This window comes from Scardinius erythrophthalmus, assembly GCF_964197995.2.
Source record: "Scardinius erythrophthalmus genome assembly, chromosome: 1".
Taxonomy (NCBI): Eukaryota; Metazoa; Chordata; class Actinopteri; order Cypriniformes; family Leuciscidae; genus Scardinius; species Scardinius erythrophthalmus.
In genome coordinates, this window is record NC_138221.1 from 74,285,859 (window position 1) to 74,574,216 (window position 288,358).

The 288,358-nt window shown below is 41.6% G+C and overlaps 3 protein-coding genes across 3 annotated transcripts; 2 read left to right on the plus strand and 1 right to left on the minus strand.

Annotated features, from left to right (window-relative positions):
* Positions 1–11,207: 11,207 nt before the first annotated feature.
* On the plus strand, positions 11,208–14,826 carry LOC308690081 (uncharacterized protein). Its single transcript, XM_081364348.1, has 2 exons — positions 11,208–12,839; positions 12,920–14,826. Exons 1-2 carry the CDS (start codon positions 11,446–11,448, stop codon positions 12,933–12,935), a joined length of 1,410 nt encoding a protein of 469 aa, XP_081220474.1. The 5' UTR covers positions 11,208–11,445; the 3' UTR covers positions 12,936–14,826.
* A 32,219-nt stretch (positions 14,827–47,045) lies between these two features.
* Positions 47,046–214,807, minus strand: LOC308696626 (E3 ubiquitin-protein ligase rnf213-alpha-like; the record flags this gene model as incomplete). The annotated part of the gene is made up of 62 exons (XM_081375488.1): positions 47,046–47,843; positions 57,579–57,751; positions 57,840–57,929; positions 67,084–67,284; positions 67,517–67,594; positions 67,734–67,935; positions 68,399–68,579; positions 68,697–68,768; positions 69,186–69,318; positions 80,097–80,217; positions 81,564–81,619; positions 82,275–82,520; positions 89,645–89,739; positions 89,837–90,011; positions 90,966–91,122; positions 97,718–97,818; positions 97,997–98,031; positions 98,662–98,737; positions 98,813–99,055; positions 103,689–103,799; positions 104,186–104,308; positions 104,392–104,588; positions 107,303–107,510; positions 133,053–133,167; positions 133,254–133,359; positions 133,444–133,610; positions 134,609–134,791; positions 134,879–134,979; positions 135,060–135,180; positions 136,793–136,980; positions 137,108–137,317; positions 137,398–137,555; positions 137,741–137,871; positions 138,304–138,495; positions 138,611–138,746; positions 138,839–138,992; positions 139,106–139,164; positions 139,248–139,379; positions 139,460–139,581; positions 139,661–139,756; positions 139,845–139,969; positions 140,084–143,674; positions 143,770–143,925; positions 144,012–144,193; positions 144,925–146,200; positions 146,301–146,465; positions 163,203–163,340; positions 163,429–163,646; positions 163,753–163,906; positions 163,996–164,600; positions 164,685–164,837; positions 165,244–165,436; positions 166,254–166,376; positions 194,235–194,427; positions 207,632–207,847; positions 209,096–209,352; positions 211,909–212,198; positions 212,280–212,491; positions 212,568–212,738; positions 212,840–212,985; positions 213,338–213,498; positions 214,735–214,807. The coding sequence occupies 62 exons, from the start codon at positions 214,805–214,807 to the stop codon at positions 47,690–47,692; spliced, it is 14,397 nt and encodes a 4,798-aa protein (XP_081231614.1). The 3' UTR covers positions 47,046–47,689.
* Positions 214,808–268,078: 53,271 nt separating this feature from the next.
* LOC308696633 (general transcription factor II-I repeat domain-containing protein 2-like) lies at positions 268,079–269,464 on the plus strand (the record flags this gene model as incomplete). The annotated part of the gene is made up of 1 exon (XM_081375508.1): positions 268,079–269,464. The coding sequence occupies one exon, from the start codon at positions 268,079–268,081 to the stop codon at positions 269,462–269,464; it is 1,386 nt and encodes a 461-aa protein (XP_081231634.1).
* Positions 269,465–288,358: the final 18,894 nt, after the last annotated feature.

Sequence of the window (288,358 nt, forward strand, 5' to 3'; positions counted from 1 at the left end):
TGGTTTTAGGTCCCTGTTGTCTGTCACTATGGATCCCAGATACACAAAGTTCTTGACAGGCTCTACAATGTCATTGCCAAGCCGCAGGGAAGGTGGATGCGGTCTGTAACCGACATACATGAACTTGGTTTTCATCCAGCTCACCTGGAGGCCAAGCTTCTCAGCCTCTTCACTGTATATGCCCAGAGCGTCTCTCAGCTGGCTGTAGGACGTGCTGAGCAGGATGGTGTCGTCAGCGTACTCCAGGTCAGTCAGGTGGTAGCTGCCGAAGGACACTCCGGGGACCCACTCACAAACCCTGGACATCAGATGGTCAATGATGCAGTTGAAGAGGTCAGCAGCAGCCACACAGCCCTGACGAACGCCACTGGAGATGGGAAACCAGTCTCTGCCGTTGATGCGAACAAAGCTCTGAGCGTTGCTATAAAGCAGCTTGAACAAGGCAACAATCTTGGGTGGTGCTCCAAGGGCGTGTAGAATACTCCACAGTGAAGTGTGGCAAACGGTGTCAAACTTTATCTAAGTTACTTAAACTAAACTTTATCTACTATTATCATAAAGGACTGTTTAAAGGATGAGGTTCACTTTCAAAAAAAATGTTGCTGATAATTTACTCACCTAGCGATACGATCGGTCATTTTCTAAAAAAATAAATATATATACATGTATTTATACTTTTTAACCACAAATGCTCGTCGTGTACCATCTCTGAGATGCGCCACGCATTGTGTCATCACGTTGGAAAGGTCACGCGTCACGTCATCTAAGTTATTTGTCTGTGTTCTCCGGTTCAAAAAGATAGGGAAGGGGATCTCAAAATTAGAAGGGGATCTCCTCTAACTTCAAAATTGTCCGACATCTTTGTTTTATTATTTTTATTTTTATTTTCTTGACCTTTCCAACGTGATGATGTAATGCATCTCAGAGATCGTACAAGACGGGCATTTGTGATTAAAAAGTATATATATTTTATTTTAGAAAATGACAGATCGTTTCGCTAGATAAGACCCTTATTTCTCGACTGGGATCGTGTCGAGACTTTGAAGCTGCATTGAGACGGACATTTGAACCTTCTTTGAACATTGGAATCGTTGGTTGCCATTGAAGTCCATTCTGTGTAGAAAAATCCTGGAATGTTTTCCTCAAAAACCTTAATTTCTTTCCGACTGGTGAGTAAATTATCAGCAAAAATTTTTTTGAAAGTGAACTAAATGGTAAAATGGACTGCATTTATATAGCGCTTTCACAGACCCAATGGCCACCAAAGCGCTTTACAATATTGCCTCACATTCACCCACTCATTCATACACCGACGGCGGTGTCAGCCATGCAAGGCGATCCAGCTCGTCGGGAGCAGCTGGGGTTAGGTGTCTTGCTCAAGGACACCTCGACACTTGGTCAGGTGGAACCGGGGATTGAACCACCAACCTTCCGGTTTGTAGACAATCTACATGAACCACTGAGCCACTGCCGCCCCGCAATCCTTTAACCCTCTGAGGTCGACAAACGCGCCGGCGCGTTTTGCCGGATTTTCTTCACATTGTAGCACTATAAACTTAAATTACTCCGTCATTTATGGTCATACAGAAAAAAGAAATATAAAAAAAGAATCTGTGATATTTTTACTTTTGGAGGAGTCCACTTACAATCAAATCAAAACGTTCTGCCTCTCCGTCGCTGTGAACTTTTTTTTCTTGAGCACGTCTATAAACTGAACCAAAACTCAGCGAATACTTGTCACACATTTATGAGCCATATACCTTTATAAACATTTAAGTGTGTACTTTTAAATGATCAGATTCAAACTGAAAACAAATATTCTCTGTTTAAGTAATTTGTATAAAACCAACAAGATGTCCAGCTTCTCAAACGCTTGCTCATTACAGTTAATTTGGCCACGCCCACTCGCGCAAAAGAGATTCACATGCAAATCTCCACATGGAACGCGAACGCGCTCGTTACCTCAGAAACAAAACACCAAAACACTTCACAAGTCTCTGCTTTTCGTCGAGTTTGAAAGACGCGCGGTGAGCTTACATTGGAATTACATTAATTCAGAAGAAGAAGAACGAGATTTGAAGACAAGAAAGATGTAAGGTAAGAAATTCTTACATATTAGTTTGTTATTGTTGCATAAATTTCACATTGCAGTTGAACTGTTGCTAGATATATGGTGAATCTTATAATATTTAGACCCGTGTTTACTGTTACTGTGTTTGTGGATATCTGCTCAAATGTAGATATGTATATGGTAACCATAATGTTTTATATTTTGAGCGCGATCGCGTTTGAATGTATCATATTTGGATCGCGATCGCGTTTGAAAAGCACCAAACGGCTGCACTGTGCATAGCCTATGCCTACAAGGCACAACAAACCTGGTGTTCATTAGCCTATATTATTGTTGGAAACATTTATGTGTGTATTCTGTGAATTTTAAAAAGCAATTTTAACCAGAATCGTGTAGGCCTATAGTTTCTCTTGATATCAGTATGTTCACTTTTTTTCTTTTTCTTTTTTTTTCAGGGCCCACTGAGTCCTGCTGACTTCAACATTCACATGAGTCTATGAACATGGTAAAGTGAAAATCAAACACCTTGGAAATGAAAGGTATGTACAATGTTTTTAGGAATGGCACAAAGGTCTCTGTCTTTGGATAATTGTTTTCAATGAGTGCTTTTTTGTCATTTGTTTTGTATCTTTGGATTATGTTGTGTTGTAAATAAATCCAAAAAATCAAAAAGCCATTCTTTTTTTAAATTGATGGGGCTTGATATTCGGGAATATTCCAACCCAAAAATGTTTTGGGTATTTTTATTTAAAGGAATTAATTAATTATAAAAGCGATTTAAGGGAATAAAGAAAAAAAAGCTAAAAAACGCACCCCTACACCTGCATCTCGAAGACACCTTCTGTGTGAATGGCCTAATACTCAATACTTTGTTTTGCTGCAGTGATAATTTGAAAAGACTTGCAAATTACCTAATTCTGACACATCATCTCTCCTGAATCCAAAGTATTCAAAATATATTGACAGGGTTGCCAACTTTTGAGTTTAGCTCGGATTGAGACTTCTCCAACGAGGGGTGGGGTGGGGGGGGGGGGGGGGTTTGATGGGGCTTGATATTCGGGAATATTCCAACCAAAAAATGTTTTGGGTATTTTTATTTAAAGGAATTAATTAATTATAAAAGCGATTTAAGGGAATAAAGAAAAAAAAAGCTTATTGTATTAGTGAAATAATTGTAACTATTTGCACATAATATTTTATTTTTAATTATAGCATATTTTCAATTCAAAAAGGCTAAATTTAATAAATAAATAAAAAATGTTGAGTAATTTGCGTCACCGGATAGGCTACTGTCGGTAGTTGAACATTTCTATTGTAAAACAGTAAAATATTAAATGTTTTCCACTTACATTTTGCCAGGCAATCGTTCACTTCTTTAATCATTCTGACATTGAAGAGCTAGACTGCTGAACTTTTAGTCATCCTAACACCAAACAGAGCGGTGCGTAATGGAGCGCATCAGAACAGCATCAAGAATATCAAATACATTGCAGTGAATCTCTTATTTGCATCTTAAATTTATAGGCAATAATAATGACAGGTTTGCGAAAGTGTAGAACTCGGTGAGCTCGCACAAAACACATCTTCAGCACAGCGACTCATTTAAACGCCTCTGATTGGCCGATGCGTTCAACAGACATGTCAGTGATTGGCTACAATGCTCAACGCTGCAAACTCAAGTCGTAAGTATCTTTAATGCAAAGGGAAAAATATAAATAAATCTGTAATATGCACTTTTCATGGTAATCGCGGCTGCTGTAATCTTATTCGTTTTTTTTTTTTTTCGTTTTTTTTTTATTCATTGTTTTGCTCTATGAGAAAGACAAGCTAAAAAAATATTCGGGGCTTTACTAAAAACATTCGGGGCCTTAGCCCAGCCCTAACGACGCCCTTGCACACCGGTCTCTTGCTTGCTTTCCCTCTCTGCCGTGCGTGCACTACGCGGTTTGGAGCACAGTCTCTGTCTCGCATGCGTGCTCGCTCTAGATTCCGGGAGATTTTAACTAATTTGCGCCATAAATAGTGGTCCATCCAGTAGTTAAGAGCCTGAATTGTTTATAGTAATTCTGAAATTTAGTGCACATGAGTGAAAAAAAAAATACAGCACACGAAGAATGTCTAATTTAGCGTGAGATTTCTTTGTTAAGCGTGAGAGCGTGAGATTGAGGCTGAATGCGTGACTGTCACGCCAGATGCGTGAGAGTTGGCAACCCTGTATTGATATATTTTTTGGTCCTTATCCTGCCCTGAATTCACCTTCCCTGTTTCTGTGCTTTCTTCTGCCTGTTTCACACAAACTCAGTGCATATGTGATACAGCAGTAGCACACGCTCATGTGCTTTCCCATATACCACATTTGCAGTGCACAAATAATCTATGTATAAAATAATCCGCTGTATATCACAAACACAACATTTACTTATTTTTATTTCACATCCAAAAGTTATAAAATGGCTTATCAGCATTGCTATTCTCTTTGTTGTAGCTACTACGACTCTGGGTAAATGTGAATTAGCTCAAGGATATAGGGAATTTTGGAAATATTAATAATCATAACTCATGGTCATAATAATTCAGAAATCGCATGTACATTTTCTTTATCAATTATCGAGATTACCTTGTTCTGTAACTGGTCTGGTCATCCATCATTCGTCCAGCGAATAAATTTAAGATTATCACAGTTAAGAAGGGGTATCTATTTACAAACTCCAATAAAGTTTATGTTCTGGCCACGAACATTGAACTTTCTGAGTTTATTAATTAAAACTACTGAATGTAGTCTAATATCGAGCTTGTAGCTTAGATCTTTTAAGATTCATTGACTTATAAGGTAGGCTTTCAAACACAGAGACAGTGAAAAGTATTCCATGGATTTTAATAAATGTAAGGCTAGAGATTATATGAGCTACAAATATAAACGTACGTAAACATGCAAACAATTAACAAACAAACACTTAACCGAACCAAAACATAAAACATAACATGATCAGAATGAAATGAAAGAAAGAAAGAAAGAAAGAAGGAAAGAAAGAGAATGGAAAAGCTAGTAATTATTACATACAGAAACCTAAGTTTACGAGACACCTGGAAACAGCTTTTATCAGATAATGTAGCAGCTACTTGCGAGTTTCTGTGCTCTTTCTAGTGAGGCTGAGGCTGAGGCAGGAAGCGAGGATGGTGTCCTGTTTCTGCTGCGTCTTCCGGTGTCGCGGGAAGCTTGAAAAGGCTCAATGAATGTAATATTACCGAGAAAGTTCAGATTCGTCTTCCGGGAAGGGAGAGGCTGCAGGATCTTCGTTGCTAAGAACGCAGCTACGACTCGAACATGTGCTCTTCGATAGAGAAGTCTAAGGCCTTCTTCAGATGTTCCTTGGAGAAGCGCTGCGCCGGGGAGAAGAGGAGGAAGGGTGAGAGGTCAGGGATGAGAGCGACCGGAGAAGAGAGAGAGGAAATTAAGGGTTTGGACATTTATCAGTGTCCCATGTACCGCCCCCTTCTTCGTGGAGGACGAATCAGCTGTCGAGCTGCTAACCTGTTAACATGAGTTCGCAAAAACATTATGCAATGCAGACAGACTGTGTGAAACAGGTGCAACATTCTGTTCTTGTGCTAAATTAATTAATTAATACAACATTTTTAATCAATTCATTTATATTTGAATTCTTTATACTTGCTTATTGTGCTAAATTAAGGCATGCTTCTTTCATGTTGCAAACTTAGGGGCCGCTCACATATCGCGTCTTTTGCGCGCGCAAGTTCGTTATTTCAAATGTAACCGCGCGGTATGCGCGCTCATAATGGAAGCGACGCGGTTGCGGTGCGACGCGCTCGTTTTTTCCAAGCGCGTCCGCGCCGCATCGAGATAAAAACATCTCAACTTTTCAGAATGCCGCAAGCGCACCGCAGGTCACGTGACAAGAACCAAGCTTAGCAACGACAGACGCCTCCGGAGCGCAACCACCCGAGCGCTTTGGAAAAAAGGACAACGCGGCGCGCCTATATGTGAGCGGCCCCTTAGGGTGCTGGTGGAAAAATCTTGATTTCTGCAGTTTAGAAATCACACAAAACCACATTGCTAATTTATTTCATTTCAGTTAATAGGTTAAAATAACTACCGCCCTTGACATTAAAGCTTAAATAACTCCTTGTAACACATCTTTCCCATAAACCGCTTTCACGTGTTTGTGTGATCCACAACAAACATATTAATCAAACACAACTGTAAAACGCACAGCTTCTCACATGAAATCTTGATTTGTAGCATTCATGTGTGCATGCCATTAACATCAACCTACCCTTTGATATTCCCTGGGATTATCTACAATTTGCTGCAACGTCCAGTCTTCTACAACCTCACGTGAACAGTTATCGAAGGCAAACTCCAGCTGAATCACACGTGTCAAGGAGGATGAACTGTTTACGATGATGTCAACCTCTCCTTTCTTCTGCCGTGAAGGGGACAAACCCACCTCACACAGCCTTACAGGACTCCTACAAAAATAACAAAGCACAACTTCCATTAAGATTATCCTACATAGACAAACATGCAACTAATAATTATTCATGAAAAAAAAAAAAATTCTGCTTTAACCTATCACACTTTTTATAATTACCTGTCTTTCTGGGCTTTGACAAATATGTGATGCCTTTGTACGTCAAAGATAACAACACAACTAGTTATTCCTGCCTCCTGTAAAACGGCAGTGAAATATTTGTCCGATTTGCTCCTTCAGTAACATTCGACACATCATGAAGGTATATCCTTCGACCTCATATTTTGCTCTTTTCTCCATTGTTAATTTCTGGAAAAAACAACAACAGCACCAATTCAAGTGCAGCAATTTCTTGACTAATAGGTTCAATATTATTATATATTTAGAGAATATATTGGCATTTACAAGACAATATACACCCATTTTCATAATCATTGCAAATTAATAAACTCTTTCTCTGTCAGATGAATTCGTCTGAAAGATATATAAGCATATCTATAATGTGTTTAACAATTGTATTTGCATAATTATTATGATGAATTTATCATTTCTAAATGAAGTATAGCATTAGGAGTTGTCAATGGTTCATAAGATCACTTATAAAATGTAAGTAAGTGTAAGTGTAATTTAATAAATTCAGGTAGTTATAAAGCATTTAGTAAAAAAAGAAAATGAGTAATTTTGGTCAATAAAAATGACTTACAATATTAATTAACAACTATGTTGTTAAAAAACGCTATTGCACATAAAATAATAATAATTTTGGTGCCTAACATACAATGCCAACAAAAACTATGTTGTTCAAACTACACTATTAAACATTCAAAATAATAGAAAACGAGTCATTTGGGACATTACAACACAAAATACTTCTTCAAAATACTCTATTGCACGTCCAAATTGCACAAAATCAAACACTAACCTTTCCATTCTTTAAAAGAATCAAATTTGAAAGTGAAACAATCTTTCAATGTCGTTGTTTTTGTTTGTTTGCGATTAGCTAAATGATACCCTTGCTCCCGTTTAAAACTCCTATCTCCCGACGAGACCCGTTTTTTTTGTTTTTCCAAAATAAAAGTCCCGATTTCTGAATGCAACTTTATGTTGAAATTAAAGGAAACAATTATTCTATTTATTTAGTTAACTTATATTTACATTTTAATCCTCCTTTTTTAAATGAAAAAAAAATTGTTTACAAAATTTAAAAAAAAAAATGTTTTAAATTACATTCACTCATTTCCATTACTTCACTTCCCATGGGCTCAAACAGATCGAACCCAAAACCTTTGTCAGTCATTAAGCACAGTAAAACAGTAAAATCTGGCATCTTGGGTAAGGCATCTAGCCACATATATCATTTTGTTCTCAGGTTTCTCAAAGAGACTGGACTAGCCCAGAGGATTTCATTTTATTTTTTTATTTTGATTATTTATTATTGTTTTGTTCATTTGATCCGATCTACCTGTTCCACACTCCAGCCCAGTTGGTGGCAGTAATGCTCCTATTAAGTTGGTTGCCAACCGCCATAAAACCCTAAAGAAGAAGAAGAAGAAGATCGACCCCATAAACATCATATAGGTAGACGCCCTATCGACCGCTACTGCCTATTGGCACGGACGAGCCGTGGGGCCGCCATCTTAAACCGGTCAACCGCTCCGCTCAGTGTAATCTGTTTGCCAGGTGTCAGCACATTTAATTAATCATATCTCACTGAATACCGAGCCGATTTTCACGCGGGTTTTTTTGCTGCAAAGGTCATACATGTAGCTATGATACACGACACATTGCATATTTTATTCACAAAATACAACCAATAGTACGGTAATGTTAAATGTTAAATCTAACTTGTGAAAAGTAATCCCCGAGCGATGGTCCGCCGATTTGAGCAGGAATATGCTGCACAGTGCTCTGGCGTCTACTGCTGCTATGCAACGCAAATAGGAGTATGACCGGTTTAAGATGGCGGCCGCATTTCTTGCGCCCAGCGGCCAATAGGGCGTCTAGCTATATATATGATGTCTATGATTGAACCCAGATCAAACAAGGTAAGTTTAACCCTAATCAAACAAGATAACAATATAATCAAACAAGCTAAACAAGGCAACAACATAATAGAACAAGCTAAACAACCTTTACAACAGAGTCAAACACTTTAAATTAGTTAAACAAGCCAACAACATAATTGGTCAAGCTAACAAACAACATAATTGAACAAGCTAACCACACAAAACAGACAAACAAATAAATGGCTGTGTAATGCTTACTCTTGACCCTTCATCCCTATGATTGCATAGCCATTGTATCCAGGTCAAATGGTTATCACTGATATTACAATATGACCATGAGGATAACATTGAATCAGAGTTTGAGCATTTGACTGTTGCCAACGCATTCTCATCCTTGGGCGTCATATACTGACCCTTGTGACATTTCGTCTACATCGAACGCACATGGCACCCTTTAGCGTCAATATGACAGAGCCTTGTTCGGATATGGGTAGGTTTAGGTCTGGGGTAGGTTTAGGGTTAGACCGCTAGGAGGCGCCTTCTGGCCCATATCTAAAACTGCACAAACCCTATTAAAAAACCCATTAGTGTATCCATTATGGTAACTTTAAACAGTTTAAAAAGTGTAATTTTAAGTGTTAACCCCTTATAACGGTTATGTACTGTGATAACAAATAAACAAATAGAAAAAAATAGAATAGAACATTTACACATTGCAAATAATGTTGTTTACATTCAATTTAATGAAACCAATAAAGACCAAGGCAAAGCAGTGTATTATGGGAGCATTAATTCACTTACCACGTTGGTAACCCATTTTGCAAAACATTATGTGCATGAGTGAATTTTACCAATTTTAGCCCAGTAATTCTTGCCTCCAACTGTTGTTCTTTGTAAGGATGATGTACGTGTGGTTGCTTTTATTTTCAGGGGGAAGAGCTGGTAGAAGCTTCCAAATTATTAGTAGTCTTTGCGTGGACTTTGGCTTCTCTTGTATTATTATTATTTTATTTTTATTATTTTGAATATTTGAGAATATTTTTTAATTTATTTACCTCTAAAAGTACCATATTTTCTATGTAAATTATGCTTATTTTTATGTTATATTTAATATTTCTTTAACTTCATTAAAAAAAAAATCATCCCAGTAAGTTCAGAGACCTAAAACCTAAAGATGAAGTGACTTTGGTGGCATCTGGTGTCTTATGTTGGTATAAAATTAACAAAAAACAATAATATCAATAACCACTAGATGGCTGTAGTACTGAATGGCTGCATGAACTCTATGAAACACTGATATGACGAATTTGACCTCGTAGTTTTTTTTTACTGTATCACAAGTTAAAATTGTACTTTAATATATATATATATATATATATATATATCTGTGTTAGGTGAGACTATACAAAGATGCAAAAATATGCTTAGATAAATATGACCATGCTATAAGGGAAATACAAAGTTGTAAATCATTCATCATTTATTTCAAACAAAAAACAACAATTTTAGATTTCTTTTTTTTCTTTTCTTGACAAAAATAAATAAAAAATGCTCTGAATTACAGTTTTTCCCATTCATTCCTATGGGTGCCCATTTTTGTCCATGAAAGCGAGATTAAACATAAAATATATATTCACAAATAATCACTTTTGATCATTTAAAAGTGTTAGTTAACTATTCCCCTTTGTGACGCTGTTATTTATGTAGGGAAGATGCAATATGTTTCTCCCAGCCTTAGGGGTGCGCTGTGTTCTATGAGTGTTGCACTGTGTGAGTGAGCCCTTCTTCACATGGGTGGAGCTGTTGTTAATTCAGTTCTATTTTCCTTGTGAAAAGGTAAGATGTTCTCTGTTACATCTATTACATTTCTTTAATTATATTGGCCATCCATGTTATTTGAATAAATATATTGCTGTTAAAGATGTTAACTAACATATTTGTGCAGTTATTTGCGACGGATGGTTTTGTATTTCTGATATTATTTAATGTGTTTTACCTTCCATGTGATGGGGTATATTTTTCTGTATATTGTATTGTGTTTAACATTTTTCTGAGTATTTTGGGTTATAGTCTTTGTATTTTGGATGCATGTGACATTTAACATTAATTGTCATATGGAAAGCTATTTTCCAGGCTTTGAGAACCCCTGTTATTGAAGGTTTAATATAACTGCAGCTAGAACTGTTTTGTTTTGTTTTCCCAATAAATAAGCTTCACTGCTGTGACGACAACGATATTTGTGTCCTCCTCATTCAACCATCATCCAAACACAACGCAGAGACATTTGGGGGAGCACACAGACGAAGAGGGTTACATCTTTGGTGCCGTGACCCGGATCGTTGGTTTCTACGTCAACGGAAGCAATCTGATAAATAAGAAGTGTGAGTAGAGTAAAAAAAAAAAAAAAAAAAAAAATCTAGAGAAAAAAAAAAAAATCAAAAGAGACAAAAACAAAAACATTATTTCACCTACTTTCTTTTGTCTTAAAGTGACAGTGTTAAATATATTGTTGGACTGAACTGAGTTTATTTAAGAAAGGTTTTTTTTCTGTGTCTGAACTTTTGATATTGTGCTATAAGAGTGTTAATTTGTTGATTTGAGTAACAAATTTGTGAATTGCTGTTTTTTTTTGTGCATTCGGGTGTATTTAAATCTTTTGAAGTTGGTATTTTTTTTATTTACCTTCATTTATGATTATTTGCTTTGTGATTACAGGAAACATAAGATATACACAACACATTCACTAACAGCATTAATTTGCACTTTACTACATTTTTCATATTTTTACATTTTCAAACACTACACACAGTGTATTGCACACTACATACACATTGTGTTTTGCACAGACGAGAAAGTTGAGAGAAGTGGAAGAAACATGCAGGGGCTAAATGAAACCACCCCTCATCGACCACCTCCTCGTCCCCAAGTACCACTAAGGCAGCCCTTGCAGGCCACCCCATGGTTACCAGTAAAGCAGGACAAAATCCAACAGTATGAAATAAGCATGCCCGTCGATGTGAGTATTGAAACTGTATCCCAGCCAAATGATAACCCCCAACAGTCTGTCCGCCCAAAGACAAGGCAGCTAGCTGCACATACGGAGAATCTGCCCACCGCGGCAGTGAGCTGGCATCAGTTGGGCACCTGCCCCATCACTTTTGTGCAACATCAACCCTCAGCTCATGCCCAAGGCCCAGATAACCCATTATATGGACTTCCAACCACTATGCACATGTCTTTAGTTAGCCCACATCCATCTAATGTGCCGACTGTTTTGTCCCAAACTGACATGCATGACAATGTCACTACCATTCAGGCTTCACCAAACGTGGCCAACAAAATGCCAACTGACATGTCCCCTTCTCCAAACGACCCATACCTGCCCCCAACGTTGACTGTGCCGCCTAAAACTTACATTTCTACTTATCCAGGTATGATCCAGGCACCCAATATGTACACTTCTCCATATGGCCTACACTCTCCTGCTGCAATGGCTGTTTCACCCCAAACCAACTTGCCAGGTCATCCAACGGCCGCTCAGGTTCCTCCTCCTTTCTGTTGTGGTGTGCCAAATGCCATGTACTCAAAACCACCTGACACACCTGCACCTCCTGTCTTGTCTGGAACCAACTTTTTGCAGAAAACGGACTCAGTTCAAACACACAGAAATTCCAATGATCGACAGCACACCTTACATTCGCATTGTGCCGTTGTGTCATCCTCCTCACCTCCTGTGTATGCTCCTATGACAGTGCCAGTGTCTCATGGTTCACATATGTATGCTCAACAACCCATTTCAGTGCAAAGACCTCAGACTGCACCTCCGCATGTGGCTCGTCAGCAAGATGCATACATCCCTGCCTCTGGAATGACCACACCACAGCCCAGCTTTACACAGACACATCAAGTTCGAAATGTACAAGTGTTCAGCGGTGGTCCTGATTGCAGGATACTTATTGAAGACTGGATAAGAGATATGCAGTACCTACTTGATGCTGGAGGAATGCCAGAAAATCTGTCCTTTGCTTCTGTAGTGCGACATTTGAGTGGTGAAGCCAGGAGGCTAGTTCTGAATCTCCCTCCTAATGAGCAGACTGCCGGCAGAGCTTTTGAAGAACTACGAGCTGAGTATAGTGATATGCAGACATCCCTGGACCCATTAGCTGATTTCTATGAGCGATACCAGCGCCCGGGCGAATCAGTGTGTTCATACGCCATTGCTCTGGAGGCCACTTTACGTTCAGTAGAAGATGCTCAGTATGGAGGCCAGCCTTTTCCAGACCGGGACGGCAAACTGACTCGTCAGTTCATGAGAGGATTGAGTGACGAAGACGTGTTTCACAGGATAGCACCGATGAAGCCTAGACTTCTAAGTTTTCGTGAACTTCAAGCAGAACTTCGTAACCTTGCTCGGGAGACAAGGAAGTTTCAGTCACAGCCAAAGGCCAAAAAGACATACGCACAAGCTCAGTTTACGACAGGGAGTGGTAACCAGAGTGGCGAAAAGCCGAGAACTGAAAAAGGAAATCGGCAGAACACAGATCTTACTGAACTCACAGCCATGGTGAAGAAACTGGTGAGCAGTCAAGAGGATCAGCTTAACAGATTGACGCAGCTGGAGGCTAAAGTTGGAGCATCACCACAGACTGTGTTTCCTCACACCCAGAGACCTCAAGAGAGTAGTGACACTGCAGTAAGGGGCATAGTGTGCTATCGTTGTGGAAAACCGGGACACATTGCACGTCTGTGTCGGACAGTGATGACTGATGAGGCAGCCCAAGCTGAAACTGGAGCAGAGTCCAGGAAGGATTTAAATGCTTAGGGCCTGTGGTTACCGGGGCAACCACAGGCATGCAACAGAGTCCCCAGCAACATGAAACGGGCAGGTCAAAACCAGCTGATACCCCGCTGGTAGGTCCCTGTAATGAAGGGGTGGTCGGAGTAAATGGAGAAATCTGTAAAGCTCTCATTGACTCTGGATCTCAGGTAACCACAATTACTGATGAGTTCTGGCGCCGACATCCTGTGTTAAGTTTTCAGGAATTGCAACCATCAGACATCCCCATTGAAGGTGCCGCTGGTCAACCCGTATCTTATGTTGGTGTGCTTTGTATCAACCTTAAGTTTTTGGGAAGGGTCTACTCAAATGTTCCTGCTTTTGTTGTCCCTGTGACTGAGTACCGATCCAGTGTTCCATTGCTTATTGGGACTAATGTAATAAGGGTTTCCAGAAATGACCTTCAAGCGTCATATGGCAGAAAATATCTCACCAAATTGAAGTTGACCAATCCTGAGTGGCACTCTGCAATGGTTGCTGTGAGTAAAAGTGAACCTGGTGGAGCTACGGGTAAAGTTGGTCAAGTACAGTATGCTGGTCACAGGATAAAGATACCAGCTGGTAAGGAGCAGGATGTTATTGGCAGAGTTATGGGTGGGCCGAAGAGAACACACTATACAGTTCTAGTGGAGTTCTAGTACAGTTCCAGTTCAGTTCAGTCCAATCTTCCAAAAGTGTTCCAGAAGGCCTTATGGTTGCCAGGCTGCTTGCTAATGTTGAAAAAGGTTGTGTTCCCATCCGGCTCTTAAATCTGTCTGGAAAGGATGTCATTGTCAACCAAAGGACCCTGCTTGCAGATGCTTTCCTGGTTCAAAATGTCGTTGAAGAGGAAGAAAAGTGCCAAATGCTGTGCCAAAACCAGTTCATGTGTCAGAGTCAGTGTGAGAATTCAGTGACAGCGTCTTGTCAAAGTCAACAGCAGACAACCAGTGTTGAGTCTGTTGATGGTATAACATGTAGAGTTGATCTTAGTGCTGCAGCAGTAGAAGGTGAGGAGCAGTTGGCATTGCTTCAGGATTTGCTGAGGAGAAATGCTGATGTCTTCTCCAAACACTCTATGGACTATGGACATACCACCACTGTGCAACATGAGATACCTCTTGTAGACTCAAAACCTTTCCGCCTACCTTATCGCTAAATACCCCCGTCTCAGTACGAGGAAGTGCGGAAGGCCATATCAGAGATGGAAGAAGCTGGAGTCATTCGGCCAAGCAAAAGCCCATATGCATCCCCCATCGTTGTTGTTTCTAAAAAAGATGGCTCCCTGAGGATCTGCATGGACTACAGGAAACTGAATTCCTGCAGTACCAGAGACGCTTTTCCGCTACCAAGAATAGAGGAGGCATTGGAAGCACTGGGACAGGCAAGGTTCTTCTCGACTCTTGATCTTACATCTGGTTACTGGCAAGTTGAGGTGGCAGAACACGACAAGCTCAAAACTGCTTTCAGCACCCCCATGGGGTTATATGAGGCTAACAGAATGCCGTTTGGTCTGCAGAATGCCCCCTCAACCTTCCAAAGATTGATGACCTGCTGCTTTGGTGATCTGAACTTTGAGAGCCTCCTTATCTACCTTGACGACTTAATTATCTTCTCTAGGACTTTTGAAGAGCATCTTGAGCGGTTGGAAGTAGTGTTCAGCCGGCTCCGCAAACATGGTTTGAAGCTGAAGCCTCAAAAGTGTAGTCTACTGAGGAAAGAAGTTCAGTACCTGGGCCATGTGGTGTCTGCGGAGGGTATTCATACAGATCCTGAGAAGATAAGCAAAGTCAGAGACTGGAAGCGGCCGCCAAGTGTGAAGGAAGTGCTGGGGTTTGTTGGTTTTGCTGGGTACTACAGACGGTTCATCAAGGGATATGCAACATTGGCGGCACCTCTGTATAGACTTACCTCTGGAGACCCAAAGAAGAAGAAAAAAGGGGTAAAAGGAACTTCTGGAACTGTTAAACCGTTTGAGTGGACAGATGAATGTGAGAGAGCATTTGAAGTACTGAAAGAGAGACTGACTGCAGCACCTGTTCTGGGCTACCCCGACTTCAGCTTACCATTTGTTCTGCAAACGGATGCTTCTGGTGAGGGTTTGGGGCGGTCCTTGCTCAAGTTCAAGATGGTGTGGAAAAAGTAATTGCTTATGCAAGCCGAGGTTTGAGACCACCCGAAACCCGCTACCCTGCACATAAGTTAGAGTTTTTGGCTCTAAAGTGGGCTGTTACAGACAAGTTTTATGATCACCTTTATGGGCATAAGTTTTCTGTGCTGACTGACAACAACCCACTTAAATATGTGATGAGTACAGCGAAGTTGGACGCCACAGGTCAGCGTTGGGTGTCACAGCTTGCCATGTTTGACTTTGGCATTGAGTACAGGCAAGGGAAGTCCAACTCTAATGCCGACGCACTCTCAAGGATGTCTAATCAAGAGGTCATAGAAACTCTTCAGTCCTGCCCACAGTGCATTTCCTCTATGCAGCAAGACCAGTCCTGTGGAGATGAGTCAGGGAGGAAGGAAGACGTTAGGGAGCAAGCGAAAAGAACTGTTGTACGCAAAGAGGGAGAGTTTCTGGGCCGGGTTGACGAGCTAGCCAATCCATTTGATGGAGCGGGTACTGATGGGCTGCCTGCAATGACAAAGCTGGAGATCAGAGGATGTCAAAAGGAGGACCCTGTCATTGGGCCAGTCCTACATTACAAGACACTAAACAAAAAGCCAAGACGTGGAGAAAGATTGGAAAAGGGGAAAGATGCACGACTTCTCTTAAAAGAGTGGAGGAGGCTGGTGGTCAAAGATGGAATTCTTTACAGGCAAGTTAAGGATGTTCAGGGACGGTCCATTGCTCAGCTGGTCTTGCCAGAGAAAATGCGATTCTTGGCTAAAACAAGTCTTCATGATGACTCTGGGCATTTGGGATTTGAGCGTACTTTTAATCTGTTCCGGGAACGATTCTTTTGGCCGAGAATGCAGTGTGAAATAAAGTCATGGTGTGAGCAGTGTGAAAGATGTTGTCTGAGGAAAACTCCCACTGGAAATAGGGCTCCGCTGGTGAGCATTCACACTAATGCCCCTATGGAACTCATCTGCATGGATTTCCTTGTCCTGGAGAAGTCTAAGGGAGGAATAGAGAATGTCCTGGTTGTCACCGATCATTTCTCAAGATTCGCCCAGGCTTACCCCACAAAAGACCAGAAGGCTGTCACTGTGGCAAGGGTGCTGTGGAAGAATTTCTTCTGTCGATTTGGTTTCCCAGCAAGACTCCATGCAGATCAAGGCAGAAATTTTGAGAGTACAGTTGTGAAGGAGTTGTGTAAACTGACTGGGATTACAAGGACTCATACTAGCCCCTACCATCCGCAGGGAAATGGGACCACAGAGAGGTTTAACAGAACTCTTATGAATATGTTGGGCACTCTTGATCCTGATAAGAAACCCAGGTGGCATGAATACATTGAAGCAATGACACATGCTTACAACTGCACTCAACATGATTCGACTGGTTTCTCCCCATACTTCTTGATGTATGGCAGACATCCACGACTGCCTGTTGATCTCATGTTTGGCCTGTCAACAGCAAAAGAGCCATGTGAGTACAGTGAATATGTCCAGACTCTGCATGAGTGCTTGACCTATGCTTATGATGAGGCAGACCGAATGTCGAGGCATGCTAAGGATCTTCAGAAAAAGCACTATGACAAGAAAGCCAAAAGCCACATGTTCCAACCTGGTGACAGAGTGATGGTGAAAGTGTGTTATGTCGAGGGAAAACAGAAGCTGGCTGATAGGTGGGAACCACGTCCATATGTTGTGGTGAAGAAACAGCCAGGAATTCCAGTGTATGTGGTTCGTCCAGAAGATGGTGACAGGGAAAGAGTCATCCACCGAAATCTTCTGTCCCAGTGCATGTTTTTCCCAGTGAGTTCCAAGTACCTTGCCCAAGAAGAGCCTGACATGGAGGAAGTGTCTGGAATTGACTCAAGTGTTTCCGAGGAAGAAGAGGAAGTAGTGGAGACAATTGAAAGTGGAGACAGTGTTACACAATGTACAAGCGTGGAATGGCCAGATGTTGTAGACGAAGAGCATGAACAGGATGGAATTCAATTGAAAGAGACTGTGAGTGAAAAGGAGGAGCATGGGGAGCAGACGCCATTGGAAGTCTCCAATCCTGAGAGGCCAGAGAGGAGATATCCTGAGCGGAAAAGGCGCCCACCAAATAGACTCTCCTTGGAGATACATGTCCTCCAAAGCGAGATTGACAAGGAGAAAGTAGAGAGAGGAAGGAAAGTGTGGGAAAAGGCTAAAGCGAAGAAGCAGCTCTACTTTAGCAATGCCTACACACACACACACCCCACACAGACACTTCAAAGAGAAGCTTAAGATTTAATTTGATTTAATTTTGTTTAGTGATGACTGGGACGGCATCATTTAAAGAGGGGGTGGATGTAGGGAAGATGTAATATGTTTCTCCCAGCCTTAGGGGTGCGCTGTGTTCTATGAGTGTTGCACTGTGTGAGTGAGCCCTTCTTCACATGGGTGGAGCTGTTGTTAATTCAGTTCTATTTTCCTTGTGAAAAGGTAAGATGTTCTCTGTTACATCTATTACATTTCTTTAATTATATTGGCCATCCATGTTATTTGAATAAATATATTGCTGTTAAAGATGTTAACTAACATATTTGTGCAGTTATTTGCGACGGATGGTTTTGTATTTCTGATATTATTTAATGTGTTTTACCTTCCATGTGATGGGGTATATTTTTCTGTATATTGTATTGTGTTTAACATTTTTCTGAGTATTTTGGGTTATAGTCTTTGTATTTTGGATGCATGTGACATTTAACATTAATTGTCATATGTGGAAAGCTATTTTCCAGGCTTTGAGAACCCCTGTTATTGAAGGTTTAATATAACTGCAGCTAGAACTGTATTGTTTTGTTTTGTGACATTGTATGCATTTTTATTTTTGATATTAGTAACTAACAGTTCTATTTTCCTTGTGAAAAGTGGCTGATGCAGAAGAGCCCAATAAATAAGTTTCACTGCTGTGACGACAACGAAATTTGTGTCCTCTTCATTCAACCATCATCCAAACACAACGCAGAGACATTTGGGGGAGCACACAGACGAAGAGGGTTACATTTATATCAACTGATAATTTTTGTTTATGGCTTTCTTTGTAACAGTGTTTTGTTACAAAGTCACATACAATAACAAGTCAAACTGCCCAACTCAAAACCAAAATGGTGACCAAACATTTAAAATCATTCTACATATGAACCTGTTTATTCTTAATAAAAACTTTTGTTTCCAATAGACACAAAATGTTGAATTGGCTGAATTAAACATTTTTTTGTGTCACAGACAACTTATTTTACTTAAGTTGTGTTTTTTACAGCGCACTAATGGTGTTTTTTGGGTATTTATATAGGATACTGTACTGTCAGTTCACCAGCCTTGATTATGGCAGAGAATCTCGTATACACAGATGAGGAACCTGACTTAATTAATGGAGATAGGTTCCATTTAGCTGACGAAGAAAATACAAGGAATCTCCTTGACACGTTCTACAGTCACACTGATGTTGAACATTTCCTGAGGGACGAGGATGTCCACATCCCCCTTTTCCCTACTGTGGTGGACAGTCCTAGGGATACACTTAACTATGCCTATTGAAAGAGATTACCGCAGTCAAGGCTTCAATGCATTATTTGCTGGTGGGCAAGGTTGTAGGGACAAACCTTCAAATGCATTGGCACGCATTGAAGAAACACCTCCCTCTTAATGAGTTCAATGCTGCCGGGATATCTACCCTAAAGAAGACCTTTGGGCACACCTTAGGCTTTGTCGACGGTGGTTACCTGTTGAATATCTGCTGTGTCACTGCAGGGGAAAAAAATCTGCACCCAGCGAGAGCCAACGCTGCACAAGTGATCAACTCTGTTTTTCATGTGTTTACATCCAAATTGAAAACCCTGCCACCCAAAGACATGGAGCGTTCAACTGTGTTCAAAAATAACATCATTGACTTGGCCAGAATGAATATTGTGGCTGACGACCAACAGTTCATACTTGACCTGTTAATGCAGGCAATCAGACAAGTTGACCAGGATCCAACTCAAAAAATCCTGTGTTTTCTTTACAAGTTTGGACAGAAACAAGCTAGCCCGATGGCGTCTCTGGTCAACAGGCAAGGAGTGGAAAGCCTAACATGCCATGCAGTGTGTACACTCTCCGGGAAGGACCACAGGGTTGACATTATGTGATCACGCTACGGCCTACAAGAAGTTGTGGGCCACAGGGGTAGCCTGTACACCTCCAACGCCATCCCAGAGGCTGCTAACTTTCAATCCAACTTGGATAGTCAACCCATGAGTTGATAGAGAAGTAATCGACATATTCCACGGGGCACAACATTATTCAAAAATAACATTCTTACAGATGTATGCCAACACACCCCATGTCCACATGACGGTTACCAAACACCCAGTGACCAGGGTGATGCCACCTGCCATGTGCACATAAAGAGCCACGCAAGAATGATACTGCAAAAGGCACACACCTACATTAAAAGCATGGATGACCTGGCCAGGAAATCCCAATGCAGAACACATGCCAGGATCGAGGCAGTGTTCCTGATAAAGGACCACTTCCCACTCAGTTTAGACGCGAAGGATGTTTTTTACACACCAGCACTTCATCAACTGCTGGAGCAGACGTCAATGCTCATCCCTTTCAAAGACAACTCACATGGGTTGGGCCTGCGGCATGTGGTGCAACCTGTTGCGACCCACCTGACCAGCACGCTTGAATCACTGTTAAACACTTCCCACAGTCAAGGGGGTTATAAGAACAGCCGGACCGCTTTCCAGATGGAGCTGGCCCTTGAGGAGATGTTTTATGGAAGGCTCTTCTATCCGCAATCCAGACCATACTCCATATATACTCTCGGACCCATTCCACTGATCCCAACAGTCTTACAAAAAGGCGAGGTTTCCTGGGCCTGTCCCCTGTTGGTAGCGCCAGCGTCGGGGAGTCTCCACCGCCATTAAAAATCTGGATCAATGACCCAATCCAAAGCATGAGGATTGAAAGGATTTTCCCATTCACAGAAACACTTCAGGCAGAACCGGCTGTCATTGGCGAGGCACTCGTGCGGGTCATCCTTTCTGACCTACATGACAGAAATGAAGGAATTTCAATCCTAGATATGCTGTAGAAAATGACTTATGACTTCTATTATGAATAAAACAATATTAAAACCACAAGTCCTAGATAATCAAAGCATTAGACACTGAATAAGATCAGGGATCCACGCAATTACATGATGATATCGTCGTCATCATCATCAATAAACACCCAACATCACCTGATCTAATTTTCTCATGGCTTTTTTAGCTACAACAAATGTGCTTTATAAACACACAATTTTATATTAAAGAGTCAAAGCAAACGCTAACCACCATCATGGTGACTTTAAAATACAAAAATATGATTTCATTAAAATGGAAATTAAATAAAGTAAATTTGGTTAGTTTTAAGTGAAGCTGGTAATAAGTGTACGGCCATGCATTTCACCATTTTGTTTGGTTTATTCCAACCAAAATTCAACGACTGCCCAACGTTGGAGCTTGACGTCAAACAAACATTGGATTTAGACGTCAACCCAACTTTCATTTTCAACCAAAATCCAACGTCTGACCGACGTTGTAGTCTATAACCTGTGCCTGCTGGGAAGGCAATGACGAGACCAGAGGTTGAAGATAGAAATCGTCAAAAGCCGAAATCTTTTCTGTGAGTGAGCCAATTGCTGCCACTATAGGTCTCCCAGGGGGAATGTCTTTATATCTTTTGTGGATTTTTGGAAGCGTATATAGAACAGGTGTAATAGGATGTTCAACACGCATAAAATCGACTTCAGCTTTCGTCAAGAGACCCAACTCTAAAAGATGGTTTAATGAGTCATGAACCGATGTTTTGAATCGGGAGACAGGATTGCCTTTTAACTTCTCGTAGAACTTTGTATTGGAGAGTTGTCTCTGAATCTCAGATTCATTATCCCATCGATCTAATATTACTATTGCTCCGCCTTTATCGACACTTAAAACCACTATAGTCCGATCTGTCTTAAGTGATTTTACTTCAGCACGTTGTGACTCTGTCAGATTATGTGCCAATTTGTATTGTCTTTTACGTTTCAACAGGTATGTAACATCACATTTCACAATTCTGCAGTAAGTGTCCAATGAAATATTTCTATTTTTTGGAGGAACGAAAGTAGATTTACCTCTGAAAGTGCATTATTATTATTTTTTATATATATATATATTTTTTTTTATGGGTGTGTTTTTCTTATGAGTATAAAGCCATGGTGTGTTCAATTCCTAATTGTCTGACGAAGAGCCTACGCGCTCGAAACGTTACCACCTGTGTGTGAGTCTGTTATTAAATTTTCAAATTTTTACAGCCATGGTGTGGCGACTTTTTTTCCTTTTTTAATTTAAACATACTAAAAATGCATTGTCATTACAATATTCCAAATGTCATACCAATAAAGCAACTTTAATTTGAACTTGTGAGAGAGTGAGATGCTCCACCCTCCCTCTTGCTCTCGGTCTGTCTCGGTTTAGCTAAAATGGGCTATAAATTAGTCAGTCAATTAGGTCCAAGTAAATAGGTGGGAGAGAAAATGTCCTACCTCAAAAACTTAAAGCACTGCTTATGTAATTTGTATCTTTCTTCTATTGTATTTGTCTTATTGTTAGTAATAGTCTTCAATTGTGTTTAATTTGCTCTTATTTCTAATAACTAAAACATTATCTATATTCATTACTTGGTGATTAGTTAAAACATTTAATTGTGTGTGTGTGTGTGTGTGTGTGTGTGTGTGAGTGAGTGTGAGAGAGAGAGTGATGACAGAAATACTGTTATAATAGGAGGATGCAGTAATAACGAAGAGGAAAATGTACATGTTGTTGTAATTGTTTTTTTTGTTTGTTTTGTTTTTTGCAGTGAATGAGGTGAAAACAAGAATAGCATCGCTAAGAACCCAATATGGCAAACTTAGAAAGCAGCCTAAACCCAGTGGCAGTGGACAGAAACCCCTTACCTCCGAGCACTGGATCCTCAGACATCTGGACTTTTTAAAGGCCCATGTGACACACAGACACAATGTCTGCAATCCTAAGTTGTCTTGTCTTGTATCTACTACGCTACATCCCTTGCCTTGAATTGCACTCTGCACTGTCATCCTCTGATTTTGTATTGCATTCAAAGGTAGTATGTATTCCTAGACTGACGGCACTTATTACATTGTAACTTGATTTGTTATCCTTCGTTCTGTTAAGTTCACTGTAAGTTTATTTAGACAAATGCGTCAGCTAAATGAATAAATCTAATTGTTAATTACCTACACAAAATTGACAAAGTCTTCACTTCTAACCTTTTGTCTTTACCTGTGCTGTTTATAGCTTGACTCTGACTCAGAGGACGTTGGACCAACAGATGACAGCCAAGTAGAAGATTGCATGCTTGACGTGTGCACCATTGATAATGGCCTATGGTCTGAAATGTCGTCTTCCGCTTCTTGCAGCCAGCCTCCAAGCAGCCCAGCATTGGAAGGGGAAACCTCAGAGTCAGTGCGTGGTGACACTGCTAAAAATGCCTCGGTTGGGCAGAACTAAGGCAAAGCAGTAATATTGAGATGGCAAAACTTTCATTGTTAAAACAGATGCATTCAACACTGTCTGCGACAAATAATGACTGTCTGGAGATGTTTGCGCAGCAAGTAGCAAACGAGCTTAGAAATGTTAAAGATAAGGCACTACAGCTAAGACTTAGAAATATACAGCTAAGGAGAAATATCATGAATATGTTGTATGATGCTCAAGAGGCAGAGCAAGCAAGCCAGTACCAACCACCATTTGTGCGGGCACCTTCATCTCAGACAAGGCCTTTCACATCTGTGCCAGTGCAATATCAGGTATACCAGGCCCAGCAGAGCCCTCAAAGTGGACTGGACCACCAGACTATATAGTCTGCCTCCATCACTCTCTTTTGTAAAGATGCTTAATTAGTTTAACACAAATGTAATATACCTCTGTAAAGGGTTACAATGATATTTGCTATTGCATCTTCACCAAAACATTTGTCCACATATAATTTATTTGCTTTATTTGGAGGTACACAAACAAATTCAACAAGAACATTATTTTTGAAAACTTAATATTTTCTTTGGGATTATTTATCAACATTATTATTTTTGTTATGTATACTTGCACAGCTGTGTTTGAAATCACATAAGGTAAACAAAGATGCAGATATCCTAGCGTCAGGGGAAAAAAAATACAAATTGTCCAAGAATACAAATATCTGGGCATTTATCTAGACACCAAATTAAATTTTAGATCACATATAAAGCAAACATATAAAAAAAGTCTAATTTAATTTAGCTAACTTCCGATTTATTAGAAATTCAATGTCCATTCAAGCGGACAAAACCTTCATGCACTCAATGATTCTATCTCATTTTAATTATTGTTTAACGAGCAGGTCCCAGTCTAACTCGACTACTCTGAAACCACTACAATCTTTAAACAAACAGACACTCAAAGTACTTGATAAGAAACCAAAACATTTTCACCACTGCGCTATTTTATTAAAATACAATATTTTAAGATGGGAAAATATAATTAAGTTTACAAATTGCTGTCAGGTCTATAAAATCTTACATGGAATGGCCCCGCCACCCCTTGGTGATTTTGTCAAACTTAGAACAACCACACACAGAATCACCAGAGGAGTGTCAAGAGGTGACTGTATTATTCCACTTTAAGTGCTTTTAGTCAGTCCGCCTTCTCTGTTAGGGCTTCTCAGGAGTGGAACACCATACCATCATCAATCAGAGACATCAACACATATAGCCTTTTTCGATCACATCTGAAACATTGGCTTATTAGTAATCAGACCTGTCAACACTAAAGTCTTGTTTTTGCCCGTTTGTGTTACAGTTATGAATGTGTGTCTTTGTTTCGTGATTTAGATTTTTTATTTCTGTATAACCTTGCTAATGATGTTAAAACTGTCCATCTTCATATGCATCTAACAAATGGTTTAACCTGTTACACCGACAATGCATGCTACTTGCTGCTACTGCCTGTGTATATAATTAGGATGCTTTTCAGAACTAATTTTAGTGAGATTTTATATTTTCATAATTAATGTCTACTGTAGCTACGCTGTAGCAGACATATTTGTATTTAAATGCAAATTAAAAAAAAAAAATTGTACTCTCCCTAGGGTGCCACTGTACATCTGGCAAACAGGACTACAGATGAAAATTAGCCACTGGCTAACTCTGGCATGTTACAGGCATACTGTTGTTAATATGCATTGTCCTGTTAAATAAAAAATAAATAAAAATAATGCATGTGCAAAACCTGTCTGTGGAATCTTAGAGTTTACCTTGACTACTGAAATTAGCACTTTATGTTCATTCTAGTGCAGTTGCATATATTGTAATAACCGATACAATTACTACACCATATCCTCTTGCCAGGAAACACTCCCTGCAGGTGAAACAAAGTATTGGCAAAGTGTGTCTCATTGCTTCTTGGCTTCCACAGAGGGATTTCTTGCTCTTCCAGTTGATGCAGGCTGTAGCGCTCCCTCTCTCCTCCATGCCCCTTCATAAACTGATGGTTGGCATCCTCATAATCCACATAGGCAGGTGGCACATAGGCATCAGATCTCTGGTTGCGTAAAACCATGTGCAGGCAAAGAGAATGGTCACAACTTATAGGCAAAACAGGCAAATAGTTGTTCTAAAAACTCTGAAGCGATTTGCCAAATTTCCAAAGGCGTTTTCAACAACACGGCGTGCCCTGGAAAGACTCTTTGTGTCACTGCATAGAGCATGTAAAAACCTGGATCATTCAAATTTTTCTACAACTAAATCAAGATAAAACTGAGATTATTGTGTTTGGCAACAAAAATTAAAGGGACAATGTGTAGCTTTTTAGGCATTTTATTATCTAAAATCAATATTTTTATTCATAAATATGCCCTCAATGGGCATACAAATACCTCTGCCAATGATCAGACTAATGCTCGTAAACGAAGAATTTATTATCTTTATATACATGGGACTTCCATGTAGTTCCGCCATGTTGAAAAAGTATAATAGCAGATAGGGACATAAAGTACTAGGCCATATATACTAGGCCGTATATTTCTGATATGTTTGAAGAATATAAACCGAGCAGGGCACTTAGAGCAGAGCCCAGAGCCCAAGCTGGTTTAGCACTTATGCTGTACACAAATAGAATAAACTACCAGAAGATCTTAGACATGCCCCAGTATCGATTTTTAAATCTAGGTTAAAAACATTTATTTTTTCACGTGCTTATGACTGATAACTTATACTTTATCACACTGTTCAACCTTAAAGCTTCCTACGTTTTATCCCATTTTTAATTTTATATGAATTATTTTGTATCTTGTATTATTATGATGTTTTTATTTGTTTTGATAGGTTTAAATGTTATTATTTATTTTTTGTAAAGCACATTGTATTTGAATTGTGCTATATAAATAAATTTGCTTGCTTGCTAAACCATAGGAAAGGAAAATATATCAATTGTGGGATCAAAGCCTGTTCCCCAATGGTATCTGCTAAAGCTTTTGCTGGAGGCATATATACCCCTCGGGTCCCAGCAAGTTTTCACCAAGATGGTAGGACCCAGCGATCCTTTGCGCCACTTTGCATTCCCTGAGTAGCCTGCCCTCCAGATAATAAATATGCACTGGCATTGCAATTCATCCATTGGGTTATTATGGAATCAAACTAATCAAGATTTCTAGACTTTGATGGGTTCTTCTTATTTGCTTTCATGTTGCTGTTCTCATGATTGCTGTATGAGATTTTTTATAGACAACTATTCCTAGGGTCATGAAGTTCTATCATACCACATGTAGCCACTTACATGTATGCTTACTTGGCATATGCAACTCTTTAGGTATTTACAACACCACTGGTCACTATATGATAAAAGTGTGAAAATTAATCGTAAGAAGAAGTTTGTATTAGTTCAAGTTTGCTCTGTGTGGATGTATTGTTCTATTCCAGTGACGTTCTGTGACTAAACCTTGAAGGGAAAAGATATCACACCTATGGGGTCCAAGCCTGTTCCCCAATGGTCTCTGCTGAAGCCTTTGCAAGAGGCATATGTACGCCTCTGGGCCCAGCAAGTTCTCACCAAGATGGTAGGGTCCAGTAAGCAATTTCGACACTTTGAATTCCTTGTTTATTCGTGTAGTCTGCCTTCCAGAAAATAAATATGCACATGCTTTGCAATTCATCCATTGGGTTATCATGCAATCAAACTAATCAAGAGTTCTAGACTTTGGCGGGTTCTTCTTATTTGTTTTCATGTCGCTATTTTCATGATTGCTGTATGATATTTTTATAGACAACTATGCCTAGGGTCTTGAAGTTCTATCACACCATATGTAGCCACTTACATATGCTTACTTGGCATTTGTAACTCTTTAGGTATTTACAACACCACTGGTCACTTTATGATAAAAGTGTGAAAATTAATCGTAATTTTTTTTTTATATTAGTTCAAGTTTGCTCTGTGTGGATGTATTATTCTGTTGCAGTGATGTTCTGTGACTCAACCTTGAAGGGAAAAGATATTTGCCTATGGGGTCAAAGCCTGTTCCCCAATGGTGTCTGTGTCACAGTGTTGGGTTTGTGTTCCCCGGGTGTCCAGTAGATGTCCTCCTTCCCCGGTGTCACTCACATCATGAACTACGTCTCCCATCATCCTGTCTGGCTACCACTGATCATTGCACTCCGCTGTTTCCCCTCACCTTGTTAGTGTCTGTGTATATATGTAACATATCACACCACTTCTGGCGTTTGTTTCTGTCTGGTTCCTGTTTTGTTCTTGTTTATGGATTGCCTTTATGGATTTTGACCTTTTGCCTGGACTGGTTTTGTGAGTACGGATTACCCCAATAAATACTGCAAATTGGATCTCTCTTGTTTCCTGTGTGTGTGAATCGTGACAGTCTGCTGAACACTCAAGAGATTTTATATTTCTACTTATTCCATTTTTGTAAATTATAATTCATGGTATGGTCATTGCTGTGTAAGGAGATCTTTTCTTTCTTTCTGAAAAATGTAAGGTGCTTTTTATATATTCATTTAGCTAAAACTATAAAAATTGGTTCAGTAAACCAACTATTTAGAATTTTTTTTTTTTTTTCGATGACTAAACCTCTAGGATGAAGTTGCATTTTTTTTTAATAAGAGGTTTAATAATAGCCAGCTTAAAAGTTTTTGGTACATATCCTAGAGACAAAGACGAATTAATGATATTAAGAAGAGGATCTATGACCTCTGGACCTCTTTCAGTAGCTTAGTCGGTAAGTTGCTTACGCTAAAGGTAAAGTCTTCTTTTCTCGAGATCTGAAGCCAAAAATTATCCTTAATTTTGTATTTATTGTCAACGCAATGCAGCAGCCAGCAGACCATAGCAGGCTGTATCAGCGTGCTTATTGGCTGACCTGCGGCAACTGCAGCAGCCTACCGGTCGCGCCCTCTACGCGTCACAGCCCCGCCAGTATGGGTGTGGCTTAGCATATATAAGGACGGGCTCAATAGGCTGATCTCTGATTTTTATGTCTTCAGCGAAGCTCTACGCATCGCTAGATCTAGAGAGCCGTCGCCATCGAAACAATCGACCAGGAAGCGTCTGAGGAAGCCGGCCGTCTTCAGCCATCCGTGCCTGCTACGCCATCCGGCGACAATATCCTTTATTGCATACTGCTTTATTGCTTCTGTGTGTGTGTGTGTGCTCGCCGCCGCGACACACACTTCCTAAAAGAGCGCGAGGCGTTTTTCTAAAAATGCCTCACAACTTCCGTGGCTCTTGTTAGTCCCGCAGAGGCTGGACTACGAGCCCCACTCAGCGACGGAGACCGCCACGTTATCTGCGCTCTCCGCCTGGGTCGAGACGGGCCGCGCAAGAAGAAGCACCGCCCGAAAACGCTCTCCCTCTGTTCGAGCCGCGCAACTGCGCCGCTCACAAGGGATGACAGAAGCGCTCACTGGCAAAAGGAGGACAGATAGTGGTTTAGTCCTGCCGAGGCCGGACTACCCTCCATGCATTTCTCAGTCCCCTCTTAAGTTCAGGCGACTGGAAATATCATTATTGCAGTGAATGAGCCTGTTATGATACACGCACGCCTGCAAACGAACGCCGACGCAAAACATAATGACGCTCTCTGGCCTTGTTTACGTTACAAGAAAGCTACCCCGCGACGAAAGGAGGAAAGAGAGGCCGGACTAAACTCCATTTCTCACACATTTTTCAGTCCCCTCTTAAGTTCAGGCGACTGGAAATGTCTATATTGCAGTAAATGAGCCTGTCATAATACATGCACATCTGCAAAGCAGATGGTCACGGGGCTGGCTTCTTTACGTTACAAGCAAGCTACCCCGCCCTCGTTTGCGTGCGTCACTCACCGGCTTAAAGAGGAAAGAGTGTTTTAGTCCCAGGCAGCTGTAAACATCAATATTGCAGTAAGCGAGCCTGTTGAGTACATGCACGGCTGCAAACAACCGCCTACACAAGTCATGTTGACGCTCTCTGGCTATTCGCCTATCACAATTTTTTCCCCGTGCTCTCTCCCTTTGTCTGTGCCGAGCAACTGCGCCGTTCACAAGGGAGGTCAGAGTGGACGGTCACGAGCAATGTTCAGCACCCCGCATGCCTCACTCACCGGCGAAGGAGGAGAGAGAGTGCTGTTAGTCCCACCGAGATCGGACCAACCTCCACTTCTCACACATTTCTCAGTCCCCTCTCAAGTTCAGGCGGCTGGAAATATTAATATTGCAGTAAACGAGCCTGTTATAATACATGCAAATAAACTGCAGGTGTAAGCGTAGCGCCAAAAAACACATTGCAAATAAACACAAACACAGACATGATGACGCTGACCAAAAGCTTATGTGTTTTTCCCCTGTGGCTCAGTGGCAAAACCATAGGCTCTCGCGCCAGAGACCCGTGTTCGAATCCCGACTCCGGCGGCAGATGAAAATTATGCTGCCCGCTTCTCCGAGTTTGCGGCCAGCTTTCTCACTTACAGAAAGCGAACCTGCCTCTCGCACCCTCCCGCGAGTATTATAGCGTCTAAACATATGAGCCTTCAAAGCATTACTCTGTCAGTCCCTTTAGAAAAGCTACTGCAGAAGTGCATTTTGCATCCGGCTCGGTAATACAACCTGCTCGCCTGCACGCAACCGCCGTTTCCACGGCGACCCAGAGAAATCTCATAAGATTTAGATCGATAATAGATATCGTTTTTAGCTTTTATAACACAGCCGCGTTCAAATGATCTGAGGGCTCGGGCGGGTATAGATATATACACTAGACGTCGCCTTGGCTACTGCAGTTCATTGGAACGAAACCGTAGCCAAGCGACATCTAGTGTATATATCTATACCCGCTCGCGGGCGGGTATAGATATATACACTAGATGTCGCCTTCGCTACTGCCGTTCATTGGAGCGAAACCGTAGCCAAGGCGACATCTAGTTTATATTCTATACCCGCCCGAGCCCTCAGATCATTTGGACGCGGCTGTGTTATAAGAGCTAAAAACGATATAAATACTGTTCGTTTTCTCACACAAACCGCTCGTTTCGTGTCTTAGGCCATCAATGTGTACTTACGATGGGAAATTGTTTAATTTGGACGATGGGGAATTGTTTTAATTTGGACTTTGTGCATGCTCTTTGAGACAGTATCCATAGACCTGCATGAAATGACTGACAGACAAGAACGGTTTGACCTAAAAATATAAAAATTGAAACTACTGCGGAAAAAAAGATACCTACATCTTGGATGCCCTTGAGGTAAGCTAAAACATACCAAAATTTTATTTCAAAGTGAACTATCCCTTTAACTGTCTAAGTGGTGTCCGCTTAATAATATAGAATACATAGACAATTGGAAAAGTTTTTGGGGCAAACCTGACCTGTTGAAAAGAGATGGTATTCATCCCTCCTGGGATGGTGCTGCTCTTCTCTCTAGTAATATGGCTCATAGTCTTAGAGCTCAAACATGACAAATTGGGCACCAGGTCAGGAAGCAGACAGACTGGCTAAACCTACCGTCTGCTAGTGGCCTCGCGTCACCCAGGTCAGATAAATCCCATCACATAGAGCCTCTTTCACCTAGCTATCATCATATAGAGCAGTGGTTCCCAAACCTGTCCTGAAGGCACCCCAACACTGCACGTTTTCTTTGTCTCCCTAATCAAACACACCTGATTCAACTCATCAGCTCATTATCACATGGGTTAATGAGCTGATGAGTTGAATTCAGGCTGCAGATAAAGTACTAATTGTTGGTGATTTTAATATTCACATAGATAATGAAAAAGATGCATTGGGTTTGGCATTTAAGGACATTGTAAACTCAATTGGAGTTAGACAACACGTGTCAGGACCTACTCATCGTCGTAATCATACTCTAGATCTAATATTATCACATGGAATAGATGTTGATGCCGTTGAAATTCTGCAGCAGAGCGATGACATCTCAGATCATTATATAGTCTCGTGTAAATTACATTTAGCCAAGGCTGCAAAGCTGACTCCGTGTTTCAAATATGTTAGACCTATCACTTCTGCCACTAAAGATTGCTTTATTAATAATCTTCCTGATCAGTTTCATCATCTCAGCATCCCGGATAGCTTAGAAGAATTTGATATTGCAACAGAAACTTTTAATACTCTCTTTTCCAGCACTTTAGACACAGTTGCTCCTTTGCGCTTAAAGAAGATTAAAGAAAATAATCCAACGCCGTGATACAACGGGCACACTCAGGCCCTTAAGAGAGCAGCCAGAAAAATGGAGTGCAACTGGAAGAAAACAAAACTAGAGGTATTTCGCATTTCATGGAAGGAGAGCTCGATTGCATACAGAGAGGCTTTAAAAGCTGCTAGATCTGCTTATTTTTCAACCCTATTAGAAGAAAATAAACATAATCCTAGGTATTTATTTGAAACAGTGGCTAAACTAACGAAAAAGAAAGCTTCAAGCCCAGACATTTCCAAGCAGCACAGCAGTAATGACTTTATGAACTTCTTCACTTATAAGATTGATAATATCAGGGACAAAATTATAACTATGCAACAACCGTCTATTACAGTATCGCATCAGGCAGTGCATTGTAGTGTCCCTGAGGAAAAATTTGATTCATTCGTTGCTATAGGAGAGGAAGAATTTACTAAACTCGTTAAATCATCTAAATCTACAACATGTATGTTAGACATACCGACTAAGCTACTGAAAGAGATGCTTCCAGAGGTCATTGATCCTCTTCTTAATATCATTAATTCATCTTTGTCTCTTGGATACGTACCAAAAAACTTTAAGCTGGCTATGATTAAACCGCTTGTTAAAAAAACGCAACTTGACCCTACAGAATTAGTCAATTACAGGCCGATCTCGAATCTACCTTTTCTGTCAAAGATACTAGAAAAGGCAGTATCTTCACAACTGTGTTCCTTTTTAGAAAGAAATGACATCTGCGAGGATTTTCAGTCAGGATTTAGACCGTACCATAGTACTGAGACTGCTCTCATTAGAGTCACAAATGATTTGCTCCTATCATCCGATCGTGGTTGTATCTCTCTATTAGTGTTACTCGATCTTAGTGCTGCGTTTGACACTATTGACCACAACATCCTTTTAAATAGACTAGAAAACTATGTTGGCATTAGTGGAATTGCACTAGCATGGTTTAAATCATACTTATCTGACCGTTATCAGTTTGTAGCAGTAAATGAAGAGATGTCTCATCGATCACAAGTTCAGTATGGCGTACCACAAGGCTCAGTACTAGGACCGCTGCTGTTCACTCTGTACATGCTACCCTTAGGAGATATCATTAGGAAACATGGAATTAGCTTTCACTGTTATGCCGACGATACTCAGCTCTATTTTTCTTCACGGCCAGACGAAACTTTAACGGAATGCATAGCTGATATAAAAAATTGGATGACTAGTAATTTCCTACTACTAAATTCTGAAAAAACAGAGATTCTAATTATTGGACAAAAAACTTCCTCACGTAATAATCTAGAATACTGTCTAACACTTGATGGCTGCTCTGTTAAGTCTTCGTCGTCGGTTAGGAACCTGGGTGTGCTCTTTGATACCAATCTGTAAAACCGCATTTTTCCATCTTAAAAATATATCTAAATTACGTCATATGCTCTCATTGACAAATGCGGAACAATTAGTTTATGCGTTCATGACCTCAAGGCTAGATTATTGTAATGCTCTACTGGGTGGTTGCCCTGCACGCTTAATAAACAAACTACAGCTAGTTCAGAATGCAGCAGCTCGAGTTCTTACCAGAACCAGGAAGTATGACCATATTAGCAGACATGGGCAGTATTTCAATTAAATGTATTTTAAATACGTATTTAATTACTTTAGTGTATTTTGTAATTTGTATTTTGCAGGGGTGGAAAAAATAAAATGTAGTTTGTAACAAAATATTTTGAGGGAGTGTATTTAGAGTATTTCAAATACTTAAATACTTAAGACAAATCACCATATGCTTATAACCATAGTAAATGATTTTTCCATATTTTCAGTCTGATGTTGCCAAAGGCAATGTCCAGGTTAGATGCACGAAAATCACGTGACACCCTGTAGACCGGGCTCCCTCCAAGAAGTGAATGAGTTTTGAACACAGGAGAAGTGGCGCTGCTCCTCTTAAAGAGATACTCCACTTTTTTTGGAAATTTTACAACTCCCCCAGAGTTAAACAGTTGAGTTTTACCGTTTTCGAATCCATTCAGCCGATCTCTGGGTCTGGCGGTACCACTTTTAGCATAGCTTAGCATAGATCATTGAATCGGACGAGACCATTAGCATCTCTCTCAAAAAAATGACCAAAGAGTTTTGATATTTTTCCTATTTAAAACTTGACTCTTCTGTATTTACATCGTGTACTAAGACCGACGGAAAATGTAAAGTTGCGATTTTCTAGGCTGATATGGCACGTTATGGATTTCTAGGCACGTCCACGCTACGTTAGGTAAAAGTAAGGTGCGTAGTCACTGCTTTCCTGGTGCTCGTGTTTTCGATATCACTGCGCGGGTACCCGAGATCTTGAACGGTGACGAGCGTGTCGGAACCGTCGTGTTGCACGCAGGAGTGAATGATATCAGGCTGCGGCAGACGGAGGTTCTGAAGAAAGACTTCAGGAGCCTGACCGAGACGGAACGCAGCACATCGCCTGAAACAGCGATTATTGTGTCCGGACCGTTTCCCACGTACCGACAAGGGCATGAAAAGTTCTGTAGATTATTCGCGCTAAATGAATGGTTAATGTCATGGTGTAATGAGCAGAAACTGCTCTTTGTAAATAATTGGAATCTGTTTTGGGAACGTCCTAGGCTCTTCCGTGCTGATGGCTTACACCCAAGTAGAATCGGAGCAGATCTTCTGTCTGATAACTTCTCCAAGATGTTAAATACCGCTTGACTAGTAACCAAATGTCCAAATTACAGTCTCTGCTGCACCAACTTAATTGATATAAATACTAGTGTAGAACTTTGCATAGAAACTGTGTCTATTCCTCGTTTAGTGCGATCAAATAATACATTTACTGCAGGATCTAGGAAAAATCTAATTGTTATTAAAACAGAAAATCTTGCTATTAGTGAACAAAAACAATTTCTAAAGCTAGGTCTTCTAAACATTAGATAATCTATAGATCACACAATGCAAAATTATACTGGTGTTCAAGGACAAGCATTAAGCTGGTTCAGATCATACTTATCTGACCGCAACCATTTTGTCTATTTAAATGGAAAAAAATCTATCATAACTCCAGTAAACTATGGAGTGCCGCAAGGATCTGTTTTAGGCCCTCAATTATTCTCAATATAAATGCCACTTGGAAATATTATAAGGAAACATGGAATTAGTTTCCATTGTTATGCTGATGACACTCAAATATATATTTCATCACGGCCGGATGAAAACGCTAAATTATCCAAATTGACAGAGTGTGTTAAAGATATAAAAGACTGGATGTAATTTTCTTTTATTAAATCCAGACAAGACAGAGGTACTACTTATCGGTTAAAAAAAACGCCCCACAAAACCTCTCACAATACAACTTTAACATAGTAGGATGTCCTGTTACTTTATCCTCTACAGTAAAAGACCTGGGTGTTATACTAGATTGCAACCTGTCTTTCGAAAATCATATTTCATATGTTACAAAAACAGCCTTTAGACCTTAGAAACATTGCTAAGCTACGTAATATGCTATCAGTTTCTGATGCAGAAAAGTTAGTTCATGCGTTCATGACCTCGAGACTAGATTACTGTAATGCTTTATTAGCTGGTTGTCCTGCATCTTCAATAAACAAGCTACAGTTAGAACAAAATGCAGCCGCTAGAGTTCTTACTAAATCAAGAAAATATGATCATATAACACCGATTTTAACATCACTACATTGGTTACCTATAAAGTCCCGTATTAACTACTGACTTATAAAGCCCTAAACGGCTTAGCTCCAGTCTATTTAACGGATCTTCTATCTCCCTATAATCCATTGCGCTCTTTAAGATCACTAAATTCGAGGCTTTTGGTCATACCTAGGATATCCAGATCCACCAAAGGAGGGAGAGCATTTTCACATTTAGCTCCAAAACTCTGGAATAACCTTCCTGATACTGTTCGTTGCTCAGACTCGCTCTCCCAGTTTAAAACTAGATTAAAGACGCATCTCTTCAGCCAGGCATTCGTATCATTTTTTTTTTATCTTAGTTAATTCCGGTCTCTAGTTCATAAACGCCAGAGGAGAACTGGCCCCCGACTGAGCCTGGGTTCTCCCAAGGTTTTTTTTTTCTCCATTAGGTCACTTAATGGAGTTTCAGGTCACCATTAGGTCACTTGATGGAGTTTTTCGGTTCCTTGCCACTGTTGCCTTTGGCTTGCTCAGTTGGGGATATTATGGGGATATTTAATTTAATCTTATCAATCAATAAATTCCCCTAGAAACAAACCTTGTTTGTATTATTTTAATTTAATACTGTGAAGCTGCTTTGATACAATCTGTATTGTGAAAAGCGCTTTACAATTATACTTGACTTGACTTGACCTAATGTAACCTCGGTTCTCTCTAGAAGAGGGAACGTCTCGGTTACTGATGTAACCCTCGTTCCCTGAAGGAGGGAACGGGAGACGTAACGTCGACGTGACGACGTAATTGGGATCACTTCAGGGAGCCCTATCAACTTCGAGTGTCTACAGAACGAGCCAATGAACGTTGGCGTGCGTGAATCGCGTCACGCGCCCCCGCGCGGGTATAAACAGGAAGCGGGCGCACGCACACATTGTTTTTCGCTGAGGAGCCGAGATTTGTGACAGCCATGCAGCGATGGTCAGCAACGGTGGCGACGGGACGTTACGTCTCCCGTTCCCTCCTTCAGGGAACGAGGGTTACATCAGTAACCGAGACGTTCCCTTTCAGTCGCTCACGTTCGACGTAACGTCGACGTGACGACGTAATTGGGATCCCATGGAAAACGCCACGGTTGCTGCCACATCCAGCGCCCTACGCAAGACTCTCAGACCCCCACCTACTGGGGCGGAAGACCTGCGTAGAGGGAGTTCAACTGCTGTTCCATTATACCCCACACAGTGGAACTCTTGGATAACACTGGGAAAGCGTACCTTTCCAAGGAAAAGGACGCTGCGGAGCCACATCCTGCCCGAAGGGAGGTAACATGTGGAGAATACACATATGGACTGGCCGAAGGGGCAGTGCGACATATGGAATGTCACTGGGGTGGCTCCAGCCGAAGGGGGAGACTACACCAACAGTGACGGCAGAGCAGACTCTGCTGAGGGAAGACACGGGCTCACCGCAGGGAGCTGGTCGTGGAGGAATACACATATGGGATCGCCGCAGGGATCACCACATATGGAACCCAGCCTAGCACTAGTTACACAAGCATACGAGCACTAGGCCTGGCGTCGGACGCTCCGCAACGTCCGACTGCCGAAGGGGTGCGGAGGAACTCACAGGGTTCGCCAAGTGGGGAACTCGACTGGAGTAAAAAGCGCACGTATCCGTTCCTAGGAAGGGAGTGGCGCAGCAAGCCGACACTAGAGCGGGAACTTCGGTGTTACCGGCTAGTAGAAGCGAGCACACAGGAAGAAACCGGCTCAACACGTAAGCTATAAAACCTAGCGAACGTGTTAGGTGTCGCCCAGCCCGCAGCTCTACAGATGTCTGTCAGCGAGGCGCCGTGAGCCAGCGCCCAGGAAGAAGCGACACTCCTAGTGGAGTGGGCTTTCAACCCAGGCGGGCAGGGCAGGGCAGGGCTGTTATGGAGGCCAGCAGAAAGGGAAGGCTGTCTCCAAGCAGAGGATGGCCCACTGGATAGTGGATGCCATCGCCTTGGCTTACGAAGCCCAAGGCGATGGCATCCACTATCCAGTGGGCCATCCTCTGCTTGGAGACAGCCTTCCCTTTCTGCTGGCCTCCGTAACAGACGAAGAGCTGATCTGAGGTCCTGAGGCTTTGCGTTCTGTCCACGTACAGACGCAGAGCGCGAACGGGACAGAGAAAAGCCAGGGCTGGGTCTGCCTCCTCCGAAGGCAGCGCTTACAGGTTCACTACCTGGTCCCGGAAGGGAGTGGTAGGAACCTTGGGCACGTATCCGGGCCGGGGTCTCAGGATGACGTGAGAGTTATCCGGGCCGAATTCTAGGCACGATTCGTCGACCGAAAATGCATGCAGGTCCCCTACCCTCTTGATAGAGGCCAATGCAACCAGGAGTACTGTCTTACAGGACAGAATTTTTAACTCAGCTGATTGCAGAGGCTCAAAGGGTGGTCTCTGAAGTGCCGAAAGGACCAGAGACAAGTCCCAAGAGGGTATAGAGAGTGGGCGAGGAGGATTCAGTCTCCTCGCTCCCCTCAGGAACCTGACGATCAGGTCATGCTTTCCCAAAGACTTACCATCAACAGCATCGTGATGTGCAGCAATAGCGGCAACATACACTTTAAGGGTGGAGGGAGACAGCCTTCGCTCCAGCCCTTCTTGCAGGAAGGAAAGCACGGCTCTGATCGAGCAAGATCGGGGGTTCTCCTCATGAGAGGAGCACCAGTCAACGAACAGGTTCCACTTCAATGCATAGAGGCGCCTCGTAGAGGGGGCTCTAGCGGAAGTGATGGTGTCAACTACCGCAGGGGGTAGGTCACTTAGAACCTCCGCGTCCCGTCCAGGGACCAGACATGGAGTTTCCAGAGGTCTGGACGCGGGTGCCATAGGGTGCCCCGTCTCTGAGAGAGCAGGTCCTCTCTCAGAGGGATGGGCCAGGGAGGGGCTGTCGCGAGGAGCACTAGTTCCGGGAACCAGGTCCGGTTGGGCCAATACGGCGCGACTAACAAGACCTGCTCCTCGTCCTCCCTGACTTTGCACAAGGTCTGTGCAAGAAGGCTCACTGGGGGAAACGCATACTTGCGTAGGCCCGGGGCCAGCTGTGTGCCAGAGCATCCGAGCCGAGGGTCCCCTCGGTCAGGGAATAGAACAACTGGCAGTGAGACGTGTCCGGGGCGGCAAACAGATCTACCTGTGCGGTCCCGAAGCGCCTGAAAATCAGTTGGACCACCTGGGGATGGAGTCGCCACTCTCCTGGTAGCACCTGCTGCCGTGAGAGCTCGTCGGCTGCACGGTTGAGCAGGCCCGGAATGTAAATGGCACGAAGCGACCTCAGATGCTTCTGACTCCAGAGGAGAAGATGGCGGGCGAGTTGTGACATGCGGCGGGAGCGTAGACCACCCTGGCGGTTGATGTACGCAACGTTCGCAGTACTGTCCGTACGGACCAGTACGTGCTTGCCTAGTAGCAGCGTTTTGAAACGGATCAGTGCAAGACGTACTGCTAACAACTCGAGGCAGTTGATGTGCCAATGCAGTTGAGGCCCCGTCCACAGACCTGAAGCTGCATGCCCGTTGTACGTGGCCCCCCAGCGGTGGTAGAGGCATCCGTGGAGACCACAGAGTGTCTGGACACTTGTTCCAGGGGAACACCTGCCCGCAGGAACGAAGGGTCCGACCACAAGCTGAGAGTTTGGCGACAGTGCGGAGTCACTTGGACCCAGCACGAGCCGCTCTGCCACGCCCATCTCGGGACTCGATCGTGAAGCCAGTGTTGGAGCGGCCTCATATGAAGCAATCCGAGCGGCGTAACCGCGGCTGCAGATGCCATATGCCCCAGGAGCCTCTGAAAAAGTTTCAGTGGTGCCGCTGTTCTGCGTCTGAGCATACTCACGCAGTTCAACACTGACTGGACACGGGCCTCGGTGAGGCGCGCTGTCATGTTGACCGAGTCCAACTCCATACCGAGAAAAGAGATCCTCTGCCCGGGGGTGAGTTTGCTCTTTTCCCAGTTGACCCGAAGCCCTAGGTGGCTGAGGTGACTGAGCACCATGTCCCTGTGTTCGCACAACTGCTCTCTCGACTGGGCCAGAATAAGCCAGTCGTCGAGGTAGTTGAGGATGCGAACACCACGCTCGCACATGGGAGCAATGGCCGCCTCCGCGACTTTCGTGAAGACGCGGGGCGACAGGGCCAGCCCGAAGGGTAAGACCTTGTACTGATATGCCCGTCCCTCGAACGCAAAGCGGAGAAACGGTCTGTGTCGAGGGAGAATCGAGACATGAAAGTACGCGTCCTTCGGGTCGATCGCTGCAAACCAATCTTGGGGACGGATGCATTTGAAAATGCGTTTCTGCGTAAGCATCTTGAACGGTAGCCTGTGAAGGGACCGGTTCAGGACGCGCAGGTCCAAGATTGGTCGTAACCCACCACCTTTCTTGGGTACAATGAAGTACGGGCTGTAGAAGCCGGTCTTCATATCGGCTGGAGGGACCGGCTCGATCGCGTCCTTCGCCAGTAGGACTGCGATCTCTGCCCTGAGCACAGGGGCACTGTCTGCCAGAACACGGGTGAACAGAATGCCCTTGAAAGCAGGGGGACGCCGGGCGAACTGGATCGCATAGCCGAGTCTGATGGTACGGATGAGCCAGCGAGACGGGCTGGGAAGCGTTAACCAGGCTCCCAGAGACCGAGCAAGCGGGACTAACGGCACCACAGACGTACCCGGGGTGGGGCAGCGCGGCGGAATGCAGGGACTGAAACAAAAGATTCTCCGCCCGGCCCTCCACCGGGGGAAGGAGTGGCGCCTTCGCCATCTCCTGAAGAGCAACTTGATCCACCTCCGGGCCGCCCGTCTCAGGGTCGTTTGCACCGTCGCTTGCCTCCTGGTTTGGTAGCGGCCTGGACGGGCGGGGTCGGCTTCCTAAGGCTTGCTCCGCGCTGAGGCCTGGATGATTGCTGCTGCTGCTGGGGCTTAGCGGGAGCGGAGGACGCCGCAGGAGGCCGACCTCGGCGACGAGTAGACGGAGGGTCTGCGGCCGGCGGACGGGTGGGAGCAGCAGCAGTCCGCCGGGGCAGGATGTGCCGGATGGCCTCCGTCTGCTTCTGTGCGGCCGAGAACTGTTGGGCAAAGCTCTCGACCGCGTCGCCGAACAACCCAACCTGGGAAAGAGGGGCATCCAGGAACCGATATTTATCGGTGTCCCTCATATACGCCAGGTTGAGCCAAAGGTGGCGCTCCTGGACCACCAAGGTGGACATCGCCTGACCAACTGAACGTGCGGTTTCCTTCGTCGCCCGGAGGGCGAGGTCGGTTGCCACACGGAGCTCCCGGAGGAGCTCTGGGTCAGAACCACCCTCGTTCATGTCCATGAGCGCCTGGGCCTGGTGGACCTGCAAGAGCGCCATGGCATGGAGGGCGGAAGCAGCCTGTCCACAGGCCTTGTAAGCCTTCGCCGTTAGACCGGACGAAAACTTACAGGCCTTGGACGGGAGGCGTGGATTACCCCGCCAAGAGGAAGCGGACGCCGGACACAGCTGCATCGCGACGGCCCGCTCCACTGGGGGAATATCCACATACCCCTTAGCTGCCCCGCCGTCGAGGGTGGCGAGGGGTGAGGAGCCACTAGAACGGCTTCGGGCACTATACGGTGCCTTCCACGTCCTAGAAAGCTCCTCATGCACTTCCGGAAAGAAAGGTACCGGGGCGGCGCACTGAGAACCAGCACGGCCCGCCCCGAGAAACCAATCGTCCAACCGAGAAGGTTCGGGACGTGGTGGAGGATTCCACGCAAGCCCGACCTTCTCGGCGGCCCGGGAAAGCATAGCAGTCCATTCTGGATCTGGCTCGGACAACGCTACACACCCCGAGGGGGGCAACGCAGCCGAGTCGTCATTTCCAGAGGACAGCTCCCCCTCCGATGCTGCGATCGACATCTGATCGTCAGCTGGAGCCCCAAAGGAAACGGTTGGCCGTTCCGGAGAAGGAGCAAGACGTTCACTAAGGAGCCCCAATGGCGACAGCGCTTGTGAGGCGTGAGGGGCCCGCGGAGGATGACTCGACGGGGAAGCCCTCACGGTAATCCTCAGATCACCCTGGTCATGCACCGAAGTAGGTCTATTCTGCGGGGCAGAATAGACACTAGATCGGGGCATAGGCGAGGGGACTGCACCTCCCTTGAGGTAAGCGAGTCTCGATCTAAGCGCTGCGATAGTCATATTCCCGCAATGGGAACATGAACTATCCACAAAAGCTGCCTCAGCGTGTTGAATGCCCAAACACGAGAGGCAACTGCTGTGGCCATCTGCTGGCGCCAGGGAACGACGGCATCCAGAAACGCACAAGCGGAATGACATCTTGAAAAAGACGCAGGGTCACGCTTGTGTTGCTCTTTTAGTAAAAACAAAAAAAGGGTGAAAAAATACTCTATCAGTGCTGAGGCACCCAGGGGTAGCCGCGGTGTGAATAAACACACAAGGAAACGCCCACCGAACCGACACACACACACACAAACACAGAACAATAGTGCTGTGAAAACAGCAGTTTGTGAGCTGCAATGCTCGCGGCCACTGCTGATCGCGCCGTCACACCAACACTGTAGGCAGAGAGTAGATCTCTTTGAAGTCTTCAAGGGCTGAATCTCTTTGTAGACAGAAGTCTCACGAAAGCTCGGCTCCGAAGTGAAAGACAATGTGTGCGTGCGCCCGCTTCCTGTTTATACCCGCGCGGCGGGGCGGGGGCGCGTGACGCGATTCACGCACGCCAACGTTCATTGGCTCGTTCTGTAGACACTCGAAGTTGATAGGGCTCCCTGAAGTGATCCCAATTTTACGTCGTTACGTCGAACGTGAGCGACTGAAAGGGAACGAGTATTACGTAACCTGCCATGTTCGCGCCATGAGCTTATTCGCTTCATCCATAAAAACCAGAGATCAGCCTGTTGAGCCCATCCTTATATATGCTAAGCCACACCCATTCTGGCGGGCTGTGACGCGTAGAGGGCGCGAGGTCACGCAGGGCTCACCGGTAGGCTGCTGCAGTTGCCGCAGGTCAGCCAGTAAGCATGCTGATACAGCCTGCTATGGTCTGCTGGCTGCCGCACTGCGTTGACAATAAATACAAAATTAAGGATAAATTTTGGCTTCAGATCTCGAGAAAAGAGACTTTACCCGTAGCGTAAGCAACTTACGCAATACTCGTTCCCTCTTCTAGAGAGAACCGAGGTTACATTAGGTAACCGAGTACGTTTTCTTCTATGAGAATCTAAAAATAAGCAGATCTAGCCATTTTAAGGCCTTTCTGTAAACAGTTGTGCTCTCTTTCTCAAAATGTGAAAAACCTCAAGTTCTGTTTTCTTCCAGCTACGGTAAATTTTTCTGGCTGCTCTCTTGAGGGCTGGAAAAGCGAGAGTCACTGGTTTCTGTTTAACTAGTTTTTAACATTTAGTTCTTCTAACCTATCTGGGAAACTGATCAGGAAGATTATTATATATTTATCTGACTTCTGTGACGCGAGACGGTCTGGTTAGCCAGTTTGTCTGCTTCCTGACCTGAGCCCCAGTTAGTCAAGGTTCAACTCTAAGACTATGGCTGCGTCCGAAACCGCATACTTCCCTACTATTTAGTATGGGAAAAAGAGTAGGCGAGCGAAAAAGTATGTACGAATCCAAAAGAGTAGGCGATAATTATCTGGATGACGCACTAATTATCGTGAGATTCGGACTTAAGTGCGTCCGAATATGCCTACTTTCCTACTATATAGTAGGCGAAAACAGTACGTGAAGGAAGCAGTACGTTCGAAACATCAGTATTCATAAAAGAGTAGGCGAGAAGTTCCCGGATGGCTTACTGCTTTCGGACAGATTTTCGAGTGCTCGACCGATGGATACTCTTCTATCCCAGGAGGCCACGCGAGAGGATACATCATTATTAAACATCGCAGAGATCAGCGACGCGGGTGCTTTCAAATGTGAGTAAACACGGTTCCTTGTATTAAAATTGCATGTGTTGAACTACTGTAGAGTAAACTGTTGAATTGTTGAAGGTGTAAAGATGTTACACAGTAAAGTATAGTTGTGATGTTGCTGTGAAAACACGTTTTATTATGTATAACGTTAGCTAACAGGGGAGCTCCAGTAAGGACACGTGTTAACTTGCATCTCTAAAGTGGATTTACATAAACCATATACATCTTAAAGACGCTTATTATAAATGTCTATTTACATCTGACAGGAAAATCTTCAATAAGTATTGCAGAAGAGCACATCACAACATGAAATAGACATCTGAGTGATGAATGTGTGCTATTATGTAGAACAAATCTATAAAGTATTAAACATAAGTTATCTATTTTATTTGTGCATTAGTACTGCTGATACATTGAGGAACATTTATGTTGGATAAAAAGTTAAAACAACCTCAACATGTAAATGTAGTGTTGAGCTCATAAATCACAGAGGTTTTGTGAATCTTGTCTGGATGTTACAGGGACAGATGAACAGATGTGTGTTTATCCGGTGGAGAGTGGCACATGAAGCAGAATGCTGCCATCAAAGGCTTTGAGTGAGTATACTACAGAAACTAATAACAACAACTATTTAAATCTTAAGTTGTAGTTTATTTAATTATTGTAGTTTCAAACAGAGCAATTTCAGCACTTTTCTGATTCTTGATTTCTGTGCATTTGCTGCAGATCTTCTGTGGTGGAGCAGGACCTGCAAGGAAAGATGATGGCGGCATTTGTGAAAAAAAAAGTTTTGTCTTCTAAATAACACTGAAATCAAATGACATTGTGCGGTTAAAATGACTGCTTTAGTGTTATGTTTGTGCATTTTTGTAGGATCTGAAATGTCAGCAGGCTGGTGTGAGCACTGAGGATGAGGAGTGCAGAGCTGAATCCTGGAGATGGTGCCATGGACGAGTCCCTCCATCACTCCACCAGCCCTTACGAGACCCTCCATCACTCCACCAGCCCTTACGAGTCCCTCCATCACTCCACCAGCCCTTACGAGTCCCTCCATCACTCCACCTGCCCTTACGAGACCCTCCATCACTCCACCAGCCCTTACGAGTCCCTCCATCACTCCACCAGCCCTTACGAGACCCTCCATCACTCCACCTGCCCTTACGAGACCCTCCATCACTCCACCTGCCCTTACGAGACCCTCCATCACTCCACCTGCCCTTATGAGCCCCTCCATCACTCCACCTGCCCTTACGAGACCCTCCATCACTCCACCAGCCCTTACGAGTCCCTCCATCACTCCACCTGCCCTTACGAGACCCTCCATCACTCCACCAGCCCTTACGAGTCCCTCCATCACTCCACCAGCCCTTACGAGACCCTCCATCACTCCACCAGCCCTTACGAGACCCTCCATCACTCCACCTGCCCTTACGAGACCCTCCATCACTCCACCTGCCCTTACGAGACCCTCCATCACTCCACCTGCCCTTACGAGCCCCTCCATCACTCCACCTGCCCTTATGAGCCCCTCCATCACTCCACCAGCCCTTACATCACTCCACCTGCCCTTACGAGACCCTCCATCACTCCACCTGCCCTTACGAGACCCTCCATCACTCCACCTGCCCTTATGAGCCCCTCCATCACTCCACCTGCCCTTACGAGACCCTCCATCACTCCACCTGCCCTTACGAGACCCTCCATCACTCCACCTGCCCTTACGAGACCCTCCATCACTCCACCTGCCCTTACGAGACCCTCCATCACTCCACCTGCCCTTATGAGCCCCTCCGTCACTCCACCTGCCCTTACGAGACCCTCCATCACTCCACCTGCCCTTACGAGCCCCTCCATCACTCTACCTGCCCTTACGAGACCCTCCATCACTCCACCAGCCCTTACGAGACCCTCCATCACTCCACCTGCCCTTATGAGCCCCTCCATCACTCCACCTGCCCTTATGAGACCCTCCATCACTCCACCTGCCCTTATGAGACCCTCCATCACTCCACCTGCCCTTACGAGACCCTCCATCACTCCACCAGCCCTTACGAGACCCTCCATCACTCCACCAGCCCTTACGAGTCCCTCCATCACTCCACCTGCCCTTACGAGACCCTCCATCACTCCACCAGCCCTTATTGCCTCAGATTGTGAAGCACAACACATCACGCAACAACCTCAGGCACGAAGGCACGGCTCACCTCTGGTGGTCAGCTGATACATCAGAATAAAGCCGCAGAATGGGAACCGCTGTGTTGAGATGGCAGAAGGATGTGGGGTTCAGCGCCTGTAGCCTACATACATGATTGTAGTTTGAATAAAGCTTTGTTTCATGTGTTGACTTGTATATGCATTTGTTTATTGTGTGATGGTGACTTTCATTCATTCTTTTATTAATTTATTAATATTTCTCATTGTTGTCAGTAAATAAAATATGATTTAATTAATGCTTTATTTAATTGTTTGAATGAAAATGTAGATATGTTTACTATACATCTAGACTAGAGTGTATTCATGCATAGCTGTGTCATATGACATACATTACATTTTGTTTTATTGAATTATATCATTTTCAGTAAAAAGTAATATAATTAAGTATTGGTCAGCATTTATTGTTGTTGTTATTATTGTATGTTTTGGGGTGGGATAGCAATGCAATTCATTCTGGGGTAATATTAATTTTTAATAGTAATGATACTTAAATTTTTCGAGTATAAAATCAACAGTTTCCTCCAAAGGCAAATTTTCGCACAGCTGCCCTTTGTGCAGACATTACAAACGCTGAGGAAAACCATTCTAGGTAGGGCTGTCGAGTTACTGATGTTATAAGGTGTGTAAGTATATATATATATATATCATGGGTTTGCATACATAATATGAGATTTTTTACACAGGAAAAAAGAACCTATAAGGTTGAATATCTTAATATATATTTTATTAAATAATTCATTATAATAGCCTACATTTAAAAAAATGCATTTTTTGTTATTTATAGGCCTGAGGGATGAAACGAGAGTTAAATTCAACAAGAAAAAGAGGAAAACATAAAGCAGTTAGCCGGATGAAAATGTTTGGATATAAGATAAATAAATTATCAACATATTCAAGAGATGACAATTTTGGGATTCCGTAATAAAAATAAATAATATCGTTCAGGATAAAACGGTGGGTCACATTAGTAGGGTTAAATATAAGAACTTAAATCAACCCTAAATGTATTCACAAAATAAATTGGCAGCAGTTTCTTCAAAAAGACCACAAAATGAGAAAGTTTAATCAATATCAAGATATTTACAGATAGATGAATTAAACGTGTCGTTCAAATCTTTTAAGTTGTTGCACGTGTGATAACGTGTCGTAGGTCACATGATAACGTCAACATGGCAGATGTCCGGTTCGCATTCATACTCAACGAGATCTGGCTATAAATTACCTACTCTGTTAGCGCTCGTTAAGTAAGTACTTATTGAAATTAAGTACCTACTCATTGAGTATGCGGTTTCGGACGCAGCCTATGTGCCATATTACTAGAGAGAAGAGCAGCACCATCCCAGGAGGGATGAATGCCATCTCTTTCCAACAGGACAGGTCTGCCCGAAAAACTTTTCCAATTGTCTACAAACCCTATATTTTTTTGCCACTAGACAGCCAGCCATTGAGTGAGGACAGTCTACTAAGTATCTCATCACTCCGACGTACGGAACGGAAGAGCAGTGTTTTGTCCCGCGACTACAGTGTCTCACCATCACCCAGTTGCCCTGCTGCACGGGCTCTACTTCAGCCACAACCGAATCGTGTACAGAGTTCACTAAGCTAATCACATCCAAAGCAGTATATAAAGCTCTGGCACTCTTACTATCTCTAGTTCTGAAATCTTCTCCGTCAGCCTGACTATCTCCCTGCATTTATCACATGTAAATCCCTCATTGCTGACAGAAAATGCTGTACTATACATGTGACAAAGTGCAAGTGACAATAAAAGGAGATGACATGACTTACAGTGTTTGTTGACTGATCCAACACACCACAGTTGTTTGATGAGATGCTACCTGTTGTGCCGAAACATTGGTAATAAATGTGCTTAAGAGAGTGTGCAGTTTTTTTCTTTGCATCAAGTTTTCCCCTTGCACCTCATAAGGTCTGCGTTTGCTTTTCTGTTCAACAAAGAGCAACATGCCAGCTTTGAAGTGGAGCCATTTTTATTAAAATCCATGTGTGTCACAGGGAAAAAACAATTTACACGCAGCACTGTTCCAGAATACATGGTGGTCCATAGAAACATTGCTGGTCACACTTTAGATTAGGGTTCAATATTGCTTCTAGACAGAAATCCTTGAAAAGTTGTAAAATGGAAAAAAAGAAAGAAAATTAATTTGAAACACCCTTTAAACTACATTAAACAATTTAAAATTACATTTTAACTAATACATTTTATTTTAAGATGAACATAAGTGTGTTCATGATGTATAGTATATAGTTTAACTGAGTTTACATTCTTAAATGATGAGTCTATACGTACATAAAGTATCAAGTAAACAAATAAAAAGGAATGGTTAAATAATTATTGGTAACTTTTTATACTTTGTAAGAAATTGTACTGTACTTGCTTACTATCTTGCAAAAATACTTTGACAGATCATGACCATAAGATTACAGTATACAGTGCTGTAAATAAGTGAATTACCACATTTCCCAAAAGTCTGTACTGAGCAATTATTATAAACTATATGTCATTTGTAAATTAAAATTAAAATTAAGCTTTAACGACTAAACTAAAACTAAGCAAATGAGTGATTGAGGAAGAAAACAAAAGTGTTTCATCTAGGATCTAACTTTGGTTTCTTTCTTGTCTGAGATGAACGGAGTACTTCCATGCTTCGACGCACTGGGAGAGCAGAACTTCTTCAGGGAAGAATTCATCCACCTCAGGAGGAACGTCCAGTTCTTTACGCTCCATGTAGGACACCATAGTTACTTTCAGACTGAAGGACAGAGAGAATTCAATGAGTTATGATAGATTTCCATATGTTCAACAGCTTAAAATTGCAATCATAATTCTGCAGAATACGAAAGCCTGCCAGTCAAAAATGTCCCCCATATTCACTGCCACATCTATGTTCACATGAGGTTTTTTGTTTGTTTTTTTCACCAGTGTTTTCCAAATATTCAGTTCTGGTAAAGGAAACGTTAAAATTACAGTTTTTCTTGATGTTTTTGGAACATTTTTTAAGGTTTGCTTGATGTTTCTGAAACATTCTTTTTTTCGGGACATTTCTTTTTTTTTTGTACTTAATTTTTACTAACAACATTATAGGAACGTTGGTTTGTAACATTCCAAGAACATAAAAATGTCCAGTTTCCTTAATGTTACTAGAACGTAATTTAAAGGTAAGTATGACGTTCCTGAAACATTCAAACACCTGCTGTTAACAAACAGAATCACTAAAGAAAAATTAAATGAGAACAGAAACTACAACTGACTTCAGCCACATCCTTAGATGAAATCAACTGAAGATAAAAGAAGACATTAAATCTGTGAAGATCTCAGCAGAGGAGGATTAAACAACTCCACAAACAGCATTACCAGCTTCACTATTACTAACCAGTTTACTTTATTTCTTTCAAACACGTACAAAAGTTCTTATTGAGATGAACAGATGTTTAAATGGTATTTGGTTGAAAATAAATTACCATGATGGAGATCAGTGTTTGCTTTAGTTGGGCTCCAGACCCTTGACTTTCGCTAACTTATTTTTCTTTCAGCAAATGCAAGTGTTTTCAGTGAACATTTGTGCATTGCTCAAGACAGAGAAAGATGAAAACGCAGATTAACACGTCTGTTTCAGTGACTATCAAATTACTTTTTTTATACTTTTTCTGTACTTTCATGAATGGTTTAAATAGTTATGAAGTTGAAGCATTAATGAATAAAAAGGTAATAAATTCAGCTGTTGTGACAGAAAGATCATTTGTAACACTAAAGAGATCTGTGTGAAATCTTCCAAAAACACTACAACCTCTTGTGTAAAAATTAAGCCACACTTAGGCATCAACACTCATCATACAAACCTCAACAATGGTGACAATCAAAAAATATAAATAGTCAAATAATTCAGCTGCATAATCTATTCATGCTGCAGTGCATGACTAGAGCCATGAAAGAGATTTCTGTGCTGGCATGAAGCGTGTCACCATTGTTGCATTTCATATGCTGATTGTTGATTTTGAGTGTCTAAATAACACTGTAGTTAACTTCCTTATCACAATATATTTTCATAATTTTTCAGAATATCTAATTGTTACAGTAGTATTATGGTCAGTAACAAAATCTATATATAAAAAAACTTACTTCTGACCAGTGATTAGACTTAAGATGTGAATCTAACACTTCATAAAGACATGCATTAGTAGCCAATATCACCTGATGCTATTCTGTCTCGACTTCTTCTGATGCAATAAATGTGTTTTCTGAACACATTATTAAAGCAGCCAGAGAAACACTGATAAAACATTCCAGAGTCAAGAGCTGGAAACACTGATCACCACAATGGTGACTTCAATGTTTGCTCTTCTTTCCTTCAGTGAGTAACCCCTAATGCTCAATCATCACTCATACTGTATATCTAATAAACTCCAACACTGCTTCAATTTAACACTCTGTAGTGTGGACACATATGAGCACTGAGCCATGTTCATGAAACAGGAGATTTTGTTGTGTAATATCCAACCTTAAGCCATTTTTTAGCCAAAAAGTTAGTGATGCTTAATATTTAAAGGCCAATTGAATTTTTTTGTTCAAAGTATGTTTTCTGCTAAAATTATGAGAATATTCATAAAATACTAATGACAATATGTAGTGATTTCCTGTAAGCTGTGCTTACAGACGCTCAAATCCACATAAACACAGCACTGACGTCTTCACTTCCTGGTCAAGAAGCTGTCAATAAAAACCTCAGTAGCCAATGAGAACACACTGCTACTAGCCCCGCCCCCACAAGAGAAATGTGTCAGAACAGCAAACGAAAACTCCAGAAGCGTAAGCGAAAACTTCAGAAGCGTAAATGAAATCTCTGGAAGCGCATTTGTAAGTTCAGATCAGCGAACGCAATATGAGAAATAGTTAGCAAAACATGCAGTGTATTAAAAATGAAGTCAAAAAATTTGCCTGCGATTTATTCTTTTTCAGTTTCAAAGATGTTTTATTCAGTTTCAATTTATATTTTAATTAGTTTCTTGAAAAGTTATGTTCATTATTATTGGAACAAAATTAATTCCATAAACCTTTACATAAATATAAGATCAAAGTTAGGAACAATAACTATGGGACAGGCTACAAAACGTTCCCAAATTCCACGGTTGTTCTTTTAAAATAGCACACACAACCTTATTCTTATGACGTTTGTTGTTATTCTAAATGTTTTAAGGATGTTCCAAGAATTTTGTTCTAAGAACGTTTTCTCCCAAGAAAACATTATGAGGACAATTAAAAACCTTCTAAAAACAATGTATAAATAACGTTTTTGACATTTGTGACTGATCACGGAAAGTAGGGACAAAAGTCGGTTCTGTGGCATTTTGAGTTATTCACAAATTCTGAAAGTGTAGTCTCCAAGCTTTCCAACGATGTGTAACACATGGGAATCTGATAATATTTGGAGAAGTTGTGGCCATTTGAAGGTAGGCACTCAAAAAAGCTCAAAGGGGAGAAAACGGCCTCTAAAGATTGTGCAGTTCTCACCTCTCTCTCATGCTGGGAGTGACAATAGGGCTCATTTACATATCATTTAGATAAGACATACCCTAACATTGGGTATAATAATAAAATTGTTCACCTCCACAAGGCTGGAAAGGGCTAAGGGAAATTGCCAAGCAGCTTGGTGAAAAAAGGACCACTGTTGGAGCAATCATTAGGGAAATGGAAGAAGCTAAACATGACTGTCAATCTCCCTCGGACTGGGGCTCCATGCAAGATCTCACCTCGTGGGGTCTCAATGATCCTAAGAAAGGTGAGAAATCAGCCCAGAACTACACGGGAGAAGCTGGTCAATGACCTGAAAAAAAGAGCTGGGACCACCGTTTCCAAGGTTACTGTTGGTAATACACTAAGACGTCATGGTTTGAAATCATGCATGGCATGGAAGGTTCCCCTGCTTAAACCAGCACATGTCAAGGCCCATCTTAAGTTTGCCAATGACCATTTGGATGATCCAGAGGAGTCATGGGAGAAAGTCATGTGGTCAGATGAGACCAAAATAGAACTTTTTGGTCATAATTCCACTAAACGTGTTTGGAGGAAGAAGAATGATGAGTACCATCCCAAGAACACCATCCCTACTGTGAAGCATGGGGGTGGTAGCATCATGCTTTGGGGGTGTTTTTCTGCACATGGGACAGGGCGACTGCACTGTATTAAGGAGAGGATGACCGGGGCCATGTATTGCGAGATTTTGGGGAACAACCTCCTTCCCTCAGTTAGAGCACTGAAGATGGGTCGAGGCTGGGTCTTCCAACATGACAATGACCCGAAACACACAGCCATGATAACCAAGGAGTGGCTCTGTAAGAAACATATCAAGGTTCTGGCGTGGCCTAGCCAGTCTCCAGACCTAAACCCAATAGATAATCTTTGGAGGGAGCTCAAACTCTGTGTTTCACAGCGACAGCCTAGAAACCTGACTGATCTAGAGAAGATCTGTGTGGAGGAGTGGGCCAAAATCCCTCCTGCAGTGTGTGCAAACCTGGTGAAAAACTACAGGAAACGTTTGACCTCTGTAATTGCAAACAAAGGCTACTGTACCAAATATTAACATTGATTTTCTCAGGTGTTCAAATACTTATTTGCAGCTGTATCATACAAATAAATAGTTAAAAAATCATACATTATGATTTCTGGATTTTCTTTTTTAGATTATGTCTCTCACAGTGGACATGCACCTACGATGACAATTTCAGACCCCTCCATGATTTCTAAGTGGAAGAACTTGCAAAATAGCAGGGTGTTCAAATACTTATTTTCCTCACGGTATACATATATGAGTATGAATCCAAGTATGAATCAGAATAGATTTTATTGCCACTGTCAATGAAAGGTTTCACAGACTAGGAATTTTCTTCGGTGTACTCGTGCAACATGAAACAAACTTTTGCTAATGATAAATAATAAGCAATAAACTATGGAAAATAAAAAGAATATATCAATAAATCAATCAAATCAATCAAACAAACATTGCTTATAGAGCGCTTTTCATACAAGTATGTAACACAAAGCTCTTTACAACATGGAAATACTCCCCTTCCCCCATTCACAACTGGTGTTACGGATACGGAAAAGTTACAGATTTCCCCCATTTTTTCTGTCTTTATCCCCATCAAATGTTACTAACGATATAGCCTCTGATATCTAACGTCGGTTTCACACTGCACGCGTTAGCAGAGCGTAAGCAGCGCAGGAGCAGTGCGTATGGTGAGCGGGAGCAGGACATGCACGTTTTGCTATCACACTTTTGTCACGCGCGGCTGAACCGCGGCTTGCGTACAGACAGAGTAATCTATAATGGATAAGTTGGCATTGCTTTATTTCGTTTTCAAATACATTTAAGAGAAAAGACTTGTCAAGAAGCTTATTTTATTAATAATTTCATTTATATAACGTTTGGTTCTCTTACGAGAGGTTCTCTCGTATTGCGTAAGTTGCTTACGCTACGGGTAAAGTCTTCTTTTCTCGAGATCTGAAGCCAAAAATTATCCTTAACCCTCTGGGATCTGAGGGGTTTTCTGGGCCCTGGATGTGTTCTGACATGCCCTGACATTTGTGCTTTTTTCAGTTATTTATAAACATGTTAATGGCAAAGGTGTAAATTCACTCTATATAGCACAAACAGGGCTACCATAATATGTGCTCAAGATGCATGTATATGTTTGAATTTTTAAGAGAATAATGTTTATGCGTGGTTATTGCAAAAAATTAAAATTAAAGTTGCTGAAATAAGACCACAAAACTCATACTAAATATGTGTCAACAAGACTTTTGACTAATGAATGTTGTCCTTCGAGTTCTGGCTTCAAAATGATGTGAAAATCATCCTGCCTAATCATTCAAATAAAACAATACATTGATTTAAATTGAGTAAGACAGGTTTTGCTTGGAAAGCCAATATGCGAGGGGGGCGTGAAGGAGGAGTAGTTTACACCTGAGAATACAATGTCCCACCCACTCTGCATAATGACTCTGCATAATGAGCCATTCATTCAGGTGTGACACTTCAGCCACAAGAATGAATGCAAGGACAAAATATATATTTAGAAGAAGACTTATACTGACCATTTAAGATTTTGCTTACATCAATCTTGTAAATATTTTTTGCTATTTTATTAAAAAGGTTACAATTACAACAATAATTACAATTTCAACAATATTTCAAGTGTAAACTCTTTACTCTTTCTTTGTAACAAAAAAAAATATATATTATAGGCCTACATTTTATCATATGTATTCATTAGTTTGAATATAGCCAACATTGGAACAGCTAACATCTTAGTTGATGACTTTATTTTTGACAAAAATAGTATTTATATATATATATATATATATATATACATTCACAAAGGATGTCAGAAGCGGACGGTCACGGGGCTGGCTTCTTTACGTTACAAGCAAGCTACCCCGCCCTCGTTTGCGTGCGTCACTCACCGGCGTAAAAAGGAAAGACTGTTTTAGTCCCAGGCAGCTGTAAACATCAATATTGCAGTAAGCGAGCCTGTTGAGTACATGCATGCCTGCAAACAACCGCCTACACAAGTCATGTTGACACTCTCTGGCTATCCGCCTATCACAAATTTTTTCCCGTGCTCTCTCGCTTTGTCTGTGCCGAGCAACTGCGCCGTTCACAAGAGAGGTCAGAGCGGACGGTCACGAGCAATGTTCAGCAGCCCGCGTGCCTCACTCACCGGCAAAGGAGGAGAGAGAGTGTTGTTAGTCCCACCGAGGTCGGACCAACCTCCATTTCTCAGTCCCCTCTCAAGTTCAGGCGGCTGGAAATATTAATATTGCAGTAAACGAGCCTGTTATAATACAAAATTTTATATAAAACACATATAATAAGTGTTTTTCCCCTGTGGCTCAGTGGCAAAACCTTAGGCTTTCGTGCCAGAGACCCGTGTTCGATTCCCGGCTCCGGCGCAGATAAAAATTATGCTGCCCGCTTCTCTGAGTTCGCGGCCAGCTTTCTCACTTACAGAAAGCGAACCCGCCTCTCGCACCCTCCCGCGAGTATTATAGCATCTAAACATATGAACCTTCAAAGCATTACTCTGTCAGTCCCTTTAGAAAAGCTACTGCAGAAGTGCATTTTGCATCCAACGAGCCGGTAATACAACTCGCTCGCCTGCACGCAACCGCCGTTTCCACGGCGACCCAGAGAAATCTCATAAGAGTGTAATGTCTGGTTGTCCGGCTCACGCCACATGTGTTTTAAGTATAGAAAATGTGCCCACGTCTGTGTTCACCCCTACACACAAGCACTATAACCCCCCGTGTCTCTCACAGAGCCCACTCTTATAAAGCTGGCAAAAGCCGCTCGAGTGTTAGATGTAGGTCATGTGCCCACAACCCTGTGCCCACACCTACCCACTGCCCGCTCTGTTACACGGCCGCTCCCTGCCGGTCACATCACAGATGTATCTCCTGTGCCCGCTCACGAGCGCTCACACATACTGACGAATGTCTCGCCCCCGGCGCCGTCCGGCGCCCCGTTCCTCGCACAATATGTTCCCCGTCCAAAGCTACCGGTACATCACGTGTAAAACGGCCAGCTATCCGCGAGCCGCCGTATTCGAGCACCGAGAGCGCGCGAGCTGCGCCCGCACCTCCAAATCAGGTTCTCGAGCCCCCGGAAAACGGCAGTCGAAACCTGGAGGCCATTCTGCCCCTAGCCGCACATGCAAAAGCATGGGAGCTATTCCAGGCGCGTCAGAATGGGTGCTGAGCACAGTAAAGCAGGGCTATGCATTGCAGTTCGCTCGCGTCCCCCGCGCTCCTAGCACGGACCGAGATGAGAGTGAATGGGGAAGTAGCACACCTACTTCTTGCAGAAATAGTGAAACTTCTGTGCAAAGGGGCTTTAGAACCGGTACACCCTTCTCTGAGCGAGTCAGGCTTTTACAGCCGTTACTTTCTCGTGCCCAAGAAGGACGGAGGCCGGTGGATCAATCTGGCATCCCCATACAGAGCGCTGGTCTCTGCATGCGTGGACAATCAATGAATACCCGTTGCTTTGCCAAAAGGGGTCGTGAACACGATCACGCAGTCTAGAGATCCTTCTACGAGAAGACAATACGCGTCTAAATGGTCAGTGTTTTCTAAATGGTGCGCTGCTAAGAGCCTGGATCCACGCACATGCAGGGTTCTGTGGGTGCTTTCCTTTCTCCAAGAGCTGCTGGACAAGGACAGGTCCCCTTCCACGCTCAAAGTATACGTTTCGGCCATTGCGGCGTTCGCAGAGCCGACGCGCAGCCGTGCGTTAGGAAGAAACGAGCTCATCATCCGCTTTCTTAGGGGAGCTAGGAGGATGAACCCCCCGCGGTTCCTATTTGGGATCTTTCTTTGGTCCTGGAGGCCCTGAAAGAGTTTCCCTTTGAACCGTTAGAATCCGTGGACCTAAAATACCTCTCGCTCAAAACCGTTTTCAACCTTCTGGTTGAGCTGCACTGTGGGATGAGATTCTCCATACATAGACCGGCGGAGCCGCTCTGTGTCCCCCTATCGTATGCTTGTGCATTGTGTTGTGTGGCCCGCGCTGCTGGCCGCCTATTCGCCTTACAGCTGTGTAAAGGGGTGATGCCCTCTATACATAGACCGGCAGTGCCGCTCTATTTTCTCCCTATAAGGTGCTTATGTACTTGTACGGCCCGCGCTGATGGCCGTCTTTTCCATGTGAAGTGCTTACGACATGTGCTGGCTCGCGTTGCTGGCCGCCTGTTCCCGCATGTTATGCTCCCCGGGCTTCCCCAGGACTCATGCTCGGATGCTCGGCGCGCACGGCGTTGACAAGGGGTTCCCGTAGCGTCAGCAACTTACGCAATACGAGAGAACCTCTCGTAAGAGAACGTACTCGGTTACCTAAGGTAACCTCGGTTCTCTCTAGAACGAGAGGGAACGAGTATTGCGTAACCTGCCGTGTTCGCGCCACGAGCTTATTCGCTTCATCCATAAAAACCAGAGATCAGCTTGTTGAGCCCGTCCTTATATATGCTAAGCCACACCCATTCTGGTGGGCTATGAAACGTAGAGGGCGCGAAGTGCCCTCCTTGGGTGTGACGTCACGCGGGGCTCACCGGTAGGCTGCTGCAGTTGCCGCAGGTCAGCCAATAAGCACGCTGATACAGCCTGCTATGGTCTGCTGGCTGCCGCACTGCGTTGACAATAAATACAAAATTAAGGATACATTTTGGCTTCAGATCTCGAGAAAAGAAGACTTTACCCGTAGCGTAAGCAACTTACGCAATACTCGTTCCCTCTTCTAGAGAGAACCATGGTTACATTAGGTAACCGAGTACGTTCATCTTTGTTTTTATTGTTCTGGCAACATGTTTGTTTTTGGACATTTGTTATCTTTTTAAATTGCTGTTGGTCATTTGATTGACTGTTTAAAACACAATAGATATATTCAATGCACTTTTTGGGTAAAACTGCGGCGTATTTTGTCCATGATCAATGCATTGTCACTTTAATTCAGCGTAAGTGGCGCAGCAAAAATAGACTCGTGCCGAAACGATCGCGGCACTGCTGCTCCTGCTCTGCTCCTGCTACGCGCTGCCGCCGTGCAGTGTGAATGCTCTAATCTGTTAACATGGCTGCCGAAAAAATACGCGCTGCTTACGCTCTGCTAACGCGTGCAGTGTGAAACCGGCGTAATGGCCACGGTTCAGCTCGTCTGCGACAATGTTTGCAGCGTCCATCTTCATTGAATTTTGATATCAGATAGAACCGGCCAGAGCGCTGCATAATAAGTAGCCACGCTGTTCCCTTGGAGGGTGGGGGCAATAACAAAAGAAACAAAAGCCGGCTTTTCCAGTATGGAAATATACACCGACAATGACACGCCCCTACTGCATGCTAGAATCTCCGAAAAACAAGCCGATTTCGCTTTTAAATATACCAATACTGCTATCTCAAATATGGAGAGGCTTCTTCGTGATCTCAACTAAAAGATTCTGCAAAAAAGCGAAAATCACCCATTTTGAAAAAAACCCGCTTCTTTCTCATTTTGCTCGAAAGTTGTGCTGCCGACTTGTGTCACTGGTTTCCGTGACGGGTCACATTTTGAGAACATTATTGAAGAACAGATAACATTGAACAAACGTTTGTAAGAATGTTTGTTCATAACTTTGAGAGAACCTTGCCAAAACGTTCTTCTAAAGTTCTTCTGTGTATACAGGATCGCGCTTAAAGTTTGTGTAGAGAGAATGGTGTCATCTTGGCGGCCCATAATTTAATAACAAATGATCGTTGCGACGGAAGCGAATCAATCAAAACTAACTTTAGCTGGAAAATAACTTTATTAAAGAACCGCTATAAAGCCAAAACAATCTTACCTTAAATTATACGTTTATCTCTGTAAAGCTGCTTTGAAACTATCTACATTGTTAAAAGCGCTATATAAATGAAGATGACTTCACTTGACTATACACCTGTACCAACCCCACCCATCAGATCTTACCCCCAGTTAGGCCTGTAGGTGTCCGTGGCGTTTGGGCTCTTGAGAACCAAAAGCAGAAATTCATGAATCTCCAACAGGAAGGCATCAGCACTGGACTGAGTGAAAAAACTAGAGAGCAGAGTCTTGTGTTCCAGAGGATGCTTGTACTCTTCGCTGATGCTCACAAACGGGTCCTGAAGAGCAGATGAACACAGTCATTATCACATACAAACTCACTGAAAGTACAAAGCAGAATACGGATTAGTATGTTGAGTATCTCACCCTCTTCAGACGAAGCATTGTTTCAGATTTCAGAGAGCTGAGCAGCTGCCACAGCGCCACACAGTGTTTCAGACTGCACCTGCTCAATGCCTGCACACACAATTATCACTTAGGCTTTAAAGCAGTGGTTCTCAAATGTTTTAGAGTGCCGTACCCCCTGAGGCATTTAACATCCTTCTGCATACCTCCTCTCTTCCACTTAGACTGCAGTAACACCTTTTCCATAAAGGGACAATATTTGCCACCTTAAATCGATTTTTCCAGTGCATTTTTTACCTTTATAAATACCTTTATAAAATAATGATTTAAATAAAAAATGTTCAATAGATAAATTTGCAGTGACTTTTAAATATTAAATTAAAACCTCTAGTAGGTGGCAGTAAGTTACTGTCTTTATGAGTGAATCATTGAGTCTTTCATTCATTCAGTAATGAAGCAAGTGGCTGTATTTATGAACGGGTCATTGAATCATTGACTCTCACGATTCGTTCAAAGCCGCAGATTCGTTCACAAAACACCGCTTTGTATGGGTTGCAGTTCTGCTGTGGCTTTCGTAAGATCGACATTAAATCAAGAACTCACACAGAGAATGTTTAAAAAGTTTGAGTCTTAAATCGATCTCAATCCACTCTCTGTGTCTATATTTGTTCTTCATGCTAGTAAGTGCTAAATCCCCACTTTTACAAATGTACATTGTCGAGAACAGCAGTAATGTAGCATGATTTGCTAAGGCAGCATTAACTCTATACGAAACCTGTCATATGCATTGCACACTGCTTGGACTGCGAAAGATGTATACATATTATGATATACTATTAATATATGTATTTATGACATCTTACCTGCTAGAAATACATTCAAATTTAATGTTTTTTTAGGTGGAGTAGAAGATTTAAATGAATGGGATTTTGTTCTCGTACCCCAGTTTGAGAACCACTGCTCTAAGATATCACACATTGCCAGAATACTATTAGGGATTGGGTCAATTAGGGAGACTGACATGTTTATATAGATGTCTCAATATATATATATTTTTTTTTTTTACGAATATATTGTTAATTATTTTTAGTGTTACAGCCATCAAAGAGTGTGCTGTTATGCAAAATGTCATATAGATGTCTCAATATATATATATTTTTTTTAATGAATATATTGTTAATTATTTTTAGTGTTACAGCCATCAAAGAGTGTGCTGTTATGCAAAATGCCATATAGATGTCTCAATATATATATATATATTTTTATGAATATATTGTTAATTATTTTTAGTGTTACAGCCATCAGGCAGTATGCTGTTATGCAAAATCTGTTTGTCTGTGTACAGTAGGCTATGATAATTTTGTGCAATGGACCCTTTTCATAAACTGTGATGACGTGTTTACACAATTAATAACATTGTAAATATAACAATTTATTTATATTTTTAGGTTACACTTTATTTTAAGGTGACCTAGTTACACTAATTATACATTTAAGTACTCAGTTGTTCCCTATCGTCCGGTCACTACGACGTACGTCGTGGTGAACGACGAATAGGAATCTCGCTATAGAGGCCAATCTACTTCGAGTGAAACTAAAACAAGCCAATACACATTGGCGTGCAATCATTTGCATCAGCTGCGCAGCCTCGCAGCGCGGGTATTTAACAAGCAGCTGGTGCGATTGCACTTCAGCTTTTTGCTTCGAAGCCAAGCACTTCGATGCGTTCTACAGAGTGTGACTTTGACGAGCCTTATTGGACCTCTCCTTCCCGGTGCGGGCATTACAACACGGCAGCTCGAGCAGTCTTCTTTTCTTCTCTCTTCTTTTTCTCTGTCTTTTTTGTTTTTTGTTACATACTGTTACGGCCCTTGGCCTTTTTCTGGTCGTTCTCCTGCCCCTCCTCTCTTTCAGGTCTAATTGCTGTCACCTGGGAAGTTGGTGTTTAAATAGGAGCGTCTCTGCTGCATTGATCTCTCTCTCTCTTCCTGCTCGGGTCTGGTGTTTAAAGGCTCGAACGCTGCTCGTCCATGTTCACGCCTCGCTCGGGACGCCAGGATTTTACACAGATGCACATTTAAGTTTATTTAAGTTTGTCTTTTATTCTAACACTCAACACTTGCACTCGCACAAAACAATACATCCATGCACCTTCCCTACACTACTGATACTGACGTTCACACTCCATATTTGGTTCTGTTGTTTAAATTTGTGTTTATACACAATACATTTATGTTTTGCACCGTTTGTTTGTGGCATGGTCTCCTATTTGTTGTTATGGCCCTGAGTCAGTCATAACACATACTGAGCAAACAAAAAAGCTGTTATAACAGCTGGTAAGGTGCGCCATCAGAGCGCTCAAAAGCTGTTTTTACAGCTGGTAAGACCTGCCAGCGAGAGAGAGAGACAGCGCACAGACAGGTGCACATTCCTGTCTGTGTTAGCAGTGACTGTTCCCCTGCGTGTTTCAGCACCAGTGAGAGCAGTCCCTAAAAGAGCTTACACAGATAGAGAGCGTCTTTTTAAAGATGACTTTCTATCTGTGTGTTTCTGGATGCGGTCGTTACCTGGGCTCACGGGATGGTCACGAATGCTGCCTCGTGTGTCTGGGCATTAAACACGCTGAGGCAGCGTTTGTGGATGAGTCATGTACCCATTGTGGGAAGATGACCATCGCGGAGCTGCGGTCGAGACTCACGTTCCTGCAAAGGGGCGGAGTCCCCGTGCCGTTGCCTCGATCCAATCCTCCTCAGAGGGTTGCTTCGGGCAGTGACATGGGTGACCTGAGGATCACGATAAGCGCGTCTCCTACGGGGAACCAACCCCCTAGGAGCCCTCACCCCTCTCATGCTCCGCAGCCAGTTGAGCCCCCATTGGAGAGAGCTGGACCATCCTCGCGGTGTGAACCGGTTGTCTCCTTTGGGGCTCCCTGTGAGGATCAGATGTCGATCGCTGCATCGGAGGATGGGTCAGACTTCTCTGTGGATGACGACTCGGCGCCGTTACATCCTTCGGGTGTGTCAACGGTGCCTGAGACGGACCCGGAGATGATGGCCATGCTTTCCCGGGCCGCCAACGGGGTCGGGCTCGTGTGGAATTCTCCACCGTGTCCCGAACCCTCGAGGTTGGACGATTGGTATCCCGGGGTGGCGCGCGCTGGTTCTCAGCAACCCACCCCAGTGCCTTTCTTCCCGGAAGTGCATGAGGAGCTTACGGGGACGTGGACGGCACCTTTTACTGCCAGAAACCGTTCCGGTGGCTCCTACTCCCTCACCACCCTTGATGGCGGGGCAGCTAAGGGATACACGCGTATCCCGCCAGTGGAATGGGCCGTTGCCATGCAACTGTGCCCTAACTCCACTTGGCGCGGAGAACCGTGTCTCCCTTCCCGGGCCTGTAAGTACTCGTCGGATCTAACCGGCAAGGCCTGTGGGGAAGCTGCCTCTGCCATGCACGCCATGGCGTTGCTGCAGGTTCATCAGGCCAAGGCACTGAAGAACCTGCACGAGGATGGTCACGATCCCCAAGTTCTTCAGGAACTTCGCATCGCGACGGACCTCGCGCTTCGTGCGATGAAGGTGACCGTGCGGTCAGTGGGTCATGCGATGTCCACCTTGGTGGTCCAGGAACGCCATCTCTGGCTGTGTCTGGCCGACATGAGGGAGACCGACAAGCTCCGGTTCCTTAACCCTCTGAGGTCTGAGCTGTTTTCTGGGCCCTGGAGGTGTTCTGACATGCTCTGACATTTGTGGTTATTTCTGTTACTTGTGACATTTTCATGGCTAAAGTCTAATTACACTGTATTCAGCACAAACTCTGCTACAATAATATATCAGCAGCATGTATGTAAAAGTTTGTAGTTTTGAGATAATGACATTTATGCGTGGTTTGTGAAAATACAAAAATAAATTCTCACTGAAATAAGGTCATGAAACCCATACTGATTATTTCTTCACAAGACTTTTGAAAATTGTATCACGTAGCCTAGAATATTTGCTCTAAAACTATGTGAGAATCACCCTGACTGCTCATTCAGAGAAGACAATATATTGATTTAAAAATTTTACGACGTGTTTTGTGTTAGAAAGCAATATGCGAAGGGGCGGATCACCTCATTAATATGAAAGCTTTCCACACCTGAGAAAGACAAAGAACCTCCCTAATGGCCTTATTAGGAGCTTATCAGGGCCCATCATTCTGACCACCCTTGCACAAAGAATGAGGAGATTTAAAAAAGAATGGCTTTTAAAATTGTTTGGATTTATTTACAACACAACATAATCCAAAGATACACAACAAAAAAGCACTTATTGAAGAAAGAGACCTTTGTGCCATTCCTAAAAACATTGTACATACCTTTCATTTTCTAAGGTGTTTGATTTTCACTTTACCATGTTCATGTACAGAGACATGTACTGTGAATGTTGAAGTCAGCAGGACTCAGTGGCATCTGGGCCCTGAAAAAAAAAAAAAAAAGTGAACCTACTGATATCAAGAGAAAGGCCTGCACGATTTTGGGAATACATTTTAGATTTTTCTTGTTAAAATTGCTTTTTAAAATTCACAGAATACACACACACACACACACACACACACACACACACACACACACAAATGTTTCCAACAATATATAATGAACACCAGTTTTGTTGTGCCTTGTAGGTATAGGCTATGCGCAGTGCTGCATAAAATAATAACAATATAGCAGCCTATATATATTTTCAAAAAGATTTCAGTAACAACTAAGCTAGAGAAAAATATATTGATTATCATGTTACTTCAAATGTTTCCATTCGTTATGATGATATGAAATGAGATAATAGTAAAAACATGAAGCCGTTTGGAGCGTTTTGCTTTTCCAAAATATGATGCATTCAAACGCAATCGCGATCAAAAATATGATACATTAAAATGCGATCGCGATCAAAAATATGATACATTAAAACGCGATCGCGATCAAATATAAAACATTATGGTTAGGCCTACCATATACATATCTACGTTTGAGCAGATATCCACAAACACAGTAACAGTAAACACGGGTCTAAATATTATAATATTCACCATATATCTAGCAACAGTTCAACTGCAATGTGAAATTTATGCAACAATAGCAAACTAATATGTAAGAATTTCTTACCTTATCTTTCTTGTCTTCAAATATCGTTCTTCTTCTTCTGATGTAAATCCAATGTAAGCTCAGGCACGTCTTTCAAACTCGACGAAAAGTGAAGTGAAGTGTTTTGTTGTTGAGGTAATGAGGGCAATCGCGTTCCATGTGGAGATTTGCATGTGAATATCTTTTGCGCGAGTGGGCGTGGCCGAATTAAAAATAATTAGGAAGCGTTTGAGAAGCTGGACATCTTGTTGGTTTTATACAAATTACTTAAACAGAGAATATTTGTTTTCGTTTTGAATCCGATCATTTAAAAGTACACACTTAAATGTTTATAAAGGTGTATGGCTCATAAATGTGTGACAAGTATTCGCTGAGTTTTGTTTCAGTTTATAGACGTGCTCAAGAAAAAAAAGTTCACCGCGACGGAGAGGCAGAACGCACACACTGTTTATTTTCTTTATTTTACAAAAGCACAATGTTTTGATTTGATTGGAAGTGGACACATACAAAAGTAGAAATACCACAGATTCTTTTTTTATATTTCTTTTTTCTGTATGACCATAAATGACGGAGAAATTTAAGTTTATAGTGCTACAATGTGGAGAAAATCCAGCAAAACGCGCCGGCGCGTTTGTCGACCTCAGAGGGTTAACTCCCCCGTGTCCCAGACCGGCCTCTTCGGCGACGCGGTCGAGAACTTCGGCCAGCAGTTCTCGGCTGTACAAAAGCAGACTGAGGCCATCAGACATATCCTGCCGCGATGGCCAGCTGCTGCCCCCACCCCACCGCCTGCAGCCCCTCAGTCTGCTCGTCGCCGAGGGCGGCCTCCTGTGTCTGCCCCTGCTCCCGCGCCGCCGCAGCAGCCTCCATCTAAACGGCGCCGTGGAGCCAGTCGCAGGCGGGCTGCCCCGCCCGTCCAGGACCCTGCTAAGAAGGGCGGCAAAGCCAGGAACAAGCGGCCCTAGGATGGGCAACCCAGAGATGGCAGGGACTGCTCTCCAGGAGACGATGACCGCATCGCTCCATCCCCCGGAAGAGGGCCGGGTGGAAAATCCTTGTTTTCCTTTTGTTTTTGTTCCGCCGCTGGCCTCAAAACCAGCGGTACCCAAATTTTCAATAAAAGAGCAGTTTCTTCCGTCTCTGGATCTGAAGAGGGCCCAGAGAGCAGTGGGGGGAGAGAATCCTCACCACTCTCATCCGCCTCTTCTATCGCCAGCAGGCAGCAGTGTGCAGTCCGAGAACACAACCAAGTTGCCTCCTGCACCTCCTGCCTCGTGGAACCGGGTAAGTGTTGCACAGCACACTCAGACTCCGCTACGGGCCACCTCCCAGAGAGAGCCTTGCGAGCCAAGCCCCTGTGTTCCACCTCGCTGCCCTACTCCGGGTACGCCTACGGTCCCTTTGGTCCCGCTTGTACTGTCGCTGCGAGCCTGTCCGTCTCGCTGGCTCATTCGGACCATCAGGCTCGGCTATGCGATTCAGTTCGCCCGGCGTCCCCCCAAGTTTCGGGCCATCCACTCCACTACAGTGAGAGCAGCCGATGCCCATGTATTGCGTGCGGAGATCGCAGTCCTACTGGCGAAGGACGCTATAGAGCCGGTCCCTCCAGCCGATATGAGGTCAGGGCACTACAGTCCCTACTTCATTGTACCCAAGAAAGGTGGTGGGTTACGACCGATCTTGGACCTGCGAGTTTTGAATCGGAGCCTTCACAAGCTACCATTCAAAATGCTCACGCAGAAACGCATTTTCGAATGCATCCGTCCCCAAGATTGGTTCGCAGCGATCGACCTGAAGGTCGCGTACTTTCATGTCTCGATTCTTCCTCGACACAGGCCGTTTCTGCGCTTTGTGTTCGAGGGTCGAGCATACCAGTACAAGGTCCTGCCCTTCGGACTGGCCCTGTCTCCCCGTCTTCACGAAAGTCACGGAGGGGGCCCTTGTTCCCATGAGAGAACAGGGCGTTCGAATTCTCAACTATCTCGACGACTGGCTCATACTAGCACACTCTCAAGGTCAGTTATGCTAACACAGGGACCTCGTGCTCAGGCACCTCAGCCAGCTGGGCCTTCAGGTCAACTGGGAAAAGAGAAAACTTGCCCCCGTGCAGAGGATCTCTTTTCTCGGTATGGAGTTGGATTCGGTCGCACAGACAGCGCGCCTCACAGAGCAACGCGCTCAGTCGGTGCTGAACTGCTTGAACACATTCAAAGGCAGGACGGCGGTCCCACTGAAATTCTTTCAGAGGCTCCTAGGGCATATGGCAGAAGCAGTAGCAGTAACTCCGCTCGGGCTGCTCCATATGAGACCGCTTCAGCACTGGCTTCACGGCCGAGTCCCGAGATGGGCGTGGCATCACGGCACTCACCGGGTGGCAATCACACCGGAGTGCCGCCAGACCTTCAGTCCGTGGTCAGACCCCTCGTTCCTTCGGGCAGGAGTCCCCTTGGAACAGGTGTTCAGACATGCTGTGGTGTTCACAGATGCCTCTGCCACGGGCTGGGGTGCCACGTACAACGGGCATGCAGTGTCAGGGGTGTGAACGGACCCCCAACTGCATTGGCACATCAACTGCCTTGAGTTGCTTGCAGTACGTCTCGCTCTGAGCCACTTAAAAAGGTCGCTTCAGGGCAGAGACGTGCTGGTCCGTACGGACAACACTGCGACCGTTGCGTACATCAACCGTCAAGGTGGTCTACGCTCCCGTCGCATGTCGCAACTCATCCGCCATCTCCTACTTTGGAGTCAGAAGCATCTGAGGTCGCTTCGAGCCATGTATGTCCCCGATGTGCTCAACCGTGTGGCCGACGAGCTATCACGAGCTGTGCTCCCGGGAGAATGGCGACTCCGCCCCCAGGCGGTTCAGCTGATCTGGAGAGAGTTTGGAGAGGCTTAGGTAGACCTAACTGCCATTGCCAGTTGTTTTACTCCCTGACCGAGGGAACACTCGGCACGGATGCACTGGCACACAGCTGGCCCCGGGGCCTCCACAAATATGCATTTCCCCCAGTGAGCCTACTTGCACAGACCCTGTGCAAAGTCAGGGAGGACGAGGAGCAGGTCCTTCTGGTGGCTCCCTATTGGCCCACCCGGACTTGGTTCCCAGAACTCATGCTCCTCGTGACAGTCCCTCCCTGGCCCATTCCTCTGAGGAAGGATCTTCTGACTCAGAGACGGGGCACCCTATGGCACCCGCGTCCGGACCTCTGGAAGCTCCATGTCTGGTCCCTGGTTCAGTGGGACCTGGTCACACACACACACACACACACACACACACACACACACACACACAAACACACACACAAACACACTGCACAGGTCAAATAGACCTATATTCAGTCTGTCCAATGGTTGATACAACACAGTATCCCACTGGTCACAATTGTGAACATATAACACACTTTTCACACACTTTTCCATGAAAATTTCTAAAAATGATGATTGATCGTTTCAAAGGGATACTAATGACACATGATTTGGATATTCTTGTGTCTGGGAAAAATTTGGGATTAAATGGGTTAAAGAATTTGCTTTTTAAGAACTACAACAAATGGCTGGTAGAGACTACACAACATTCCTCCCGGGTTACTGACATCACCAACCCTAGAATTTACATAAACCCCGCCCCCGGAACACGATTTATAGATTATCAAGACAGAATATGCTAATCAATGACTAGAAGATAACTACACATAAGCTACATAAATTCATGAACTAACCATTCTGAAATGTCCTGTTGCTTCTACATGTCACTTCTTGAGTCGCTCCATCTTTCTCTGACTCCGGTTTGAACATAAAAGACTACAAGTTTTTGACATCTTCAGTGCATGTCTGTGTGAGGTAAAAGGACAGAAGCTCTTGAAGCTCTGCGCCCTGTGCCGGGAGCAGCAGCTCATTTGCATTTAAAGGAACAGACACAAAATGGTGCGTTTTTGCTCACCCTCAAAAAGTGACAATTTTAACATCCTATATAAAACTATCTGTGGGGTATTTTGAGCTAAAACTTCACATACACACTCTGGGGATATCGGAGACTTATTTTACATCTTGTGAAAAGGGCATTATACCACCCCTTTAAGACCAGTGAGGATGGCATAGTAACACTCCACAAACATATAATGAAGAAAGTCTGTGTTCATGACCAACCTTGTAGATGTGTGGGCCCATGTTGTCAGTCATCTGTAACACCTCTTTCAAATAAGTGCCCAGCTGCATGTGTGGCTCTCCCCCCGTCATGGCGAGGAACCCCAGGGCCAGCTGGACTGTGGACAACGCCTCACACACGTCACTGTAGGAGGACTGCAGCTCCTTTACCAGGTCGTGCTGTGTAAGAGCCTGCAACGGCTCCTTTGGATGCAAAATCACAATATGGCTTGTGAAATTATTCAAATATATATCTGCATTGTCAACATGGATTTAATTAAATATTCAATTTGTAAATGTTGCATAAAAACAATGTAAAAAAACTTTCATTAAGAGCATTTTCATATTCCTTGTGGACCTATGTCTAACAAAATTGTAACCAATACAATAACTTACCGATTAAACGTATTATGCTAAAGAAAATAATGCTACTTACTTGTTGAACTTTGCCTTTCACATCCTTAAATATGGTCTCATAATTTCTATCCTGTCTGTTTACCACTGTCGGAATACCCTAAAAAACAAAACATATATAAATAAATATAATTTTTATTCATAATCACTCTAGTGGTTGTCAACTCCTGAAAGAACTAAAAATTCATCTGTTTTAACTCTGAACATGCATTTTCAACCCTTGTGGTGCTGTGACATACATTAAGGGTTATGTGGGGTTTGCCCTGTAGAAAGCGTGTGAAGATCTGTTGCTGGATCTTGGGCAGGTCGTACTCCATCAGTGTTTCCTGTCCGCGCTCCATGCTGTACTGGCAGTTGGACAGTATCAGCGGTAGCAGATCCCGCTCATACTCATAATGGATCACATGTATCTCCATCAGCTCACCTGGGCTTACAGTGTAACTGGAGGAAACAGGACAGAGGATGATACAGAGAAATAAGGGCAACTGGGAAAAATGTGGCAGAAAAGACGCTAGCTTTAACCCCCAGGTCACAGTGCTGACAGGACAATGGTTCAGTGTTCTGAGTGATTATTAGTGTGTTGTTGTGTGGTTGCTAAGGTGTTCTGGATGGTTGATTACTGGCCCAAATCAATAGAATCCACCACTAATTGATCTAGATATGGCTCAGAACCCTCAAATGTAAGTCTATGGGTGATTTTTTTTCTCATCCGGCAGCACTGGGCATTCTATCATCAAGACACATGATTTGAAATATCTCAAATTTACTTCATATGATTTGCAATATACACGGTGTAGGATGAGTCATGCCATAATGTTTAATACTCAGGGTTAAGGCTTTGTTCAACCCAATAACCCTAAATGAGAAATGATTACTATATCAAACAGACATCTGAATCTCTTACTCAGACTCCTCTCCAGTGTGTTTTTCCACAGCGTACACCAGGTCATTGTGAAGGGCGATGAGGTAGCTGACGAGAGCAGTGGAGCACAGGCCCAGACCATGTCTCTGTGGCAGCAAAACCTGCAGGTCAGTGTCCAGACCCAGATCTTCCTGAGTGTAGTGAGCAGGCAGCTTTATCTCTCCTGAGAGAAAAAGATCATGTATCATTCGTCAACAGAACACATTAAACTTGGTCCATCTGCCCAATAAATGATTTAACAGTGGCCTAAAACAGGGTTAATAAGTAGGAGTGGTTTTACCTGTGGTAGCCAGAGATACCCTGAGTTGGTTCCATGTTGACAAGAAGATTTTTATGCTCTTCTCAAACCAAGCTGTCGATTAAAAATATGGTACTATTACTTGGTTTACAGTGAACATAATATTTATTTATAGAGAAATGCCATATGCCTGCATGATTCTGAACACTTTTGCGCTGAAATGGGTAAATTAACCACCAACACGCTTGCTGAAATTATTAACAATAATTAATTTATCATTGATCAATTATGAACATCCTCATAAGACAGGGCTGGGCAACTCTGGCCATCGAGATCCACTTTCCTGCAGAGATGAGCTCCAAGCCTGACATAAAAAATGAGCCTGATTTTGACATTAATTTGTTCAGGTGTGTTTAATTAGGGTTGGAGCAAAACTCTGCAGGAAACTGAATCTCAAGGGCTACAGTTGCCCACCCCTGCATTAAGACAACACGTAGTCATAATTTCTTCATTCTCTAAAATGGCCAATACCTTCTTTATGGCTATCCAGGAACTCTCCTATGGTTTTGAAGGTTAGGTCTGTCACGTTCTGGAACTTCTTTACCAAATCCCTCTGGAGAACCAAGATATCAGGAAGGAATCTTACTAGCCGTAGCTCTGCTTCCTAAAATAAACAGATGGTTAACATGACACTAGTTTCTGTCACTCCCAGAGACCACCCACATATTGTACACAAAACTAGATACAGCTCCAGTTACTTAAGTTAGACTCCCTGAGATCAGTAGCTGGCGCTATGGGGAAGCAGCTTTCTCTGAAAAATAACGAAGCCCTATTGAATCATGCCAGTTAAATTCATTGACCAATGGCGTTCCGAGTGTGCCATTATAGTGGGTAAGGAGTATATTAAGGAGATGTCATTCCATTCTGCACCATTCTTTATAGGCCATGGCTATAGTCAAGACAAGTCAAGTCACCTTCATTTATATAGCGCTTTTAACTATACAGAGAGTTGGTGTGAATGCCGTCTCCTTAGATTCCTAAGTTCCTCAAAAGTAATTTGCCCAACTTAAGCAATGTCTTATTCCTTCATCTCAGGCAACCATCTCAATTCCAGTTTCCAATGAAGTATATCAAGCTGCAAAATCTGTAAGCAATCTGTAGTGGCAAATATGGCACTAAACACATTCAACCTAGACAAGAATGTAACACTCATACAGACAGCAATGTGTCTGTATTTGCGAGTTATAAACCCTAATAAAACTGTTGACCAGCCTGCAGCCAGACAGAAAATACATGTCCAAGGTTTTCTTGTGGAGTGGGATCTCACTTCTTTATGGCATAACAAACTGTTGTAGTTATAAGACAATGTGACTGCATCAACAATCCAGTGAATGTGCAATCTGAGAGTGCAGGGCTGAGCAACTCTGGCCCTTGAGATCCACTTCCTGCAGACTTTTATCTCCAATACTGATGAAATTCCCCTGACTGTAGCTTTATAGTCATCCTGAATACCTTGATTCATTTGTTCAGGTGTGTTTGATTAGGGTTGGAGCTAAATTTAGCAGGAAAGCAGACCTCGAGGGACAGAGTTGCCCACCCTCACTTAAGGTGCAACCTCCGAAAGAGCTGCTCAGTAGAGGGCTGCATTGGGATTGAGTCCCGCTGGGTCCCGCGGGACCCAACGCAAATCTCGCGGGAGCGGGCGGTTTGAACTTTGCTGCGGGCGGGAATGGGCGGCAAAAAAAAAACACTGCGGGATCGGGAGGTAGCCTAGCAACATGATGGAGATGTCAATAATGGCGCTTTTCCACTACACAGTGGAAAGACTCGACTCGCCTTTGTTTGGTTTTCCACTGTGTAAAAGTTGTAACTGTATCTGCTTCCAGGTACTTTTTTTTCGTACCACCTCCGGCGAGGTTCTGGGCGAGCTGAGGCGATACTAAAATGTAACGTGAAAACATGGCAGACTGCTGATTGTTCAGAGAGAATCATCACTATTCACTGTCATCATTGCACGCGCCAGACAGAGTATCCTGAATAAAAAACAGCAAAAACGAAAACAAAACCATCCAAAAACTGCATACACTCGATTTCCTCCATTGTCCTGTGTGTATGTGTCCAGAATACATGCCGGCCAGGGAAACGAAACAAACAACCCCATGAATCTCTTTAATAATAGCAATACAAATACGTGTTTTTTTCCTGCGGGACGGCAGAAGACACAAAAACAATGCATCTCTATTATTGTGCGGGAATAAATTATCAGAGTTTTGCGGGGGCGGGAGTGGACATACATATTGCGGGAGCGGGCGGGAGTGTAACACATACGTTGCGGGAGCGGGCGGTAATGGTCAGAAATTCGGCGAGTGCGGGCGGGAGCGGGATGAAGAAAACAGTCCCGCGCAGGGCTCTACTGCTCAGCGTCAAGTCCTTTTAACACATTCTGTTGACTAGAAGTAACGTTGCACCTACATAACTCATGATTACGTACATGACTAACAATAGCGGCTCAGACCTCAACTCTGTAGTTTACGTTATTCAACGGTTTCAAAACTTAGACAGGCCCATGCCACTTAGGAGCTAGTTTGGCCATAAATGTGCATGTCCCCTGCACGAGACAACGGGTGAGCACGAACCCAGATGAGTTTCCCTTCCCTTCTACATTGGTAAAAGCGCTATATAAATGACGATGACTTGACTTGACTTCCTGGAAGACCTCCTGTTCAGGTTGTAGTATCTCTGTTGTCTGCTCTGGGCTCTCATGAAATTCTCCCTTACTCTCTCCAGAAGTGATTGCTGATGTTCAATAACTTCATACGCAAATTGGTCAGGATCAGGCAAACGATATTGGAATAGCTCAAGGGGTCCTTTCAACTTGCGTCTTAGAGCGATTTCCGCCGGGTATATTTTGTACTCCCCAAGATGAATTGATTACAAACCTGAACTCATGGATCCACTGGTCCCAATTCCCGTGAATGTCCTAGACATAGGATGCAATCATGATCTTAAGAGTTCTGTTTACTCTTTCTGTCAGGTTAGTCAGTGGTATGCAGTGGTGAGTTTTTGAATGGCACCCCATTGTCTGCAGGTAGCGTTCAGAAGTTGTGAGGTAAATTGTGGTCCTCTGTCTGATACCAAATAAGTAGTTACCCCCCATCAGGTAAATATCTCTTTGATAAGGATGTTAGTAATCATCCGTGTCTTAGCTCCCTTTTCGGTACCTCACAGTAAAACAAACCCCTGAAGTCAGATAGCCCAGCTGGGCTTGTGAGTGCCCAAGTGAGTGCAGCATGATCTGTAAGGAGTTCAAAGGATTTCCCTTCTAGTTATTGTCGCCATTTCTCAACCGCCCAGACCACAATGAGGCATTCCTTCTCTGAAATAGCATATGATTTTTCGGCTCCTTGAAGCAGTTGGGATGTATAGGTAATGACATATTCTCCCTTTTCCGACTCCTGAGTCAGTACAGCCCCAAGTCGCTTACATCAGTCTGCACTTTGAATGATTTACTTGAATCTGGGGGCATAAGAACTGGGGAGTTTTGCAGGGCAATGATTTGGCTAGCTGATTCCAGCCCAGCAAACACCTTCTTCAGATCTTGGAAGTGTTGTTGGAGGTCTCTGGAGTATAAAACAATGTCATCTATGTACACAAAACAACATTTGCCTATAAGATCTTGCTCCAGCATTTTTCAACCCAAATGGTAGACATACAAACTCATACTGGTTGTACTTTGTAACAAAATCTGTTTTTTGGATGCTACTTTCGTCCATCACCACTTGCCAGTATCCAGTCTTGAGGTCTAGGACTCCAAGGTATCTTGTATCTGAGGCATGAGAAAGCCATCCAGCAGGGTTTTGGCATTCAGTGCTCGATAATCCACACAGAAACACATACCCTATCCTTCTCTTGGGCACAATCACTACTGGAGCTGCCCATGGGGATGTAGATGGCAGTATTATACCTTTACTCATCATGGCTTTGACTTCCTCATCAAATAAGTTTTGTTAATTGACTGGAACGTGAAATGCTCTTTTCCGTACTGGGATGGGGTCATTAGTTATGATCTGGTGCTTAATGATAGATGCTTGACCTAAGGCATCTGTACAGACATTTGGCCAATTAAACAGTAACCCCTCTAAACACCTCTTCTCTATCTGGGAGGGAGGAGCAAGAACCACTAAATCAGCAAGACCCACTAAATCCTTGAGGGCAACTGTGTTGTCACTGGATACTTGCTCTATTGGCAGTGCACAGTGTATGCTATCAAAGGGTGGTTGGTCATAAGAGAAAGGATGTAATGTGTAATTTTGTCCAGGCAATGAATATGTGGAGGTGTCAAAATCCAGCTCGACTATGCATGTCACAAGGAACTCAAATTAGCGGAAAAGCTAGGTCCTAATTTGTCATGATGAATAGTCACACTACCAAGTATCTTCGCCTAATGCCCTCTGGATATGGCCGTAGGCAAATGTAAATGTAATCAAAAACAATTTCTAAAGCTAGGTCTTCTAAACATTAGATCACTCACACCTAAGGCAGTTATTGTAAATGAAATAGTCACAGATAATAGCTTCGATGTACTTTGCCTTACTGAAACCTGGCTTAAACCAAATTATTATTTCGGTCTAAATGAGTCTACTCCATCAGGATACTCCTATAAGCACGAGCCCCGTCTGATTGGTCGTGGCGGCGGTGTTGCAACAATCTATAGAGATATTCTCAATGTTACTCAGAAAACGGGCTATAAGTTTATTTCGTTTGAAGTACTTGTACTAAATGTTACGCTCTTAGATGCTAGAAAAACATCCCTATTATCTCTAGCCTTGGCTACCGTATATAGACCGCCTGGGCCTTACGCTGATTTCCTAAAAGAGTTTGCAGATTTTCTCTCAGACCTATTAGTTAATTTCGATAAAGCATTAATTGTTGGAGACTTTAATATCCACGTAGATTATTCAAATGATGCGCTAGGGGCTGCGTTTACAGATTTATTAAACTCCTTTGGGGTCAAGCAAAACGTTACCGGACCAACTCATCGTTTTAATCATACACTCGATTTAATTATATCACATGGAACCGATCCAACCTATATAGATATCATTCCACAAAGTCACTGACCATTACATGGTAACTTGCATATTACGTACTCCTGTAATATGTCATGCTGCGCAGCGTTATCGATTAGGCAGAACAATCCTTCCATCCACCATAGATAATTTTTCAAATAGCTTATCTGATCTGTCTCAGCTGCTCAGTGAACCCAAACAAACAGATGAACTTGAGGAATTAACTAGCACTATGAGCACCATTCTCTCTGGAACATTGGATGTTGTTGCACCCATTAGATTAAGAAAGGTCAGAGAGAAAAGTAAAGCACCATGGTACAACAATACTACGCATGTTCTAAAGAGAGAAACCCGTAATTTAGAGCGTAAATGGAAAAATACTAACTTAGAGGTCTTTAGAATCGCATGGAAAGACAGTATGTCACGTTATAAAAAGGCCCTAAAAGAGGCCAGGGCTGAGCATCTCCGCAAACTAATAGAAAACAACCAAAACAATCCTAGGTTCTTATTTAACACCGTGGCTAGACTAACAAATAAACAGATGTCTCCTGAACAAAATATTCCGTTACAGTTTAGTAGTAATGATTTCATGAAGTTCTTCACTGAGAAAATAGAAAACATCAGAACCACAATTGTAAACGTTCAATCCTCAATTGCGCCTTATAATTCAGCCTCAATTATCACCCCGCAAGAACAATTACAATGCTTTACAACTATAGAACAAAAAGAGTTAAATAAACTTATCACTTCATCTAAAACAACAACATGTTTACTAGATCCTATACCAACTAAACTATTGAAAGAAGTGTTACCTATAGTGGAAGAGCCTCTCCTCAATATTATTAACTCGTCTTTATCTTTAGGTTATGTTCCAAGAACATTTAAACTGGCAGTTATAAAACCTCTCATTAAGAAACCACAATTAGATCCACATAATCTAGCAAATTATAGACCCATTTCAAATCTACCTTTTATGTCTAAAATACTAGAAAAAGCTGTGTCCGCTCAACTGGGCTCTTTCTTGCAAGAAAATGACATCTATGAAAAGTTTCAGTCTGGGTTCAGGCCGCATCATAGCACTGAAACTGCGCTTGTTAAAATCACAAATGATTTACTTTTAGCTTCTGACCAAGGCTGTATCTCAATATTAGTTTTACTTGATCTTAGTGCTGCGTTCGATACTATAGATCATACAATACTCTTAGATCGACTACAAAATTATACTGGTGTTCAAGGACAAGCATTAAGCTGGTTTAGATCGTATTTATCTGACCGCTACCATTTTGTTTATTTAAATGGAGAAAAATCGATCATAACTCCAGTAAACTATGGAGTGCCGCAGGGATCTGTGTTAGGCCCTCTATTATTCTCAATATATATGCTGCCACTTGGAAATATTATAAGGAAACATGGAATTAGTTTCCATTGTTATGCTGATGACACTCAAATCTATATTTCATCACGGCCAGATGAAAACGCTAAATTATCCAAATTGACAGAGTGTGTTAAAGATATAAAAGATTGGATGACGCGCAATTTTCTTTTATTAAATCCAGACAAGACAGAGGTACTAATCATCGGTTCAAAAAACCACCCACAAAACCTCTCACAATACAACTTTAACATAGTAGGATGTCCTGTTACTTCATCCTCTACAGTAAAAGACCTGGGTGTTATATTAGACTGCAACCTGTCTTTTGAAAATCATATTTCATATGTTACAAAAACAGCCTTTTTCCACCTTAGAAACATTGCTAAGCTACGTAATATGCTATCTGTTTCTGATGCAGAAAAGTTAGTTCATGCATTCATGACCTCGAGACTAGATTACTGTAATGCTTTATTAGCTGGTTGTCCTGCATCCTCAATAAACAAGCTACAGTTAGTCCAAAATGCCGCCGCTAGAGTTCTTACTAGATCAAGAAAATATGATCATATAACACCAATTTTATCATCACTACATTGGCTACCTATAAAGTTCCGTATTAATTACAAGGTATTGCTACTGACTTATAAAGCCCTAAACGGCTTAGCTCCAGTCTATTTAACCGATCTTCTATCGCCCTATAATCCATCACGCTCTTTAAGGTCAGTAAATTCGAGGCTTTTGGTCATACCTAGGATATCCAGATCCACCAAAGGAGGGAGAGCATTTTCACATTTAGCACCAAAACTCTGGAATAGCCTTCCTGATACTGTTCGTTGCTCAGACTCACTCTCCCAGTTTAAAACTAGATTAAAGACGCATCTCTTCAGCCAGGCATTCATATAATACTTTTAATCTTACAGTTAAATCCGACCTCTAGTTCATAAATGCCAGAGGAGAACTGGTCCCCGACTGAGCCCGGGTTCTCCCAAGGTTTTTTTTTCTCCATTAGGTCACCTGATGGAGTTTTTCGGTTCCTTGCCACCGTTGCCTTAGGCTTGCTCAGTTGGGGATATTTGGGAATATTTAATTTAATTAATCAATCAACGATACTATTGATCAGCATTACCAAACGTGGACGTTCCACTAGAAACAAACATTGATGTATTGTTTTAATTTATTACTGTGAAGCTGCTTTGATACAACCTATGTTGTGAAAAGCGCTATATAAATAAACTTGACTTGACTTGACTTGACTTGACTTACCCCCGAAATCTAGTGGATTACCGCATCTCCTCCCGGTGTCTGCCGAACCTTCCTGCTCTGTCGCTGGAGCATTGTTGCTTCGCTGCAGTTGTATCAATCCGTGGATTAATGCTACAAACTTTGCTACAAACTTTGCTACAAACTTTGCTACAAACTTGCTCCTCCGGTTCTGTTTGCCACTGCCCGGCACGCCTGCTCTTCCCCTGCATGAGCTCTCTTCCTCTCTCCCCTCACAGTGACTACTGCAGAGGTGAGTGTGTCTCTACCCGCTTGCCTCATTGTTGTCCCCAGTCTATTCAGTGGTTGGCGTACTAAACTGCGCTGATTACTTTGCGGACTGGGTTGTGTTGTGAGCCTGGTTGGCTAACATGTAGCATTAGCGTGGTGTTTCTGTGTTGCTTGTGGCAACTTTACTGTGTCGATGTCATGTTTCCCGCTGGCAGCTGGATTAATGTCCTCTCAGCTCGCCTTATGCTGTGCCTGTGTGTTTTCTGTAACTTGGCAATGGAGCCTGTTTACACCCCTGCTACTCTCAAACATTTTCGCTGCCACGCCCCTCTGGTAGGCCTGTCGCGATAATTAAATAACCGTCTGATCGCGATTATTTGATCTAACCGCGATTGTTTCAGACAACCGCGATTATTGCGCTCTTTTATAGGCCTACGGCACAAGGGGGAGTCATGGACCAAAATAAATAGACAAGCACTAATTACGTTTTCCAGCAATATATTCAAAGTCATCTGAAGCCATTCCATAGCTTAATGTGAGGGACAGCAGTATATTTACATTGTTAAATTAAAGTTCACAAACTCGTCTGCAGCTGTCAATCATTCCGTTCAGCATTCAAACTCTGCAGCTGTCAATCATTCCATTCAGCATTCAAACAGCGCGCGTCGTCCAGTTACGACAGGATACACGGTAAAACTTTCTCCAATGTGACATTGACGTTATAATGCTTGATCTGTAGATAAAGGGCTGTGAATTTGCATAAAATGACTTTATTTTGCTGGAGTTTTTTGCTGTTTCTAAATGACTCGCTCGCTACCGTGTGCCTACACAGCACAAGGACTATGAATTGGCATCAGACGCACAATAACTGGAGTTTAAAACTGTGAAGAAACAAATGATCAATAAACTGTTGGACTGATATACACTAGGATTTGTGCCCTCGACATTTCTTCGCTTTGTGCCGTGAACTTTTAAATGCGCACTTGTGCAGCGCTGCGCACTGTGACTCCATGTTGCATTAAGCACATCATTCTGCACCCGCGATGCGCATACGCGCTTTGTTCCGCTCTGTTTTGAAGTGTATCATATTATCATGGTTTGTGCACATTTGTTTTTATTAACATGTTTAGATTTTATTAAATTACTGTGCAGATGTTTTCAAAAATTACTTTTTGCTGCTGATTTATACACTCACTAAGTTTAATAAACAAACTGTCATAGCTATTGAATATATTTATTTAATATTTAAAGGTGTTAACTGTAATCTTACACTGCATAATGATAACTTACAAAGGATTAAATTCATCACAATTATTTAATGAATGAAGCACAAAGCCCTAAAACAGACAATTAATCGGCATAATCGCCAAAGCCCTAACACAGACAATTAATCGTCAAAGCCCTAAAACTGACAATTAATCGGCATAACCGCAATTATTTTTTAGACAATTAATCTTCAGCCAAATTTCATAATCGTGACAGGCCTACCCCCTGGACCCGACGCTGTATAAACACTGCTGCTCACTTGGAATTATTCGTCGTCCGCGTTATGTTCATCGCGTCAAAAGAGAACCGACTCTCATCTATGAACATGATGCTCAAATCCCAACTGTTTACACGCCCGACCGTTGTCGACGATACCAGCCAAAGAACAGGGGAATTAACTTTGACAACCTTCGTCGCCCTCCTAGGCTGCCTCCTCCTGCCTCGTCATCATGTCAGAACTTTAACATTGACCACCTAAATGCACGCTCAATCACAAACAAAACGGCCCTAATAAACGATATCACCGTGGACAAAAAATGTGACTTGTTTTGTCTCTCAGAGACCTGGCAAAAACCCGGTGACTGCATTAATTTAAACATGCTGACTCCCCCTGGCTACTGCTATTTATCCAAACCCAGATCTGTAGGGAGAGGGGGTGGGTTGGCTGTAGTGTACCACTCAGATCTGACTGTTAAAGAACTTAGGCCATTTGAAGTGACATCCTTTGAATATATTGCTGTGCAGGTTGTTTCTACCCTACCCCTTCTACTATTGCTAATCTACCGCCCCCCTAAACCATCTGTAAATTTTCTGTCTGAATTGAATGAACTTCTCACTGTTATTTCATCTCTTTGTTCTGCTATGATTATGTTAGGGGATTTTAACATTCATGTGGATACTAATTGTTCTTACACCTCAGAGTTTAATTCAGTATTGGACTGTTTTAGTCTGACACAGCATGTTGACTTTCCTACTCACACTCATGGCCACACTTTGGATCTGCTCTGCTCTTCTGGTCTAAATGACATCTCTGTCTCTGGTTCCATCTCTGGTGTCTCTGACCATAAGCTCATTGAATGCCGTTTTCATATGATCACTCCTCCTCCCTCCTCAGAAAAAACAATCACATGTCGTAACATCAGGTCAATTGACCACAGCATGTTTGCTGCCTCTATACAGGCCTCGCCACTGTTTGACCTTGACGTGCTCTCGTCCGCGGATGACTTAGTTGCTACGTACAATGGCACCCTGACCAGCCTGCTTGATAGCTTAGCCCCTGTCAGGACTAGGCTTGTACCAGCAAACCGTACTTGCTCCTGGTTCACCCCTGAGCTCAGGAAACTTAAGGCCACTGGCCGCCGTCTTGAACGGCTATATAAGAAAACTGGCCTTACAATTCACTCCATGCTTTACACCGAACATACTCTGACATATAGGGATGCCCTCAATGCTGCCCGCTCAAACTATTACTCATCACTCATAACCTCCTCCATGTCCAGGCCTAAAACCCTGTTCAGGACCGTGGACAAACTCCTCAAACCCCCTGTCACTGCCTGTCCAAAGACCCCTGAGCAGTGCCAGGCCTTCTTACACTTCTTTGATGACAAAATTAGCCAAATTTACCACTGCTTCAACCCCAATGCTATCTCTCTCTCTTCTTCTCCTCCCTCTCTGGGCCCTCAGCTCTCCCATTTCACCGCTATTGACTCCCTCACTATCACTGACATTATTAATAAGTCCAACTCTTCATCGTGTCAGCTTGACCCTGCCCCCACCCCTCTACTTAAAGCCTGCAACACATCCTTATCTGAACCCATTGCACTGATTGTAAACACCTGCCTCAACTCTGGTGTTGTGCCTGCTGCCCTCAAGACTGCTGCAGTCACACCCATTCTCAAAAAACCGGACTGCGACCCAACATCACTATTAAACTACCGCCCTATCTCCAACCTCCCCTTCCTGGCCAAGGTACTGGAAAGAGTGGTGGCCTCACAACTACACACCTTTCTTAATCACCATGACCTGTATGAGCCTTTTCAATCTGGTTTCCGTTCATGTCACAGTACAGAGACTGCCCTTCTACGCATAGTTAACGACCTCCTCCTGTCTGCTGACTCTGGTTCACTTAACATTCTCATCCTCCTTGACCTTAGTGCTGCTTTTGATACCATCAACCACAATGTTCTAATCGCCCGTCTGTCTGGTATTGGTGTTTCTGGCACAGCACTAACTTGGTTTCAGTCTTACCTCTCCAACAGAAAGCAGTTTGTAACACTTGGTCCACATCAGTCTTCCAAGTCCCCTGTCACTCGTGGTGTCCCCCAGGGTTCTGTACTTGGGCCCCTCCTCTTTCTCATATACATCCTCCCTATTGGCCAGATTATACGCAGCCACAGTCTTAACTTCCACTGTTATGCAGATGACATCCAACTCTATCTTACCACTCCCTCTCCCTCTGACCCACCACCATGCTCCCTCACTGACTGCCTTTCTGACTTAAAATTATGAATGCAAAACAATTTTCTCAAACTCAACACAGATAAAACCGAAATTCTCCTGATTGGCCCTAAAAGCATCCTCTCCAAATCTCCCAGTCTCACTCTCAACATTGATGGTTCACCTGTCCACTCTACCCCTGTTGTTAAAAACCTTGGCATTCTGCTTGACTCCTCCCTTAGCTTTGATCCTCATATCAGATCACTCACTAAGACTGCCTTCTTTCACCTCCGTAACATTGCTCGCCTCCAACCCTTCCTCTCTGTTAGTGATGCTCAGACTTTGGTTAACTCCTTCATTATGTCACGTCTAGACTACTGCAACTCACTTTTCCTTGGTCTCCCTGCTAAATCACTTCAAAGGCTACAATATATTCAAAACTCGGCAGCCAGGCTCCTCACCCATACCAGACGATCAGCACACATCACCCCCATTCTCCACCAACTCCACTGGCTACCAGTTCCGTCCCGGATCAAATACAAAGTGCTACTACTCACCTTCAAAGCACTCCACTACCTTGCTCCCCCCTACATCCGCGACCTCCTGATCCCTTACACTCCTTCCCGCTCACTCCGATCCTCTGACCAAAATCTCTTGGCTATCCCCCGCTCCAGACTTTCCACCCTGGGTGGTAGGTCCTTCAGTGCCTTGGCCCCCAAACTCTGGAACCGCCTCCCACAACCTCTTCGTGACTGTCCTTCTCTTCCCTTCTTTAAAGCACATCTCAAGACCTTTTTGTTTAATGATCACTTCTCCACACCCAACTCATAGCTTCATACAGATAACTTGTCTTTGTTGTATTGTTTTGGTTGTTTGTTGTTGTGTTTCCTTGCCTTCCTACTATGTAAAGTGACCTTGGGTTTGAGAAAGGCGCTATATAAAATAAACGTATTATTATTTATTATTAACACTTGCCCAGGTGCTGAAGGCTGGCTGGCCATAGCACAGTGCGCCCCATCTCATGCTGGATGCATCTGCCATGACCAATATTTGCCTGGAGACCAGGCCTATCTCCATGCCCCTCTGGTAAAAAGCTGTGAGGTTTCCACGTGTCCAAGCAGCAAGCTGGCCCGGGAATGTGAAGTTGCCTTCAGACCCAGTGCTCTTTGAAATAAATTAAGTGGAAGGGATTTTCAAGCTGGAAACTCCTGAATCATCTGCAAGCTCTCTACCAAGAGATGGCCTCAAATGCTATTGCTAAAAAGGAAAAGCACTGACTGGGAATCAGAACACTCCTTGTCATATAAACTCTGAGCCCCAAGCTCTGTAAGTGGCTGAGAAGCAGGGACACGTGTTCGCACAGCACTGTCTCTGATTGGGCCAGGCTAGGGACAGCCCGAACAGAAGGAAAAATAAATTGTATGCTGTTCCTTCGAATATGAACCTCAAAAACTGTTTGTGATGAGGAACTATATGGACATGAAAATAAGCATCTTTCAGATCCAGATTTTTTGTTTATTGCACAAACACAGTGTGGAACAGTAATTGCACATAGAACACAAAACTATCTTTCTCCCTGTACTGTAGATTCAGATTGGAACTGAGGGAGCCAAAGTGCTGTGGAGTCAGCCCGAGAAGTTGCCGACTCAAGGAGAAAGCCATGATGGCTGGCTCGAAGGCCACTGGCCACTGAATTTCACTGGCGTGATTCACTAGGGTTTTGTTTTTTTGCTGAGAAAGATGTTTCCCCATAGTGTTAGCAATTGATACAATATAGACCATTTTTCTGTGAACAGTCTTGTTTATCCAACTTTATATTCAGTTTAACTTGTTTAATCTATACTTTCTTTAAGAATACTTTCTTTTGGACATAAATTAGGATTACAAAGTCACGTTTTATGAATGTTTCTGTGATACCCGTTTACCTATATTCTAATGATTTTTACTGTTTTATTATAGTGAAATAATCACTTCAGATAAACATCTTACCCTCTGAAGGAACCTCCAGAGTAAACTGTCCCGGCCATTGTTCTGCTCCACATTGTGGGCCAGACTCAACAACGAGACCTTCCTCCGGCAGCTCCAGATGGATGAATTATGGATAAGGGAGTTCTGGGGCAAAGAGCGCAGAAAAAACTCTGGTTTCCCAAACGTCAACTTCATCACTGGATTAGAAGACACTCGCTCATCTTCCCTGATGAATGCATTCACTTCCTTTAGCTGATGCTCCAGAACCTGAGAGAAAGAGAAATAATCAACCAATAATCATTACAATAAAGAGGTTCACAAACTTTTGAAATGAATGGAATGAATGAACGGCAGAGATGCGCGCTGTTTACCACAGCTCGCACACTCGCGTTTCTGTGTGAATGAATGATGATGTTTTAGCAAACTGTATTGCTATACTGAGATGAGTAAAAATCGACAACATTTTGTTGACTAGATTTGGGTACAGTTTTTACTGTAGAATATACTGCCACATCAAATAAGCTTTTGTTTAGCAATTTCTATATAAATACTATTTTTGTCAACAATAAAGTCATCAACTGAGATGTTAGCTGTTCCAATGTTGGCTATATTCAAACTAATGAATACATAGATAAAATGTAGGCCTATAATCATTTTTTTTTTTACAAAGAAAGAGTACACTTGAAATATTGTTGAAATTGTAATTATTGTTGTAATTGTAACCTTTTTAATAAAATAGCAAAACATATTTACAAGATAAATGTAAGCAAAATCTTAAATGGACAATATAAGTCTTCTAAATATATCTTTTGTCCTTGCATTGTGGCTCAGTCAGTGTCACACCTGAATGAATGGCTAATTATGCAGAGTGGGTGGGACATTGTAATCTCAGGTGTAAACCACTCCTCGTTCACGCCCCCCTCGCATATTGGCTTTCCAAGCAAAACCTGTTTTACATCAATTTAAATCAATGTATTGTTTTATGAGAATGATAAAGCAAGACTATTTTCACATAATTTTGAAGCTAGAACTCGAAGAGACAACATCCATTAGTCAAAAGTCTTATTGACACATTTTTATTATGAGTTTTGTGGTCTTATTTTGTGGTCTTTCATTTTTATTTTTTTCAATAACCACGCATAAACATTATTCTCTTAAAAATTAAAAAATATACATGCATGGTGATCACATATTTTGGTAGCCCTGTTTGTGCTATATAGAGTGAATTTACACCTTTGCCATTAACATGTTTATAAATAACTGAAAAAAGCACAAATGTCAGAGCATGTCAGAACACCTCCAGGGCCCAGAAAACCCCTCAGACCCCAGAGGGTTAAGATTGATAAAATCAGGGACAAAATTATAACTATGCAACCGTCTACTACAGTATCGCATCAGGCAGTGCATTGTAGTGTCCCTGGGGAAAAATTTGATTCATTCGTTGCTATAGGAGAGGAAGAATTTACTAAACTCGTTAAATCATCTAAATCGACAACATGTATGTTAGACCCTATACCGACTAAGCTACTGAAAGAGATGCTTCCAGAGGTCATAGATCCTCTTCTTAATATCATTAATTCGTCTTTGTCTCTAGGATACGTACCAAAAAACTTTAAGCTGGCTATGATTAAACCGCTTGTTAAAAAAACGCAACTTGATCCTACAGAATTAGTCAATTACAGGCCGATCTCGAATCTACCCTTTCTGTCAAAGATACTAGAAAAGGCAGTATCTTCACAACTGTGTTCCTTTTTAGAAAGAAATGACATCTGCGAGGATTTCCAGTCCGGATTTAGACCGTACCATAGTACTGAGACTGCTCTCGTTAGAGTCACAAATGATTTGCTCTTATCATCCGATCGTGGTTGTATCTCTCTATTAGTGTTACTCGATCTTAGTGCTGCGTTTGACACCATTGACCACAACATTCTTTTAAATAGACTAGAAAACTACGTTGGCATTAGTGGAATTGCACTAGCATGGTTTAAAGGGATACTCCACTTTTTTCGGAAATAAGCTCATTTTACATCTCCCCCAGAGTTAAACAGTTGAGTTTTACCGTTTTAGAATCCATTCAGCCGAACTCCGGGTCTGACGGTACCACTTTTAGCATAGCTTAGCACAGATCATTGATTCTGACGAGTCCAGTAGCATTTCTTTCAAAATGACCAAAGAGTTTCAATATTTTTCCTATTTAAAACTTGACTCTTCTGTAGTTAAACCGTGTACTAAGATCGACGGAAAATGAAAAGTTGCGATTTTCTAAGCCTATATGGCTAGGAACTACTCTCATTCCAGCGTAATAATCAAGGAACTGTGCGGCTGTACCATGGGTGCAGCAGGCATAATGATATGACGCAGCGCCTGAAAATAGTCCCCAGCTCGGTAACTTCTTCCAACGTGACCGGGACTAAGTTTGTCTAACCTATTAGACCTATTTTCAGGCGCTGCGTCATATCATTACGCCTGCTGCACCCATGGTACAGCCGCACAGTTCCTTGATTATTACGCCGGAATGAGAGTAGTTCCTAGCCATATAGGCTTAGAAAATCGCAACTTTTCATTTTCCGTCGATCTTAGTACACGGTTTAACTACAGAAGAGTCAAGTTTTAAATAGGAAAAATATTGAAACTCTTTGGTCATTTTGAAAGAAATGCTACTGGACTCATCAGAATCAATGATCTGTGCTAAGCTATGCTAAAAGTGGTACCGTCAGACCCGGAGTTCGGCTGAATGGATTCTAAAACGGTAAAACTCAACTGTTTAACTCTGGGGGAGATGTAAAATGAGCTTATTTCCGAAAAAAGTGGAGTATCCCTTTAAATCATACTTATCTGACCGTTATCAATTTGTAGCAGTAAATGAAGAGATGTCTCATCGATCACAAGTTCAGTATGGTGTACCACAAGGCTCAGTACTAGGACCGCTGCTATTCACTCTGTACATGCTACCCTTAGGAGATATCATTAGGAAACATGGAATTAGCTTTCACTGTTATGCCGACGATACTCAGCTCTATATTTCTTCATGCCCAGACGAAACTTACCAATTCACTAAATTAACAGAATGCATAGCTGATATAAAAAATTGGATGACTCGTAATTTCCTACTTCTAAATTCTGAAAAAACAGAGATTCTAATTATTGGACAAAAAACTTCCTCACGTAATAACCTAGAATACTGTCTAACACTTGATGGCTGCTCTGTCGAGTCTTCGTCGTCGGTTAGGAACCTGGGTGTGCTCTTTGATACCAATCTTGCATTTGAAAGTCACGTGTCTAGTATCTGTAAAACCGCATTTTTCCATCTTAAAAATATATCTAAATTACGTCATATGCTCTTATTGACAAATGCGGAACAATTAGTTCATGCGTTCATGACATCAAGGCTAGATTATTGTAATGCTCTACTGGGTGGTTGCCCTGCACGCTTAATAAACAAACTACAGCTAGTTCAAAACGCAGCAGCTCGAGTTCTTACCAGAACCAGGAAGTATGACCGTATCCAGATCTGACGAAGGACCTTCGCCTGGACCCGATGACAACGCAGTGCTGAAGTGCCAACTAGTATCTCCCTATGGAGGATCCCTTTACCACTCTACAGATAAAGCGTCGTCGGGAAAACTCAATTTACGTATCTACCCCGAATTGATCAAATAAAATAAAATTCTTAATCAAACCTATAAGGAAACACCAGTGATTTGTTTAGGCTTGGTTTGTAGGGAATTACAAACCTGCACACATATATTCAAACGCACATAACTATAGAAGCAATTCTTAATGCGCATGTGAACGCCATCAGCATTTCTCACAGGATCGCGCTTAAAGTTTGTGTAGAGAGAATGGTGTCGTCTTGGCGGCCCCTAATTTAATAATTTAATAACAAATGATCGTTGCGACGGAAGCGAATCAATCAAAACTAACTTTAGTTGGAAAATAACTTTATTAAAGAACCGCTATAAAACCAAAACAATCTTACCTTAAATTATACGTTTATCTCTGTAAAGCTGCTTTGAAACAATCTACATTGTTAAAAGCGCTATATAAATGAAGATGACTTGACTTGACTTGACTATTGATTGTTTTAACATGTCAAATTCTCCAGCTTTTATTTTGGTGGAATATTGCTAAACACTTCTGTCTACTATACAAATGTGACTGTAAAAAAAACATTACTGTTGTTGTTGTTCATTTTTTGTAGTTGGATAATCATACACAGTAAATGTATCAATGAATTAAACAATCACTTAGTTTAAAGTAAATTCACAATGTGCACTAAATGAACATTCACTTGTACATCGTGAATGTACTTTAAACTAAGCGCTTGCAGAGATGGAATTCGTAAGAAGCAGCATTTACTGTGGACAGAGCCTCTCTGTTTACATTATTATAATATTATAATCAATCAACCTGTTCATCCCGTGAACACTCAGTATTAATTGTTTATTAATTCTAAGAAATGTTCATTTCCGGGGGAGGGAAATATCTTTCTTACTGTACAGTACTACTAAGAATGAATGAATGAATGAATGAGGCATTTATATAGCGCTTTCATATGTACTACTGTACACCCAAAGTGCTTTACAATTATATCAGGGGATCTCTCCTCAACCACCACCAGTGTGGAGCATCCACTTGGATGATGCGACGGCAGCCACAGTACAACGGCGCCAGTGCGCTCACCACACACCAGCTATAGGTGGAGAGGAGAGAGAGTGATAGAGTCAATTCGATGTATAAGGGGATTATTAGGAGGCCATGATTGGTAAGGGCCAATGGGTGGAATGTGGCCAGGACACCGGGGTTACACCCCTACTCTTTACGAGAAATGCCATGGGATTTTTAACGACCACAGAGAGTCAGGACCTCGGTTTTACGTCTCATCCGAAGGACGGGACTAAGAGCCTGTAGTCAAAATCTAAATCGTAAAATAAACTTTGTCGTAAGCAGAGAATCAGAACCAAATACATATTGTGCACAAGTTTTATTAACTAAATCACAAACATAACTAATCTAAACATACACATTCGCACAATCACACGTACATGGGTAAAAAAGAAAGTGACAGGATGAAACCGTAAACAGGGAATGAAGCTATGGAAAATATTCATCTAACTATGAAAAGAACCATCAGCTTATTATTTCCAGAGCACCTCATTAATGTATACTTGCATGGCCTTTATAGTGAAAGCATTTCGTGAAGTTCCTGAAGAAGGATTTTGATGGTTCCATGAGTTTCAAACGATTTTTTCTGCATTGAAGGAAGAAATGGTGATGAACTTGAATGGTTTGTTTGACTCTGTTCTGGTTGAAGGTTTTCTCTCTCTCCATGAGCACATGGCCGGAGTGCAGATCGTGACCTGCCGGCCCTGGGCCAGAGAAGCCACACAGAGCAACCAGGAGAAGGGAGGAAGTCGGAAGAGTTGATGGTTGTCCATTCAGTGATAGTAAAGTTGCAGTTTTCTTCTGAGTTGGAATGAAGAAATTACATTCTGACTCTGTTGGGAGAGTGAAGGCATAGCAGGCGGTGGTCAAGGCCTGCCGAGGCCCTTGGGCCCCAGTGAGGGGTCCCCACAGACATCAACCCGCAGCAGAAGCAGCAATAGAGGCCAGAAGAAGAGGAGGTCACTGTGAATATGTTTCTAATAAATGGTTTCTGATGAAGAAACTAAGAAAGATTCTTGTAATACTAATATGTTGCGCAGCGACCGACATATCATATACACGATCATTTCGATCTTCAAAGTACCAATTTATAGAGACCAAACATGGTATAGATGAGGTTACATTGACCGTTGGTTCTATCATAAAATACACAGTATCAACAAAAAAAAATTAAGAATGAAAAAAAAGAATTAAAAAACACTACACAAGACAGTAAATCATTCACACGATGTTCTGGGATGCATGTTCATTTATAGATCAGTTTGTCTATAAATTAATGCAGGAAAGTTTGTTTCTGTCTTTTCTATGGCCTCTGTCTTGAACACATGCCCATATTTTTAACAGCAATAAAATCGTATCTGATGGTAGTCATGGTTCTTGCCCTGGTTGGGGGGACGGGACCATAGATCCCAAAGTGAGTTTGAAAGATTATTTGTTAAATATAACAAATAATTGTGTCTGATTTGTCTCAGTCGTTACACAGATAATCGTACACAGAATACGCATCAATGAATTACACATTTTTGCTGTGGTGTGTGAATTAACGTTTGTGAAATGTCTACTAATTACGTTGCTTATTCCGATCACTTATATTGGGCACTTAAATTAAATTGTGCAATTAAATTGGCTTTTGACAATGAAAATTATGCATGTGGTTTTTTTCTGAGGGTTAAAGTCATCTGTTAATTTCTTGATTGGTATTTTGACAGTTTCCACTTGGACATTCTAGTCATATTTGCTAATTCTCTTTAATGTAATTGCCCTGTTTTGATCCATTTTCCTGGGAAATTGATTTATTTTTATATAATTTTGTTTAAAGGTAATACAAATGGTTCTTATCTTCTAATCTAATCTTGACTGACATGGCAATAAAATTATATACATTTATTTTGGCAGTTAAAGTTTTAGGTGGATATTTCTTGGAGTGGGCGGGTTTTGGTGAGCCTTTGGGCTGGAAATCGTCGAACCAATCTGCCACCACTGGCCATGCTTTCCACAAACACATTGCGAAGTATTGCCATTCTTACCTGTCTTACTGTGTTCTTTTCTCCACTGCCATTGTGACAGCTTCTTGTTATGACCATTGTGCATGTTTACTTGGATATCACGTTTATTTGGATTACTGCTTTTGTATTGGTTGCCAGTGTGTACTGACTATTTTGAGTATCTCCCCTTGCCTGTATTTCTGACCATTTCACCCTGCTGATTTGGATTTATTGTTTATTTGTTGGTTGCACTTTATTTTACAGTACAAGTACTTACAGTATACTTACCTAAGAAAGGACTGGGTAATATAAGGTAACTACATGGGTTAAATTTAGGTTTAGGGGTAGGTTCATGGTTAGTACCTAGTTATTACCCAGTAAATGTAATTACTATAATAAGTACAGTATGTCCATGGGGAACAGGATAAAATAAAGTCCTGCCCAATAAACTTCTGCAAATTCAAACCCAATATCAAGCCTGAGTCCGTTACATAAAGTGCACCAGATTGATTCATTTAACTTTAAAATGCACTAGCTAGAGGGACCAAGGTCCACCCACCATAGTCTCACCAATCCTGTTGGACTACTCAACAATGAAAAAAGTTTTACAATTGTCGATGTTGTCTATCCATTTCAGTCATAAAGAGGGAATTCACACTATGAAAATACATGATAAAATGCTAGCATGATACACTAAATATACTAGATAGATAATATACAAAAAAATACCATGTTATTTACCGTCAGATGATGTGTGATGACATCTGTATTCATGGCATTTTCCCATCCATTTCGTGCATCTTTAGTGGAAAGGTTTTCATCATAAAGAACAGGCCCTGTTTACAATAACAAAATGTTACATTTCTTGAATTTCTGAAGCAGGAGCTCAATAAGGCGTGTGTGGAATGTAAGGTGAGTAGTGTGGGCTCTTACACTGGCTGGTCTGATGGGGCTCCAGTAGACTGTGGATGGTCAAATGGATGGTACTGACCGTATCATCCACTCCTTTACCCAGAGCTCTGCTCAGCTGCTCCATGTCCTTCAGAAGATGGGCCATCAGGAATGGACCAGGATCCGCCACAGCAGGCTTAATGATCTCCATGAGATTCTAAAAAAAGACATATGTAAAAATATGGCAGGAAGATAGTTAAAGTTACACTCACTAAGTTACTCTATCTAATATCTAAATACGTGTCACTCTGGGCAGTTTTAGGGGATGATCTGTTAGAAGTGCTTAATGACAGTTTGACCAGAGGGGTCGCTGCCTACAAGCTGCCAGGGAGCAGTGATAACCGTTCTACCGATTAAAGGTGACTTCAGAAACATAAAGAACTGACAACCTGTGTCATTCTATGCTATGATATGAAGATCTAATCTTAAGCTTTAGCTATTAGATTAAGAGAAATGATTGGTAACCCATTCAAGCCCATGGAGTCAGCTTTAAAGAAATTTCAGACACAATTCAACCAATTAAATTTTAAAACAAATATTCTCTGATTATGCCATTTTTATGAAACCAACAAGAGGTACAGTCTTTCCTGTCTGAGCTCATTATCTGTAATGTGGCCAGTAAGGTTGCAATAGAGACCAGGGGAGCTTACAGGGGGCAGATTATTTTTCACTAGCCTTTTCTAAAAACACACAAGACATGGCCTTAGAAATTGCTAATAGTTTTAGATGAAAAAAAGAAAAAGAAACATCCTCAGATTTGAAAGGAAGCATGAGCAGACTTATGGCTTCAGCCTAATTTTATTTCTAAGTTCATATACCAAAGCCATGTTGTTGTTTTTACACGTTTAAAAAATACATTATTTTATTTTTATGTTTGAGGTTATATTTATCTCCATTTTAATAATGAAGTAATTCTGAATCTTGAACAGTAAACTCTCAAAGTGTCAGCTTTCTAAATATATCAGTTATGTGCCTAGTCATAATGATTTTTGCAATGTTATAATTTTATACTATAACTAACAGAGAACATTAGGATGTCTGTTCTGGGAACAAAAAAAGGTGTTAACTGGGTATCTCACGAAACTATAACCAAGCAGAAGGAAAGTTATACCTGAGGGTTGTTTTGAGCTCCCAGCAGCATGGACATGTGTGTGAGCAGTCTGAGAAGAGCAAAGGGGGCCGGAGACATGTTCTTAGTGTCCTGCATGTCAGGGTGATCACGACGTTGTGCGTCGCCCAGAATGTGTCCGGACTGAGTGCGGTCCTCTCTGCAAAGAGAAACATACTCGGTTACTAACGTAACCTCGGTTCTCTCTAGAAGAGGGAACGAGTACTGCGTAAGTATCTTACGCTAGTGGAAAATTCTTTTCCATGAGATATTGAAGCCCAAAATTATCCTTAATTTTGAAATAATGTAAAGCGCGTTGCGGCAGCATACAGACATAGGCAAGACGGCTCGCGCGCCTATTGGCTGGTCTGCTGGCAACTGTGTGAGCCTATCGAGCGAGGCCTAGCATGACGTCAGACCAATGGGAGCGCTTCGCGCCCCCTGCGTCACATCGCGCCGAAATAGGCGTGGCTTAGGCCTATAAATACCGCTCGCAGGCAACACAAATATGTTTTTTTCATAGCCGAAGCAACCAGCGCGTGTGCATGCACGGCAAAATACGCAGTACTCGTTCCCTCTTCTAGAGAGAACCGAGGTTACGTTAGTAACCGAGTACGTTCTCTTACGAGAGGTCTCTCGTACTGCGTAAGTATCTTATGCTAGGGGACCTACTGTAAGACGCTGTGCTTGCTGGGATCTGACACCACAGACCCAAGGGCGAAAGCCCGGGGTTCATATAGTGCATAATCACCCAGGCGACTCACAGGGAATCCGGGAAGGGGGGGGGGGGGGGTTGGGGGGTTGGCCACACTCTTCCACATATGAAAGCGCCCTATGAACGCGGAGTACAACATACAGACAGGGCGGGTACGGCCTGAACTGATGGTAAAAATGCGGGACTTAACAGTTTGCCCAAGAATATATATATATATTTTCTTCTGTCGATAAGTGAGCTATGCTCAGCTGACACAGCATTCCGGACCGATAGCATCAGTACCGATAATACTGGCCATTTAGACCGACAGCAGCCTGGCCTGCAAGGCGGGAACCTCTAGGTTGTAAAACCTTATAAATGTAGACGGGGAGGCCCAGCCTGCCGCCATACAAATATCTTGCATGGCAATCCCACTTGAGCCATGCTTCTCGTGGAGTGTGCTCTGACACCCAAGGGGCATTGCATGCCCCTGGAAGTGTACGCCAGTGTGATAGCGTCAACTATCCATCTGGATAGGCTCTGTTTCGACGCGGCTAGTCCCTTAGAACGCCTGCTGAATGAAACAAATAGCTGCTCCGTCTGTCTGAAGACAGAAGAGCGAGACACGTAAGCTCTTAATGACCTGACTGGGCAGGAGCTTCCGTCTCCTTCCTCGTCAGAGACCGGTAGGGCTGACAGGGAAATGACCTGCGCTCTAAACGGTGTATTGAGGGATTTTGGAACATAACCGTGCTTAGGTTTGAGTATAACTCTTGAGTCATTAGGCCCAAACTCCATGCACGTCGCGCTTACTGAGAGCGCGTGTAAGTCCCCTATGCGCTTCACCGAAGCGAGAGCCAGAAGAAACAGGTGTTTAAGATCAATCGTCTGCAAAGGCTCAAATGGGTGACCTTTCATAGCTTCCAGCACCGTAGAAAGGTCCCAGACGGGGACTGAGGGAGGTCTGGGAGGATTCAGCCTCTTAGCTCCTCTAAGGAAGCGGATGACTAAATCGTTCCTTCCTATTGACTGACCAAGCGTTGTTCTTGAGAACGCTGCTATAGCCGCCACGTAAACTTTGAGCGTGGAAGGGGTCCTGCCCTTATCCAGCAGCTCTTGTAGGAAGGAGAGAACCTCCGTCACCCCACAGTCTGGGGGTGATGCCACGAGCTGTGCACCAGCCAGAAAACACCGACCATTTTGAGGAGTAGAGACGTCGCGTAGACGGAGCTCTGGCCTGCGTGATCGTGTTTAACACTCCCTTAGGGAGGTCAGCGGGTACCCGTTGATGGTCCAAACATGAAGGGACCACAGCTCTGGGTGAGGATGCCAAATCGAGCCCTTGGCCTGAGAGAGGAGGTCCCTCCTCACTGGCACTGGCCATGGGGCAGTGCTCGCCAGCTGCATCACAACTGGGAACCAAGGTTGGTTCTTCCAGAACGGAGCTACGAGTAGCACTGAGCATCTTTCTTCCCTGATCCGCTCTATCACCTGAGGCAGGAGAGAGACGGGGGGGAAAGCATAGAGCGGGCGGCGGGGCCATACATGAGCCAGCGCGTCCCTGCTCTTGGAGAAAAATTCCAGACAGTGAGCGTTTTCTTGAGACGCAAACAGGTCTACCTCTGCTCTGCCGAATTTCTTCCACAGCAGTTGGACTGTCTGTGGGTGTAGAGACCACTCGCCTGCCGGAACATTGTTCCTGGACAGTCTGTCTGGTCCTATGTTTAGTAGCCCTGGCACGTGCGCTGCTCTCAGCGAGAGCAGGTTGCGCTGAGCCCACACCAGGAGGAGTTTTGTTAGCCTGTACAGGTTCCGGGACCCGAGGCCGCCCTGGTGATTTATGTAGGACACCACAGACATTTTGTCCGAGCGGACCAAGACGTGGTGTCCCCTTATTTGGGGACAGAAACGCGTCAGTGCGTTGTCTACTGCCAGCATTTTGAGGCAGTTTATGTGCATAAGCTTTTCCCGTTCTGACCACTGGCCGAAGAACGGTCTGCCCTCGAGCAGCGCTCCCCATCCCGAGGTGGATGCGTCCGTGGACACCACCCTCACACTCGAGGAAGTCCCCAGGCTTACACCTGACTGGTACCAGTCGTTTGCTTTCCAAGGTTTCAGTGCTGCGATGCATTCGTGATTGACCTTGAGACGAAGCTGACCGGAGACCCACGCTCGGTGTGGTACTTGCGGTTTTAGCCAGAACTGCAGTGGGCGCATGTGAAGCAAGCCCAGCTGAAGTACTGATGATGCTGAGGCCATAAGACCCAGCATCTTCTGAAATTTCTTGAGCGGGACCGACGCACCACAGCGGAAAGAGTTTGCTGCGCGCTATATGTCCAGCGTGCGCTGCGGTGATAGGCGCGCTATCATGGAGAGCGAGTCCAGTTCTGCGCCCAGAAAGTATATTATCTGCCTGGGGGACAGAGAACTCTTCTCCCAGTTCACTCTGAGACCGAGATTCTCGAGGTGATCGAGTAAAATGGTCCTGTGCTCTACGAGCTCTGAGTGAGATTGCGCTAGAATCAGCCAAACGTCCAAATAGTTCAACACTCGCACGCCCTGAAGTCTGAGGGGTGCGAGCGCTGCGTCCATGCACTTCGTGAATGTACGGGGTGCTAGGGACAAGCCGAATGGCAGGACTGTGTACTTGCCTGGCCCTCGAAGGCGAATCTCAAAAATCGCCTGTGACGTGACGCTATCTGTATTTGAAAATACGCGTCTTTCAGATCTATCGACACAAACCAATCTCCTCTGCGAACCTGCGCGAGGATCTTTCTGGTCATGAGCATCCTGAACTGTCGCTTCGCAAGCACTTTGTTCAGTTGCCTTAGATCTAGTATGGGTCTGAGACCCCCGTCTTTTTTCGGTACCAGGAAGTATCTGCTGTACAATCCCCCTTTGCTCTGAGCTTGAGATAAGGGTTCTATGGCCCCTTTGCTCAATAGTTTCACAATTTCGGCTCGAAGTAGATGTGCTACTTCTGTTTGCACCGTGGTTTCGACGCACGCCATATAGCGGCGAGGGCGTCAGCGAAACTGCAGCGAATATCCTCTTTTTATAATGTCTAGCACCCACTTCGAAACCCCGGGAAGCTTCGCCCATGCATCTGCACGGATAGCTAGGGGTTGAATGCGAAGCGCGCTTCGGTCGCTCAGTAACTGAGGGGCTTCGGTGTGCTGTAACATAAGCATTGCGCTCATGACATTTGAGGCAGGGGGCGCGCTGATAACAGCGGGCAGATTGCCCGTGCTCGACTCCTCTGCGGCGGTGAACCGAGAGGGGGAGGGCTGGGCGAGACCCGTAGGGACTGTCGTGTCTATGCGTGTATGTGGGCGCGGGATAGCGGGCACATTTATGACACTGAGAGCATTGCCCACCTGAGCAGAGCGAATGCATGTTGGTTTCGTTTTTACAGAAACCATGAGACACGCGGGACGTAGTGTTTGTGGGCACTGGGAAGTGGGCACGCTTACTACGTTTAATGCACAATCGATCTGAGTTGATTTTATGTGCGCGAGCCCTATGTGAAGGGCTGTGCTTGTGTGTAGGAATGGGCACTGGGCAGTGGGCATTTTGTCTACACATAAAACACCATCGGCCGTGGCCGGGACACCAGAAAATACACTCTTTCTGGGATTTATCTGGGTAGCCGTGAGAACGGCATTTGTGTGCAGGCAAGCGGGCACTGGGACCGGCTTGCTGGCTGCTAAATACACTGGACCAGTCACATTTCCTGGAACTGGACGAGCGATGAGTTTCGGTGGAAGTCCGGCCGCAGCGGGACTTGAACACCGTTGTTTCCCTAGGCGTGCTAGGACGACTTCGGGGCCTCGGGCTTTACCACAATCCTAGGCCGCGGGCCACGCGGGACGGGGCGGCGGCTGGATGAGCGAGAGCGCGGTCTTGCGCTTCGGGCCTGTCGGCGTTGCGAAGCGGCAGGCTTTTGAGGGTAGCGCCATCTTAGCGGCTATCGCCTCTTCGACCGGCAGCATTGAATGGTAGCCTCTGTTCTTAGCATCGTCGACAGCGGAGAATGCTAAAGAAACAGAAGGACACATTCTGGTGGAATAGGGGGCGTTCCAGGACTTAGCAACTTCTTCATGTAACTCAGGAAGAAAGGGCGCTGGTCTGGAAGCAGGCGAAACGCGATCCCCGGGCAGAAAATAGCTATCCAGCCGGTTGTGAGCGGGCTGCTCAGGTGTAGACCACTCGAGGCCGAGGCTCGCCGCAAGCTCTTTTAGAGAGTGTGTGTCGCGGCGGCGAACACACACACAATACAGAGAAGAGATATAAAGGATATATACGCCGGATAGCACAGCAGGAAGGCGATGAAGGCGGCGCGGCTAGCGACTTCTCGACTCGTCCCGCTGAAAGGCTTCTTCAGACGGCGCGGCTTCTCTCAGGATCCAGCGATGCGAGTGCTTCGCTGAAGGATGAAAAAATCAGATTTGTGTTGCCTGCGAGCGGTATTTATAGGCCTAAGCCACGCCTGTTTCGGCGCAACGTGACGCAGGGGGCACGAAGCGCTCCCATTGGGTCTGACGTCACGCTAGGCCTTGCTTGATAGGCTCACGCAGTTGCCAGCAGACCAGCCAATAGGCGCGAGCCGTCTTGCCTATGTCTGTATGCTGCCGCAACGCGCTTTACATTATTTCAAAATTAAGGATAATTTTGGGCTTCAATATCTTGTGGAAAAGGATTTTCCCCTAGCGTAAGACACTTACGCAGTACGAGAGACCTCTCGTAAGAGAACAAGAGCCTCAAAGAGCCCCAATTTTTATTTAGAGGCATCTTGAAGGAATGTTAATTTTGATTTCTACATTTATTAATGCATTTTATTAATTTGAAGTTGTACAAATTTGCATTAATGTATCATAAACAATTAATAAGCAAAGAACAAAAGAAGTATATTAATAAAATAAGGTTAACCTATGTTAATAAATGCTGTAAAAAAAAAAAAAAAAAGTTTTATCATGATACTATTAACTACAGTTACCGTTGCAGGTTTCCATTAAGGCATGCTCAGTTTCATAAATGTATGATACTCCAGAGCAGGGATGGGCAACTTCGGTCCTGGAGGGCCAATGTCCTACAGAGTTTAGCTTCAACCCTAATCAAACACACCTGAACAAGCTAATCGAGGTCCTCGGGATTACTAGAAAGTTACAGGCAAGTGATTTTTTCAGGGTTGGAGCTAAACTCTGTAGGACAGTGGCCCTCCAGGACCGAAGTTTCCCATCCCTGCTCCAGAGGCTAACAGCAAATTATAAGCAGCCAAACAGTGTTCCAACCAATCACCGACAGGGGGAGGGTGTTGTGAGGTTTTGAGCCAGCTTCTTCTTCAGCACAGACTTCGCGTGCAGCCGTGCACGAGCACAAAACCTCACAACACCCACCCCCTGTCGGTGATTGGTTGGATTGATTGGTGTTTGATTAGGGTTGGAGATGAACTGTGCAGGACAGTCGATCGGCAGGAGCAGGATTGGGCACCCCTGTTTTATACAAACTTTTATAGACCCCAAAACACAGTTTTCAAATTGTCATACATGATTAAATATTGTTGCTGTCCATTTAAAATGAAGATACAATTTTATTTGCCTTTTGAAAATACATATTTTAAGAGTTCTATAAAAACACTTACATACTTACAGACAGCACATTCGAATGTAACATGACACCAGCTTATAAGCACATGCAGCACAATAATTATTCCATTTATGTATTTTTTAACATGCTGTCTTAAATAATATGACAGTTTGTTCAGTTTGTTGTTCACACACATGACAAATCTCAATTTAACCCTGAACATGAGAAACAAATTTTGTCAAGTGTGCTCAAACTTTTCAGTGGTTGTGTATTGGCTGGCTGTGACAATTGCAAAGTGTACAGTTGAAAGGTTTTACTACTAACATATTTAACTGAAGAAAGCAGCAATTGATTTATAATTTATTATAACAGAATAAATTATTCTAGAGAGCCAGGTAATTGGTACATTGGTACATTTACCAAACTAGACAAAATACAAGAGGAACAACAAGCATTCACTGCAGGAGTAACTTACAGTCTATCTACGAGCCGGAAGCCCTCAACAGGTTGGTGGTCAATGCCGCCTATTTCTGCATTACACTCTAAACAGCGGCCAATCTCCGTGGGTAGACCACACTAGACAGATGTATGAAGAGAATAAATACAAACAGACAAAAGTAATAACAGACAAAAATAATAACAAATTGATCACATTAAATTACATTAATGCCTTTTACATTACATTCTGTGACTTTTTATCTATGCAGTTAATGATGTAATGTTAAGCCAAATCATAGAAATGAAATGACCCTACCAGATCAACAATGCATGGATGATCATTAGGACACACTGTTAAAAACAAAAGAAGAGATAAGGAACTGATTTAAAAAAATAAATAAATCTGAATGCAGAAATGTTCAAATACAGAACCCCTGGCCAAGGCCAAGGACCTATCAATGTTCCCAAAGCAATTCTATCAGCTGAAAGAAATTTGGGGGGATTCACATTTGGTGCCTGATTAGAAATCCTGCAAGTATATACTAAAGAGATAATCCTACAAATCCTACTAATCTGTGTTATATTACCAAACCAAAAATGCATAAATCAAAAAGGTTTCAAAAAGGTTTTCCCTTTTGCTTCATTATTATTAACACATGCACTGTCTTATTGTGAACAATTCTTCAGTAAAACTAAATAAAAATAACTTGCTCTGCCTCTGAAATGACTTTCCCATTTGCCTTAATTTTTCAAACAGAAATAAACTCAATATAACAGGAAATTAAGCTTTTTTTTTTTGTAATACCCAGGAAAACCATTTGAATATACTATCCAATATTATCACAATTTTGATAATGAAGTTCTGTTCGTTGTGTTACATGATTTAATGTGGCCTTTCTGATCAGGCATTAATCACTGAGTTTCCCGGTTGTTTAGGATTTTGACAGGTCTTAAATTTAGCATGACACAGAATCCACTCACAGTACCACTTGACTCCTTTTATGGCCAGCTGTGCATCAGCCAACATGTCATCCGGCATAGTTGGGATGAATGAAGCCTGTAAGGAGAACACAACAAAAATATCACACTCAAACTCATTCTAGTCCCCATGTGAAGAGTGAAGTGTTCGTACCGTCATGTTGTTTGGGGACAGTGCCAGCCGCTGCAGTGGCTGCAGTAAAGGCAGATTTCCACACAGCAGGACTGCAGCCATATGAACTGTGACCTCCACCAGCACGAACTCTCTGCCTGACGTCTGCGCTTGAACACGTAGAGCCTGCAGTCGATTATTCACCAGCGCTTCAGCAAACCCTCGCATCTCATCATTGACGAAGAAACCTGTGTTTTTGATACAATCTTCAAGGCCAGCACATTGCTATAGAAAACAAAAAGACATGAATATCAGGAAGTGGGATATACATTTATCCAAAACAACAACAACAACAACAACAACAACAACAACAACAACAACAACAAAAACATATACAATACAGTTTTTAGCATGTAGGCTTCAAAACATTTTCAATTAAGTAAACGCTGCTTTTCAATCAAGGAACACATAATAGAACAAGTGTGTATATTTATACAAAAAAAACAAAAAAAAAAACACAAAAAAAGCCCCATATACAATACAAAAAAATTATTTCGATATCAATTTCTGCACCATACCAAAAACTACTGGAACAATTGAAGAATTATTAATGCTGATAATAATGTATTAATGCTAATAAATAATCAAATACATTAGCATGTAGGGTTCAATTAAGTAAATGCTGCTTTTCAATCAAGAAGCACATAATAGAACAAGTGTGTATTAAGGTCTGTTAGTCTGCATTTACACTCTAAGGCTATTCGGACATCAGACTATCACCGTCAATCATCACAATTTGGATTAAATCCTGCATTTAAATATGAGTGTCACACCTGAAACTTTCCAGTGGTCTATTTAGAAGCATGAAAATTTAGAAGAAAAAAAAGAATTAAGTTCAGAAAGTGAGCACAGAGAGCACTATCTCTCTGCTATAGCTCTCAAATATTTTTTTTGTGAGCAAACTGAATGTGCGTTGTCAAATGCGGCATGTTGAAATTCATTTATAAATAGTTTTTTTATGAAGTGTGTTACTAAATTGTTGTTCTGTTCTGTGTGGGTGCATTGAATTGGTTTGGGTATTAGTCTAAATGCATTATTTATTTGCAATAAATATATATTATATAAATGTAATACATTAATACAATCTAATGTTGCATTGACTTTCTAATAAATTAATTGAACAGTAAAGAGCACCATATATGCATTCTGTTAACATCGCCTTTTCTGTTCCATGTAAGATTGTTTGTAACAGCATGACAGTAAGATTTTATTTTTGGGTAAATTACACGGTAAACCCTAATGCTGCCATTAATAAAGCAATTAGGTTTTAACTTAACATCACTTAAAATACTGTGGTTCGGCATCATAACTCAAACAGGTATGTTTAACTAATTTAGCAGCAAAATCTTTTAAACTAAACTTAAGTGTTCAAAACTCAGAATTCAACGAACATCTCTGTTACTATTGTTACCCTCTTTCCCTGATGGAGAGAACGGAGATGTCATGTCAATACTGACGTTAGGGGTCTCACCTGGGAGCTAAAAAAATCACCTCTGAGTAGTAGAAAAAAAATGGCCACTGAGAATTGGCTAGTGAGATTTGCATGCACAGCCAATCCCGCGGACATACGGGTATATAAGCTGGCAGGCGTGCCTCGCTCATTGAGGTTTATGCTGAGGAGCTGAGATGGTGTCATGGCCATTCAGTGGGGTAGTTCAACATTGTGGCAGAGACTTGGCACAATGTTTATGTTCCCTCCATCAGGGAATGAGGGTTACAATAGTAACCGAGATGTTCCCTTTCTGTTCAATCTCTGCCGTAGGTCCTTCCTTAAAAGGGATGAAACTACTCCAGACATAGAGAGAGGGCAGGGCAAGAACTGCCAATGGAAATAAATAGGAAACTGTACTGTAAAAAACACACATATGGGATCACCAGCAGGGATTCACTACATATGGGGCACAGTAAAAGGGCTGACTGGGCCTGGATTCTCAGATCCAGGGTTTACCGTTGGGGGAATGGATGGACTGCATTTATATATTAATAAATATTGGGGGAACTCACATGGAGAGGGAAAAAGGAGCTTGTATCCCCTCCATGAGAGGAATGGTATTGCAAGCGAGACACAGAGCCAGTCTTACCACCATTTACCTAATTGTACCCAACACACGGGAAGAAACCGGCTCAACCCAGAGACGAGGTGTCCCCAACCCGCAGCCCTGCAGATGTCCACTAAAGCCTATTATATGAGGTGGCAACACCTAGTGGAGTGAGCCCTCACTCAGAAGGGGCATGGCATGCCTTGGGACTGATACGCTGAGGTGATGGCATCCACTATTCTGTCCCTGATGCAAGTAGGTTGCACCTCAACAGATAGTTCAACAGGATGAGGGTTGAAGAAAAAGTGATATTATGATATTAAATAAACAAACTTACAGACGATGGCCTCTTTAGCATGAAATAACAGAAGAATATATATTTTATCAGAGAGACATCTGCTGCTGCATCACTGCTGTTGTGAAGTGGCCACCACGACCTCTAACCTAAGTCACATGATGCATCTTAACCAATTAAATAAAACCAAAATTAAATTACTACTTAAATAGTCAAAACATCCACTATCCAGGGGGCCAACCTCTGCTTGGAGACAACCTTTCCCTAAAAAGAGCTGCTCAGAGCTTCTAAAGCTCCACATGCGGTCTACGTAAATGTGCAGGGCACGAACGGGACACAGCAACACAAGGTCCTCTGGGTGCATCACTTGAAAGTTCACCACCTGGTCCTGAAAAGGAGTGGAGGGAACTTTGGGCATATATCCCAGCCGGGGTCTCAGGACCATGTGAGTGATGCAAGCGCAAACTGCCTTGTCGGTTGATATATACGTGACCATCGCAGTGTTGTCTGTCCGGACCAACATGTACTTGCCCAGAAGCAACGGCTGAAACAGTAAGGGCGAGCAGTACTGCCAGGAACTCCAGGCAATTGATATGCCACTGCAGTCAAAGTTCTGTCCAGGAGCCCAAGGCTGCGTGCCCATTCCTTACAGCTCCCTAGTCCGTTCCAGAGGCATCTGTTGTGACAACAATGTGCCTGGACACTTGCTGTAAGGGCACTCAGGCCCATAGAAAAGCAAGGGCTGATCAAGGGCTGAATGTTTGGTGACTGATCGGTGTGATAGTCACACTAAGTGTGCCACGGCGCCATGCTTATCTTGAGACTCGGCTTTGCAGCCAGAGCTGAAGAGGTCTCATATTCATCAATCTGAGCTGCGTTACCGTGGCTGCAGATGCCATATGCCCCAGGAGCCTCTGAAATTGTTTCAGTGGAACTGTTGTCTTCCCTCTGAACGAATTCAGGCAGTTCAACATTGACTGCATGTGCTTGTTCGTGAGACGCGCCGTCATATATACAGAGTCCAACTCCATACCAAGAAACAGTATGCACAGCACAGGGAAGAGCTCACTCTTTTCCTAGTTAACCTGAAGCCCCAGATGGCTGAGGTCCCTGAGCACTAGGTCCCTGTGATCGCTCAACAGATCTCGTGAGTGAGCTAGAATGAGCCAGTCGTCAAGATAATTAAGAAAGCGGATGCCCACTTCCCTTAACAGCGTTGATTAAAATGAATTGCATAACCGAGTCAAATTGTCTGAATGAGTCAGCGGGATGGATTGGGAAGCGGTAGCCAGGCTCCCAGGCTTCGTGCGAGTGGCACCAAAGGGACAACCGACATTCTCGTGGAGGTGCAGTGAGGTGGAGCGCTGCACTTAAAGGAGAACTCCGGTCAATTTTAACATTGAGCTCATTTTTTTGTACATTTGGAGTGCTGTCAATACAGAGAACAACATCAAAAATCGGTGTTGCCTACACCGAGTTATTCTATTTTTAAAATTTGCACCCTGTTGACTTCAATGGGGCAAGTACTAAACCTGCTTTTAGGCTCGATTGCTCGATTGTTTAGTTACCTATGATCACGCGCGTGAACTCGGCAATCGACTACTTTGGACTTCAACCGAAAAACAGGATGTAAACAGGTATTTGCGCTGGCTTAAATAACATCATTTTTATTCATATCTTTCACATCTACTGCAGTCAGATTCACTCGTGTTCACTCAGAAGGAATCACTCACATTTTCTGTGCACTTGTAATGACACATCAAGGATGTTAAGAGCCTAAAAGCAGGTTTAGTACTTGCCCCATTGAAGTCAACAGGGTGCAAATTTTAAAAATAGAATAACTCGATCTTTTTCTTAACCAGCTTATATAGTTTATTCTAATGTTATTTGTAAAAGCTGTACATACATTTGGGTTAATGTTTCTGTAAGAATATCGGAGCGAACACTCGATTTTCCCAGTCAAGCTGTGTAAACTGGAATATACGTATATTTTATTGAAATTCAGCTATGAAATGTAAGGGATCAAATCAATAAAAATGTAAAAGGATCTTAAAAAAATAAACTCCAGACATTCATTTCTAACAATCTTGAGGAAACCTGCAGAGCGTCAGGTGCTACACACAGCCAGGAGCAGCATAGGGTCTGACAAACCACATTTTAGTCCACTACCCATTATTCTGGTGTTTAGGAATAGACCTAATAATATACATCCTGCTTTCTCCTTATTACCTCACTGTAATTCTAATCATCCAACAGGCATTCTGTGAGCCCAGAGTTCATCTTTGTAATAAATGCTCGTTAGAATGGGGAGAAAGTTTTGAGTTATAAAAGTTACAGTATGTTTTTATAGTACATGAACCTCTTTTATTTGAAAATATCAAGGACATTCTCCATTTGACATGACCACTTTAACCATGACACTTTAATTAAGAAGCTTTCATACTGTTCTTACAAAATCATATAGCAGTACTTTAGATTTCTAAAGCAATAAATGCCTTGTTGTGTAGCATGTTTGTGTTTTTACCTCAGGTTTAGGGTGCAAGTTGGGGTTTCCATTTCTGTACAGGGAGGTGACTTCTCTGAACAAAGCCATTAGCAGATAAACAGCTTTCTTCATGGGTGTGCAGTTGCAATCCTTCAAACAAATTTTTTTTTTTGCAAGATCAGCACTGATAAAGCAATGAGGAAGAGTGAGGAAGAGAAATGCCAAACATCTGATTGCATATTTAAGCATTGTATTACAGTGTCCACATAGTCCACACAGTGTCCTCTGTTCCAAAACCCAATGCACTGCCTTGCTACTGTCTAAAGCGGCATCCGAACCCAACTGTAACTTCACAAGTGATGAAACAAAAACTCATGGTCATGTCTGATGGTCATTGGCATACAGATGCATTCTAGCTCATGTAGCTCTCTATGAATGTTTTTGAACACAGTGTGTGTGTGTGTGTGTGTGTGTGTGTGTGTGTGTGTGTGTGTGTGTGTGTGTGTGTGTGTGTGTGTGTGTAAATATATCAATACCTCAATGGCTTTCTGTATTCCGTTCATGTTGCAATCTAGCATGGCTTTGGCTACTGCATCTCTAATAGTTTTGTAGTCCGATCCACATGCTAGATAGTGGTCAATCTGGCTGCAATCTTGATTCTGAGAGAAACCATTTTAGCAGTTAAAGCACAAATACTTGCGACTCGTGTCAGCATTATGAAGTTAATTCAACTAAAACCCACCGACTCAAGAATCTCCTGTGGAAACAGCCACCTGAACTCTTCCTGTGGTAGAAGCTTCTGGACATATTCAACCCCCTGAAGACTGCAGATCTTTCTGATGAGGTAAACCCTGTACCAGTCATTCCTGCTCCGGCAGCACAGATCAATCACACTGCTCAAAAATGCTGGGATAACAGATGAAGGATCATCCTGTACACCTAAAATAAGAAAAACATTATCAATATTAAGGGAATACCTTCAAACATTATTCATCAATTCTCAGTTTCAGTTAATATAAAGTGTTCTAGACTTTCATGGCAAGTAGGGATAGGCTCAAGTACTCAAGTACTCATGAGTGACGTTTGATTGGTTATTGAGGCATTTGGGGCAGTTCCTGAGATCTTATTTCTTAAAGGTGCTCTAAGTGATGTTGGGTGATGTCACTTCTTGTTGACGTTTAAAGTATTGTCAAACAAAACGGTGGCTAGCTGGACCCTCCCTCCTCCTCATCTGCACACTAACCCCCCAAACCCCACCCCTAAATCATTCCTGTCAGTTATTGGCTGGAGCAGTTTGTTATGTTTTCGTGGTGCGGGTGAGCCCAGTTTGTTTCTGTTGCTGTTTGTGGAGCCTGTGGTGTCTACAGAGACTGTGTTTTTTTACAGTGTGTTCAGGGGACAGGCAGCTAGCGGATGGTGAGGAGATGTTTGCTGTATGTGACAAAAAATGTTTTAGCCTAAAAAATGCACAACATCACTTAGAGCACCTTTAAGGGCTGTTTACACCTGGCCACTTCATGCGTTTTCTCAGATCGGATAGCTATCCGATTGTGAAAAGACCAGGTGTAAATGCCCTCCGAAACGCATTCGAGACGGATTTGAATCCGATCGCTCAAACCACTTCAGGAGGTGGTCTGGGCCGCATTCCAGACGAAACTGGACAAGTGTAAATGCATCTGGTCTTTGAAACCACGTATTTAAATTGTACTCCTCCCAAAAATGCTAAAAAATAAATGTGTGAGAGTGTGTTATAGGCTATATGTAATGTAATAGCCAGATATGACGACGCTACTGGAACACGCGCGTCACCGCAGATGAGCAACTGAGGATCTATTCATCAAGCCAACGTGCAAACTATCGCAAATCAAAGTGAAAGTAAGTCACAGACGCTTAACACACAAACATCATCATTAAAACTAAAGAAACGAAATGATCTTACCAGGGCTGTTGCCGCTCTCTCTTATTGCGATCTTTGATTTTGAAATTTTAGCTGATGATCAATAAAATGCAGCTCATATCTGTTGCTTTCGGTGACGTGAACTCCATTAAATCTGCATATAGCGCGGGAATTGAAGATCGGATTTAAATCCGTTTTGCATAAACACATTTATGTGACCAGGTGTAAATGGAATCGTTTTGGTAAATCAGATAGCTATCCAATCTGATAAAACGCATGAAGTGACCAGGTGTTAACAGCCCCATAGTGTTAGACAGAACGCCTTCCAGACCGGCGAAATAAAGTGAAACTGGATATGAAAGCCTGGAATCACTTTGTTCATGAATTGCAGTTAAGTGCAAGATATGCAGCACCAATCTATCACATACATAGCCTAGCATTATAATGAGAACACGATTCTCAGGACTCGGGTTTGATCTTCCTCTGTTTTCTTCCTCTTTTGTGTTTGTGTCTGTCTTTTCCATCTTTTCCAAATGCATTTGCGCACAGCTGTTCGTGTTTCGTAATCAATGCATCTGCTCGTTTGTGCTACACTGTCTCCCCTTATTGCTTGATTTCTCAGCTACATTTATGATTTCTTTCCCTTTGTTCTCTGCCAGTATGTTCTGTACCTTTTGCTGGTCACTGGATGTTTTTTTCCTTGTTTAGTAGTTTTATTTGGTTGTTTTCTTTTATCTAACATATTTTTCTCTGCCCGGTTGTGTTGCGGTTCCCTGTTCCTCTCCAGCATTCACTGGTCTTGGACTATTCTATCACTGCTGATCATTAGGACTGTTACTGATACTGGAGTTTGGATTTCCCTGGGTTACCGTTTGCCTTTCTGGACTGATTTTCTGCTGTGAACTACTGCCTGTTTCTGATTGTGAGTTGGGATGTCCCTGTTGGTTCTGTTTGCTTCTCGCCTAATTATCCTGCTTATCTGATACGGATTCTCACCTCACGATTGGGATTTGATTATCCTGGACTCTGATCCCTGCCTGCCTGCCTGACTATTCTCTTCGCTGCTGTTTATCTGTTCAGGAGCCATGCAGCTTCAACTGTGTATTACTGTTTCAATAAACTGAAATTAAGCGTTCTTTTGCTTTTGGGTCCTCCTTCCTCAAAATCTCACACTGATTGGAATAGAATGTTGTAAATTCTCTGTGCTGTAGTTTTTCAGTGCACTGTTAAAGAGCGCGTCCACAACATCAGACTAGCGCGGTCAAGTTCATGTACGTATTTGTGTCTTTTTGTTCAGATGCAAGTTGTAAAATTACTTTATGTTGTCTATATCTGATTCATATCAAATAAGATGCGTTTGGTTGAGTTTAAAAACTACTTAGCAAAACAGTAAACAATATATTTTTTTGTGTGAATCCGTACTTGAATCCGTGGCGGAAGTAGTCCCACACACAGACACTCTGTAGTTTTTATTTATTTTTATTAACTCGCTTGTGCCATCAAGCTGTTGTATAAACGCAATATCACACTCATTAATATTTCCAAATCACAGCTATGATGGTATAGAACCATATCACATGGACACTTGGTGATATTATTCATCCAATGGCAATTTCAGCTCTGCTCATCTAATAAGCATTTATTTATTTACTAATAGAAATATTTCAAGAAATCATGGTCTTAAATCATGTCAGGCACTTAGTGCCATTTTTACAAGTAATGCCAAGCTAATAAAAATGAGTACTAAAGCATTTACCAGCACTGGTCCCTCTGTTGACTAGCAGGTCAGTGGCCACATCCAGGCCCAGTCGAACCCTGGCCACCCGCTGCAGGTGCTCTATAGAGGCGGTGTGTGAAGACACAGAGTCAGAGCCAGCGAACTCCCGCAGAAAGTGTGTTTCCTCCTGCAAACAGGCCTGCTGCTCCGCCACTGAGTGCCACTGTGTCCGATCATACATCGAGTCCTGCAGACACAGTAGAAACTTACTGTACTTTTAACCAAACTTTAAATATATACAGTACCATATATGCGTTCATATATTCAATACTCATTCTTAAGAAATAAAAAATTATACATCAATTATATATATTATATATTATATCAAGTGGCCCTAATACCTGTGAACTTACATGATAACTGGATGTGTACATGGTATGTAACTACAGTGTAAGTACACATTGGTACAAAGTATCTACAGCAGTAATATTTGTGTAACTACACATATGTAACAACCCACGGAATGGTATGTGTAAGTACAAATGTGTAACAGGACATTGGTAACAACACTTTTTTCACTTCAGTAAGTACACGTGTAACAGGAATTATGTACCTACATTGTGTAACAACAATATGTATTTACACAAGCTGTTCCACTTGCACATGCAGTATTAAATACTGCAGGTACCAGTTTGGATATAAATGTATTTAATTTCCAACCATGTCAGTATGTTAAAAGCAGATTTACTTTCACAGTGGCAGAGTTTTTCTATTTTTATTTTAGGCAGTCTAAAGGACCTTGTGCAGTTCTAGTGTTAATCCAACTGCAGGTACACTGAAGTTTTACTTCAGAATCTGTTACACTGTTGAGTGCAATGTGTATTAATATACATTGTTTAGCTTTACTGCCTTTTTCTCTTTTTTCAGTCATCTATACTTTATTTACTGAGAAGTGATCAAGGTTTAATTCTTGGGCATTTCACCCATGCAATTGTTAAACTACTTTTAAGTGTACAGTTCCTGTGGAATTAACATGTAACATTTCACAATTTAAGTGGGAAGTTCCTATGAAATTATCATGTAACAACACTGATGGTACACAACAATTACCTTAACAATTACATTTTATATTAAGTAGACAGTTCCTGAAGAGTTACCATGTAAGTACACCGGTATCACAAGGTGAAACTTTTGCTGTAATTCAACATTAGTCCCACCAGTCATAAAAACTTGGTATACACAAAGGAATCATCATGTTCCCTTTCATGTCGGTCACTCCAACGTTTGTCGGATGGATCCGACAGAAATGGGATTTTCGCAGAGAGACCAATCTACTTCAAGAGAAACAAAATGAGCCAATGCACATTGTCATGCGATAATTGTGCCAGCTGCTTCTATCACGCAGTACGGGTATATAATGAGCAGAAGGTGCAACTCATCTTTGTATTTCGCTTCGGAGCCGAGCTGATTCACGTTCTGTTCCAGCAGTCTTACTTCTAAAGAAGAGACAACTTTGAGTGTTCTTTTTGGAAGAAGTCCCCACCTTCATGTTGCGTGGCGTGCTACAGCAGGATCACCACAGAAGAAAAAAAAAAAAAACAGCTCTGAGCGTGGCGGTTCGGTTGAGTGCCTCAGCGGATTGCACTGTTTCCCGCTGTTGGCTACGGACATCCCCCTGTGCACTTCAGCACTAGAGAGAGCACATTTTCCTAAAAGAGCTTACACGAGTGTGACATTACACTCATGAGTTTCTGGATGCGGTCGTTCCCTGTTCTCGTGTGATGGCCACGATCACTGTCTCACATGCCTGGGCTTAAGCATGCTGAAATTGCGTTCGTGGGCAATTCATGTTTTCTCAGGAGAACAAGACCACGTCGGCACGTTGTTCGTCTTCCCTTTTTCGCAAGGGCTTGAGCGTTCAACGTGCCGTATGCCATCGAGCTGCCGGTGTGCGGGTTGTCACGGCAACTCAGCGCGTCGTGCGGCCCTCTAGATGTGCAGTTGAGACTCGAGTGCCTCATATGAGGTGGAGTCCCTTTGACTATTCCCCGATCTAGTTCCTCTTCTGGTGGCCAACAGAAAAGGGCTACTACGGCTAATAGCACTGGTGATCTGAGGATTACAGTGAGCGTTCCCTCATTAAACCACCTCCTAGGGCCCCTTACTCCTCTAGCGCATCGCAAGCATGTTGACTGTGTTTGTGGGTGATTCATGTCCTCTCAGGAGAACATGGCCACGGGCATGAGCGTTCAGCGTACCGTGTGCCGTTGAGTTTTACATCCTCGTTCACGGTCTCGCATGCCTGGCAGTTTACGGATGGGATTGCTAGTCCTTCTCATGGGGGACCTAGCGTTTAATTCGGGGCTCCAGTTGAGGAGCGCTGCATCGGAGAGAGGGCTGTTATGCTGAGCTTCCCATTAGAGTGGTGTGTGCTCATGCTGAGTCAGATTCAGACTTGACAGCCATGCTTTCCCAGGCTGCTCTGGGGGTAGTAACTAAAACTGAGTAAATCACCTTGCCCGTCTCCGTGCTGTTTTCCTGTATGTGCATGAAGAACTTTGGCAGTATGGAAGCATATTGGCGCCAATATGGCAAGCCAAACATGCCTAAATCTGCAGAATTTTCTTTTTTCTCTCACTATCCCGGTGGTGGGGTGGCAGTGCTACGCGCAGGCCACCTCTACCCTGCATGTGATGGCCACCCTGAAACTATCTAAGGCCAAAACCCTCATAATGCAGGAGGGTAGTTCTGATGTTGACTGAGATTAATTCAAAGCGTTGGCTCTCAGCCAGACGATGTCCACCCTGGTGTTACACAAATGTTACAGCTGTAGATACAATGTACCAATGTGTACTTACACTGTAGTAACATACCATGTACACATCTGGTTACCAAGTTCAAAGGTATTAAGGCCACTTAATATAAAGTGGGACCAAAAAACATTTTCCTAATTGGTAAATATTTTACACCACTGCATCCCACGCTTTACACCACTGCATCCCACGCTTAACACCACTGCATCCCACACTTTACACCACTGCATCCCACGCTTTACACCACTGCATCCCACTCTTTACACCACTGCATCCCACTCTTTACACCACTGCATCCCACTCTTTACACCACTGCATCCCACGCTTTACACCACTGCATCCCACGCTTTACACCACTGCATCCCACGCTTTACACCACTGCATCCCATGCTTTACTCCACTGCATCCCACGCTTTACTCCACTACATCCCATGCTTTACTCCACTGCATCCCACGCTTAACACCACCGCATCCCGCGCTTTACACCACTGCATCCCACGCTTTACACCACTGCATCCAACACTTTACACCACTGCATCCCACGCTCTACACCAATTCATCCCACGCTTTACACCACTGCATCCCACGCTTTACACCACTGCATCCCGCGCTTTACACCACTGCATCCCACGCTTTACACCACCGCATCCCACGCTTTACTCCACTGCATCCCACGCTTTACACCACTGCATCCCACGCTCTACACCACTGCATCCCGCGCTTTACACCACTGCATCCCGCGCTTTACACCACTGCATCCACGCTTTACACCACTGCATCCCACGCTTAACACCACTGCATCCCACGCTCTACACCACTGCATCCCGCGCTTTACACCACTGCATCCCACGCTCTACACCACTGCATCCACGCTTTACACCACTGCATCCCACGCTCTACACCACTGCATCCACGCTTTACACCACTGCATCCACGCTTTACACCACTGCATCCCACGCTTTACACCACTGCATCCAACGCTCTACACCACTGCATCCACGCTTTACACCACTGCATCCCACGCTTTACACCACTGCATCCCACGCTCTACACCAATTCATCCTACGCTTTACTCCACTGCATCTCACGCTTTACACCACTGCATCCCACGCTTTACACCACTGCATCCCGCGCTTTACACCACTGCATCCCACGCTCTACACCACTGCATCCACGCTTTACACCACTGCATCCCACGCTTTACACCACTGCATCCCACGCTTTACACCACTGCATCCCACGCTTTACACCACTGCACCCCACGCTTTACACCACTGCATCCCACGCTTTACACCACTGCATCCACGCTTTACACCACTGCATCCCACGTATAATTTAAGGTAAGATTGTTTTGGCTTTATAGCGGTTCTTTAATAAAGTTATTTTCCAACTAAAGTTAGTTTTGATTGATTCGCTTCCGTCGCAACGATCATTTGTTATTAAATTAGGGGCCGCTAAGACGACACCATTCTCTCTACACTAACTTTAGGCGCGATCCTGTGAGAAACGCTGATGGCGTTCATATGCGCATTACGAATTGCTTCTATAGTTATGTGCGTTTCAATATATGTGTGCAGGTTTGTAATTCCCTACAAACCAAGCCTAAACAAATGACTGGTGTTTCCTTATAGGTTTGATTAAGAATTTTATTTTATTTTATCAATTCGGGGTAGATACGCAAATTGAGTTTTCCCGACGACGCTTTATCTGTAGAGTGGTAAAGGGATCCTCCATAGGGAGAGACTAGTTGGCACTTCAGCACTGCATTGACATCGGGTCCAGGCGAAGGTCCTTCGTCAGATCTGGATACAGCCTGGATCCGGCAGGCTGCGGAAAGACCTCGGGATAAGCAAAGACACTAAAATTAGCGTAGATGCCATTCTTCTCATGATGTAACGAGTACATCAGGGTTTATGGGAAGTGTTCCCGGTTCCAGCTGACCTAATCTATGCAGCCTAACATTGAATTATAGAAGTCTATAATGTATTATGTGAATGCTAGGTCAAAGAGATGTGTCTTTAATCTAGCTTTGAACTGACAGAGTGTGTCTGCTTCCCGGACAATGTTAGGAAGACTGTTCCAAAATTTTGGTGCTAAATAGGAAAAGGATCTACCGCCAGCAGTCGATTTTGATATTCTAGGTATTATCAACTGGCCGGAATTTTGAGATCGCAATAGACGTGAAGGACTATAATGCGTTAAGAGCTCGCTCAAGTACTGCGGAGCTAAACCATTTAGTGCTTTGTAAGTAATCAGCAATATTTTAAAATTGATGCGATGTTTAATAGGGAGCCAATGCAGTTTTGACAGAACCGGGCTAATATGGTCATACTTCCTGGTTCTGGTAAGAACTCGAGCTGCTGCGTTTTGAACTAGCTGTAGTTTGTTTATTAAGCGTGCAGGGCAACCACCCAGTAGAGCATTACAATAATCTAGCCTTGATGTCATGAACGCATGAACCAATTGTTCCGCATTTGTCAATGAGAGCATATGACATAATTTAGATATATTTTTAAGATGGAAAAATGCGGTTTTACAGATACTAGACACGTGACTTTCAAATGAAAGATTGGTATCAAAGAGCACACCCAGGTTCCTAACCGACGACGAAGACTTAACAGAGCAGCCATCGAGTGTTAGACAGTATTCTAGGTTATTACGTGAGGACGTTTTTTGTCCAATAATTAGAATCTCTGTTTTTTCAGAATTTAGAAGTAGGAAATTACGAGTCATCCAATTTTTTATATCAGCTATGCATTCTGTTAATTTAGTGAATTGGTAAGTTTCGTTAGGTTTTGAAGAAATATAGAGCTGAGTATCGTCAGCATAACAGTGGAAGCTAATTCCATGTTTCCTAATGATATCTCCTAATGGTAGCATGTACAGAGTGAATAGCAGCGGTCCTAGTACTGAGCCTTGTGGTACACCATACTGAACTTGTGATCGATGAGACATCTCTTCATTTACTGCTACAAATTGATAACAGTCAGATAAGTATGATTTAAACCATGCTAGTGCAATTCCACTAATGCCAACGTAGTTTTCTAGTCTATTTAAAAGAACGTTGTGGTCAATGGTGTCAAACGCAGCTCTAAGATCGAGTAACACTAATAGAGAGATACAACCACGATCGGATGATAAGAGCAAATCATTTGTGACTCTAACGAGAGCTGTCTCAGTACTATGGTACGGTCTAAATCCGGACTGAAAATCCTCGCAGATATCATTTCTTTCTAAAAAGGAACACAGTTGTGAAGATACTGCCTTTTCTAGTATCTTTGACAGAAAAGGTAGATTCAAGATCAGCCTGTAATTGACTAATTCTGTAGGATCAAGTTGCGTTTTTTTAACAAGCGGTTTAATCATAGCCAGCTTAAAGTTTTTTGGTACGTATCCTAGAGACAAAGACGAATTAATGATATTAAGAAGAGGATCTATGACCTCTGGAAGCATCTCTTTCAGTAGCTTAGTCGGTATAGGGTCTAACATACATGTTGTCGATTTAGATGATTTAACGAGTTTAGTAAATTCTTCCTCTCCTATAGCAACGAATGAATCAAATTTTTCCCCAGGGAGACTACAATGCACTGCCTGATGCGATACTGTAGTAGACGGTTGCATAGTTATAATTTTGTCCCTGATATTATCAATCTTAAAAGTGAAGAAGTTCATAAAGTCATTACTGCTGTGCTGCTTGGAAACTTCTGTGTTTGAAGCTTTCTTTTTAACAGTTGACGTGGAATATTTAGTAGTGATGAAATTTCACGAATGGACTTAATGCACAGGTGGCAACCTATCAGGGTACCACGCTGGAGTTCACTGAGCTCCCGAGAGCGACCCATTCTCTCACAGATGTTTGTAGAAGCATCTGCATGCCTAGGTGCTTGATTTGTACAACTGTGGCGATGGAAGTGATTGGAACACCTGCATTAAATTATTTGAAGGTGTGTCCCAATGCTTTTGGCAATATAGTATTTTCAAAGATCAAGATCAAGAAAGGCACAATATGTAAGATTTTTGTATTCAAATATCCAAAAACCACTTGCACAGTGTTATACTTTTCATGTCATGTTTCATGGGACTTTTTCATTATGACATTTCGGAGTTTACGCACAGCACTGACATACTTAATCAAATTCTATGACAAGTGTCCAAACTACCATGACACGTAGGGGAATACATGTGACGCAGATATTATAAAACCATTTGAATTATTTATTACATCAGTAGTTGAGTACTTGAGTTGTTTTTAAAATAATCACGAGTCCTTTTTGTCGAGTCCGAGTCAAGTCTTAAGTAATTTCAGGTCGAGTCCGTATCAAGTCGGAAGTCTATTAAAATGCGACTCGAGTCCAAGTCTCTACCTTGAGTGCCCATCTCTGCTTCATACCACATTCATGTTAAAAAACATGAATGCATTCACTCATATTGCTCATATACACTCAATGCATAAACTATATTTCCCCATAAATATTAGATCCATAAGCATGACAACAAGTTCCATGATTCCACGCTCATTCACTTAGGCGTTATCAATCTATGCCTTTGTTATTGTTTTGAATAGGTCAGCGACCCCTAGTGGTGAAAAACTACATATTGTGCCTTTAAGGGATACAATTATAGTACTACAGGGGGACTACAAAAGTCCTACCTCTCACTGTTAAGCCTCGGTCTGAAACAACGTGGGAATGTCACATAGAGAGGGTAAAAGCAATACGTGGTCTTAGGAATGCTTTGCTTTAAGTGCCAGAGGACTATAGTGACCCTAAAATGAAAAGTGAAGCCAAGCCGCTGGCAAATGAAAGGCACAGCTTTGAATTTATTATTTGAATTTATTTTAATTCCTTTGGAATTAAAATAGCCCCACATAGAGTACTTTCCATAAGATCATCTCTCAATGCAAATCAAACCAGCTATTAGGCTAACTGAAATAAAAATCATGCCAATCTCTAGGTATGGTGAAGGCTATGTGATTATGTGGGGCTATTTTAATTCCAAAGGCCAAGGGAACTTTATAAGGATGCATAGTATCCTGGATCCATGAAGTAACTGGCCTTTAAAAAAAAAAATCTGCCTGCCTCTATGGGAATTTAACATAGGGGTGTCCAGACTTATGCACCCTGTATTTTAAGGAAGAACATGTATTTATTTACGATACATTATTCATTCACAAAGAAAATTGATGTCATTAAAGGTTGGATTTTTCCTTTTTTTATTTTTTTTATTAAGACATTAAGTTCAATTTCCAAAGATGATTTTTTATTCCTCTTTTTAGTCAACTTTAGCATGGGTGTCTAAATTTATGCATAGCACTGTAAATGCAGTGGACTTCTTTCACAAGTTGAAGATACTTAAAGAGAGATCATTCTAAAGAGAACAACTAGAGCACTTCAGAAGGATTGAAGGAACTTTCCCCAATTGTGAAATTGCACTCAGGATCCTATTGACCATCCCAGTAATGGTGGCATCAGGAAAGCAATTTTTTTAGAATCTGAAACCAATTCAAATTTGGGCACCTTGTAGCAACAATGACATCCGGCCAGCTGCTTTTCAAATTAAGTGAATCATGAGGGTGTCGAACACATCTTCTTTTTCCTTAGGAAGACAGCTCTGGCTATTATTATTCCCTACGGGGTAATTCACCAGCGCCAGGGTGGCTGGAATCCCCCCCAGTTCAGCGTGAACTCCCCGTGACTTTATAGACTCGTGACATTCCAACGCACACACACAAACACACTCTGGACTTTGAAACAGAAACCCACTACAGAAAAGGACTTTTACCCATAAAGTCACTCTTAAATGTACTAAATATATCCCTTTTTGTGTTAATAGGTGTGTGTAAACCATACGAAAGCATATATGTCCTATTGTAACATTAATAGAACTGCAAATGCCTATACTAATGCATAATAATGTATCTTTGCATTGCTACAACGTCTATATTCTATTTTTGATATCTCTGTAATCCTCTCCATCTAACAGAGTTGAATTCCGATAGCAGAATGCAGTGATGTGCATTGTTTTATACATTTCATATGTCTGGAGCAAATCTTCTCAAGTTAAATTCCCTCATGACTCATTCCAGTGGGCGTCGTCCACCGGACAAAGGAACCTTTTTCTTTCGAAATGCTCTAAGATGATTCGTCCCCCACGAAAAAGGGGACGTGGGACACTGCTCACGGGACACTGATAAAAGTCCAAACTTTCAGTTTCTTCTCTCTCTGCCACCTCTCTCTCGCTCTGACCCTCTTCTCCTCCACGTGCAACGCTTCTCCTCCCAACGCAACCAGCTGGACAGGCCTTGCCTTGGCCTCTGGGACGCATACCCCGCATCATGTAGGAGCTGCCCTGCCGTCCTTGGCAACTAAGTTACTCGCCTTTCCCCTCCACAAGGGAAATGATCTGAACTTTCTCGGTAACATTAAATTCAAGTGAGCCTTTACATCGTCTTGCGAAACGACACCGGAAGACGACGCCAGGCGCAAACCAGCCGGACACGTGCACACGCGCGTCCCCCTTTTCCAGCATCCCACTGAAAGAGTACAAAATCTTGCAAATATTTGATCTCTCTAAAAGCTGTTTTCAGGTGTCTAGCTCTTAGGTCTGTGAATTAAGTTACCCTCTTACTTACTCTCTCTCTCTCCCTATTTTCTCTCTTTCATTTCATTCACTCTGATCACGTCATTCCTTTTTTTCTTGTTTGTTTAAATGTTTGTTTGTTTTATTGTTTGCATTTTTACGTACGTTTATATTTGTAGCTCATATAATCTCTCTAGTTTTACATTTATTAAAATCCATTTATACTTTAACTGTCTCTGTGTTTGAAAACCCACCTTATGAAGTCAATGAAATCAAAATATTTTTTTAAGCTACAGGCTCGATATTATAGACTACCTTGAGTAGTTTTAATTCATAAACTCAGAAAGTTTGATGTTTGTGGCCAGAAGATAAACTTTCTTGGAGTTTGTAAACAGGGATACTCCTTCTTAACTGTGATAGTCTTACATTTATTCGCTGGACGAATGACTGATGACGAGACCAGTTACAGAACGAGGTATTTCCGATAATTGATAAAGTAAATGTATATGCGAATTATGAATTATGACCATGAGTTATGATTATTAATATTTCTAAAATATCCTTGGGCTAATTCGCACTGACCCAGAGTAATTTACGCTACAACCTCTTAGTCACAGGACAGACTATGAGGACTCTTCCTTAACAAGGATTAGGACCTCTTTAATTGTAATGACACATCTTAAAAATGATCTAAAATCTGAATAAAATATAGCATATAAACCTGAATTTATCAATTGCAACATACTGTCAGTCATACTTAAAGTTATATAAGTTCGTAGAGCTTTATTCAGTCCATTTTAAATTCTAATTTTGGCAGCCTCTAAAATGGGTCAAAACACTTTTTGCAAAATTTTCTACAAAATGAAAAACAAATGAGATCACACAGTTTATCTTTCGTATGCATGTGAAAGTTGCGTTTGTTAAGATAGTGGTTCGTTTTTGTTTCCACAAAGGCAGATGACCTTGCACGTCAAGTTTGCAAAGGGTCTTGCACAAAAGTTATACCATCAAAAATATTTCATATTTTTGACGAAAATGAGAGTGGTGCTTGTAATGGCAAAACTCAACTGTCAGTTGCTAGGGTGTTCTGAGTAGTTGCTATGCAGTTTCTAGGGTTTTCTGTTACTAGGGTATTGCTAAGCGGTTTGTAGTTGTCACAGATGGTCAGCTATGGAGTTTTTATAGATTTCTTAACATGTTATTAGCATGTAGATATTCACTGCTAGCATGTGTAGCATGTTGGAAGTATTGTTCTCTTACGAGAGGTTCTCTCGTATTGCGTAAGTTGCTTACGCATCGGGAAAGTCTTCTTTCTTCGAGATCTGAAGCCAAAAATTATCCTTAATTTTGTATTCATTGTCAACGCAGTGCGGCAGCCGGCAGACCTAGGCAGGCTGTATAAGCGTGCTCATTGGCTGCTCGGCGGCAACTGCTTAAGCCTATCAGTGAGCACTCTGAAACGTGGCCTCCAATGAGGGAGCTTTGCGCCCTCCACACCCTTCTAACCGTCAGAATGGGTGTGGCCAGTGTGTATATAACCAGTGCTCACAGGCTAAATATCTGATTTTCTTGTCTTCAGCGAAGCTCTTCGCATCGCTGGATCTTGAGAGCCGCCGCCGTTGAAACCAGCGACCAGCAAGCCTAGGACAGCGCCTGAAGAAGCCGGCCGCCTTCAGCCATCCGTGCCTGCTACGCTATCCGGCGACATATCCTTTTATTACTGCTGTGTGTGCTCGCCCTGCGACACACACTATCTCTCACTGTTCTAAAAGAGCACGAGGCGTTTTTGTCAAAACGCTCCCCGCCCCTCTCAGCAACGGAGACCGCCACCTCTTCTGCGCTCTCTGCCTGGGCCGCGAGCACACCGCCACCGCACTCTCTACGGGCGGCTGCCCCGAGTGCCGACCCTGATATGACTGATATGACTGAGGAGCTCGCCGGAACCTCTCCCTCGAGCTTCTTTCTCGCTCTCTCTGCCCCCCCCCCCCCCCCGGCCGCTCAACCGCCGGCTCTAGCCCGCGCCGCCACGTCAGGGGATGAGGCGAATGAGATAGACACCCTCCCTCTGTTCGAGCCGCGCTACTGCGCTGCTCACAAGGGATGGCAGAAGTGGACGGTCTCGGAGCGAGCTTCCTCTCCCTCTGTTCGAGCCACGCAAACTGCGCCATTCTTATACATAAACTCTTCATCTTATACATAAATGATATATGTAAGGTCTCAAAAATACTGCAATATTTTCTGTTTGCTGACGATACAAATATTTTGTGTACTGGGGAAAACCTGCAACAGCTTATGGAGGACATCACCTCAGAACTGATCAAAGTAAAGAAATGGTGTGACTTAAATAAACTGTCTTTGAATTTGGATAAAACTAAATTTATGTTGTTTGGGAAGCGTAAGGGGAACAGCGATGTAAAAATGGTCATAGATGGTATAAATATAGATAGAGTAAAAGAAATGAAGTTTCTGGGGGTGATGATCGACCACAGGATCAGCTGGAAGCCACACATTCATCATGTTCAGTCTAAATTATCCAGAAGTATCTCCATCCTTGGTAAAGCCAAACAGTTCTTGAATATAAAAGCATTACATATATTATACTTTTCACTAATTCTGCCTTATTTAAATTACTGCGTGGAAGTCTGGGGCAACACCTACAAATCCTCACTTCGACCGTTGTGCACACTCCAGAAAAGAGCCATCCGGATAATACATAAGGCAGGTTTCCAGGATCACACTAATGATTTATTCAGAAACTCCTGCCTACTAAAACTTTCAGATCTGGTAGAATTTCAAACAGCTCAGTTAATGTTTAAAGGCAGTAACAAACAACTACCAGATAATATACAGAAACTTTTTACGGATAGGAAAGGGGGTTATGATTACAGGGGAAGGTGCAACTTCAGGATAAAGAGTGTTCGAACAACCATGAAGAGGATGTGCACTTCAGTCTGTGGTGTTAGGGTTTGGAATAAACTCAGCCAAGAACTGAAGCAATGTCCAAGCATGAGTTTGTTTAAAAAGAGGTTTAGACTGATGATTTTTGTGAAGTACCGAGATGAAAGCCAGAGGTGAATCGATGTCTCGTACGATGTATGTGGGTATGGTAGGGGGATGTGAATAAGGATTTGAAGTCAAGGCTCTAGAATTTACTACAAGAATAATATTAGATTACTTCTCTATTGATATACGGTTATATTCATTTTCTTTTCTTTTCTTTTTTTATTTTTTTTTAATTTTTTTATTTTTTCCCGTTGATTAGAAGACTTTGGAAACAGGATGATTATAGCAAATGTAAGTTTTGAATACTGGAGAAGGGGTAGGATTAAATAAGTTTTTGCTTCTTCCAACCCCTTTTCAGACATGTTAAAGAGTGTTAGTGTATATGTGTTTGTGTTTATATGTATGCATTTGTGTATATATGTAAGCGTTTGTATATGTAGGTATGTTTATGTACCTGTATATGTGTGTTTGTATATGGGTATGTATGTATGCACGTATGTGGGGGTAGGTGTGGATATATATATATATGTAGGTACATATGGATATGGATGTGGGTTTCTATGCACATATGTGTGTATGTGCTCAATTTCTTGTGTGAGTAAAAGACTGGCTATATATGATAGAAACAAAGTGTATGAACTTGTTAACATGTCTGAAATTAATCTAATAAATACAAAATACAAAATACAATTCACAAGGGATGGCAGAAGTGGACGGTCTCGGAGCGAGCTTCCTCTCCCTCTGTTCGAGCCGCGCAAACTGCGCCGCTCACAAGGGATGGCAGAAGTGGACGGTCTCGGAGCGAGCTTCCTCTCCCTCTGTTCGAGCCACGCAAACTGCGCCGCTCACAAGGGATGGCAGAAACGGACGGTCCTGGAGCTCTCTTTACGTTACAAGAAAGCTACTCCGTCCTCGCGCGGACCTACCTCAATTTCTCACACATTTTGAGTTAAGGCGACTGGAATTGTTCATATTGCAGTATACGAGCCTGTTATAAATACACGCACGCCTGCAACAAAGCATGCTCGCTTTAACCTAATGCTAATGTGTTCTCCCCTGTGGCTCAGTGGCAGAATCTTAGGTTTTGGCGCCAGAGACCCGGGTTCGATCCCGGCTCTCGCGGCAGATAAAAATTTATGCTGTTTGCTTCTCCAAGCTCGCGGCCAGTTTTTGTTACATACAGAAAGCGAACCCGCACTTCCCCTTGTTGGGCCGCGCAGATTGCGCCGTTCACAAGGGATGACAGAGCGGACGGTCACGAGCAACGTTCAGCGCGCCTCACTCCCCGGCGAAAAGAGGAGAGAGAGTGTTTTCGTCCCGCTGTGGCCGGACAAACGCCAATTCTCAAACATTTCTCAGTCCCCTCTTAAGTTCAGGCGGCTGGAAATATTACTATTGCAGTAAACGAGCCTGTTTTTAATACACGCACGACTGCAAACAAGCTAACCGAAAGCTAATGTGTTCTCCCCTGTAGCCCAGTGGCAGAATCATAGGCTGTAACGCTAGAGACCTGTGTTCGAGCCCAGCTCTCGCGGCAGAGAAATTTTGTTACTGTTCGCTTCTCCGAGCTCGCGGCCAGCTTTTCTTACATACAGAAAGCGAACCCGCCTCTCGCACCACATGGTGCTCGATTAACATGAGCGTCTTTACACGAGGGAAGAAAAGACGGTTAAGTCCCGCTGCGGCTGTACCACCGTAAAAGCTTCATGCTCTGTCAGTCCCCGTTTCCACGGCTACTGCAGATGTTTACCTCGCAGCCAACTAACCGGTATATCTACCCGCTCGCCTGCGCGCAACCACCGTTCTCACGGAGACCCAGAGAAATCTCAAATGAGCATAATGTCCGGTTGCACGGCTCACGCCGTATGTGTTTCAAATACAGTGAATGTGCCCACGTTTCCGTGTTCACCCCTGCACACAAGCACTATAAATCCCGTGTCTCTCACAGAGCCCACTCTCATAAAGTAGGCAGAAGCCGCTCGAGTGTTAAAAGTAGGTCACGTGTCCACCTCACCGTGCCCACACCTACTCATTGCCCGCTCTGTCACACGGCCTCTCACGACCGGTCATGTTTTAAATGTAAATCCTGAGCGCTCACACATACTAACGAACACTTCGCCTCCGACCCCGCCCTCACGCGTCGCGCCTCACACTATATGTTCCCCGTCCAAAGCCACCGGGACACTGTGTGTTAAACGGCCAGCTATCGCTGTGTGCGATCTGCCGTATCTAAGCACCGAGAGCGCACGCGCTGCGCCCGCCCCTCCGTTTCGAGCTCTCGAGCCTGCGATGCGCGGCAATCAGAGCCCGGAGGCCATTCTGCCCCTGGCTGCACACGCAAGAGCGTGGTAAGCTCTTCCAGGCGCATCAGAATGGGTGCTAAGCACAGTAAAACTAGGCTATACTCTGCAGTTCGCTCGCCGTCCCCCGCGCTTTCGGGCGCGTACCGAGACGAGAGTGAATGGGGAAGTAGCACATCTACTTCGAGCAGTAATAGCCACACTTCTGTGCAAAGGGAACCGGTTTCCCCTTCTATGAGCGAGTCGGGCTTTTACAGCCGTTATTTCCTCGTTCCCAAGAAGGACGGAGCTCTCAGACCAATTTTGGATCTGAGACGTTTGAACAAGGCTCTTATGAGAAGACCGTTCAAAATGCTCACAACCAGACAAATTCTCGCGCAAATTCGCCCGAGGGACTGGTTTATACCTCTCGATCTAAAAGACGCGTACTTTCAGATCCAGATAATACCCCGTCACAGGCCATTCTTGAGATTCGACTTCGACGGTCAGGTATATCAGTACACCGTCCTGCCTTTCGGCCTGTCATTGGCACCCCGTACATTTATGAAGTGCATGGACACGGCTCTCCCTCCCCTGAGGGGTCGGGGAATGCGAATTCTGAACTACTTGGACGATTGGCTGATTCCAGCACAGTCAGAGGCCAAACTCATCGCCCACAGAACAGTGCTTCTAAGCCACCTGGACAGCCTGGGGCTTACGGTCAACTGGACCAAGAGCTCGCTAGTGCCCAGTCAATCAACCTCTTTTCTGGGTTTGGATCTGGACACTGTGGCAATGTCGGCCCGCCTGTCGACACAGCGTGTGCGCTGCATTCGACGCCTGGCCGCGTCCTTCCGGCCGGGCAGCACCGCACCTCTCAAAACATTTCAGAGGTTGCTGGGTTGTATGGCCTCAGCTGCAGCAGTGCTTCAGCTGGGTCTCTTACGAATGCGCCCGCTACAACGCTGGCTGAATGCCCGAGTGCCTCACAGAGCCTGGGATTCCGGCGGCATCCGAATCAGAGTGACTCAAAGCTGCGTTTCAGCACTGAAGCCCTGGTTAGCGGCTGACCGGTACCAGCGGGGAGTGACAATGGGAGCCATCTCACACCACAAAGTTATCTCGACGGACGCTTCCACCTCAGGTTGGGGCGCTCTTTTCGAGGGCAAACCGTTTTTTGGCCTGTGGTCAGACCAGGAAAAATGCTTCCACATAAACTGTTTGGAGATGATAGCGGTCGAGAACGCGCTCAAGCGCTTCCTCCCATTCATACAGGATCACCATGTGCTAGCTCGGACAACATGTCCGTGGTATCCTATGTGAACCGACAGGGCGGTGTCAGATCCAGGAATCTGTGCAAGCTGACAGAACGCCTTCTCGTGTGGGCTTACCGCTCGTTGCGCTCGCTGAGAGCCGCGCACGTGCCGGGCCACCTGAATGTCGGTCCAGACAGACTGTCCAGGGACAACATTCCCCCGGGAGAATGGTCCCTGCACCCCCAGACAGTCCAGTTTCTCTGGCGCCTATTCGGCAGAGCGGAGATCGACCTCTTTGCGTCGAAAGACAACGCTCACTGCCCGAAATTTTTCTCGAAAAGCGAGGACGCGCTGTCCCAGACATGGCCCAGCCTCCCGCTGTATGCTTTTCTTCCGATCTCCCTGTTGCCACAGGTCATTTCGAGGATCAGAGAAACGCACCACTCAGTGCTTCTTATAGCCCCGCGTTGGGAGAACCAAACTTGGTACCCAGAGCTAGTGAGGCTGTCGCACTCATCCCCATGGCCGATCCCGGTGAGAAAGGATCTCCTCTCCCAAGCCGGTGGATCGATCTGGCATCCCCATCCAGAGTGATGGTCTCTGCATGCATGGGTGATCAACGGATACCCGTTGACCTGCCAGAAGGGGTCGTGAACACGATCACACAGTCTAGAGCCCCCTCTACGAGACGGCTCTACGCGTCTAAATGGTCGGTGTTTTCTAAATGGTGCGCTACTAAGAGCTTGGATCCACACGCATGTGGGGTCCCGCGGGTGCTCTCCTTCCTACAAGAGCTGTTGGAAAAGGGCAGGTCCCCTTCCACGCTCAAAGTGTATGTGGCGGCTATTGCAGCGTTCGCTGAGACGATGCGCGGCCGGGCAATAGGAAGGAACGAGCTCATTATCCGCTTCCTCAGAGGAGCTAGACGGATGAATCCCCCGCTACCCCCCTCGGTTCCTATTTGGGATCTGTCCTTGGTCCTGGAGGCCCTGAAGGCTTTTCCTTTGAACCACTCAAATCCGTGGATTTAAAGTACCTGTCGCTTAAAACCGTTTTTCTGATAGCTCTGTCTTCAGTTAAACGTGTGGGGGATTTGCACACGCTATCTGTTAGCCCTGCATATCTTGAGTTTGGACCGAACGACTCGAAAGTCATTCTCAGACCGAGACACGGTTACATCCCCAAAGCGATTGGAACCCCTTTTAGGGCACAAGTCATTTCCGTTTCGGCTCTGCCAGCATCCGATAATGGAGACAGTGATAACCTCCTATGCCCTGTCCGGGCGCTGAGAGTTAACATCACGCGCTCCGCCGCTTTCAGGCGTTCAGAGCAGCTCTTTGTTTCCTTCGGCGGACGCAGCTAGGGTCTCGCCGCCTCGAAACAGAGCTTGTCCAGGTGGATAGTGGACGCGATTGCAGCAGCTTATGCCTCCAAACACCTGCAGTGCCCTCTGGGTATCAGAGCCCACTCTACTAGAGGCATGGCCTCTTCTTCGTGGGCCTGGTCCAGCGGAATTTCTATCCACGATATTTGTATGGCGGCGGGCTGGGCCTCCCCATCAACATTCATGAGGTTTTATAACCTGGAAGTTCCCGCCTTACAGGCAAAATTACTGTCAGTATAAGTGACATATATGCTCTGCCCAGTCTCTCATGTGCAGACTACGTTCACATGCTGGCGATATTTCTGGTATGGTACTTAGGGTGAAGTGTTTTATACTCAGACCGGCTGGACCGCTCTGTTTCTCATTCCCCTTTACGCGCGCTTTTACCGGTGCTGGCCCGCGCTGCTGGCCGCCCATATTCCACTCTGTGGCGCGGGGGTTTATTCTCTTCATGAAAGACCGACTATGTCGCTCTTTTCTTACCCTAATAAGTGTACTGTGTGGGCTCGCTCTGCCGGCCCTACTGTTTTGCACTGTTATATGCTTATAGACCGGCCGCGCCGCTCTATTTTATATACTGAGTGAAGTGCTTTGTACTGTGTTGGCCCGTCGCTCCGACCGGCCACCTATTCCAGCAGAATGTTTTCCCCGGTCTCCCTGGGATTCATAGGCTGGATGCTCGGCGCACACGGCGTTGACAAAGGGTTCCCGATGCGTAAGCAACTTATGCAATACGAGAGAACCTCTCATAAGAGAACATACTCGGTTACCTAATGTAACCTCGGTTCTCTCTAGAAGAGGGAACGAGTATTGCGTAACCTGTCGTGTCGCGCCACGAGCTTTTGCGCTTCAGACTGCGAAAACCAGATATTTAGCCTGTGAGCACTGGTTATATACACACTGGCCACACCCATTCTGACGGTTAGAAGGGTGTGGAGGGCGCGAGGCCACGTTTCAGAGCGCTCACTGATAGGCTTAAGCAGTTGCCGCCGAGCAGCCAATGAGCACGCTTATACAGCCTGCCTAGGTCTGCCGACTGCCGCACTGCGTTGACAATGAATACAAAATTAAGGATAATTTTTGGCTTCAGATCTCGAAGAAAGAAGACTTTCCCGATGCGTAAGCAACTTACGCAATTCTCGTTCCCTCTTCTAGAGAGAACCGAGGTTACATTAGGTAACCGAGTACGTTTGCTTGCATGAGTCAAAAGATCCAACCCCCCATCTCTATACAATGTTCTGATGTAGAGATATAGGTCTTGCTAAACGGTTGTTAGGGTACTCAGAGTTGGTTGCTAGGGAGTGGCTTGGCAGCTGCCAGTGATGATACACTAAAGGCTGCTCGTCAGTATGAATGATATAAACCAACCTGAGTGCCTCTATGACAGGGGTGCCCAATCCTGCTCCTGCCGATCTAATGTCCTGTACAGTTCATCTCCAACCCTAATCAAACACACTTGCCTTTAATTTTCAAGTGATCCTGAAGACGTTAATTGTGTTTGATTAGGGTTGGAGATGAACTGTGCAGGACAGTCGATCGGCAGGAGCAGGATTGGGTTCCCCTGCTCTATGAGATTCAGATCTGAAGATATCCCACTTTGGATTTGGGTTGCTAGTAGGGCTGGGTGATATGGAGCAAAAAATATATCTCGATATATTTTGCTATATCTCGATATACGATATATATCTCGATATCTTTACAGGAAAAATAACCCCGCAAAACTACTGCATAAACAAATATGTGACCGATCACGGAAAGTAGGGACACAAGTCGGTTCTGGGGCATTTTGAGTTATTCACAGATTCTGAAAGTGTAGTATCCAAGCTTTCCAACGATGTGTAACACGTGGAGATCTGATAATATTTGGAGAAGTTGTGGCCATTTGAAGGTAGGCACTCAAAAAAGCTCAAAGTGGAGAAAACAGCCTCTGAAGATTATTCAGTTCTCACCTCTCTCTCCTGCTGGGAGTGACAATAGAGGCTCATTTACATCTCATTTAGATAAGCCATACCCCCTGTAAAGCTCCCCCCTGCACGCCGGCTTATTCAGTATGGAAATACACACCAACAATGACACGCCCCTTCTACGTGCTAGAATCTCCGAAAAACAAGCCGATTTCAAACTCAAAATGTACGCTTTTAAATATACCAATACTGCTATCTCAAACATGCAGAGGCTTCTTCGTGATGTCAACTAACAGATTCTGCAAAAAAACGAAAATCACCAATTTTGAAAAAAAAACCCAGATTCTTTCTCATTTTGCTCGAAAGCTGTGCTGCCGACTTGTGTCCCTGGTTTATGTAACGGGTCACATATGCCAAATACCACAGTCTTTTTTATTGAAGTGCAAAGAGGTAGGCAGTTCGTGTAGGAACAAGTGCTTTGCGACATTTTTTAAAAAACAAATCCCTGTAAACAAAAATAATAATTTAACTGTAAAATAAAGAAATAATACATATTGCCTTCTTTTCATTCAAAAATAAAACAACTCAACTCAAGCTCATCTTTGCATTAACTCTGTTGTAGCCATCAACAAATAGCCAAAAAACAAGTTTGTGTAACTCTTTTGCTAGAAGCTTTGGTTGGCACCAACTTTCGGCATTCACGGCAGTAGACATCTGTCTGCTGTTCATCCGACGCCTTAAAAACGAAGTATCTTCACTAGGGGTGCTACGGTTCACAAAAATCATGGTTCGGTTCGATACGATACACTTGTGTCACGGTTCAGTTCGGTACTTTTTCGATACAGCAAAAAGAAAGAAATGGCAGAAAAATTTCCTTGATTTCTTTTTTTATAATTAAAACTAACATAAATTATGATTTTTTTTTTACTTTGAGCAATTCTGGAGCTATAATTGACTCTTCTTAAGAGCATATAAAACAAAACAGCTCCTTGGAAAAAATGAAATGTAATATTGTAGTAGTTATAAACAAAGGTTTATTTTAGTTCAGATTAACATTTGAGGCAATTGTATTCATAATGTCAAAATAAAACCGACGTAATGTTACTTGAAGGCAGGCCCGGAGTGGGTAATCGGGAGAATTCCCGGTGGACCGCTTCACGTTTGGGCCGGTCGAGGATTTTTTTTTTTTAACATACATTAGGCTACACATGTTCCGCATTCTGACACCGCAGCGCGCAGCCTCAGCATGGGTTGTACCATGTGAGGGAGTTCTCCCCTCCCCTCCTATAGAGTTGGTTGGGTCCATAGCCCGTCTTTTCCTAAACGTTTTCTCAGGTAGGCTACCGCGGCACCGCCTACCGATAGCTGGGCCGGCCGTAAAGGTACGCGTCAGGGAGGATGGATGGGAGGAAGAGGCCAGGAGGTATGGAAGCTTTGTTTCCGCCACAGAATAAAACATTTTAAAAGATAATTGCGACTTTTTATCTCAGAATTCAAAGTCAGAATTGCGAGATATAGAGTCAGAATTGCGTGATATAAAGTCAGAATTGCCTGAAATAAAGTCAGAATTGCCTGAAATAAAGTCGCAATTGTGTGTTATAAAGTCAGAATTGCGAGATATAAAGTCAGAATTGTGTGAAATAAAGTCGCAATTGCTTCTTATAAAGTCAGAACTGCGTGAAATAAAGTCGCAATTGCTTATAAAGTCAGAATTGCGAAATATAAAGTCAGAATTGTGTGAAATAAAGTCGCAATTGCTTCTTATAAAGTCTAAGTGAATTATTATTTAACATTTACATTATTTGTTAACCCGTGGTATTAATACAAACTACACATTAGTTGTCAGGCTTCTGGGGTGGATGAAGTAGGAGACGAAGACGAAGATAACGAAACAAAGGTTTTAATTCTCAATATACACTGATACAAACAAAAGGGGAGCGTGTGCTCAAAATACAGAAAACCTAACATTCAACAAACCTAACATAAACATTGACCGACAAGTGATGAGTGAACAGAAGGAACTTAAATACACAGACAGATGAACACAAGACAGGTGATGCAGATGATGATGATGACGAACCGGCGGGTAATGAAGGGAGTGAGTACAGGTGTGGAAACAAGGAGGATTCTGGGAACTGTAGTGCAGACAGGACGATGACAGACGGTGAATGTGACATTACTCCCCCCTCCCGGTAGGCGCGTCCTCGCGCCGTAGAAAGACCAAAGGGGTGGGAGGGTGGGCGCCCTGGAGGCTGACGGGGAAGACAAGGCAAGGGAGACAAGGCAGGAAGCCTCCAGGGCGGAGCAGACTGTGGGTGTGGTCACGGTGGAGCAGGCTGTGGGCGTGGCCAGGACGGAGACGACCCCTCGGGCGGCCACGGCGGTGAGGACCCTTCGGGTGGCCAGGGCGGTGATGTCCCCTCAGGCGACCACGGCAGTGAGGACCCTTCGGGTGGCCATGGCGGTCCGGACCCTTCGGGTGGCCAAGGCGGTGCGGACCCTTCGGGTGGCCAAGGCGGTGCGGACCCTTCGGGTGGCCATGGCGGAGAAGACCCTTCAGGTGGCCATGGCGGAGAAGACCCTTCAGGTGGCCACGGCGGAAAAGACCCTTCAGGTGGCCCTGGCGGAGAAGACCCTTCAGGTGGCCATGGCGGAGAAGACCCTTCAGGTGGCCACGGCGGTGAAGACCCTTCAGGTGGCCACGGTGGTGAAGACCCTTCAGGTGGCCATGGTGGTGAAGACCCTTCAGGTGGCCATGGTGGTGAAGACCCTTCAGGTGGCCATGGTGGTGAAGACCCTTCAGGTGGCCATGGCGGAGCCCTATGGCCCCCCCCCAAAAAATACTTGGGAAAAGTCCCGGGTACCAGAGAGGGCTCGGTGCTGGGCAGCGAAGAGGGCTCGGTGCAGGGCAGATCCAGCGACGAGGGCTCGGTGCTGGGCAGATCCAGCGACGAGGGCTCGGTGCTGGGCAGATCCAGCGACGAGGGCTCGGTGCTGGGCAGATCCAGCGACGAGGGCTCGGTGCTGGGCAGATCCAGCGACGAGGGCTCGGTGCTGGGCAGATCCAACGACGAGGGCTCGGTGCTGGGCAGATCCAACGACGAGGGCTTTGTGCTGGGCAGATCCAACGATGAGGGCTTTGTGCTGGGCATATCCAGCGATGAGGGCTTTGTGCTGGGCAGATCCAGCGATGAGGGCTTTGTGCTGGGCAGATCCAGCGATGAGGGCTTTGTGCTGGGCAGATCCAGCGATGAGGGCTTTGTGCTGGGCAGATCCAGCGATGAGGGCTTTGTGCTGGGCAGGACCAGCGGCGAAGAAGGCTCTGAGCTGGACAGGACCAGCGGCGAAGAGGGCTCTGAGCTGGACGGAACCAGCGGCGAAGAGGGCTCTGAGCTGGGCGGAACCAGCGGCGAAGAGGGCTCTGAGCTGGGCGGAACCAGCGGCGAAGAGGGCTCTGAGCTGGGCGGAACCAGCGGCGAAGAGGGCTCTGAGCTGGGCGGAACCAGCGGCGAAGAGGGCTCTGAGCTGGGCGGAACCAGCGGCGAAGAGGGCTCTGAGCTGGGCGGGACCAGCGGCGAAGAGGGCTCTGAGCTGGGCGGGACCAGCGGCGAAGAGGGCTCTGAGCTGGATGGGACCAGCGGCGAAGAGGGCTCTGAGCTGGGCGGGACCAGCGGCGAAGAGGGCTTTGAGCTGGACGGGACCAGCGGCGAAGAGGGCTCTGAGCTGGGCAGGACCAGCGGCGAAGAAAGCTTTGAGCTGGACGGAACCAGCGGCGAAGAGGGCTCTGAGCTGGGCAGGACCAGCGGCGAAGAAAGCTTTGAGCTGGACGGAACCAGCGGCGAAGGGAGCTTCAAGCTCGGCGGAATAAAAGAAAAGAAAATCTCTGCGGGCATGACGCTGTCAGTCTCAGGTGCAGCGGGCATAACGCTCACAGTCTCAGGGGCGGCGGGCATGACGCATACTGCCTTGGCTTCGGCAGATCTGGCGTGAAGTGCAGGCTCGGCTGGACTGGCGTGAAGTGCTGGCTCGGCTGGACTGGCGTGAAGTGCAGGCTCGGCTGGAATGGCGTGAAGTGCTGGCTCGGCTGAACTGGCGTGAAGTGCAGGCTCGGCTGGACTGGCGTGAAGTGCAGGCTCGACTGGACCGGCGTATTCAATGGCTTTTCTGACTGACATGAAGGCTGGGTCGAACATCTTCAAAGCCAGGTCTGCACTGTTCGACACCAGCTTACGAGCTCGGGGCCAGAGGATCCCCGCAATCAATCTCCCCATCTTCTTTCTTCTTTTATGGTCGGTCAATCTGTCAGGCTTCTGGGGTGGATGAAGTAGGAGACGAACACGAAGATAACGAAACAAAGGTTTTAATTCTCAATATACACTGATACAAACAAAAGGGGAGCGTGTGCTCAAAATACAGAAAACCTAACATTCAACAAACCTAACATAAACATTGACCGACAAGTGATGAGTGAACAGAAGGAACTTAAATACACAGACAGATGAACACAAGACAGGTGATGCAGATGATGATGATGACGAACCGGCGGGTAATGAAGGGAGTGAGTACAGGTGTGGAAACAAGGAGGATTCTGGGAACTGTAGTGCAGACAGGACGATGACAGACGGTGAATGTGACATTAGTAGGAGCTGAACTGTTGCTTCATTTATCCAATTTAAAAAAAGTGCTAATTTGGAATTCCACCATGGAAAAAGTGGGCCGGTCTTGGGCCTGAAACTCCCGGGCTGAAAAGTGGCCCCACTCCGGCCCTGCTTGAAGGCATACTATTCCTGCCAAACATCCATGGTTGCAGTGAGTGTTACTACAGTAAATCCATGGTGAATGTTGCAGATCTGTGGACACTGGATAGTTCATTCATGCCACAATGTTTCTTCCTGGTTTCCACGTCAGCGCTGTTTTATCCGTTAATAACAGAGAAATGCGAATGTTTCTCACTAGATCTCGCAGCGATGTTATTACTTCTGTGGCGAATTAAAATGCTTTCTTTACAGGATCTCTTATTAGCGCTGTGTAGTAACAGTGTCGCATGATCAAGATCGGCTCGCGCTGCTTTGGTCCAAACTGATAAACGGTCCTTCAACCACACAATAACGAGCAGTTTCGTTCTGCTTGCATTACGTTTGCCATTTGATGTTGGGCAATGTTGTGGTCGCGCCGGCGTCTCTTACATTATGAGCGCGCTTGCCACATGCAACGTGCCTACATTTGAAATAACGAAATTTTGGTCGAATACGTGTATCATTACACCCCTAATCTCCATATAATGGAGCCAGTTGTCCTTTTTTTTTTAGACGAGTTCTGTAGCCTTCGGGCTGGTTCGCGCCGCCATGTTGAATGAGACAACACGCAAGGGGAGGGGGAACAAAAGCAAGGAGGCAGGGGCGAGCACACACAGCACAGAGAAGGCAAACAAGCAAAGTGGCGAAATCAGAATTAAATTAAATATAATTAAATATAAACAATATAATATAACGATATATATGATATGTCAAAATCCATATCGTGTTTAAAAAATAAAGTTGCTAGGGTGCTCTAAATGGTTGCTAGGGTGTGGCTAGACAGTTAACAGGGTTAAATCAATAGACTGCATGTCTGCTCAAATCAAAAGAGCCAAACTCACGTATCTCTATGATGCTCTGATTCATATATATCCCTCTCATCCATTTTTCAATGGAAGTCTATGTGGTGGTTGCTAGGGTGCTGTAACTGGTTGCTAGGGTGTGGCTATGAATATTTCAGGTCATAATAACTTATTGGCTGCTTGATAAGATGAGTCAAATGAGTGTGTGTGTGTGTGAGAGAGAGAGAAAGAGAGAGAGAGAGAGGGTTCTAAGGCCGTGCATGTGTGTGTGTGTGTGTGTGCGCGCGCGTGCGTGCGTGCGTGCGTGTGTGTGTGTGTGTGTGTGTGTGTGTACTTGTACTTGTATCTTTGTGAGGACCAGTTTGAGTGTTAGACCAGTGGAGTGAGGACAGAGAGAGTAAAGAGAGGACATGTTGGCCGGTCCTCAGTCTCTGAGAGTCTTTAAAGGCTTGTTTGAGGGTCAACACTTGGTTTTAGGGATTAGGTTATAATGAGGTTAAGGGTCGGTTTAGGGTCAGGGGTCGGGTTAGGCACTTAGTTGTGATGGGTAAGGTTAGGGTAAACGGCTAGAGATATTGTATTGTGTCAATGAATGTCCTCATAAAGATAGATGTACAAGAATGTGTGTGTGTGTGTGTGTGTGTGTGTGTGTGTGTGTGTGTGTGTGTGTGTGTGTGTGTGTGTGTGTGTGTGTGTGTGTGTGTGTGTGTGTGTGTGTGTGTGTGAGAAAACGGCAGTTGGAATTCAAAAACATTAAGATTCCGCTTTCATCAAACATCTTAGGTCCGATCGCTTAGAAAAGATATAGCACACCTCTCCTCAATAAGCTGGTCAATTTGACAACTCATTCATGGGTCTATGACAAAGAGTAGTAAATACTACTACTACTACTACTTTGTCACTAAATAGTGGTGCTTGCCAAAGGCAAGGCATCACTAAATATGGGAAGTGAGCGTGAGTTGATATACACACCTCCAAACAGTTTATGTACAAGGAATAAAGCTCAGTTTTATCAGTCTCCTCGATGATGTTGCTTTGATCAACTTCTGTCAGATGCTGCTGAAGATAGTACTTCACATCATCAAAGCTGAAAGAGGATTAGACAACAAAACTATTATATCCATAACTGTGAAAGAAGTGTGTGCTGTGAGCTGTTGGAAGCCCTGCACTCACCTGTACTTTAGGAGGAGTTTCAGCACCACTGAACGCACCACTGGATTTTTATCCACAGAGTCATCGAAGGGAGAAAGAGCCTTGGTCAGGAACCTGCGGTCTTGCCCTGAGAGCATGAGGAACAGCGTTATGATCATTTATTCATTTATTCATTTATTCCTCCACACATACACATTACTACCAGACGTACCTCTGATCTGAGGGAACGAGCAGGCGTCGACCATCAGAAGAGACAGCAGGTGGAGTATGATGTCTCCGCTGGGAGGAGTGTTGTCCTTGAAGCACACGCTGGACACCAGATCAATGAAGAGCGCATTACATCGCATTCTGAACAATGCGTTTTGATTGATGAGACCCCTAATGACCAAAACAAGCACACAATCTTTTAGACTGACAGAGAGAGATACAGGCAAACAGAAATATAAAGCGCAACCTAACAAAAAATAAGTATAATTCAAATTAATTTGATTAAGTATACTTAGATAAAGTTCAAGTATGTGTTTAAGTATACTTTATGTAGTAAGTATACTAATATCAACATACTAGTAGTATACTTGTAAGTGTACTGTTTAATTACTACTTGGGACTAAATTAGTCCACTTTTTAGTGTATAAAATTATACTTTTAAGTATACTTTAAGATTACCAGTAGTACTTTGAGTACACAAGTTTACAACTAAGTTTTTCGTTTATACTGCAACTATATTACAAATGAACTTATAGGTATAGCCTACTAATAGTTTACTAGTCCAATACTTGTAGCACATTTGCACATTGTTTTAGTTTATGAAAATACACTTTGAAGTACAGGCTACTCTCAGTAAACGACTAGTTTAGTAGTTTATACTGCAAGTATACTTTTAAGTTTTCTTTAAGTAAACATAACATCATACTTTTTTTTAATACTACTGTGTTACTAATTTATATATTTTTTATACTTGAAATATACCATTAACTGTACTTTAATGCTTTAAATAAAAAAACAAAAAACTAATTTTATAAAAAATAAAAAAAGGCAACATTTTAAACAAAAAGCTGAGGGATCGGATTCAGAACGATGATCAAAACATGGAGTAAATGGAGTCCATCAACACCCCTAAAGCTTCACAGTCCTGGGTCAACATTTCATTCAGTAACATTAGGCAGTTTTGATTTATATGCTGTTTAATGTTTGATGATCGCGTTATTTCACATTTGCATACGCAAACTTCTCTCACTTGTTTCTGCTTCTTGTTCGCCCGTGTTTTCATCAGGAGATTCTGTACTCTTTCAGAAGATGTGTATTGGGTGTAATAGCGCCCCACTTGAATAAACTTGTCTGGGTAACTATTCAGCCCAGACAATTAGTAAATTTACCGTATTGTCTCAGAGGCCTTGAGCTCAAAGTCATCAGGCACTTCTTGTTTACACTGAGGGCAGTACATCTGACCGGGCATCAGCCACTGCTTGATGCAGCTCAGGCAATAGATGTGGTCACACGGCAGACTCAGAGGGTCCCGAGGGTCTCCAATGCACACTGGACAAAGCTGAATGCCAAACCTGGGGACAAATCACCACAATCCTATAATAGTAGCCGCTCACTAAACCCTTTGACAGAAAAAAAGAAAAACTAATAACAAATTATACCTAAAAATGCTCTGAGATGCTTCATCTTTGCAAGCTTTGAGTACGTTGATCACTGTCTCAAATGGCTGCTTCTTTTTGAGGTCTGAGTCCTGCTCTAGGACCTTTAGCAAAGAGATGAGTATGGATAAGCAGAAATTAAATTAAGAAATTATTTTCAAGGAAGGACTAAAAGATGACTCACTTTTGCTAGGCGTCGAGTGTGTTCCAGAACCAGTGGCCCGAGATTCAAATGCACATCCCCAACACCCAGCAGCATGTGCTCCACAAACAAGGCCAGAGAGTAAATACGACGCCAGCCATGTCTAAATTAAAGAACATTTATTTAGATGACCTGCTTCTTCATTAACTGAACTGTAAATAATTATATCAATGAAATGCCAGTTAATGGTGTGTGCACACCAAGGCGAATTTAATTAGTTGCACAAATAGATACATACAAAGTCAATGCAAACACATAAAGAGACGTGAATGGCGCCGGGGCGGCATGAATGAAACGAATTGGGTGACCTTGTTGCCTCGAATATATTTCGATAATCTTCGCCTCAATCGCGTCTTCCGCGCAAGTTGAAAAAATCTCAACTCCAGCATGTAATTTGCATGACACGTTGTCGCACAAGCCAATAAGTGAACAGCTTTTTGAAAAGTCTGTGCACTGGGCACCTATTATCCTCAAGTCACGCTGGAAGCGGCTGTCATCCAGGAGTAGACAGTGAAATTCACTGAGTTGTGTCCGCCTCTGGATGGTGCTGTGAATCCAGACACCTCAGCAGTAATTATCACCAGTAATTATCTCCAACATGGTTGATGATGGGGAAAATAATGGCAGAAAGAAATGTTGTTGTTGTTGATGTGCGTGAAGACACTCCTAATCGTGCAATGTTTTTATTTGCGCGAGTGGAATCTGGGTTTGGAATCAAAAACATTGAGAACCACTTATCTACAGTGTCTAAAGTGGTACAGAGCCAGCAATTCCAACACAAACAGACTGAAGAATAGCTTCTTTCCCAGAGCTATTGGTGCTATCATATAGGAATGTAGCACAACTAGAGCTGGGAATCGATTAAAAAAATTATTAATTGCACAATTTGCTGTAATTAATTGCAATTAATTGCATTTCCCCCAAGCTTGTAATTATTGATATTTAAACTTAGAATCACCTAATTAAATTAAACAACACAGGGAAAAAAAAGGAACAGAAAATTGCCCTATATTAAAATAATATTAAACATCAATATATTATTCTTTTTCAGTAATCAATTAACATAATCAATTTAACAGATTTATTTTTATATATTTTTTTTATACTAATTATCAAAATAAAATATAGTCCTTCAAAGCTATTATTACCAGAGCATGTGATCAGAGCAGGTCATTTTACCATTGTTGCCCAGCATGACTATACCAGCTCAGCAAACAGAAGTCTACAGAGAAATTTCACGTTATTTGAGCGGACTTTACTTTTCCAGTGCATGATCGGTACATGATTGGAGTGTTTGGGCCGTTAAGGAACATAGAGCGGAACATTGAACAGAGAGCGCAGGAGCACGCCGAAACATACACACAGACACACGGAACGGAGACCGCGGCACACACACGGAGCGGAAAAGACCCGCTCATGAAAGCTGCGCGAGAATGAAACCTGATCGCCGAACACAGAGGGGCGGGACGACATATTTTCGGCCTTTTCAATAGCAGCCGCAACAGGAAGACATTAAAACGAGGCAAAAAAAAAAAAGTGCTGCGTTAATTGCATTTTTTTTTTTTAACGCGTTAAGCATCTCAAATTAATCGCAAAGATTAACGCGTTAATTCCCCCAGCCCTAAGCACAACATAAAAAAATACATGTTACTTGTAAATAACATATCACAACACTGATGACAGGACAACATATTTTATAGCTAATAATAACTCACTGGATGTGAGTGACCATCTGTTTGCTTTTCTCTCCGTAGTGGCGTACGCTCTCCTCACAGTAGACCAGCTCAATCGGCACCTGGAGCTTTTTCACACGCCTGAGCCAGGCCAGACTTTCAGCATCTCCATCTAGAGTCTGGGGCTCCAGGTATTCAATACAGGCCAGAGCGGCGTTCACATCTAACACCTGAGAAACAGAAAGATGATCAGAGGGAAGTAACCAAAGTAAAACATGCACACAATCAATCCCTGTAACATTTTCTTGTAAACTTTGCAAGAAGATATGCAAACAGAAGAAAGTTGCAAAAACTTACCAATTCTGTTCTCTCTCTGGCACATATGTCATCTTGGAGCATCTGAGCTATCTGAGGCTGTATACTGATCATCCTGTAGAGGTTATGTATTCGGATCTTGAAGTGATGGTAGGCAGCATGAACCCACGGCAGAGAAATGACTTCACCCTCATGTATTTCCTGACTACTTCTAAGCTCATTTACACCACAAGTAAGGGCTCCACATAAGAGCTAAAAAGTAAAAACAGATATATAACCATATCAACACATAAACAAGTATATGTGCTTGGACATGCAGATCAAGCTCTCACCTTGAGATCCACCTCTGATGTTACCTTCATGGTCATGGAGATGAAATCCTGGAGATACCTGTGGAAAAACTCCATCTGCATCTCTTTGGATGCTTCAGAGATGTACCTGCCCAAGGTGATCTTCCAAAAAAACTCTTCAAATTGCTCTATAGTGTGTCCTGTTGAAGAAATGCATGGAGATTTAATGTTAGTAAAAAAAAAGAAAAATAAAGAAAAGAAAAGAAAAAACAACTGTAAAAAGAAAAAGAAAAGGGCACGAGAGAACTAACCACACTGATTTGAGCATGACTGCTATAAAAAAACACGAGAAAAAACAGCAAGGAAACCAGTTAAGTAAATATACCTTCACGCTGCAAAGCATGTTCCCAGAGTTCCTCTAGATAATCTTTAATTCTCCAGCTGAAAGGCATGCTGCAACCCATGTTCCTGTCAACTGCAATGTAGTTCTGAACCAAGATTGTCTTCTTTTCTGAGCTGTTGAAGACAGAGTGGTTTTTTTTAAGTTAAAAGGACATTGCTTTAAAGCCAAGAAATTTACAATGCACATGTAAGCATTTTCAGTGTGTGGTCCTGTTTTTAATTTTCTTGCCTCCCATTTGATCAGACAAGTTACCTTGAGTTGCTGTTAATGTTATCATTTAGGTAGCTAACTATAAAGAGGCTGACTTTAATAACTTGCTCAGAAGGATTCTGTTTTAACTATTGCTCTAAAATGACAGCAGTTGACCTGATAGAAAAAAACTGTCTAGCACTGCAGAGAATGCAATGCATATTTGCCTTGCATTGTGAACTGCTGTAGGACACATTGTGGAGCAAAATACAATCAAGCTTGTGTGGCTAGAAGCATTAGTGTGTTGTGGGCTCAACAGCTTACAAAATCCATCTTGAAATCAAATAATTACATACTTGTTGTCCAATCTTGTGTAAGGAACATTCAGTAACTTGACATCTCCAAAAATGTCCAGCCATAGTTTCCTCAAGGATTCTTCAGAGTTGGCATCCAGCAAGAGGTCTAGATTGCGGTCACAGTCAATAATCGAGACAAGTTCCGCCAAAAAAGGAGTTATTACTGCTTGAACTCGTCTCCACAGGGCATGTCTAAAATACAGATATGGTCAAATATTGAAAGCAGTGTCACATTAGGTATAGGGTGTTGTTTCACAAAGATCTTCAATTCAAGACAATAACTTTACGCCTTCTCACTTAAACTTACCTAAAAGTACCACCCTCTTGCAATGCATCAATATTTAGTGCTTCCTTGGAGACCCAGCTCTTGGCAGAGATTGTGTTTTCATCGTGAGCCATCAATAGAGAATGAAGTCGCTTTTTTAAAGTTTTCATAAATTCAGCTGGTAACATACATATGTACATTTCAGTGACCCCATATAAGTTGGCAAATGAAAGCTATATGTTTTTTTACAGAAACAGCATTAAGTCTCACCTTGTAGATTCTCATTGTCAGCCAAGAGCATTAGAAGGATCTCTACTCTCTTGGTGCTGCGGGTACCTGCCTCAGTCTGATCTCTAAGCATGCCAACTGCACTCTGAACACAGCTACGAACCAGCACTATGGTGTTTAAAACATTCTCCCAGCCCTGAGACACACAAGAAACAGAACTATATTTTGAAGCTTACTAAACTCAACAGTGTGACCATAGTATCAAAAATATATTGAACATATATTGCTGCTGTTGAGGTTGTGACCCACAGTATTGTCTTCTAGTTCCATCTTCTCTTCTTCTGTTTGCATGTCTTCAACCTCCATGGCTGCAAGCAATAAAAATGACTTGAGAACACTGATCAGTCCTTTGAAAACAACTCTTGGTATTTTGTAAATTAACCGACATCACCTTCAGGCTCATCTGCTTTCTCTCTTTTCTCTTCAAACAACTGGCTGATGGTCAGACACTGCAAGGCTTTTATATCAGAGACAATATCTTTCGATATTCTCAGGTCATCAATGTGGACTGACTTCCAAGGGCCTTATTAAATGAATCTTTATTGAGATTTAGTCTAAAACAAACAATGTTGGTTAGTGATGCAAAAATATCAGTTGTCTTACCACCATGAAATCCAACAAAGGAAGTGCCACCATTCATTCTGGGTAGTTTAGTGATGAAGTACACAAAAATCTTTCCATTGTACTCTTTCCTGAATTTGTTGATTTCGTTGAGAGAAGAATACCTGGAAATATATAAAATAATGCTGATTGGACTGGATTTACTGAACAAGTAAATTGTGCCAGTAACCACATTCAACTCACTTTGCAGATGCAATGACATTTAAACTTTGAAAGCCTTCATCAAAATCAGATTGGATGATGAGTATCTTGTCTCCAGTGGTGTTTTCCAAATAATTCCTGAACAAAGAAAATGTTTATTTAACTAATAATAAATTAGCTTTTTATTATTGTGATATGATATTATGTGATGTTGTGAGCACAATACTTGATTTTCTTGAGGAACGAGTTTTCCGTGTCAAACTGCTGTAGCGAGAGGAGCTCTATGTTTTGAACTATGTTCTGTAGCTGAACAGTTTCTGCTGAGGTCAGAAGCCTTGAGAATGTAGTTACCTACAGGATTAAGAAAAAGATAGCAAGAAAAAACTTTGTGCAATAAACTTGCAAAATACAATTACAGATAGTTCTAGAGTAAAAAACAAAGTATTTAAAATACAGTGTGCTTACCTCTGTGAAAAAGGCATGGCTAGGCCCTGCTTGCTGTGTTTGAGTATGGATGAAGTCAGCAAGTGAGCTATGCTTCTGCTCTTCAAAGTACATCCTTGACAAGTGCTCACTTTCTACTTTGGAGAGGGAAGTGCAGTCTAGCCTAATCACTGCATCTGGTGTAGCACAGTTCAAAAGGATCAATTTAGCCTCATCTAAGATCCATTTCAAAGGATCTGAATTTTGCCCTCTGAGCTGCTCTGTAGCTTGCAGGACAACAGAGGCACAAGTGTCCGAGTGGTAGCCAATGAAAGCATCAGCTGGAAGGTAATGGCATGCTTGTGGAGCAATTGAGTGATTAGCTGCAATGAAGCATGCAACCCACTGCTCAAGCTTCTCGACAAGGTCCTTGTTTTCACTCTTTAGTACAGTGTTGATGTCAAGATAATGTTTCTCCAACCTGTTGATCAATGGAATAGGAAACTGCTTGTACACGACGTCCTTTTCCTCAATGACGATGAGCCTGAAATCTCTGTGCACTCTGCATTTGACTCTATGGGTTCCAAGCCCCAAATCCACATATTTCTGACCTCCAAGCCAAACGTAATATTGGTTGAGAGCATCATACAAGCTTTCGTACAAGTTCTGCAAGTTCAGAAGCACAATGGTTTGACCAGTTTCCATACAAATCTTCACACGGTTAATGTTGCGGCAGATCTGAGTATACTCCTGGTCTTTTGGAAAGCTTGAACCAAAGATAATCTCTGGCTGGCATTGGTCTGCAAAAAACATCTGCTGTAGAATTCGAAGGGCTGCATAGTTTTTGGTCAGAACAAGCAGGTATCTGCATTCCTCATCTTGGCCAATGGCTGTGATGTTCTCTCTTACAAGCTCAATGGTACTGATATTCTCAAGTTTGGGTTTGACATTTAGTTTGCTGGTGAAAACCGTGACAGCATCCACATTATCCTTCCCACTGAAGTTCCTCAGCACAGCCTTCACAATCTGGTCTGCACTAGGCTTCTGATTAGAAGCTTTGACAACAGCAAACATCATCTTTATCAAGCTGTAATAGTCTCGCAGACCAAAGAAACCTCTTCCCTGTTTCCTACAGATGCTCAGGTAAGCCCGGGCAAATGGCTGAAAGAAATCTCTCACTCTTTCAAGGATCATGTCATCCGAGGAACATATTCCTTCAGCAGTCTCAATCAATTCATTTTTATCAGGATCACCACGAGAAACAAATATCCCTCTGTTCATCTTGGCTGGGTCCAAAGCCCAGTTCGAGATGCCGATGAATCCCACCTTCTTGTGGGGTACTGGCTGATCATCTATGCATCCCTCTTCCAGCAAAGGATGTAAAGTTTTCAGAGGCATTTTCTGGGAATCTTCAGCCAAGCCTATCTCATCTAGCACTACGACTGAGACATACTCTGTCAGATTCTTGCTTTCTTGAAAACGGGCAGACTGCTTAAATGTATTGATGATCCCCTCTGGTGTAGAATGAGGACTGCACTGAAAGGAAACAAGATGGACCTGCTTCAGTTTTCTAAACAAATCCGAACGGGCTGCTTGGCCTTGCATGCCATCTGCAACCAGAGTTTTAGATAAGGACTTGGAGCTCCCAGGTTTTCCAACCAAAAAGAGAGGTATTCGTAGCTCGATGCAAATCACCATCATGAAGACATTTTCCTTCAAGGCATTGTTTCGAGCAATGGTTGCACCCAATGGAACTCCACTCAGAAAAAGATCCTGAATGACTGAAATCTCCTGCATCACTGTCATTTTGTTGTAGGTCTCTGGAAGGTACTTGCAAATCTTTTCCCTGTATTTCTCTTTATCCTCCAAGCAGGCATGGTAACACACACCAACAGCCATCAGTAATGACCAAAGAATTGGGTTTCTTTCATCAGTATTCCTCTGATTTTCATTTCTCTTTGTCCGCTGAATTCTCTCAAACTGGTCAAGCTCTGAGAGTATCATTGGGTAGTTTTTGTAGAACCAGCCAAAAACTTGCATGCAGCGCTCTACATCTCTCAGACTAACAAAACTGCATTCATCCTCTCTTGTTCGCATATACTTTTGTGAGGCTGAAAGAACATTAGTGATGGTTGTGATATAATCTGAACCAATGGAATGGGTTTCAACTACCCTTTCGACTATTTGCTTGATGTACATTTTCTCAGTATGGTCATTGAGCTGTCCAAAGTCCCAAACTAGTGGAATCATGCTAGGTGGTAAAGCATGCACTCTGTACACTAGCTGGCGAAGTGGAATGGATCCAAGTTTTTCATCCGTTTCCTCAGCACGAACTCTGTATCCCAAACCAGCGGACTCCAATCTCTTGATCATCACGTCTGTGTGTTTTCTGTATGGGTTGCAAGCAACTATGATTTGCAAGCCAGTGTCACCTGTCAAATGCTGTCCATCAGCAGTGTTGTCGCAGAGAATTTCCTTAATGCTGCTAATGGCCTCTGTTGTGTTTGCTTCATCAAAAAACAATACAGAGTCTAATCCATTATTTTGCTTGTTTTTTAACGCCATGGCCTCTGCTTCTCTCACTTTGGTGTAAATCATGTTCGAACTTGTCCCTCCATGAACCTTGACTAGTTTCATGTTGTCAGTGGCAACTCCACCTCTGTGCATCTCACAAAGGAATTTGATTAGCCTGGTCTTCCCACATCCTGTCTCACCCATGATTATAACAGGAATCCCACAGCGGAAGCGCATGTGAATTGCCAACATTTTCAACATGTTGTCTGTAGTGAGCTCATATGTTTCATCTGGGTCAAGACACTTTATTCCCAACACTCTGGAAAGACTCTCAATTTTCTCCCATCTTGGGAGCTGGTCAAAATCGATGTTGAAAGGGACCCTCTGAAGTTTAAGGCCCTCATAGAGCTCTATGGTCATGATGTTCTGCTTGATCACGCTTCTTGTTGATGGATTAATGGCATCAATCCCATTCTGTGCATTTGGCTGAAGATGGAAGCCAATGAATGTCATGGACACATGGTCATCATTGAAGAAAATATATGGATGTGGTTCTGACTCCCATCGTTTTCTTATCCTAAAGGGAGCTAGATCCTCTTCATTGGCAGAAGGAAGGTCATTGTGCAATCTTCCTGGACTCTGGTCAGAGATGCTAAGTGAAGGAGTGGCAAAATCCTTTGCCATGAGAATCATGAAATCAACAACAAAGTTTTTAAATCCCAACAAAGTGTCCCCTATGAAAGAAACGTCACAGAAAACGGAGTTCTCACAATCCCTAAGTTGTAAGTTCAGGAACCAGGCAAAATTCCGCAACTCTGCCCAAGAGGGGTCTATAATGCCGCAGTACACAAACAACATCTGCAGGCATTCAACATGACTGCCCTCCACTCCTTTGTACTTGAAGGCATCCAAATTAACACCATTGTAGAAACGTTGCAGGTACTGATAAGGCCGCTGGTAGGCCTCACTTCTGAACTCTTGGTCATCCATAAGGGGATTATCACCCTCTACTAATGATGGATCTTCCTGGATTCTCATTTCTAACTCAAGGACCTCTTTGGGTGGACGGCAGTATACACTTGGAAACACATCCAAGAAAGCACATGGAACTTTTGCACCCTATCATGAAAAGGCAAATAAATTAATAAAGAATTTGTCTTATTACAAAAAAGCAAATCATACATGATTTTATAAAATAATTTATATTTACTTACATCTTTTCTGTCATTTTGTGATGTGCTGCCACCCGGTCTTAGAATCTCAATTACATACAAGTGCTCATTACTGCTTTTCCACATATTTCCATCTGAGTCCATGAGGTATCCAAGAATCAATAGCCTGAACAAAAATTCATTAAGTCCTGTCTTCACCTGTAAGTATTAAACAATAAGGAAAAATAAAATGTCTTTCTATTTGTTCATTAAATTCATAAAACAAAGTGAATACAGGTAGCTACCATGGTGGTGATGTCGAAATGATAAACTGAAAGCTCCTTTTTCTTGAGGCTGTTGAGCAGGGACCCAAGTATGATATTTTCATCAACTCTTTGCTCAGTTAACCTTATGCACTTCAGCTGAGAAGGCTTCTCTGTGATCCTTTTCAATCTCTTATGCATCCGTTTAATGTGAAGTGATTTCCCTAGAACGCACCACAGTGATGTAATTCATCTGACACAATGCAGTGCAAAAACATTTCTATTTATACAAACAAACATTATTTATCTTTTTTATTTTACTTTAATTTGCCAACTAATAAAAATTCTAAATCTGAAAACTAACTTTAATCCATTATATTTTAGGGGTGTAAAGGTTCACAAAATTCACTGTTCGATTTGATACGATACACTGGTGTCACGGTTCGGTACGTTTTCGATATAGCAAAAAGAAAGAAATACCAGAGAATTTTTTTTTATTAAAACTAACATCATAAAATATGATAATTTTTTTTAATTTGAGCAATGATGGAGCTATACTTGACTCTTCTTAGGAGCATATAAAACAAAAACAGCTCCTTATAAAAAAATGAAATGTAATCTTGTAGTAGTTCAGATTAACATTTGAGGGCAGCAATTTTATTCATAATGTCGAAATAAAACCGACGTAACGTTACTTGAAAGCATTGTAGCCTACTATTCCTGCCAAACTTCCATGGTTACAGCAAATCCATGGTGAATGTTGCTGATCTGTGGACACTGGATAGTTCATTCATGGCACAATTTTTCTTCCCACAATACATTGCTGATTTGTTGCTCCCCTACTCCCCAGGCCGTGCCCTTCGATCCTATATATATGTATATGTATATATATGTATGTATGTATGTATATATATATATATATATATATATATATACACAATATATTTTTACTCACCTACTCCTGACCTTTCAGAGAAAACAACTCCCACAAACTGTCTGTTTTTGAACACATCAGCAGCACTGGATATGTCAGATGGGACTGTAAAATGTCTAGCAAGGTATCGTTGAATACCGATTATTGGTTCTTGGGGAACCATGTGCAATCTAAATTGACTAAAAGCTGAGGGAAGGTATGCATGTTCTCTATTAGAGCTGCAGACCAACACCAGCCTGTAATCATTTCTGCTCAGTGCATTTTGACGTTGAAAAAATTGTTCTACTTTGTAGCTCACTTCATAGGCAAGTTGGTCCACATAGAGCATTGTGTATATGTTCTTTCCCCTGTAGCCAGCAGAAAGACAGCGCCTGAGGAAAATTTCTACTTCTTCATATGGAGTGGAAGAACTACATATGAGTACTTCATCATAGGTTGGTAGAGGCTCATTCTTGCTGCTCATGTAAATTGAAATGCATGTCATTAGAATTTCTTCAGATGGGCAGATGATTAGATTTGGTCTTCCAGTAGCCATTCCATTAGGAAGTTCCCTCTGAATATTGCTTGTTTTCCCATCCTGTTTGGAATCCCCCTCATATTCACTGGGGTTGTTGGCTAAAATTTCAAGAAGATATCCAAGGCTTCTGACATCAATGAAGTGTGGCAGGAAATTGTTCATGTCTCGCATGTAAGCGTTCCAAATCACATCTAGCTTTTCTGACCCATTAGCATTCCCCAAGAGATTTTCCAAGTTGTCAAACGATGGGCATGGCTCCTCGGTATTCAAATCATTTTCAATCATGCTGGGAACTTTCACAAATGTTTGAAATTCTAAGCCATTATTTTGCTTAAGGTCCTTCTTATTTATTTCGAACTGAAGCATGTGCCAAGCTTGTGCCACATCCGAAACGGAGCAATTAGGTTTGATAAAGGAGAGCATCATAAGAACTTGATCTTGTATATTAGTCACATTGTTCTGTCTGAGCTGACTGCACAGGTAGACAACCTGTTCTGCAGTGAAATAGTTTAAGTAGTAATGCTGAGATCTCTGCTTGTCCATAAAAGCCTTCCAGAAGCAGAGGCAGCTTTCCATTTTCTTACAGACTTCTGGCAACTGTTCTGTGACATCACCTTCCACCACGAGGGCACTGACAACACTCCCTAAGTTGAAGTCCATTATGATGCATGCATCTTTACTATTACAGTTGACCTTTGCCTTCCAGTGTCTGAACAACGGATTTCCAGCAACAAACAAATCAATAAATGCAGAGGCTAACCTCTGTACATTGGTAAAGACCTGGAAACAGGAAAGAAGTTCAGGAATAATTGCAGGGATAATTACAACAACCATATGGTGAAAGACAACAGAATAAAAAAGCTAAAAGTTGGAAAATCACCTCTGCAAATTGATTGACTTGTAACTGGCCTTGATCTCCTTTGCCAGACATTAGCATCAATTTATTCTGTAGTTCCCTGAGGTCTTCAAAAGAATAAATACGTGTCTCATAGACCTTATTGTGCTCTTCCGTAATATGTAACTTCAGAATATCTTCCAAGCATATCTGAAAAAAGCAATGTTCAAGGGTTGATATTTCTGCATAAGGATAAGTATTATCTGCATCAATTATACTATTCAACAGCAGAGAGAGAACTAAAATAAACAATGTGCTAATGAAGCATTTCACTGCTCTTCAAGGAGACTCAACTGGAAAATTCAGCTAAAGCCAACTTAAGGTGGGAGCTGTGTTTTGGAAACTAATAACTGTTTTTTTGTAGCTGGTACAAGAGAGTTAATAAGTTGATCAGCTGGATTATCAGATGGTTGGCAGCTGGATAAGCTTGCAGACCATCTTAGACTAGCAACAATCCAGCAGGACCACTTTAAATCCAACTGGTAAACTGGTGCACCTAGAAACCAGTTAGAATTTTCCAAAACACACCTACCACTTTAATCTGTTAACCTGCACCCAATGCCTTTGCCCATATCAGGGATTTCCTGGAACATCCTTTACTGTGGCCTTTCTGCACAAAGGTGCCCTCCAGCGTTGAGTATGAATGAAAAAACATTACATGAGAGTGTTTAATTTTGATAAAAATGCAACAAAAATACTCCTCTCCAAAGAAATTTGTAAGTAAAATTATGAGAATCCATCAATATTTCTCCAAATCTGCACGCTTTTGATCTAAAAGCCCTGAGGGACATTGTTGAGTGAAGCCCTTTCATGATGACCATACAGGAGTTTTTTTTGTTTGTTTGTTTGTTTGTTTATCAATGAATGCATCTGAGGCTCATATTTCATATTAAAGGTACGGACTAGGTTTTGATTTTCATAACTCCTGGAACAAATGAATACAATTACAGATTATTAGTTCCCTTTCGTCAGCAGGGAACTCCGACGCTTCGTCGGGGGAGACCAATTGCCTACGAGTGAATTAAAACGAGCCAATGAAAATTGGCATGCAGGATTTGCATTCCGCAGCCCGCCTACCAGCGCGGGTATAAGAAGGCGGAAGCAACGCATGCATAGTGCTTTTAGCTTCGGAGCCGACCGATTGTGTCCTCTCTGAGTGAATGAGTTTTAAGATTGTATCTATCTTACGTTCTACGAGTCTGCTGTTTCGGGAAGGGATATCTCTGTGTTGGTGAGACGGCGTTTCAGCGACCGCGCGATTTCCTGTCTGCCGGCTGCGTCTACACTGTTAATTCAAAAGCTGTTTTTACAGCTGGTAAACGGTTGAGTGCATACAGCGGGCTTGCAGTTTCCTCGCTGTGTTGCCGTGTTGGGTCCCTGTGTGCTTCAGCACAATAAGAGAGTACCTTCTTCCTGAAAGAGCAACACAAGTGAAGATCGCGTCCTTTTCAGAATGACGTTTCACTCGTGTGTTTCTGGATGCGATCGTTTCCTGTCCTCATTTGACGGCCGCGATCGCTGTTTCGAATGCCTAATCAGTGTGTTGAAGATGCGATCGTGGGTGGTTCATGTTCTCTCATGAGTGCATGACCACGTCGGCACGTTGTTCGTCTCTCCTTTTTCGTAAGGGCTTGAGCCGCTCAGCGTGCCGTGTGCCGTTGGGTTGCAACCCAGCGCGCGTCATTTGGCGCTCAAGATGCGTGGTCAAGATCAAGACTCGCGTGCCTCTATGAGGCGAGTCCCTTTGCTTATTCCCCGATCTAGTTTCTCTTCTGGTGCACCAGAGGAGGGCTACTTTGGCTAATAACATTGGTGGTCTGAGGGTTACAGTGAACACAAACCACTCACTCCTCTAGCGCATCGCAAACATGCTGAGACTGTGTTCGTGGGTGGTTTGTGCTTTCTTATGAGAGCATGACCACGTCGGCGCGTTGTTTGCCTTGCCTGAAGGATTGAGTGCCCAGCGTGTCGTGTGTCATCGAGGCGATGGCCACGTTCACTGTCTTGCATGCCTGGTTGATGGCCACGATCACTGTTTCACATGCCTAATCAGTGTGTTGAGACTGCGTTCGTGGGTGGTTCATGTTCTCTCATGAGTGCATGACCACGTCGGCACGTTGTTCGTCTCCCCTTTTTCGTAAGGGCTTGAGCCGCTCAGCGTGCCGTGTGCCGTCGAGGCTTTCGGATGGGATTCTGGTCCTTCTCATGAGGGACCAAGAATTTCATTCGGGGCCCCAGGGGAGGTCAGATGTTGATCACTACATCGGAGAGAGGGCTGTTATACTCTGAAAATGATGCTGAGTTCCTACTATAATGGAGTGTTCTCATGCTGAAGATTCAGACTTGACAGCCACACTTTCCTGGGCTATTCTAAAGTGCCTGGATGGGTGTGAAAAATTTTGGCAGTATGGAAGCATTTTGGTGCCAATATGGCAAGCCAGACATGCCTAAATCTGCAGAAGTTTTTCCTCTCTCACTACCCCTGCACATTCAGTGCACGTGGGTAGTTCTGACTCGGAGTGGAGCTGCGCTTTATGACTGACCGTGATTAGTCACAGCGCTGGCCTTCGGTCAGACGATGTCCACACTGGTGGTCCAGAAGCACCCCAAAACCAGCCCGCTCGGAGTTCGTTTCCCCCCAGCAAAAGGAAGGGAAATGATCCTGAGAGGAGCGACCCAGAGTATGTGACGTCTGCTCTTTGGGAGTGCGTGTCATCACCACTCCTTCCCCCGGAGGAGGGCCGCTGGTCATCCAGTCAGCGGAACCCAAAGTTTGAGCAGTCCGCTTCCTCTGAGTCACTCACGGGCTCCAGCGCTCAGATGACAGTGAGGGCTACGGCCTGGTCACTGTCGTCTCTCTCGCTGGGCGGAAACCAGGACTCGATGCCCCGGGCCTCGCTCCTCGTTTCCCCTCACGGTCGAGGCTGGTAGACCAGTAAGACCAGTCTCCTCCGTCCGATAGGGTCAGAATGGCAGTGCGCGCCGCCCCGAACGGCGCCACTCCCGTTCCCCTCTCCCCAGCTCCCAGATAGCAGTGGCGCCACCTCGGTCACGTCACTCCTGTCTGCCGCTGGGCGGGAAGGCACGGAGACCAGCAGCCACCCTTGGGCCTTGCTCCTCGTCTCCTCCCCTTCCCTCGCCAGGCAACAGCCAGCAGCAGAACACTCTCGGGTCTTCTCTGACGTCTGTCCCCCGGTGGAAGCAGGTAGGTGTTGTCCAAGTACACAGCCAGACCCCGCTCTCGGCCGCTACCTACAATGCCACCGGAGCCGTGTCCCTGCCTTCCACCTCGCTGGCCCTCCGCGGGTACGCCGATGGTGCGGGTGTGCTCGTTGCGGCGGTTTCTCGGAGCCTGGTTAGCGCTCCTGAGGCCGTCGTGCTGGCTTATCCGCACCATTCGGCTCGGCTATGCAATTCAGTTTGCACGCGGCCTCCCAAGTTCAAGGGCCTCCACTTCACCCGTGTGCGTCAGGTGGATGCTCCTGTCTTGCGGAAAGAGATTGACGCCCTGCTGGCGAAGGACGCGATCGAGCCGGTCCCTCCAGCTGATATGAGGTCAGGGTTCTACAGCCCTTACTTCATTGTACCCAAGAAAGGCGGTGGGTTACGGCCAATCCTGGATCTGCGAGTATTGAATCGGGCCCTGCACAAGCTCCCGTTCAAGATGCTCACGCAGAAATGCATTTTCGAATGCATCCGTCCCGGGATTGGTTTGCAGCGATCGACCTGAAGGATGCGTACTTTCATGTCTCGATTCTTCCCCGACACAGACCATTTCTTCGGTTTGCTTTCGAGGGTTGAGCATATCAGTACAAGGTCCTACCCTTCGGGCTGGCCCTGTCGCCCCGTGTCTTCACGAAAGTCGCAGAGGCGGCCATTGTTCCCATGAGAGAAGGGCATATGGCAGCATATGGTTCCCTCAGAGGCTCCTGGGGCATATGGCAGCCGCAGTAACTCCGCTCGGTCTGTTGCATATGAGACCGCTCCAGCACTGGCTTCGCGATCGAGTCCCGAGGTGGGCGTGGCAGAGCGGCACATTCCGGGTCAAAGTCACCCCGCACTGTCACCAAACCTTCACCCCTTGGCCGGGTCCTGTGTTTCTACGGGCCGGAATGCCCCTAGTCCAGGTTTCCAGGAATGCTGTGGTGTTCACAGATGCTTTTGCCAAGGGCTGGGGGTCCACGTACAAAGGGCATGCAGTCTCGGGTCTGTGGACGGGACCCCAGCTGCATTGGCACATCAACTGCCTAGAGTTGCAAGCAGTATGCTTAGCCTTGTGTCGCCTCAAGGGGCTTCTCAAAAACAAGCACGTACTGGTCCGTATGGACAGCACTGCAACCGTTGCGTACATCAACCGACAAGGTGGTCTACGCTCCCGTCGTATGTTGCGACTCGCCTCCCACCTCCTCCTATGGAGTCAGAAGCATCTGAGGTCGCTTCGTGCCGTTCATGTTCCAGGGGAGTTCAATCGTGTGGCCGACGAGCTTTCACGGCTGCCTCCCCTGCCAGGAGAATGGCGACTCCATCCCCAGGTGGTCCAACTGATTTGGTGAATTTTCGGAGCCGCACAGGTAGACCTGTTTGCATCTCCGGACACGACCCATTGCCAGTGGTATTACTCCCTCACCGTAGGAACTCTCGGCACGGATGCCCTGGCGCACAGCTGGCCCTGGGACTTACGCAAATATGCATTTCCCCCAGTGAGCCTTCTTGCACAGACCCTGTGCAAGGTCAGGGAGGACGAGGAGCAGGTCCTTTTGGTGGCCCCGTATTGGCCAACCCGGACTTGGTTCCCAGAACTCATGCTCCTCGTGACAGTCCCTCCTTGGCCGATTCCTCTGAGGAAGGACCTACTTTCTCAGAGACGGGGCACTCTATGGCATCCGCGTCCAGACCTCTGGAAACTCCATGTCTGGTCCCTGGACGGGACGCAGAGGTTCTAGATGGCCTGCCAGGCAGTGGTAGACACCATCTCTTCAGCTAGAGCCCCCTCTACGAGGCGCCTCTACGCTCTGAAGTGGAACCTGTTCGTTGACTGGTGTTCTTCCCACGGGGAGAACCCACGAACTTGCCCGATCAGAGTCGTGCTCTGCTTCCTACAACAGTGATTGGAGCGAAAGCTGTCTCCCTCCACCCTCAAAGTGTATGTTGCCGCAATAGCCGCACATCACGATGTAGTTGAAGGTAAGTCCGTGGGGAAGCACGACCTGGTCATCAGATTCCTCAAGGGTGCTAGGAGGCTAAATCCACCTCGCAATTTGCACCCTGTACCCTCTTGGGACTTAACTTTAGTGCTTAAAGCGCTCCAAACTCCTCCTTTTGAGCCGACAGTAGAGCTTAATTTGCTGTCCATTAAGACAGCGCTCCTGTTAGCATTGGCTTCCTTCAAGAGGGTAGGCGATCTGCAGGCATTTTCGGTCGACGAATCGTGCCTAGAGTTCGGGCCTGGCCTTTCTAATGTTTTATTGAGACCCCGGCTCGGATATGTGCCCAAGGTTCCTACCACTCCCTTTGCGGACCAGGTGGTGAACCTGCAAGCGCGGCCCCAGGAGTAGGCAGACCCAGCCCTAGCTTTTCTCTGTCCTGTCCGGGCCCTCCGGGTTTATATAGACAGAACGCAAAGCTTCAGGACCTCAGATCAGCTCTTTGTTTGTTACGGAGGCCAGCAGAAGGGGAAGGCTGTCTCGAAGCAGAGGTTAGCCCACTGGCTAGTGGATGCTATCACCAGGGCTTATGAGTCCCAGGGTGAGCCCTGCCCACCCAGGTTGCGGGCTCACTCCACTAGTGTTGCCGATTCCTTGGCTCTGGCACAAGGCGCCTCGCTAACAGACATTTGTAGAGCTGCGGGCTGGGCGACACCGAACACGTTCGCTAGGTTTTGTAGCCTATGTGTGGAACCTGTTTCCTCCCGAGTACTCGCTACAGCCAGGAATTAGAGGAAATAGGTGTGTCGGCTTGCAATGCCATTCTGTGAGCGGATACGTGCGTCTTTGCTCCGTTGGTTACCCAACAAACGGCTAACCTCGTGAGTTCCTCCATCACCCCCTCCGGTGCCAGGCGTTGCGGACCGCCCGGCACCAGGTCTGCTACCTTCAGTAAGGAGTTGCTAGTAGACTGGGTGCCTTTTCCAGTGGTTCCTGCCGCGACCCATGATTTCCACGTGCAGTTCAGCCATGTCTTCCCCTTGACAGACTCATTATGTCATCCCTGTTGAGTACGCTCCTCACTCCTCTGGACTGGGACTACCTTCAAGGACTGCCATATGTTTCACTACCCTACATGGTTAGTACATATGTGTATTTGAGGGCCTTCTAGGCTGCCTCAGCTTCCGCAGCGCCCCCCCCCCCCCCTTATTATTTTCCTTGGGGTCGGGCACGCTTTCCCAGTGTTATCCAATATCCACTGATTGGGTCTTGCGGAACAGCAGTGTGATTCCGTAGCTAGCTCCCGCAAAATTTCTGGAAACTGCTGCAGGGCTGTAGCTTAGCTGGGCGCTGGAAGGGGCCAGCACCATGGCGTTTTGGTAGGGATCCCAATTGCCGATGAGGCGTCGGAGTTCCCTGCTGACGAAAGGGAACGTCTCGGTTACGTATGGTAACCCTCGTTCCCTGAGTCCAGGGAACGGAGACGCCTCGTCCCATCGCCATGTTGCTGTACCTTCACGGAGGACTGGACACCGTTCGGCTCCTCAGCGAAAAGCACTATGCATGCGTTGCTTCCGCCTTCTTATACCCGTGCTGGTAGGCGGGCTGCGGAATGCAAATCCTGCATGCCAATTTTCATTGGCTCGTTTTAATTCACTCGTAGGCAATTGGTCTCCCTAGCGTGATCCCAATTCGTCAGGGGAACTCCCCCGACGAGGCGTCTCCGTTCCCTGGACTCAGACGTTTTTTATAGTACAACAGAGGTTTTTGGTCTCGGTTACTGAAGCTTGTGATCAAAACAATATCTAATGATATACAGTTTGTCAAGTTAATTGCATTGTTTTACCTTATAATTAACAGTAACTTTGAACTAATGTAAACAAAAAATGCTTCATGACAGTCTTGATTAGGTTAAAGGATTAGTTCACTTCAGAATTAAAAGTTCTTGATAATTTACTCTCCCCCACCTCATCCAAGATGTCTTTGTTCATTAGAAAAGAAATTAAGGTTTTTGAGGAAAACATTCCAGGATTTTTCTCCATATAGTGACTTCAATGGGGCCCAACAGGTTGAAGGTCCAAATGTGAGTTTCAGTGCAGCTTCATTTTATAAAATAAACATTTATATGCTTTTTAACCACAAATGCTCGTCTTTGCATGTCAGTGACTTAAGGCATTACGTAATCATGTTGGAAAGGTCAGGCGGTAACCTGATGTAGGCGGAAAATGCAGAGCAGGGGCGAAAAACTCCATCACTTTTTCTCCTCCAACTTCAAAATCGTCCGACATCGTTTTTTCACCTTTTATTTATTTATTTAGTCTTTGCACATTCTCTTTGTAAACACTAGGTCAGTTTCTCCGCCTATCACGTGACGCGTGACCTTTCAGCGTGATTACGTAATGTGTGGCGCATCGCAGAGCAAGTGCAAGACAAGTATTTGTGGTTAAAAAGTATATAAAAGTTTATTTCTTTTTTATAAAATGTCCGCTGGTTTGTCTAGATAAGACTCTTATTCCTCGGCTGGATCGTGTAGAGACTTTGAAGCTGCACTGAAACTCACATTTGGACCTTCAACCCGTTGAACCCCATTGAAGACACTATATATGAGGGGCGCTGCTGAGCAACCAATGGAGTAGGACGTGTGTTTAGAAGCTCCCGCAGATATTCGACCAAATCGTTGTAGGATTATCCTTGAACAGTCCATTTCATATGAACCCAACACCACATTCCACAGTTCGGAACAATTCCCCAGTGAACCATTAGTAAGTCATAAAACACAGTCATGGTGCCGAGATGGCTAAAGGAGATGTCACCCCCCTTCCCCTTGTTGTGCGTGTCTAATCTAAAACCAGCGATGCCAGGACAGCAGGAAAAGATTCCTTTGTTCCCCAAACTTACGACCAAATGACCAAGAAACCCTGTGGTGACCCCAATGCATACATCCACAGCCTTATCAGGAAACGAAGGATGCTAAAGCATTCTTATGGCCCAGAATCACCACAGACCCTAAACCAGGAGACACCCCCCTTTCTGCAGTCGTAAATTCCAGAGACTTTTGTCTCCAAAACCAATAGACTGAAATTAACCCACTTGTGGTTTAATACAAACAATGGCCTCAAAATTGCTTTCAATAAGCTGAATTGATCACCAGTATTTACCTCACATATATCTTAAGTATCATGTATATTTTATGTAACCTGTGGAGTTCTTTCTGTGTGTTTAACTTTCATTACAGCCTGTTTGTAAGGTTTTCTACCTCAGTTATAGGAACTAATCACCAGAAGTTGCCTCATACATGTGTATTCTCTGTATTATGTATGCTGTATATTACTGAAGTTAATTTTGTGTGTTAAACACTTATCACAGCGAAATTAACTATTTAGTTCCACCTCAAATTAACTATTTAGTTCCACCTCAACTATGGGAAGTATATGTATTTTGGTACCTACTTGATGGGTAAATGATTTCTAGAATTTTGATATAAAGTAGATGTGTGTAGGATGCACCATATTTAAACTATTAAGTTTACTTATTAAAGCGTTTAACTAAACTCTCAGGAGTTTGGGCACACGTGATCATGTGGACTTTTTACGCTAATTACATGCAAGAACCGGAGAACGGGGTGTAGGCCCCGCCCAAGACAATATCTGATTGGCTGTCGCACTAGGAAGGACGGGTCAGATGGACACGCTTATAACCCAATGACAAGCACTTATGCGTTGCTTTTTGCCTGCCTTGTGCCTCGCTTTTGCAGTGACTTTTGCTCTTGCTGACCTTTCCATCGTCCAGCGTGTATGCTTACATACTCTTCAAACCACCAAGAGCTCACTCAAAACTCATCAACTCTTCCGTAAGATCCTTCGTTGAACTTCTTCAAAGAAACCCCTCTCAGAGTCGCTCCAGACTCAGAGGAAACTCCGTTGCATAGCAACCCCCAATCCAGGAAATCCCGTGAACGAAGCGCCACCCGGCAAAGCCAACCAACCACTCACCATCGAGTGCTGTCCCTCAGAACGCATCATCGACCGACTGCCAGCCAATCAGCGCCGAAGAGATTCCCTCTCCAGCAACTTCGTCACAGGGAACGCACGCGCTCAGGAGCATCTAAACGCAAGTACACAATATCTCCTTATTCTGGCTGAACTGGTGCAAATCTTATTAAGAAAACGAACTAAGATTAAAGTGCTAGTAGATTGATTCTCTCAGGTTGCGGTCAAGAAATAGTGTCTAACGCTAGACATTTGGGACTCCATTCACACTCCGTTAATAACATCACTCTCTGTCACTGTTTGAATGAATGTTTGTGTGTTTTCGTGTTAGTTTAGTTTGTGTGTATTAAAGTAGTTCAATAAAGTCTTGGTTGATTTTACATACAAGCGTCTTGTGCTGTGTGCTTACAAGTTACTGCCTTAAACTGTAGATTTTGCTACCTTGCTCATATTAATCAGTTATCATAACTTTATGATATTATTACCGTAGGCCACGGGATAATATTCTGTCCAGAATTGGTAAAATACCCTAAATAATAAATACCCTCTTTAAAATACCCTATCGGTGGACGAATAGTTGATAAAGTGTTAAATATTAATTCAGAATAATTTGCATATTAATTGGTTCTTATTTACTCTAATTCAATTCCCTTTTGAGTTATATTGATCTTAATTCCCTTATTAATCTTACATCGTTATTTATCAGCGTTTTTTTTTTTTGGTGCAAATCTTTTAAAACAGATACCCAAGTGAATTCCGTGCTTGTTAGCATTTCGTTTGAAAGAGTTACAATGTCTGGAAGGAACACTAAACTTCGTGCTACAACCCAGCAGCAGAGGCCTGACTCACAGGTGACACCCTCGGTAGCGGGTGGTTCGTCTCCGCCTTGCGGCTCGACCTCGCCCAGGCCTGACGCTCAAGTTAACGTTACAGATACGGACGCTTTGAAGCTCGAACTGCTAACGTGTTTGAGACAAGATATTGCGGAGATTTTTAAAACCGAACTCCGAGCGGCACTGGGAGACGACCTATCTACAATCAGAGCGGACTTGCAAGCCGTGAAAACCCAGCTGGCAAATGATAAAGCAGCTGCGGATGCTGAGTTAGCCTTACTCAAAGGTACTGTGGGTGAAGTGGAGGTATCCCTTTCGTCATGTACTGACGACATTGTTGATCTGAAGTGCAAATATGAACACTTAAGTTCCGAGTTTTCCAAGTTGGAGAATAAGTGCGAGGACCTCGAATCAAGATCACGCCGCCAAAACATAAGAATCGTTGGTGTTTCTGAAGACACGGTTGTTAACACTACCGCGGTCGCCGCCCTTCTAAAGGACGTACTGAAGTTGGATAAAGAGCCGCTATTAGACCGAGCACACAGATCAGCCCAGACAAAGGCCCAGACCAGATGAGCGACCTCGTCCCATTATCGCCAGATTCCACTACTACACTGATTGTGCAGATGTTTTGCGAAGCGCAAGAGAGGGCCAACGGTTTGGTGCGGGGAACGTGAGGATTAGTATTTTCCCCGATCACACTGCCAAGGTAGCCTGAGCCAGGGCTGCCTTCAACGAAGTTAGGAAGCACCTGCGAGGCGTTGAGGGGAGGACTTTGTTTCAGCGGACGATGCTAAAGCTTATGTCGAGAAGATGAACATTGGGTAATATTTACAAGTGGTATCTTACAGTCATATCATGCCTTCAGTTTACATTCGAATATTGTTTACATCCTGTGTTTATATATTTAACGTTAGGCCTGTTTATTTCTTAATTTGAGACTCCTTCATCTCTCCTTATAATTTCTTTGGTGAATTTAAATCGAGGTGTAATAACGATCTACTTTAGCTCAATGTTATGTTTATAATATAAGTTTAGTTATGATGAGCCAAGTGTTTATATTTCCTCTTTACAATTTAAATTAGGCCTAGTTAGCAAACGCACTTGATATCTTATTACTGTTAGATCGACCCGATATGGGGTATATCAGTATTAGCTGAGCCTTAATGCCAATTGATTCTGTGGGAGTGTCTCTTAGGTTTACCTTAAGTGATTCTCCGAGTTGTCACTGTTGTGGCGACAGGTTTCCCGGTTTTGCACTGCTGTCTCCCTTATGGAGACTTTGTTTTGGTGTATGTGGGTACATGGGGTTATGTATGTGTATGGGTGGGAATTTGGGGAGGTCACTCACCCTGGCTTTCTGGTTTTCTTATTTTTTCTAAATGTGTTCTGCTAATGTTAATTTGAATCCTAATACGGGCAAGCCAATTCGTTTTCTCACTTGGAATATACGAGGTATGAGCAATGCTGTTAAAAGATCCAGGGTTTTTACCCATTTGAAGCGGCTTAGCGCTGACATTGTGTTTTTGCAGGAAACCCATCTTAGACTTAAAGACCATCATAGGCTCCGGTCTTCCTGGATAGGTCAGATCCACCATTCCAATTTTAACTCCAAAGCCAGAGGAGTTGCTATTTTAATTGGTAAAAAAGTTAAATTTCTATCTAGTGAGGTTATTGCAGATAAAAATGGCAGATATCTCATAGTGGCAGGCACATTAATGCAGATCAAGGTGTTGCTTGTCAACGTTTATGCACCTAATTTTGATGATGTTGATTTTGCCAATAGACTACTTAGCAACATACCTCATTTAAACACCCATTTGTTGATTTTTGGAGGGGATCTGAATTGTGTGTTTGACCCAGTCTTAGACAGATCTAGTCCCCGCACAATATCCCAATCTTCTATGTCCAAATCCTTCGCTGATTTCATGACTCAGAGTGGTTTGGTGGATCCTTGGAGGCATCGTAATCCCTCAGCTAAAAAGTTTTCTTTCTTTTCCCAGGTATATCAGTCTTACTCAAGAATTGATTACTTCTTTATAGATAACAGTATTAATCGTTGTGTTGTTTCCACTGATTATTCAGCCATTCTAATATCCGATCATGCTCCATTGTTTCTTGATGTTCAATTATCCATACATAAATATACTGCACCGCTTTGGAGACTAAATTCTTTATTACTGGCAGATAAAACATTTTGTGATTTTATTTCCAATTCTATTGATGAGTTTCTTTCTTTTAATCAGAATGAGGCTACATCATATTCACTGCTTTGGGAGTCATTGAAAGCATTTCTCAGGGGACAGATTATCTCGTATTCCTCCTACTCCAATAAAAAACATAAAACAAGGCTGTCAGAAATTTTGGTAGCTATCGGTAACCTTGATCAAGAATGTGCATCTGACCCCTCCCCAGAGCTATTTAAGAAGCGTCTTGATCTTCAGACAGAGTTCGATCTAATTTCATCTAAAAGCGCAGAGCGAATGTTATTATTAACTCGTGGTACTTTTTATGAACACGGTGATAAAGCTAATCGGTTATTGGCACACCAGTTAAAACGGCAATCCACCTCGCGTCTCATACCCCAAATTAAGAATTCTTCTGGTATACTTGTCACAGATCCTAAGGAAATTAGTGCGTCGTTTAAGTTTTTCTACTCTGCTCTGTACAAATCAGAATTTCCGACAAATTCCACTAAGATGAATCAGTTTCTGGATAACCTTAAAAATCCTACTATTGATTGTGATCGTGTGAAGGAATTGGATGCTCATCTTTCCTTGGAAGAATTACTGCTTTCTATCAAAGCAATGCAGTCAAATAAAGCGCCTGGTCCTGATGGATTTACAGTAGAGTTTTTTAAGAAATTCAGTGATAAATTGGCCCCTTTACTTTTGCAGATGTATAATGAATCTTTGGAAAACAGTTTACTACCTCCCACACTTACTCAAGCATCAATTTCTCTTCTCTTAAAGCCTGACAAGGACCCTAACCTCTGTGGCTCTTATAGACCTCTTTCCTTACTACTGTAAATGTTGATGTAAAGGTATTGGCTAAGACTATTGCTCTTCGTTTGGAAAAGGTTTTGCCTAGTATTATTTCTGAAGAACAGAATGGCTTTATTAAAGGACGCCATTTATTTTATAATATTCGTACTCTATTAAACATAATTTATTCGGCCCAAACAACAGATTTACCTGAGCTTGTAATATCATTAGATGCTGAGAAGGCTTTTGACAGGGTAGAGTGGGGATATTTATTCGCCGTATTAAAAAAATTTGGCTTTGGAGATAAATTTATAAATTGGGTGAGATTATTATATACATCACCACAAGCTTGTGTTCAAACAAATGACATCCGCTCTGAATATTTTCCATTAGAGCGAGGGACGCGTCAGGGTTGTCCCCTGTCACCATCTTTGTTCGCCTTGGCTATTGAACCGCTCTCCATTATGTTACGATCCTCCACCTGTTTTAAAGGTGTTTTTCGCAATGACATTGAACATCGTTTATCTTTATATGCGGACGATATATTGTTATATGTATCCGACCCAGTAGCCTGTCTTCTTACTGTACCATTTTGTCCACTCTTAAAGCGTTTAGTTCTTTTTCTGGATATAAAATTAATTTACAAAAGAGCGAATGTTATCCCATTAATACAGCGGGTTTATTACTTCAACAAACTGACTTGCCCTTTAATATCCGTCACTCTGGCTTCAAATATCTCGGTATTAATCTGACACGGACATTTTCCGGTCTTCTGTCTGCTAACTTTTCCCCGCTTTTGGCTAAAATTAAATCTGATCTCCAGAGATGGAATAATCTACCTCTTTCCCTTATTGGGAAGATCAATGTTATTAAAATGAATGTTTTACCTAAATTTCTTTTTTGTTTCAATCAATTCCTCTATTTTTACCTAAATATTTCTTTGACTCCTTAGACAAAATGATAAGTTCCTTTATATGGTGCGCGAAGCCTACACGGGTCCGCAGATCATTACTTCAGCAATGTAAGTTTGGTGGTGGTCTTGCTCTACCGAACTTCCAATTTTACTACTGGGCTATTCATATTCATAAAATACGATGCTGGAATGAGTTTCCCTATTTACCTTGGTGCAAACTGGAAGCCCTTTCTTGCTGTCCGAAATCCTCTATATCTGCCCTCATACACTCCTCTCTTCCAACCAAAATTCCGCTGTATGTTAAAAACCCTGTGGTGCTTAACATTTTAAAAGTTTGGTATCAATTAAGGAAACATTTCAAATTTGTAACATCATCTCCAGTTGGTCCACTGTGTAGGAATCATTTGTTCCCTCCCTCATCTCTTGATTCTACTTTTTTAATATGGCATAACAAAGGTATACGTTGTTTTGCTGATTTGTATTCCAATGGTATCTTTGGAAGTTTTACCAATGTGTCATCATTGTATGGATTACCTGTGAACCATTTTTTTAGGTACCTTCAAGTTCGGCACTTTGTTTCAAAAAGTTTTTCTAATTTTCCCTTCTTACCTCCTCAACAACCATGGGATAGATTGCTTGACTTTAAGCCACAACAAAAAGGGATTGTCTCAGAAATTTATAATTGTATTCTGGATCTTTGTAACTACTCAAACTCAAAAACAAAGACTGCTTGGGAGGAGGAACTGGGACAACAATTCAGTGAGGAGTGGTGGCAAGAGGTCATTGATAGACTGAGTACTGTATCATCTTGTGCACGTCTTGTACTGATTCATTTCAAGGTTGTACACAGGGTCTATTTCTCCAAAGCAAGATTATCTGCAATTTTCCCTGGAGTAGAGGATAAATGTGAACGATGTCTTAACCCATGTTGTCATTTGAGCCACATGTTTTTTCTTTGTCCACGGTTACACAACTTTTGGTCTGGTTTCTTCAACATAATTTCAATTATAATAGGAATACACCTTCAACCTTGACCCTTAATTGCTATTTTTGGGACCCCAGACAAATCAGATCGATTTAATTGGGCACAGAAAGAAATTCTCAAATTCACATCTTTATTGGCCAGACGTCGCATTCTCTTACAGTGGAAATCTCCAAATCCTCCATCAGTTTCACAGTGGCTTACTGATGCTATGCATTTCTTAAAACTTGAGAAAATCAAGTACGCAATGAAAGGAAACACTGACAAGTTTTTTTTATATCTGGCAGCCTTTTCTATCATATTTTGCAGACTTGCAAGTCTTACCAGACTAAGTCCTGATATATTTTATATTTGTATATGATTTTAAGTAAGCCGGGGTGGGGTGGGGTGGGGTGGGGTGGGGTGGTTTGGTTATGTCTTTTTCTTTTCTTGTTTTCTGTTATTTGTTTAAAATCTAAATTGTAAAAGTTGTCAATTCTATGTAACTCGATTCAGTTTTCATGTTGCAAAAAAAAAAGACACTATATATGGAGAAACATCCTGGAATGTTTTCCTCAAAATCCTTAATATCTTTTTGACTGAAGAAAGAAAGACATGAATATATTGGATAATGATGAAATTATCAGGAAATTTTTAAGTGAACTAATCCTTTAACAGTTTTTTAACCTGTTATCTTTCTCCACTGCTTTTGAAAAAAATCCCAAGAAATGGATAAGTATGATCTTATTTGAAGGCAGACTTAATTAACAAAATTGTTATAAATAGCTTCAAAATGTTGTTAGAAATGTATTTTTATGAAATATCTTTAATGAAAATAAAACTGAAGCTGGCATTGTTTTAATCTAGAAATGCACTGCAGCTAAAGCCACATGTCTGACCATGTTATATTTCAAATCTGAAGATAATTCTAAAACTCTGAAATGTATTAAATGTGTTTTTAAGACCATGTCAGGTGATTTTATTTTGAGAAGACTCTAAAATGCTAACTGATGTTTATTGTAATTTTATAAGCATCCATTCACTGTATTGTCTCTATTGTTATGTGATGCACACTTCCCATTCAGTCTCAGTCTCCACTGCACACATTCACACCTCTCCGGCCTGGTTATAGCTCTAATTATTATTCTTTTAATATATTTTCTATATTTTTATTATAATTACTGACGACTTTGTTCACAGTTTTAACCCCTCATTTCTCTGATCAAACTTCTCACTTCACCTTCTTTGAAACTGTATCAAATGCCCTTCTTGAAAAAAATAAACATTTCAGTGAGCTTTACTATTTAAACATTTTCATAAAAATAACATATTTGCTCAGCTAGGTGGCAGCAGGTAGCATGTTAGCTTAACACACCACATTATATTATATTATATTATACTTACTTAATAACGCAAGTCAAGAGTTTTAAATAACCTTATGTGATCTGATGTGGCTTCAGATATATTATTAGATAGAGAAAATATATTATTGTATAGTATTTTGCACAATGATAAAGGCTACTTCGATTAGCATTGCATTATAAATATAATCTATTATTATGAAAATACCCAACATGGCTTAAAGAACACAAATCATATATCTCTGCAATAATGTGTTTATTTTCCACATACTTTATCCACATGTTACAGCGATCTCTGGAAGCCTTGTTTATGTAAAGGATTTGCTGGAATGTCACATGATTATGGCTGTTCAACATGAGTCTCGTTTATGGAACGTGTATGTCTGTGAACCTTCCAGCTTTCAGTATGAATGAATCACAGTACATGAGACTGTTTAGTGGTACTGCACAGTCAAAGCTCCGCATTTTAGGTAAAAATGTAATAAATATTACTCCTCTCTATAGACATAATACATAGACATACGAGAACCTATCTGTATTTCTTCAAATCTGCATGCTTTTGAACTAAAATCCCAGAGGGACGTTGTTTTGTCAAGAGCTTTCATGATGTCCTCATGAATCTTAAGAGGTTAAACTGGTTTTGACCGAAGTATTTCAAAAATTGTGTGCTTCATCAGTGTAAGTAATGTAGTAATGACAAACCTTCTTTTGATTTTGTGCACTGAGAATGTAGATGCCGTTTGTGTTGATAGCTGATGCCAGAGACAGAGATGATATTTCCACTGAACCATGGCTTTCCTTGACTGTCTTCAACCATGGAATGTGTATTGCAGAGTCACACTGAAACCAGAGAAAATATTGATGAACAAGAATGTGACAAATACTGCTTTCTTTTTCGTTTTTTTTTAAAGCTAGCAGATTCTCTCACCAATTTCTTTGGTAGGTTGGGGTCATTGTCAAGTGCCTTCCAAAGTTTCGTCAGCATCTCTTTAAAATGATTGAAGCCATCATCTGGCTTCAAATCATAGAGCATTGAGGAGTATCCAAGAACTGCATCATGAAAACAGGCCACACGATCCACTTCCATATCATTCTCTCCAGCAGAGATTGAAGCCAAATCCACAAAGACTTTCAACCCATTGATGTCTGCAGTAATAAAGAGGAATACAATTTGCTTACAAAAGAGCATAAAAAGAGCATAAAAATGGTAAAAATCATATACAATTACTATTTCAAACACACCTGTATTTACCTCTAAGAGCATCTTTAACCCAAATAACAAAATTCTTCCTGAGGCCAAGCTCCTGAAGGCACAGTCTACGGGAATCTGTGATGTCCACAAGCACAGCTTTTGCCTGCATCAACTCATTGTCAATGCTGTCAAGACGCTCCTTATCCATGTGACTCTGAAAAAAAGCCTTGTGGGTTTAGCATATTCCTTATTTATCTTTGATTAAACAAAATGCACTTATGATGACAAAATATGATGACTTACAGTAGCAAGGATCTTCTCTAAGACTTGAAAGTCTCCTTCCAGGCAAAGCGTCTCTTTGACCTTCTTGACCACCCGAGCCGATTCTACTGCCAGATGAAGCTCATGGTAGTGCTCTATCTGCTGGATTCTTGTCTGGACCCATTGCTGGTCATCCAAACTATCCAGTTGGCACATGATTGCAACTTCTGCAGCCAGTTCTTTATATTTTCCCTTGTAGGTTTTGAATCTTAAATCAATAGTTTCAAAAGTGATGCTGCCATCTTTAAGCCCTGTGTATATATTTTTGTAGGCATTGTAGCATGGTTTAAATATGTCACTGAAAAGCATTTTGGGTGTGACAACCAATTCGCCCTCTGAAGGAATTGCTTGACATTTTTTAGCAAACATTTCTGCCTCGTGAACCCAACGCTTTTTGAAGACGAAGCTGTCTTTGAAGGTGTTTAGGTCCACTGCCATAGATCGAACATCATCTTCAAGCTTCAAGTAGTTGACAACCCTTGACATCGCAGAGGGATTTTGACTGAATGAATGAACATCTACAAACTTGTCAAGGTCCATCTCATCAATGTCAATATGACGTTTTTCTTCCAACCCTTCAAAATCAACTGTAAAATAGAAGAAATGTAGAAATTTAAATTAGAATATCTATATAAAAGCAATCTGTTATTATCAGGTGAGAGAGCTAATACCCCTGGCATGTTCCTGTAGACTGTGGCACATTGTAATGAGATTATCCACCAGTGATCTCTCATGACTGATAGCCTCTACCTCCTCTTGTCTAGTCTGAAGAAGCCTCTTCATGGCATTGGTGTCGTTGTATTGTTCATTTTCACAAAAACAGTCTGGAAAAACAGTATGTTGTTGACTAATCACATTACCATATAAAAGGGATAAATCTAAGTTATTTACCTAATTTATGCAGCTCAAAGAAAGCACTCTTGTTTTGCAGGATGTGACTGAGTAGCTTTATCTTTATTTTCCCTGTTACAAGTTTATTTAAAATATTTGTGAATGAAGAGATTGCCATGTCAAATTTCTCTTTAGCTTCTTCAGAAAGCTGACGGATCAGTTTTTCATCAGCACCTACAGAGCAAAATATTTAATATTTTAATAATAATATACATTATATAAACATTATTGTATATATACTGTATATAAGCATACATACATACATACATACATAGACAATTTCTAGTGAGATGTAATATAGCATTGTTATGCACTATGCAGAGGGAATCCATACAATACCATGGAGCTGAAAGATATTTTTGGCTGCTGTCCAGCCCAGAAGATGTTTGAGAACATCATCTTCATCCTCCAGATAGGTTCCTTTATCATCTCTTGGCCAGGACTTTAGGATGATGGTAGACACAAGTTTTTCACTTTTCCAGTTGATGTGGAAATGATTCAGTTTCTCCCAAAGTTTCCCCTCAGTTTTAGCCTGTTAAAAAAGTCTATACAGTAAGTTTTTCTTCATGTTTTTCATCTCATTAAAAGGTATGGAACTTGGCAAAATAATAAGAAATCCATGCAGACGATTGATCAATGTATTGCTCAAACACTGCAACTCCCAATGAACAGCAAACTCTACACCATATTCATTTCCATCTGTATGTGTTAATAACTTTGTAAATGGATAGTTCACCAAAAAAAAAAAAAAAACTGTCATCATTTACTAACTCTTGGTGCGTGGCCCGATTCAAAGCTTGCAGTCACAATCGACTTTTTGTCTAAAAAAATTCTCAATTGTGTGGGGTCATTACGATTATTTTACTCGTCGGAACCCACACTATCCCCAAATCATGATCGAGCTGACTCTGACGTGATAAAGTTTCACTTACCAGATGTTGCGTGCTTCTATAGCTGAAACTTAGCAGCCACAAACATGCCACAAAAGTCACATCTATGCAATCTTCTCAGCTAAATGGATTGCATTTGCTTTGTATAGCTTTGTTTTTAATCTCTTTTTCTATTTTCCCTGCTGTTTATATTGCTTAATATAACTTAATCACCAGGGTAAAAATCAGTGTAAAAATGACCTGATGTACACTGGTAGACTGGTAGAGCATCCATGCATTTAATGGTTTAAGCTAAATTCAAACTTAATTCTGCTGGTACAAAAAGGAGAAATAATCCTTAAACTGGACAAGTTGTTGGACCTAATCACATTTTTTTTTAAAGTTCTGATGTATATGATGTGTGTATGATGCTGCTATATGACTCATGTTGTCAATGAGAAGAAAGTGAAAGACCTTTACCTGGCAGATTGTGGAAACAGCCTGGAGAGCACACTTCTCTACACTGCCCACCAAAAAAGGCTGGGAGCCGTTAAGTTCCTCAATCTTTGAGTAATAAACCAGGATTTGATCCAGACAACCTTCCTAATAAGAATAAAAAAATAGTTTTGTTTATTTACAAATACAGAAAAGCAGACATTGAAACACATCAGTGAGGGTTGTCAGTTGTCCAGGTCATTGTTAAATGTTAGTCATTTATTTCAGTTCAACCAGATGCAAATCTCAGTTGGTTTAAGATGTTTTCTCTCAAGTATTTTAGCGGATTTGAAATGTACTGGAAGGCTGTGTTTAGTCCAAATCCTGTGGTTTGATGGCACTTACAGATGGTAGTCAACCAGAATGCATTTTTTCGACGATTTCTGCTCTTGATCGCTAAGTGAGACTATAAAGATTTCCACATGTTATGGAGTGATGTTATTCTCACAGCTCATTTTTGCAAACAGCAGACAACTGCGCAATGTGGAGATTACACACACACACACACACACACACACACACGCACGCACGCACGGACACACACACACACACACACACACACACACACACACACACACACACACACACAAAACTATCAATAAGATTTTTTTTAAATAACATTCACAAACAAATGTATGCCTAGTTTTCAAAAGCCAATGTAAATGCTGTTTTTAGTAGGCCTATGTGCTTTAATGCAGTTAATACCCCATATAAAAATAAATAAATAAATTCTTAATATCTATTATGCTATTTTCTTCTTGTGAACAAATTTAAAAAAACTATAGAAATGTGAATTATATAGACTACACATTTGGACGAATGGAAGACTGCCTTTAATACCCCCACAGGTCACTTGGACTCTCAAACTCCACAGCGGTTTTCCAGGAGCTCTTCAATGATGTGCTCATCGGTCAGTATTGAAATATATTTGCATTGTTGTTAACTTATATTTATCATTTTGAAATATATTCTGAAATATAACTAAAATATATTTATTGGGCCAATTTCAAATATTTGCATATATTCCCAAAAATATATTTCAGATATATTGTGAAAACATATTTCAAATATATTTATTTTGTGTATGGGACGTTTATTCAGAGGTGCCTTCATATGTGGAGGCTAGGGGTGTCGCAATATACCGGTGTTGATGATAATCGTGATATTCAAAGCATGAAATATCTAGGGCTGTAATCTCCCAGTCAATTAGTCGATTATTTGGTCGATACGTTCTGGCTCGACCAAAATTCTGATTAGTCGATTTTTTGCCGCCTTCATTTCATTAGTTTTGTCGTGTTCATTTCATCAGTTTTGCCGCGTTCATTTCATCAGGTGGAAAGCACTAATTGCTAATGGGGGTGTTTTCAGAGCACCGCTGTTTCACAGGTAACAGTTTGTCTTCAGAACACCCCCCTTGTTTTCACCTCTTTTGGATTAGCCCTACCCACTTGTAACAGTCACAGCCTATTACAAGGCAGGCTATCTTTTTCTTGGGGTATGTTCATCCTAGCCACTAGGTGTCACTAATAGGACCCCATGTTTAGAGTCAAAAGGGGAAGTAGTAGAAGGAGAATTATACCACAGCACACCTTCACCTGTTCACTGCTGTCGTGGAAAATCCTGACTTGGGAAACTTATTGTTTGCTGCCCAAATGTAAGTGCTGTTATATCATGTTTTGATTTTTGGAATATCTTTGATTTAGGTGGAGACCTGTTTCTTGTAAATAGTTTGTTTGTTTGTTTGTTTATGGATGAGTTGATTTGTTGTATTTCTTTTTCTTGTAGAGGATTTTTTGTGCTATTATGATTCTGCTGGACTACTTACCAGAAGAACAATTTCATTGACTGTCTTTGGAGGCAGAAATGCCCTTATCCAACGAAAGACATTATGCGACCATTTAAAGACTAATGACCAAGTCTGGTCTCATCCTGTGGGAATTGACATTGACTCAGTATCCTCTTTGCTCACCTACAGTTTTGATTTGGACAGTTTATTTGGCTGATGATTGTTTGACACATGCTTGTGTCTATGCTTCAATACATGTTTAAAAAGAGTTTATGCTCTTTTGAGTGTTTATTTCCATTACTTTTTTGTTTGATTTCTTGAAGAACGTTATATCCTTCACAGGTCTTGTTTTGCAAATATGATCCCCCCTTTTTTCTTATAACTCATCAGTTCTAAATAGCTGGGACAGTTATAGAGTGGCGCCCGAACAGGGACTTTTTGCAATTTAAGAATTTCAAGAATCTTTTGTACAATTTTTTTTTTTTTTGAAAATATGCTGTAAAATGTCAGTCTGTTCAGATCTTATGGGGGATGAGTGTGAGCTCCATCCAGATTTCACAGCTGGACCTTTTGTCACACGAAGAGATCCAAATCCTGCACGAGAACTCAATCCAGATTTCACAGCTGGATCTTTTGTCACACGAAGAGATCCACAGCCTGTACGAGAGCTAATTACTACTTTCAGTGAACTGTACATCAACTCTGAAGATGACAATGACTCTGAGACCCCACTGGATAATCCACTTCCTCCACCACCACCTCCTGATGTATTTGATCCTCCATTCTCGGCTCAGTCAATGGATGAGATAACACGTCGCATTACAACCCTGGAAGAAGACCTTCATGACTGTGTGCAAAAAGTGAATTTATGTTGCCAAAATGCAGAGTTTAAGGATCAATGCCGGTTTTTGGAGGAGAGATTAACCTATAAAATAGAATGAGAGTGTGAGAGAGTCAAAAACACTCTTGAGTTGAGTATTCAGGATTTGGGCAAGTCAGTAGTGGATTGTTTGAAGAGGAGAGATATGCAAATTGAAGCCAAACTAAAATCTCAAGCTCCTTTTTTATCTACTCCTATTGTGCCTCCAATGGTTACTTCTACCTTACCACACCACAGACAATTCAGTACTCAAATTCAACCTCATGTACCTACTAACACAGATAGTGGTCATGTTTCTCAATATCGTCCTCCTGTTAGAGTTGAATTTCCACAGTTCGGCTCTGATGAAGAAAATTATCCCATTTCATTTATTGAACATTGTGAAGATTATCTTGCTCTTAGACCTCTCACGGATTGTGAAATTTTAGCTTCTCTCACCTCAGTTTTGAAGGGAACGGCTAAGGATTGGTGGCTAGCAGAACGACGGTTCATCTCCACATGGAACCAGTTCAAGCAAACTTTTCGTCAAGCTTTCTTAAATGACGACTATGAAACCGAAGCTGCTAAACGGTTGTTGGAGAGGAAGCAAGGTCCCAAAGAGTCTATAAGTGATTTTGCCTATCATTACAGAGCCCTGTGTTTACGGTGGAAAAAGGAGATGACAGAGAAAGAAATTGTGCAGTCCATTTTAAGAAATTGCAACCCTCGCCTCGCCAGTCTTCTGAGAGGAACAGTCAAGGAAGTAGGTGAGTTGGTGCGGATTGGAACTCAAATTGAAAGAGATCTGGAGGAAGCCAAGAAATATTGGAGTCAGGCCAATGCAGATTTACAGAAACGGAAAACCCAAACTGAGAGAGACATTCCCACAAAGTCATATCCCTCAAACACACGTGTTATTCAACCTGTTCACACCCCTGCTCAGATCAATTTGACGGTGGTGACCCTACCGATGGTGATCCGTGGAAGATATTTCCAGGCCATGATCGACACAGGGAGTTCACTGACTCTAATGCAAGAATTTTGTTGGAATCAGTTGAAGCATAGAGAACAGTTGGATTCTAGCCGTGGACAGACTTTCCAACAGGCCAATGGTCAAGTGTTGAGTGCCTTGGGTTTGTGGAGATGTGATGGTGAGGTACAGCAGAGAAAATTTGCACTGTCCTTGTATATAATGAGGGATGTTGATCTCTCTGTGCCTATAATTTTAGGAATGGATTTTCTAATGTCATCTGGAATTTGTCTGGATTTTCATAAAGTCCAAAATATACTGCCTGCCACAAATGGATGCCAAAAAGAAGTATTTTCATTCACACCTGTCCATTCTCCCAATGCTTTGTTGTCATTCTATCTAGCCTTACCCATACCAGAAGAGTCATCTGAAACCCACTCTCTTATCCATCAACTAGTGGACAATGCAGACACATCTTCAGGATTGAAGTCACAGCTTGAACAGCTCATGAAAAAATGGCCCACAGTGTGCACCAATGAAATTGGGCACACCAATATAGTGAAACATCGCATCATAACCACTAATGAAGTACCCATCCGCCGGAAAGCCTACAGAGTATCTCCTGAAAAACAGATTTTCGTCGATCAGGAGATAAAGGGGATGCTTGATAAGAAAATTATTCGACCCTCGACGTCTCCCTGGGCTGCTCCAATTGTCCTAGTACCCAAGAAAGGAGGAGGACAAAGATTCTGTGTTGACTTTAGAGGGCTGAACTCAAAGACTTTTCTGGATGCGTACCCTATGCCACAAATACAGGATATTCTTGAGTCTCTCCATGGAGCAGGAATCTTCAGTACCCTAGATCTAAAAAGTGGGTATTGGCAGGTGGAAATGGAACCTGACAGTATCTCCAAGACTGCTTTTGTCACATCATCTGGCCTATTTGAATTTCTTCGTTTACCTTTTGGCCTCAAAAATGCTGCTGCTTCATTTCAACGATTGATGGAGATAGTGCTGAAGGATTTTAGGGGGAAGAGTTGTTTTGTGTACATTGATGACATTGTGGTGTACTCGAAGACGGAAGAAGAGCATTTGACACACCTGCAAGCAATATTTCATTGTCTCTACAAAGCAGGGCTCACTGTCAATCTCCAGAAGTGCAACCTCATGCAAAAGTCTTTGCTGTTTTTAGGACATGTGGTATCTAGTGAAGGAATACAAACAGACCCTGCAAAGGTGGAAGCTGTTACTAAATTCCCCGTCCCTCAAGGTTTGAAGGAGGTACAACGGTTCCTTGGTCTTGCAGGATGGTACCAAAGATTTATTAATAAGTTTTCTGAGAAGGCTGCACCACTGCATGCTTTAAAGAGAAAAGGAGCAACATGGTCTTGGACTGAGGAATGTCAGAAATCTTTTGAATTGATCAAACAAGATCTGACCAAAGCACCTGTCTTGATGGCCCCTGATTTGACAAAACCTTTCAAAGTCCAGACTGATGCTAGTGACGTGGGCTTGGGAGCTGTCCTAACACAAGAGTTAGACGGATCAGAACATGTAATAGCCTACGCTTCACGCTTGCTACAAGGAGCTGAGAAGTCCTATTCAGTTTCAGAGAAGGAGTGTTGTGCCGTCATATGGGCCGTTGAGAAATGGAGGCCCTATCTTGAAGGTAGACCTTTTGAAATCATCACTGATCATGCAGCTCTCACGTGGGTGTTTAATCACCCAAAGCCGTCTTCCAGATTGACTCGATGGGCCATCCGACTACAAGAATTTGACTTCAGTGTCAAATATCGAAAAGGTCAGTGCAACATTATGCCCGATACCCTCTCACGTAGTCACTTGGATGTCTCTTCACTTTCTCTATTAGCCCATGTCAAATCACAGGACTCATCTAGCACTTTTTCCAGTTTCACAATAGAATGGTCTGACATTGCCAAATCCCAAAACGATGACCCAGATATGCAAGAACTCATGAACCAAGCCAGGTCACTCACAGATCCCAATCCATTACGTATACATTACCTGTTGAAGAATGGCTTTCTTTTCCGCAGTATGCCAGATGGACAGAAAGGGCCCAAGTTACAACTAGTCATTCCTGCTAGCCTGCGAAAGGACTTCCTCAAATATGCGCACGACAACCCGTTAAGTGGCCATCTTGGTAGACTTAAGACTCTGCTGAGGTTAGTAGATATCTGTTATTGGCCTACCTTACGCTCAGACGTCTGGAAGTATTGTAAAGAATGTCAGATCTGTCAGCAATACAAACCCTCCATTTCCAAGTTAGCCGGTCATATGCAGTCGACTCCTGTGGTGGAACCCGGACATATGCTCGTATCTTGGTAGAAGAAATCTTCACCAGGTGGGGGACTCCAATGTATTTGGTTTCCGATCGAGGAACCCAGTTCACTTCCCAACTCCTGCGGCTAGTTTGCAAGCAATGGAGTGTCGTCCAAAAATTGACTACCACAGCACACCCTCAAACTAACCTCACTGAAAGAGTCAACCGTACTCTTAAGACTATGATCTCATCCTATGTTCAAGATCACCACCGGCATTGGGACAGATGGTTGGCGGAGTTCCGTTTTGCCATAAACACAGCTTGGCAGGAAAGCACAGGATTCACTCCAGCTGAAGTCGCACTGGGCAGGAAATTGAAAGGACCTCTAGAAAGAGCCATTCAAAGACATCCAGATCCAGACAGTCCTGCGTACCCAGTGTTAGAGAGACAGAAGGACTTGATAATAACTGTGCAAAGGAACGTGGAGCGAGCTCAGGCAAAACAGAGAAGGTATTACGACCGTCGGAGAAGACCTGTGAGTTACCAGATTGGGGATTTGGTTTGGGTTCGCACTCATCCTTTGTCACGAGCTAGTGAGGGATTTATGGCTAAACTTGCTGTGAAATGGAAAGGTCCTGCTAAGATTGAGAAATGTCTTGGTCCTGTTAATTGTTCTGTGTCATTTTTAGATGATCCCAATCATGTTGATACATTTCATGTACAAAATTTGAAGCCTTTCTATGGAACTGTTGATAATCTTTCTAATTGAGGGGGGGAATATGTAACAGTCACAGCCTATTACAAGGCAGGCTATCTTTTTCTTGGGGTATGTTCATCCTAGCCACTAGGTGTCACTAATAGGACCCCATGTTTAGAATCAAAAGGGGAAGTAGTAGAAGGAGAATTATACCACAGCACACCTTCACCTGTTCACTGCTGTCGTGGAAAATCCTGACTTGGGAAACTTATTGTTTGCTGCCCAAATGTAAGTGCTGTTATATCATGTTTTGATTTTTGGAATATCTTTGATTTAGGTGGAGACCTGTTTCTTGTAAATAGTTTGTTTGTTTGTTTGTTTGTTTATGGATGAGTTGATTTGTTGTATTTCTTTTTCTTGTAGAGGATTTTTTGTGCTATTATGATTCTGCTGGACTACTTACCAGAAGAACAATTTCATTGACTGTCTTTGGAGGCAGAAATGCCCTTATCCAACGAAAGACATTATGCGACCATTTAAAGACTAATGACCAAGTCTGGTCTCATCCTGTGGGAATTGACATTGACTCAGTATCCTCTTTGCTCACCTACAGTTTTGATTTGGACAGTTTATTTGGCTGATGATTGTTTGACACATGCTTGTGTCTATGCTTCAATACATGTTTAAAAAGAGTTTATGCTCTTTTGAGTGTTTATTTCCATTACTTTTTTGTTTGATTTCTTGAAGAACGTTATATCCTTCACAGGTCTTGTTTTGCAAATATGATCCCCCCTTTTTTCTTATAACTCATCAGTTCTAGTTCTAGAGACAGATTGAAGAAAGTAGGCTACTAGAAGGTTTGCTGAATATTATTACTTGATCTGGTTTGTTTAATAAATATAATTTTTTTTTATTAAAGTGGACGTGCCTTTTGTGTTTAAGAGTAAAAGCTTTAAGTTAATAGTCTATTCGTGTCTCAGCCGCGAAGCTGAGCTTCTATGTTCGCGAGCTGCACAGCGGCTGAAATTATAGTGTCTGTCAGTTATTATAATACATATGACAAAAACAATTGTCTAAATTATGTTACATATTCCTCAAAAGTTCTTGTCATGATATCACTAGTTGACAACATAGTACTATTTTCGGAAATCCTAGGCTCTGATCTGATATTGCGCAGGTGCACGTGAAGCAACGCTGCCAGAGCAGACATACTCGTGTGTCAGACTCATTTCAGTGCAAAATAATTACGTCAAAAACGATTTAATACTGCAAATAGCCTACTAGTTTTTGGTGTTTATTTATAATTCATTTAGGCGGACAACAAGGCGCACAGTGCGCAGCTAATTAATTTAAAGTTTTTTTTTCCTAACGTAATTTTTAGTCGATTTTTAGTCGAAAATTTCAGGGCCCGTATTCATAAAGAATCTTAATGCAAAGAGTAGCTCCTAGTGACAAAATTCTAAGAAAATTCTTAGAAATGTGGGCGTTTACTCTTAAATTTAAAGATAAAATCCTAGTAAAGAAAAAAGTAATTCAGAAAGCATCTTAACCCTTAAAAGAGGTCTTAAGGTCAGAATTGTTAGGAGCACGGACGAGGACTTTTAAGAGGCTTAAGAGTTTCTTTAGCAGAGGAGAAAATGGCAGAAAGACGAAGAAGGAGAAGAAATGTGTTGCAGACAATGGATGACAGTGAGTTAATAAGACGCTTTAAATTAGATCATGCAGGGATCATGTTTGTGACAGATCTTTTTTTAGAGACACGCTAATATCTCCAACACAGCGCAGAAATGCCATAGCGCCCGAAATGAAAGTAATCACTACATTACGATATTTGGCAACTCGGAAAATTCCATGTTTGATACATTAAAACCAACATTCAAACCACCATTTAAATAGACATGCCAACAATCAGTGTAATTAGAAAGAGTGGAACAATTTTTATCATTCTAAGCCAAGCAAATACCTTATAGGAAATCAACAGCATGGTTAATAAAATAAGGATTTATATATATAATGTGTGTGTGTGAGAACGGTCAAATAGGAAAAATTACGCATGTAATTTTAAAGTGAAGGCTTAGAATAGACCCTATACTTAAAATCACTTTTTTCCCCTTCTTGGACAACCAACCAATCACAGTCTTCAAAAGATTGTGTCATACATAGCAACGGGGTCAACCCCGCCTTCTTACTAAGATAAAAGTTTTTGTCTTTTCCTTACTCAGAGTTGCTCTCAGATCAGTCCCGAATTGCTCTTAAGCTAAGACTCCTACGTAAAAGTTTTTAAGCTAAATTAAGAGTTTTCTGAGAGGATTCTTAGAATCTTTATGAATACGGGTCCAGGACTTTAGTCGACCAAGATTTTCTTTAGTTGATTACAGCCCTTCGACATCGTGTTAATTTACAGTGTGACAATATACCGGTATTGGCGATAACCACAATGTTTAAAATGAACAGGACTCTTATGATAACATGACACGTAAATACTCCAGCGCCAGTACCTGGTTGACCTCTCAGGGCGCTGTATGCACCTGCTGACACCTATCAAATAAGAAGACGACGCAGCGCGCGCCCGCGCAGCTAATCTGAGAAGAATGTCATCTGAGCGAGAGAGTGAAACACTGTCCACACCTGAAAAAATTAAGCTCACAACATCTCCTAAAGAAAACATCTCCTTCAAGGGGGTCGCACACCGGACGAGAAGCGCACGTCTTTGAAATTCGAACGCATTATTCTCTATGAGTGTACACACACCGGCGGTGTGCATCTGTCCACGGCGCCCAGCAACTGCGCCCAGCAACTGCGCCTAGCAACGGCTCAAAATCCGGCCACAACACAGAGCGCCATTTACATAGTTTTATATTAAATTTACATTATATTTGTCGTTAATGACTTCACCCTGTGCTGCAATATACATTTAATTACATTCATTCACAGAAATCAGCTGCTTGAATGGGAATTGCTTATGCTATCGGATTTTCAGGTGAGATTCTCAATTCATTCAGATAACGGATGCTCTGAGGTAAAGTGTTCAGATCGCAGACTCAGCAACTATTGCATTTAATTGTACAGTACAGTCATAACATAGTACAGACAGATATTATCTTCATTTCAAAATGTCCTTAAACGTAACAATATTGCTGGCCATAAACTGAGAGTGCGCGTAAACTCGGGTCATAAACTCGGGTGTACGATACCTCGAGTTGTCCTAGACGCGTCATGGCGCTTCTCGTCCGGTGTGCAGCGTGTGCGATCCCCATAAACCCAATCTGCAGAATGTGTAGCCACCAACCTTTTTACCCATCTCCGTGTCCATCACTGCGGATTACGCCATTTTACAGAGAGTAAATTGCGATTATTTTACTAGTCATGGAATGGGAAACATGACATTAACCTGTTAACAGGGGGTTTCTGTGATCATATAACCAATTTCTTTACTCATCTTATTTTTGCATTTGTATTTGCACTTGATTTTTTTGTTCAAATCTGCTATCTGCATGACTTGGCGCCAGCGCAACAGGTTTAAGAGCTTTTCTGTTCTTCAGGAAACATTCAGACAGTGTTTTGCTTCAGTTTGAAACCAGATAAACTTCACATGCTTGTCTTCCTTCACAAAAATGTGCCATAGATTGAGTATACAAGAAGTAATGCATGTTAGGCCGGGAGCCAGGTCCACTCCTCAGGATGTTTTTTGCTACCTTTTTTTCACTATTATTTCCTATTCTCTTATACCTTGGGCCATCACAAGTTGATAATGACCACCCACAACTGGCCCCCGTTTGGTCTCAGGGGCCAAAAAACACCCTTTTTGGGAAAAGCTTTTGGCGGAATGATGTAATTGTGAATATTAAGGTACTGCAGCTACATAAATGGCCATATAACCCTAAAATTTTGCATGGTGTATCCTGACACATAGGGGAAACTAGCAGAAAAAGATTCTAGGGATTGCTGCCTTTTTGCTGTCAAATATCACCCTCAACATACCCCAAAAGACAAAAAAAATGTTGTCCGCCTGACAATGTAAAGTGATGTGGTTCTTTGCCAAAAAAACACAAACCATCAGTTATATTAGTATTTTTTCATTAATACAGCAGTACAGTTTTTTTCCTCACAATATAGCCCCCTTCTAACAGCTACATAATTTTCTTATAACCTGTAAATGATCTGGTAAAAAAAGGTAGCAAAAAACATCCTGAGGAGTGGACCTGGCTCCCGGCCTATGTGCCTTGTGTTTATCAGTATCCTTATGTTTGTTGTGTAAAAAAGAAAAACTATAATCAAAGTAAAAATAATTTTTTTATTCATGAAAATCTTCTTAAGAAAAAAGTTAAGATAAATTCTAAGAAGTTCGTAGGAATGTTCCAATGTGCAATTCTTGGAAAAAGTCTTTAGTAGTTCTAAAATATTTTCATAAAGTGTCCCTATTATGCTATTTTAAAGTTTCCTAATGTTGTTTTGGAGTCTCCTACAACAGGTTTACATGCATCAAAGGCTTCATTTCCTCATAATATACATTTGCACATCACCACATTTTCAATGATTCTCAAATGACTCGTCAGATGAATCAATCTCTCTAAATCCCTCCTTTCCGATAGCTACTCTCCTCTGATTGACCAGACAGCTCAGTCTGTTGAGATTGGTTTACTGCGTACAGTGCATCGAAAACAAAAACACCCATTGCCATAACAACATCAGCTGTCCTGAGGCTTCCTACACCGCAAACTAAACACTGTAACGAACAATGACATCGATTTTGCCATATCAATGCGAGAGCGAGTCTGATGATAAAATCGCAAGGACGACTTGAGCAGGATGTTTCTCAGTGATACGCTACTTAGTTTAAGGTACATTATGAGATGTTGCAACTCTAATTCCTCACCATCAGCATTAACAAGTGTCCATCAACAAACCAATTATTTTACTTGTATCTTCTCAAGGGACAATACTATAGAAATTATACTCTGATATATTTTAGAGTAGTCAATGTGCTGCTTGTATAGCAGCATATATTTACTGTTCTCTGAAAATAACTCAACATACAGCCATTATTGTCAAAATAGCTGACAACAAAAGTGAGTACACCCTAAGTGAACATGTCAAACCTGTGTCCAAAGTGTGAATATTTTGTGTGAGGACCATTGTTATCTAGCAATGCCTTAATCCTCCTGGGCATGTAATTCACCAGAGCTGCACAGGTTGTTGCTGGGATCCTCTTCCACTCCTCCACTTTAACAGCTGCTGGCTGTTAGACACATGATTCTTCTCTACCTTCTGCTTGAGGACGCCCCACAGGTGCTCAATAGGGTTCAGGTCTGGAGACATACTTGGCCACTCCATCACCTTCACCTTCAGCTTCCTCAGCAAGGCAATTGTCATCTTGGCAGTGTGTTTGGGGTCGTTATCATGCTGTTCGGCCCAGTTTCTGAAGGGAGGGGATCATGTTCTGCTTCAGAATGTCACAGTACATGTTGGAATCCATGTTTCCCTCAATGAAGCACATCCCCCCCAGTACCAGCAGCACTCATGCAGCCCCAGACCATGATGCTGCCACCACCATGCTCGACTGAAAACAAGACACAATTTTCTTGGTACTCCTCACCAGGGCATCGCCACACATGCTGGACACCATCTGAGCCAAACAAGTTTATCTTAGTCTCATCAGTCCACAGGACATGGTTCCAGTAATTCATGCTCTTGGACAGGTTGCTTTCAGCAAACTGTTTGCGTGCTTTCTTGTGAGCCAGCTTCAGAAGAGGCTTCCTTCTGGGACGACGGCCATGCAAACCGACTTGTTGCAGTGTGTATGGTCTGAGCAATGACACGCTGACCTCCTGCTTCTGCAACCTCTAAAGCAATGCTGGAACGATCATGCGTCTATCTTTTTAAGCCAGCTTCTGCACCTGACGCACAGCATGAGGACTCAACTTCTTTGATTGACCCTCGCGAGGCCTGTTCCAAGATGAACCCGTCTTGGAAAACCTCTGTATGACTCTGGCCTGCACTGTAACTCAGTTTCAGGGTGTTACCAATCTTCTTATAGCCTAGGCCATCTTTGTGGAGAGCAACAATTCTAATTCTCAAATCCTTAGAGAGTTCTTTGCCATGAGGTGCCATGTTGAACATCCAGTGGTCAGTATAAGAGAATTGTACTCAAAGCACAAATTTTAACTGCTATAATACAAGATACACAGATTTGTATGGTCCTGTCAAGCAGACAAAAACATGAAAATGATGAATAGGGTATGTGGCTTTGCATGGTTAAACGACGTACAGCTATTATCACTTAGGGTGTACTCACTTTTGTTGCCAGCTATTTTGACAATAATGGCTATATGTTGAGTTATTTTAAGAGGACACTAAATATATACTGCTATACAAGCAGCACATTGACTACTCTAAAATATATCCACGTTTCATTAATCTGAGCTAATCTGTTTTTAGAGATAAAACTCTTTATATTCGATTATCATGAAAACGCATCCCAGGCAACGATCGACTCAGTAACCATGTGTTAATTACCCCTAGGTTCATTTTTCACTGGAATTGTCCTTTAACCCTCTGGGGTCTGAGGGGTTTTCTGGGCCCTGGAGGTGTTCTGACATGCTCTGACATTTGTGCTTTTTTCAGTTATTTATAAACATGTTAATGGCAAAGGTGTAAATTCACTCTATATAGCACAAACAGGGCTACCAAAATATGTGATCAACAGTACAATAGCATTTTGTATTTTTGAGAGAATAATGTTTATGCATGGTTATTGAAAAAAATAAAAATGAAAGTTGCTGAAATAAGACCACAAAACACATGCTAAATATGTGTCAATAAGACTTTTCACTAATGGATGTCATCGCCTAGAGTTTTTTCTTCAAAATGATGTGAAAATCATCCTGCCTAATCGTTCACATAAAAACAATACATTGATTTAAACTTTGTAAGTCAGTTATTTTGTCAGAAGAGGTTTATGCATGGGAGTGGTAATGGCCCATCAATATTAATGAGATTCAGACCAGGGGTGTGACATAGACACTCCCCCCAAGGACTAAAGGGCCATCAAGTGAGGGCCCCAAACATGAAAAGAGCTGAAAGAAGTTAAAGAGAAAACAAATAACGCACACTATAACCTTCTAAACAAGTATATGTTATAAACTATATGCGATTTTTAATACTGTAGGGGAGTAGCCTATTCCCGGAAGCAACCTCCGAGTGGCCCAGCACATGGTCCCGTGTCGTCAAAAACGCATACGTAAATTCGAAATAGTGCGCGCAGAAGCACATGTGCAAAGCCGTTTTGTAAAATGATGAATTATTTTTATTTTATCATATGTCATTTTACAAAAGGACATTTTACAAACCTACGTTTTGCGCATGTGCTCCTGCACGCACTTTTTCAGTCAGAACACAGCAATCAGAGGAGGACGCGCTGAAAACTGTAATGCTGTTCTCTTCCTTCATAACTCGTACTGAGAAGGTTTGAGTTGCGGAGGGATTTGTGACTGTTTCACCTGTTCAACCACATCAAAGTTTCGTAATTAGTAAGTTTGTGCTTTTTCTCTTTTTGTTATATGTGCTGAAGGGCCGCTGTGCCTTGGTGAAACGGTGTTTGTACGTGAAGAGCTCTTTTCCAAAACGCCATAAACCTAAAAAGCTGCCTCAAAGATCCACCAAAAGTAATGATTATGAATATGTAAAATATTGCAATAAGACATTTTAATTGTTTATTAACTTCTGGCAAAGATGAAGTTGACGATAGGCTATTGACTCGCGATCTTCGCAGTAGGCTAGTGAACGCACTGGAGAAATGCACATTTATTAGGCTACATAGTTTTTTGTTTTGAATGGTTTAGAACCAGCTTTCTGTAAATATAATTCACATTTTTTAGACCTGTGAGGCGAGTAGGCTACGGTCTGGTCCATGATGATCTCCAGTTCAAAAATTTGTTAATGAAAAAATATTAAAATTAAGATACAATTAATACAAAACGAAATTCGTTTAAAAGAAAGGATTTGTACTTTCTGTTTTGAGGTCTCTGTGAAAGTTTGAAAGTCTTTTAGTGCTGTTTTCAGAGCGCTCGCGTACATAATGGAGAACTTTCACGTAATATTGTTTTTTCCTCATAAATGCGAACACGAAAAATAAAAGACAAAAGACTTTTTTTTTTTTTACATCAATTTTTGGGGAAAAAATGTATGTATTTATAGCGTTTTGGGGGAAAAAAGGATGGATTTATAGTGTTTTGAAAATATTTTTTTTTACTTTACTCTTCTTGGTTTGAAGGCATTTCAGGGGGCGCTTACCTCATTTTGCATAGATCACCTCAGCACATTATCTTATGAATAGTTTTTAAGTTTATGTTGCTGCTATGTGAAAAAAATCCAGCAAAACGCGCCGGCGCGTTTGTCGACCTCAGAGGGTTAAGTAAACCCAGTTTCTTAATTTATCTTTGTGAAGAAACTTCATTGCTTAACCTGTTAAGCTGCAACCCCACTTTTGAAAAATCCCAAGAAATGACATACCCAAACTGAAACAGATACAGTTCATGAACCCTTTGTACTAAAAGCACAAGTATGATCTCATTTGAAAGCTGACACCTGGCAGTTTATTGTAATGTAGAATTAATTATTGTCATAATGACAAAAATTGTTATAAATAGCTTCAAAGTTTTGTAAAGTTATTAGAAATTATTTTTTATGAAACATCCTCATGAAAATAAAATTGAAGTTGGCCCTGGAGCAATCTAGAAATGCATTACAGCTAATGCCGCATGTCTAAACATTTTATGTTTAAAATCTTAAGATAATAAGTCCAAAACTCTGTATTTAGTGAAATGTTTTTCAAGACCATGTCATGTGACTTTATTTTGATTTGATGCTAAAATGCTACTGATATTTAGTGTCATCTTCTTACCATCTATGCAGTATATTGTCTTTATTGTTTTGTGGTGCAAACGAGCCCCATTCAGTCTCAGTCTCCCCCTGCACACATTCACACCTCTCCAGCCAGGTTATGGCTCTAAATATGCATTTCTTTTGTCTGCATTAGTTACTAACGACTGGCTATTCACATGCTATTCATATGTTTTCAGTCACTAATTTCTTTTCTCAAAGTTCACCCTTACATTCTAAACTGTTTTAAATGCATTTCTTGAATAAAGAAACATTTCAGTAAGCATTCAAAAAATAATAAAAATATAACTTCTAGGTGGCAGGTGCACCTAGGGCTAGCTAGCATGTTAGCTTAGCACACCATCAATACACGACAATTTATGAGATTAAAACCATGTTTGTGCTTATAAACTTACTTTATAAAGCAAATCGAGTATTTTAAATAATTTTCTGTGATCTAATTTGGCTTCAGATAAAAAAATCAGACAGAAAATATACTATTGTATACTGTTCTGCAAAATGATAGTCTATATAGATTAGCATTACATTATAAATATAATCTATTATTATGGAAATACCTGGCATGGATTGAAAAACACAGGTAACTCAAATATCATAGCAAACATGTTTATTGTCTTCAAAACGACTGTATCTGCATGTTACAGCCATAGTTACAGCGCGATCTGTTGTTAGCTGTGTGTGTGTGTTCGAGGCTTCCTGGATTGTCACATGATTATGGCACTTCTTCATGTTCTAATACTGTGCACAGGGCGGCGAGGGCGCCCTCAGGCTATTGGTATGAATTGAAAACACATTAACAGAGTATACAAACGCTCATAATGATTACATCGACGCATTTGGGTATAAATTCAATAAATATTATTCCTGTCTATAGAAATCTGATGTAAACCTATGAGAATATATCAATATTTCTCCAAATCTGCACATTTTTTAGCTAAAAGCCCGGAAGGACGTTGTTTTGTGTATCGCTGTCATGACGACGGCACGGGAGTTTTTTTATGAATGAAAGCGGCTGACGCGCATAATTCATATCAAAGGTATCGACTCATTTTTTCATTTCATAACTCCTGACACAAATTAAGAAATAACTGTCGCTATAAGTTTCTCAGAATACAATAGTGGTCAAATTCTGAAACTTGAGTCTTATATCTTTGTAATGATGTATAGTTTGTCAAGGTATAACATTAAATCTGATAGTAACTTTGAACTATTTATAAAAAAAAACGCTTCAGTGCGCCCGCGCTCTGGCAACGGTTAACAGGTTAACTGGCTACTCTCAGCTGTCTCAGACGACGACATCACTTCTGTTGGGTGCAAATCACAACCTCACCACTAGTTGCCGCTAAAATGTACACACTGCACCTTTAACACATTTATATGTTATATTAATGTTATATTTTAAACAACCTAAAACATTAATGAAACATCTTATCTTTGGTCATTTAAGTTGGAGGATACCTTAACTTTAAGAAGTTATTTATAAGGACTTTTAAGAACGCCCTTTTCAGGAATATGAATACTTCCTAAACTCTGTCTCAGAACAATCTTAAGAAACAAGATTGAACATTTAAGTTGTCGGGAACATAAAATATCCTTTTTCTTAAGTTAGAAAATAAGAAGAAAATAGCAGTTAAGAATAGACCGTTTCGTGAATCCAGTCCCCAGTTTCTTAACAATTTTAAGATCTCTTTGTAATATTGAGGTAGAATCCCAGCCCTAATAATAAATCCTATATACTAAATAGGCCAATTGATAAACTTCAATACTTAGCTGTGTACCTTTTTTTAAAGCATTTAATGACTGCCATTTTTAATTTGCAAAAAAATGCTGGAAAAACAAATAATGTGCAGGACCTGGATAAATGTTTTATTTTAGCAACAGTGGGTAGCTTTATTTAAATAAATAAATGAATCAATATTGGTGACTATCTAATTCTAAATGGGGGAAAACCTTCACTTATTTTAATATCAGTAATTATACTGATTTACATCTGACAAGCCTTGGGTACACAAACTGATAAGTATTATTTTTTGCCTGATTCACTAAAAAGAACAGCTTGGTCAGCATTTTAGTGAGATCTTTTCTGAATTATTTCAGGCACAGACTAGAGGAACGCAGATACTAAACAATGTTAACTGAACCGAAAGTCATGGAAATTAATTATTCATATTTTGAGACATATTCTGGAATTTTGTGATGAATACCTGTTGATATTTTCCCTCAAAGTCCCGTGTAAAGGTTTCTCTCCATTCTTTAGTGAAATCCTTACACCGGAAATCTATGGCTACAATGTTATTCCACACCTGTAAATCAGAACAAATAAAATGATTTGAATAAAGTATATAGATATACTGTAGATTAAATCTACCAATGGTCAGTTTAAATAATCATACTTGTTCTGCTTACCTTAATTTCTCCAGTGAAGCTGGCAACCCTTTGTTGATGTCTGTTTAAAAGTCTGTCTCGGAAAGTTCGTCCAATCCATGTTCTGACAGTTTGATTGGCATCACTGAGTAACTCACGAGTATTCTCAGAAAAGGTGTCCGTTTCTTGTATTGTCTAAGGGTTGAACAAATGTCAAGCACATTGAGTCATTTTATTCTGAACTTCTAATGTTTTTAAGCAGTTATTTACAACAAAGAAAATGATCTTAGGATGGAATACCTGGGCAAATCCTGATACAAAGGCCAGAAGTTTCATGCAAGAAACAGGAACATCAGCAAGCGCATATCCGACTTTTGTGCAGATCTTTAGAAGTTTGCAAGATGCTTGAATACACTGTATACCATACTCCTCATTCGGACAGCTGCAATAACAATGAAAACCAGTTAACCAGTGCACAAGGATAGGTCTTTTAGATTTTTTATTTGATTTTCTTTATTTTGTATTAAGGGTTCTGATATTTTAATATTTTTTAAATTCACAAAAAAGTTAGAACAAGTATGTCACAGTTATATTCCATTCTGTGAACTTATAATTTGATATTCAGTTCGGTGTGCTTTGATTTCCATCTCCCTGCACAATTTAGTTTTGGTGTTCACGGTTTCTGATTGATTCCTTGTTTGTTCCTATGGTTACAGATTATGTTCTCCTGCACTCATCATTATCCCCTGTATAATTAAGTTTTGAGTTTGGTTCTGTTCTTTGTCTGATATTGTCTTGTTTTTATGATACAAGCTGCTATGCTGCCCTGTGTTACTCATGTTATTCCTGGATAATTAGTGTGTTCATTTGGGATTAAAAGACTGCTGCAAATCCCTTCTTCTCTCCCAAGATGGTGCAGAGTATGGTCACCTTGGTGCAGAGCTTCACAGTTGTTTTACTGTTTTTGTTAGTTTGTCCTGTCTTTAGCTACATTCCTACAATCAGTTTCACCAGGGACGAATTGTTGAACATTCTGCAGTACATGCCACCCAATATTTCACCAGTTTCCCACTTGGAGGGGCAGCAGCGCTGCTCAAGTATGCACTCCAAGATGTGCAAGCGTGGGAAGCGAGCCGGCGCGCTAGTCAAGCTCTGAGTGCGCGGCTTGAGAACTGCGCTGCTTAGTATCCATCTGGCGAATCTCCTCTCCCTACCCAACAAAACCAACAAGGTTTTTTTTAGGCACAGATGAAACTTGTAGTAGGTGGTTTTAAGCTCCTGTTGATCATTCATGGTTTTTATTCCTGTCCAAAATTGGTTATTCTTTTACACTCTTTTGAGCATTTTTTATATTTCTCCTAAACCTTGCTTCCTCAGTGCTTTCTTTGGTGTCCCAGAAGTGCTGAATGAGCATTGACATTGCCTGTGCTTCACGTATACCTCACAAAAATATATTACTGCACTGAAAATCTTCTAAGCCTCATTAGTTATCAAGTTTGCACTGAGAGATTATATTGCTAGATTTGATAAAACCTGGGTTCAGGTACTTAATTTTGTTATTTGTTTACACATTTTTTTATTATAAGCACCTGCTGCTTTGTTATATATTTTTTAATTCATTTAAATATGTTGAAAATCTCATCAAATGTACCTCCCTTAAAATATTTTTTTGGTTAAAATTAGGGGGGACCTTTACATAGTGGTTTATTGGATGTACTGAATTTCTGTTGTGTTTGGGAATCTATATCTGTGAACAGCTGACTGAGAGATGATTTTTTTTTTACATTGTATACATTTATTTTCTTGTAGTTCTCACAGTGCCTGCGGAGTTGGCTGAAGCGAGACAAAATAAACAGCTGACCGACATCTGTGTGAAGCATGTCCTTTATTTCATAGGACAAATGCAGCAACAGAGGTTACAATATTAACTGAGACCTTCCCTATGTGTCACTCACTCAGTGTTGTGTAAATGTAGTGACACTAGTGGTTCAGTTGGACACTAAACGCCACATCCAACTGAACTGTGTTATTAGTTTTGGTAGTGCAAATGCTGGCAAGCTGTTGCATGCCTGGTAGCAATTGCACTCAGCCAGATTTTATCCATACGCTTTTAGCCATACGCTTCAGTCATTACTTGACCTTTCTTTTTAGGCTCTACCTGAGAGGCCATCTCTACCCAATAGCACTCAGGACGACACTGGCTGAATCTGGATATTGTAAAATCTTGCAAAAGTATTGAGTGTAGCCCAGTCCGCTACTCTATAGAGGTCTGCTAAAGAGGCACTGTTCGCTAGAGCCCAGGACACAGCGATGCCTCTAGTAGAGTGTGCTCATAGTCCTAGGAGACATGGCACACAGTGGGTGTGGTATGCTAACAGGATGGCAATGCAGGCTATCCAGCCTTTCCCTTTTGCTGTCCCCTGAAGCAGACAAAGAGCAGATCTGAGCATCTAAAACTCTCCATGTGGTCCAGATAAATGGGACAAATCTGTCTCGCCAACTTTTCTTGTAGAAAGCAAAGCACCAACTCGATGGCACATCTCTGTGGGTCTTCTACTTGGGAAGAATACCAATTATCGAAAACAAGCACCTTTTAAGCATACATCTGTCTGGTAGAGGAGGCTCTGGATTGAGTGATGGTGTCAATCACCGCTAGTGATAGTCCACTCAGGACTTCCAACAATTGAGGTCGCCTGGAATATGAGTGGCATGCAGTGACTTTCAGACACAGCTGACTCGAGGAGGAGATGGCAGTCTAGTTAATCTGAGAACAAATACCTCCTTAGCGATTTATATATGCCACCGACACAGTGTTGTCCATGTTGTTGGCCTGTCAGTGAAGCGATGGTGGAGACAGCTGTAGTGTGTAAGTGTTTGCTTAATACCCTGTTTAAGGTTAGTGGTCATCGGATGCAAAATTCACTTTTATATGGTGTTTGCATGTAAATGTGTCATTGCAGTGTGTGGACACAACCACCATACAATGACAAAAATCCATTCACTCCTTTTTTTATCCTCAAAAAGCCTAAACACTCTCAATAATCAAGCCATTTGGATTTTCCGCCCACGACCACTGACGGACTGTCCTGTATTAGCATATTTCAGACCTCAGCCATTTGCGTCCTACTTGCACCTCTTCAGATGCACCTCTCTTTATTTATGTGGGTCTCTGGAATTGTCAGTCATCTGTCAACAAAGCAGACTTTATTCAGGTCTTTGCTACACAGTCAACTCTTACTATTTTGGGCTTGACTGAGACCTGTTTTTGTCCAGAGGACACAGCAACCCCTGCTGCTCTCCCAAACACCTTCTCTTTCTCTCACTCTCTCTGTCAGGTTGGGAGGGGTGGGAGTACTGGTCTTCTCATTTCTAAAAACTGTAAATACTCAATCCACTCTTCTCTATCCAATAATAATTATTTTAAATGTCATGCAATTATGGTAATAACTCCTCAAAAACTCCATATTGTAGCAATTTATCATCATCCAGGTCAACTGGGCACCTTTATAGACGAGCTGGATGGGCTGCTGTCTTTATTCTCTGAGGATGGAAGCCCACTTGTAGTCTTTGGCAACTTCAACATTCATCTGGAGAAGCCTACAGCCACTGCAGACTTCCACTCTCTCCTAGTGGCTTACCACCACAGGTATTTCACAAATCAGGTAACCAGTTTGACCTAATTTACACACGAAACTGTAGGGTAGAAAGCGATATGGGCATTCCAAGCCTATATACCTCTGGTTGCCCTGATGGCAATCCTCCGGGTCAAGCTAGGTCCCTTACACTTGTTGATAGTATGAGTATCCTGGCTCCCCAGAGTGTGTAGATTGATATTACGTTGCAGGGTCCACAGGCGCCTTCCTGGTTCTAACCCCAGAGCTTGGCCGATACTCTACTTGGTCGAGCCTAGTTAGTACTCCCTGAGCCTGATCAGAAGGCCAAAGGGCTCTTTGTGAGACCTCCCTGGTAGATCAGTGTTTTAGAGTTGGAGGTATTCCCCTCATTAGGGACACTATGTAGAGTACCCAGCCTCCACAGTGCTTTGAAAAAGAAGTGCTCTGTAGATCCAGGGTTGAGCAGAGTAAACTGCTCCTTTGACAAGTACTTCCAGTACTATGTAACACAAAGAAGATGGCCAGATTACCAGCTCTCTCTCTATAGATATTTAAAATTACTGAAATTACCAACAAACGGACTCTATCCTTCTTGAACTGTCTACAAACAACAGATGGCATCTATCAGCTCAAGTAACTCATTGATTGCTGTCTACAGACACCTCTTTTATGAGTTTACACGGGAAGCCACGAGCGCAAGGCGCCACAATGTCTGAGATTACGCAGATCCCCTAGGGATATTCTCGGACACTGATTTATACTTCAGAAAACAACAAGACTTTGTTGACTGCTAATCTCATTAAAACACCCCGTGAACTCTTCAACTTGCATGAACTCTCCATACGGAGCACATACACACACACACAGAGACTCATCGTATTCAAACCACGTGTAATCAAAAATCAATTTGTAAATGTTTAAAATGTATTTTCTTGAAGTGTGCATGATCCCTTGTCCCAAATATTATGCCTATATAACTTTATTGGTTTGTAATCAATGTGATGTGACTATAATCGTGTATTTGTGTGAAATTATGTCATAGCAGTGCCATTCATGGTATCGTCTTGTTCCAGATATCCCAACGGTCTCGAATGTTTAACGCAACATATCAGAGGATGCATTGTTTTATTAATACCAGTGATATTAATGTTACGAACGAATCTATCGTTCCAATTTCTAAGAGGAAGGGGGGTATAGATCTCGAAACGTCAGGAGGTGTGCCCGATCCGTTGTAAAAGGCGGTTGGCCCACGTCCGTGAGAGGGCGTGAGTTTTGGCCCCTTCAAAATATCATGCTTCCCTTCTCTCCCTCCTCTCCTCTTCTCCTCTCATCGATCCCGCTGATCTCTCCTCTTCTTCCTCCGGTCCCTGGACCTCCTCCTTCTTCTCCACGTGCAGCGCTGCTCCAGCTGAACGGGCCTGGACTTGGCCTCTGGGACACATGGCCCGCGTCATGTAAAAGCCTGCCGTCGCTGCAACAAAGACTTTAAACCTCTTCCGCACGGAAGACGAACCTAATTTTCGCGGTAACTTAAATTCAAGTAAGCCTTTACATCGTCTTGCAAAACGACCCAGAAGACGAAGCCAGACGCAAACCAGCCGGACACGCGCGCCTCTTTTACAGCATCGCACTGAAAGAGCACAGAATACTGCAAGTATATTGAGTTGATAAAAGCTGTTTTCCTGGTGTCTATCTCTTAGGACTGTGAATTAAGTTCCCCTTCTTCCTCTTCTCTTTTCTTTCTTTCTTTCTTTCATTTCATTCTGATCACTTATGTTATTGTTTGGTTATATGTTGTTTGTTTATTGTTTGCATTTTTACGTACGTGTATATTCGTAGCTCATAATCTCTAGTTTTGCATTTATTAAAATTCATAAATACTTTTCACTGCCACCTTATAAGTCAATGAAACTTTAAAAGATCTTAAGCTACAAGCTCGAAATATAGACTACTTGAGTAGTTTCAATTAATAAACTCAGGAAGTTGATGTCCGTGGCCAGGACATGAAACTCTCTTGAAGTTTGTGAATATCTCTTCTTGACTGTAATGATTTTACATTTATTTCGCTGGACGAATTAAATGTCGGTCAGACCAGTCACAGAACAAGATAGTCTCGATAATTGATAAAATAAATGTACATGCGACTTATGAATTATGACCATGAGTCATAAAAATTAATATTCCCAAAATTCCCCATATTCTTGAGCTAATTCAAATTTACCCAGAGTCGTATTCGTTACAACTATATGAAGGCACTTCCTCATCGAGACGTGTAGCTCAGGCAGTGGCCATATGGAGTGCTGTCACTGAGAGCCTAGTGTGACCAGAAGGGGAAGTGGTTCTGACATTTCAGTTGAAACTGCCATTTTTGTGCTTAGTCACAGCTATTTTATGGCACACACTCCCGTCAGCATGGCGGCGTGTCTATTTCGTTTCCCAAAAGTGTCTCATGATGCAGTGCGAGTTCCCTTTCAACAGGGAACATCTCAGGTTACAACTTTAACTCTGTTCCCTGAGAACAGTGAATGAGGCACTGCATCTCTTGGCAATGCCTCCTGGCTAATTGTTCAGTCCCTTCAGACGAAGAAGTGGATGACATGTTTCTAGGCGTCCCTTGTCTTCTCGCCATATACTTCCTGGTCGCACTAGTAGTGACATCATAGGCTGTCGCCAGCCAGTACGATTGCCTGGTGCTTCAGATACCAGTCACGCTGAGGCATTCCCCAATAGTGTCTCAGGACACAGTGTCTCATTCCCTGTTCTCAGAGAACCAGGGTTACAGTCATAACCTGAGATGTTTAGAGTCAATTTTTACTTTTGGGAGACAATAACTTTATTTATCGTGCACTTTTGACTTTACAACTTTGCAGAAAGTTTACATTCACAAATAGCTATATTACACGCTGCATGAAAGGGAATATTTGAAAAAAACATAATGGGGCACTTTAAAAGTCTATGATTGGATCTTTATTGCAGTAATTATTATATTTCTAGCATAAATTTGGAAAAAGTTCTTCTAACACTAATTGATGGAGTGTATACCTTTTTATTTCTTAAACAACCATGTAGGAAGACACATAATGGGCATATTCCAGGATGACAATGTCATGATGCACCAGGCTCAAATTGTGAAAGAATGGTTGGAAGGGAGCATGAAGAATCATTTTCACACATGAATTGGTATCTCTGAATCTAGACCTTAAATTCATTGTCCATTCAATGTGCTGGAGTAGAGTTTACAAAGTGCTAGACTCTTGCATTGTCAATACAAGATCTTGACCAAAAATGTATGCACCTATTGATGGAAAGAGATGTTGTGATGTTATTTCCATCAAGATGTGGAATAAGCGAACAACGTACAACATAGGCGGACATTATGCAAATGTATTTTCTAGTGACATAGAACGCTAGGGCTGTGCAATATAGCTAAAAAAAAAATATCACGATATAATGTTTCATATCGTTCGGTATCGATAATTATTGACATTTTATATAACCTTTTTTTTTTAAAGGCAAGAAGAAAAGTTTGAATTTAAACTACTGTTTTTTTCTTTTCTTTTCTTTCTCCACATTATTAAGGCAAACAACAAATTATATTAGTTTTAGCAGTCAAAAATAAAATGTAAACAAAACAAAAATATCATCTTTATGTCCTATATTAAGATAAAAAAGTAAGTGTTAAAGAAACTATTGACCTTAAAATGTTACAAAATGTGTGCAATGTGAAAGTGTAAACGTAGAACAATCAATGCAAACTTTGATGTAGATTAACATCTGTAATAAGTAGGGGTGTAACGGGTTCACAAAATTGACGGTTCGGTTCGATATGACACGGTGGTGTCACAGTTAGGTACGTTTTCGATACAGCAAAAAGAAAGAAATGCCAGAGACCTTTCCTTGATTTAAAATATAAATATTTTTCAATAAGTGTGAGTTTTCCTACATTTTTAGTTTTTTAAATGGAGTGAGTGAGTGAGTGAGTGAGTGAGTGAGTGAGTGAGTGAGTGAGTGAGTGAGTGAGTGAGTGAGTGAGTGAGTGAGTGAGTGAGTGAGTGAGTGAGTGAGTGAGTGAGTGAGTTTATATAGTGCTTTCATATGTACTACTGTAAACCCAAATCGGTTAACAATCATATCAGGGGTCTCTCCTCAACCACCACCAGGGTGCAACATCCACATGGATGATGCGACGGCAGCCACAGAACAACGGCGCCAATGCGCTCACCACACACCAGCTATAGGTGGATAGAGAGTGATAGATCCAATTTAGTGGATGGGGATTATTAGGAGGCCATGATTGGCAAGGGCCAATGGGTGGAATGTGGCCAGGACACCGGGATTACACTCCTACTCTTTACGAGAAGTGCCATGGGATTTTTAATGACCACAGTCAGGACCTCGGTTTCACGTCTCATCCGAAGGATGGATGAAGGAGGTTTTGGTCATCACATTAAAGATAACATTTAAATATGATAAGTTTTAAAGTGCTGGAATAAGATGTGTGACGTACTTGAAAGCATTTTACTATTCCTGCCAAACTTCCATGGTTAACTTACAGTTAGTGTTACTACATTAAATCCATGGTGAATGTTGCCAGAAAGTCTGTGGACTTTAAGCCTATGGGCCCTATCTTGCACCCAGTGCAATTGACTTTGTTCACCGACGCATGTATCATTCCTATTTTGCACTCGCGCACAGCGGACTTTTCCCTCCACAGACGCACGTCGGTAAATTAGGGAATGAACTTGCGCTCCCGGGGGCGGTTCAGCGAAAAGAGGAGGCGTGTTCCGGCGCAAACGTTCCCTGGTGCTATTTTGCAAACAATTTCTCCACAGACCAGGAGAAACCTAGTCTAAAGTCAGTGGCGCGTTGCGCATGTTATTCAGATGCTATTTTAAGGGCGCATGCTTGGCCATAATGTAGCGTCTGCACATCACACACACACACACACACACACACACTTTGCTTCTCTCATCTGCACACAGACACAGCAGTTTTCATTTTTGCAAATCATACATTATTACAAGGAAAAATATTAACACACAGGGGAAATCATTGTTGTGTCCATGAAGATGTGAAAAAATAGGCATAAATCTAGCTTACACATTATCATACGCTTGTTTAACCGAAGCTAATCTGGGTGTGTTTCTCCATCCCCCAATGTCACTTCTCTGTGTTTTACGGCCCTGACGAGAACGTCGGTCTCCTCGGCTGTGAACCGCTCCTGGCGAATCCGCCATTATAATAGCAATCCGCCATGGCACAAGTGTGCCTGCTCTTAAAGGGAATGTGAGATGATGCTCTGATTGGTTTATTTCACGTTACGCCCAAACCACACCTATGAGTAATGAAGCGACTTCAGACCAACACATTTTAGATTTGCGTCGGGCGCAAGAGTCATTTATCCTGCTGGTATAATAGCAACAGCGCCCGAAATCCGCCCACAAAGTTACTTGCGTTTCGCGCTTGATACTTGCGTTTCAGATCGTTAAAATAGGGCCCTATAACTAGTTCATTCATGGCACAATGTTTCTCCTGGTTTCCACGTCAGCGCTGTTTGATCCGTTAATAACAGAGAAATGCGAATGCTTCTCACTAGATCTCACAGCGATGTTATTACTTCAGTAGTGAATTCAAATGCTTTCTTTACTGGATTTCTTAGCGCTGTGTAGTAACAGTGTTGCTTGATCAAGATCGGCTCGCGCTGCACTGACATTGATGGTCCAAACTGATAAATGGTCCATGAAGCACAAAATAATAGCTAATAACAAATGATCTTATTTCCATCAAGATGTGAATAAATTTTTTGTCAAGATCTTGTAGAATTTACAGGGTGCACATCCCAAAGATTTTCAATGAATTTAACTTCTTAACCTGCACCTCATCACTGGTGGCCCCATATTTATGTTCTTCAACATTCACTACAAGTTAAAACATCATACTTGATTGGGAAAAACTCTGTATCACTGAAAAGATACCCCAGCATCTGTATTTGACCACTATTTACACTTTGCAACAGAAGTGAATCAATCAAAACTAACTTTGGCTGGACAATAACTTTATTCTAGATCTGTTGTAAAGCCTAAACAATCTCTGTTACTTTAATTTCCTATTATCACTGTAAAGCTGCTTTTAAACAATCTATATTACATCTTTACCATACCAATTACTGCCACTTGTGGCAACATATTACAAAACTATTATTCACATAAAAGACAATATTATATGAATTTGTTTAAATATAAAAACAATTTCAGAGGCACATTAATGAATGTTTCATTTTTAATTTCAGTGAAAGAACTTTACCTGTATTTTTGTTTGATCAAGTGTTCCAGCATCCTCAAAATGCTCTGAGACAACATAATAACAATCAAATATACACGGTTCAGACTGCGGTATTTTTGTCAAAAACATTTTAAAAAAAGTTAAAACATGGTAATTCAATTTGTTGTGATTAATACATATATGGTTATTTCTTGTGATAACATGACACTCACCGTTGAAGTGCTGTTGGATATTTTTTCTGGGCATTTCATGGTGAAAAGCTGCAGGATGTCCAGGAGCTCTACATGGATTAAGGAGCTGCACTCAACCAACTCATTTAGAGTCATCAAGTACATCCAAGACCGAGCCAGTAGTCTGTCCACCTCCAGCAAATGTCCATGTGTCTTCATGAGTTTCAACATCTTACTAAAAAATAGGAATTTAACAATAAGTCAAAAATCACTTCTTTTTTTATTATTTATTTCAACTGAAACCCAAGTGGGTTCAAAGATTTCACAATATCTACCAGGAAATTTTAAATCGACTCCAGTTACGACTTTAACCATGGTTCTCTGAGAAGAGAACAAGATGTTGCGTGGTAAAATACAATGATATGGGGGAACGCCTCAGCATAATTGTGTCTGAAGCACTGAAGTGTGTAAGTATTACAATCCAGATTGGTGCTGCGTCATCACTACTCGGACACTATAAAAGTCACCCGGAACAAAGCAGCATTAGCTTCTGATTGGCTTAAGCAAGCCACTTACGGGCATACAGGAAGTATGGCAAGGCAACACAGTGTCTCGTTACTGTCTCAGGGAACCGTGGTTATAGTCATAACCTGAAACATTCCCTTTCAAGAGAACTCATGCTACATTGGAAGTTAAGATGCTGTGGGGAACAAAATACCTACTGCTCCATACTGACTAATGCCTGTCCTAGTGTAAATAAGTTTGAGCACAAATCTAAGACAACAGAACATGTGACCCTGATGTAGGGTCAAGATCAAGGCTGTAAAAAAAAACTTCCACCAGAGGCATCGCACACTTCCTGGAGGAACACCCCTGACAGTAAGACTTTTGATGCCGCCACACTCCTGGGGGATTTGGCCCTTATGACTAGATGTGAAGGCAAGTCAGCACCTTGTAGGGATAGCCTCATTGATCCATTTACTTAGTATCTGCTTGGAAGATGGGGAACCCTGCTTGGGTGAACCAAAGCATACCAGCAGCTGATTATGCCACCGGGCAGTACGTTGGATGAACTTTTCAAAAGCCCTCACAGGGTAAAGTAAATTTAAGCAGCTGAAAGACTGTTGAATTTGAGTTGACAGATCTGAAGGGTGCCAGGGACAACCCCTCTAAAACCATGGCCAAATCACAGGCCAGAACTCTCATATGAATAGCAGGCCTCAACATCCGAGTATCACAATGGAAGCGAGTTACCAAATGGTGTCTTCCCAAAGACCCATCACCCAAAAATGTGTGGTAGGCAGCTATGGATGCCATGTAGACCATAAGTGTGGAGGGGTTTAGACCCGCAGAGAAACAATCCTGAAGGAACTACAGCACTGAAGCCACTGGGCAGTTAACTGGGTCCAACCAGTGTTTTCTGCACCATAAAGGGAATACTCTCCACTTTAGAATGTATAGTTTCTTCATAGAGGGAGTTTTAGAGTTTAGGATGTTCTCATCAACTTCAGTTGAGAGACAATAATTTATGAGTTGAACCCCCACCAAACCCACAGCTTCCACTTCTCCGGCTGGGGGTGGTAGATTGTTCCCGGCCTGTGAAAGATCCCTTAGAAAGCCTCTCACCTTCGAGTATATAAAACGAGCCAATGGCAATGAAATGCCATGGGTCTGCGGAATTTGCATAGCGTATCTCCGCCCCACCCTGGGGGTATATAAGGAAGTACGCCGGCAACATGCAGATATGTGACCAGTCACGGAAAGTAATGACACAAGTCGGTTTTGGGGCATTTTGAGTTATTCACAGATTCTGAAAGTGTAGTCTCCAAGCTTTCCAACGATGTGTAACACATGCAAATCTGATAATATTTGGAGAAGTTGTGGCCAATTGAAAGTAGGCACTCAAAAAAATTCAAAGGGAAGAAAACGGCCTCTAAAATTTGTGCAGTTCTCACCTCTCTCTCCTGCTGGGAGTGACAATAGGGCTCATTTACATCTCATTTAGATAAGCCATACCCCCTGTAAAGCTTTACAGCTTTTTCAGGTGTTTTGGTTCCTTTTCACACCACACTTATCGCTCTGGTCCGGATCAGTTTATGAAACGAAACAAAATGCAGTCATGAACATCCACATCACTCGTTGGCCAGATGGGTCTTGAACGTATTTTCATAACTGCACTTCGATTGTCAGAATTAACGTGAGGGAAAATTCCAACAGAACTCCCGGAATTAAACAAAGAGGAGGAAAATCCGGCAGACAACACGCCACTTTTTACTATGGAGAGACGACTGCGTGGGCTGATTGTATCCCTAGTCATTGTTTATAGTTTGTCTACACCACTTTAGGCAAACAATAACATTTGAGAATGAAGCGAGGATGCGGCTTAAAAAATGTTTTATTCAATGCACGCGGCGAGTCACTTCAGGAGGAGGCGACGCGTGCATTAATGTTGCTAAACAGTGACATAATGCACAGCGCAGCTGACTACGGCAGCTGGTTTAGTCCAAAAATGCGCAGTTCTTTGGCAGCTGGGTCTGTTCGAGGTCGGATCACGTTCTTACCACAAACGAACCGCTCCAGAGTTCGTTTGAAAGCGTACCGAGACCACGTACCTCTCCTCCTCAGTACGCTTGTTTGGTCCGCTTTTGGTGCGCACCCGAGTGCGATTGCCGCATTCACACCTGCCCAAACGAACCGCACCAAGGGGGAAAACGAACTCTAGTGCGATTCAACCGAACTAAATGAGGCAGGTGTGAAATGTGTTTTTTTAAATCAAGTGATCAAAGTACTCGTTGCTGCTGCGATCAGTGGCGCGGATACAGTGTTTTCTCGTGTGGCTCGCGCACACACCGCACTGTATTCACTCGGACGCGCGCTTCAATCCGTTGCGGATACTCTCTATTCGTTCTGGGGAAATCACAAAACATAATGCACACAAACGTGTCTCTGCTTAATACACAACCACTGATTAACAATCGGTTTTGATGAGAAAAAAAAGTATACGAGAAAAAAAAAAACTACACGAGCGTGGATTCGAACTCAAGACCTCTTGCATGATAGGCAAACGTTCTACCACTAGACCATTACGATATACAGTGTTAAAATAGGCGAATCTATCGTCTTCAGGATCAGTGAGCGCTTGTTCATAAGCATCCGGCTTGAAGAAGTACTTCAAAACAGTTTCGGTGTAACTCCCACGGTTCAGCTCGTCTGCGACAATCTTTGCGGCGTCCATCTTCATTGAATTTTGATATCAGATAGAGCCGGCCAGAGCGCTGCATAATAAGTAGCCACGCTGTTCCCTTGGAGGGCGGGGCAATAACAAAAGAACAAAAGCCGGCTTATTTAGTATGGAAATACGCACCGACAATGACACGCCCCTACTGCGTGCTAGAATCTTCGAAAAACAAGCCGATTTCAATCTAAAAATGTACGCTTTTAAATATACCAATACTGCTATCTCAAACATGGAGAGGCTTCTTCGTGATCTCAACTAACAGATTCTGCAAAAAAGCAGAACTTAACCGAGATGTTCCCTTTCGTAGTCACTCCGAGTTACGTCGGATGATGATGAATGGGGTTCCCAGTGTAATCACGTCACCTCTCGACTGTCTTCCAGTGCCCTGCTTAAGTCTGAGCTCCCTGTCGTGAGACTGGCATGGACAAAGGACTCCTACTTAACACAGGAATACCAAGGTACACTGGGAAGCATATCTCAGTGGAAATATGCAAACATGCCCAGCCCTAAGGGGGGACTTGGAATACACATATGACCCCGGGGGGCTGCATATGGAGTATCACTGGGGTGTCCTGCCGCAGGTGGAATATTTCAACCCCAGGAGTGGCAAGGTGGCTTGCCAAGGGAAAGACACATGCTCAGAGAGGCTTACAGTGGAAATACACATGTGGGGGTCGCCCGGAGGGGGAACCATGCACATGGAGGCACCTAGCCAAGCGCGAAAGCTGCCGGTGGCATAACTCTGGCGTTGCCGTCAATAGTGCTGGAGGAACTCAGGGCTTATTAGGCTCACCTGAGGAGAATATCGCACGTATCCCGTCCGTGGAGAGGAATGGCGAGCAAGCAAAGACACCTGAGCAGAATCTAGTACCGGCTAGTTGAAGCGAGTACATGAGAAGAAACTGGCTCCACTCGGAGATTATAGAATCTTGCGGATGTGTTAGGTGTCACCCAGCCTGCAGCTCTGCAGATGTCTGTTAGCGAGGCTCCATGCGCTAGAGCCCAAGAGGATGCCGTCACACCAAGGGGGCATGGTCGACCTTGCTGCTGGTATGCCAAAGCAATGGCGTCCACTATCCAGCTAGACAACCTTTGCTTGGAGAGAGCCTTTCCCTTCAGCTTCCCACCATAACAGACAAAGAGCTGGTCTAAGGTCGTTACTGCGGCTGCGGATGTCATATGCCCCAGGAGCCTCTGAAAAAGTTTCAAATGGAACCGCACTCTTGTCCTCGAACTGGCGAAGACAATTCAGCAGTGACTGCGCGCGCTCGCTCGTAAGCTGCGCGCACATGGCGACCGAGTCGATCTCCATACTGACAAAAAGAGATCCTCTGCAAGGGGCAGAGTTTGCTCTTCTCCAAGTTGATCCGAAGGCCCAGACGAGCTAGGTGCCGGAGTACTAGGTCCCTGTGTTCGCAAACCTGGTCTCGAGAGTGAGCTAGGATCAGCCAGTCGTCAAGATAATTCAGGATGCGAACCCTGTGTTCCCGGAGGGGAACAAGGGCTGCCTCGACGACTTTCGTGAAGACGCAAGGAGACAGGGCTAGCCCGAATGGGAGAACCGCGTACTGGTATGCCCGCCCCTCGAAAGCAAACCGTAGAAACGGTCTGTGTCGAGGTAAAATGGAGACATGGAAGTAGGCGTCCTTCAGGTCGATCACTGCAAACCAATCCTGCGGCCGCACACACTGGAGGATGCGTTTGGCCGTGATCATCTTGAACGGCAGCCTGTGAAGGGAGCGGTTCAAGACGCGCAGGTCGAGGATTCACCGTAACCCACCAGATTTCTTCGGTACAATGAAGTAGGGGCTGTAGAAGCCGGACTTCATTTCAGCTGGAGGGACAATCTCGATCGCACCCTTCGCCAGTAGGGTGTCGACCTCCGCTCTCATGACAGGGGCATTGCCACCGACCATAGTGAAGCGGACTCCCCTGAAGCGGGGAGGAGACCGCGCTAACTGAATCGCGTAGCCGAGCCTGATGGTTCTCGCGACCCAGCTGCCCGTCTCAGGAGTGCTGCTTAGCCAGGTGTTAGCCGGCTAAGGGGCAGAGACAGGCGGTGCCAGCCTCCAGCGACCTCCTCATGCTCGGGCCGTTGAAGGTTCGAGGGGAGGAGCTGCATGGAGGCGGCGTCGGCGGGAAGCAGACTAAGGACGAATCACCGTCAGTGCAGAAGTCTGAGTCCGCTTCTGGAGTGATCGAAGACTGTTGGGCGCAGTCCTCAACCACACAGCCGACCAAGCTGCCCGTCTCAAGGGTGCTGCTTAGGCTGGCGTGGCAGTCTAAGGGGCGGAGACGGGCAGCGCCGCCCTCCTGCGACCTCCTCCTGCCCAGGGCCGGTGAAGGCCCGAGGGGAGGAGCCGTATGGAGGTGGCCTTGGCGGGAAGCAGACTAAGGAGACCACACGGATGGATGACCATCAGTGCAGACGAACCTGAGTCTGCTTCTGGTGGCCGAAGCCACCCCGCCGAAGACCCCAGCTTGGAACATTGGGGGAGCTGAGAAAATGAATTCTCAGACCCCCTCATATCAACCTGGCTAAGCCCATGTCTGGACCACTCTAGTGGACACCACCTGGCCCAGGATCACGCAGGTACCGATGTCGCCCAAGAGCGAGGTCAGTATTGTGCACGGCGGAACGACCAGGCCTGGCATGGGAGGCATAGCGTCCCAGCAAAGGGGCGTGGTCGAGATTCCGCATTCTGTCAGTGTTGGCCAGGGAAGGACTAGCGTTCCACTGTGGCCGGTTCTGACAGAACTCCTGAGTCAGCACTGCCTCAAAGCAAAGGCGACACACAGGACTGCATGCCTGTGTCACAAAAGTGACAGAGAACATACAGACCAAGATCGCCTCACGATCAAGGGCAGCGAAGGCGGAGGACGCCTGCAGGCCGCGAAAAGTCACGTGGACTCCCGCGGGCCGGAAGTGTCCTGATGCACATCCGGGAAAGCCTACAGCGCTCGGGGGGAGGGCAGCGCCACTCCAAACGATGCTTTCAGCTGCCCGGGAAAGCATGGCCATCAGCTCTGGATCTGACTCGACTAACGCCGACACTCCTGAGAGAGGCAACGTAGTCGAATCCTCATTGCCAGAGGAATCAAGCCCGCCTTGTGATGCTGTGAGTGACATGACACCATCTGCTGGAGTCCCGAATGAAACACTGGGTCCCCGAGAGGAACCAGGTACACACAGAAGCCCCACGGTTTGCGATGTGGAGGGGGGAGTGTTTTTTTTTTATTTAAAAAAAAAATGTTTTATTATTGTACCACAATGTAACCCTCAGATCACCCTGGCCACCAGCCAAAGTATCCCGTAGGAAGAGATAAATTGGGGTGTGGCAGAGGGGACTCTACCCACACTGAGATCATTGAGTCTCGATCTATAAACATCGCGATGGTCAAGTTCCCGCAATGAAAACATGACTCCTCTACGAGCGCTGCCGAGCGATTAAGCCCAACACGCGAAACAGCGCTCGTGACCGTTAGGCAGATGAATCACGCGCCCACATCCAGTAAATAGGCCTTTTTCACAGAAGTTAGAACGCACATCCGGTTCAGCGTTTGTTGTGTAAAGCGACTTCCGGTGAAAAGGAGTCAGGCGCGCTAACGTTTACTCTTCACAACTTCCCTGAAGAATCTACCGGCATTCGGATGTTTTTCGACTTTTCGAGCTTCATTCAATCGCTCCGCACTCAAAACAAAACAAATCTTTATTGTAATAGTCATTTAGATAATTTTAAGACTTTGCTTATCTTAATTTTATTACTGCCGTTGTGGCAGCATTATTTTGGAGAAATAAAGTAGGCTATGGTGATATCTTCCTGGAACAGTAATTTGTGTCAACATTAACTAAAATGATATTATGACTTGAAAGTGAAAGGACAAATGTAATAAAGGCTTCAATAATATATTTAATAAAATATGACGGGAAAGTAGGCTAGCTTCATAATTTGTTTTCAGAAATGCATAAACATACCTGGAAGAGGAGGGACTGCATAGTCATGATCTGCTCCAGCGCTGTTACCTCACTAAGTTAACTATTTCGTCGTCTTGGGTGTCGTCAGAGTACGGTGCTGACAACAACAAGAAAACGTTGTACTTTTGTAAAAGAAAAGAAAACGAATAGGACGCACTTTCATGGTCTCTGTGAATTGGAGCACGACTCAAAAATGAAATGAAAAACAGACTAGCCTCACAGTTATGAGAAATATATCTTTAAAACTTGAAATGTTCACCAACGAAAAAAATCGAATCGAAAGCAAATACGGTACCACCACACAAAGGACTGTTTATGGTGACAATCCGTTATACATGTGAAAATTGTAGGCTGTATCTTGAAGATTTTTGTATTGTATCCTCTGTTATAAAGACGAAAATTGACATTTCGTTAATTAAAAAATAATAAGAACACAATGTTGTAAAACATAAACATAAACATAAAAAAGTTGACTATAGGCTACTAGGCTACTTTTTGTTTAATTATATCTCCAGGTAATGAAGATAGCCTATTAACAAAAAATAAATCTTATAATATATTATATAAATAAATAAAAACTTATAGGCCTATATAAAATATATTTTTAAAAAAGGCCTCACTGATTCATTTTGCCCGGGGCCCAGTCAGTGTAGGCTAGGTATAGCTCTGATTGGGGGCTGCTGTTTGCTTCAGCTTTTTGAACGTAGAAGTGTAATAAAGGCGTGATAGTCTACATACATTTTATGTGGATAAAGGAATATTTTGTACATGACTACACATGTCCTTATAAGGCCAAGAAAATATGTCGTTTTAACGACATAACATCTCGTTATTACGAATTGAGTGGAAAAATAATGTGGCAGCAATGCGTCACTGTTTTAGAGGAAGGGATAGGAAAAGTGTCAAGTTTTGAACTCTTTTGTAAACCGACTCTCGTGAAGTTTCTCCCCAGTTGTTCTACATATATCGGGACGGCTCCTTTTCTGAGGCGCTTACGACCAGTAGCGGCAATGTAATTAGCGTCGATAAAGTGCCGGCTACAAACAAATGTAAGTGTCGAATAGCATGCATCCACTTCTTTGTCAGACAGTCATCGCTTGGAAAAGCATTAAAACTCAAATATGGTTGTCACTGCTTATTATTTGTGCAATGAGGGACGCTACAGTGACACATCGATGTTGCTTAAGCTATTGTTGTTTCGACCGGAAGTCGCTTTACACAACAAACGCTGAACCGGATGTGCGTTCTAACTTCCGTGAAAAAGGCCTATACACGGGGGAACCGTCTTGAAAAAGACGTGCCGCGTGCAGCTCTTTTAGAGAGGGAAAAGCTCAGCAGAGTGCTGAAGCGCCCAGGGAGAAACACACTCACTGTCGGCAGATCACTGCACAAAACAGCAGCAGGCAATGCGATCTCGCTGGAACGCGCCATCACACAAACACACTGAAGAGCCGCTTGTCTCGTAGAATGAAGATGATTCAGAATGGCTTGTAGGAGTGAAGAGAACTCTTGGCTCCGAAGCGAAAACATATCTGCATGTTGCCGGCGTACTTCCTTATATACCCCCAGGGTGGGGCGGAGATACGCTATGCAAATTCCGCAGACCCATGGCATTTCATTGCCATTGGCTCGTTTTATATACTCGAAGGTGAGAGGCTTTCTAAGCGAAACCCCATTCGTCGTCATCCGACGTAACTCGGAGTGACTACGAAAGGGAACCCTCGTTCCCTGAGTAGGGAACGGAGACGTTATATACACGTCGTGGGTATATAAGGAAGTACGCTGGCAACATGCAGATAGACTGTAGGGTACAACATGGGGGAGCTGAGAAAATGAATTCTCAGACCCCCTCACATCAACCTGGCTGAGCCCATTCCTGGACCACACCTGTGGGATAAAAGAAAGCATACAGTTTAGGCGGAAATTGTGAAAAAATGTGTGTTATTCCTGGTTTAAAGAAGTCATGTGACCTCTGTGTTTGTCAGACAGATTCAGTACTGGGCTTAAATGAAAGCCTAAAAGGTCCCCTTTCCAACGATACCAAGCACCATATTATAGAATATTGACAATATCCCTAGCATGTGCCTAAACCAGATATACACCATATTTCAAAAACGGAATTTATCTTAGGGGGTTAGTAACTTCATGAGCTGAAAAAAGTGATTTCGCTACCACCGCTGCACTGCTATCGTGATTTTTCTAATACTAGGGGTGTATACCTTGCCAAAAAACAATGATAGCATTTCCCCCCCCCCGATGATACCGATCAACCCCCCTGGCTCATGGACTATATGTCTTTCGGAATTTTGAGAGTAGCCTACAATTCTATTTAGGTTCTGAGCCTGCTGATCAACTATTAGTGAAATCATCACAGATCCATTGATTTTGGTTGGATTTGTATTATTTTTTTCTGTGGAATGAGTATACTGTTTGGTGAAAAGAATGACATATTGACTGATGTCATAACTTGGGGGAATAGTTGATTGCCAATGAAGTAAAGATGAAAATATTGGAAAAAAGTGAGAAAACGCCAATTTTTTTGCATTAAATTGATACAAAATCATGTAGAAATGTGTTTTAAGAGTTATTTTTTCAGTGGATGTTGTCAGCACATGTGTTCTGTGTATCTGGAATGCATTTATTGACAGCCTACCAAACCCACTGAGGATTTAAGGAAAAAAATAATTTTTCACATTTTTCTGATAAAAAATAAAGAGTGCATACACTAAAATTGCCACACTTTTTTTTCGCGATATTTCCGGCAGAGCAGACCCTCCAATTATTGGTTCTTAGGGTCAAAGTTAACAGAAAAAACACAAATAAAAAGTATGGCAGACCATGTCAGGTTCAACCCATTTTATTGAGCTTTGGAGACTTTGGCTCCCCGACTACTAGCATCCCTACTAATTTCTACGTCCCTGTCGTAAAACTGTCAAAAAACAAAAAATCTGTCAAAATAAGAGTTCAGTTTAACTTGAAATTGTGAGACAAATATATAACAATTGACTAGTTTACAGTAGAATACTTAAACGTAATAATAAAATTATTAAAACTTTAATTTTAAAGGAATAATCACACTGTTTTTCCTCCATGTTTTAATTCATCAATAATAATAATAATAATAATAATAATAATAATTAAGCAATAATTTCAATCAAAAATGTTTATATATAACCATTGTTGTCCATTTGGGTCTTGTGATTGTTGTGTATTATTTTTAATTAAATATTAATAAAATATAAAATATTAATTTTATTTAACCAGATTTTTATCTTAAAATCAAAAGAATTAACAATGCAGATTTATTTTTACAGCTGTCTTTGATCATATTTACCAAGGGGGCAAATAATTCTGACCAGCACTGTATAACCACTGTTTTGGGTCTTGTGATTTTAATGCATTACTTATTTTATTTAACCAGATTTTATCTTAAAATCTCTAACAAGAGCGTTCTGATAAAAATGTGCAATTAGAAAAACGGTTAATAGATCTCAGTCCCGCCTGCTGAACACACATCGCTAAAATGATTGGCTTTTGGCTACATTAGGTTGTGTAAAGTGGCAAAGCTCCTCCGAAGGAAACATAGATGCAGGAAGTGAGGGAGAAAATCAACAGTTCTGTGCACAAAAATACAGGGCAAAATTGTGTCATACTGATTCGGGTCAAAATGACAAAGGTTTTTGTCAAATGAAACCATGAAAATCACATGAAGTGACTCTCAGAGCAGCTCTGGAGGTGAAGTTCATGTACTGATGTCCTCATATAGTGAGACAGCAGATGCTGAAAACACAGCTAGCGTCACTTGTGTTTGAATATGTGTAGTAGATGAAGCAGAAAATCTGCGTCATTTAATCACTCACAGACAGTGTTGGGGGTAACTCATTACAAGTAACTTGAGTTACGTAATCAGATTACTTTTTCAAGTAACTAGCAAAGTAATGCATTACTTTTTCAATTTGCAATAAAATATCTAAGTTACTTTTCCAAATAAGTAACGCTAGTTACTTTTTCACATTTATTGACTGACAGCTCTCCTGTCCTCATGTTGAGAGAAACAGAGGCTGTGTCCAAATTCAGGGTCTGCATCCTCCTTAGGATCCTTCCTACCCGGTTGAAGGAGGAGGGGTCCTCCGACGACCGCAAAACCCGGAAGTCGGTGTTTGTGAATTTGGACAGCCTACCCTTCTTTCAGTTCCCTCCCTTACCCGTTGCTCATATCCTGTCGCCTAGCAACCGTGACATAAACACTTCTGTCTGCTCTTTCGTCCCTAGAACTATTTTTTACAGTCGCCCTAGAAGCGTTAAAAAACAGCTTCAATCACTAACAAATTAGCTGTGTGTAAGGGGATATTCACACAGGCAGTAAGGAAGAAGCTAGTTTAGGAAAGTAATGTTTTTTTTTTTTACATAAACGTACAAATGTAAAAAAAAAAAAAAAAAAAAAAAAGCCTAACTAGACAATCACTGAAAAAATATATTTTTTTGAAAAGCCAGTTTTTAAAAAAACTTACATCGAAAAGCATAACGTTACTCCTCTCCCTCTCCCTCTCCCACTCCGCTACCTCCATGGCAACCGCTCGCTTCGTCCGCCATTACGCTCTGCCGAAAAGAATTATGGGATAGGTAGGACGGGAAAGGATCCACCACACCCATCCTTCCAATTCGGGGAAAAGGAGGACGTATTTGTGGGCCGCATTTGAAGGATCCTACGAATTTGGACAGCCTTCGTCGCGGCGCTGTGACGTAACATCCTTCAAATGAGTACTCCGAAGGATGTAGACCCTGAATTTGGACACAGCCAAAGTGAGGTGGTGGTGTGTGCGCTGTGTAAACATGATGGTTATTGTAGTTCTAGAGTAAATGTGAACTTACTAATCTCACTGCTCAAAATAAATAAAAACAGTAAAATGCAATCTCAGAATTTTACTCAACTTTTATAATTAACTATTAAATTACACAAATATACTTTGTGAATTTAATCTCACTTTATTAATGTCTTTGCTGCTGACCTTCAATGATCTAATTCAACCATACTAATAAGCAAAAATTACTTTATAAGATTTAGAAATAAGAGTGTTGAACTTCCTTCTCCTGTATATTATTGTTATTTAATCCAGAACAGCAGGGCAAGAGGCACCCTTTACTGTACAATTGTAAATATACATTTCCTTCAGCCTGAGGCTTATTCAGTTTACTTTTGGTGTGAAAGGGCCTTAACATTTGCCAAAAATATAACTTTTTTGTTGGTCTTGTTATTAAAAAAACAAAAAAGCAAGCCCAGCCCAGGTGAGAAGAAAAAGTAACTTAAAAGTAACGTAACACCTTACTTTTCATAAAAAGTAACTAAGTAATGCAATTAGTTACTTTTTTGGGGAGTAACGCAATATTGTAATGCATTACTTTTAAAAGTAACTTTCCCCAACACTGCTCACAGACATGCATAATTAATATTTAAATAGTCTTTTTGCGTTTAACATTCACATACTATATTTCATATTTTAATTTACATGTACTGACCTACTTTTGATTTATTCATCCAAAATTTGCCAAACTTCATGACAACCTGCGTTATACAGTACAATAAAATCCATTTAGACTATTCCGCGATTCAAGTCGTTTTCCGCATAGCGGAAATCATATCGCCGTGAATTTATTTAGCTGACCCCTTGTCTATAGGTCACGAACCCTGAGGAGCCCATGGACCCAGTTTGAGAAAGATCTTATGATCTATATAATTGAGTAAACAGATGCCCTGGAGTCGTAATGGAGCCAGAGCTGCATCCATGCACTTTGTGAAAGTGTGTGAAAGACAATGCTAGGCCAGAAAGGAAGAAATCATTACTAGTAAGCTTCACAGTGCACATAGAGATCGAGAGCGAGGGCAGGGAGGCACACACTAACTCTAAACAGCTTAGTTGGCATTCTAAAACTTTCTAATTACTTGTTTGTGGCAGACAAGGGACAGACAACACCAAATAAGACAGACAATTGTTACACAGAGTGCTTGCTGAAGACACAAAAGTTTCACTGCTTTGTTCCAGGTGTCTTTTATGGCCAACACGCATCATGGTCACATCCTGACACAGCACCAATCAGGATTGAAAGAGTTGTACACATGGTTCTATCAAGCAATCATGCGGAGGCGTTCCTCCATAGCGTTGTAACTTCCGAAACAGTACGAGTTCCCTCAAGAGGTAACAAAATAATACCCAGATTATTTAATACCTTCGATCTTCGGATCTGGGGGAGAGTGCATGTGCTGATTTGAGTCCCTGCAGTCCGGCCCAGCTCAAGTCTAATTGTGAGTTGACTTTATTAAACACCGGCTGAAATGGTTTTGAAGTGCCTTTGAGAAGGTGCAGTAGTGGAATGACGATGATCCAATTGGAAATGTGCTCTGCTCTCACACTGTTGATTAGTTCCTCCACCATGTCAGGCAAGCTGAAAAGGGAATCCAAATAATCAAGATCTTTTCTCAGAAAAAAACTACTCAAGTCTGTTCTCTGCATATTAAACCAATGTTCTGGGTTAATGTAAGCTCTACTGACTGCATCTGTGGCATACTGTCAATTACCAGAGAAAATTAGTTTAGCAAATTGTAAAAACAAACAAAAACATTTACAGTATGCACTTACAAAGGAAGTTGGATATTTTACTGGAAGGTTTAAATCTACGATGGAAGTGATGAATTTAGTAAATAATACACTTGTGTTCCAAATTGTTATGCAAGTGACTTAACAGTAAGATTTCAGATTTTAGTTTGAAAGTTTGAAAAGAAAAAAGAAAAGTTTGTTTCATTCCTCAATTCTCAAATCTTTTGACAGTTCGATAACCTCTATTCAGTTTTCACAATTATTTTATTGTTTTTCTGCCTTTTGCGAGACATTGCACTATTAGAGCTTTTCATCTTCAGAAAGATCTTTTTTCCTCCCCCGTGTTGCATGAGAACTGTAACTTGCTTATTAATGTGAAACAACCTCTTTAAGTAGGGTTTCCATTTACCCAAGAAGACCTGGTAAACTATTTAACAAACCTGTCTGAGGAGCTGTTTACACGACACCGTTTTCAACTTAACACGTAAGCATTTTTATGTGTGAATGGGGATCGATTTGACAAAGTGTCATCTGTACATGAAAAAGTTAAAGGAAAAACTTTTAAGCATATCGCTGTCGTATAAATGGACCCCGAGATAGTTACCTGTTTTCAAATAATATGAGGAATTAAACATACAAACAAACAATTTCTTTGAAAAACTAAAAGCTGAATGTTTATATTACTGAAATACTACTGATAAGTCACTTGCATAATAATAATAATAATGTAATGTACTGACTTAAATTACACAAAGCCACTGTGTGAATTCAAAACACATGAAGTATAGCACACAAGTCGAATTAAAGCACTAGTGACTCTTATATAATAGCATGTGTTCAAAATAACCTTACAAGGGGTGTTTTTATTTGTAATTTGGATTTTTATACCACACCTGAATGTGCACCTGATATGGTATTTAGTTCATTTGAACTGCTCACAAATATTAGAAGAAAATGCTCTCTCAGATCATACAGCCTTGGTCTAGTCACATTGAGCAGTTCATTTATTTTTTCGTCAGATCTGGTCTGTATTGCAACAATCTTTTGAGATCTTTATAATTTACATTGAAACTGTAAATTATATAACAGTACTCACATGTTTATTAGTGGAAATGATTCTGTTATGTCAGTCCAGAAAGACAGGAATTCATGCTCAGGTAATTTGGGCAGGCAGAGGGCAGTGCAGAGACGAGACAGAGTCCTGATGTCTAACTCTAGACTATAACGTTTCCACATGTAGACCATGATGAGAGCAGCGTTCAGTGGCTCCACAATGAGAGCACTCTTTCCCTGGCTGTCCTTTAGCTGTGGGGTCACTCGCTCCAGCATGAACTGCTTCAGAAGCCTGCTCACCTGACAAGATGAATATGAGACGATATGTTGAATTTCATGTTGACATCTACAGTTAATGTCTTTCAGTTTGTGATATTAAAGCCATTGTTCACTAAAAAGTGAAAATGTATATTTTTATCATAAATGTATACTCAATTTAATGTTTTATAGATATGCACACACCATCTCGTAAGACCTACTTTCTTTAGTGAATAACAAACTGCATAAAGTGTATTTGATAAAATATTATTGCAGAGTAAATTTGTCCATAATAAGAACCGAGACTGTCAAGCTCAAACAAAAGACAAAATGAGTGCTGTAAAAATATTAAAAGTAGTCGTCAATTGGGCTTGTGTGCTATATTCAAAGTCCCCTAAAGTCATATAATAGCTATCAATAAATAAACATTATTTGAAGAAATTCTTCCCTTTCGCCATAGCTCTCAAATCTACATATAAATACATAATTACATAAATAATTGCATAAGTTCATGCATACACCATAGTATTTTATCTTGTATGCTCCATGAAGTAATAAAGGGGTGATAGAATGATTGTATAGGGTTTCTCACACTGTTCCTTAAGGTTTCCAAAAAGGGTATGTAACATTGGTTGGGCTGAAAATGCCCCGGTGGCTCTTTTACCCGCCCTAATGCAACCCTGAGAAATTGCCCCAGAAGGAAGCGAGCGGCAGGGGCGTCACTAGGCCCTTTTTAGGGGGGCTTCAGCTTCAGGGCTTCAAAAAATATTTGATTAATACATTTTTGATCGCTTCAGTCCCCTTTTAAAAAACTCATTTGAAACGGCGGAAAGCTGCGTCAAGTTCCGGCTCCTCCCCTTATCTGAGTCTGCTTGGATTTAGGCCTTTTTCAATCTGCAGGGGCGCCGAGCAGAGCGAACATCAGAGAGTACAAGGTGTGTCATGAGTGCATTTATTGAGAGATTGCTATGATATTACATCTGGATCGGTGCAGTTCTTTGTCATAAATGCATTGCAGTTTACATAATGTAATTACTAGAGCATTGGGAGCAACACAGGACGTTTCGGTTTCTCATCCGAGCGCGAATTTTAGCAGCACGACTGATGCTTCAGTTTACGGTCAAGTAACGTTATGAGTTAAGAATAAGTAGCTAAACTAAAGATTTTATATTTGACAGTTTTTTAGGTCATGAATGTTAAACGAATGACAAAAATAATTAGAAAACTAATAAACTTTTGTCTAATAACGTGTAATTATGTCATTGTGAGGGGACAAGAAACATTAACAAAGCTGTTTTCATAGGCACAAGATTAATAATGCATGTGTACATGTTGAGAATTAATATAATACAATTTGTAGCCTTCGGTAAATTAAAAAAGTTCAGCTTTAGGAGGGGAAGAGACAGGGCAAGATCAGGAGACTGAGAGAAAAAGACAGAGTGATGTAGATGAGGAGAGAGCAGGTTTTAAATCTATTTCTTATCCTTTTTTGGCCTTCAAACATCTTGAAATGCACATATCAGAGAAATAAAAATGTTTAACCCCATAACAACTTCAAAATTATGACCTCTTTGATTATAAAGCCCTGTCTACGGCCATATATTAGGCCTAGATCAATAATGAATGTGTACATATTGTGAATGAATTTAATAAACTTAGTTACCTAGCTTTCCTGGTAGCTTTGTCTGAGAAAATTATTAATAAATCAACCTATCAGTTGACCCTATGTTTACTTTCTTCACTGACAGACAAAAATGAAAAGCCTATATCAGTCAAAGCTCAGCTTTAGGAGGGGAAAAGACAGAGCAAGATAAAAACAAAGAGAAAAAGAGTGTGATGCTGATGAAGTGTGGAAAATAAACAGCTGCCCGCACATGGTTTTAAAGCTGTAGTTATCCAATTTCTTTGGCCTTCAAAACATCTTAAAATGCACATATGTAGATCAGAGAAATCAAAATTTTCTCGGGGGAGCATGCCCCCAAACCCCCCTAAATACCTCACATTCGGGACCTCACTGATTATAAAACTCTGCCATATGCATGTTACTGGATGAATGAATGAAATTAGTTAATAATGAGCATTAGACCTAAACTAACTTTTTTTTTTAAAAATCATACCCTCATTGGGGGCTGAGCCCCCCTAAAACGAAAATCCTAGAATCGCCCCTGGCGAGCGGTACATACATACGCCGGTGTATGAATGAGTGAGTGAATGGGTGAACGTGAGGTTATATGTAAAGTGCTTTGGTGGCCATAGGTCTGTGAAAGCGCTATATAAATGCAGTACCATTTACCATTTACATCTGAGCTGATTTGAGATCCGACAATTTTACAGCTGCAGTTTAAAGTTTCGAGATTTTCATAATAAGGAGGTGACATGGGATTGTGAGATTCCGTGTATGGCCATTTTACCCACCGAGCTGCTGTTATTCAATTATGCCAAGGTGAACTTGGTTTTGCATTCTATCACCCCTTTAAGTTTGGAATGACATGATGAGGCAAATTATGTCAGTCAGAATAAATATTTTTGGTGATTTTTAGGTGAAAATTCTAATAGAATGTTTTTCATTATAAGCTGAGATTGATATGGTTCACTTACATCTTGTTCACCATATTTCAGTGAGACCCATTTCACATGTGTCTTTTCAAATACAGAAGGGTTGCCATAAACTTCAAAAAACTGTCGCAGCTGACAAAAGAATCTGCTGACGTTAATTTTGCTCCAGCTTTTCAGGAGGTCAAAGATAGTTGTCAGCATGAATTGACCAGCAATTTCTCTTCCATTGATTATTTGTTTCCTCTGCTCACCCCACACAAGTTCTCTCAACTTCTCAAACCAACGTTTAGGTGTTTTTTTACAGATGATATCATCATATTGATGCCATTCTCCTGCAGTATATGAAAAGAACACATTAGGTCCAGTAAAAAATTAAAATTAAACTGAAGTATAAATGTCTGAGTTTTACATACCTTCATCATTCAGGAGATGTGGTTTGACAAACAGACATCTGTTGGTGGTTTCTTTTGAATCCAGTTTGTATATGTATTCAGAATGTAATTTATACTTCTCATACTTTTTATCTGTATACACAACATACTTGTATGGGATGGACACCAATTCAGCATCTGTCTTTTTGCATACACATTTCCCTTCAACAAGAAATCCATGCTCTCCAAGATCCCTGTAATCAAACTATTCTTCAACAGCTGATCCCAGTAATGAATAATGAATAAACAGTCCTTGTAAACTTCACTAACCGTGTTGCAAAGAGTTCAGCCAAATCATCTTCCAAATCACCAATGGGACCACCAGCTCTTACACAGATATGATCCTCTTTGGGGTTAAACTCGAAGTCTTTTGACAGGACTGCATGAAAGTGAATGGTAAGTCTCTCACTGGAACTAATTGGTTGAGTTGATGTTGGATTTCTGCAATTCAACAATATTGATAAGATAATAATCCAAAAAACATATTTGTACTTTAACAACTTCAACGAGGAAGTGCATTCATCACACAATTCTGCATTCACCTGTTTGGAGGCGCGACATACTGACTTTCTGTATCATCACTTTCAATGGATTTCTTTTCATCAGTGAAATCTTTTCTTCCCATATGCGGCTGTTCCTGACTGAGCTCAGCCCTCACCGGCGAATCTACTCTAGAACCGTAATTCATCTAAAGGCAAAAGAAACCAAATTAGTCAACATTAAACATGTTTATAATTTCTGTGATTATCAATGTTAGCAAGCAGCCGTTGGCCAAAGCTTTAGCTCCCTCCGGGGCCAGTTCTCAAATTAACTGAGAGCACATTTTCTATTTGAAATTATTTAGATTATTTTCAAATTATTTAAATTTAGACTGTGTAAAATACGTTTTTTGTATTTCAGTTTGAATTTCATGCAAGCACAGATGATGAATAAAATTGTGCATCATAAATAAATCAACAAAAGAATTTCAGAATAAGAAACACGTTTAACACTTAATTCAGAGCCATTTAATTGTTAAACTTGATGTCCATATCCAGCACCTCTGTCTTTGGTTTAGAGTTGATATCTTCATTTGGTCGAGTTGGAGATACATTGGCATTCTGGTAATCCAGCACTTGCCCTTCAGGCCTGATATCAGTCATTCCTTCTTCAGTGCCATGTGGAATGTTTGCGGATGTTTGAGACTCATCTAGTGGCTTTTCTGATAAACACAAAAACAAAGGTCACACAGGAATGGTGGACATTTTTACTTTGTTACTGTCCTTGGGTAAATTTTGCATTTTTTAAAACATTTTTTACTTGTCCATATTTCGAAGCATTTCATAAAAACAAGAGGCAATAATGATGTCTGATTCGATAGTGATGTTCATGTCTGACTCAAAATGAGCCCGGAACCAGGAGATGCTCAGAGCAGAGACATTTTAATACTGATAATTGTAAATAAAAATTATATTCAAGTAATGACTATCAGTAATTTGTGAACTAAATCTGCTGTAAAATAGTTGTTAAGGCCGTTTTATGAAATGCTTGAATGTGTACAGAGTAGGCCATTTTAGGTAAAAACTACAGTATAACACAAATTAATGCCTCATGCATCTACCTCATTGCCGTTTCAGTTTCAAATGATATAAAACTAGAATGTTTGCAGAGTTTTTCTTTAACACATTTTGCACAATATGACATCTGTTTTATATTGTTTGATTGTCTGTTTGAACTATTATTCATTCTACACACCACATATTTACACATATTTTGTTTTTCCCAATATTTAAAATATCATTTGTCATTTTCACTTGTTAGCACAATGAATTACCAGTATCTGAAATTTATATTTTAGTATCCAAGTTTAATGTTCTAAGAGTGTATAACAAGACAATAAAAATAAGTAAGGTAATAAAATAAAAATAGCTTATTTTGATTGATACATAGGCCTACTGAATGCCTGCATCCCTAATCTTCCTTATTGACAAATGGTGGCTTTTATATACAGTTTATATATACACACATGCATACAGGGCTCGACAAAGACATCGCTTTTCTTATTTTTTTACACACTTGTGCCGTCGAACTGTTGTATAATACTGTATGATGAAAAAATAATACAAAATGATCTCGTGGCCACGACTTAATATGACGTTCCCACGACTTAATATCACGTTCCCACGAGTTTATATGTTGTGGCCACGACAAAAATAAGTGAACCGAACATGTCCCCTCCCGGTCACCGTAATGATCTGTTCAAATGGTGTAGTGAATATCTGGTATATCAACATCAGTAATCAGTAATGACATGGATATCTAATGTTAAGTATTGTTATAGTGTTAGTTCAGTAAATACATTGTTTGTTACACTTATTTTACTTGTATACATAATGTGTTCTTAGCCAATCAGATGTGGCTACGTCATTACGTAGGGATTAGTTCACTGCTTGTTTACGTTTAGCGTCAGATGCTCGTAGGCTCTGGTGCGGATGGTTGTAGATAAACCCATCAGCGCTGGGCAAGAGCATAAAACCCCTGTTGTTGTAAAGTTGTGTCTTACGTAAAGTAAAGTTCCTGAACGTACTCTCTTTGTTGTGGGCTTATCTTCATGCCTCCACGGACACTGAGAAACCAACACGAGAAAGCACAACAAGTGGTGTCAGAAGCTGAGCGTGATTGACAGTTATCAGAGAATTGTAAACTGCTGGGACATCCTTTGTTAATCGATGGACATTATAATCACATACGTTGTTGTGAAGTAGTATTAAAGACTGATAGACCACGTTTTGTCGTCACATTGACCATAAACTCATGAAAATAAGAGCTGCATGGAGTTTCCCTTCCCCCATGGAGAGGAGTGGCGCTGGCAGTCTGCCAAAGCTAGCTGCTGTTGGCTGCCTGCCAAATTTCACAGACACTATTAAACAGCCCTGCAAATCTACATCGAAGCTCACAAACCAGAATATATTTCAGTATTATATATACAAAAAAAGAGACAAAAAATTAGAAATAAGAGAGAGAGAGAGAACATTTCAAGCCAAATTGTAACATAAAATGGATGTGAGTGAGTCGGAAGTCCAACTTGGAGCGTCAGCTGCTCCAGAACCCCCACAGTGGCTACAGGCTGTGCGGTCACAACAAAATAAGCAACTTCAACATGCCATTTCACCTCTGCTCCAAAGATTGGAAGCGACAGAGGCTAGTTTGTCTGCCCTCACGCAGCAGCGTCATGCCAGTAAAGTAACACGTGGTCCCCACCAACATGACGACTCTACCACACTTGCAGCTGCCCCTGATAGAACTCTTATGACAGATGGAGAAGCTACAGGGCTTTCAGATGCTGAACAGCTTTTTGCTGCTGAGCTCGTGGTCATTGATAGACACGTACAGAGCCCAATTAGTCCAACTTCCTCCACACCCGATGTAAGACCTAGAAGCCGTGCACAGGGACCCAGCCATTATAATGGCTCTTTCAACTTGGGCCCAAACATGCACACACCTTCAACTGCTGCAGCGCCCACCCATCACCTCACAACCCCTCGTGGTAGAGCTTCAGATGGACCTAAAGCTAAACTTGACACTTACGATGGTAAGGATGACTGGGACTCCTTCATCATTCCTTTTGAGCGCAGAGCTGTCATTTACTGATGGAGTACAGTAGAGAGAGTGGATAAACTCCATGAATATCTACGAGGAGCTGCTGTCAGATATCTGTCCTCATTACCCGAACACATACGTGAAGATTACTTTCTGCTGAAAGAACAGCTGGCTTTCCGATTTGGCCAGAAATAACCTCCCACCACAGCACGAAGGAGACTTGGAGAACTGCGCCAGTCTAAAGAAACTGTTTCAGAGTTCGCAGACGAGGTTAACAGGCTGGGCCGGGTTTCCCGATAACGTTGTCTCTTAGCGCGCTACGAAGACTCTTAAGGTATAACTTAACTAATGGTATACAATTACTAGGGGTGTTCCCCGAACTATACCTTAGAAAGCTGCTTAAGATAAACCTTCTTACGTGCGACGTTACCCGGTGCTGTCCGTGGCGATGCTGCTGAATTGGTTGATATAGATGGCTCGAGAATCAGTTATTCTCTCGTGCAGGGGCTGCTTCACTGCGTTATGTGAGAAAGCGGTGTTCTTAATAAAAGAAGCACTTCAGAAATAGTTGAAATTGCATTAGGATTCATGGAATATTATAAAAAAGAATCCAAACTATAATAGCCTATAATAGCTTAGCCTACATATTTTAAAATTGTATCATATATTGCTGCCACAATGACCATTTCAAAAAATGTATGTGCTTTCATCTCTTTCCTATTTTTGTTCGCTGAGGTGTAGTTGCGATGAAATAGTGTTTTTGTAAATACTTTCCTGCATTTCAGTAATAAAAGTGTGCATCTTACATATGGTACTCGGTAATCAAACAGGATTTAAACAGTGAATTTTGAATCTCTTCTGGTAAACTCAGAGATGTGGATTCAGACGGCAATTAAATTCCCATTTCCCACACGACCTGTTTGTAAAAAAAATAATAATAATTTGGCCAGGGATTTTTACGCGGGTTGGGTGAGAAAAACTGACATTATGGATTCGGACGACAATACAATCACTTACCCCTGTAAATGTTTAAAATACCGTACGAGCCCATAATAAACAATTAGCGTCCGAATAGGACTTAACTGGCAGTAGTCTATGCTTTCACTGGCCTTTAAAAGCGCTCCGCGGACGGCGCCGTCTTTTAGAACAACTATTCACTGTATCGCTGCCATAGTTTGAGCAAACTCCCCACCACAATCATTCCCTTTAAATAGACTATTAAGCCTTTAATGGTTCGCCAGCTGATGTACCTTTTGATTAATATAATTAAAATCTTACATCAATCCGTATAATGACAATGATTGGTAGCCTATAATAAAGGTAATGATTATTTGTATGAAAACACTTGAATTAGCCTAATTGAGCACTGTCTGGGTGTATTAAAACTTCAGAATTATATTCGTGTAGACCTGCAACAGTGATAAGGTAAAGCTAAGAGTGGTCCAGACCAACCTTCCGAACGTATAACTTACAGAAGGTATACTTAACTAAGAACGTTTCAGGAAACACGTATTATCGATAATGTACAGCTTAAGGTGTAACTTAAGAACGACGTAGCATTAAGAAGGTTTCGGGAAACCCAGCCGTGGTCATTTTAGCTTATCCTGGAGTTGACACTGAGCTCAGGAAGCAAATTGCTGCTGATGCTTTTCTCAAAGGGCTGCGCAACCAGAAAGTGGCATACGAGGTTATGAACCGTGACACTGGTTATGAACCGTATCACTGGATGAGGCGCAACGGCTAGTATCATCTTATGAACACAATTTCAAAGCCACACTCGGACGAGACGAGAAGGGGAGGACACGTTGAGTATCCTGGGCTGATCAAGACAAGGATGAAGAGCCACCGGCCTTGCAGTCACATATAGATGGTACTCAACCAGAATGCCTATTACCGCCGCGCCAGCCACCGCGGCAAATCTACCGCGGTAAAAATAAACCAGCCGCATTTCAAAGTAATTCGCGAAATGACCGCCAGGTGGCGTAAAGGGATATTGTGCAAAACAGCAGCAATTGCTGCATTTTTTAAAAATTGCCTTAAGTGGAGTTAATGTAAAATTTACAGTAAGGATGAAATACTACAACTATGGTAAACAGAATAGAACATTTTTATAAGGCCAGAAAAATAGAATAACAAGTTAAAAATAGAGACGATAACAATATAACCTGTATTTCATATTGTAGGCCTAGACGTCGTGGGCGACAAGCCTATTCCCCGGGGAGCAGTGCGATAAAACACACACACACACACACAAAAAAAACAAAAAAAAAACACAAAAACAAAAAATAATGTAATACCAAAAATAACAAACAAAAGTAAATTATGTGCAATTAAGCTGATTATTTGTACTATTCTATTGAGGAAGGAGACGAATGAAGAGCGTTTCCCACTCCTGATCGCTGATTGTTTTGAACCATCATTTTACTACTATTTCTAGTTGTTTATACTACTACATTTTACCCAACATCTCAGATTAACCTGACATCGCTAGCTTTTGTTATTAGTACTACTAGCACAAAACGCTAGTAATTCGCTAGCCTGTTAACGCGCCACCCGTGCGCTCAGCTATTTTATTTATTTATTTTTCTCTCGCGCGTCCGCACCTTTGAGTTCATAAAAAGCTCAGGTGAGTAAGAATCAGTCAACAAACACGGTGAGTAATGTCTTGTCCTGTTATTGTCACCTGCACTTCATGTCACATGTTTAGTATAGCCTTCTCTGTCGACAATATAGGATTTATATGTGATAAATGTAAGGAGACAGTTAGGTTGACAGAGAAGATTTCAGAATTAGAAACACGCATCCAAACTTTAATTGAGGATAGTAAGAGTGCTAGTGCTTTAGATGTTTTGGATGCGCATAGAATAGAGAACTCTTTACATGACGCGGTTCCGGCTGAAGCAGAGCCCGTGCAGCCGGGCAAATGGGTGACAGTGAGGGATCGCTCTAGTCGCAGATCTAAAAACCACTCTTCCGTTCCGATTTCCATAACAAATCGATTTGCCCCGCTCAGTGAAACACCCACTGAGAATGATTGTGCCCTAGTTATTGGCGATTCTATTACACGGAACGTGAAAATAGAGACACCAACCACCATAGTCACATGTTTGCCGGGAGCCAGAGCGCCTGACATCAAAGCAAATTTAAAAGTGCTGGCTAATGCTAATCGTAAATTCTCTAAGATCATTATTCATGTCGGCACTAATGATGTTCGACTCCGCCAGTCGGAGATCACCAAAATTAATATTAAAGAGGTGTGTGAACTTGCAAGTACGATGTCAAGGACTGTAATTTGCTCTGGCCCCCTTCCTGTTCGCAGGAGTGATGAGATAGTTAGTAGATTATGTTCGCTTAACGGTTGGCTGTCTCGGTGGTGTCCGCTTAATAATATAGAATTCATAGACAATTGGAAAAGTTTTTGGGGCAAACCTGACCTGTTGAAAAGAGATGGTATTCATCCCTCCTGGGATGGTGCTGCTCTTCTCTCTAGTAATATGGCTCATAGTCTCAGAGCTCAAACATGACAATCTGGGGCTCAGGTCAGGAAGCAGACAGACTGGCTAAACCGACCGTCTGCTAGCGGCCTCGCGTCACCAAGGTCAGATAAATCCTATCACATAGAGCCTCTTTCACCTAGCTATCATCATATAGAGACTGTGTCTGTTCCCCGAATTTGGAAATCCAAAAAACGTTTAAACCCAACTAAGGTTAAAAATTTAATTGATGTTCAACAAATAAAAAACAGCTATAATACAGATGAGCAAATGCTAAAGCTTGGGTTGCTGAATATTCGATCGCTTACTTCAAAAGCACTCGTTGTTAACGATATGATTTCAGATAATAACCTAGATGTGCTGTGTTTGACAGAAACCTGGCTAAAACCAAACGATTACATTACTTTAAATGAATCAACCCCGCAAGATTACTGTTATAAACATGAGCCTCGTCTGAAACGCAAAGGGGGTGGTGTTGCTGTAATTTATAGTAATAGTTTCAAAACCACTAAGAAATCAAGTTTTAAATATAATTCTTTTGAAGCATTGGTGCTTAATGTAAAAATATATAGTGTAAACGATAAATCACGTTTGAGATTTGTGCTGGCTACTGTATACAGGCCACCAGGGCACCATACAGACTTTATCAAAGAATTTGCGGACTTTCTATCAGAATTAATATTGACTGCAGATAAAGTACTAATTGTTGGTGATTTTAATATACACATCGATAATGAAAAAGATGCATTGGGATTGGCATTTAAAGACATTGTAAATTCAATTGGAGTTAGACAACACGTGTCAGGACCTACTCATCGTCGTAATCATACTCTAGATCTAATATTATCACACGGAATAGATGTTGATGCCGTTGAAATTCTGCAGCAGAGCGATGACATCTCAGATCATTATCTAGTCTCGTGTAATTTGCATTTAGCCAAGGCTGCAAAGCCGACTCCGTGTTTCAAATATGTGAGACCTATCACTTCTGCTACTAAAGATTGCTTTATTAATAATCTTCCTAAACAGTTTCATCATCTCAGCATCTCAGATAGCTTAGAAGAACTAGATATTACAACAGAAACGTTTAACTCTCTCTTTTCCAGCACTTTAGACACAGTTGCTCCGTTGCGCTTAAAGAAGATTAAAGAAAATAGTCCAACGCCGTGGTACAACGAGCACACTCGGGCCCTTAAGAGAGCAGCCAGAAAAATGGAGCGCAACTGGAAGAAAACAAAACTAGAGGTATTTCGCATTTCATGGAAGGAGAGCTCAATTACTTACAGAGAGGCTTTAAAAGCTGCTAGATCTGCTTATTTTTCAACCCTATTAGAAGAAAATAAACATAATCCTAGGTATTTATTTGAAACGGTGGCTAAACTAACGAAAAATAAAGCTTCAAGCCCAGAAGTTTCCAAGCAGCACAGCAGTAATGACTTTATGAACTTCTTCACTTATAAGATTGATAATATCAGGGACAAAATTATAACTATGCAACCGTCTACTACAGTATCGCATCAGGCAGTGCATTGTAGTCTCCCTGAGGAAAAATTTGATTCATTCGTTGCTATAGGAGAGGAAGAATTTACTAAACTCGTTAAATCATCTAAATCTACAACATGTATGTTAGACCCTATACCGACTAAGCTACTGAAAGAAATACTTCCAGAGGTCATAGATCCTCTTCTTAATATCATTAATTCGTCTTTGTCTCTAGGATACGTACCAAAAAACTTTAAGCTGGCTATGATTAAACCGCTTGTTTAAAAAACGCAACTTGATCCTTCAGAATTAGTCAATTATAGGCCGATCTCGAATCTACCTTTTCTGTCAAAGATATTAGAAAAGGCGGTATCCTCACAACTGTGTTCCTTTCTTGAAAGAAATGATATCTGCGAGGATTTCCAGTCAGAATTTAGACCGTACCATAGTACCGAAACAGCTCTCGTTAGAGTCACAAATGATTTGCTCTTATCATCCGATCGTGGTTGTATCTCGCTATTAGTGTTACTCGATCTTAGTGCTGCGTTTGACACCATCGACCACAACGTTCTTTTAAATAGATTAGAACATTATGTTGGCATTACGGGAAATGCACTAGCATGGTTTAAATCATACTTATCTGACCGTTATCAGTTTGTAGCAGTAAATGAAGAGATGTCTCATCGATCACAAGTTCAGTATGGCGTACCACAAGGCTCAGTACTAGGACCGCTGCTGTTCACTCTGTACATGCTACCCTTAGGAGATATCATTAGGAAACATGGCATTAGCTTTCACTGTTATGCCGATGATACTCAGCTCTATATTTCTTCAAAACCTAACGAAACTTACCAATTCACAAAATTAACGGAATGCATAGCGGATATAAAAAATTGGATGACTTGTAATTTCCTACTTCTGAATTCTGAAAAAACAGAGTTTCTAATTATTGGACAAAAAACTTCCTCACGTAATAATCTAGAATACTGTCTAACACTTGATGGCTGCTCTGTTAAGTCTTCGTCGTCGGTTAGGAACCTGGGTGTGCTCTTTGATACCAATCTTTCATTTGAAAGTCACGTGTCTAGTATCTGTAAAACTGCATTTTTCCATCTTAAAAATATATCTAAATTACGCCATATGCTCTCATTGACAAATGCGGAACAGTTACAGATGTGGCCTTTAAAAATGCGCGTCTCAGAGAAAAGAATGCCACAAGCACTTCCGAAATTCTGCGGGATCGTGCAGAAGGGGGATTAGGTGTTGGACGCAGGAAATACTAAAACCTGTAGATGGCAGTAGTGTTTCATGTGGCCATACTGAGTTGACGAAGTATGACGAATACAATGTTTTCTTTTGCCAGTTACATAAACAGTCACATATTCTTCATAAAAATCCGACTCAAACGCGCATCATTTGTCTTATTTTTTTTTCCTGTGTACTTACAGTAGAAGAGACGTGATGTAGGCTATGATAACTGAGTCTTATAACACAATAATTTGCGAAGACCTTTAAAGAGACCGAGATCATTTGCGCAATATCATTATCTAATTTTACATTTAGTTCATTTTTGCATCTTAACGTTTTAAATAGTTTTAACATGGTTGTAATGCGCTTTTCTGCATTACACACAGTACTTTTTATACTATCATGTTTCCCTTATAGGCGTCGATTTCGGTGGGGACGGTGGGTACGCACCCACCAGATTTCGTCATGAGTCATTTTGTACCCACCACTTTTAACTTCAGTCCATATTAATTTGACTTTTGGTTCGATTTTTTTTTTTACCGTTTTCAGTGGTTATGAGGAGCTTAATTAATTTAACCTGAGATGTGCGTTATATCGCTTTTTGATCATTCTTTGTGTTGTCGAATTTTGACACAGTTTCATTATTTGTTCATAATAATTTGATTCATAATTATGTCATTTTTTTCTAAAAGTAAAAAAAACAAAGTTTTTTCTAAAAGCAATATTCTAAAGAGATACAAAGACATTGTACGTGTACCCACCAGATTTCGTCATGAGTCATTTTGTACCCACCACTTTTAACTTCCGTTGACCGTTTTCAGTGGTTATGAGGAGCAATATGAGAGAAAAATTTTGTAATCATTGTCTGACACAACAAAAAAATATATAATATTCATTTTATTTTAATTTTCGTGTTCGCATTTATGAGGGAAAAAACAACGTGTCAGTTTACGGTTATGGACGTGAGCGCTCTAAAAGCGGCAATAAAAGTCTGCTTTAAAACTTTCACAGAGACCTCAAACAGAACAGCTGCCTTTCTTTAAATTGAATTTCGTTTTGTATTAATTATATCTTAATTTTAATCAATGTTTCGTGAACCAATTGCCTGGATTTAAGAAGTAAATATAGCAGACAATCACGACATTGGAGGCGCCGGGCGATATCTCATAAATGAACCGAAACTCAGCGTGTAATGCACATTCACATTTACAGTGTATTTAGACACATTTAGACGCATTCATAATCATTACTTTTACCGGTTCTTTGTGGCAAGCTTTATGCGTGCGGTCGTGCGCTTGAGTGCGGCTATATTACGTAAACGCTCATGATCCATAAGTAGGCTAATTAAATTAATATAAAGGGGCGATTTGTCCACGAATTACTTAAATGAACAACTAGCCTAGTATACTAGTCGACTACAAAAAAAAAAAAAACTTTTAGTCGAAAGCAGCCCGTATTCCACATATTTTCGAACCAGGCAACAGGACATCTGTGTTGAGCGAGGCCGTGGACCCTGAGCGGAATGAACGAGCGGAGCGGAATATTCAGAAATGCGCTCTCCACTCACGAGCTCTGATCGGAACAAACCCGAACCTCACTGTCTGCTGAACTTGCAGAATCATCAAAATATAATATTTTCTAAAGAAGAATTTTAAAACTTTATTGGTGGTAGTTGAGAAGAATTCCTCTTTCCATATCTAAATCATTTCGAGTGCAATATAAATGTATCATATTGTTATTCTTATTATATAAGAATAATACGTATTTTTTACAACATTTTTAACATATAGAGAATACAAGTTTAGCGTGTTGTGTGTATTTCCTAATTATAAGCTTTTGGTGAAATTGCAACAAAACTAAAAGAGTAAAAGTGCATAAAAACATAAAAACATGGCGTCGTCTCAAGAAATATCTGCGTACACACTAAACCACTGAAACCGACTCAAAACGATGTAGCCTAGTATACATACCAGACCAGGCACTGCAATTCTGCCACAGACATACACTAAAAACGGAGAAGACTTAAAGCATGCGCATAAACCTTGCGCGCTATACAACAATAATATTAGGCACAGTAGCTTCTTTTTTTTCTTTTCTTTTTTTATCAAGAACTTTGTTGAACAATATGAACAACCATAAATGGTCTGGTACAAAATATGAGTCACGATATTCGATAGTTAACGGATGCATAAAGCTTGCCACAAAGAACTGACAAAAGTAATCATGTGTCAAATATAGCAAGGAGACATTTTAATTGTTTACTAATCAACTAGTGTTTTATGTGTCAGTCAAAGATGTTGACAATGCTGACTCGTCATCTTCGCAGATATTGTGAACGTGCCTATAGAGAGAAATGCACACTTACAAAAGAGAGTTGTCTGTTTCTTTTCGTTTTGAATTGTTTTGTTTAAAAGTGGACATTTCAAGCTTTCTAGATACATTTCTGAGTTTCGGTTCATTTATGAGACGAGCTCAGTTCACGAGCAATGCAAGTTATATCGCGCCGGTGCCTCCATTTCCTGATTAAATCGTCTTAAATGCGTCTCCGTGTGGACAGAAACCAATGTAATCTTCCTGATTTAATCACGTAAAACACAAGTCTAAACACAAGCACCACTCTTCTGAATGATGGTAACCACAAACCTCCAAGAGTTTGTAAACCAATTGTTTGTAAAACATATTTAATATTTACAAATTCAAAAAAAAAAAAAAAAAAAATGTTTTACAGTGTATAAATAAAACGACATGAAGAAAGTTATTTCCAAAATGTAATTAATTGCACAGTCTTTGTTTTAGCTGCTTGTTTTAGCTGCTACCAATTGCACAGAGTCAAGAAATTACAACCACCCACCCCCCAGGTCTGCCGATTCAACCCCCAATGCTAATCGATCTCCTCTCAGGGAATCAAAAGAAAACCGGTTTTTCCAGTTTTCACCAGCGTGTGGGCGGGGTTTTAATCCCTTGCAGTTCCTTTGTTTAAATGCTATTTAAGCAAATATACTATACATACGCTTTAAGTTATTTCAAATTAATGTTTATAGCTTAATTTGTTGATATCGCGTAACTTAATTTGACATATGTTGATATAACCAACTGACATTGTAGATTCCATTGCATGCCAGGAAGAGGCTTATGCTTTGTTTTAAGTAATGAGCATTTACTATAATATAGCCGCACTCAAGCGCACGACCGCACGCATAAAGCTTGCCACAAAGAACCGGTAAAAGTAATGATTATGAATGCGTCTAAATGTGTCTAAATACACTGTAAATGTGAATGTGCATTACACGCTGAGTTTCGGTTCATTTATGAGATATCGCCGGCGCCGGTGTCGTGATTGTCTGCTATATTTACTTCTTAAATCCAGGCAATTGGTTCACGAAACATTGATTAAAATTAAGACATAATTAATACAAAACGAAATTCGATTTAAAGAAAGGCAGCTGTTCTGTTTAAGGTCTCTGTGAAAGTTTTAAAGCAGACTTTTATTGCCGCTTTTAGAGCGCTCACGTCCATAACCGTAAACTGACACGTTGTTTTTTCCCTCATAAATGCGAACACGAAAATTAAAATAAAATGAATATTATAATTTTTTTTTGTTGTGTCAGACAATGATTACAAAAATTTTCTCTCATATTGCTCCTCATAACCACTGAAAACGGTCAACGGAAGTTAAAAGTGGTGGGTACAAAATGACTCATGGCGAAATCTGGTGGGTACACGTACACTGTCTTTGTATCTCTTTAGAATATTGCTTTTAGAAAAACTTTTAGTTTTTTTACTTTTACTTTTAGAAAAAAACGACATAATTATGAATCAAATTATTATGAACAAGTAATGAAACTGTGTCAAAATTCGACAACACAAATAATGATCAAAAAGCGATATAACGCACATCTCAGATTAAATTAATTATATAAAAAACAGGGAACATTTTGTAAAAGCAAAACTGAACAAAATGCATACTTAAAATAATTGTATTAGGCTATGTGTTACCGAATATTTAATACCACTTCCCCATAATGTTGTAATTATTTTTTTAAAACAACATCTGTCAAACTGTCAATCAGATACCTCTTATCTGGTCATTTTTATTTTATTTTAGAAGTCATAACTGTTGATCACCCTTTGTATGGAATTTGTGAATATGAATATTTAGAAGATTTACAAACTGTCGGCAAGACCTCAAACCAACCCCGGACATTCTGAGACTAACGTGGAAAAATCTTTATGCTTAATGCATTAAGACAGTTCAATTAAAATATTTATTAATAATGTAATGGCAAATCAGATGCGCCCAAAATATAAATGCTACGCGTTGAGCTGCAACATTACCTCACAAGAAATATCTGCACAAGAACAATCACACAAGAAATATTTTCACGAATTAAGAATCTGGGTAAGTCGCATTATTTAATTGCATTATGTTAGGATGATTTTGTGTATATAAAAAATACTGCTGGGTTTTTACAGGCAGAGTCACGTGTATTATGCTCACACTAAATTCTCTGTTGCACTTATATAAATGCGCATTGCATGCACAATCATCTTAATAGTTGTACAAAAAAGTTATGCGCTGGCAAGAACGTCACTTTGCTGTTTTAATAAAAGCAATGTTAAATATTCTGCATGCACTCATCTCCTGGAAACCACAGCAATGACAAAGCATATAAAAATTCGTAAACGTTGTCCAATACCCCTTCTTGTCTTAATGAACCTTTTGCATTTACAAATATTTTCAAATGTCTGTATAATACAGTAGCCTACTGTAAATATTTGTGTCTATTACTATTTATAATTTATATTTTATTGTGGATGTTTTCTCACAATCGTGACGTAATGAAGTAAAAGAAAAAATCTAACGTAAAGTTGTTTTTTATGCGCCACCTGGTGGATATTCTGTGAAGCGAAACACATTGAGGGAATTTGTAAGTAGCGCCCCCCGAAAGCACTTGCAGAATTCTGCGAGACTCTACGAGACGAATTGCCGAATGCCGCGGGAGAAAACGCGCGTTTTTAAAGGCCAGATCTGTAGTTCATGCGTTCATGACCTCAAGGCTAGATTATTGTAATGCTCTACTGGGTGGTTGCCCTGCACGCTTAATAAACAAACTACAGCTGGTTCAAAACGCAGCAGCTCGAGTTCTTACCAGAACCAGGAAGTATGACCATATTAGCCCAGTTCTGTCAAAACTGCATTGGCTCCCTATTAAACATCGCATCAATTTTAAAATATTGCTGATTACTTACAAAGCACTGAATGGTTTAGCTCCGCAGTACTTGAGCGAGCTCTTAACGCATTATAGTCCGTCACGTCTATTACGATCTCAAAATTCCGGCCAGTTGATAATACCTAGAATATCAAAATCGACTGCTGGCGGTAGATCCTTTTCCTATTTAGCACCAAAACTCTGGAACAGCCTTCCTACCATTGTCCGGGAAGCAGACACACTCTGTCAGTTCAAAGCCAGATTAAAGACACATCTCTTTGACCTAGCTTTCACATAATACATTATAGACTTCTATAATTTAATGTTAGGCTGCATATAGTAGGTCAGCCGGAACCGGGAACACTTCCCAAAAATCCTGATGTACTCGTTACATCATGAGAAGAATGGCATCTACGCTAATTTTAGTGTCTGTGTTTATCCCGAGGTTTTCCTGCAGCCTGCCGGATCCAGGCCGTATCCAGATCTGACGAAGGACCTTCGCCTGGACCGATGACAACGCAGTGCTGAAGTGCCAACTAGTCTCTCCCTATGGAGGATCCCACTACCACTCTACAGATAAGGCGTTGTCGGGAAAATTCGTCTCGCGGTCCTACCCCAAAGCAACAAATAAAATAAAATTCCTTATCAAAATTTATAAGGAAAGCCCAGTACTTTGTTTAGGCTTGGCTTGTAGGGAATTCCAAACCTGCGTATATTCAAACGCACATAACTATAGAACCCATTCTAAATGCGCATGTGAACGCCATCAGCGTTTCCCTCAGGTTCGCGTTTAAAGTCTGTGTAGAGAGAACGGTGTCGTCTTAGCGGCCCCTAATTTAATAACAAATGATCATTGCGACGGAAGCAAATCAATTAAAACTAACTTTAGATGGAAATAACTTAACTCTGCTGTACAGCCGAAACAATCTCTGTTGCCTTAAATTATACGCTTATCTCTGTAAAGCTGCTTTGAGACAATCTACATTGTTAAAAGCGCTATATAAATGAAGATGACTTGACTTGACTTGACTCGTGTGAGCGAACACACATTGGAACGTTTAGTCATTTCGCATCGAGTAAAGTCATGGCCGAGTGGTAGAACTTACGTTACGATCATTAAGATGAAATGGGTTCAAATCCCGAACCAACTTGAACTACTGTCATTTTTATATTAGCCTATTAATGTATTTTATAGCCTATTGATGCAGAGAGATTTGTCTAGTTCTAAAACTCTGTTACACCATAGTTTTTTGCTTATATTTATAAAATAAAATTACCATGCATTTCCATTTTACACTAAGGAACAAATATTATGCAATAACTTTACATCTGTAGCCTATAATAATTCCAATCGTAATTTCAAAAGCAGTTCTGTAAAAAAAAAAAAATAGATAAATAAATAAATTATGTATATATCAATGCTAATTCAATAGACCATATTAAATATTTTAAATATAGATATGCAACAGGCACGTATAAACGACAAACAATAAAATCAGAACCAGTATTCTGTTGCGTTCATGGTTCCAGTGGCAGTGATGCATGCACGGCTTTTCAAAATGTCACAAAGCGTTTTGAGGTTGTTTTGAATGAAATGTTGAAGTTTATAATTAAGTGTTTTGGCACACCACGATGAGTGGCGCTATGCATTGTTCTAAAGCCAGGTTTTATTCTGGCATGTTGAATTAGTGTTCGACAAATGCGGCGGCGCGTTCATTTGGATTTATTTTACTCTTAACAGCTAAAATAACTTAATAATAAGAGTAGAGCACCCTACGTCGTTCAAAACTGCGTCTAGAATAGTGATTTAAGTGTGAATTGCAAACTCTTTGTTTTAAGTCAGTCTCAAACTCAGAGCCTGTGGGGGGTTTGGAGAAGGCAGTTGCTTTAGTGGGGGTGCAGGACCAACCCGAATAGGTGTTAATGTTCCGTCTTTCATATGGAGAGTGTCGGATAGCCAGCCTGATGAGCAGGAAAAGGCAAAATTATTTTAAGGATAAATATCAACATCTCCAAAAAATGTAGACCCTATATCTTATTAAATTATTAATATAGTAGTTTTATTTATTGTAGGCTATTTAAAGGTTTTCCACACACAATTTCAATTTAGCAGATAGGCTACAGAGCTCTTTAATTCGCGATCAACCTCGTTTTAGGTGAATTCAGCAAGACATGCTGTATCTTTGAAGCAACAAAGGCTATTTGTTACAGTTTTTTCTTTCGTGATTTGAGTGGATGACACGCAGTGACATATAGCCTACAGTATTATCAGCTGTATGGTGTGTTTTTACCCTGAAATGTTTAATTTCGAGAAAGACGCGTCTTCGCGCGCGCAGTGAGGGAGACAAAAGAAACTTACTAAAAAGAGATCCAGCGCGAGAGAGAGGGAAAGAAAAACGCCTGTTCTTAATTTATGTTGCTTTGAACTATTTTCGTTTTGTACGTTTTAATTTTTTTAACTTAGCTGCAATTTCGTTGGCAATAGCCTACACATGTAAAATGTCGCAAGAATGAGATGTGTTTCTTATTTTGCATCACAAAAGGGAATACACTTTAAACTCGATGCAACCCTGTTTTAAATAAATAAACTGTCCCAACACTTTATTTAAACCTTGAAATGTGCAATGGGGTTTCAAGCGTAATTAATTTTTAGTGTTCTCTTGCATTTTTTTTTTTTTTTTTTTTTTTTTTTTTGTGTGAAAGCAATTGAAATTCTTTTTCTGATTTGTTTGATCTGTTTTGAAAAATGTCTTCCGTTGCTATGGCCGGGTATCACTGTCAGTCATCTCAATTTCGTGATTGATTCACAAAACAATAATTTAGCAGATTAAAGACGAGCTTCATCTTCATTTTCTGGTGCGATCGGCTGACAGTCTTCCTTCATCAGATGTGTCGTCTTTGCAGCGGCTCAAATGGAATGTAGCAAATTTGTAATGTACAATTGATAATTAAACAAAGCATAAAGAACGGTAAAACATAAACGCTGTCGGCTACACTGAGATTCGATCTCGGATCGCTTGAAGCTCCGCGAGGTTCATGTTGATGCGTTGACCACAAAGCTATCGTCTGCAGGCTACAATCAAATTAACGTCTGCTCTTGCAAAGCCTCGTTGATGTAGCAGCCTGATATTTTTTCATTATTAAATGTATTCAATTTAATTTCAGTAATTTCAGTATTGTGATTATGAATTCGTTAAATGTTTCATTTGAATTGATCTGCTACAATTGTAAAATTAAGCTTAAGCTTTCAATCACTCTCAATGAGCCGCAGCGCGGCGGCAGATTACGCAATAGAAAGAATAAACTTTGCAAAGTCTGTGATTGTTGCGCCTAATTTATGTTGCTTTGAACTATTTTCGTTTTGTACCATTTTAATTGGTTAGCTTGGCTGCAATTTCTTTGGCAATACAAATTTAAAATGTTGCAAGAATAAGATTCCGTGTTTCTTATTTTGCATCGCAAAGGGAATAAAGTCTAAACTTGCGCAACCCTGTTTTAAATAAATAAACTGTCCCGACACTTTATACCTTGAAATGTTCGATGGGGTTTCAAACTTAATTCATTTTAGTGTTCTCTTACATTTTAATTTTTTTATTGAAAGCAATAGCCTACTATATTGAAAGTCTTCTCTTTTTTCAATCTGTTTTGAAAATGGCCAGGTATCATCTCATCATCTCAATTTCGTGAATGATTGACAAAACAATAATTTAGCAGATTAAAGATGAGCTTTATAATCTTCATTTTCTGGTGCGGCTTCTCATTTTCGGCTGACAATCTTCCTTCATAAGTTTTGTCGTCTGTGCAGAGGCTCTACTGGAATGTAGAAAATGTATGTTGTAGTGTAGCCTACAATCGATAATTAAACAACATGCTTGACTTTAAAAAACAGTTACATATTTAAACATCAAGAACGGTAAAACGTACACGCTGTCGGCTACACTGAGATTCGATCTCGAATAGCTTGAAGCTCCGCAAGGCTCATGTTGATGCGTTGACCACAGAGCTATCGTCTGAATGCTGTTCTGTTAACGTCTTATGGTGTTGGAAAGCCTCATTAATGTAGCCTCATATTTTTCTATTGCAATGTTTTATGTTGAAAATGTTTTCATTATTAAATGTATTGAATTTGATTTCAGTAATTTCCGTATTGTGATTATGAATTCGTTAAATATTTCATTTGAGTTGATCATCTGCTACCAGCTTTCAATCGCTCTCAATGAGCCGCGGCGGCAGATTTCGCAATAGAGAATAAACTGACACTTTGCAAAGCATGTGATTGTAGTGCCTCTTAGCGGTAAGAGGCTGCAAATACACACCTGCAATTTACCGCCGTGGGAACTATGGCGGTAAAAGTATTATTCTGGTTGAGGATCAACTGTAGAGTGCAGTCACGACCGGGTTATGTTACAACAGCACCAGTTGCAAACACTCAATGATAAAGTTGATAAGCTCCAACTAGCCATAGCCTGCCTGCCTCCTTCCTCTTCTGTTGCTCTTCCTTTTTTTTTAAATGTTTTTATTAAAAGGATATGAGACGGTACAAAGCAAAAAAAAAAAAAAAAAAATTTGAACAGAAACAAAATATAACCACTGAACACCCAGAGAGTTAACAAAAGTAGCATATCGTTATCAGAATTTGGATTAATTCAAGTTATATATTAGAAAATAAAATGAAATAAGAGCAAAGGCATCCATATCGATCTGTAGCATTCTCGTCAACTAAGAGCAGATAATGATTTATGTAATCTCAGGCATGTACTGTTTAGCATATTTTTCCCATTTTTCCCAGTGATTAACAAATAGATCTATCTTTAGGTTCACAATGAAAGTTATCTTTTCCATTTTGTGAATGCCCATTACTATGTGAGCCCAATCTTGGACATTTGGTTCTTTCTGTATTCCCCACTTTTTTGTAATAGCTTTTTTAGCTGCAGCCAAAAGAATATTCCAGAGATACCCGTCTAATGTTTGCATTGCTTGGGTTTTATAACCCAAAAACATAGTTTTAAAGTCAAGGGGAATGTTAATGTGAAAAATATGCTTTATGGCATTGTTAACATCATACCAATATTTTTGTAGAATATGACAATCCCAAAATACATGGAAATGATGTGCTATCTGGCACCCACAGTTTCTCCAGCAGCAACTGTTTCCTTGGGAAAAATGTGCACTTTGTTGGGGTGTTATAAAGAAACGTGTTACACTTTTCCAACAGAATTCTTTCCACATATGGGATTTTGTACTTCTCCACTGAGATGTGCATATGCATTCCCACTCCTCTTCTGTTATCGTAATACCTGCTTCCTTCTTCCATTTTTCCATTATATATTTTGTTGAGTGACTATTAAGGTTAGTAAGACTCTTGTATAGTTTTGCTATTATTCCTCTTGTAAGTTGTGATTTGTATGCTTTGGTAAAAAGTTCAACTAATGAATTGTGATGGGGAACAATTTGTTTAATATCCTGGTTATAATAATTCCGTATTTGTAAATAGCGATAAAAGTCCTCTTTCCCCAGGCTAAATTTGTGTTGCAGTGTGTCAAAGCTATCTAATTGATTATCATTTACAATTTGGAAAAATACTTTTATACCTTTATTTATCCAAGTCTTATATCTGGAGTCAGTGCTGTTTGGTATGAAGTTTTGATCATATGCCGGCCAACTCAGAATTTTAATATCATTTTTCAAATTATATGTTTTCAACAGCTCTTTCCAAACTGTAAGTACAGATTCTACCCATCTATTCCCCAAGTTGTCAATTGATTCAAGTCGTTTCATGTCCACCAGTATGGCCTGTAAGGGGACATCCGAGAGCATATTGCATTCTATATCCTTCCATTTAGCATTGTATTCTGGATCACACCAATAGAGTAGTGTACAAACTTGAGCTGAAATGAAGTAGTTTTTAAGACAAGGGAGGCCCCATCCTCCTTTCTCTTTTGACAACTGCATTGTTTTGTAACGAATACGAGGTTTCTGTCCTTGCCAAATGATCTGGAAATTGCCTTGTCCAATTCAGCAAATGAATGATTTGGGATGTAAACTGGAAGAGTTTGGAATAAGTAAAGAAACCTGGGCAAAACGTTCATCTTTATGGTTTCAATCCTTGCTGTTAAACTAAGATATGGGATGAGATTCCACTTTTCAAGATCTTTTTTCACATTTGAGTAAAGATGGTTATAATTCTTCTCCAGAGTTTTTGATAAATCTTTATGGAGGGTTACGCCTAAATATTTCAGGGAGTCTGCATGCCATTTAAATGGATATTTCTTCTTAAAGTGATTAGGGGGTTGCCAATAAGAGAGGGTTTCAGTTTTTCCAATATTTAATTTGTAACCAGACATTGGGCCCATAATATCAAGGAAGTGCATCAGTTCCGGTACTGATATTTCAGGTTTGGTCAAAAATAAAATTATATCATCTGCATAGCACGCAATTTTATGCTCTACTTTGTTAATCGTGATACCACTGATCTTTTTTGACTGTCTAATATGTTGGGCCAACGGCTCCAAGTACAGAGCAAAGAGCAGAGGGGACCAGGCACAGCCCTGCCTTACTCCTCTTTCCAAAATCAGTGGGTCTGTTAGATATCCATTTATCCTTATTCTCGACGTTGGGTAGTCATAAAGAGCCTTGATATTGTTTATTACCAAATCACTTATTTGAAATTTTTTCAACACTTTAAATAAATAAAGCCAACTAACTGAATCGAATGCCTTTTCGGCGTCTAAACTAATTAACATTGCTTTCTCTTTGTATTTTTGTATATGATTCATTATATGTAGGGTTTGTCGGTTGTTTATAAAGCCCGTTTGGTCATTATTTATGAGATTTGGCAGAATATTTTCCATTCTTTTAGACATTAATGAGGTGTAAATACGGTAATCTACATTGAGGATTGAAATAGGCCTATATGACCCACACTCAAGTTTATCCTTTCCTTCTTTAGGTATTAATGATATGATAGCTTCTTTCCAGCTTGGAGGAATCCGAGTTTTTTAAAGTGCCCAATTAAATGTGGTTAAAAGTAGGGGGGTGAGCTCCTGTCTAAAAGCTTTATACCACTCTGTGTTGAACCCATCACTACCCGGTGACTTGTTGTTTTTTAGCCTCTTAATTGCATTCTGTATTTCTACTGTGGTTATTTCTGCTCCTAATTTGTTGTTTTGCTGTTCAGTCAGCACGGGAAGATTCAGTGTATCGAGGAAAGAGTCAATTTCACTCTCTTCATCCTGAGTCACTTTAGAAAAAAAATTTTTTGTAAAAAGATTCGAAAGTCGATTGTATTTTATCTTGTTTAATTTCTATTGTATTAGTTTGATTATCTCGAATTTTGAAAACTGCTCTCTCCGCTTGTTGCTTCCTAAGTTTCCAGGCTAATAATTTAGAAAATTTAGAGCCACTTTCATAGTATCTTTGTTTAGTAAAGAGCATTTTCTTTGTTATATCTTGTGTAGTCAGGTCATTGATTTCATTTCTAATTCTTTTAATTTCTTGTAAAATTTGCATATCATTATTTCGAGCATGTCTATCCTCTAGCAATTTTAGATTGTCTTGTAACTCCTGTAATTTTTTTCTGCTTTTGCCTCTTTTTTGCAGAGGCTACTGCAATTATTCTACACCTCAGAACCGCTTTGGCTGCGTCCCAGAGGATAGGCGGAGAAGTTTCCCCATTATCATTTTCTTTAATGTATCTTAAAATATCTTCTGACATTTTCTTTTTAAATTGAGTATCATTAAGAAGGCTAGTATTGAATCTCCAGATTGTATTTCTTTGTTTTTCACCTAAATCTATTGTCAAGTATACCGGTGCGTGGTCACTTAAATCTATTGTACCGATGTCGACTTCAGCAACTTTCGATCTGTCTTTATTGAAAGTGAAAAAATAGTCTATCCTTGTATATATCAAGTGAGGATTAGAGAAGTGGGTATACTGCCTAGCATTTGGGTACATTTCCCTCCAGATATCTATTAGCCCTATATTATTTATTAGTTTGCGGAATTTTATAGTTATTGCCTTATTACAATTACTTTTCTGGTTTGAAACATCCAAGTTAGGCTGGAGATGGAGATTGAAGTCTCCTCCACAGACGAGGGTTCCCTCAGAGTGGTTTACAATCAAGTCCACAATACTAGCATAAAACAAACCATCACTTCCGGGTGGAGCATAAACATTGAGTAACGTATACACATTTCCATTAATAGTACCCTTGACCAATATAACACGCCCCTCTTTATCTTTGTGCTCATAACTCTGTTCAAAGACCACTTTGCTTGATATTAATATGGCCACGCCTCTTTTATGTTTACCTCTGTATGAAGAAAAGTATATTCTAGTATAACCATATTAGTCAGCTTTTGGTGTTCTAAATCGTTTAGATGTGTTTCTTGTAAGTAAATAATGTCTCCTTTTTCCCTTCTCATCTTTGTTAGTATCTTTGTACGTTTAATTGGATTTAGTATTCCGTTAACATTGAAGGATGCTATTTTTAGCTTTTCAGATGCCATTTACTTGTTATTAAAAATAATAAACACATTATTTATGCTACCGTACTCTCTGGTTAAACATAACACATTAGAACAATAATAGTAAAACTGGATAAGTTGCAACTCTTTGGGGTCCATTGCAAAGGTGTGTGAACAGTCCTTTACCTGACCAATGTTTTGGCCGAAGTTAGGAGGGAAGTCCTTTTCAGATGGTAGTAAGAAATGGGCCCTCCCCGACAGCTTAGAATAAATGTTCATTGTCCGGACCCTCCAAATAATTACTATAGATAAGGGAAACACGATAACTGAAACCGAACAACCGTGAACAACAACAACAAAAAAACTTTCACTGTTTTTCTTCAATGTGGAGGTTCTCTTCTAAAAGCCTGGAGCTTGGATATGACCGTAGCTTGTCTGCCGGATGGTCCGCGGGGGTCGTTCTCTCTTCTGCCCGCAACATGCCAGGGCTCTACATCCAGCAGCTCCATCGGGTCCCGCTGGGGAGGCAACATACGCACCGCGAAGCCTCGGTCATGCATATCTTTTGTTGCTTCATGTGCCGTGTGGTAGACACGCGTCTCATCCTCGTAGAAGACACGGAGCTTGAATGGGTACGGGGTCTGAAACCGAATTTTCTTCTCCCTCAGAATCCTTTTCGCTTCGTTGTATTCCTTGCGGCGGTTGAGAATGGCGGTCGGGTAATCGTGGTCGAAGTAGATTCTTTGTGTGTTAACGTAGATTCCCTTCTTTTCCCATGCCTTTCTCAGTACTTCTTCCTTTGTTCGGTATTGCAAAAACTGTGCTACAATTGACCTGGGTTTTTCACCATCTGTGGGTTTTGGCGCTAGGGCTCGATGCGCCCTCTCAATGTTGAGTTCAAGGGAGTCGGGGAGGTTTAACTTCTCTCTGAGGAACTTTTCCAGAAAGACACTCACTGAGCTACCTTGTTCTTCATTTTCCGGTACGTTGAATATCCTTAGATTTCTCCTCCGCGCCCTGGCTTCTTGATCAATAAGCTTTTGGTCATTTTGGGACTGGGTTTTGAGCACTTTTCTCATGATTAGCTCCATCGTCTCTAACTTTGCTTCCGTTGCACTAATGCGGTCTTAGGCTTCTTCAATTCTCTGATTTGCGTTGTTGATATCTTCTCTGATGACATCCAGGTATTGTTTGTTTTTGTGCCTGAAATCTTGTATTCCTTGCAGAATCATTTCCAAATTGACTTTAGCTTTTTCATTAGCTTTTGGTCTCCCGGCGTCATCTTTAGCATTAGCATAACTGTTGTGGCTTTGTATGTCGTCTTCGGTGTCTGGCTTTTCTGGAGCATTTTTTCTACTTCTCTCTCGCGTTTCCATCATGCCCTGCCTTTTCAATCAGGTCTAATTGTTCGTAGTTGGTCTTAATACCCGGCAGGTAACGTTTTTAAAATCTTATCGGAGGAGCACGCTTCCTAAGCTGCCATCGAGGTCGAGACCGGAACCGGAACCTCTATCCTTCTGTTGCTCTTCCTTCTTCCATAAGATGTAACCAACAAATAAATTCCAGTATGGCAGTTCAGTCAGAAAGAGGACGTTCAGCTCATACCTCTTTCAAGTCAAGCAGATACAGACAGCAAAATACCAGCCCCACCAGAGCTTCTAGCGGGCCATGTTTCCAGTGTGGAGAGGAGGGACATTTACAAGTCCCCCTGCAAATATTGTGGCCAGAATGGAGCGCTCAAATCAAAATCACTCCGAACATGCAGAGCAGAGTCCGTCTATTGTACATGTGAGCAGAGCTGAGAGTCGAGGGCCCAGTTTAATGATTTTGCTGACTGTTGATGGCGTACCAGTTAATGCAGTTATAGACACGGGTGCTGAGGCTACAATAATGTCTGAAGACATGTACAGCAAATTACCCGCTAAATCACCTTTGAAAAATGTGTGTCTCCGAAATGCAGAAACTGGAAGGGAGATATCAGCAACAGGTGGAGTGAAAGTGGAATTCAGAATTGGCACAAAGGTGTTGGATTGGACAGTTTGCATTGCACCAATTCGTGATGCCCTGCTCTTGGGCTTAGATTTCTTAAATATACAAGCTTCATAAAAATGATCATTCTAGGAGAAAATTTCAGATGGCATTTAGAGGCTTTTGCATCTGAACTCTTCATATATACACACACATATATATATGCATGCACATACATACTTTATAATCTTTTCAAAACTAGTCAACGTCTTTCAAAACTAAAGTATACATTTTATCATACGTATTTCAAAGTAAAGGATTCATTAGTTAGTTGATGACTTTATTTTTGACAAAACACATACAGTATATATTCCTCATCTCAGTATAGCAATAGAGTTTGCTAAAAGCTGTTCATTCAATACAGCAGTATTTGAAAATCGATCATATTTTGTAAAATTACATTTATATTTGCATTTATGTCAAAACCTAGACACTTTTAAACATCAAAAGGACATTTATTAATATGTATTCGTGTCAAAATGACAAATAAACAGATTTTCCTATTCAATTTTGCAAGGGAACGCTTCCAAGACGCTTGCGTGTCGCGTGAAAAATAGGCGTCGGTTCTATTTCTAGAATGCACGCGTTTTCCACGCGTTTAACAGCAAACTCTAAACTGTTAACATGGGAGCCGAAATAAAAACGGACACGCCACGCATCTGAGACTCTTACGCCACGCATCCAGTGTTTCACCGGCCTTATCCAGCGGATGTGGGCGTTTCACAGGTTTGTATGGATCGCCTCACATTTGCGTTTGTATAGCGCGGTCTCCGTAGGCGGAGTCACATTAAAACTTAATTAGCTGAGATGAGAACGACTGACATCTCTCTCTTTACATACATATTATATAAACTGTGAATATTTGTTTTTTTATAAAAATTACTTCATTTAAAAGAAAAGAATTCAAGCTTCATGCCTGTGTGTCTGTATGCCTGTTTGACTGAGTATTCGCTGAGTTACAGTTCATTTTCGGACGCGTTTCAGAATTGACTTCACTGACGGAGAGTAGGCAGAACTTGCATCATGTTTATTTTTCTTTATTTAGCGAAAAGCACAACACTTTGTTTTTATTATGAGCATACACAAAAAAAATACACACTAAACAGGATCGATTGATGTATAACACAAGCATATAAGATAAAAATTAATATTTTATTTTTATTTTATTTTTGCACTCATATGGAAAAAAACGAGCCAGCGCGATAGCCGACCCCAGGGGGTTAAAAGCTGCTGATTTCACCATACATGCCTCCGGTAAAGTGTTTATGGGCTCTGAACTCATGCCAGCCTATATATCCGAAGGCAAGGGCCCAGACTATGCCATTTCGAGAGTGATCTGGGGCTCAGGTCAGGAAGCAGACAGACTGGCTTAACCGACCGTCTGCTAGCGGCCTCGCGTCACCAAGGTCAGATAAATCCTATCACATAGAGCCTCTTTCACCTAGCTATCATCATATAGAGACTGTGTCTGTTCCCCGAATTTGGAAATCCGAAAAACGTCCAAACCCATCTAAGGTTAAAAATTTAATTGATGTTCAACAAATAAAAAACAGCTATAATACAGATGAGCAAATGCTAAAGCTTGGGTTGCTGAATATTCGATCGCTTACTCCAAAAGCACTCATTGTTAATGATATGATTTCAGATAATAACCTAGATGTGCTGTGTTTGACAGAAACCTGGCAGAAACCAAACGATTACATTACTTTAAATGAGAGATTACCGCAAGATTACTGTTATAAACATGAGCCTCGTCTGAAACGCAAAGGGGGAGGAGTTGCTGTAATTTATAGTAATATTTTCAAAACCACTAAGAAATCAAGTTTTAAATATAATTCTTTTGAAGTGTTGGTGCTTAATGTAAAAATATATAGTGTAAACGATAAATCACATTGGAGATTTGTGCTGGCTACTGTATACAGGCCACCAGGGCACCATACAGACTTTATCAAAGAATTTGCTGACTTTCTATCAGAATTATTATTGACTGCAGATAAAGTACTAATTGTTGGTGATTTTAATATACACATCGATAATGAAAAAGATGCATTGGGATTGGCATTTAAAGACATTGTAAACTCAATTGGAGTTAGACAACACGTGTCAGGACCTACTCATCGTCGTAATCATACTCTAGATCTAATATTATCACACGGAATAGATGTTGATGCCGTTGAAATTCTGCAGCAGAGCGATGACATCTCAGATCATTATATAGTCTCGTGTAAATTACATTTAGCCAAGGCTGCAAAGCCGACTCTGTGTTATAAATATGTTAGACCTATCACTTCTGCCACTAAAGATTGCTTTATCAATAATCTTCCTAATCAGTTTCATCATCTCAGCATCCCAGATAGCTTAGAAGAACTTGATATTGCAACTGAATCTTTTAACTCTCTCTTTTCCAGCACTTTAGACACAGTTGCGCTGTTGCGTTTAAAGAATATTAAAGAAAATAGTCCAACGCCGTGGTACAACGAGCACACTCGGGCCCTTAAGAGAGCAGCCAGAAAAATGGAGCGCAACTGGAAGAAAACAAAACTAGAGGTATTTTGGATTTCATGAAAGAAGAGCTCGATTGCATACAGAGAGGCTTTAAAAGCTGCTAGATCTGCTTATTTTTCAACCCTATTAGAAGAAAATAAACATAATCCTAGGTTTTTATTTGAAACAGTGGCTAAACTAATGAAAAATAAAGCTTCAAGCCCAGAAGTTTCCAAGCAACACAGCAGTAATGACTTTATGAACTTCTTCACTTATAAGATTGATAATATCAGGGACAAAATTATAACTGTACAACCGATGAAGTATCGCATCAGGCAGTGCATTTTAGTCTCCCTAAGGAAAAATTTGATTCATTAATTGCTATAGGAGAGGAAGAATTTTGCAAACTAGTTAATTCATCTAAATCGACAACATGTATGTTAGACCCTATACCGACTAAGCTACTGAAAGAGATGCTCCCAGAGGTCATAGATCCTCTTCTTAATATCATTAATTCATCTTTGTCAATAGGATACGTACCAAAAACCTTTAATCTGGCTATGATTAAACCGCTTGTTAAAAAAACGCAACTTGATCCTACAGAATTAGTCAATTACAGGCCGATCTCGAATCTACCTTTTCTGTCAAAGATATTAGAAAAGGCGGTATCCTCACAACTGTGTTCCTTTCTTGAAAGAAATGATATCTGCGAGGATTTCCAGTCAGGATTTAGACCGTACCATAGTACCGAAACAGCTCTCGTTAGAGTCACAAATGATTTGCTCTTATCATCCGATCGTGGTTGTATCTCTCTATTAGTGTTACTCGATCTTAGTGCTGCATTTGACACCATCGACCACAACGTTCTTTTAAATAGATTAGAACATTATGTTGGCATTACGGGAAATGCACTAGCATGGTTTAAATCATACTTATCTGACCGTTATCAGTTTGTTGCAGTAAATGAAGAGATGTCTCATCGATCACAAGTTCAGTATGGCGTACCACGAGGCTCAGTACTAGGACCGCTGCTGTTCACTCTGTACATGCTACCCTTAGGAGGAAACATGGCACTAGCTTTCAGTTATGCCGACGATACTCAGCTGTATTTTTCTTCACAACCTAACAAAACTTACCAATTCACAAAATTAATGGAATGCATAGGAATGCATTTACATCCTGTTTTCGGTCAAAGTCCATAGTAATCGATTGTCGAGTTCACGAGCATGATCACAGGTACTAAACCAATGCGCGTGAACTCGACAATCGACTACTGTGGACTTTGACCAAAAACAGGATGTAAATACAGGTATGTGCACTGGCTGAATTAACATCCCTTTTATGTGCACTTGTAATGACACATCAAGGATGTTAAGAGGCTAAAAGCAGGTTTAAAACTTGCCCCATTGAAGTCAACAGGGTGCAAATTTTAAAAAGAGGATAACATGATGTAGGCAACACCGATTTTTGACGTTGTTCTCTGTATTGACAGCACTCCAAATTTACAAAAAAAATTAGCTCAATGTTAAAATTGACCGGAGTTCTCCTTTAAGGGCTGTAATGTGAATACGGTTTGAAAGTCGGTTGCCTACTGCTCACTACAAAAAAGTGTAGTTTATTTTAGCCATTTCCATACAACTTGCTAAATCAGTGATAGACAGAAGTCAAAAGGTCTTCAGATGACGTGCCTACTGCTCCGTTCATACATGCGCCTGTAGTTTGACCTACCTTAACTAAGATTTGCGGTTGCATCAGCCTCCTTATAATCTACTAAAATTATGATTTCAGAATACTTCAGAATAAATCAAGATGTAACATTTATTTTGCCAGGCAGGGTTAAGCATCAATTAAAAGGATTAAACAGAATACACAAACTGATCAGCATAAAATACAAACATAATTCAAAATGCAATATCAAAAATAGTTTAAAAGAGTCAGCATACCTGGCAAGAGAGACACACAGCAACAGTGTGGGAAGTTCTGTTAACAGATGCTTCCTTGACAGAGGCGGACAGTAACGGAGTACATTTACTTGAGTACAGTACTTAAGTACAATTTTGAGGGATCTGTACTTTACTCGAGTATCATTTTTGGGGAGTACTCATGACTTTACTCAAGTACATTTGAGAGGCAAATATTGTACTCTTTACTCCGCTACATTTCTATCCATAACCGTGAGTACCCGTTACTTCTTCTAAAAAAATAATAAATAAAAAAAAAGGAAAAAAGAAAAAGCGAGCGACAGTGCGCGAGAGAGACCGATCGTGCGTCTGCGCGCGCGACCGGCTCTCTCTCTCTCTGCTCGTTCTTTCAGTTAAACATGCGCCCTGTCACAAGCGGCAGTTCATCTACTTTACTCACCGATCAGATAAGACTTTGGCGGGACAAAAAATCACTTTGGCGGGCGCTAAAACAAGTTCAATGCAGGAAAATTCATGCGTGAATTTAACTGAGTAGTACATGACCATGCACTCGCACAAATGCGACCACATACAATTTGAACTCGCACATTCTCAATAAAATGGTCGCATATTTGGTCGCAGTCTGGAACCCTGTGATTTGATTGATGAAAAAAAGAGAAACTCACATGTACACACAATTGTTAGCTGAATTTTCTTTTCTGATATTACACATTAATGTAAGCTGAGCATTTGCGTTGATGTTCTTGAGTATGCGGTGTGTTTAACATAGTCGGGTTCAAATGTGGGTGCAAAAAATCCATTAAAACTCTAGCAGAGGTTTGTCAGAGCGTTGCCATTGTGCTATTGCCTTGTGGGCAAGTGAAAATGTTAAATAAAGCAGCATGGTAAAAAGATTAAAATGACTTGATTTTACTTTCAATTTCTTTACATTCTCCAAGGTATTAACTAGGGGTGGAACGGTACATGTATTCGTATTGAACCGAATCGGTACGGGCGTCACGGTTCGGTACATGAATTTACACGGAGAATACGGTATAAAAATAAATAAAACTCGCGTGCAAATTAATTAATGTAATGCGGAACTACTGTTAGATACACGGGTTCTTTAGGGACACCTAATCTGTAGCCCCGCCTTAAGCTAGGTTTGTTTATAGCCTACCTTCTTATACTGTCTATGGTTTATACTTTCGCCTGCCTCCGCAGCGCGCGCCTCCCCAAATGGACGAGGCATTTATACTTCGCGCTCGCCGGTGTATATTCTTTGAAACGACAGGGTGCGACTCGGTGTAATTGTCCTCTAAACCATCAGGAATCAGCGGTTTGAAGTAAGGTAGGCTACACTCGTGAATGTTTATTTTAGTAAAACAACACTTTAGTACACCAAAACCACACAGCAAAATAATCGTGTAAAGCAGTAAACCAGATTATTCCTTGTGACATTAGAAAAAAAAATGGATATGAGAACGTAACCTACAACTAAATTAACGTTATCTTACATAATTTCTAAACATTTTTATTTAGTTTTGTGAACCTTTTTATAAAACATGGCCATTTATTTTTATTTAAAGGGCTGATGTCTGCTAGCCTGACTACGTCAGACTTCCTACTTCCGCTAATTTCATTTCGCTCCTGTAGTCAGTCTGAGATAGCAGCGTATCTTTCAGTTTTCCACCGGCCTGAAAACAGCCGGGCCAATCAACGAACAGAGGGCGGGCTGAGAGCCGTGACGTAGACGCTGATTGTACCGTGGTGGATGCGTACTTGCGTAGATTTACTTCACATAATCTGCAAAAGTCGTTCACAGCCATGTTCACTCCGGTATTCCGCTCGATGGTTTAGTTTTTGCATCATACATGTGTTTACAGTGGAAGTTAGATGCGGCTGAGCATGCGCATAACACACGCCATAACCAAACGTTATGTGATTGGCTTACGGGTAACCAATGATTTTAAACTTCAGACAAGCGCCCCCCGCGAGAGAGAAAACACTTCTCTATTATGCTATTCCAGACTCTCTCTACGAAGCAAAGTGAAGTAGCAGAGTCTGGTATTACCAGGCTAGATGTCTGCTATTGTAGCTCATTTTGTTAATGTAAGCAACTAATGTAGATGCAAGAACTGGGTGCCCGTGCTGTGAGATGTACATGCTCGGCCAGATTCGGCTCGAAGTCGTGCGTCTTCGGATGTGGAGCCGTGCGCTAAAAGCCGTGCACTGCACACCGCCAAGCGAAATGTGGCCTTGCACACCCAACGTGCATGACCGCCCACACCACAATGACGACATTTTTTGCTGCGCGCACCCTCGCGCTTGTGCGTCCGCACATAAATAAGAGATGCTTTATTTTCAGTTTTATAGCTGATTGTCTTATTTTGTTTACATCTTACTTTACACACTTCAGGGCAGGCTGTTGCAGCTAGCTCAGGGGAGAGACTGTATGACACTATGGTACATCCTGAGACATGCACAATAAAAAAAAATTGCCTTCTGCATTTTTGTTTTGCTTTTCCCTCCATTGTACCGAACCGTGATGTCTGAACTGAGGTATGAACCGAACCGTGACTTCTGTGTACCGTTCCACCCCTAGTATTAACATTAACATTTTTAATAACTCCATGTAGGACGTTTCTGTACATAAATGTAAGCACTATGGCAGTAGTAATGCAATATTTAGAAAATGTACTCTTGTACTCTTGGTACTCAAGTACTTTTAAAAACAAGTACTTCAGTACTTTTACTTAAGTAGACATCTGACTGTAGTACTTTTACTTGTACTTGAGTAAAATTTAGCAAGGGGTATCTGTACTTTTACTCAAGTAATGAAGCTGTGTACTCTGTCCGCCTCTGTTCCTTGAGTGGTTTGCCAATTACCTATTATATACCCAAGTGGAACAAAAGAACAATAAACATCTAGCACCCAAATATTTATTCAGCTTTTGTTGGACCCTTTCTCGTGCCCCAAGTGGTCACGCCTGATTTGGGGGGATAAAGACATATGGTTATCAACGATCTTTACTGGGGCATCTCCCACATCAGAAGAACAGGCATTGTTTTCTTTTTTTCTGACTGTTCTACTGCTGCGGGAATGAAACTTCTTTACCATTTGCACCAAAAGTATTTGTTTTGACCTCTCATAAAACAGCTGGAGACAGTAGGTGTGTGTGTTTTGCATGACTGAATGAGACCTGGAGGGGAGAAGATAGTGTGAGGAGTCAGGAACTCAGCATGGGGGGAAGAGATGAGTTAGGGGTAGTTGTGTCGTCCGCTCTGTCCCATAGATCTCTTTTTCAGATTAGTGAGTTTTATTGTTTTATTGCAGGTTCGAGTTCTTGAATTCAGTCTTAGTAAAAATCCATCCTTACAATACTCATCAAAATCCCCGGAGTTAAATTAACTCTTCTCAGAGAACATTTGGTCCCACTCTACAGAGAGGTAAAGTAAATCTGAATAAGAGTTAGAGTTACCAGTCACCCCCAATTTTGGCAAGTGATGCATGCATGACATACCCAAAATAAAAAGGTTGCTGCTCATAAGTCATTCTGAATAAACACATAACACACATATATTTAGAAAGCCAACCCTTGAGAGTTTATAGTTCAAGACTCAAAATTAACCAGACTGTTATTAATATTGAGATATATAAGCTCAAACATAAAAACAAAAAATATTAAAATATATATTTATTAAATGTATAAAAATATTATGTGAATTTAGGATAGCAACTTAAAACCACAACTAAAGTGAAGCCACAATTGTGGTCATGCTTCGTTTAAAATCTGAGGATGATCTCTCTAAAATTATGCATTTTATGAAGCCTATTGTGAGACCATGTCAGGGGAGGATTTGGAGAAGTATCAGAGAAGGCTAACAAGATTCTCATCAAATATTTTATTGCCCTGTATAACACCCATGCAGCACAACTTTCGAGCAAAACGAGAAAGAAGCGTTTTTTTTCAAAATTGGTGATTTTCGTTTTTTTTGCAGAATCTGTTAGTTGAGATCACGAAGAAGCCTCTCCATGTTTGAGATAGAAGTATTGGTATATTTAAAAGCGTACATTTTGAGATTGAAATCGGCTTGTTTTTCGGAGATTCTAGCACGCAGTAGGGGCGTGTCATTGTCTGTGTGTATTTCCATACTGAATAAGCCAGCTTTTGTTTCTTTTGTTATTGCCCCCGCCCCCCAAGGGAACAGCGTGGCTACTTATTATGCAGCGCTCTGGCCGGTTCTATCTGATATCAAAATTCAATGAAGATGGACGCCAATAACATTATGATGTCCAGCAATCGATTTAAATATTTACATGGGGTTTAATTTGTCATTTTTATGAGATGTAGCCTAATACATGTTGTCAGTGCCAATATATAGAATACATACATAGAATACACACATTTTTGAATATCAGCGATTTTTTTGTGAGCATATCAGTGAACACCCCTGACCACTCGGTGAGTTTCACGTCTTTGTAAACGAAAGTTTAATGCGTTTTAGTAAGGACTGTTCCAGTGCACCTATATAACCAGTCTACTGGTGGGGGGGAGCGAAAGAAACCTAAAATTCTCGGGACAGCAGCATTTGTCCAAGATTTAATCTTAACCGTTCTATTTCATCAGAAACGATCTGTAAACAGGGCTTTAAGTGTAAAATACCGAACTTGTCCTTTAAGAAATTAATGTCACTCCAAACCAGTTTAATCATAAACAGTGGTTAAATATCGAAGCTGGAGTCTTAAACCTTTCTTATAATGTTGAGTTTGTCCAGATCAAGTAAGAGTTTGATGTTTTGACGAGTAATGAATTTTGAACAACAATAAACTCCACAAACAGCATTACCAGCTTCACTATTACTAACCAGACTGACTTTATTTCTGTCATGTGTATATAAAAGTTCTTATAGAGAATCATCAGAGGTTTAGATGTGGATGTTTTATTGGAAATGGTGATCAGTGTTTCCTTTAGTTTGCCAGTTTGACTTTTGGCTTTTGATGCGAGTTTGTGGTCTTAGTAACAGTGTTTACCAAAACACATAATTTGTTGCAAAGAAAGCCAGAAACAAAGATGATCAAGTGATATAGATTTCAGCATCGAAAGGTAGATTAATTCACTAATATATTTTCCTGACCAAAAGTGGTTAATTATTATTAATAGATTTTATTCACCAACAATATTTTCTTGCAACAGATCAGACATTCTGATTTTAGATTTTTCAGTACATATTAATAATAATAATAGTGGAAAGAGAGGATCTATATCATCTTTCCTGACATGAACTCATGAGGTGCATCAAACATAAGCAATGTACATACTTTACACACTCATACCTATGATGTGTCTATAAGTGTTCACCTACCTTGTCCTGTCTCTTTTGATAGAGACGACAGCTTAAAGCCACACCCACTGCAGAATCTGGGTGCCTTTTCTGGAGATACATGATTGCATTGAGGACACTTCATTCTGAGATGATGCCTGCAAAGAGCATGAGAATGGTGAAAACGGAATTTACACACTATTTTAGGGGTTTTCAAAGAGGGACAGACTGAACGGCGGCACAAAACACTCAACCACTACATGAGAATATGAGGCTTAAATTAAATATCTCAGTTGGATAAAGCAAAAAAGTGTTGCATGTGCCGGTATCAATACAATATATCATTATAATGAACATGCACAATATTGTTATCATGGGCAATCACAAATAATTATTACGAATTATTCAATTTTTAGAATGCATTTTTAAGAATACTTTTCCCATCAACTGGTTAAAATGCACAACAACGCTGTTTGCTGTGTCAAAGTGCAGTGCTCACACTGATATAAACAAGCCCAACACGAAGGAGAAGCGTATGGCGGAACGAGTGAAGGAGCATGCTGAATAAAACGCACGTCCACTCTCTGACAGCAGATGGCGCTGATGGAACAGCAGACCTGCAGCTGTTACCCCGGTAACTTCGTAAACAAAGCTTTGTCTTTTTTATCCAGTCAAACTTAATATTTGAGAGCAAAAATAATAATATTGTAATTACATTTTTTCATGCAAATTAAGTCTTTACAAAAGTGTTTATGTGGAGTTTTCACTACGCACAAGCAATTTAAGTGAAGCTGCACTTCAGTTGGTGGTATCTAAGCACCACAATGAAAGGCATGTTTCTATTGGTCACTTTCACTTGGCGTAATAATTTGGCCACGCCCACTACGCGGACCCACTACGCGGACCCACCTCCCCGTCTCTCTCTTGAAACCAACACGGAAGTGAGTTAAACTGCAATTCGTTGACTGGCCGCTTGAGGCTGATGTCAAAAGTGAGTCAAATCTGTATCTCCCCCATGTTAAAATGCCAAATTTTACAGCAGAAAAAAACGTGTTTACAGCCTGGTTCTCTCTGTGGCTTTGGTCTATACAGTTAATTTTGCCCTTCATAACAACTGTGAGGGGGGTGAATTTTTTTATAACTCATCCGTTTAGTTGATTAATATTTAAAGTTCTGCATAATTAAGGGTGTGGCCACTTGAGTGACAGGTGGATTGCCGCTGATGTCAATGCTAGCCGTGTGTCTGCTGTTACTAGCCGTCACTTCACCTCAGCAAATCTTAGCGGCTGAACTTGCTTTCGCTGCAGTGTTTGTACTTTTTTCGGGATTATTTCATACAATTTAATACACCTATTACTGCGCCCACGGCTTAGGATTCCGTCGTTGTCGTCGAGTATCGTTCGAGAGAACCAGCGCTGTATTTCAGTTGTTTTCCTCTGTGAAATTTCGTTGCTTTTTGGAGTTTTCAGATTTAAAAAAGGTCTATAGATATAAAGGCTCGTTCGTTCTGCTCTCACGGAACAGATAGATTATATGCTTATGTACCATCAGATGAAATCCTGCAGGCGTCGGCGCTTTCTCCGTCCATGCAATAAATCCGTGAATGAGTGCTGATTTTCTCGCGAATTTACTTGATCTTCATAGGCAGTATATCTATGGTTTAACCCATTTGAGAGGAGGACAAAATCAGAAATGTACTGAATAAGCTCTCTACGAATTCGACGAGCGATGCCGCGCTGACTGACCATAGACTATAAAAAAAGAGTGACTGACATGTAACTGTTATGCACATAAATCACTGTCTCACACACACACTCTCAGAGTAATATTAGAGTTACTGCATTATACATTTTCAACAAGCAGAATAGTACAGAATCACGATACACAGTCTCACTTGTAGCCATGTCTTTTAACTATTATAATATTTCGAAGGGCAAAAATAGGAACTTTTAATTGGCTTTACATCATCAACTGTCACTTTAGTGCGAGGCCCTGTGCAGTCGCAGACTTGGTACTGTCAATTGCATATAACGTTATAGAAAAACATAAAACATAAACATATATCTATGTGATTTCAGATCCACTCACACCCCGCCTCTGCCCATTTTCTGTTATCCGGGAGTGACGCGAGGCCAAGATGGCGACGGTCGGCTCCGCCCACTTTATGCTTCAAAAATGCTCTTCAGAAACCTACGGGTGACGTCACGGACACTACGTCCATATTTTTTTACAGTCTATGGTCGGCTCTAAACCCAGGGATCGGGGTTGTATCATGGAGAACACATCAATGAGTCCGTACACAACTAAGAGAAAGAAAGGTTTGCACAAATGAAACATTAAGCTAATAAATGGACAATTACAACAATATAGGTATTGTTTTTAAGTGTTTTCATGTGATTTGGGGAATTTTATTTTAAAAGAATACAATATGTTTAGGTTATATGAGAAATGCTGAAGGTACAGCATTATTGTATTTGTATATTACCTAATATAAGAAGCTGTAAAAAATATAATGTAGTTCTGCCTCATTTTATGATGAATCAACTTTAGTTCGCAATCGGGAGTTGTTACAAAGACTCCTAGGTGTTTTAAAGTTAGTTTTGTCATGTGTACATTGATGCTAATTTTAGCTATAATGCATCTGTTACCAGATACGATTATATATTACATTATTAATTTTATAAAGCACACAAGACCATAACAAAAAAAAAGTTTTGTTTTCTAGTAAGACATTTGATAATGCAGGTAAATGTATAATAGTATTAAAGGGACATGGCCAAGAAAGACTGTGCCAATGGACAGAAAGTGCAATAAACTGATTATACTGTCGCCTGTGTAGAGTTCAAGAGTTTTAACAAGTTTTAACTCCGCTCCACATCGTGCCTACCAAGCTGTTATAAATTCACTGTAAACCATGGCTTCTTGGGGATTTTATTGCTTTAATAAAAACAGGTTGGTACAGTGAAATATAATTAAACTTTGGATTTTGTTAGGCCATTATTGTCATATTTAGCACTCCCTTGAACTTTGCTGAAAAAGACTGAGCACTCGGAAATGACTCGTGCAACCATAGTATGAAATTTTAATAAATGGTTGATAAATTTGTTAACTCAAATAATGACCAAAATTGTTATATTTCGCTAGGGTATTAAGCCCCCGTTGGTGTTATATCTCGCACCCTGCGATACCAGATGGCTGCCACAACCCTTCTCTCTCAAGTGAGAGACCCAGAGTCCCACATAGCAACATTGTGACGTCCCAGATCCGGCCCACATCTGGCACACGTGGAAAGATGATTTGGCCCACATGAAGCGTGGAATGACGGCCCTTGGGCGGCTCACTCGTGTTTGCCAAATCTGGGCCACAAGCAGGCCAATGCCACATGTCAGCCAAGAGCAAAGAAATACACAAGAACTGGACCTTATCTGAGCCACAAAACCTGTGTATATTAAATATGGAGTCATTTCAGCCACAGCCTTAGATGAAATCAACTGAAGAGAAAAGAAGACATTAAATCTGTAAAGATCTCAGCAGAGGAGGATTAAACAACTCCACAAACAGCATTACCAGCTTCACTTATTACTAACCAGACTGACTTTATTTCTGTCAGACGTCTACACAAGTTTTATCGAGAATTAACAGAGGTTTAACTCTAATGTGTTTCATTTGAAGTCACCATAACAGTGATTAGTGTTTCCATTAGTTGGGCTCTTAACTCTTATTATATATTTTGTCTTTTGTTGGCTGCTGTGACGGTGTGTTTGTCAAACACATTTGCAGCAGCAAAGAAAGCTAAAGTGAAATGCAATCAGGTGATGATGGTTACCTCTTGATGGTTTTATAATCATCATGAAAAAACCTGTTTCACTGATGTCTTATGAATCTAACAATTGTGTTGATCCATTAATATTTTCATGTCATAAACCCTGTGTTACTGCAGCAAGAGATCTAGCAATATAATAACAATCAGTTAGAAGACTTTAACAACCATGAGCACAAAAAACTCAATCCATTATGACACACACAGACATCAACAATCAGTGTAGGAATCTCAACAATGGTGACAATCAAAAGTACCTTACTGTAATGCATGCTGGGTACCAGCATAGTACAAAACTCCCAGCATGCATTGCAACATGAATAAATTATGCAGCTGAATTGTCCTATTATTTTAATTCTAAATATGTGCTTTTATTTTTTGTTGTTGTTTTTGTTGTGAATTAGTAGCTTTTCAGTGATGTTCTGAATTGATCTGTTTATCTAAATATTTGTGATTGTCACCATTGTTGAGATTCATACGCTGATTGTTGATATCTGTGTGTGTGTGTGTCACTATACATACATTTTCAGTGCTCATGTTTATTGAAATCTTTAAAAAAAATAATTTATAAAACTGCTGGATTTCATGTTGCAATAACACAGGGTTTGTAACATAAATATGTTTTTAAATTTTTTTATGAAGCCTGAGAAATTTCTGTTCCTCCATTCCCCAAAACTTAAAAGATCCAAAAAATGTCAAAGGCATTGTAAAAACTAATCAACCGAGTGGTGAGATCCAAATTCAAGTCTTCTGAAGAGACGCAATGGCTTTATATGTTAAACAGATTTATAACGATGTGCATACACGGTGCAAAAACACGAGAGTGAGTAAATGCAGAATTTTACAGTTTGGGAATGGCAATGGTATCGTATCGGGAGTTCAGCATCACAATTTGTGTCAAATCGTTACCGATACACCGGGGTTACGCCCTTTTCCGAAGGACATCCTGTATGGCGTTATTTTCCTGTCAAATGTCGAGAGCGCATTATTGTACATGAATGTCGAGAGCGCGAAAGTACATTAATATGATGCACGAGCGCAAATCTCTCTGCTCGCGTGCGGGAACTGGGAGCGCGCTCTCACATACACGTGTACATGTACGATGTCGAGTTTTCATTGGTCAGTCGTTGAAGCCTATTTCTGATTGGTTGTTGCCGTTTTGACGTTTATGCCAAGAGCAAAGAGAAAGAAATCAAAGAGAAGAGTACTTACGCATGCGCGAACGCACGGGACACAGTCTAAGCACATGCACACTTACTTTAAGCGAAGAGGAGAGATTCGCGATTGTACTGAACACGTTTTAAGTGTAGGGATATTCTCTGAGCGAGCCCAGAGAACATTCTTACAAGAGCAGCGTGTATGTGAGAGCGCGCGCCCAGTTCCCGCACGCGAGCAGAGAGATTTGCGCTTGCGCATTATATTAATGTACTTTCGCGCTAGTGATGCGCGGGTCGGCTTTTTTTCCAACCCGCGGGTCCCGCTTTTATGAAATTATTTGGCCCGCCCCAGCCCGCCCCAGCCCGCCCCGCACCACTGTATCTATTTTTACAACCCGCCCCGCCCCGCACCGCCCCGCACCCGCACCCGCGACCATTAAATAGACATACTGGACATTGTAATGTAAATTAAAACAGCCTTTACGACCTCAATTTCTCCCGCACTTCATCTTCCATCTTCACTTTTATTTCTCCGTCTTTGTTGTTGTGGCTGGCGGCGGGAGCTGCTTTGCGCAAGCTGTGTCACGTGACGCCAAAGGTTTGGGGAAATTACGCAAGTTGCATTGCTACGGCCTTATCAAAGAACCTACTAAAATATGATTAGATTGATATTCCCAAATATTTAATATAGGCTGGACATTGCATGCAACATATATGGATTTTTATTTTATTTTGTTTTTAATGACCCGCCCCAACCCGCCCCGCAAATAAAGTGACAATTTCTTTACCCGCCCCAACCCGACCCGCGGGCTACCCTGGTTATGAGACGACCCACGCATCACTATTTCGCGCTACAATAATGCGCTCTCGACATTTGACAGGAAAATAACGCCATAATCCTGGGATTTTAATGACCACAGAGAGTCAGGACCTCGGTTTAGTATAGTGTCCCCATTAGGGCTGTTCCCTTGCGGTAATTTTGAGTGGCTCAATAGCGCGGTATGCGGTATTATCGCCATTTATTTATTTATTTTGATATATTTATATTTATTTGTTGCTATATAAATAGGTTTTACCATGTGGTCAGCATGCACAACAACGAGTAGCCTACATTTTCAGTAACCAATGTAACCGAAACTAAACAGCGTCTCTGCTCATTGAAAGGCTGTCAATCAGCGCGCATTACATTGTTACGGCATTGGACTGTCTTTGAGTGAATCATTAAACCGTTCATTCAACGAACACGTTCAAAAACGCTGATTCTTTAAAAGATAGTAATGAAACAAGTTGTTAAGCTCCACTTTTCAAGGCTGAGGTGACCAGCAATGCGTCGCATGGGTAACGCTGAAGCTGACGCTTTTTTAAATGGCATTGTTTTAACGCGTGACTCGCTGCTTTTTGATTCCCGTGGCTTCCTCGCGTTGTGGATGCTGACCAGCGCTGTTGCTGATACCATTCATGGTAATTCCCCTTAAACGTTAAGAGGATGACACGACAAATATTTCGCTTTCCTTGGACACGGAAAGCTTTTCACGCATATGACTTGACTTGACCTCAAAGACAGACGCAGGTAATCGCACGCGCTCAGTCGATCTCTCTCATTCACTGTCTGTTAAGTCTTAAGTGCAAATCAATGAAGCCTCTGTACAAATCACCATGATAAAAAGTCTTGTTATCATTATTAACTTATTTAACATTAAATACACATGCACAAAGTTCAAAACAAGAAGGGTGTAAAGCCTTATGAAAAAAGAAAACATGCGAATATCACATTTGCAACGGTTGCATTCTTCTGCGGTTGGCTTCTCAGTAGCGCGGTTTTACAATTTTGCGGTTATCGCGACAGCCCTAATCCCCATCACTACACTGGGGCGTTAGGACCCACACAGAGCAGAGAGTGAGCACCCCCTACTGGCCTCACTAACACCTCTTCCAGCAGAAACGTCTCCAATCCAGGTAGTGACCAGCCTCAACCCTGCTGAGCTTCAGTGGGTGACCAGTCTTGGGCTACAGGGTGATATGGCTGCTGGCCAACTTTTGATTGAATAAAAAAAGACAAAAAAGTAATTCCATATTTGTGTTATTTGTATTAAAGTTCCAACCTAACTTTATTTTCCCTTTCATGGTTTTTGTTGTTACATACATTGTGAATTATGAGAAGAAAAAAAAAAGTACTATTGACAATTTGTAAAATATTAGGGTGGTGGAGGGCCGTCTTTGGCTTGGAAACCACCTACACTATTGCATAACACACGTTGTCACATGATTTCTATGAACTCCATATTGCTTTCAGTTTCCATTTCAAAGAAACCATTCTTAAAAACGCTGTCTATATGGTGTCTGAGTTCACACAGATTTTCTTATCAGATTGGAATTAGTAAAATTCAGATTTGCAGTCTGGTCTTTTCAGCCCACAATCTCTCTGTACTGTTACATTACAAATGCTGTGTTGTACCAAAACAACAACATCTCAGTATGACCAATGCATGCGACTCACTCTAGCCCAAGTATATATAATAACAAATATGTTCCCCTGCTGTCTCCATATCTGACACTAATCACAAGAGTGAAAATCTACAAAGCAACATTTCCAAAAAACAAGTTTTGGATAGCAAGATCCATGAAAATGAAAATAGAGGAGTTCAGTATCAATAGTAGAGTACAACAGGGCTGAAGGCACACCTTAAGAAAAATGTGCTTTTCACTACTCCTATAGTGAATAATTGCAGAAAAAAATATATTTATTGAAACATATATATTTCAATAAAATAAAAGCATTGTCTTCTACGTATAATAGTTTATATTGGAACAACAGATTTTGTGTGAAAATAATATATGAAAGTGGTTTTAAAATCTTATAAATGTATAAGAGGGCCTTTTACGGCACACAAATTGTTCTGTTTATTTTGATAAATAAATAAAAAAATTTGGTCAATAAATATACTATCATTAAAATATGTTAATTTTAAAAATACAGAAACAAAATTATTTAAAAAAAGTAAAGATTCTGAAAGCAAAATAATAATAATAATAATAATAATAATAATAAATGAATATACATTTACAATAGTAATAAATAAATATTATATATTATTATATGATATGATAAATATCATATTGTTAAATATGATGGTTTCATTATAAATATGGTGATAATCTCTAAGGTGGACACCCAACTTAATATTTGATATTTCCCATCTGAATCTAACCATGTCATGCCAACAAATGGAAACGTCAGCCAGACATTTATCATCATGTTAATTATTGTGTCTTTCAGCAGCGGCACCTTTTACCCCAAATACCATACTTTTACGTATTCTTCCGTTATTGACAAACTGTGACCTTACCAAAACTGAAAATCATTACGAGGCATTTGTCTCAAATGTTGTCTCTGTTTTTTAGTTTTCTAATATTAAAGTAGCGCAGAATTTAAATTTCCGTTGCTGTCCGTGATCGCGTCAATGATCAAATTTCTTTAAAAGTGCTGGTTAAGAAAAGTGCTGAGCTGAATTATTGTTAGATTATTGCTAAATTAGAATTATCAAATGCACCTTTTACCCGGTGTGCCTTTAGCCCTGTTTTACCCTACTGTAATATTGTTTTAATGTTTGTCTTGCTGTCAGAACGACTGTACACTGCAATGTATTATATTACATCTTCCTGAAATAATTAAAACACTCTTTATTTATTTTGTTCTCTTAAATTTATTTGTCTGTTTTCTCTCTAATTAGTTCTGAGTTTCTTTCTAAAAATGTTCGTATTATATTCCTGACAGTTTATTTGTGTTGTTTTCTTGATGCCTGTGGCATTCACTGACCTGCAAGCTGAGCAAATTTACAACATTTTTTTGCCATATGCAGTTGACACACCCTGTCACTTTGACACACCCTGTCACAATAAAGAATTGATTGTGATTATTATCATTAATACATTTAATTGTTTACTAAATATGTATGTATTTTATCAAACTGTTGTTGATGCAGTTTTATAAAAGCAAAACCATGTGTTAAAGGCTGTGTTACAGTAATTATACAATCCTTCCCCAAACCATGGTGAAAGGCAAACCGGTGACTTCCGTGGAAATTATTCCTCATTGCAGACATCAAATTTGAAAGTAAGGATAAACAATATGGAAATAAAGCATGAATGCTTGAAACGAGAAAACACACACACACACACACACACACACACACACACACAAAAGTCATGTCTAAACTAAGAGATCATTTATATGAACTGGAGCTTTTTATTTGTTTTTATTATTTTTTTAGCAGATCAGATTCTCTAGGCTACATGTTGCCATAAGTCCCGATATCTCTTCATTCACTTTAAATAGTTAAAAAGTAATGCAAAAATAACACACATTCAAAAATAAAACCATTAATATATAGATAACGACCTATCTGAATCTTCAAACCAATTTAACATGCGAAACGTAGCCTGCACATCTCACATTTATTCTATAGCGTCATGATCTGTACAAAATAAGCCAATATTTTTTCATTAAAATTGCACATCAAACAGCGCTGTTATCCGAAGCAAACCCGATAACCCAACAAGTGGATTCTCCTCAGAATTCAAAAGTATGTGACAGTGTTATTTTGGCTGTAGATAATATCTGACGCACGCAGACCTTGCAATCAAATCACTTCCCTAAAGATGATAAAATGAGTGGAGACTCAGGTTTGTGTCTTACCCAGTGAAGGAGAGTTTTCAAAGATGAACATACATCATCTAGGCTATCTGACACTCAGACACAGCTCAGACGCAGAACACGTCCATTTGCGCCACACACACACACACACAAACTGAAGCTTATGAAACAGGGCAGGGCGTTTCGTGAAAATGGGCGTGTATCCATTTACTAAGAATTAAGCGAATAAAACCCACGGAAAATTATATAGAAAGCATAAGATGAAACTTCAGCTGAATGTCTGTTGCTTTTTTTTTTTTTTTTTTTTCGTTTCTTTTTTTCTTTTAATTTAAAACTATTCATGTAGAATGTCGCTCGTAAACGAATCACTCTCCTTCACTTGCATGAGTACTTCTCAATCTGAAATGGGTTGTGAAAGCTGAGAAAGTATGGCTCTCGCTTTGTTATTTTTAATTTTTTCCTAACCAAACTTTGATCCTGCATGATCTACCAAGCTTTGAAGCTGCGTGTTTTAAGTGCGTAAATTTACCATAAAAAATCTTAACAAAATGTATCAAGTAAATACTATAGTTTTTTTGAACCCATACTATTGTAAGTTAACCAGCCGCACATGACCGACCAGGGCCGTCGCTAGTGGGGTGAAAGGTGGTGACAATTATAGGGGCCCCCACTGCCCAGGGGGCCCCACAAGATCCAGCTAGGCCACGATTGAATGAATAATTCTACCAAAAAAAACGCCACGAAAAGAAGGAGAGGGAGGCCAGGAGAGTTGTTGGGTCCCAGTCTATAAAGACGTTCTTTAAAACAGGTTAGTGTATTGTTATTTCGCTGGGAAAAAGAAAACTACCGTCTACAGCCTGCCGGGTTCTGTCACTTTTCATTATCGGTGATTACGCGGTCAAAATCCCTGTCTTTTTCACTATTGTAAATACTTCAAAAATTGACACGAGTCACAACGCATTGCATTATGCATCTGACCTGCTGGCTGATGATGTATTTATTACATCAAGAAACAGGAATACAACACACTGCACTTGAATGAATACATTTATTAGCTTTATTTTAATATTAGATTACCAGTTCCATATTATCTTTATTAAAATAAATAATAAGTCAATAAATAATTTTTTATTTTATTTTAAATTTGACTACATTCTTGTCAATTTCTAAATGTTTACTTTTTGATTATTAATTATAAATTTATTATTAATTTATTGAATTTTAAGATACTCATTGGGTATATTAACTTGTCAGGAATCACTTTATAATTTATATTTAATATATTTACCAGTCACATCTATTTTAACTGAACTGAATTGGACTATCTAAGTCATGGTATGTGTTGTCTACAGAGCCAGGTTCCTCAACCCAGCAAATACATGACAGTAGGCCAACATCAGTTAGTGAAGGTCAAAATGAAGAAGCTGAAAGTAGCACCAGTCAGGACACCGTCACAGACAGCCCAAACTCAGCAAACGCAGGGAGAAATGAAGGCGAGATTGAAGGAGATTTTTTGACAACTGATCCAAGATTATGGCCAGAGAGGTTAACAGATCGTGAGTGTGAGGTGATCGTTAGAAAGCTAGCCACTGCCAGTCAGACAGACATGAAAACTGTTATGCCCAAGGATTCAGAAGGCAAGACATTTCCAGAGTATCTCCAGTTTAGTAAGTCAGCAAATGGGCGAGAAAAACAGAAGAGAGCATGCTCTTTTCACAGGAAAACCTCAGAAAAACATTAAAGAAGGGTACAAAACAGTAGTTCTAAATGGCGGAGAATGTACAACAAATTCCCTGACCATGAAGCAAGTAAGGCACACAAAGCATGCTACCTCAAATGGAAAAATCTGAAATATTCTATGATAGATGCAAAAGGAATAGATAGCAGCTTGCAAAAACAAATACAACTGGAAGTTGAAAAAAACAAAGCAATTCTTGAAAGAATATTAGATGTCACACTTGTTTTGGCATCAAGAAACTTGCCATTCAGAGGGACCACAGACCATCCGCAATGGTAACTTCCTTGGCACTTTAGAGCTGTTGGCTCGTTATGATCCTCTGCTCAGTGATCATTTGCAAAAAGTGTCAGATAGGAAGACAGGTGCAAGAATGACACATTACCTTAGCCCAGAATCACAAAATTCATTTATTGAGATCTGTGGAGAAAAGGTCTTGAAAGAAATATTGAAGGAAAGGGAGCATGCAATTTATTATTCTGTGATCTGTGATGCAACTCCTGACATTTCTCATATGGAGCAGAATGTGATTCTGTTAAGATATGTAGCAAAGAAAGAGAATGATCAGTGGGAGATAATTGAGCATTTTTTACACTTCCAGGCTTTCAATGGAAAGACTGGCCGGGAAATATCAGAAATGAAAATGAAGACTTTGGAGGAGCATTGCATTGATATTTCAGATTGCAGGGGACAAGGATTTGACAATGGGGCAAATATGTCCGGCAAAGTGAAAGGGGTTTAGGCTGAAATAAAGAAAATAAACCCTCTTGCCACATATTCACCCTGTGCCACACACTCTCTGAATTTTGTTGGTGTACAAGCAGCAGAGTCATGTCCTGAGGTCTCCACATTTTTTGACTGTTTGAACCGCTTATACAATCTCTTTAGTGCAAGTCCAGAGCGGTGGGCAATCCTTAAAAGTCAGACTGGCTGCTCTCTTCAACGCTTGTCAGAGACCAGGTGGAGTGCACGCATAGCTGCAGTTAAACCTGTTGCAAACCACCAAGGTTATTATAGTTTTGCTTTTTTAAATTAGTTTTTATTTTAATATCGTTTTTAATTTAGCTTTAAATTTAAGTTTAGTTTTAGTTAGTTTCATTAATGGTTTTGTTAGTTTTAGTTTAGTTTTTATTTTGCAAAAACATTTCTATTTAGTTTTTATTTTATTTAGTTTCAGTTTTAGTTTTAGTAATTATAGTTTAGCAGAGCAAACAGAAAACTTCCAGGGTAGACCAAAGTTTAATGTTTCAGTTTAATGTTTGCCGAGATTACAGTTAACTCTTGTGCAGACATCTTAAAGGAGAACTCCGGTCAATTTTAACATTGAGCTCATTTTTTTGTACATTTGGAGTGCTGTCAATACAGAGAACAACGACAAAAATCGGTGTTGCCTACACCGAGTTATTCTATTTTTAAAATTTGCACCCTGTTGACTTCAATGGGGCAAGTTTTAAACCTGCTTTTAGCCTCTTAACATCCTTGATGTGTCATTAAAAGTGCACAGAAAATGTGAGTGATTCCTTCTGAGTGAACACGAGTGAGTCTGACTGCAGTAGATGTTAGAGATATGAATAAAAATGATGTTATTTAAGCCAGCGCAAATACCTTTGTTTACATCCTGTTTTTCGGTTGAAGTCCAAAGTAGTCGATTGCCGAGTTCACGCGCGTGATCATATGTATTAAATCTATGCGTGTGAACTCTGCAATCGACTACTTTGGACTTCAACCGAAAAACAGGATGTAAACAAAGGTATTTGCGCTGGCTTAAATAACATCATTTTTATTCATATCTTTCACATCTACTGCAGTCCGACTCACTCGTGTTCACTCAGAAGGAATCACTCACATTTTCTGTGCACTTGTAATGACACATCAAGGATGTTAAGAGGCTAAAAGCAGGTTTAGTACTTGCCCCATTGAAGTCAACAGGGTGCAAATTTTAAAAATAGAATAACTCGGTGTAGGCAACACCGATTTTTGTCGTTGTTCTCTGTATTGACAGCACTCCAAATGTACAAAAAAATGAGCTCAATGTTAAAATTGACCGGAGTTCTCCTTTAATAATAGAAATAATGGTTTGAGATTGAACAAAGCACCAAAAAAAGGAAACTTAAAAGTATACAAGAAAAAAAAAAAACTATGAAAAATACAGACAAACTACTTCATATTAAAGATGAAATCTTGTTAAACATAGTTTACGTTTTATCAGAGTGACACTGGTACATACAACAAAAAACAGCTAAATTAATCTGACAACCTGCTGTGAAGCCAGTGTGATTAAATAATGACGTATCTATGCAGTGTGTGAGTGTGTACATGTTTTTCTATCGTGGTGGGGACTTAAACCTGAATGCACACACACTCATGGGGACTTGTGTCACTGTGGGCCTAAATTAAATCACACAGAATGAGTTTTTTTGAAAATGTGTGTGATGGGTCGGTTTTGGGGTCGGTTTAGTGTGTTTGTGCGTGTGTGATGGGTCGTTTAGGGGTCTGGTTAGTGTGTGTGTGTGTGTGTGTGTGATGGGTCGGTTTAGTGTGTGTGTGTGCGTGTGTGATGGGTCGTTTAGGGGTCTGGTTAGTGTGTGTGTGTGTGTGTGTGTGTGTGTGTGTGTGTGTGTGTGTGTGTGTGTGTGTGATGGGTCGGTTTAGGGGTCAGGTTAGTGTGTGTGTGTGTGTGTGTGTGTGTGTGTGTGTGTGTGTGTGTGTGTGTGTGTGTGTGTGTGTGTGTGATGGGTCGGTTTAGGGGTCAGGTTAGTGTGTGTGTGTGTGTGCTGGGTATGTTTAGGGGTCGGTTTAGTGGTTTAGTGTAAGGAGACAGAATATACAGTTTGTACAATATAAAAACCATTACGTCTATGGCGAATCCCAACAGAGAGAGAGAGAGAGAGAGAGAGAGAGAGAGTGTGTGTGTGTGTGTGTGTGTGTTTGTCTGCTTGTGTGTGTGTGTGTGTGTGTGTGTGTGGTGTCCCGGGACATGTCTCCACATGGATAACAATATTATTAGCAGAAAATCCTGTCAACCTTCATGAAAGCATGACATCACCACATTAACAGTCAAATTAGTTGTAAATATGTAATTTTGATAAGGAGTTTAGACAATTATATTCAGTGGCGTAACGAGCCAACACCGGGCCCTTAAGTAGGATTATCAAGGTGGGCCCCTTGATGATGCAATTGATGACATTGATGACTCAATGTCCGCAAGTAAGCTAGCATGAATAGGGCAGGATATGATCATACACAGCATATAAGAGATGAGATGACTAACAAAATCAGGAGGAGCCAAATACATAAAAAAGAGGCTCTCTTACATTATAGCGGGATTTTCCGGGCTTTCCAATGTGCAACTGCAAAGTTGTCGATTAGATCAGGATTGTGCGCACGAGCATTCTTAATTGACCCTTCGCAGGGAGTTTGATTGACAGGCGATCTGACTAATCATAATACACCATTTTGTCCAACAAAGCAGTCAGGAGAGTTAGTAGATTAAAGGGATAGTTCAATTTGAAATTAATTTTTGATATGTTTTAGCTTACCTCAAGGGCATCCAAGATGTAGGTGTCTTTGTTTCCGCAGTAGTTTCAATTTTGATATTTTTAGGTCAAACTGTTCTTGTCTGTCAGTCATATAATGCAGGTCTGTGGTCACTGTCTCAAAACACAAGCACAGAGTCCAAATTAAAACAATTCCCCATCGTCCAAATGAAATAATTCCCCATCATAAGTACACATTGATGGCCTAAGACATGAAACGAGCGGTTTGTGTGAGAAAACGAACAGTATTTATATCGTTTTTAGCTCTTGAACACAGCCGCGTCCAAATGATCTGAGGGCTCGGGCGGGTATAGATATATACATAGATGTCGCCTTGGCTACGGTTTCGTTCCAATGAACTGCAGTAGCGAAGGCGACATCTAGTGTATATATCTATACCCGCATAGATATATACACTAGATGTCGCTTTGCTACGGTTTCGTTCCAATGAACTGCAGTAGCCAAGGCGACATCTATGTATACATCTATACCCGCCCGCGCCGTCAGACCATTTGGACGTGTGCTGTGTTCAAGAGCTAAAAACGATATAAATACTGTTCGTTTTCTCACACAAACCGCTCGTTTCGTGTCTTAGGCCATCAATGTGTACTTATGATGGGGAATTGTTTAATTTGGACGATGGGGAATTGTTTAATTTGGACTCTGTGCTTGTGTTTTGAGATAGTGACCACAGACCTGCATTATATGACTGACAGACAAGAACGGTTTGACCTAAAAATATCAAAATTGAAACTACTGCGGAAACAAAGACACCTACATCTTGGATGCCCTTGAGGTAAGCTAAAACATATCAAAAATTAATTTCAAAGTGAACTATCCCTTTAACATTGGAGGATTTAAATTTGAAAAACAAAGTGTACTGACGTCTTAGCACTTTAAAACGATGATCGGTTCACGAGCAGCTTTAACTGAGCCTTGAGTCTACAGCGATCTGTCAGACACATTAAAGAGTCACAAAACGGTATTTATTGTTTAAATGTCTCTAAAAAATGACTACATTTGAAAGGTGAGACTTTCATATCAAAAGTACTTGTCTGTCAGCGCGCAGTCTCCTCTCTGATCCACAATGTATTTTTCACTGCGTGAGAACTTGGTGTGGTGTGAGAGTGGCGTCGCTTGTCAGACATAGCAACAGTAACTAAAGTGGGCGGGTCTTTGCGAATGGTCATTGACAGTATGGACGGGGATTCGCCAGTCCCAATTCAAAACAAATTTCATCACAATCCATCATTGTTCGTTTCAAACATGTGAGAGCATCAAAATGATCCATGGGTGAAATTTATTGGATTTAATTAATTTTTTGTCAGTTCCTATCATAATTTTAACATTTTGGCGTTATTGTTTAGCTATTTACCTATGTTTTAAAATTTCCTTTGTTTTTTTGTTGTTGTCTCGATCGGACTAACGGCTTTGAAGATAACCACAATTTTTTAAAGCTCTAAATGACACTTACAAAAACCTTAAGGCGAAACCTGGCATGTTTGGTATTGTTGGACTCGGCAAGGATTCAGGAGTCTTAGGAGGTCACTCCTGTGAAAAAACACTGGCTTGAAACTTCTAAGGCTCCTTCAAGGCATTGTGCCAATGATGTATACTAAGTTTTTTGAGATACACCAATGTTCTCATAGACTATCATGGCACCCTGGACAAAGACACTGCGTGCCAATTTTCAGTAGACTAACGGTTGGGTGCGCTTATAGCTATTTTCATGATTTTTTCACTGTTATAGCACCACCAAGCAGGGCTTAAAAACGGAAAAAAAAATTCAATCGGTTCACTCCGAGCAGAATCGATATTTTAACGTTTCCGTTTTTGCGTTCCTCGTTAAACATTACCGTTCCGAAACTGGTTTGATAAGATAAAATACCGGTTTATAACTTTATTTTAATTTAGCCTATACTTTAAACAAATATGTATAAATAAGACTAATTTTCACTCAAAAATAAGATAACACATGATTATTAAACTTGAACATTTATTTCATAACATTGTTAAAACCACAACAGAAATACCTGTATTAATTACAACGCATAAACAGCTGGAAAAATACGGACCTGTTTTACTGGACTGTTAGACAATCGAAATTGGCACTCTTATGCCTAATTCTTTTCAGAAGAGTGATACAATTATTTGTACATATTTTTATTTATTTTTGCAACACGAATTGTTTTAGAAATTACATGAATAAAAATGATCATTCATTGCTCTATTAATGCACCGTCAACTGCTAATTTCAAAGCAAACACTGCGCAACACATCCTTGCATCATAACCAATTTCAGTCTGCTAATAAAGCACGATCATTTAATGCAATAACATTGTAAAACTACAACAAATTTTCTATTATTTTTAATGCAAAGCATTAGAAGTCTATAAAGAAAACATTTACCTCTTCTGTTTTTGGCTACCTGAAAGACTATAGAAAAAAATGTGCGATAGTTGCTAGTACTTATACGAAATCCATAAACTATTTGAGCTTAAAGTCCGTACTGCTTGTTTAAACGTACAAAAAGAATGTCCTCCAATACCTGTGCATTCATTGAAGACCTCAGTGGGGAAAGAATGTACTTGAGGCATGAAATGCGCGCTCTGCGCTGACTTGCGTTACCGGTAGTGCAATTGCAAGTTTGTACAAATCGTCAACGTCACATGCTGAACTACTAAATTCATGATTGGTCAATGGCAAATTAAAATATTAAAGAGAACGATAAAATAACGTTATTAACCGGTTTATAGTCATTTTAAATAAACGTTTCTGTTCAGAACGATTAAAATTGATTTTGTTTTCGTTTTCGTTTTTGTTCCTGTTAAAATTTCGTTCGTTTCCGGTTTTCGTTTTCGTTCCTTGAACCGGTTCATAGCCCTGCCACCAAGTGGCCAATTGTCACGATGTTTTTTTCATGTCAACTCAGATTGAGCTTATGAACATGTGTCCCAAGTTTAGCGAAAATATCTCTTTCCGCTCACAAGTTATAACCACATTATAGCGCCACCAAGTGGCCAATTGCCATAATTTTTTTCAAGTGACCTCAGAATGATCTCATGAACATGTGTCCCAAGTTTTGCGAAAATATCTCTTTCCGTTCACAAGTTATAACAGTTTTATAGTGCCACCAAGTGGCCAATTGTCATGATTTTTTTTTAAGTGATCTCAGGTTGAGCTCAGGAAGATGTATCCCAAGTTTAGCAAAAAAATCTCTTTCCGTTCACAATTTATAACCGTTTTAGTAAAAGTGGCCCTGGTGCCATCAAATATTTTGGTTCCCCTTATCGACCGTTAATTGAAATTTAGAATTTTGTGGATGATTATTGATTGTCAGACTCCAGAGAATATTCTTGCAGTGGTTTGGTTCCGATCGGGCCAAAAACCTAGGAGAAGTTTGCAAAAATAGGTTTTTCAAAAAAATAATTTACTCGAAATTGGCGCCTGAAGGGCGAGCAAATCCGAGGCATGCATCTGGTCCGCCTCGAGCCAAGGAATCCAGCGATATAAGACACTTGAGCCTAGGCCTAACGGTTGATGAGTTATGAGCCGTTTCGTACTTTTGAGCGCTGTAGCGCCCCCGTCAGGCCGACCGGGGCGGGCCTTGGTGACGCTGTAGGCCACAGTTACTCATTGCGCGGCTCGCGAGCCGCATGCGGCTCGTCAAGCTATAACTGGCGGCTCACATAGTAGCTTACAGTATCACACTACCACTTGCCTTCAGAGCATGTGAGCCGGGAGTGGAGCGGGAGCGAGCGGGGAGCGCGCGCGGGTGGATCTTGGACAGAGCGCAGAGCGGCAATTTCAAAAGGATGGAGCGTCGCATTTCCCGCTCCAATTTCGCTCCGCTCACACCACGAGTCTGAAGCATGCTCAGTCAAGCCTGACCCTGAATCCATTTGTCTTGCACAGTCATCAACAGTAGACTATTTTCAGTCAAAACTCGGCTCAATAATGGAGTTCAAAAATTAAAATGAGAATTCATACAGGTGTAGCCTATCAATATAAGTCACTCCGGAGTAGCCTATAAGGCGCATTAGTCAAAAAATGCGCCATGAAGAAGAAAAAACATAGGCCTAGCCTCGCACTGGACTATAAGTCGCATTTATTTAGAAATTTATAAAAAAAAAAATAAAAAAAAATGTTATGGACGGGACAGTTCTCCGTTACGGACGTGAGCGCTCTGAAAGCGGCACTAAGACTGCTTTAAAACTTTCACTGAGACCTCAAACAGAAAGCACAAAGCCTGTCTTTAAATTTAATTTCGTTTTGTATTAATTGTATCTTAATTTTAATCAAGGTTTCATCAAACAATTGTCTGGATTTAATAAGAAGTAAATATATTAGAAAATAGATAACCACGATACGAAGGCGCCGGCGTGAACCTGGAGTTTGTCTGAACCGAAACTCAGCGTATAGCCTACTTGCCTCACAGACCCGACACATAGGCTAAATATAAAGCTTGAAATGTCTACTTTTAAACAGAACAATTCAAAACGAAAGAAAACAGACTGCTCTCCCGTATGAAATGTGCATTTCTCTCAGGCGCGTTCACTACTGCGAAGATCACGAGTCAGCATTTCTCCAGGGACCGCTACAAGTGATATACATGTAGATTTTTTTCCTTTTTTGGAGCGAGCGGGGGGGGGTGATTTGAGTGGAGCGCGAAGCAAACTGCGTTGAGCGCTGAGCGGAAATGAGCGGAGCGGCCTGATGTAGCTTTGAGCGGGGGAGCGGAGGGGTGAACAGTTCAGTGAGCGATGAGCGGAGATTCTCACCGCTCCACTCCGCTCATAAGTTCTGCTTGCCTTTGAATGCAATCCGCTCCATTGTTTACCGGCAATGCTACAGCGGACTTAAACTGCCATCTCGTGGCGGTAAGTTGTAATACAAATTTTTTTTTTCAAATGTGTGCATGTGACATTGTTTACAAAACTTGACCGCAGCGCACGTTTGCAGGCAGGCGACGAAAGCTCTGCTAGCTAGCATAAAACACAAAATGGACCGGTTTTTAATAAAAAAGGGACAAAAACGAGCTCAAAAACCAGACGGACAGACACACAGTGTTGTAACGAATAGTGGAGTGGATGAGGAAAATGAGTCTGAGGAAGCAGCAAACAAAAATCAGCACAAAGATATCGGAGAGGGGACGAGCAGACAAACGACAGGTGTAACGTTACCCAGCAAGAAACGAAAAATACGAAGCATACAAAATGAGCACAGAAAATTTCAAGACAAGTGGACAGACGAATTCTTATTTGTTCTGCATGGCATGAACTCTCTGTGCTTAATATGCAAACAAACCCGTGTCGGTTTCAAACGAAGCAACTTGGAGCGCCATTTCAAAACGGCGCATCCACAATTCAATGAAAGTTACCCGTCTGGCAGTGAACTAAGAAAGAAGAAAATAGCACAGCTCACTGCTTCACTTTGTGAGCAGCAAAATCTTATCCACCGGACAACCTCCACTGCAGAGCTTTTAACAGAGGCGTCTTATGAAATAGCGTGGATTTTGGCGCGGGCTAAAAAACCCTTCTCAGACTCAGAAATAGTGAAAGACTGTTTTTTGGCTTCAGCAGAAATACTGTTCGCTGACTTTGACAACAAGGACGCCATCATTAAACAAATAAAAGGGTTACAGCTGTCTGATTCAACAATAATGAGGCGAATGGAAGACATCGGAAAGGACATACGTGACCAGCTGTTGGCTGATCTGCGCGCTGCACCTTGTTTCAGCATCGCAGTGGACGAAAGCACAGACGTCACTGACATTGCTCAGCTGTGCACTTGGGTGAGGTTCCCAAAAGAAAACTCTTTTCAAGAGGAAACGTTGTGCTTACTACCACTCCATGGCCAAACAAGAGGTGAGGATATTCTGAATGCACTTTTAGTATTTTTTGAGGAAAATCATCTCAGCTGGTCCAAACTTGCAAGTGTGTGTACTGATGGTGCTCCAAGCATGCGAGGCAAAGAGAAGGGTCTTGTTGGCCTCATGAAAAAAAGAGATGAAATCCCCAATTTCATCAGCTTCCACTGCATCATCCATCAGGAGGCACTGGTATCAAAGCTTAGAAACAGTGAATTCCAAAATGTGATGCAAAGGGTTGTGCATGTGGTCAATTACATTGTTTCAAGAGCACTACACCACAGACAGTTCAGAGAGTTAATCCAGGACTATGACACAGAGTACAGCGATTTAGTGTTGCACAGTGAAGTAAGATGGTTGTCTCGTAGAAGGGTGCTGGAGCGGTTCCTGAGCCTCCTTCCTGAAATCAACAGTTTCTTGGACACCAAGGGGAAACACCAGCCAGAGCTGAAAGACCCAAACTGGATCATCCAGCTGGCCCTCCTTACTGACATTACCTGTCACCTGAACACTCTCAACTTGCAGCTCCAAGGGAGAGACAAGCTTCCAAGTTACATGGTGAGGGCAGTCAGAGCATTCCAAAACAAAATAACTGCTCTGTGGATACCTGACAGACAACTCATCCACTTCCCTAAACTCAGAGCAACAACCACAAGTGACCCATCTCTGCAGCAGCACTTCAGCTACAGCAGATTTGTTGAAGTTTTGGAGGAGCTGAAGGGTGAGTTTGAATCCAGATTCAGTGATGTGACTGAACATAAGGAGATTTTCAATTTTATTGAAAACCCCTTCCATGTGGATGTGTCCTCCCTCACGCCAACCATCACACAGCTCTGCCCTGGTAATCGTGCTGCTCTGGAGAGTGAAATAATTGAGCTGCAAACAAATAACATTCTCCAAGTTGAACTCAGAGCAGGTGTTGGCCACTTCTGGAGTTTGGTTTCTGAAGCAGACTTTCCCACTTTGAAACCACTTGCACAGAAAGTGATGTCTTTCTTCATGAGCACATACACTTGTGAGTCAACATTTTCAACCATGAACACTATCAAGAGGAAACAGAGAAACCGACTGACCCATGCTCATCTTGAATGCCTCACTGTGATTGCAACAACAAACTACAAATACAACATGAAGAAAGTCAAGGACATGCATGCCAGCTTCCGCTCATCCCACTATTAAAGTAAATCTGGTCTTAAACGAAAATGTATTGGCCGTGTTATTTCTTTTTTGTGGGATGTCCAATTTATATGTAGAAATGCACATTTGCGAAGGTGACTTAGTATGTTGTCGTAAAAAAGTGGCTCGCCTTTTGATTTTGCGCTGCCAATGTGGCTCTTGTGAAAAAAATAGTGAGGATCACTGCTGTAGGCGGTGTGAGTACTACCAGCCCCCAAAGTTTCAAGTCTCTATGACTCACGGTTTGGTCTGCCCGATCAGTTTTATGTCTGAATGTTGCATCATGGGAAAATTAACAATAACAATAGGTGTTCAGCACTGAAGTGCTTGAACCCCTAAAAATATATATCTGTTAGGTGAGACTATACAAAGATCCGTATAGACAGTCCTAGGGATACACTTAACTATGCCTACGACATAGATGGCATTGTTATATAATTGAAAGAGATTACTGCAGTCAAGGCTTCAATGCATTATTTGCTGGTGGGCAAGGTTGTAGGGACAAACCTTCAAACGCACTGGCACGCATTGAAGAAACACCTCCCTCTTAATGAGTTCAATGCTGCCGGGATATCTGCCCTAAAGAAGACCTCTGGGCACACCTTAGGCTTTGTCGACGGTGGTTACCTGTTGAATATCTGCTGTGTCACTGCAGAAAAAAAAAATCTGCACCCTGTGTTTACAACAGATGTGGCAGCGAGAGCCAACGCTGCACAAGTGATCAACTCTGTTTTTCATGTGTTTACATCCAAATTGAAAACCCTGCCACCAAAAGACATGGAGCGTCCAACTGTGTTCAAAAATAACATCAATGACTTGGGCAGAATGAATATTGTAGCTGACGACCAACAGTTCATACTTGACCTGTTAATGCAGGCAATCAGACAAGTTGACCAGGATCCAACTAAAAAAATCCTGTGTTTTCTTTACAAGTTTGGACAGAAACAAGCTAGCCCGATGGCGTCTCTGGTCAACAGGCAAGGAGTGGAAAGCCTAACATGTCATGCAGTGTGCACACTCTCTGGGAAGGACCACAGGGTTGACATTATGTGGTCACGCTACGACCTACAAGAAGTTGTGGGCCACAGGGGTAGCCTGTACACCTCCAACGCCATCCCAGAGGCTGCTAACTTTCAATCCAACTTGGATAGTCAACCCATGACAGTTGATAGAGAAGTAATTGACATATTCTACGGGGCACAACGTTATTCAAAAATAACATTCTTAAAGATGTATGCCAACACACCCCATGTCCACATGACGGTTACCAAACACCCAGTGACCAGGGTGATGCCACCTGCCGTGTCCACATAAAGAGCCACGCAAGAATGATACTGCAAAAGGTACACACCTACATTAAAAGCATGGATGACCTGGCTAGGAAATCCCAATGCAGAACACATGCCAGGATCGAGGCAGTGTTCCTAATAAAGAACCACTTCTCACTCAGTTTAGACGCGAAGGATTTTTTTTTTACACACCAGCACTTCATCAACTGCTGGAGCAGACGCCAATGCTCATCCCTTTCAAAGACAACTCACATGGGTTGGGCCTGCGGCATGTGGTGCAACCTGTTGCGACCCACCTGACCAGCATGCTTGAATCAAAGAATGAGGATTGAAAAGATTTTCCCATTCACAGAAACACTTCAGGCAGAACCGGCTGTCATCGGCGAGGCACTCGTGCGGGTCATCCTTTCTGACCTACATGACAGAAATGAAGGAATTTCAATCCTAGATATGCTAGATATGCTATATATGCTATAGAATCAAATGACTTCTATTATGAATAAAACTATATTAAAATCACAAGTCCTAGATAATCAAAGCATTAGACACTGAATAAGATCAGGGATTCACGCAATTCCATGATGATATTGTCGTCATCATCAATAAACAGCCAACATCACCTGACCTCATTTTCTCATGGCTTTTTTAGCTACAACAATTGTGCTTTATAAACACACAATTATAGCAGTCAGAGAAAATTTTATATTAAAGAGTCAAGGGTCAAGAGCCCAACTAAAGCAAACACCATCCAACTTTGGGAGAATTTGTAAACTACCTCTAATGTGGTAGTAAATGTTGAAGGGTCTTTATGCACTTGTGCCTTAAGAAAACGTTTGTTTTTGAAAAAATATAATAATAATTTATGCAATTGTTTGGTTTTGATTTCAGGGAATTGGTCATTTGACTAACATCTGTTGTTATCTGTGCAGTAAAAAATAATGTTCTGAGGACTATTTGCGGACTCATTTCAAAGGAAGTATATCTTTTATTTATTTCAAAAAGCATGTCCACCATCCAACTTGGTTAGACAATTTTTTTTTACTGCAAAGAAATTATATATTGTAATAACCAGTGCAATTACTACACCATATCCTCTTGGCATGAAACACTCCCTGCAGGTGAAACAGTATTGGCACAGTATGTCATTGCTTCTTGGCTTCCACAGAGGGATTTCTTGCTCTTCCAGTTGATGCAGACTGTAGCGCTCCCTCTCTCCTCCATGCCCCTTCAATAAGCGGATGGTTGGCATCCTCATAATCCACATAGGCAGGTGGCACATAGGCATCAGATCTATGGTTGCGTAAAACGTTGTGCAGGCAAAGACACGCAGAGAGAATGGTCACAACTTTGTCTGGATTCAGGCAAATAGTTGTTCTAAAAACTCTGAAGTGATTTGCCAAAATTCCAAAGGCGTTTTCAACAACACGGCGTGCCCTGGGAAAGGTAATTGTAAATCCTTTGATTTTTGCTCAGGTTTCGAAAAGGATAGGACTTAATGAGATCCGTTTTCAGCGGGAAGGCCTCGTCACCGATGAACATGTAGGGCATCATGACATCAGTGTTGGGAAGGGTATCATCAGGGGGGACATGCAGTAGGCCACCGTCCATAGCAACTCTCAGACTGGGCAAACACACCAGCACCAGACACTCTGCCCTGGGTTCCTGCACTTGCATACACAAACCTGTATTGGGCGTCAACTACTGCAATAAGTATGATGGAAAACCTGGACTTGTAGTTGTAAAACATGCTTCCAGTCTTGGCCGGGGGTTGAATGAAGATGTGTTTGCCATCCACAGCCCCTAAGCAGTGTGGAAAATTCCACTTGTCAGCAAAATCTTTGGAAATGGCCTTCCACTCTGACTGTGTGGTCACTCTTGGTGGTGTCTGTGAAACAAGTGAGATGGAGACATGGTGATCAACCAAATGAAGCTGAATAATCACTATTTTTATTCAATCATTAGGATCGCCATACAGCTCAAAATGGTTTCATTTTCCTGTCCGAATTGACCAAATGTTTTTTTCTTTCTTTTCAACCACCATAAAATATGGGTATAACTACAATGCTTATTAACAATTATGTCAAGGCTGAAGGCAGAATAAATACAACATCAAGGATTCAGACAACCACATAATTGTGGAATGTCCTTTTTACTTACATTTACTCACATAACTAATGTTAACAAAACCTTATTGTCAAAGTGTTACATTTAAAAGATGTGCAATCAAAAACAAAAGATAAAACAAAAAAACAGCGTAATTCTTTCTGCTTACAGAGTGGACATGGGTAATGTGATTATTCTATACAAAAGGAGTACAAATATACATATTGTCATAGATCGCACCTCTGTAGCTCTCTCCAATCACCGAAGATCAGGTTCACCTGAGTATTGAACTTCAATTCCCATCAGCCCCGTACCTAGGACTAATCACCTGCACAGGTGCATCCACTTATCCTCCCTATTTATACTGACTCTGAACTCTTGATCATTGCGAAGTCTTGTTTTTGCCACGGTTGACATTTCTGAGTGGTTTCTCTGCATTGTTCCGATTCCCTGTTTCCTGACCACTGCCTGTTTATTTACTCTCGTGTTTTGTCTGCTGCCTGCCCTGGGGCTCGTTCTTCGTACGTCGCTAACTCACTTAGCTGGATTTGATTGTTGGCGATTTGGCTAGTGATGGCCAGATCGAGGCCTCGTGAAGCAAATGAAACAGTTGAACCAAATGTGCCATATTGTTTCGAGGCTTCGAATCAATCCGACACCCGTCTCAACGGTGACACCTAGTGGTCACTTGCAGGTGTTGATCTGAAACAACCTTGACGAGCCATTAAAAAAATGCGTTTTTTTTTTATTATTATAATTTTCTAATATGTGAAGCTTGTAACCTATAGGCTCCTCACTGTGCATAATGTTATTTTGGTCATGAAAAATGAATATTAATAAAATAATTCAAGCCACAATGTCTCACTTTTTTAGAGATTTTTATTAAAAAAATATTAATTTCTCTGCTGTGGAAGGACTTAGCCTACTTCTTTTTTTACAGATAATTTCTCCAGCCTTTGAAAAAATCCTCTCACAAGGGACACTTGTTGCTGACATACAAAGATATTTTTTAGCAAGGACATACAAATGAGGAAAGATTACTGCTCTCTCTTTCCAGTAAGTTAGTGGATCATGAGTTCTGGGCAAATATGCATCGTTGATGTATTTTTTCACTTCCCCTGTGGCATCAGCTGCAGTATATTGGGTACTCATATGTAGACCTATAAAATGTATATTCACACAATATTATATTATATTATATTCACATTGAAGCTATTTTTAACATGATTGGCAGTTGTGATTGGGACATTAGGTTGTAGGGCATTGGGCTATGGACTTTATAAACAGTGTCCCAAAAGGTTGTAATTATATTTCAATTATAATTATATTTCAAACAATGCATACATTGCATAGATGGCCCAACAGTGTCAGTAGCAGGCCTAGGTAGCCTACAGGGGGAATGCCATCCTCTGCACCCTGCAAAATGGCAGGATGAGTGCTCCTCAAATGGCGCATCATGGATGATGTATTGTTGCAGTAGGCTAGATACCGATCACAATACACACATCTCACTTTATTTGGGGTTTCTAAATGGAAATGCTCCCACACCACAGATGTACGGGATCTCTTCTGGGGAGCCTCCATTTTATCTATCCAAATCAATCTATCTATCTATATGAATCTATCTATGTATCTAGATATGTATCTATAATCTATGTATCTATATATGTATCTATCTATAACATATGTATTTATATATGTATCTATAATCTATCTATATATGTATCTATCTATAATATATGTATTTATATGTATCTGTAATCTATCTATATGTATCTATCTATTAGCCTAATCTGTCTATGTATATCTAGGCTATGTATCTAAATGTGTCATATATACTCTGTCTGTCTCTAGCATCAGTCAATGTGTTGTGTAAATTTAAATGTAAGCCTAAATTGCCTATAACTAATCAAATCGCACTATGTCACTATATCACCAAAAATCCGCTACCTCAAAGTCAAACTCCTCTCACAAAAACCCACGAGGTCAAAATGCGTTTATTTCACTTTTATACAGATGTGCGATTGTGTGGTTTGTTCCCGACCGTGTCAATCAAACGCTGATTCGGCGGACCACACCTGATGAAACACTTAGTGAAACACTTCGAGGCTTCGTTTGGTCCTAGTCACGTGACATGGGTGTTTCGAATCACGCTTCGGATCAGTGTTTCGACACATCTGCGCTTCGGGATCTCGCAAAGCTTCGGAACGACTGTTTCGCGTCAGCCATCCTTAGATTTGGCATGATCTTGGATTGTTTGGTTCTTCAACGCTCATCCTGGACTTGCTGTCATAGCAACCCAGCCAACACGTTTATGTGGGGCCCATATGGGTTACAAATGGGCAACAGGGGTACAGAGTGGGCATGGGCTCAAAATGGGCTTCTTATCTGGGGCCCATATGGGTTACAAATGGGCGACAGGGGTACAGAGTGGACATGGGCTCAAAAGGGGCTTCTTATCTGGGGCCCATATGGGTTACAAATGGGCGACAGGGGTACAGAGTGGACATGGGCTCAAAAGGGGCTTCTTATCTGGGGCCCATATGGGTTACAAATGGGCTACAGGGGTACAGATGGACATGGGCTCAAAAGGGGCTTCTTATCTGGGGCCCATATGGGTTACAAATGGGCTACAGGGGTACAGATGGACATGGGATCTAAAGGGGCTTCTTATCTGGGGCCCATATGGGTTACAAATGGGCTACAGGGGTACAGATGGACATGGGCTCAAAAGGGGCTTCTTATCTGGGGCCCATATGGGTTACAAATGGGCTACAGGGGTACAGATGGACATGGGATCTAAAGGGGCTTCTTATCTGGGGCCCATATGGGTTACAAATGGGCTACAGGGGTACAGATGGACATGGGATCTAAAGGGGCTTCTTATCTGGGGCCCATATGTGTTACAAATGGGCTACAGGGGTACAGATGGACATGGGCTCAAAAGGGGCTTCTTATCTGGGGCCCATATGGGTTACAAATGGGCTACAGGGGTACAGATGGACATGGGATCTAAAGGGGCTTCTTATCTGGGGCCCATATGGGTTACAAATGGGCTACAGGGGTACAGAGTGGACATGGGCTCAAAAGGGGCTTCTTATCTGGGGCCCATATGGGTTACAAATGGGCTACAGGGGTACAGATGGACATGGGCTCAAAAGGGGCTTCTTATTTGGGGCCCATATGGGTTACAAATGGGCTACAGGGGTACAGATGGACATGGGATCAAAAGGGTCTTCTTATCTGGGGCCCATATGGGTTACAAATGGGCTACAGGGGTACAGATGGACATGGGCATCTTATCTGGGGCCCACTTGGGTCAACTGAGTAAGTCCAACATGGGCAAACCCAGTTGGGCTCCCTTTGTGGGGCCTAGGTGGTTCACTAATGGGAAATGAGTGCATGGGTTGAAAATGGGCTACACTTGAGGACTAATTCATTTTACAGAGGAAGTGCAAACAGTCAAACCCAAAGTTTTTTATATATATATATATATATATATATATATATATATATAAAGTGAAACTTATTTCAAAGGTGCATACGTGTGTACTATATATATATATATATAGTACACACGTATGCACCTTTGAAATAAGTTTTATCTATACAAATGCCAGCACAATTGCCATTTTAACCAATTTTCTGCCAATTAAAAGGATCAAGACCCTGCAGATACTGTCATAGTGGTGCAGTCAAAAGTATGGACTGCATTTATATAGCGCTTTCATAGACCCAATGGCCACCAAAGCGCTTTACAATATTGCCTCACTTTCACCCACTCATTCATACACCAACGGCGGTGTCAGCCATGCAAGGCGATCCAGCTCGTCGGGAGCAGCTGGGGTTAGGTGTCTTGCTCAAGGACACCTCAACACTTGGTCAGGTGGAACCGGGGATTGAACCACCAACCTTCCGGTTTGTAGACAATCTACATGAACCACTGAGCCACTACCGCCCCTAAAAAATACTTTTTTTTTATAAAAAAGTATGCACATTTTACTCACAATATAATTTAAACAGTTACAAAAATACACCTACAGGTACAGACACTTAACCCTTATGGTGTTTGGGTCTGTTGGACCCGTTTTCATTTTGTATCAAAAGAAAAATGATACAATTAATTATTTTTTCAAACTGAGACTCATTGGCCTTGGCTCATTTTCTGTGAGGAATATATATCAGAACACATTTTCAATGACCACACACTGTACACCCCCCCTACACATTTATATTACACACAGGATGTTCGGGTCCACTGGACCCAGGGCTAATAAAAGTGTGGAAATAGAAGGTTCTGTGTACCTTTACTCTGTCCTCCTCCTGTCAGGGCCTGCTGTTAGTGTGTGTATGTTCTTGTATATGGTTATGAGGACACAAATGTGTATAATGACATGGGTATTACAAAGTAAACATATGACGACATCTGTGTCCTCATACTAAAACAAACTAAATGGTGTTTTTTGAAATTCAAAACATGCCAAAAGTTTTCTGTGATTAGTAGGTTTAGGGGTAGGGTTAGTGTAGGCCAGGGGGATAGATTATACAGTTTGTACATTAGAAAAACCATTATACCTATGGAGAGTGACCGTACACCACATAAGTGAGTGTGTGAGTGTGTGTGTGTGTGTGTGTGGGGGGGGGGGGTTTGTGTGTGTTGTGGGTGGGTGTGTGTGTGCGTGTGAGAGAGCGATTGTGTGTAAGTGTGAAAGAGTGCAAGAGTGAGTTTTGTGTGTCTACTCCTGCCATTCCCACACAAGGTTGCAATTCTTAAATGTGATCTAACAAAGGTAAAGAGAAAATATCAACCATATGCTGTTTATATTGCTTGTAATTGGGATGAAGTAAACATCTGTTGAGTATTTTAACATAACATTTTTGATTGTGTTGAATTAAAAACCCAAAAATACCCTCGAACACTGGCTGAGTAACAAAAATATGAACACCACACAAGGGTTAGGCACTACGTTCACACTGCAGGCTGAAACGACCCAATTCCGATTTTTTTGCCCCTATGCGACCTGTATCTGATCTTTTCATGACAGTCTGAACGACACAGATCCGATCTTTTCAAATGCGACCCAGGCCACTTGGGCTACGTTCACACTGCAGGGCTTAATGCTCAATTCCGATTTTTTGAAAAAATTCGATTTTTTTGCAAGGCCGTTCACATTTCCAATTAAATGCGACCTTTTGTGATCTCCTGTGTGAACGTGAAATGACCCAGAAGTGACCCGCATGCGCAGAAGAGTACTCAACGGACAACGACGTCACCTGTTATTTGCGGAAGTAGCTAAACTTTAACTAAGTTAACTGTGATTCTCTCTCACATACACACACACGAGCGCGCGCAGCGACCGTTATACAAGAGCCAGACAGCAGCCGCTGACCTATCTAATATCAGATTCAGCACAAATAAGTTAACATAACGTATTTATAATGGCCGTGGGCTTCTTTTTTTTTTTTTTATTAACGGGCTCGTCGAGGTCGACCCGTTCGGCAGATTTACCTCAGCTCGACGAATATGCAGTCCGTTTTCAAACCGACGACTACTTCAATGCAGAATTATGATGTTTTTTGCGTTTCAATGACGTGCGGGTCGGATACATGCGACCTGGCCGTTCAGACTGAAGTCGCATTTCAAAAGATCGGATATGTATCGGATTTAGGACCACATACCCAAGTGGCCTGGGTCGCATTTGAAAAGATCGGATCTGTGTCGTTCAGACTGTCATGAAAAGATCAGATACAGGTCGCATAGGGGCAAAAAAATCGGAATTGGGTCGTTTCAGCCTGCAGTGTGAACGTAGCCTTGGGTATGTGGTCCCAAATCCGATACATATCCGATCTTTTGAAATGCGACTTCAGTCTGAACGGCCAGGTCGCATGTATCCGACCCGCACGTCATTGGCTACGTTCACACTGCAGGGCTTAATGCTCAATTCCGATTTTTTGAAAAAATTCGATTTTTTTGCAAGGCCGTTCACATTTCCAATTAAATGCGACCTTTTGTGATCTCCTGTGTGAACGTGAAATGACCCAGAAGTGACCCGCATGCGCAGAAGAGTACTCAACGGTCAACGACGTCACTTGTTGTTTGCGGAAGTAGCTAAACCTAACTGTGATTCTCTCACTCTCACACACACACACACACACGAGCGCACGCAGCGACCGTTACACAAGAGTCAGACAGCAGCCGCTGACCTACCTAATATCAGATTCAGCACAAATAAAGTTAACATAACGTATATTGGCCGTGGGCTTTTTTTTTTTTTTTTTTTTTTTAATTAACGGGCTCGTCGAGGTCGACCCGTTCGGCAGATTTACCTCAGCTCGACGAATATGCAGTCCGTTTTCAAACCGACGACTACTTCAATGCAGAATTATGGCGTTTTTCGCGTATCAATGACGTGCGGGTCGGATACATGCGACCTGGCCGTTCAGACTGAAGTCGCATTTCAAAAGATCGGATATGTATCGGATTTGGGACCACATACCCAAGTGGCCTGGGTCGCATTTGAAAAGATCTGTGTCGTTCAGACTGTCATGAAAAGATCAGATACAGGTCGCATAGGGGCAAAAAAATCGGAATTGGGTCGTTTCAGCCTGCAGTGTGAACGTAGCCATTGATACGCGAAAAACGCCATAATTCTGCATTGAAGAAGTCGTCGGTTTGAAAACGGACTGCATATTCGTCGAGCTGAGGTAAATCTGCCGAACGGGTCGACCTCGACGAGCCCGTTAATAAAAAAAAAAAAACAATAAAAAAAAGCCCACGGCCAATATACGTTATGTTAACTTTATTTGTGCTGAATCTGATATTAGGTAGGTCAGCGGCTGCTGTCTGACTCTTGTGTAACGGTCGCTGCGTGCGCTCGTGTGTGTGTGTGTGTGTGTGTGTGTGTGTGAGTGAGAGAATCACAGTTAGGTTTAGCTACTTCCGCAAACAACAAGTGACGTCGTTGACCGTTGAGTACTCTTCTGCGCATGCGGGTCACTTCTGGGTCATTTCACGTTCACACAGGAGATCACAAAAGGTCCAATTTAATTGGAAATGTGAACGGCCTTGCAAAAAAAACGATTTTTTTCAGAAAATCGGAATTGAGCATTAAGCCCTGCAGTGTGAACGTAGCCACACAGATAAAAAAAAAAAAAAAAAAAAAAAAAAACCTTTTGCAGGATGGATCTCGCGAGATTTCATTCAGCACTTCCCATCCCCCCATAGACATCCCCCTCGCCCTTTTCGCGCCCGCGACACCACCATTCACGCTCTCAGTCTCACTCTTTCTCTGCTGTAATTTTCGGGAGGAGATTTGGAAGATTCTCGCTGTCTTCGTAGTCAAGGCTAAGTCAAGGTAAGAAAGTTACATTTCACAATATAAATGTTAAGTAAAATACATTGTTTTCAAAACACGATGTAAGCTTCTTGTCACTTTAGAATTTCGAATTCCCCCAGATCGCGCCATATTTCTGGTTTTGGATGAACAACACCTAATTAAAACATTAACTAAGATGAGTACATCATTATGAAATATGATTTATTATGCATGATCATGATTTTTTCTTTGTTTACACATATGCCACCATATTGTTCATCAGTGTTTCAAAGGACCTACGGGCAATTCCACGCAAAACTGTCACATCCATAACGCCAGCACAATTGACATTGTATTTAGTTGGCGTTATGGATGTGACAGTTTTGCGTGGAATTGCCCCTACTCAGCATTTTAGTTGAGGGGAAGTTTCATTTTAGTTTCAATGACTTCATCATGTGTGTGGCCCCTCAACTAAAATGCTGAGTAGGTCCTTTGAAACACTGATGAACAATGTGGTGGCATATGTGTAAACAAAGAAAGAATCATGATCATGCGTAATAAATCATATTTCATGATGATGTACTCATCTTAGTTAATGTTTTAATTAAGGTGTTGTTTATCCATGAAGTTGTAAATGAAAAACGTAGATCTCATGTTAGTTCCTGATGATTCAAGAGATAGTAATGCATGAATGAATGCATAATTCATGCATGAATTTATACATGAATTCATGATAATTCATGTACCCTTAACGTAAAATGTTACCAATAATTAGAATTAGAATAGAAAAAGGGGGCATATATGATATAAAAGGGTATTTTCTCAAAACAAGTACAAATCTATCTATATGAATTATTATTATTCAATGCTTTTTAACAGTGAACTGTATACAATTTCTGGCACTGTGTGCTCACAATACAGGAAGATTACAACAATGTCAATTATGGCTTTTGGGTAACAGAGAAGCTAGTGTAAGTAAGCTGTACAGCATGGGACAGATACGATTTGAGAAGTACAAAAAACATAAGGCTGTTGTACTTTCAACAATAGCCTACATAACATGTTACAACAATGTGATTTGTCTGTTTTCCTTAAGATGTGGTATATTTATTATGTAACAGGTGTTTCTGCCTTATGTAAATCAGTTTGTATTAGGGTGTTATTACAAACCAAACAAATAATTATTATGATTATACAAATGATTTTGCCTCAATTAGAATTTTTAACTGTTTGAAAGTGATAAGCTTTTTTTATCTTACAGAAATAATGGAGCAATCTCAGAGAACAAAGAGAAGGAAAATGGCTGCAAAAGTTGCAGAACATTTTCGTCTTGTTTCACAACAGAATGAATTTGAACAACTGCATTTTAATTTGGAATCAGCCTCTAATGAACCATTGGAGGATTCTGTTTATCATGATTGTGTCGAGGATGTAACAGAGAATGTAGAAAATGAATATCCCGCTGACATTTTTTATGATGCTTTGGACAATGACATATTTTATGATGGTTTTGAAATCGGGATGGCTGACAATACCAGTGACTTTGACCTGGACTCTGAATGTTCTGATTCAGAACATGCGGCTTCAGACACACTTGATGACACAAATGGTCTTGCAGAGTGGGCTGCAGAATACAATATCTCTCAAAGTGCATTGTCTGCTCTTCTGAAAATTCTTGGACAAATAGGGCTTAATGTGCCATTGGATGCTAGAACCCTAATGTCCACAGACCGCAAGTGTGACACAAAAAATGTTGCAGGAGGGTCATACTATCATTTTGGAATTAAGAATTCAGTTCTGGCAGAATTGGCATCTTTAGATTTTGATCTGAGAGATCTGACAGACACTCTCACGCTTAGAGTTAATATTGATGGTCTACCTTTATTCCGCAGCAACAATGTAAGTTTGTGGCCTATTTTGGGTAGGATTAAGGAGATCCCAAATTCAAATGTTTTTGTGATTGGGTTATACTCCGGTGTGACAAAACCATCAAATGTGCAAGAGTATTTAAATGAATTTATTGAAGATGTTAAAGTTGTTGTACAGGAGGGTATTCAGTATAATGATGTGCATTTCACAGTTGCTGCTCCTGATGCATTCATATGTGATGCTCCAGCACGTGCGTTCCTCAAATGTGTGAAGGGTCACAACGGGTATTATGCATGTGAGCGCTGCACTCAAAAAGGTGTCCATATAAATAGGAGAATGTATTTTCCTGAGTTGTCTGCAGAGCTAAGGACTGATCAGACATTTAAGGAAATGGGTTATGAAGAGCACCAAGGAGGAGTTTCACCCCTGTCTGAGTTAAGTGTGGGGTTAGTTTCAAGTTTTGTGCTTGATTATATGCACCTTGTGTGTTTGGGGGTGATGCGCCAGTTGATTTACCTTTGGTTAAAAGGGCCTCTGAAATGCAGACAGTCTGTTAAAAATCTCACTACAATTTCTGCATTCATGGCTTCTCTCAGGCAGTATTTACCGAGGAATTTTGCTAGGAAACCAAGGTCTCTTCTAGAAATTAGTATGTGGAAAGCAACTGAATTGAGACAATTTTTACTTTACACTGGTCCTGTTGTCCTACTTAAAAATATACCCAATACAATGTATAGAAACTTTCTACTTTTGTCTGTATCAATAAGAATTCTTCTTAGCCCTGATTTGTGCACTGAAAACTGTGACTATGCTGAAGATATTTTGAAGATTTTTGTACAAGATTTTGGCATTATTTATGGCCTTGAATTTGTTGGATACAACATACATTCTTTGATACACATTGCCCAAGATGCACGGAACTTTGGTCCTTTGGATAGCGTTTCCTGTTTCCCATTCGAAACATATTTAGGTAAACTTAAAAAGATTGTACGGAGGCCTCAAAATCCTGTGCAGCAAATTGTCAGGCGCATCCATGAAAAGCAAAGAGTGGCAAAACAGAAGAAAATAAAAATTTCCTCTCCTCTCAAACAGCTCCATTTCTCCGGACCAGTGGCTGTTGAACTTGGAACATGCCAGCAGTACAGGCAGTACAATGATGGACAGACATTCATTTCTTGCTGTAAAGGCGATAACTGTTTTTCCTTAGGGGGAAGGATTCTCATTGTGAGAAATATTTTGCTTTCTTCTTCCAAAACTGTCAAAGTTCTCTGCCACTTCTTTAAAAACTATGAATCTTTTTTCAGCTACCCAATTGACTCGGCATGCCTTGGAATTCACTTCGTTTCAAACCTATCCAAAGACTTGCATGTGGTGTCGGTTGAGGAATTAAAAAGAAAAATAGTGCTCTTGCCATATAAATCTGGGTTTGTGGCATTCCCACAGCTGCATTAGCCTCTTTTGCATTTTTCCAGCATGCTACCATTTGCGGTTGTGGATTTTTTGGATGGTGGAGGTGTGGCAATATTACCCTGCAAGTGGTTTACTGGACCAGAGGAAGATACATGTTACTGGCCACCAGGACGACTCAACATAAGCAAGGCAGTAAAAGATGAAATTCCTCCGAACCCTACTTGGCCCCAGTTCAAAGTGCGCGTCCTGGGAAAAGCAGGTAATGTGGCTTTTTTTAATGGTGACTAGTAATAATAATATGCATGTATCTAATAACATAAGTAAGGTGTGCTTCTGAAATAGTAGTTAATAATATTTATTGGTAAATGTCTATCACCTACAGAAAACTATGCCCACGCCACAGAAAAACTTTTAAAGGCCGAGGCGACCTCAGACTTACAGACGGAGTCAGATTCTGGAAGGCGGATGGGAAAAGGGAAGCGCAAAAGAAAGTAAGACTATATTTATTGCATACATAGATTTTAAAAGTAACAATTATTCTTGAAAAGTGTTCGTTCTTTTAAGCCGTTTAAGTACCACAAGACAAATAAAGAATGCCTTGTCAATGTGACACACACATGAACCGTGTGCACTAAAAGACTCCTGTCCATTTGTCAAATATTACTATAAGAGATGTCTTAAAGGGATAGTTCACCCAAAAATGAAAATTGTGCCATCATATACTCACCCTCATGTTGTTTCAAACCTGTATGAATTTCTTTCTTCTGCTGAACACAAAAGAAATATATTTTGAAGAATGTCGGTAATCAGACAGTTGATGGACCCCATCGACTTCCATAGTATTGCTTTTCCCTACTATGGAAGTCGATGGGGTCCATCAACTGTCTGATTACCGACATTCTTCAAAATATATTTCTTTTGTGTTCAGCAGAAGAAAGAAATTCATACAGGTTTGAAACAACATGAGGGTGAGTATATGATGGCACAATTTTCATTTTTGGGTGAACTATCCCTTTAAGTTAAATAACGTTAAATGACTGTAAAGAGTTGTGAGGAAATGAGATGTGTCAGATCTGCATCATGTGCGGCAGATCTTAAAGTGACAGCAGCCTAGTAATTAAGTTGCTGTGATGTCTGTCATAAATGTTAATATAAAAAACAAAGGTAACAGAAAATGTTAGCTTTAATAAGGATTAATCTAAATTTAATTGATAAATTATGCAGTTAAGACTGTAAAGTGTTTATTCTATTTATCTATATTTCCTATTAGACAGGAAGGCTAGGCTACAGGTAAATATGACATTTATTATAATGGGTTTTTATGTGAAGATTATTTTAAGTTGTTTTAAATTTAGTAGAAAGTAGAAATTGATATTTTACAATTACACTGTAATGTTGAATGTCCATAATTAATATTAATAATAATTATTAATTATCCTACCTTGCACATATACAGCTCTAATTTGAAATTGTGTGCATTTCTAGGCCAGTGTGTCTGTCAAGCTCTGATGAGGAACTCGGTGGTGCTGGGCATGATCATCCATCCAGTGTGCCTTTACCTCCACCAGTTCCAGAGAACCTCCAACCGCAGGCTCCCCACTCACTCATGACCCGTCCATTTATTCAACCACCTTCAATTCCTTTAATGACCGTTGCTCCAAAACGCCTCAGTAGAGTTCTGCAAGATGCCAGTTCTGCATTTAGAGATCAGCATTTACCTCCCCCAGTGCCAGAGAACCTCCAACCGGAGGATACCCACTTGGACAGGACCCGTGCACTTATTCAGCCCTCTCCACCTTCAACACCTTTAACAGCTGTTACACCAGACCGCCCCTGTAGAGTTCTGCAAGGTGCCAGTCCTGCATTTAGAGATGCCATGTTTGCACGTCTCCTAACCGTCCTGGAGGAAATAAAGGAGACGCAAAGGGTTCATGGGAGGATGATACAGTCACTCCTCACACAACGGGATGCAAGTGCAGTTACAGCACTTCCAGCAGATATTGTGTTCCCCCTGAGGACAGTCTCGGATGTTGCTGAAATGGAGCAAAAATTGGCAGACCCCACCTTCCTCAAACAAGTGGTATGTTCTAATATGACCATTTAGCAAATTTACTGGGCTGATCGTTAATGTTTTTGCACATACAGTACTATACAAAAGTCTTAGGCCACCACAAGCTTAGTTGTTTTAGCAAAGTTTTAATTACCACCCAAATTTATTTTTCGGTTTCTTTATTAAGATGAAGAAAGTATAGGAAATATGTACAGAAAGTACAGGAAATATGTACACAAAATAATAACAAAAAGGCTTCTTCAGGCAAAAGTCAGTATTTTTTGTAATCTCTCTTTGCACTGAGCACATCTCACACCTCTTTTGGGGGGACTGTCCTTAAGTTTTCTGAAGTAATCGTCTGGCATATTTATTTTACCTCGGCTGCTTACTGCACTTCCCAGAGTTCACCTTTAGATTTAGGCCATATTTAATTTTTCCTGTCTAGTTGACCCCATACTGCCTCTATAAATTCAGGTAAGCTGTTTTTCTCTTCAAATATGATTTCACCTTATTAGCAGTGTACTTGGAATCGTTATCATGCTGAAAAAATAAAAACATTCCCAATATGGCACTTTCCAGAAGGAATGGCATTATAAATTGAAACCTGTCTGTACTTTTCCTTATTCATGATCCCATCAATTGCTCAAGTGTAAGGGGAGGCCACACTAAATACTTACCACAATTAGCATATGGTCATTATACCATACAATAATGGTGGCATAAGACGTTTGCACAGTACTGTAGCTTTTTTGCTAATAACTCAAGTACAAGTATAAAACATCTGTTAGAGAGGCAACTCCATGTATTATGGGAGTGTTCCCTGGGAATTATGAAAAACAGAGTTGTATTTAGGGACTCGATACACTATGCAAATAGATTACTACTTCCGATGATAATCGTAATTAATTCCCATTATGATAATCTTATTTTTCTTTAGGTTGGCGTGGTGGCAGAAATCGGAGGAAGAACATTGGATGAAGCCACCAGAAGAATGATGGCCTTCCTTTTAGACCACTCCCTATCAAGGGAGTACAATTTTTTTGGACGCCATGGAAAGCGAGAGTTTCGGGGGCTCAAACTGTTTGAGGTTGTATATGGTATGTTTACTCGCTGTTTAAACATATTAATGTGCAAACAAAGGTTATTTTGTAGAGTTGAGTTCTTCATAAATCAATTTGATTGTATGCAAATAATTGTCCATACCTGGATAGAGAATACCCTTAATTATGACAATATGGACCAGGTATACTGCCAATTCAGTGAGAAGTAACTGTTAATTAGTGGTGTAGCAATCACAACTCATGGTTTATAATAAATAATAAAGGTAATCATTATTAAATACAAGTGAGGTACTACAAATAAAATAAGTAAAAATACACTAGTTACAAGCATAGGTAAATACAATTGGACAAAAGTTACAAATTTAAATTAAATTAACTAGTTTTCAGGTACAGGTACAGAACCAGTTCCTTGTTTGTTTGTTTGTTTAATAAACTTTTGCAGCAAAAATGTCGTGTATGACAGAATATTATATCCGACCAATACCATTATTGTATTACCTGAAAATTAACATGGTGGAGATTTCTGCTTAGTTGCAAGGGCTCAAATAAGGAATTTAATCTCACTCTAATGCTCTTTATCTATTTTACAGGAAGCTTGAAAAAAAATGCCCTTACAAACCAGATTAATAGAAGAGATGCTGAAAAGGCAGTGTCAAAGTGGCTAATTGGTGCCAGGGACAGGGGAGGAAACCGTACAGCGAGGGCACGTGGTGGAGAGCAAGATGGGTAAAAGTCATTATCATTAAAACTGTAAAAAAGTGTTTAGCCTACTTATATTTGTGTAAACACAACATTGTGCTTTTGTCAAACTATAAACTCTTGTCAAACTGTAGGCTAACCTACAACTGTCACCCAACCAAAATCACACACACTGTTTAAAAGCAAAAAATATTTATCCAACCCTATTTAAACAGTATACTGTGGTCCCATCATTCATCATATTGCATTGGAATAAAGTTAAAGTTAATTCAAATTTTAAGGAAAACAAGTATATTGATCTGAAATATAGCAAATAAATGTTAAAATCATTCAGAAACAATTACCAAACTCATCTTAAGTTCTTCTGAATAAAAGGTTGCAGTCTTTAATTATCAACTCTTGTTGTGGACTATATTGGAGAAGTATTTGTTCACCATTTGAGTGAGATGTTTTTAGGTGGCTAGTAAGCAAAGTGCTTCTATATATTTTATTGTTATTAGTATTAGTTCAAGAATAAAATAAAAATATCAGATTGATATCGGTATCGGCAAATAGCCAAAGACTAACCTGACGCATCTGTTTGAACTGTGAAAAGGAATTGCAAAAGTTGAAAAATGGTTGATTTATTTATTTTCTCTTTTCAAAGGGCCGTTGGGAGAGCGACAACAGAGGACTGAGATTCTGCACTTTTGTTTTTGTAATATAGAATTTTCTGACAGAGGACTGAAAAACTGCACTTTTGTTTTTGTTTGTGAAATATAGTTTTCTGACAGAGGACTGAAAAACTGCACTTTTGCACTTTTGTTTTGTTTGTGAAATATAAAGTTTGTCAAAAGCTTTTACTTTTGATACTTGTCTGTTAATACACATAATATGTTAATAAATATTCTATTAATAAAGTAAAGCATGAAGTAATGGTTTCTGTTCATTGATTACATTTGTTTGTATTTAGGGGTTTACTGTAAAATAAGGTAACTCAAAAAGACAAATATGGTAGCACATATATATATACCCGTTGTCGCCCATAAGAGCCCTAGATATGACCTATCTGGGTCCCATCATCAACCCATGTGTGCAGACTCCTGTAGGCCCTAAATGGG

Coding starts and splice junctions, on each gene's coding strand:
- LOC308690081 (XM_081364348.1), top strand. CDS start 11,446: ATGCAGGGGCTAAATGAAACCACCCCTCATCGACCACCTCCTCGTCCC.